The following is a 221,031-nucleotide window of genomic DNA, read 5'->3' on the forward strand; positions in this document are numbered from 1 at the left end:
CGGGCCCACGTGCATCAGACTGGGCCAAAGGGTTTCACTCACACACAACCTGAAATGTGGGAGGTGGGTGTGGAAATTCTCCAGGGGGGCCATCCACACCAAAAATCACGGTCGCACCTAAAGAAACAGCTACATGGCCTCCCGGTATACTTCCGGATCCAAATTGCACACCACAAATTTGCTGTAGTTCAGGTAGCACCCACCTTCAGGAAACATTTCAGGATACACCCGAGCACCAAAATTCATACACAATCTCACTGCCTGGTATCAACTTAAAATAGATCCAGGCGACACAATAGGCAACATGTACACTCTACACGAAAACAACAACAATGGCATAGATCCAAAATTGTGCTCTTATGTTAAAAATTTGGAACCTGCAACATATAGGTGCACACATACAGAAACACATAATGACACCCATATAAGATTCACAGAACTAATGTATGATCTCACATCATACACACCTAACGAGCCAAAACCAAAAACGTTTGTGTGGAAGGGAAGGGAACCGAAGGGAAGGAACGTATTGTGTCGGAAAATGTTCATAGACAATTTCACCAATCCCCATAACTGTACATGGACTGTTACTTATTGTTTTAATTTGACCACCTGTGGGTACACTAAACCAAAAAAGTGTCCGGAATTGCTCTCAATTCCACCTGGTGGACTGATTAGAGGAAACATCAACAAGACTTTATTACATGATGTAAATTTGATAATGACACATGTAACTTACAACATTTCCAACATACTCTCTGCCTACACAAAACATTGTAATATTAATGATGAATCATATGAATGGCTACAGTCACGAATCGATGATTTAATTTCTGATTACAAAGACAGACTTGCTGTCCAAATTCCACCTACTCGCTCAAAGCGGGACCTACTCAGCAATATAGCCGGCTTGTTTGGATCAATTAATTAAGCAGCCAACACCTATAAAATAACCAAACAATCCCAATTCTCCACATGGTTGACGGATCAGATGGCCACTGGTTTTCAACACATCACCAATAGCAATGATAACATTATCAAAGCAGTTCGTTCCGAGGCGCAGGCGCTTCTAACGATCAGCCACACATTGTTCAATCAGACCCGTACCATCGAACGTGACTTAGCCTGCAGATCATATGCACAAGATTTGTTCACTGCAACAAGACAGGAAATTTTAGACCTTTGTCTTCACAAGACCACTAGACATGTATTGAATAATTTAATTGAGGTTTTAGATTTGCATAGATGGTTCTCTTCAGAAAAAATGAAAAATATTAAGTATTCAGAACTGTTATCCACAGTTATGATGTATACTGGAAATGAATGTATTGGTTGTATTGGATTTTTTGCCACTTTTCCTTTAATCCACCCAGATCAAGTTTATCCAAATTCCACTACTATTCGGTCCATTGGCGTGGTAGTTAAAGATCAGGTAATTAAATGGGATCACCTCACTGGATATATGACTTTGAAGGGTACTGAGACCTTATTTACCAGCCGCACTTGTTGTCATGAAACTCACAATTATGTTGTCTTTACATGTAACACATTGCAGCCTTTCTCTTCCAATGATACCAAACTCATAAATGTTGAATCTTTGCATGGCCATTCAAATGCTGTTCAAGTGTCTCATACACAGTGGTGCGTCATCAGTGAGATGAATTCGTTCACATATGGAGGACTGACCAGTCCTGCTAATCACTTCTTTTGCTTGGAAGTGACAGAGGACTTTTCTATGGGTCAAATAGACATTCTCGGAAGGATGCCAAAGGACGCCGAGGTCTCCCATGGTGGGACGACACCTTTTATGAACACGGAACACAAGCTTTGGTCGATACAATGGATTTGGTACAGAACGTCATCCTCCAAACAGAGTACCACCTCTCTCAAGCGCAAGTGGAGACAAACTTGGCGGGAAAGACTGCACAGATCCTGTCTAGCTCATCTACTCAATCGGCACAGACGGCATACACCTGGTGGGACTGGGTACTTCGAGGTTGTGCGGTTGGAACCGCTCTCCACGCTACTCCAATGTTGTTACTTCAGACACCTCATCAGATCAGTAAAAGCATCCACCAACACGATCTTAACTCTCAGCCCACTACAGCTGCCCACCTTACAAAGACTGAAGTGACACCGCAGGAAACCCTATGAGTGACCCACGGTGCCAAACGGGGAAACTGTAAGGCCGGTGCCGAAAAGTTAAAGGAAAGACAGTAACCCGCCGAGACCTTCACCTGTATTATTGGAAACCCTCATTGGACGAATAAACAGGCTTACATTCGGCATAGAAATGATAATGGAGGCCGAGCGATCTCAAGAGATAGCCAAGAGGTGATAGATAGATGTTAAAAAGTTAAGCTAATCTCAGACCTATGGTCACCCATTGAGATGAACTGGGTCAGCAAAGTAGGACCCAAACCACTTCAAAGCTGTCCCAGACACACCAGACACTCTCTCAAGACGTGTAAGCATTAGACTGTGATCAACAGTGACAAAAGCGGCTCTTAAATCTAAAAGAATGAGAATAGAAGTTGCACCAGAGTCAGAAGCCATCAACAGATCATTGGTGACTTTAACCAGAGCCGTCTCAGTACAATGAAAATTCACGGAATCCTGACTGAAGTGTTTCAAAGAGGTTATTACTTGTGAGATGGTTACACAAATGAGAGGCAACAATACGCTCGAGTATTTTTGCCAGAAACGGAAGGTTTGAAATAGGACAATAATTATTAAAATCATCCAGGGCAAAATTCTCTTTTTTTGGGTACTGGAGTTACCGCAGCAATCTTTAATGCTGCTGGAACAACCCCAGTCTGCAAAGAGTCGGTCATAATACTGAGAACAACTGGACACAGGACATCAAAGCAAGATTTAAATAAGCATGTGGGAAGAGGATCAAGCAAGCAAGTGGAAGCTTTAGTGCTTCATACCTCCCTTTTAAGAGTCTCAGTATCAAGAAGAGGAAAGCTAGTTAGAAAAGTACCAGTGAACCCAGGTGGACAATGGAAAGAAAGAGTAGAAACAGATGAAACAGAGATTTGTTTACGAACACTATCAATTTTTGAATCGAAGAAATGAAGAAAAGAATTACACAGCGGCTGAGAAGCAGGCATGGTAGTAGCAGCATTAACTTGAAGGAGTCTGTTTATAGTTTTAAATAGATGTCTTGGGTTTTCTTGATTGTTTTCAATAGTCTGAGAGAAATACAAAGATCTTTCAATCTCAATTAATGCTCCGTAGTCACTTAGAAGATCCTTCCAGGCTAGATAATGAACATTCAAGCCAGTGAGATGCCAATTACGCTCCATTTTCCGACAGGCAGCCTTCTTAGTGCGCAGATTGTCATTATACCATGGAGCAGTGCGAGTAAAATTAACCTTGCGTGACCTCAGGGGAGCAAAAGTGTCTAGATTAACAGCCAGAGCGTTATTCAGCTGTGAGACTTTCTCCTCCAAAGATGTGAAGTGCAGATCACTGAAAGTGGAAACAAAAGAATTCAAAAATACTGTCTGATCAATAGACTTCCACTTCCGAAAAGTTACCGTTCGGGTGGAAGGCACACATGAATTGTGCAATACCAGATTAAAAAAGACAGCTGAATGATCAGATAGTCCAATATCAACAGATGATAATTGTGATACAAATGAGCTATTTGTAATCACAAGATGCAAAGTATGGCCTTTACAATGAGTCGGGCCAGTTACCAATTGCGAGAGATTGAAGCAGTCAAGCAGCGATACAAATTATTTAGCCGTCGTTGAATCACTTTGATCCACATGAATGTTGAAGTCCCCGACAATAAGAATTTGTGGAACTTTAAGGACAGCATTGACAGAAAATCAGCAAATTCTGACATAAAAACTGCATGTGGCTTAGTCTTAGGTGGTTTGTAGACTGTCGCAATGATTGTAGAAGTAGGAGCGGAAATACTCAAAACCAAGCACTCAAATGATGAAAACTGAGGAACAGACACAGTGCTTAAATTGAACTGCTGGTTGTAAACCACAATAATGCCACCCCCTCTGCCAGATGACCTCGGGAGATCTAAAACTCCAAAACCAGCAGGAGTTATCTGGTTAAACAGAAGTCCGTCATTCTCTTTATGCCATGATTCAGTTAAAAACAGCAAGTCCAGGTTTCTATCCGAAATAAAATCCGATAAAGAAAGTGCCTTCTTATTCACAGAGCGGGCATTAAATAATGCAGCATAGGCCAGGCTCTGAGTAGGAGACGACATTAGTTTAGTTTCCACACGGGGAACTGATATTAAATGTCTGTGAACAGCACCAACGTAAGGCAGGTAGTTTTTATTACGCCGGCATGCAGGGACAAAAACATTAGGAGAGGATGAGACGGAAAAACTGCACCTCGAACCCCGGTGAATATATAGTTTGGAACGCAGCAAGCCAGCGTCTCGACAGTGTTCGTAAGAGTCTTTAACTAAACGATAAGAGTTTCGTTTTAAGCTCAGAAGTTGTCGTGCAGAGTACCTCAGGGCCATAGTCAGTAAGTCCGCGTACACAGCCGGATCACAGCGTTGAATCCTCGATGCACACCGTGGGCGTAGTATCACAGATTCCTCGTGCACTACGTACACCGCTAAAGCACTGTGTTGATTCTCGGTAAGATAATTCTCCGTGAGACGTTGCAGGTTAATCCAGGTGGAGTTCCAATTAAAAACAGCAGTCCAAAGTATATAAAATGGTACATCCACATCGCAACCGCAAAGGCGCGGAAAATAATATAGCTTAAAAAAACAAACTAGGGAAGGAGCGGCAGCCAAGCGATCACACTACGTTAACTGACTAGAGGCCCACAGAGAAGGAAATGAATAGTTGAAATAAAGTCGTTATTTTTGTTTGTTTTTGCGCACAAAAAGTATTCCCGTCACTTGATAAACTTAAGCTTGAGCCACTGTATTCACTTGGACTATTTTAACGATGTCTTTAATAACTTTTCTGGGCTGGCAAGTTTCAATCCCTTAGAAGCCTATGGAGGAGTGATCCAGCTTCTCAGATTTAATCAAAAATATCTTAATTTGTGTTCCGAAGATGAACGAAGGTCTTACGGGTTTAGAACAACATGAGGGAGAGTAATTACTGACCGAATTATCCTTTTTGGGTGAACTATCCCTTTAACTTAGCTGTGAAAGTTGAGACATGAGTTGACATGATTTATACTATACTTTTAGCTTATATTATATTTTATATTATAAAGTACATGTCCTGAAATCTAAACATTCATCTATATATTCTTAAAATCGACTTTTATGACATGTACTCGTTTCGAGTAGGTACTAGTCACTATTTCATAGTCTATTTTAATTATTGTCTATATTATTCTGCAATTGCTACTACATTGTATTTGCTATTATTATTATTATTATTATTATACCACTTGCTATTATCAATCTATTATATGCTGTTAAATGATTGTACTATTCACTAGTCCCTATTTGACTTAATGTTTTTTATTTTCTATATTCTGTAATTGTTATTTCATATTCTATTGCTATTATTATACTATTATACATAAACTATATGCTATTATCAATATATCATTATTATATTATTATATACTTATGATGGTATAAAAATATACTATTCGTTACTATTTATTTGCTGATACGTTATACTGTTTGTTTACTTTGTTTACGGCTTAATGCATTTTACTTCAAATAATCTAAATGTCGACTTTCAAAAGCAGGTGCACCAAGAAGGCTATTTTGGTTCATTTTTGGTGTGTGCCGGAAAGATGTTCAAGGAGAATGCGCTAAAGTATTAAGTTATTTCCCATCCTGAGCAACAAATCCAAGTGAATGGCACCGGCGCATCGCTCGCTCACACAACATATTATGAGTTCACTTCTGGCATTGCTAACTTGACATCGCAGCCTGTTCATTATTACAATAAAACACAGTCAACCAACCATATAAAAAGTTATTCTGCTTAATTTAATTGGTCTGTTGTACAAAATAAAGGAAAGGCTGTCCGTCACCGCCTAGCCTACTTGCTGTTATTCCAAACTCATTTCCCTTGGTGTGAAAATGCTGATTTAGCATACGTGTATATTGGGACTTGACTGAACCCTTCTTTACATTAATAGTTAGTCCAAAAGTCCAAAAATAGTCCAAAAGTTACATTGCAAATATGGAAACTTTGGACCGAATGAGAGATGCGCGTGTGTGTGTGTGTGTGTGTGTGTGTGTGTGTGTGTGTGTGTGTGTGTGTGTGTAATAGTAGAAATGTATGATGTATGTATGTGAAAGGAGAATGTATGTGTGTAACAGTAGAATAAATCTTTGCTTTTATTTATACTATTGTTTTGTATTTATTAAGGTTTTCAGTCATTTTTCATGTATAAATAATACAGAACCATCCTTTTTATGTTATTTGTAGGGTAATTTATTCATCACCGTTTTTGTGAATGGTATCATGTTTAATGAGGTCCATACGATGCGCGTCTAAAACTGCATTGTGAGATAATGCACAATCCGGCCCCAGGCGACCACACCTATAGGATAAGCCAGTTCTGCCATCAGGTTTAAGTTTTAGTCTGAACTAGTCTGAATCTGGATTTGAAATCTATAGGGAATATTTGTTTTCACATCAAACTTAAACAAAACGGAAGTCCTTTTAAGCAACTCGTGAATTTTTTGACGGCATTAACATTGAGTGGAACTTTAAACTTTAGCACTTTAAAGTATGCTCAAGTAACAAAAAAATGTGCTTAATTACTTTTGACTTTTGAAATAAAATAGAAATAGCATCTTAACGTTTAGTTACAACTGCATGATGTAACCACATTTCTGTGTACGCTGTACAGATCTGATAAGGGATGTTTTGCTCCGATGGCCAAAATGTCCGCCCAATAGAGAAAGGTTTTCTCTCAGCACACACAGAACATTAATTAACAGTATTTAATTATTAAAAAATGTAGGCTACAGATTGACGTCCAAAAAAGGGCGCTCTAGACGGAAAAAGTATGACAGACAGACTCTATTACTACATGATAATTCATATATAACACAATAATAATTTATACTACATTTCTTTAATTTCTACATTTTTAATGGAAAACAAAGGATGGAATGATGATAAATTAAAGATTAGATGAAGTGAGAGAATGAATGTACCTGTTGTTTGTCCAGTGCTTATTTCACCCGTCAAAATGTATTATTGAGTAAATATTCAGTCATTTTACATGACCGATTATACAACACTCACCATTAATCAGCAGTAGCGACACACACAGTGAGATCAGAAACCTCATTGTGACGAACGGCTTCTACACACATACAACATACACACACACATGAAAAATATTTATTTCGTTTGTTACTTTTACTCTGTTTATTGTGCATATTTGTAAAAATAAATTTAATGAAAATTAATATCAATTTAGATCAATCAAACAGCCAATGGCATTCAGGGTGATTTGATCAAATAAAGCAAATTTAGAGAAATGTCTTTACCTGCAGTCAAAGAAAAAAAAGAAAAAAACTCAAAAAGGGAGATTCGAAGATTCTCTCTCCAGCAGCACAAAACAGTGAAACTGAACTGCAGCTCTTACAGTAGTATTTTTAAAAATGAATAACTGGGTGGAGCATTACTGTAAGCAGAACTGGTTTGTGAATATCATATGATGTGTGTGTATACAAAAAGCCTACTTTGCATCTAGGCAAACATTTTTGACTTTCTTAGTTTGTGTAAACATACTTAGGGTTCAGGGGCCGTATTCACAAAGAATTTTATTTTACCACTAGGAGTACTCCTAAATCCCATTAAAATATTTTAGCTAGGAGTTTTCTCTTAAAAGTTATTCACAACGCCTTTCAGACCTACTCTTAGTAAGGAAAAATGACAACTCCTAAACTAAGAGTGAGTCTTCGTTGCTATGGATGACGTCAATTCTCATGCACGAGTTTCCACGCAATGATCACGGTGATTGGTTGTTAGATGACAGGGCCATCAAGCGGAACATAACACAGACGCAACAAATCATGGAATTACGACATCTAAATATGTCTGTGTCCTACACAAAATAATAATAGTAATGTCATCGAAATGCATATATAATGACATGTTTGTGCAGGCCCCAGTGAAGTGTAATTCTAAAAAGGCAGAAAGAGAGAGAAAAGTGGTGAATTCAATTAAATTAAATTAAGGTAGCCTAATACCCTAATGAAACCGCCACTTGCCTAATAATGAAAAACGACACTTGCATTAACACTTGCTTGGTTAATTGACATCCTATTAGTATAGAAGCTTGTTTCCGCCACTGAATAAAAATAAATTAAAATAATTGCGACTTTTTATCTCACAATTGCGAGATCTGAAGTCAGAATTGTGAGAAATAAAGTCGCAGTTGTGAGATAAAAAGTCGCAATTAGCTTTTTTATTTTTCATTCTGTGGCGGAAACAACCTTCCATAGCCTAAATAGACTACTTAAAGGGTTAGTTCGCCCATTTAAGACATGAAGTTGTATGCAATCCTTACCAGCACTATAGTGTATACACACTGACCCACTCTGTAGTCACCTCCCTGGTCCGAGTTCTGACCGCTGGAAGTTTTTGAATGAAGTAATCCCGGCTACTTTCCGGGGCCACAAAACTGTGCGTTTTTACGTGAAAAAAAGATTTGCGTTTCAAAGCTTGATTAATTTAACACAAAAAAAACACGCCGGGCAAAATTCATACCTCAGTTTTAATGCGGCACTATTTTCCTTCCGTTTCTATCAATCCGCGCTGCTGTCAATGTCAACAGTGCGCACGTGACGATTAGCTGTTGATAGCGCGACTCGCCGACAACATGTCCGACTACGAAACTTCAGATGATGAAACTAATTTTAGCACAGTGTCAGACGGATCAGATGAAGACAGTAATTTTAACTCAACGACAAAGGGATATCTTTATGAACCGGAGTATACCGATGCCGAACTTGAGCAGATGGACAAAGAACGGGAAGAGAGAGAGCGAGAGGACAGAGAAGTTGTCCAATCTGATGCTGGGCCCACCACAGCTGTAGCAAGAGGCAGGATGAATGACAAATGGTGGTGCACTTGTTCCAATTGTGAAGTTATGCCAACAGAGGTTGAAAGCTATTGCTGCCACGAATGGGAACTCATGCCACAGATGCAAAACCTTTCAATTGACGAGGACGCCAACGCACCGTCTGTCTGCATTACATCCAATGACGTGTTCCCTGCGATGCTAAATGCAGGTGTCCTGGAGACGTTCTTCTACATCCCTAAAATAAATTGGAAAAAGCGACCCAAACCAGCTGGACTTGACGGTCAGATGTCGGCAGAGTAAGTGTGATCGCTCATCTTGCTTTGTAGTTTTTTATTTATTAATTTAACGTTGTCTTGACTAGTGTTGGCTATATAATAGTCTATCTGACTGCATTATTATTATACTGAGTGGACAATAATACAATCATTAATAAATTAATAATTATATGGAGTTGACACCAAAGTTAAAATTACTGTCTTCATCTGATCCGTCCGACACTGTGCTAAAATTAGTTTCATCATCTGAAGTTTCGTAGTCGGACATGTTGTCGGCGAGTCGCGCTATCAACAGCTAATCGTCACGTGCGCACTGTTGACATTGACAGCAGCGCGGATTGATAGAAACGGAAGGAAAATAGTGCCGCATTAAAACTGAGGTATGAATTTTGCCCGGCGTGTTTTTTTTGTGTTAAATTAATCAAGCTTTGAAACGCAAATCTTTTTTTCACGTAAAAACGCACAGTTTTGTGGCCCCGGAAAGTAGCCGGGATTACTTCATTCAAAAACTTCCAGCGGTCAGAACTCGGACCAGGGAGGTGACTACAGAGTGGGTCAGTGTGTATACACTATAGTGCTGGTAAGGATTGCATACAACTTCATGTCTTAAATGGGCGAACTAACCCTTTAAAGCAAGTAAATGTTGCTCCTATTGAAGTAATGTAATAGTTGAATGACGGTGGATTATGAACTCGCCAAAACGAAAAAGAAAGCCCAACTGGACGCAGGATCAGTTACTGCTGCTGGCCCAGTTGGTGCTGAAAAAATAAAAAAATAAAAATAAAAGGGAAATTCGACACTGGGATATCAAGTAAAACTAAGCGTGAGACATAGGAGAAGATTTGTTTGCAGATCAATGCAGCATTCCCGCTTGTGTCGCAGACCCCGGACGACTGCGAGGCGGTGATATGCGCTACAATCCTTTGTGAATAGGTCTTAGTGAGTTAGGACTCCTCTCGACTTCTTTTAAGCTGTCCCAGACTTAGGTGCTACTTTTAGGGCTAAAATGCTTCGTGAATTACTCTTAGTGAAAAAAATTAGGAGTCCTAAAGTTAGGAGTGACACGCCCATTATTTTTAGGAGTTGCTAATAAATTCGCCAGTTAGGAGCTACTTTTAGCCTTAAAATTCTTTGTGAATACGGCCCCAGATCTTTTTTTTTCACATTAATTTCATAGTCTACAATTATGCGGTTTTGTTTCATTAATACTGTGTATACTTTTTTCTTGATTTGCCCCGAAAGAATAGAAGTGAAATGTGACCAAATGCCCCATAGGTGGGTTACATTGTAACATGACCATATGACAGCTTAAAATGTGATCTGATCTAATAAAAAAAATATACAAGATACACAAAAATATTTTCTCAATAAAATACAATTATTAACATTTTATATAAAATAATTGCATTAATTAAAAATAAACTAAATTTAGAGTTCGACACAAAACACAGCATAGTTCAAAACACAATAATAATTAAAGCTGCAAGCAGCATTTAGCGGTGTTCAAGCAGTTAGGCCGTGTGTCCACCAAAGCGTTTTTTCACGCTCCTGGCGTAAAATTCTAATTGTTTTCAATGGGAGCGCCGCGTTTTTTAAACGCCATGAGCGTAGCGAGGCGCTGAGCGAGTATTTAACGCTCAAGCGCTGAGCGTTCGGCGTTTTTTTCACGCTGAAGCGCTGAGCGCCCGGCGTTTTTACTGGTCGCCGAGAGTTGAAAAATGTTCAACTTTTGGATAAAACGCAGCGCTCATCACTGTCACTTTTAACCAACCGTCCAATCACAGTGGAGGAGGGGCGGGACTATTATCACACCGACCAACTGTCATTCAACATTCTTTGTGTACAAGGACATCAAACAGCAGAGCTGACCAAAATGGATGAAAAATTAATATTGCTGGTCTCCGAACATACGTGTTTATACCAGATGACATCCCCGGATTACCACAATGTGAATTTAAAAAACAATGCTTGGAGGAACATTTCATCGGCGATCGGTCTATCAGGTAAGCAGTCAGACAGCTGATCGGTGTTTACATTAGCGTAACGTTAGCTTGCAAACCGTCAAAGCTATTTTTTTTTTGGATACATTTCTATAAATAACGCCCGGTAATCGGAATATTCTAATTGTTTTAAGTTTCACAAAATCTCTAATCTTTTTGTTCATACAAATTTCAGTAGAACAATGTCGTAAAAAGTGGAAATACCTGAGGGACACTTTCAAAAGAGAGAAAAATGAAGAGAAAGAGAGAAAGAAGTCAGGTTCAGGGACAGCAGGAGGCAATCGGAGGTGGAAATATATGTCCATCCTCAACTTCCTGGAACCATACATCACAAACAGGGACACCTCTAGCAATTTGAATACATCTTGTGATGAGGATATCAGTGTAGTGGCTCTCCTTGAGTCTATGGTAACACCAGTGGAGGTAGTGTAGCATACTACGTGAACCTCAATGTTATGTGCTGCTACATCTGTTTTAATTGTGTAGTAAGTGCTGCAATATCTGTATAAAGAATTATAGGATTTGATATAAATGATGTTAAATGAAAGGCTCTTATTATTTATTTTAAAGGAAGGAATTATTATTTATGTCAAAGGAAGGAATTACTATTATTATTAGTAGTTGGCTATACACTTTATCTGTGTGTGTGTGTATATATATATTTTTTTTAAATACATTTTCTGATTTGTCCCCCACAGACATCAGATGAGAGCACACAGTCCCTGACCCAAACCCAGGCCAATACCACACAGATCTCCTGACTCCCCTAATGTGCCACCACTCTGCACACCTGAACTTTCTCGCCGTACTCTTGCTCCAAAGAGAAGGGCTGAGCAAGATATAACTGACTATCAGCGCTGTGTGCTGAACGCCATCAGTAACAAACCAGATGAGGAAGAGCATTTTCTTTTAAGTTTAGTTGGTGCTTTGAGACGCCTTCCTCTACGCAGTCGATCTGAAGTTAAAATCAAATTTCAACAAATATTACATGAAGCAGAATTTAACAATCAATAAAACACTACCATGCACACATAAACAAACATACAGACAAGACACACACAAACATGGCCTAATAGACTCACCAAATTACTACATGTAACAATCAATAATTTTATTTTTTATTTGGCAGTTTGATGCATTTATGAATCTGTACTACAAAGTGATCATTAAAATAATTATTAAAAGCATTCATCTTTTCCAGTCATTTATTTTCCTCTTTTGATTTTTAGACTACTATTTTATTTTATTCGTAATGTGTAGCTTGTTAGTGAAAGGAAATATGCTCATTTTCTAAGGTTATGGGTGGCTCTTAAAAGAGCCTTTTTTTTATTTTAAATTGGTGGTGGTCCTGGATGGTACTGATGGCAGTGGTCCTGATGGTGATGGGAGTAATTATGAGGCCTTAGATGACAGATTGCTGCCATGCAACTTCACCTGCTGGAGAGGAAAAGTAGGTGGTGTACCTTTGCCTTATTTCCAGTGCTTCCCTAGAGGCATTGTTGCTACCTGCTCGCTGGATGGGCTGCATGGCAAACTGTGGCTCTGATGGCAGGGGGACACAACTTCCTTCCTCTTCATCAGCATCCTCATAACGTAGGAAATTGTGAAGGATGCAAGTGGCCTTCACCACTGCATCTGCCACTTTTGGTGAGACACCAAGCACTCTGTGGTAGAGTCTCCATTGGGCAGCAAGTATCCCAAATGTACACTCCACCATCCGCCTTGCACGGGAAAGACGGTAATTAAACACACGCTTCTCTCTGTCGAGGTTTTTTCCTGGGTAGGGACGGAGAAGGTGCCTCTTCAGAGGAAAAGCCTCGTCACCCACAAACACATGTGGCACAGGCTGGAGGTCTTCTGCTCCTGGTAAAGGTGCATCCTCTGGCAGGTCGAGGGTTCCCTGGTGGAGGGCCTTGCCAAAGTTGGAGGCACAGAGGGTCCCACCGTCACTGCTTTTCCCGTATGCCCCCACATCCACCATCCGGAAAAGGTACCGGGCATCAACCACTGCTAGGAGGACGATGGAGAAGCTCCCTTTGTAGTTAAAATACATGGACCCTGTTGAAGATGGGGCCTGTATTGTAACATGCTTCCCATCGATTGCTCCTAGACAGTTGGGGAAGTTCCACAGCCTATGGAAGTCTTCAGCGATCCTCGTCCAGTGGTGTTGTTTAGGGAAGGGCATGTATTCCTGGACCATGAGAGACCATATTGCCTCACACACTTCTTTTACCACCCTTGCCACTGTGCAGTAACCCACCCTGTAGCTAAAAGCTATTGACCTGAACGAGTCTCCTGTTGACAGATACCTGAAATAAATACAGAAAAAGTTGCAAAGGGCCATTAGTTATAAGTTAAATAAAACATCTATTTAAATCATACTTTCATTAGGTATAAATGCAATAAGACATCTAGCCTATTTATATTATGCTTTAATTATATAAAAGTATATTAAATTATAAATGTGTTTAGATGTGTAAAATATCTTCAGTAGCTATCACTGAATCATAAATACCTTAAAATAAGGTAACAAAAAGTAAAATAAGCTACGTTGTACCTCATATGCAGTGATGAATGTAACTAAGTAGGCTACATGTAGCCTACTAGAATACAATTTTGAGGCACTTGTAACGTTACTTTATTTGAGCTTTTTTTATTTTCTGACAACTTTATTTCTAATTCACTAAATGAAAGAGACAAATACTGATTTTTTTTTACTTCACTGCATTTACTTACAAAATACTTTGCATTTTCAACTTAATAACACAAAATATCACTTAAATAAATTCGGAATAGCCTACATTTACCAATGCACTATACCTCAGACAAATGCAGAGACGTTCTTCCGAGCTGATGGCCTCCCGGTAGTTTGTGTCTCTCTTCGAAATAGACGGTCCAATTCTACGGAACAACATTTCAAACTGTGTCCTGCTCATCCGAAAATACTCATTGAACCGACTACCGTCCAACTTTAGTTCTTGAACCAAACGATGGTACTCGCCGAGATGTTTTCTCGCTCTCAAAATCTCATGAACCCACATAGACCGGCGTGTCGGTCCTCTCCTTCTACGTGGTTCATCCAAAGCAAGGGCCAGAGCAAGTACTCTACTTTGTGTCGACATTTTAAAGTGTGAAACAAATTATCCGTGAAATCAGTTACAAGTTAACTGTGCCACGGATATTCTGTATCATAGCAACGAAGCGTCTCAACTGAAAAAAACGCTGCGCTGCCAAAACGCTCTCAAGCGCCCACAGCTGGGCGTTTTCAGCAGAGCGCCTAGCGTTTTTAGCCGGCTGAAAACGCTTTGGTGGACACACGGCCTTAAGGCATTTAAGATTTTTAACCACACAAGCATCAAAAGACATTAAGTTTTATGTAGCAAGCATTTAACCACTGACATCATAGATGGAATAGACCATGTTTTAGCATGATTTACCATGCTCCAGTATGAATTACTATGAATCTAGCATGATTTACCACAGTTTACCACTCCGTGACAGAACGAACCAGCCGTAATGAGGATTCAGCGGAAGGATTCACACCAGCCACCAGTCTCTCCTATTTCTTGCCCGTGTTATGAACGCATTATTAGGTTCACCGCCTTGAGTTCCCTTCGACCAAAAGGGCACGAATGCCAGAGACTTTGCCCTGGAATTCAGCTCCGCTGAAGAGGGGCTGGGGCTGGGTGAGATGGCCCTTAAGGACCTGTTTAATTACGCCTTTGAGGAGCCCGTTGATGTGTGGCCAATGACAGGGCTGGAGCGCTTGACGTTCTGGAGGTTCGTTGACTTTCTGGAGCGACGAGAGAACCCTCCAGTGAGGCAAACTACAGTGGTCCCAGTGGACCTTGGAAAACCTGCAGCGGTTCCAGAGGCGGAAAGCTTGGCGGCACCACCTCGCCGTCAGACACGGCGGAGGAGGAGGAAGCAGGAGCCAACTGTCCCTCAAGTCCTGGAGGCCGCCCCCGAGCAGCCTGCTGTTGTTCCGGAGACCGTCCCTGAGCAGTCCGCTGTCATATCGGAGGCCGTCCCTGAGCAGGCCGCTGTCGTCTCAGAGGCCGTTCCCGAGCAGCCTGCTGTTGTTCCGGAGGCCGTCCCTGAGAAGTCCGCTGTCGTCCCGGAGGCCGCCCCGAGCAGCCCGCTGTCGTCCCTGAGGCCATTCCCGAGCAGCATGCTTTCGTTCCGCAGGCCGTTCCCGAGCAGCCTGCAGTAGCCCCGGAGGACCTGACTTCGATTGTCCCAGAGATGCCCACTCGCCCTATTGCACCGCCAGTGGGGATGAGAGAGGCTGCAGCAAGGTCGAGACCTCGCAAACGGAGGAGGAGGAGAGGGGTGTCTATGAGCCGACAGGGCTTGGAAGCCATCCCCAAGCGTCTCGCCCTGCCGGCACCGCCCCAACTCCTTGCCCTGCCGGCGCCGCCCAGGTTCCTTGCTCTGCCAGCGCCGCCAAATCTTCTTGTCCTGCCGGCGCCGCCCAGGTTCCTTGCTCTGCCGGCAACGCCCAAGCTTCTTGCCCTGCCAGCGCCACCCAGGTTCCTTGCCTTGCCGATGCCGTCTGCCGATCCAGAGACCGTTCAGGTCACGTCTGCCGATCCGGAGACCGTTCAGGTCACGTCTGCCGATCCAGAGACCGTTCAGAGACTGAGACAGATCAGGAGATGCCCATTCGTGTGGCCGCCAAGGCACTTATGGACTATTTGGAGCGTCTGGCTCGGATCCTGGACATGCCCGTATCTGCTGTTCCAGAGCCGGAGCCAGTGTCTCCTGTTACAGAGCCGGAGCCAGTGTCTGCTGTTCCAGAGCCGGAGGCAGAGCCAGTGCCCGTTCCAGAACCGGAGGCAGAGCCAGTGCCCGTTCCAGAGCCGGAGGCAGAGCCAGTGCCCGTTCCAGAGCCGGAGGCAGAACCAGTGCCCATTCCTGATCCGGAGGCAGAGCCATTGCCCGTTCCAGAGCCGGAGGCAGAGCCATTGCCTGTTCCAGAGCCGGAGGCAGAGCCATTGCCTGTTCCAGAACTTGAGGCAGAGCCATTGCCTGTTCCAGAGCCGGAGGCAGAGGCATTGCCTGTTCCAGAGCCGGAGGCAGAGCCATTGGCCGTTCCAGAGCCGGAGGCAGAGCCAGTGCCTGTTCCAGAGCCGGAGGCAGAGCCAGTGTCTGTTCCAGAGCCGGAGCCAGTGTCTGCTGTTCTAGAGCCGGAGGCAGAGCCAGTGCCTGTTCCAGAGCCGGAGGCAGAGCCAGTGCCTGTTCTAGAGCCGGAGACAGAGCCAGTGCCTGTTCCAGAGCCGGAGGCAGAGCCAGTGCCCCGTTCCAGAGCCGGAGGCAGAGCCAGTGTCCGTTCCAGAGCCGGAGGCAGAGCCAGTGTCTGTTCCACAGCCGGAGCCAGTGTCTGCTGTTCCAGAGCCGGAGGCAGAGCCAGTGCCTGTTCCAGAGCCGGAGGCAGAGCCAGTGCCTGTTCCAGAGCCGGAGGCAGAGCCAGTGCCTGTTCCACAGCCGGAGGCAGAGCCAGTGCCTGTTACAGAGCCGGAGGCAGAGCCAAGGCCTGTTCCAGAGCTGGAGCCAATGTCTGTTCCAGAGCCAGCGCCTGTTCCAGCGCCAGAGCCAGTGTTTGTTTCTGTGTTTGTGTCTGTTCTTGTGACTGTTACAGTTCTTGTGTCTGTTCCTGAGCCGGTGTCTGTTGTTCCTGAGCCGGTGTCTGTTGTACCTGAGCCGGTGTCTGCTGTACCTGAGCCGGTGTCTGCTGTTCCTGAGCCGGTGTCTGCTGTTCCTGAGCCGGTGTCTGCTGTTCCTGAGCCGGTGTCTGCTGTTCCTGAGCCTTTGTCTGCTGTTTCTGAGCCGGTGTCTGCTGTTCCTGAGCCTGAGCCAGATGGACTGTCTGCTTCGCCCTGGCCGCCCGATGGACTGTCTGCTTCGCCCTGGCCTCCCAGGACTAAGCGTTCTGTTCCTCCCGTCCCGCCCTGGTCTGTCCCTCCCGTCCCGCCATGGTCTGTCCCTCCCGTCCCGCCATGGTCTGTCCCTCCCGTCCCGCCCTGGTCTGTCCCTCCCGTCCCGCCCTGGTCTGTCCCTCCCGTCCCGCCCTGGTCTGTCCCTCCCGTCCCGCCTTGGTCTGTCCCTCACGTCCTGCCTTGGTCTGTCCCTCCCGTCCCGCCCTGGTCTGTCCCTCCCGTCCCTCCCGTCCCGCCCTGGTCTGTCCCTCCCGTCCCGCCCTGGTGTTTCCTTCCTGTCCCGCCCTGGTCTTATGGAGCGTCTGGTAGCCGCTCCGTAGGGAGGGGGTAGTGTCACATGCCTGTCCTGTCTTGTGTTGCACATGGGTGTTTTGTTATTTTGGGCCATGTGCTCTGGTCATTGTCTGACCCCTCCCCCTCGTTACCTGATTATTGTTTGAGTTCTTCCACCTGTCCCCTCTTGATTTGTTCCCTTCTTAAGTCTCCTCTTGTTTGCAGTCTTTGTCGGATCGTTGTCTAATGTCTCCCGTTCCCCGTGATTCCCTGTTCCCCGCTTCATGTTAAGGTTCGGTTGTTGTTTCAATTTTATTCATTGTGTTTTTCCCCCTCGTGGGTTTTTTGCTTTGTGTTTGTTTATTTTTGTAATAAACCATTCTCCTGCATTTGAGTCCTCACACCTTTTTGCCTTACCCGTTCCGTGACAATATATATATATACTGGCAGTCTGGCACACACGTGGGTGCTCCGTATTTTCCGTGGGTGCTCGAGCCCCGGAGCACCCACGGTATCGGCACCTATGGATCTGGTGGATACACATTTGTGTCCATGAATAAGTGAAACAGTAGCGCTACGAAAGCTTAATTACATACCTCAGGTGTCAAACCTTTAGCTTTAACCCCTAATTAAACAATCCAGATCCAGCTAGTCAAGTCCTTTGGAATTATTTGAAAACTTCAGGTATGTGCGGTTTAAAACAGTGTTGGAACTGCCACAGACTTAAGTTTCACCTCTGCTTCAAACCACACATACTGTACCAGTAATTTTCAAATAGGCCTGAAGGACTTGGGCCCAGTTCCCCAAAACGTTCTTATCGCTAAGTAGTTCTTAACCTATTCCTTAACCTCTCTCTTAACGTGATGGCACGATTCCCGACACGTTCGTACGCTAAGTATATCTTCTGTAAGTCACACTTTCGTAAGGTTGGTCTGGACCATTCATAAGCTCTCTCTTAGCGTTGTTTGAGCTCAAGACGCTAGTCGCCGCCACTGTGCAGCAGTCTTTAGAAATCAGCGCAGCGCAGTACAAGTCAAACTATGGTATGTTGACAATGTTGTGGCTCAAAAATGATTTTATGTTATGGACATTTGAAGACTAATAATAAAATATGTTCGCAATGGATACAGGCCTATTTATGAAGTTGACTTTATTTGGTATCAGAACTAATATGGTGGTAATTAGCCTTTTGATATGAAAGCCTTTTTGACATTTTGTCTGACGTCCTGCCAGGACCTTGGTGTGCCTGATCCGGAGGCAGCCATCTTCCTTGCTATGTCGCTCCATAGCTCTTTTTTGTTGCTGTTGCACAAGTTATTCCAAAACCTGGAAAACAGTGTCACCTTGTGCAAGCTCACCTCGTCCAGCAAAATTTAAAGTTCCTCTGACGAGAAGCTTGGTGCCCTTTTTTTACGTTGCTTCCCCACCATATTCAGTATCTAACTCTCTCTCTCTCTGTTCATTGTAGATAGGTTGCTTTTTATTGAAAACATTAACCAATGGCAATCAATACCACATTAAACAGAAGTAACTGCAGCTGCTTGCCAATCAATTATGATTGTAAAGTACCTTACCATTACAGTTTTTTCCAACTGCTTACACTAATTTTCGCTTCACACACAAAATGCAAAATGCCTCACATCTCCTTCAAAAATGTAACACTGCATTCAAAATGCCATAAACACATGTCAGAATGAAGCATTTACATCAAATGGCAAACACTTATTTCATAATAGTGCAATAGTGCAAACCATGTAAACATTGTTTTTCTAAATCTAAAGCTCTTTGGTCTTTCATACGCTTATATCTACATTTCAATACAATGTTCTACAGTGAAAGTAATCTTCTGAGAGGGGTAACAAGTACACTGTATTCACCAATGCATTGTAGAAACATAACATATTTATTAGGCCAAACATTACTGTTGTATACAGTAGCATACAACAAATCCATAAAGATATGTAAACCAAAAGTATATTCTTTATAATACAGTAAAGAACACAATTGAGTGTGGGGGGTCTCTGTCCATTGTTGGCATCCATTGTTCAAAACAGGTTATCTGCCCTTAACCTATTATAGGCTTATACTACAGTAAAGCAGTGATTGGTTGGTGATCAGTAAAGCAATTAGTGTTTCCACATATGAGGAGTGTGTGTGTGTGTGTGTGTGACCTGGTGAATAAGTGTAGCATTTTGATTGGTTGTGTTTGGAAAAGGAAAGCAAGTAAATTCCTGCTAGATTTTTGTGTTTAGGTAGAGAATTGTGTGTAGTGTTTTGAAAAAAGTTTTTTATGCAATTGAAAACTGAGTCAAAGGCTGAGAAATAGTTTATGGTTTTGGAGATTTGTTTTGTAGGTTTGCACTTTGAGTGAGAGGTTTCAGGGCCGGAGTGGGACTCATTTTCAGCCCTGGAGTTTCTTGCCTTAGACCGGCCCACTATAGTTACCGACTGACTATATTAAAATAATGTAATTAAAACTTCAGTACATAAGTCAGCAATAGAGCACTCTTCTGTACAGCCTTGTAATTCATTGCATTTTTCAAAAAATATAATTTTCTATTCAGTGCAAAAGCCGTACACAGGGTTTTATAAATACAGAGGTCCCAAAAGTAATCTTGCTAGGGTGTTGCTCATATTTTTTTTCACTGTAATTGTCAAAGAACTTAGGCTATGTATATCTGTGTTAAATAGGAATACATTGCAATAAAGTTATTCTCATTCTGGCCACAGTATGCAATAGGCTATTGCTCTCCTCTCTTATCTCCCTCTCCTTCTCTTGTTCTTCTTCTCTCAGTCTCTTTATCTTTACCTGTAAATATCCCCTTCCCGAAGCTGAGCTTTGGTTGATACAGTCTTTGCAAACTGATTATTTATGTCGTCGTTTAAAACTTCGATCGTAAAACAGCTGTTTAGTTTTGCCACGTACATCTTATCTCCTGAAGCGTCGCGTTGGGATTCGCGCGCGGCTCGCGCTTCTGTGAACATAAATCCTGCTTTGATCGGTCACCTCAAACATTTTGACATCACAATTTGATAATTTAATTAACAGTCTATATTTTACTGATAACTTAAACTATGTTAAAATAAATGTTACTAGGATAATTTGAGTAATGTTTGATTTGCATATAACGCTTTCTCTTTCTCAACGCCGTAATGCACCTTCGAGTGAAGTGCAAAATCGATTCCTGAGCAATCGATGCCAACTAATACAGCACCTTCACTTGGGACAGCGCCTTTGTAACGTCGAACGTAAGAGGCAGCGTGCTAAGAAGCTTCCTAAGGGACACTTAGGGGAACACACTTAGGAACCTAAACAACTTTGGTAAGATCTTTCGAGTCTTCTTAGCTCGCTAAGAGTGAGCGTTATTGGGGAACCGGGCCTTGATTAGCTGGATCTAATTTTAATTCTACACTGTTTAAAAATAATTAGAAAATAAATAAAATGTAAATAATCAGGGAACCGAAAGTCAAGACAATGTAACATTAAAAACAGATTAATCGAGCTCGTAATAGTATGTCTATCATTTTTACACACAGAACACATTAACTTTTCGGTCACCTCCTCGCTTTTTTTTTCTTATCAGTCAGTGTGAAAATACTATTTCAATGGTGGATAATTCAAATAATCTGAATTTTAACCCTTTTCAGGGCTGGTTAATGAAAATTCAAATACAATGCAGGAAAAAAAGAAGACAGTAGTATTTATGAGGGTGCTTGTGTCAAAAGTGATTTATGACCCTAATGATTAAGATATGATTTTTATGACAGGTTATGATATATTTATGATTATAATTATGACATATTTATGACAGGATGTGCAGGTGGGAGGGGGTTTTATGACCACCAGATGGTATGTGAACTTTTGGCCCCCGATCCATGTGTTTCCGGAGTTTATGGCTGTGTGTTTGTGAGTGTGTGTTTATGACGGGGCAATTTGCTTGGTGTGACTGGGAATGTTTTCTCAGCTGGATATTTGGAATGGGGATGACTTTTATTAAAGCAGGATAATGTTCACAGAATGATTGAATTATGAACATAAAGAGGTCCGACACGGATTTGATTTTCAGATGGAACGTCATCTTAGATGATGCCTGTGGGAGAGAATAAGAATAGAAGTTTAAAGAAATAGCATTGATGCCCAATAAAAAACATGGCATTTTATTAAACATTTAAAAGTAAGTTTTAAACATGTGATGAACATAATGAGGTGATCTTTATGCGTCAATCTGCCTAAAGCAGATTTAGCCCCTTAAATCTTTCTGAACAGATAAAATTGTTACAAGGAGTTTAAAGAAATATACCATTGATGCCATATAAACATTAGATAAATAAAACATATAAGCTGTTAATTTATTAATCATTTAAAAGTAAGTTTTAAACTTTAAACACATGATGAACTTAATGAGGTGATATTTATGCGTCGATCTGGATAATGTCCCAGTCTTCTCTTTGAGTTTAAGAAAATACAGCGCGTTGTACTTTAAATAATCATATAAATAAAATGAATTAAACTGTTAATTTTATAAGAACATTTAAAAGTTTTAAACTTTAAACATGTGTTGAACATAATGAGGTGATCTTTATGTGTCTGTCTAGATTTAGCTTAAATCTTTCTGAGTAGATGAAAATGTCACAGATAGTTTTTTCCTCTGTGAGTTTAAGAAATAAAAAAAGTATTGTGCTTAAATCAAATGAATAGTGAATAATAGTTTACATTATTTGAAATAAGATGCTAAATTGACTTAGTATTTTAATCTATTACACCATGAATTACTGCCTTACAAAGATAAATAAAACATATAAAACAGTGTTTATATGAAATAAGATGAGATTTTATAAGTATTTAAAATAGTTTTAAACATATATTAAAGTGAACTTACCAACAGTGAAATTAGGAGATCTTTTTGGTTCTGTTTTAAAATCACAGATCCTTGAATTTCTGAACAGAAGAGAGATGTGTGCTCTCTGTTTGCTAAACTGAAAATGAAGATTGTTTCCAACACCGTAGGACAGCGGGTCCGGACCGCACCTTCCTCTCTGTGTATAGCTGATGTGTCAGTATTGGCCGTTTGTTTCAGGAATCCCAACAGTCATGCAGTGTTCTGATCAAACGAACAGGGCCGGCGCGTGGACTTCTGCTGCTCTCGGCGAAAAACAATTGTGACGCCCCTCTATTTGCAACGTATACCAGCAACAACAAACAAAGACCAAAATGCATACATATAACGCAAAACCAGCAACAACACACAAAGACCAATAAGCCATAGGCCTACATATAACGCAAATAGTGCGCAACGCGCGTGTACCCAAAATGTCAACAATATTAAAGTTTATGCAAGAGGCAAATGCCTGCTGGCATTTTTCTTTTAAGAAGTCATGACAGGACTTTTCCAAATAATCAGAGTTCACCTACTCAAACTATTGTTGCAAATCTCTTTACACCACTTTGTTATGGGCGTAAAAAACACACAAATGAAATGTCCGCAAGCACATTATATTACCAGCAGGTTCAGCATCTTAAATAACGACTTGAGAGCAAAAAAAGCTTAACTTACGTTTCAGAGGGCCTTCATCGTAGGAAAGGTCTTAACTGCATCCTCTATTGCGAGTCTCTGTGCCAGTTCATGTTCTATGGAGATTGTTGTCAGTCCATTAAGTCTGTTCCCTGTTCACAAAACTTTCCCCATACCTCCGGTTCAGTTTCCCGAGCACACGAAGTGCGGCGATCGGAACCCGGAGGCCATTCTGCCCCTAGCTGTACATGTAAAAGCATGGGAAGCGAGTCAGGCTTTCACAGCCGGTTCTATGGACCCTTTGCACAACAGTTTCACTATTTCTGCGCGGAGTAGATGTGCTACGTCCGTATTCACTTCCGTTGCGGTACGTGCTCGAAAGCACGGGGGGCGGCGAGCGAACTGTAGCGAATAGAATGACTCAAGAGAGTCAGTAAAATGATCCGAACTTCCCATCACCCAGTCATGACTCGTGAGAGCAGGGGCTGCTGGGCGGCGGCAGCTCAGTAAATCATATAAATAACCTATTTGGTGAATTGTTCATTTCCGGTTGGCACACATTTTGCCACCCATACAAAAGTGCCGCTCTAGGCAATTGCCTAGTTCGCCTATATGGACACGGCGGCCCTGCAACGAAGCGTATGATCAAAACAAATAAAAGATATGAATCAGTATGTTTTACAGGCAAAGACCATAAAATATCCGAACTCTGTTCAAAGGGTTTCTTTGAATAGTTCAAATAGCAGTTAGTAGTGATAACGAACACCGTTCAAGGTAGCAGACGCCGCGATGTCTAGGTCGTCCGGTAATTGCTCAAAAATCAATTTAAAGATAGCCTGAGCTCATGTGGTTTTACAGCATACACTTCCTGAGCTGTACAGTCTCCTGTCTGAGGTGTCAGGCATTTGATGTGTGAGGCGTTACGATATAATTGTGTGTGTTTGTGTGTGTGTGTGTGTGTGTGTGTGTGGTTTTCAGATGGTTTTCAGTGAATTATAATCATTATAGTGTGTATACTATTGACTATTGGAATAATATTATCATAAATATTAGCTAATTATAACTCACCCCATGGCATATTTATCATATGGATAGAATGACTTATAAATGTTATTTCGGAACATTTCGATGGTTATAAATAGAGTCTATGAAAGAGTCTATGTGTCGATGTTATTTAAGTGAAAGTGAAAGTGAAACATAATGTCAGTATTGGCCGTTTGTTTCAGTTTAAATCATTAATCATTGGCCTTTTTTTTCCATTTAAATCATTAAATAAAGGATTATAATTGTTCAGCTATTTAATACAGAATGATTCTATTTCAATGAGACTTCTATATCCCAGACAACCGTTTAAATATATTTTTATACATAATATTGATATAATATTAACGCAGCGATTTTATGGATTAGGCCTATAATGCAGGATCTGGCATCATTCTAGCATTTATTAGGTTATTTCTTGATATTTTAAATAGAGAATAGTATGAGTAAACGATCAAGCGTTTTCTTATAACGGTTTTCTATGGGAAGAAAATGCTTAACGTGTAATTAAACGCGTTGCGTTCATATTTTGGACTCATCTTATTTTTTTATACATATATGGTTTATTAATATGATGTGTACTGAGTTTGGTCTTTCAATATCACTGTCTTAGTGCAGTAAGCCACGTTAAGCGTTTTTCACGTTAAGCGTTTTAGAATGTCCCCTCTGGACGCATCAGTAGCCTATGTCTATTTACGGTAAGCTTGTTATCATTATTTTTACGCAATGATGGCCTATGATATTTGATTTGAATACACTACGATTTTAAACAGAACTATTGCAATTTTGTCAACGGTGCATCCGATGACCACTGAAGTTTCAATTAATGACTTGCATATGTGACAGAATCAGTTAAGTGATTGACAGTTGTGGTGGCCTATCAGGAAAGAGTATGGGCTATTTAATGTTGGTTGGCTGTATCCGGAGCCGCGTCACGTCTTGTCCCTCTTGTCATCAACTAGTGCTTCAGGTATGTGCTGGTGTTGTACCCCTGAAAAGGAGAAGATGATTAAAATCACAGAAAACTCGCACTCGCTGTTTCTCCACTGCAAGCTTTATGTAGAATGCTTTTTGTAATAATTGACAGTAAAGTTCTTTTTCAAATTAACCTCATTGACATATTTCTTAACATACATTCAAAAATTTGTAACGTACACATTTAATTACATGAGTCCACTTCTTTATAATAGGCTATTAGAAAACCATAACACTATATAAAGTATACTAAATACAATAAAGCATTTTACAATTACCTGAGAATCAACTCTTTCTCTTTTTAGTCATAAATGCATATCACCTATATGGCTAATCAGTCATAAGCATGTAAATGTAATATTTCAACTAATTATTTTAGCTGAAAATGCATCTGAAATTCTCAATTCACTTTTCATAATCTATACATTCACCTTTGTACAGAAAATCAACAAATCAGCACTAAATAAACAGAATTACACTTTAAACACACAAATATCGAACATACTCGAGCTTTCCGCGATTCTATAGGCCTAACGCCATGACCAACCTACTTAAAATTGAGTCCTGAGCTCGCGCATTTCTGAACTAAACATTTCAACATCTCAAACACACAATCAATATAATACTCGCGTCTGCATACTCTTTAACATATTATAACATCATATCAAAGTATTTTAACTAATCATTATCACCTATACTTCATACCTGAAAAGGGGAAGATGATTAAAATCACAGAAAACTCGCACTCGCTGTTTCTCCACTGCAAGCTTTTGTAGAATGAAGAAATCCCGCGAGTTCTACCCATAGTGTTCACGCAGACCAGAACAATCGATCGTCCAACTTATCGTGCCAATTAACTGATCACAGATAAACTCAAATAAACTCAAAATAACTCTAAACTACACATTTATATTGTATAGATTTTTCTACATATTCAAAATAGCGAATATATATTGTAATTATATATTATAGTGTAGACTTGTAGACACAAATCTTATGCATTTTCAAAATACACATGTTCCTTTTCACACTGTCACACTGGTAGCGGGTGATTTAAATCGTGTGTTTAGAATGCTGCTGATGTGTTGTCATCTCTTTAAACTGTAGCGTGTCCATTAGTACTTTTCCGACGGTGCAACTTCATCAGCTGCAGAGTGGGTGTCTGCTCACTTTTCAGGTATGTAAGTTATCGCTGTATTGAGGGGTGGGTTATGATAGTGTGCGGTATAGTGGGTCGCTATATTACTATTAATGTGTTGCTTCCTGTACCCCAGCTGATCGGCAGTTGTGATGAATGCTGTAAACAGTAGCCTGTGAGCGTTATATGTGAGGTGATATCCTTTTGTGGTAAGAGTTATGTAAGATGGCTGGAAAGTTGTAGTGGAAGGAGCACTAGTATCATTTCGCTTCCTTTATCCCTAATATGTCTCCTGGGGTCTATATGACCCCAATCGACTTTTCCGTAGTTAATAAACATGGTTCCCCTCATCTCAGTTTCATAAAATTGTCCCTTTTTCTACATTATCTATCAATACACACACACACAAACTGGGCTTGATTCAGTTGTTCTAAAGGTATGTAAAAAAAAAGTCACACTCGGTGCCTTTGGGGTCAATATGACCCCACATTGAAATGAATGGGAAAATCGAAATTTTCTTTTCATTTGTCAAAAAAAATCAATAAATCCAGAGTAAATCTGAAAATTTGATTACCGCAATGAGTTCCTGGCACTAGAGCACAAATGCAATGTGGAACGAACATGATCATGTGCACACACACGTGTACGTGCACACAAACACACACACACACGTGTGTGACTCCAATAAAAAGCCTTTTTATTGAAATTGGCAAATAAAATGAATAATTCCAGCATAAATCTGAAAATCTCACACATAAATGAAGGCCTGGTAATACAATGTGGAATGAACATTATAACACACACATGTGCGCTCACACACACACAGACACAAATACACATACAGATAGAGAGAGGTGTGACTGCAATAGAGAGCATTTTTATAGAAATTGGGAAATAAAATCAATAATTTCTGCATAAATCTAAAATTTTTCACAATCAAATGAAGGTATGGTATGAGAGCACAAATGCAATATGGAAAGAACATGACTACACACAGAGAGACACACAAACAAACAAACAAACAGGTGTGACAGCAAAAGAGACCATTTTTATAAAAATTGGGAAATAAAATCAATAATTCCAGCATGAATCTAAAAATATTCACACATAAATGAAGGCATTGCATTAGAGAAAAAAAAAACAATGTGGAATGAGCATGATTACACACACACACATGCACGTGCGAAAACACACACAGACACACGTGTGATTACTCTTCACTCCTGTTCATATCCGCCTATAGCTGTTTGTTTTTTGTTTTTATTTCCTTTTAAAAATTAATTTCTTATTCTAAAGTTAATCATTTTATACATTTCGATTATTGAAATAATATGAAATTGCAATCAAGTATTTTCTTTTAGTGGTAACTTATGTGGCAATATTGCAAATTTATTTGGCATTACTGCAAATTTATATAACATTATTGCAATAAGATACTTCAAAAGACCTCAAACAAAAACAAAAATAATTCTAAACTTTGACAAAATACTGATTTAATGTATTTTAATATGTTTAAATATATACAGTATATTCATAACAAAAGCTGTTATAAAAGAGCAGTAAGTCACATCCAGAAAAATGAATGGATCTCTATGGGGCCTCTGCTGGAAGTATATGGTTATTACACTTTCAGGCTAAAAATATATTATCTACAAAAAAACATCCAGCAGATGGCAGAATTATGCATCTAACACATAGACTGTAAAAAAATATGGACGTAGTGTCCGTGACGTCACCCGTAGGTTTCTGAAGAGCGTTTTTGAAGCCTAAAGTGGGCGGGGCCAACCGTCGCCATCTTGGCAGCGTGTCATCTCTCGTCACTCCCGGATAAAAGAAAATGGGCAAAGAGGCGGGAAGTGGGTGGAGCTGAGGTGCTAATGCTATGCTACTGGCCTCACGCTAAAGTGACAGCTGAATGTAGAAGCAAAGCCAATAGTTAAAGTTCATGTTTTTGCCCTTCGAAATACTATAATAATTAAAATACGTAACTAAAAGTGAGACTATGTGTATCGTGATGCATTATTATTCTGCTAGTTAAAAATGTATTATCATGCAGTAACTTACAATATTGCTCTGAGCTTGTGCGTTTGACAGTGATTCATGCGCATACATATCAGTCAGCGCGGCATCGCACGTCGAGTTCGTAAAGAGCTTTATTCAGTTCAGTCGCTTTTAAAATCTGATTTTGGCCGCCTCTCAATTTCTCAAATGGGTTAAACCAAAAATATTACCTCAGAAGTTCAAGTAAATGAACTAGAAATCCGCGCTCATTCAAGGGTGTGCATCTATTGCATGGACGGAGAGAAAGCACTGACACCTGCAGGATTTCATCTCACGGTACTTTTTATTTAACATTTAAAAGTTAAATAAGCATATCTGTTCCGTAAGAGCAATGGTACCGCATAACGAGTGTAGCCTGTATACTCCAAAAAGCAACGAAATTGTCAGACATCCATTAGTGCATGCGAGGAAAACAACTGGAAATACAGCTCTGGTTGTTCTCTCCATACTCGACAACGACGGAATCCAACGGCGTGACCAAAGGTATAATGCGTGTATTAAATTGAATGAAATAATCCCGAATACGATAAATTAGCTGAGGTAATGTGACGGCTAACAGACAGCAGACACACGGCTAATGATGACTATAACGACCGCAGCGGGAATCCACCTGTCACTCAAAAGTGGACACACCCTTAATTATGCAGAACTTTAAATATTAATCAACTAAACGGATGAGTTATAAAAAAATTCACCCCCTCACAGTTGTTATGAAAGGCAGAATTAGCTGTATAGACCAAAGCCACATAGAGAACCAGGCTGTAAACATGTTTTTTCTGCTGTAAAGTTGGTAATTTTAACATGGGGGTGATACAGATTTTACTCACTTATGCAGCCAGCCTCAAGCGGCCAGTCAATGAATTGCAGTTTAACTCACTTCCTTGTTGGTTTCAAGAGAGAGACGGGGAGGTTGCCGCTTGATCACCAGTTCCAACCCTAATCAAACACACCTGAATCAGCTCATCAAGCTCTTCAGGATCGATTGAATATACAAAGGCAGGTGTGCTGAAGCAGGTTGAAACTAAACTCTGCAGGAAAGTGGCCCTCCAGGAGCAGAATTGAAGACCTCTAACCTAGATCAATATCCAGAAACAATTCCTATTTAAATTTGATCATCATTAATGTTTTTTTTTTTTCATAAAAATGTAATATTTCATATTTATGCTAATGGTGTTGTTGAGGAATTCTGCAGCAAATAGGTAAAAAAGTAGGCTACTTCATATCCCCCAAAACACAGCATAAAAATATAGATGAGAAGTAAATGAAAAACATTATATATAGGCTAATTTGTATTATTAAAATTTATATTTTTTGTACAATAGCTCTATACATGTCTGGGGTCATATAGACCCCAAATACACTGGCCCTCATTTATCTTTCTTGCGTAGAAACGGGCGTATATGTTGGCGTAAGATTATGCTTACACTCCTCTCACCGCCTGATTTATGAAGCTGTGTGTACCTTTGAAATCCAGGTGTACGCAATACCTGCCCTTGATAAATGCCGCGGCTGAAAACGATCGTCATTAGAATAACACGCCCCTATATATTCAAGTATCCGCCTCCCCCACACCCTCATTTTACGCCATGGACACACGGAAGACGGCAAAGAGGAGACACTTCACTCGAGATCGAGACCATCACCATCATGAAAAATTATTATTAAATCAAACAACAATATTGTTGATGATAAATTCAAAGTTAATTGTATTTTTTTTTTCAAACCGCTATAAATCCATCCATTTTTTGTCTAAAAAAACAACAACAAAAACAACAAGAAGAGAACATGCAACATATAATCAGGGACTCATACTATAAATTAATATAAATTAAATAAGTGCAACTGCATGAAATAAATAAAAGCCAAACAAAATAAATAGTGAAATAAATTAAATAGTAAAAATAAAATAAATATTGCCAATGTCACGTTCAATATTGTCCACCACATAAAACAAATAATTGAAAAATAACACACAAATACAGTCCTTAAATACAACAATCTTAAAAATACATTCAAATCATTTAGTAACACATTTAGGCTAATAGTAATTCGTGCCGAACTTGAAAAAAGTAATGATAACAATATTCAGGCCAACTATTAGGCTACGTGTTGTAGCCATTAACTAAGTGCATTTAGTTTCATATTTGTTAAAAAATAATAATGTTATTTTTTCCCCATCTATGTTGATTATGAAAAGTGAACATAGGCTAAGATAGGATGCGCAAAATATCGGGAGACATGCTCAGACATGATTTTGGCCACTTAATTAATTTTTGTTTTGTAGAAAGCCTTTCTTTAAAGTGAATTTAATTTTGTATAAATTGTATCTTAATTTTAATATTTTTTTCATCAACCAACTGCCTGGATTTAATAAATAAGCAGCAAATAGCAGACAATATAATCCTGAGTCATGACATGGAGGCTCGGACGCGGTCCCTTGCATTGCACGTGAACTGGAGCGCATCTCATCACAAATTAACCGAAACTCAGTATATGCCTCACAGACATGAGAAATATATCTATAAAGAAAGCTTGAAATGTCTTTAAACGAAACAATTATAAACGAAAAGAAATAGGCTACTCTCTCTATAGGCGCGTTCACTACGGAAATGGTGATAACCAATTTCATATTTGCAGACACAACCAGGGGTATAGTACCAAATTTTGGGCCCTGGGTACAAACCATCTAGCTGGGCCCCCGCCGCCACGGAGTTTTGACTTGAGCTCGGCGACTTCTCCAATGGGGGGGTTGGGTTGGGGGGGGGGGGGGGTCGGGGTGGGCTGGTTGTGGAGACGGAGACGGACTTTTGATTTGAGCGCAGCAACTCCTCCAACGGGTGGGGGGGGGCTGTGGTGGGGATGGACGGACTTTTGACTTGAGGTCGGCGACTTCTAAGGACTTCTATTAAACCATCCAATCGTATGTTTAGTTAATCCAATATTAACAAGTCGTTGTATCAGTAAAGTATGATCAACAGTATCAAATGCTTTTGATAGATTGATGAATAAAGCTGCACAGTGTTTCTTATTATCAACAGATTCAATAAAATAATTTAATACTTTTAAGGCTGCTGTAGTTGTGCTATGTTGCTTTCTAAAACCAGATTGAAAATCAGACAGGGTATTATTCACAGACATAAAGTCCTTCAATTGATTGATGACAAATGTTTCAAGAACTTTGCCCAAGACTGACAGCTTGGAAATGGGCCGGTAATTATTTGGGTGTGTGGGATCTCCCCCTTTAAACAGGGGAAGAACACAAGCTGATTTCCATAAGTGGAATTTCATTTGAAACTAATGAAAGGTTAAAAATATGAGTCAGAGGTGGGGCAATAATATCAGCTGCTAACTTTAAAATGTAAGGTTACAATTTATCAGGACCTGCCGATTTTGAAACATCTAAAGATTTAAGGGCTTTGCAAACCTCAGAGATTGCAATTGGTGAAAAGTTGAATGATTGACTAGACACAAAGCTCTCTGAATGTACAATCGAAGGATTCACATGAGCACCATTAACTGAATCAAACAAAAAACCAGAAGCTAGAAAGTGTTCATTAAAACAATTTAGAATTTTTACTTTATTTATTGTATGAGAGCCCTTATTAATACATGATGGAAGTTCTATACCTTTGTTATTTTCAGTTAAGGATTTAACACTTTTCAAAAATGTTGATGAATTGTTTAAATTGTGCAATGTTTGTATAAGAAAACGTTCAGCTTTACTGACTGCAACCGTGCATGCATTGCGAAATCGCCTGAAATCAAGCCAGTCTGAATTTAAATCGGTTTTTCTAGCTTTTGCCCATGCCAGGTTGAGCTCATGAAGCATATTTGATAAATTATGAGAAAACCATGCATTATTCCTTCACCTTATACCTTTTGAGAGGAGCATGTTTGTTGACTAAAGCAACAAAAATGTGCATAAAAAAATTCCCAGGCTAATTCAAGGTCAGGAATTAAATTAATTTGGTCCCACTCCAAATTATTCAAATCATGTTGGAACCCTTGTTCTGAGAAATGTTTCATATCACGCTTGCTTATAATGCGTGGTTTGGTTTTAGGGATATTTGTGTTTCTAAGTGTTGCGATAACACAGAGGTCACTGATGTCAATCGCAAATATGGATGCAGTTGAATACTTATGGGGAGTGTTTGTTAAGATTAGATCTATTAGTGATGATTTTTCTGGACATTTTAGGTTCGGTCTAGTGGGCTTGTAAACAATCTGAAAAAGATTCAATGCATCGCAATAAGTTTTTAATTCATCAGTTGCTGAATGCAGCCAATTCCAATTTAAATCACCAAGAACTACCAATTATTTAGCATCAAGAGCTGAAAAGAGCTGGAATAAAGAAGGGAGAGCACTCCGATCAGCAGATGATGTCCTATAGCAACCAACAACAGTTATGCTGAGAGATTTTGAAACCTCAAGATCGAGAGCTAAAAATTCGAATTGTTTACTCACCGATTTAAAAAGCAATACTTTAACATGAAACTTTTTTTATAAAAATTGCTACGCCCCCACCCCTTTTTGGTTGGTCAGACCTATATACATTATAACCATTAATACAAATATCCTTGTCTAAAACAGATTTGTTTAGCCAAGTTTCAGTTAGAACAATCACATCCGCATCAGTTGACTGTGCCGTTTAGATCCATGTCAGAAGCAGTTCGACTTCACGAGCGCAGTTCTTTTCTAAAAAAAAATATTACGACTTTATTCTCGTAGTGTTTCGACTTTAATCTCGAAATATTTCGACTTTAATCCCGAAATATTTCGACTTTATTCCCGAAATATTTCGACTTTATTCCCGAAATATTTCGACTTTATTCCCGAAATATTTCGACTTTATTCCCGAAATATTTCGACTTTATTCCCGAAATATTTCGACTTTATTCCCGAAATATTTCGACTTTATTCCCGAAATATTTTGAAATATTTCATTGGTGTGAAATACCTTCCTGAAACCAGCTGTTTCTTTTCTCTGTTGCAGAAACTGTTTGTTTTTATGTCAGGATCCTATGTACACCAAAGGTAGATAGAGGTGCATGTATCAGGGGGTGACAAGAGAATTACAAAAGTTGATAGAGACACGGTGGGCATGTAGGCATAATGCATGCAAAACAGTAAAGGATAGTCTGCCAGCCATCATACATACTCAAACAAATCTCTGAAGACAAAAATGCTGACAGAGCTGTTGAAGCAAGAGGTCTTTTAGCACAAATAGATCTCAAGTTCATTTGCCTCCTTATTACGCTCACCAACATTTTTGGTGAGATCAAGCATCTGTCTGACATTTTACAGTCCTCACAGCTGAGTTTGGGCATAGCTGTTACCCTTGTTGATTCGCTTGTAGACACATTGAATGGATATCGAGATGACTCTGTCTTCAATGAAATTTGGGACAACACAATGACTCACGCCAAGGAATGCAGTGTCAATGTTGTATCTTCAGGACGTCAGGTCACACCAAGCTCTTGTCACAATGACGAGTCCCAAGATCCAAGTGCAAGAAAAAGACAGTTTATTAGACAATCGGGGAACAACACTCAAAACGCCACAGTTTGCAGGCGGGCGGCCTGAAATCCAAAATGCCAGGAAGCAAGATGAGGAGACAGCATAACCTCCGCAAGGAGACTCCGAACAGGAACTAGGTGAGAGAACGAATCTACAACGTCACAACGAGAATGTCACAACGAGAGTGACGAACCGACAACACACAGTGAACACGCCAGCTAGATAAAGGCAGCTTAAATAGCCACAGCTGAGCCTCACATAGAGTAATCAGCTGAGTATCTAGGCAACGCACACACACTGACACACCCACATCCCAATATGCACCCGACATAAACTCAAGAAATGAACACACAGATTTATGAATCGTGAGAGCTCTAGGCTTGAAGGGTATTATTTCCACACCAATAGCAAGGGCCATAACTCTTGATGATTTTGTGGATGTGTTTGCAAAAAGACATGGCAATAGGAGAATAAAGCTGTATTGATAAGATTGTGGCCTAATAAAACAGGGATATGAATTGGTTGTGAGTAGGCTCTGTTAAAATGTACATTGTCTATACATTAATGCATTTTGTTCAGTTTTTCTTATTAATTTTGGACATGGCATATGCTATATTTGTGTACAATAAAGGTATGTGGAAAATGTTTTAAAGTGTTTTTAAACTAAATATTGTAGTTTTATTTGGTTTGCACATATTTGCTGATGTATAATTATTTTTAAGGACAAGAACTACACTATGTAAAGACTAATTAATTGCCAATTAAAGCTACGGTCTGTAAGTTTTACCTCTTTGTCTCCATCTCTGTCTGAACCCTGAAATTGCAGTTATTTGCAGAGTTATCTTCTTTACGTGGGTTGTGCATCGGCACGGCTCCTCAGCGCAGAAGAATCTAATGTTTTGAGGTGAATCAATCAACGCACCAGTTGTTTTGAACTTGCTGGATTACAAACCGTCATCTAAAATGACAAGTTTAATTACATTCCAGCTGCTGTAAGAAGAGGCTACAAACGATTCGACACCGGCTGCATTTTCACACGCGACAAATTGTTTTAGGAACATTTTTAACCACAGAAAGTTACGGACTGCCGCTTCGAGGGCATATTGTTACATTAACCAGAAACAAATGTAAACAAGTATAACACACATTACACTGAATTTTTTGTTTTGTTTTTGGTGCCACCCTAAGATTTTACAGTGACCTCCACTGACCACCCCTATTAAAATTTTCTGGGGGCACCACTGCTTAGCCTATATGCTACGTGTAAAAAAGAAAAAACTGAGGAAGAAGAGTCGGCCTACTCTTTTTTAGTGTTTCTTTTTTAACCGCGGGGGAGGGGTGGGGGACTCTTCAGGTTGCAGATTTTCACAGTATGATAACCATCTCAGAAAGTTATTTTCTGAGATGGTTTACAGTATTAATCAATTATTAAATAAATAAATAAACAGTATTATTAAATTATGGTTGTTGTTGTTATTGTTATTATCATCAGATAAAATGACAGTTAAATGAATGAATTTTATTTTTAGAATGATTGAATGACATTAGGCCGTGTGTCCACCAAAGCGTTTTCAGCCGGCTAAAAACGCTAGGCGCTCTGCTGAAAACGCCCAGCTGTGGGCGCTTGAGAGCGTTTTGGCAGCGCAGCGTTTTTTTCAGTTGAGACGCTTCGTTGCTATGATACAGAATATCCGCGGCACAGTTAACTTGTAACTGATTTCACGGATAATTCACATTGTGGTAATCCGGGGATGTCATCTGGTATAAACACGTATGTTCGGAGACCAGCAATATTAATTTTTCATCCATTTTGGTCAGCTCTGCTGTTTGATGTCCTTGTACACAAAGAATGTTGAATGACAGTTGGTCGGTGTGATAATAGTCCCGCCCCTCCTCCACTGTGATTGGACGGTTGGTTAAAAGTGACAGTGATGAGCGCTGCGTTTTATCCAAAAGTTGAAAATTTTTCAACTCTCGGCGACCAGTAAAAACGCGGGCGCTCAGCGCTTCAGCGTGAAAAAAACGCCGAACGCTCAGCGCTTGAGCGTTAAATACTCGCTCAGCGCCTCGCTACGCTCATGGCGTTTAAAAAACGCGGCGCTCCCATTGAAAACAATTAGAATTTTACGCCAGGAGCGTGAAAAAACGCTTTGGTGGACACACGGCCTTAGAATGACTTGAAACCATTTGGTTTGGTTTGGTTTGTTTATTAAAATTTCAATAAAACTTGTCTAATCAACTAAATTCAATAATTGATAATGAATTAGATTAACAACTTATTTTAACATTATAATTTATTTAATTTTTTAAGAATAATAAATAGAGTCCTATGAAATGTATTTTATTCATGTATTTTTCTTTTTATGATTAAATACAAATATATTATCAAAAACAGTGGTAATGAAATGAGAATTTAAACTTTTATCCTTTTATTTTTTGTGAAAGTGCTGCAAAACAGATTTACTAAATTCAATCATGGGCAAAAAATATTCCTTAAATAATATTGAAATAAATTGTCTTATTATTATTCTGGGAAGTACGTTCTATTGTATTTTATTATTTTGCATATGATGGTGAAAAGTAAAAAAGTTAAAGTTAAAGGTGCAGTGTGTGACTTTTAGCGACATCTAGCGGTTCGGTTGCGAGTTTACACTAAGGGCTCAGCCCACTGCTCACCCCTCCCTTTCGAAGAAGCTACCGTGTCTCAAACGGGACATACATCGTCGTCTGAGACGGCAGAGAATAGCCAGAGTAAACCAAGTTTCTGTACCACAGTCCATTATAAACCACATCATGGATAAAGTTTACAAAGCCACAGTCAGATGAGGATCAAGGGTCTTAATACGTAATATAATAATAGTTATAATAACTAATTAGTTGATTGTCTCACGAACGTAACCAGCACATTTCTCCCCACATAGCAAACCCATAATACAGCGAGGGAGAAGAACCACATGAAACTATGCAACTATAAAAAAAATTCTAACAGGGTAGTAAAAGTTTAGATGGCTAATATGAGCTGTTACTGTGGCTGAGCTGGTTAAAGCGTTAAGCCTTGTTTAAACTCGACGCGTCCGCATGAGCCTAAAGGTGCGCGCGGCAAAAATAACGTGATTGTAACAGCGCGCGCGCCTCCGCATCCCCTAGACACCATTTACTACACACAATAGGCTTTTTTTCTCTGATTTTGGTAACTCGATCGACTTATATTGCTTCCAAGATCGACGGGTTGGTGATTCCTGTAACTGTTTTACGGTCAATGACAAGAGTACTAATCAGCTGTCTCACGAACGTAACCAGCACATTTATCCCCACATACAAAGCCATAACACAGCGAGGGAGAAGAATTAAGTTACATGAAACAATCCAACTACAAATTTTACACCACTGACAAGGGAAAAGTCACTACTCACGGTGTTTATGGCTAGCTTCTAGCTTTCTGCGGCTTCTCTTTCAAGTTAGTGAAGAAACGCGCTCTGTAGCGCTGTTTGTTCGCTGTCGGCTACGGTAGAAACATGACGTCACAATATGTCAACCTTCATGGAAGGGGATTCCCGCGCCTATGTAGATATAAATGCCTCATTCTTAGGTAATAAAAACATTATGGTTTATTAAGTAAGTTCTTTATACACCACTGAACACATAGTTATGGATGTCATATTGCATTTCTGTTAATAGATAATCAAAATTTTTACACATTGCACCTTTAAAAGTGAAGGTTAAGGCAAGGTAAAAAAGCACCACCATGTTATTTAATGTTATTTTTAATGTTATTCATGTTATTTTTGAGTTTAGCCCTTCTAGATTTTTTTTTATCCCTTGAGGTAACCCTCGCACACAAAAAGGTTGGAGACCCCTGTATATAGTATCTATATGTTTTATAATTACAAGTTTGTGTAATTTGGGGTTTCTGTAGCCAGTGACATTTCATTATTTGTAATTGTTGTGGAAATTTTAATAGTCATTGATCCCAAACAGGTATCATAAGAGAAAGAACCTATTCAATGTATAAAAGTATATGTGTGTACGTGCTTGTGCGTGACTTTTCAGGAACATATGGGACAGGACCTCAGACCTTAGAGACGGTCAGTTTTGGCCAGTTTATTTCAGTACCAGTTTGTGTCTTTAAGTAGAAACTGAACAGCAGTAAGGACCTTATCTGAGTGGGTGAAAGGTACAGCGGGTGAGGAGGAACCTTGAAAACAGTATAAAGGCTGTCTCATATCTTCCTGTTGTGTCACTCTCTTGCACAGCGTAACTTCTGTGTACTAGACTGAACCTATTCTTGCAAGAATAAATACTTATCTTTTTATTAATTTGACTCTGAGTGTCTCTTACGCAGTGATGATGTTTAACAGAATTTTTGCCACAACATAATTTATTTTCAATGCAGATGTAATGGCATTGTACATTTTTTGTTTTTATTTGAAGGCTTCATTAATAAACAAAACCTCAATTATCATCAATGGTATATTACTTTCTGTGAATACCTTGTCTGATATAGGCTACAGTATTGTGGCATAGTATCAGGACATGCTAATGTCTGTCACGCACGGCTAGGGGCGAATGGCCAGATAATGGGCCTATTTGGGAGAAAGTCCTGGGCTGTTTTTTAGCCCCAGTCCGTCCTTGGTAGTGGGCACTCATGCAATGTAAGCAATGACGTACAACCGAGTAAACGAGACTGAGGGAAGTTAGCGAGTGAAGGGCATGACAGTTTTGGACTGGAACATTGTGCTCGGTTCTCACTCCCCATTAATCATCATCAGCAGCGACACACACAGTGAGATCAGAAACCTCATTGTGACGAAAGGCACCTGCACACACATAGAGTATATAACACACACATACAAATGAAAAAAAATCGTATATTTTATTCCACGTTTGTTGTGGATATTTGTAAAACAACTATAACATTCACAGATATTTAAAAAAAATAACTTTTAATAATATTTTTAGTGCAAAATGTTGATCCATCAAAAGCTGGAGCCCAATGGGTTAAAATAAAGAGAAATAACTTTACCTGAGATCAGAGCAAACTCATGGAGATTCTCTCTTCAGTAGATCAAGTGATGCTGAACTGCAGCGCTCACAATCTTATCAGTGTCTTAAATAACTGTGGGTGGATCTTTACTGGGACTAGAAGTCATTTCTAAATAAACCAGTTTTTCCATTTTCATGTGACATATAGGTATTTGTTATTTAAACTTTTTTTCCCGTGTGAAAACGTCTCTCGGAAAGACATTCTTCTACTCTGTGGTTAAATACATGTGAATGTAGTTTGGATGACAACTAGTTTTATTGTTAGCACTTTTTCCAAAACAGCTTTACAAATATAGTACTTTTATTTAATCAAGAAAATTATATCTTTTACATGAGTGTCTTGGCTCAGATTTTTATCTTGCATATTTTATATATTGTTTGCACTGACACACATGGGTTGATCATTTTATTTGAAGTAAAGAATCAGTTATGGCCTTAGAAAGTTTAAAGAAGTGAACACTGTATTCAACTTCAGTTTTTCTTCACTTTGTTTAATTAAACTAAAACTTGAACAAAACGAAGAATTTGGGTAACAGTGTTTGAGCATTGACTGAACCTCATCGTATCTTACCTTATCAGAAAGAACAATTCAGTGCGGTAACATTCTTCAGAGCATTTACATGTTTAACCAAGTTAAAGAACTGAAAGGAATCGTAGAAGAGGAAAAATCCTTTTATTGTTTTTGCGTGATTTGAATAAACACGAATTTGTTATTACAGCATGTCCTCTTAAGTAAAAATGTAATGAATAACGTAGTGTATAACAATTGTGAATGATTAATTCATTAAATAATTCATTAATAATTAAATAATTTTTGGTGCTTGTAAGTAAACAAACAAAGGCTACACAGCATCAATTACAAAGGAACAATGAGAAACCAGTGTGGCATCGCTGCAACATTCATTAAAATGGCATTAGACAATATGTATGTAAATTCTGTGGGACTAAACTAAAAGTGTGTCAGGACACTCATCAGAGGAACAAGTATCAGCATCAGAGAACCACACAGACAAGAAGCCTCAGATACCTTCACTTGTTCTGGGACCCACTTATCTGTGAACAGGGAATATAATACAATGCAGTGAAATATAATGTATTGATGACCAAAATCATCAGAAACCTTTATTACAAATTATTAAAATAAATGAAATGTTCACCTGTGTTCCCTTCAGACAACACCAGAGGACCCATGGATATGGAAGCACTGTCATGGAAGTCCAGAGACCTGACCTCTCTCCGCCGGTGTCCAGAGTCACAGTCCTAATAGAGAAAAAAATCCCTGTTAAACATCATTGATATTTAATTCACAGTACATCAGTTTTTTCTTTGTGAAAGGAGTGCATCCTGCAATGTACAGCCAAAACAAGTATTTTAGCAGCCTTTTAGTGACACTGAAGCATTTGATTAATTTAAAGCTTTACTATGTAACTTTTTTGATCTAAATAAACTAAAAATAATTACAGAGCACATTGCGCATCCATCTTCCAAACAGTGTTTCCGACTTACCCTGAATCACTGCAGTAAACCCGTAATAATTATTTATATTTTGGAGCAGTGTTTATGATTATGATTCAGGCAGCATGCAGAGTGTAGCCTATTTGACGCACAGTAAACACTAGTGTGAGTAACCCGAGTAGATGCCACCACGGAGAATTGACATGCTGATGTAAACGATATTCTTTGTTCTATTTTCCTGTAAAAATAATGGAGTTCATTAATTGGAATTATTCAGCCTTAAGAACAGAAACTAATGCTCAAACAGCAATCTTATCGGCTGCCGCTCACCTATTACTGTCCCCGTTTTGACTTCAGCAAATCAGTTCGAGCAAACGCAGACGACGTGATTAATATTCATGAATCCAGCAGCTCATCAATCCTTAGTGCAGTTTATATTATTATTAGTAGACTTCAATTATTGGTAGTTTTATTTTCCAGAAACACGGTTGAAAACACTGAATAACCAACAATGTCTTAAGCACCACGATCACCAGTCCTAAGTTCAGCTCGAATCACAAATATGCATTCATGTTTTATTTTAGATCCATGTTTGTGTTTCTGAGGATCTCAAGAATGTATGCAGCTATCACTTGTAGACAGTGATGAATGGTACTATATTTATATCGTCACTGATATCGTTATCCCTATAAATAACAGAAAACATTGTGAGTTAAGTCCATATCTAATTCTAGGAGGTGTCCCGAGGACCAGAGTTGAGAAGCACTGGATTAGATAAACTGACTTAAAAGATAAATCCCTCTCACCGGAGTGTTTCCTAGGATCCGGATCTATATCTGTATGCTCCAAGGTCATTTGCACAAATAGTTTATTTCTATGAATATTGTATGCCATAAATGTCTATATAAACCTCTAAAATGTTGCATAGTTGTTATAAATAAAATAGTACTAAATCAAACACAAATTGTACATTTCATTAAGACTCATGAAATCAAGACTGTTGTGCAAATATATTGGGTCAGATTGAAATTGGACAAATGTAAGAATAATTAATCCTACATCACAACTCAATATGTACAGTATATACAGTAGCCCACCACATGTATTGATAATAATTCATTGATAATTAAGTTAGATGAATATTGAAGGTACAAAATAATAAGTACACCAAATTTTCAACAAGAGTTCACAAAAAACATTAATTGAGATTTGTATTATATATAAATTAACATGTCAGCCTTCTGTGAAAATATATGCCGATTGGCCAAACTTAGCTCAAGTTATTTCTCTGAAGAACTAATAGGAACAACCCAATTCAAAAAAATGTATTCCAAACACAGAGATATGGTGGAGTGTAGCTTTGTGGTGTCCAAAACTGTTGTTTTTAACTCCTTTATTACTATATTAGTTAGGTCTTCAACCCTGCTCCTGGGGTCCCACTGTCCTGCAGAGTTTAGTTACAATCTTAATCAAACTGTCACGAACGCCAGTGAAGATTCCCCTCTCAGTCACTGGAGATCTCACTCACCTGAGTACTAGCGTTAGTTTCATACTCCATTTCCCAAGAACCCACATACAGGGACTGATAACTGCACACCTGATCCTTATCACCAGACTATTTAAACCCTGCTTGTTCAGTTACACATTGTGAAGTTCTGTTTGCCCCGCTGCATTTATAAGCGTATTTCTATCATTGTATCTTCTGCCTGTGTTTTGACCCTGCCTTGGATTACTGTTTATGACTCTTCTCTGGCTGCTTATGATCTCTGTTTACCTGGACTCTTACTTCTGTTTTCTGCCTGTCCTGACCGCTGTCCTGCAGAGTTTAGCTACCTTAATCAAACACACCTGAACCACAAACAAGCTCTTCAGGACCGCTTGGAGAAAAAAGAAGGGAAGAAAGATTTTTTTTTTAGATTAATAATAATAATAATAATAACAGGCCAGAGGGTTGTTCCATAAAACAAGATTAGAAAATAAGCCAGGCTTATTTTGGTTAGTCAGACTTATTGTCTGTGAATTCTGTTTCATAAAGCAAACTTAAAATAGTTCAAACTCAGTTACCCTGGAAACGTATGCTGGGAAACTAGCCTGGTCCAGGGCAGGCTAACTGTCAGGCTAAGCCTGAAATGATGCTTAACCAGAATACCGTTTTAATACTGACCCACTGGGAATGTGACATCGGACTCTCTGGCATGCTGCCATTTTATTTCATGTAACCACTATCAGTCCAACAATGAAAACAAATGCACTTTAAAAATAAATGTAATACATTCGAACATACAAAAAGTGAAACAAATGTAAAGTAAAGGTAGGCCTATTTGTTTAGTTGGTGTGATTTTTGTAATGAATCATTTAAACGTCTATAAATAGGGAGCTCCACCCATATGTGTAGGAGGACGCATAGTCATGGCGTGTCCTTTCATTGATGAGGTGGTGGATGAGGGAGCGATAATCATACGCAGGGCATTTCAAAGAGAACGTACTTTCATGGACAGAGCAGACCCGTTGGCTTTTTCTGACAATTACCTGCATGAGCGGTATAGATTCTCGAGGGAAGGGATAACATATCTTTGTAGATTACTGAGCCCACACGTCGCAAATAGCACAATAACGCGCTCAAAGTCCCACAGACTGTGTGCATTGCACTTCGCTTTTTTGCCAGCGGAACATTTTTGTACACAGTCGGAGATGCAGAGAATATCAGCAAAGCATCGGTTTGCCGCTCTGTACGGATTGTGTACCTGTCTTTAAAAAAAATGCTTAACCTTCCCTGACCACAGAGCGATTCAAGGTATTAAACAGGCCTTTTATGGAATCGCTGGTAAGTTCAAATAAGAACTATATAGAAAATGGAAATATTTATTGTCTGTTAATGCACTTAAAAAAAACTTAACTTTTGTAGCTTTCCCAAATGTTATCGGAGCTCTGGACTGCACCCACGTGCGCATAAAGCGCCTGTCTGGTCCGCATGAAGCAGACTTCGTTAATAGGAAATCATTACACAGCATCAATGTACAGGTACAGTCCCACTGAGATTATATTGTAGGCTAGAAGCGATTGTTCTTTACAATAAGCTGGGCACCAGTGTTCTATTTATTGCAAATGCATTAACAATTCTATTTATTATATATATATATTTAAGTCCAATGTAGTGACCTACATTTTTAATTATTTAGATGATTTGTGATGCAGATTGCATCATCACAAATGTAGAGGCAAAATGGCCTGGCTCAGTGCATGATTCCAGAATCTTTCGGGCCTCTTCTCTTTCCCACCAACTGGCACAAGGTATGTTACTCACTTAACATAGCAAAAACTACAGCTTTAAAATACATTCACCAAATTCAGTGCTTAATTATTATTATTTATTTTTTTATTTTATTCAGGTCAATTCTCAGGAGTTTTGCTGGGAGACAAGGGATATGCATGCCTGCCTTATCTCTTGACTCCCTATCAGGAGACGCAGACTGAGGCACAGCACAACTACAATATTGCCCATGCACGCACAAGAGCTTGTATAGAGATGGCATTTGGGCTCATCAAGTCAAGGTTCCAGTGCCTGAATTACCTCAGAGTGATTCCACAAAGGGCATGTGACATTGTAGTTGCAAGTGTTGTGCTACATAACATTGCCTGTCTGAGGAGAGAGAGGCAACCAAGGATGGTTGTAGAGCAAGACTGGAACGTTGAAGGCATTTTTGATGACAATGAAATAGGCAGGGTTATAAGAGACAGTTATGCCAATAATTATTTTGGTTAATACGGTCCAAATGTTAAAAGTTTTCACTTTCCCCTTAATTTACCAGACACACAAGTCATATAAAAAATTTAATTTTATTTAGGTTGGGGGGTGAAAACATACAATTAAATGTGGTCAAAAAAAAAAAGGTCATTTGTCATTGTTTTAAATATGGCAGTTCTACTTAAATTTTTCTCAAGCTGTTGGATTTCCAGCTCCAACTTTCTCATCTTGAGTTTTTTATATTGGATGTCAGTATCTATGGCCTCCATTTGGATGAGGAGATACCTTTTGTAGACTCCCTTTATGTTCTGGGTTTTGTAGGAGCAGACATTTAAGTTTTCTCAGTTTGATCTAGTGCTCTTGGCACTTTTTTTGTAATTTTTTAATACTCACTTGGTCACATGTGGTCCCAGACTGAGAGGGCTCTAGAAGGGTGTCAGCATCCTGTTGCCAAAAATGGAAATACACAATTTACCACCTCACAGGTAGGCTTTTAAATATATAATGTGGAAATCTGTGCCTAACTCAGGCCTCCTTGAACATACTGACACAGTCTCCTCATCCTCCTCAAAAGTAGATGGGCCTTCAACCTAAAACCATTAATTAAACTTGGTTTAATAAATCACCACTTGAAAAATCAGTGCTTTAAACTCATACTGTCATACTCACAGGGTTCAGCATGATATCTGGTGGATCCAGAAAGCACACAGAATTTGGCATCACTATAAAACAAAAAGATTTAGTTAGGAATGCAAGAATAAAAATAAATAAAATAAACAAAATACCTTTTAAGTAGTGATCTCTTATACTGGATGGAATGGATCCAGATGCTGTTCCCCCCTCTATTCCCTCAATGACAGGCCTCCCTTTATTCAGGTCTAACGCCAGCTCCTCTTGCAGGAGTAAAGTTGGCTGTTGGTGGCCCTCCCCCAGTGCCAGCAACCTCACTCTTCTTTTTGGCAGCTGCAATTATTAAACATGAGACTGGACAGTTGTAACATCAAGCTGGTTATGCTTAAGTACTTGCATAGCTACTTTATGAGTAATAATAAAGTAGGGGGCCGGGGGGGGGGCCCGTGCCCCTGTGACAACAAGCTCGGCCCCCCTTGTGGCCCCCCTAAATGTGGAGTGTGAAATAATTTTTACAAAACTGTTTTTTTTTGCTATTGTTGTTCGTTGTATGCGTATTATTTTTTTTATTATTCTATCTTTGTGGATTTGCTTGTTCACGTGACAATTCGCATCACATTCGCGGGAATCGCGGCAGGATAACGTCTGTCTCCTGCACGCGAGAGAGGAGAGAAGGAGAAAGCTGGTAAATGTCAGTTCAGTTGCAAGTTCATTCTTTATGTGCGTATCGGGTGTGCGATGTGTATTGTCTATTATGATATTGTAATCAATGTTTTAACTGTATACGAGGCACCGTGAGCTGACATCGCATTTGTCTATCGTCCTTTCACTGCTGTGTGCGGTTCATAGGTAGGCTATGTCCCCAAATTAGTTTATGTCTTATATTTATATCATATTATGTTCTTATATTAGAATATCAGATCAGCAAGAGGGCCGTTTTCCCGTGCACAATTGCAACTGTGATATTGATGTTATACAACAGTTAAATTAACAATAAGTGAACATTGGGCGTTACTTTTTAGACACAATATTGTCAATATCGTTTGTTTTCCCTTTATTTCGCCGACTAGAATTTCAAAATGAAACCGTAGCAGAGTCTCAATGCAACAGACAGCGATGATTTATTGACTGAAATCCGCATTTTGAAGGAATCACTTGCTCCTTTCCCGAATGAATCAGCCGTTTGAACGAATCGGTTGTATGAATGACTCCCTCAACTCGCTCATTAAGACCGTGACTTGCCGCCGCCTACTGGCGGGTTTAGTTTTATATTTAAAGTACCCTTTAATTAGAAAATTACAATTAGAAATCATTTCATATTTAAATATTGATTTTAAAAAAAATCTCAAAGCTTTATTTATGCAATTATAAATGGAGTGTAAATATATTAATCCCATTTCTGTGTCACCTCTAGACTGCACTGCAAAGATGGATTTTGATTAAATTATTTAATTTGACTGGTAACAGTGGTACTGTATAATTATTGTATAATTAAGTATTATTGTATAAATAAGTATAATTACTGTATAATTTGAATGTTAGTATTTGACATAAAAGGTGATTCATAACTCTAAATAAGTTTAGAAAGAATGTCCATATATAGGTGAAAATGCCCCTGGAAATCAATTTAAGGTGGCAAATTAAATTAATAAAAAATTAATTAAGGTCCCTGCTGTTAACTGACCACTGCATAGAATATTAAAAAATATGAATATCTTTGTGAGTCTGCTGTCAACAACAGGCCTAACACCAGCCATGTCACCAGCACAAAAACACAATCAGTAAAATATCATCTAATTATCAACAAAACATTGAAAATATTGAGATATATTTTTGTCGATATTGCACACCCCTAATGTACGGTATGAATTTTGATTTCTTCAGGTCTTAAAAAGCCTTAAATTTGACTTTAAAAAGTGTGCAGGAACCCTGTAAACGGTTAGTAGTTACCTAGCAAGTCAGTTATTTTCAGTAAATTAATTAATAAGCTTCTTGGTCCCCATTGCTTTTGCTCTATAGTTCTCACCAAAATGAAGAGAAAGAAGGACATCATGTCAATTACAGTTACTGTGACTAATACTGAATATGTAATGCAAATGTAAAAATATAATGGAAATGCAAATGCATTGTTGAATGATTATAAACATGGTATTTTGCCTGTTAATGCCTGCAGTGCAGTGCAGAAAATGATATGACAACAATAAGGTCTAAATGTAACTGGCCCCTCTAACAGTACAACTGGCCCCAGCTTGGCCCCCCCAGTTGAAATGGTCTAGAACCGCCACTGGAGCTTAATACCCGCTTTTCTAAGCTTCTTTCATTAAACAACCCTCTGGTGAGCTTAAGCAGATTGGAAATAAACGTAGTAGGACAATGGGTCCTCAGGAGCAGAGTTGAAGCTACAGAATAAGTGGAAGACTGAATCCATGCAGGACTGCTCTCGCAAGAGTGCTCTGAAATAGCGACACTAAAAGCAAAAATAATTCAGTTCAGAGTTCAAAAGTATATAATTAGTCACTATCATTGTAGTAATTATTACAGTGATATTTAACTTATGAATAATAATTATGTGGGGGTGGGTTTCCCCAATAAAACAAAGTTATTTAAAAAAGAAAATGCAGGGGCGATCACTGGTAGTTGAGTTCATGTGTAATGTGCTTGGGTCATTATAAAAATGTATATTATAGTTTATGATTTGAACTCGGCTCCCTTACTTTAAACAAATTACACCACTAGACTATCATGTCATAGAACCACCAGTACCTGTCACACCATCAACACCTGATCACCTGACTCCGCCCACCCGCTCGTTTTCACCAGATTACTGACTCACTACACCTGTACACAGGGACGTACTGGGACTGAAATTAAGACTTTAAGATGGAGAGGCCTTTTATGTGAGTGACCTTGGCGCATGAGCAGAAGCGCATGAGCAGAAGTATTTTGCAGTTTTTTTTATTTTAATTGTGTTTTTATTGTATAAAGAGAATCAGATTACACTGAAGACATTCAAGAAATTTTAGGATGATACCTGACTAAGCAAGTGGTGCACTAAACACAATCAGGTCAGCAAAACCTAATCTTGAACACACAAGTCACAGTATACTGCTAACTACCAGCATGTCATGTGTACAGTCAGTCGGAGTGATAAAATACTTACAAAAACTAACAAATACCCACTCAAATACTGCAGTCCCATTGTCACGGAACACACACTGGAGGCAGAAAATCCAAAAGCAGTAGTTTAATAAAAAGGGCAATCCAAACTCTTAGTCATCCAGGCAGGGGTCAAAAGTCCAATAAGGCAATCCAAAACATAAAATACAAACGAGAACCAGTATGAAACAAATAACGGAAGTGTGGGGACATAATACAAGGCCTCCGTGACACATACTGAAACAGACAGGGTTATATACACAGGGAATCGACAATGATAATGGGGAATTGGCTGAGTGCAATGATCAGTGATAAGAAACAGCTGAGTGCAATGATGAGACAAAGGATCGTGGGAAATGTAGTTCATAAGTGAAGGACACCGTGGGAAAGGAGGACATCTAGTGGACATCAGGGGAACACAAACCCAACACTGTGACATAACCCCCCCTCTACGGAGCGGCTACCAGACGCTCCATGACAACAACAAGAAACACAGAAAACACAACACAATATAATACAAGAGGTTCAGGAGGGAGGTGGAACGGTGGAGGATCAGGGGGAGGGAAGGTGGGCCAGGTCCATGAAGGGAGACAGGAACAAGGAGTGAGGGTTTAACCGGGGACCGGGGCAAAACAAAAAATCTATCGGGCATCCAGGGGTAAACACAAAGTCTATCGGGATGCCAGGGCGAAACGCACAGTTCATCGGGAGGCCAGGGCGAGACGCAAAGTCCATCGGGCGGCCAGGGCGAGACGTAAAGTCCATCGGGCGGCCAGGGCGAAGAAGACCTCTCGGGCGGCCAGGGCGGCAAAGACCCCTCGGGCGGCCAGGGCGGCGAAGACCCCTCGGGCGGCCAGGGCGGCGAAGACCCCTCGGGCGGCCAGGGCGGCGAAGACCCCTCGGGCGGCCAGGGCGGCGAAGACCCCTCGGGCGGCCAGGGCGGCGAAGACCCCTCGGGCGGCCAGGGCGGCGAAGACCCCTCGGGCGGCCAGGGCGGCGAAGACCCCTCGGGCGGCCAGGGCGGCGAAGACCCCTCGGGCGGCCAGGGCGGCGAAGACCCCTCGGGCGGCCAGGGCGGCGAAGACCCCTCGGGCGGCCAGGGCGGCGAAGACCCCTCGGGCGGCCAGGGCGGCGAAGACCCCTCGGGCGGCCAGGGCGGCGAAGACCCCTCGGGCGGCCAGGGCGGCGAAGACCCCTCGGGCGGCCAGGGCGGCGAAGACCCCTCGGGCGGCCAGGGCGGCCCCTCGGGCGGCCAGGGCGGCCCCTCGGGCGGCCAGGGCGGCGAAGACCCCTCGGGCGGCCAGGGCGGCCCCTCGGGCGGCCAGGGCGGCGAAGACCCCTCGGGCGGCCAGGGCGGCGAAGACCCCTCGGGCGGCCAGGGCGGCGAAGACCCCTCGGGCGGCCAGGGCGGCGAAGACCCCTCGGGCGGCCAGGGCGGCGAAGACCCCTCGGGCGGCCAGGGCGGCGAAGACCCCTCGGGCGGCCAGGGCGGAGCAGACACCGGCTCAGGAACAGCAGACACCGGCTCAGGAACAGCAGACACCGGCTCAGGAACAGCAGACACCGGCTCAGGAACAGCAGACACCGGCTCAGGAACAGCAGACACCGGCTCAGGAACAGCAGACACCGGCTCAGGAACAGCCACAAGAACTGTAATAGTCACAAAAACAGACACAAACTCTGGAACAGGCACTGGCTCTGGAACAGGCACTGGCTCTGGAACAGGCACTGGCTCTGGAACAGGCACTGGCTCTGGAACAGGCACTGGCTCTGGAACAGGCACTGGCTCTGGAACAGGCACTGGCTCTGGAACAGGCACTGGCTCTGGAACAGGCACTGGCTCTGGAACAGGCACTGGCTCTGGAACAGGCACTGGCTCTGGAACAGACACTGGCTCTGGAACAGACACTGGCTCTGGAACAGACACTGGCTCTGGAACAGACACTGGCTCTGGAACAGACACTGGCTCTGGAACAGACACTGGCTCTGGAACAGACACTGGCTCTGGAACAGACACTGGCTCTGGAACAGACACTGGCTCTGGAACAGACACTGGCTCTGGAACAGACACTGGCTCTGGAACAGGCATTGGCTCAGCCTCCGGCTCTGGAACAGGCATTGGCTCAGCCTCCGGCTCTGGAACAGGCATTGGCTCAGCCTTCGGCTCTGGAACAGGCATTGGCTCAGTCTCCGGCTCTGGAACAGGCATAGGCTCTGGAACAGGCATTGGCTCTGCCTCCGGCTCTGGAACAGGCATAGGCTCTGGAACAAGCATTGGCTCTGCCTCCGGATCTGGAACGGGCAATGGCTCTGCCTCCAGCTCTGGAACAGCAGACACTAGCTCCGGCTCTGGAACAGCAGACATGGGCATGTCCAGGATCCGAACCAGACGCTCCAGATAGTCCAGATCCAAGAAGGCAGACGGCACTGGCTCTGCCTCCGGCGCTGGAACGGATACTGGCTCTGCCTCCGGCTCTGGAACAGGCATTGGCTCTGCCTCCGGCTCTGGAACCGGCAATGGCTCTGCCTCCGGCTCTGGAACCGGCAATGGCTCTGCCTCCGGCTCTGGAATGGGCACTGGCTCTGCCTCCGGCTCTGGAACGGCCATTGGCTCTGCCTCCGGCTCCGGCTCTGGAACAGCAGACACTGGTTCCGGCTCTGGAACAGCAGACACGGGCATGTCCAGGATCCGAGCCAGACGCTCCAGATAGTCCCGGCCCAGGAAGGCGGACGGAACGTGAACAGTCTCTCGCTGGGCAGACGTGACGTGAACAGTCTCTCGCTGGGCAGACGTGACGTGAACAGTCTCTCGCTGGGCAGACGTGACGTGAACAGTCTCTCGCTGGGCAGACGTGACGTGAACAGTCTCTCGCTGGGCAGACGTGACGTGAACAGTCTCTCGCTGGGCAGACGTGACGTGAACAGTCTCTCGCTGGGCAGACGTGACGTGAACAGTCTCTCGCTGGGCAGACGGAACGTGAACAGTCTCTGACTGGGTAGACGGGACGTGAACAGTCTCTGACTGGGCAGACGGGACGTGAACAGGCTCTCGACCACCTCCTCCACTGCGACCTCCACGGGTTCCACGAAACTTAACTAATCGGGTCCCCTTAAAAAACTCCCTTCTCTCCCGCTCGGTGGCTGGGGAAGAGATATTGAGAAACATACCGCTGGATCTTGTGTGACGGAGTCCTTCTGTCACGGAACACACACTGGAGGCAGAAAATCCAAAAGCAGTAGTTTAATAAAAAGGGCAATCCAAACTCTTAGTCATCCAGGCAGGGGTCAAAAGTCCAATAAGGCAATCCAAAACATAAAATACAAACGAGAACCAGTATGAAACAAATAACGGAAGTGTGGGGACATAATACAAGGCCTCCGTGACACATACTGAAACAGACAGGGTTATATACACAGGGAATCGACAATGATAATGGGGAATTGGCTGAGTGCAATGATCAGTGATAAGAAACAGCTGAGTGCAATGATGAGACAAAGGATCGTGGGAAATGTAGTTCATAAGTGAAGGACACCGTGGGAAAGGAGGACATCTAGTGGACATCAGGGGAACACAAACCCAACACTGTGACACCCATACAATAGAGATTTGTGTGTGTCCTCACTTTCAATTCTCCCTGGCTCAGCTTCCCCTGTGCTGGACGCTGCCTCTCCTTACTGATTGTACAGATGAGAAGAACATGAGAAGAATATCAGTAATAAATATGACTAAGAATAATACTTTTTCTAATTAAATCTGTGCTTCAGTCAGGTTATTATCTAGTATTTGGAACTATTGGCATTTTATCATGTAAATATGTAATATTGTTCTGTATTTTTCTATTTTGTGAGTGTGTGTGTGTGTGTGTCCTTGATCAAGCTTTGATTGATTGATTGATATGCCTAATATGATTGGCAACCCAGCCCTGCACACTGCCCCTGTACCTGTCACTGTTTTTGTACTGGTTCCATTCTCCTCATCCTCCTGCTCTTCTTTCTCTTGCTGCTTTCCTTCCTCCCCCTTCTCCTCCTCCTCATCCTTCTCTCCCTACTCATCAATATGACTGCAGCATTTAGCTGCCTCTTGTGCCAACATTTTTTTCTTTCTAATTCTTATTTTTTCGGCCGCACCCATTTCTTTCTCTTCTTTCCTAATTTTCACAATTTTTACCGTCCGTCTGTGTTGCATTCACACAACCCCGCCAAACATGACCAAAAGTAAACTCCTTTGATCGACGCCGAGACAATCGAATGTCAGGAAAAACGAGGATCAGTCCAAGTTGGGAGGGGCCGCTCGTATCCCCCCTCAGATTGAAAGTATTGGCTTAGCCCGGTCTGAAACACACACACACACAGTGTTACGCTGCAGCTGAGTGGCCGGTCACGTATCATTAAAAAAAACCAAAAAACTCTTTGACCACCGGACGGTCTTCGGCCTGAAATGGACCGGCCGTTCGGGATTGTTCCCGGTATTCCCGATGGCCAATCCGCCCCTGCCTGTACACACTCATCACCGTCTACACATATAAACCCACACATCCCTTCACTCAGTGTCTGGTCTCGTTAGAGTAATACTAGACTCTTCCTAACAAATGAACCCAATCATCTGTCTTCGATCTGTGATTGTCCGTTTCTGGACACCAGCCCGTTCCTCCTGTCATCTTCTGTCTTCTGGATTGCAAGTACTCTCAACCATCGCTACAACCGATCCAGTACTCTGATTCACCAACAAGTTTGTGTTCTACCACTTCCATTCCTTCTGTGTTTGAATAAACATCACTTACCACTTCATTCTGTCGTCTATCTCCTCTGTCCGTGACACATGTCTTATTGTTGGTGCACCTTAAATGACCATTAGGACCCTGATTTTACGTTTACACATTTACAACATGGAGTTATATTTCTTTTTCTTTTTGTTTGTGTAGGTATGTAAAAACAACTTAAATTATAGTTAACACATATTTATAAAATATAATTTAGCAAAATGATTTATGAATTTTGCAAAATGAGGCAAAATGATTTAGATTGGTCAAAAATCTAGTCACTTGAGCCAAACAGGACAAAATGAAGAGACGTAACTTTACTTGAGGTCAGATGCTGATCCAGAGCGAACTCAGGGAGATTCTCAATACAGTGATGCTCTCACAATCTTATCAGTGCCTTTAATAACTGTGGGATGAACTTTACTGGAAATGTGAGCAATGTCTAAACAATACCTTCAAGAAGCGTTTCATTTATTTTTATTTTGCTAGAGATTGTTTCGCTGCTTGCCATTTAATTGTTTGACTTCATTGTGCAGCTCTATTGTGTACTGGCTGCTCTGATATTACAGTGAAAACAATAGTTAATGTACATGTTGACCTAAAATCAGATCATGTTCCTCTTCATCTGGATCAGTAAGATTCCCAGCAACAATATATAAATATATAATACAATCATGACATGAGAAGGATGGAATACTTTGGAAATTTCGAAAGAGAACTCTACGACAACTAATTTGCTTTATGTTGTAAAAGAAAACAGGACTCATTGGACCAAGCGACCTTCTTCCACTGCTTCAAGGTCCAGTTCTGACGCTCACATGCCCATTGTAGGTGGACAGGAGTCATCATAGGCACTCTCACTGGTCTACGGCTACACAGCCCCATACACAGTGTTGTGACAGATTCCTACCATAACCATCGATCAAAATTTGTGTTTTGAATGATCACACTAATTACGAGAAATGATTGTTAGCTTAGCATCTAATCTACCAAGACCTTAATATTTGAAAAAGATCAATGATATTACCTGTGACTGCTCATAATGTAATCAGAGTATATAGGGACACAAAACTGCCAGCACAGTGTATTTCTATATTCATTTAGATATTCATCTAAACACCATTCACAGCAGTGTGGGTGGCGTAGAGATGTTCGTTAACAGTATATCACTGGAAAGGTATTTCCAACAATGAATAACTTTGCCGTGAGTATATCGGGGCCTTAACCATAACCACCAGAAGTAACTTTTTATGCTTCAAATACTATAGCACATAGTGCAACTTTAACTATCATTTTTATATATTTAAAATGATTTGCTACTTAACATCAATGTGGTGATGTTAAAGTAACAGCAATTGGTCCGTTACAATACATTTTACAAAAATATAATTCACTAATAGTATGAGAGGTTTTGTTATCTTACCATTGAGCAGCGATTGCTTGACAGAAGGCAAAGGTGAACAGCACAGTGCAGGTAAAGCTTAGTGGAGTTTGCAGTGAAGATAAACATCCCAAAGGAGAAACGGCTGGATGTCGAGACGCCGTTCTGCAGCAGATCCACTGTGCCGTCATTTGGATTGGGACACCTGAGAATATTGATAATGATAAATTCCTTTTTGAAACAGTCAATACAAAGGGATCTACTGTAAATCATCACACATTTGCATTCCATGTACAAAAAATGGAATCTTGTGATTTAATTCTGGAATACTGAAAGACAAAGTATCTACGACAATCCTAAAACTCATTTGATTATCATTTTGTCGGTAAATAATGTTACATTGAGTTAAGGCTAAGCTTAAAAGAATAGAAAGAATCCCTGCTTTACTCTGAAAGGATGAGATTCCAGCGTAGGCTGTAATCAGGATCATTCACAGGTGTAGCCCAACACGTGTCCATCACCAGGGCAAACTGGCGGCTGTCGACCCCCTCAACACGAACTTCCACATGCATCTCCTGGTCGAGCTCTGCATTCACTCTACCAGTGAAGGGCCGGGTAAACTCATCATCCTCAAATGGAATCATCCGGACCCGATATCTGCCTTCACCAGCGGGAAGGATCCGTTCAAGATTCAAGATCCATTTTAAAAAGAATTGGCTCAACTCAATGTACATTTAAAAATGTAGATTCATACATTTATATTACATTAAATTATATTATATATTTTTACACATTTTTATAGTGTGCATTAGCTTTTCCTGCTTAAAAGATTCCTACCTCTCCCGTGGGTTTTTCTCCAAATTTATGGAAAGTTTTTGTGACTGAGGATTAGCACAGCTGAAAGAAAGCTTAAGGATTTTCTCTTTGCTAATGAGACCTTCACCTTCTGACCTCGGTGTCCCCAGAATAAAGTTATCATAGATGAAGTGGGTGCTGTTAGCCTGTGGACAACAAATATACAATTTTATAATTTAGCCTAAATTGAATTCAAGTGTCACAGTTTTGGGTTTGTGTTCCCCAGGTGTCCACTAGATGTCCTCCTTCCCCACAGTGTCATTCACTTCATGAACTACATTTCCCACGATCCTTGGCTTATCATTGCACTCAGCTGTTCCTCATCACCGATCATTGCACTCAGCCATTTCCCCATTATCATTGACAATTCCCTGTGTAAATAACCCTGTCTGTTTCAGGGTGTGTCATGGAGTCCTTGCATTTATCACGCCACTTCTGATGTCCTGTTTTCCTTGCTTCTTGTTTTGTTTCCTGTGTATGTTGGATTGCCTTTGGATTTTGACCCATGCTTGGACTTGTTTACGATTTTGGATTACCCTCAAATAAACTACTGCTTTTGAATCTTGCCTTTTGTTTGCTGAGTGTGGATCGTGACAGAAGGACTCCGTCAAACCAAGATCCAGTGGTATGTTTTCTAATATCTCTTCCCCAGCCACCGAGCGGGAGAGAAGGGAGTTTAAGGGGACCCGGTTGGTCAAGTTTCGCGGGTCCCGTGGAGGTTACAGTGGAGGAGGTAGTCGGTAGATGATCCCTGTTCCGGTGGTCCCGGTTCCGGTGGTCCTGAGTCCGGTAGTCCGGAGAAGGAGACACAGCCCGTCTGCCCAGTCAGAGACTGTTCACGTCCCGTCTGCCCAGTCAGAGACTGTTCACGTCCCGTCTGCCCAGTCAGAGACTGTTCACGTCCCGTCTGCCCAGTCAGAGACTGTTCACGTCCCGTCTGCCCAGTCAGAGACTGTTCACGTCCCGTCTGCCCAGTCAGAGACTGTTCACGTCCCGTCTGCCCAGTCAGAGACTGTTCACGTCACGTCTACCCAGTCAGAGACTGTTCATGTTCCGTCTGCCCAGTCTGAGACAGATCAAGGGATACCCATTCGTCTGGCCGCCAAGGCAATGCTGGACTATCTGGAGCGTCTGGCTCGGATCCTGGACATGCCAGTGTCTGCTGTTCCTGAGCCGGAGCCCGTGTCTGCTGTTCCTGAGCCGGAGCCCGTGTCTGCTGTTCCTGAGACGGAGCCCGTGTCTGCTGTTCCAGAGCCAGAGCCAGAGCCAGTGCCTGTTCCAGAGCCGGAACCAGAGCCAGCGCTTGTTTCAGAGCCGGAGCCAGTGTCTGCTGTTCCAGAGCCGGATCCAGCGCCTGTTCCTGAACCAGTGTTTGTTTCTGTGTTTGTGTCTGTTCCAGAGCCGGAGCCAGTGTCTGTTCCAAAAATTCTGCTTTAGCGCTTCCTCATCCCAGCTCATAAATTGGAAAAGATCGAGATATACCTCCACATAGTCCTCTAGTGATCGCCGTTTTGTGAAACAGAGTCTTCGTAGTTCATCTTTTGGGCTGGTTATTCTGTAACGTCAACGGGTGGATGAAGACAAAGATCAGGCAAAGATACTAAATTATTATTAGAGACACGAAACAGTGAGCGTGTGCTCAAACAATAACCAGCCATGAAAGGAGTGAGAGGGGAACTTAAATACACAGATAATGACAAAGACAACAGGTGACAGTGATGATGATGATGATGATGATGAGGGTGATGAGGCGCAGGTGCAGGAGATGATGACAGGGGATTCTGGGAAGTGTAATGAAGCCACAGACGAAGAAGGCGTTGAATGTGACACATGCGAAAACAAGGATAATATCGGAAGGGCATTAAATGTAGTCACGCAATGCTGATTTTGTTAACATTAATAATTTTAGAACAAAGTATAATTTGCACGGTTTGACGTGATATGATAAGCGATCGTTAGCATTAATCAGTGCGATTTACTACAATGCTTTTTTTCCCTTAGTTGGACAGAACAAAAGTGGATGTTACTTGATCAGGCGACATTTTCCGGTGAAAATTCTTATGTTGGTCATACTTCCAAAAAGTAGAATCAGTGATTGCGAATGCCAGTATCCACACCGGCGGCGACTGACATCCGAATAACTGCGATTGCAGATTTCGAACAGAGATGGCGACAAAAAGGAAAAACTACGGACTGTAGCTTTAAGTAAAATTCTAGAAAAACATTAAATAAACATTTCTCCAAACCGTGTGCCACAATTATTATCACCCCTAGAAATTCTTAATAGTAAAGTCTAACAAATCATATTGTAGGTTAAGTTCACTTAACTTGTGATTAAGAACGCTTAAGTCGTAAGTTATAACTTCCGGCTCTAACTATGATGTTACACGTAAACCACATTCCTCATCCTTAACTATAGGAAAGACTGAGAACTCAGCAATAATGTGCAACAGAAGGTTGTTAAGAAGATGAGGAAGTTGATATTAGAATTTTTATTTATTTTTTAAATGGCCATTTCCACAATCAAGGAAATAATTATTCTTTGAGCTGTTCTACTTCTGCATAATGTGATTTATATTTAGAAGATATTAGTTTAGCAATTCATTTTCTACACTCTTGTGTAATAGGTCAAACAAAATAAATCTAAGATACTCATGAGAGTTTATAAAGGAAGCAAGACAATACTTTACCAGTGGTTGTGATTGGTGGAGTAATGGATTCCACAGACGTGGTCGTCTCTGTTGTTGTAGACGCTGATGGGATGGACTGGCTAGTGGATTCTGGTATTAGGAAAAAATTTATGTCAACAGCAATGATTTTCAAACAAATTCAGGAAAGTTAATTGCTGAAGATCATGAGTAAGTGCTCACCAACACAGTAAACACTGCAAACTTGAGGCCTGACAAACTCATAAATGTAGTAATTTCCTGGACAGGCTTTGACTCTTATAGGGTGGGATGTGTAAGAACAGCAGCCGCTCCCTGAGGAGACACAGACCTGACGGGTGACCACTCCATCCTCCAGCTGAGGGTGAGGGCCGTTGAGCCACAGTGGGGAATAAGTGCCACACATGTACTGATTTACACATGATTCTGGCATCTGAGTATTTTGACCATTGTAGAACATCCTGTACCAGCCATTCCACTCCACATTATAATCACACTTGCCATAGTTGTAATAGTTATCTGTGGATCTCCAAGGCTGATCCAGACTGGTATAGTTGTAGCAGGGGTCAATACTTGGAGTGGTGAAAGATACTATTATGAAAACGCAGAAAGTGTGCATTATAATAACATAAAAAAACATCAATACAATTCATCATAATCATGACAAAAAAAGATGAATGAATATACCTGTACAATATACAGGATCTGGGACTAAAAGAGTTGGTCTGGTAAATTTGTAGATATAATAATTTCCAGCACAAGCTTTGACTTGGATTGGGTCGGATGTGTAACTACTGCATTGATCATAGTAAGAACCGTAAATTTCACGAGTTACAACTCCATCTTCTAGCCGAGGATGAGAGCCATTAAGCTACAGAGAACTATAACCTCAACATGCCATTAAAGACGCACACCATTCAGGCATCTGAGCACTTGATCCATTAATGAAGAGTCGATACCAGCCATCCCATTCTACACGAGTGTCATCCTAAATAATATATGTATCCATATATAGACCAGTAATTGAGTGTGCTTCTCCAGTATTTGTTGAGTACATTGTAGTTATTACAAGGGTCATAATCTGTTAGTGAGAGATAATGAGAACAAAACATATTATATTTTAATGATGAACTTCACAAGTGCAAATCTTAACCAGTCAAACACTGTAATAATCATGAGATTCATAAACTTTGTATACATAACATGACAGTGTAATAGTGATGGTTCAAGTTCATGTATAAAAAATGCCATTTAAACTTTAATACAGAACTTTCATTGGAAAAAGCAAAACAACAAATTTTGCTGTTGAGATAATCATAGAGTTTATTCACTCATATATATTATATACAACTTACTCAAGGTGATACTGGATCCAGTGAAGATATCTGGAATCACAGTGGAAACCGCCTGTGAAATAGTGCTAACATCTAAAAAGAGAAATTCAATTGTTGTGGCAAAATTTCTCTATTAAACCATCATCACTGCGTAAGAGACACTCAGAATCAAATTGTCTTTAAAAAGTATTTATTCTTGCAAGAAGGCCCAAGTCTAATCTAGATAACCAAGTCTAATCTGTAGATCAAGTCTGAAGATCAATGAAAATCACTTTTTTCGATTACACATGTCATGACAGTAATCATTTTAAAAAGACTCCAAAGACTCTTAAAAAGTGGAAAAACATGTTACCTGTGCAGTATCCTGAACATAACAATTGTGGATGCTCAAGTTCATAGACATAATAATTGCCTGGACATGCTTTTACTTTGATGGGTATTGACTTGTAATCACAATAGCCTCTCAAATAACCACCTCCCTGATCACCACTCCATCTTCTATCTGAGGGTGAGTATCATTGAGCCACAGACTTTAACCTTAACTGCATATAATTCTATAGGGTTAGAATAGTTGCATTGTTCCCAATAAATAGATTGAGATTCACAAATAAATGTAAAGATTTGTACAAATTAAATCAAATTCAAAAATAAATGTAAAAAAATGTTTTTGTCTCAAACACAACTCTGCCTGGCATTCATTTGTCACATGCACTTCTTGTGCATTTGTGGATCACAGCACGCATTTGTGGATTTTGAAACACTTCTAGCTTCAAGACGTGCAGACAAATCCACAAATAAGTAGAGTCCACCAACCATCTACGTAAGCTAATCCGATAACAGCCATATTGTGTGAATAATAGCAAGCTCTCACTCCAAGCAATCAAGATTTGCTTTACAATCAGGACAGTTTTGCCCTGAAATAACTTTGCTCTAGCCTAGAAATCTAGACGCACCCTAGCACCCACAAAAGAGCAATCTGGATAAGACCATATTAAACAACTATAGACCGATCTCAAATCTTCCTTTCATAGGCAAGATCATTGAAAAAGTTGTCTTCAATCAGCTGAACAAATTCTTAAGCTCGAATGGATACTTTGACCATTTTCAATCTGGTTTCCGACTGCACCACAGCACAGAGACAGCGCTCATAAAGATAATAAATGATATTCGCTTAAATACTGATACAGGCAAATTATCAGTGCTGGTACTACTCGACCTCAGTGCTGCATTTGACACTGTCGATCACTAAAAACTTCTTGACAGGCTGGAAAAATGGGTCGGGCTTTCTGGGATAGTCCTAAAATGGTTCAGGTCATACTTAGGAGGCAGAGGTTATTATGTGAGTATAGGAGATCATAAGTCTGAGTGGACATCCATGACATGCGGAGTCCCTCAAGGCTCAATTCTTGCGCCACTCCTATTCAACCTGTACATGCTCCCAATGAGCCAAATAATGAGAAAGAACCAAATCGCTTACCACAGCTATACAGACAACACACAGCTCTACTTAGCCCTATCGCCTAATGACTACAGCCCCATTGACTCCCTTTGCCAATGCATTGATGAAGTAAACAATTGGATGTGCCAAAACTTTCTTCAGTTAAACAAAGACAAAACTGAAGTAAGTGCGTTTGGAAACAAAGATGAAGTTCTCAAGGTGAACGCATACCTTCAGTCTAGGGGTCAAACAACTAAAAATCAAGTCAGGAATCTGGGTGTGTCTCTAGAGTCAGACCTTAGTTTCAGTAGTCATGTCAAAGCAATAACTAAATCAGCATATTATCACCTGAAAAATATTGCAAGAATTAGATACTTTGTTTCCAGTCAAGACTTAGAGAAACGTGTGCATGCTTTCATCACCAGTAGGGTGGATTATTGTAATGGACTTCTCACTGGCCTTCCCAAAAAGACCATAAGACAGTTGCAGCTCATACAGAACGCTGCTGCTAGGATTCTGAGCAGAACCAGAAAATATGAACACATCACACCAGTCCTCAGGTCTTTACACTGGCTGCCAGTTACATTTAGGATTGATTTTAAAGGCCATGGTGCAGGTTTTTTTTTTTTTTTTTTTTTTTTGGCAATTTTCTAGTTGGTAATAAACATTTAAACAGTTATCCATTGTACTTGATGTTGTAGGGTACTCAAAAATTAAAATATAATACGGAATAGTAGGTGATATGTTAGCATTTAGCTACAGCTTAGCGATGATTCTTATTTCTCCCACAATGCATTCCATGACGTCACATGAGGTACTCGCTGACTGTTGGACGACACACGAAAGCCCGCGGCCCGCCTTACCATTGAGGGAGAGTGATACGAGGAGTAGCTAGCTAGTGAAAGAGTGACAGTGACAGACTTATAAGTAAAGATAGATAGATAACGATAGAAAACGATAGATAGATAGATAGATAGATAGATAGATAGATAGATAGATAGATAGATAGATAAGCATAGCATATATAGTGAGAGATAGCATAGCATAACAGATAGCTTAGAGATTGATAAAGAGTAGATCATAAATAACGTTAGTCAAAATGGTTTATTACTGTGTTTGTGGCGGGTGCAAGAACTACAGCAAAACTGGATATAGGGTCCATTCCTTCCCCAAGGACAAAGCGATCTTCCGAAGCTGGGTGCAGTTTGTGAAGATTAGGCGGGCTGATTTTTCAGCTAGCTCTGTCACCTCCTACTCGAGAATATGCAGCGCGCATTTCAAAGAGGAGGATTACAACTCAGGGGACGCAAGGATGGTCTCACTTGGTTTAAAGAGTGAGCGAAGTGCTAAATTACTTCCTACCGCCGTGCCGTCTGTGAACGCAAACCTCTCTGCTTGCCCTGTCCCGAGGTCGAGAGACACCGCCTGCCGCAAGCGAGAAATTGCCACGGTAAGCATCATGCTAACGTTAATGTTTACAAGCTGCGTGTTAGCTAGCTCTGTGTGTATTTTGTATACCGTGCTCCCTTTGACACAGTCTCCACTAATTTACAAGCACGATCACTCTGACATTAGAAGAGCATATTTCGTGATTCACAAATAAAAATTAGAATAATAACAAAATTGCCCTGAGGTAAAAGTCCATATCATCATGAGTGTTTGGATCAGATCAAGCGGTACAATAGTGTGTTCGCGTTTTGTTTTTTGACTGCTACGGTTCTCTTTCACATATATTTGACCGTGACCATGTCGCCAGGGCTGTAGTGAAGGCTAAACGCAAGTAAAACATTTAGTATCGCATATCTGGGTCCACAGTACTTCAATCTAAGTCAGTGGTTCCCAACCTTTTTTCTCTTGTGTAGCACCTACCCTCTTAGCATTTTTCTCACCCACTCGCACTGTTTTGATTTTGGTACGGCTGTGCCATAGGTTATTGTTTCCACTGGGAAACTAACGTTAGTTGTAGCACACACGTCCCATTTTATTGATGGACTTATGAAATGACTTGGAATATTTACTTATCGTCTTGGAATTTCAAAGATAAGTAAATAATTCTCAGTACTTCCAAGTTGAAAATAAATGATTAATTTAATGTGCTCCTGCAATGTGCTTGTGCACCCAATGTGCTTGCGAATCACTTCTAAGTATTCATAGTTTACCCACCTCTTATTTCACCACTACACCCTTGCATTTTGCTGACCCTTTTTCATATTTGTTTTTGCAAGATGTTGATAGACGCCTCACAGCAGGAGACTGTGGACAGTGTAGACACTGTGGAGAGTGTCTATACTGGGGATCAGCCCTTGCCCTCCTCCACTTCTGACGCTGGGACACAGTGTTCTTTGAAGCCCCCCCGATGGTCTCACGGTAAAACTTGGGTATTTTAAGGGGTAGATATTATCATATAGTCTAAAACATTGCCAGTATCTATGCAATCAGAACATTTCCATACACATTGATTAAACTAATACATAGCCTCTAAATGTGTTATTTTGTAGGCTTCTCTTAGCGGCGCTGCATTATAATCACAATGGCAACCGGGAGACAGCAAGGAGAAGTGATTGGACGGAGAAGTACTGCGTGCGGTATCCGCGCTTCAGAAAAGGTGCCCATGTGGTGCGTCCCATCAAAGAGGCAGCCTCATACGGTGAGCAGTGTCATGCAGTTCTATCATATTTTGAGATGATCTTTATTAAATATTATTATTATTATTATTATTATTATTATTATTATGTCTGCAGGTTATGCAACATCATTGATGAAGGCCCTTCAGGAAAGCTACACCCATTCACCTGCAGCTCTTCGAGAGGTTAGCGCTAATTTGTCCTCCGATGCACCCGCCCCCATCGCAAAATCCTTTGAACAGGTTCCTAAGGAGGAGGCCGTCAGCCTCTTCCTAGCCCGGCAGTCACGCTACAAGAGAACCTAAATGCACATTATTAAAAAAAAAAAATTCCACAGACAATTCCAATGATTTAGTTGTAAGTATTTTTTTTTTTTTTTTTTTTTTTGTAAGTATTTATTTAGTTATCTTCTTTCCTTCTGTCCCTGTCATCTCATTTGGTGGTGGTTTCCTGTATTCTGCATGTTTTGTTTTTTCTTTGTGTGCTGTCGCTTTGGTTTTACTTTGCACTAAAATCATTAAATTTTTTCGTCTTTGTAAGTGGCAATAATTGTCGCTGTACCCCATTCACGGGGTCCTGCATGCTGCATGTTTGCTCCTCTGTCTGTTATTTGCATGAAATTTGTTGTATGTAATTCAAAATAATTTACCAATCATTTTACCTGTGCCTTGCCAACGTCTGTGTGCGGTGTTGTCTGGGCTCACTGTGTGTCAGCTTGATGTGCTTTTGCATGTAACACTGCATATGCATTCATGAAAGAGTGTGTGTGTGTGTGACTGTGTGTGCGTGCGTGTGTGTAAGTGAATGTGAGTGAGTACGAGAACCATCAGTTGACCCTCAGGTAAAACCACACTTTTGAAGGCATCTGAGAAATAATTTTTTATCCTTGGATGATGCTAAGCAACTCATACATATTTTTATTTTCTCCCATCTTGATTACTGCAATGCTATGTACACTGGCCTTTCGAAGAGTTCTTTAGCGAAGCTACAATTGATACATAATGCTTCTGCCAGAGTACTAATGAAATTAAAGCGTTGCATTCCATGTATGAAAAGTGCTATACAAATTAATGTAGTAACCCTTATAAGCAATGCCAATAAACTGTTTTTACTTATTAAAATTCATGTGTTCTGTGTACTTTATAACATTTTAAGGGCAATTGGGCGATCACAACAGAATATTTATTTATTAATATTTATTTACAGAATTATTTTTATTCATTCTCATTCAAACGAGGCCATTGAAAGCCCTGATAGGTCTTGTCACCACTTTGGAAGTTTTGCCTTATGGTTGAAACCACACAAGAGGGTAGAGGCTTCCTTATACTCCTACCTAAAACTCCATAAGCCCAGCGTATAGCCTGCCTGTACGCAGTGTACCGGTATTGCCTAGGGATAAGTAGGAAAGATTTGTAAGTTTTAAACTCTGTAAGTAGGTTGGAAACGTCATTTGAAGCCTGTCTCTTATGCATGTTTGTGCATGCAACACATCTCTTATCACCTATAGCTGTTGTTCAAAGGACTCCCTGTAAAAAGATTGGTAAAGTAAACATAAACCATGAACATACTTGTGCGTGCTGGCTTGAAGGGGGCCATGATCCTGCCTGAAGTGTGAGTATGCTATCTGTAGCACAAACGGATTCAGGCAGCATGCCTCAAATCCAGGATGCTGCGTTAGGCACGTTACATCTGCTGGCCGCGGGCTGAGATCCTCGACCAGCGACCAAAACGCGCTCACCTCCCTACAACACAAGCTCTCCACCACAGTTTCCATGGGACGACACCGCCCACACACACACCTGCCAAACACAGCGACACAGACGCTTGCTACTCACTCCCTCTCCCGGTAAGCCTGACTGTGTCAATGACAATCAATTGCGAGGAAAACGAGTTGGCACTATCAACAATAATCACACTGAAGACATGACCAGCCTACTCGGCGTCGGCTAGGGTGAAACAACATTTTCACCGGAGAAAGAGGTAAAAGTTTAAAAATAAACACTCACAGGTGGGACTGTCAAGCTTGCTTTATATTTATATATCTTCTGACTAAGTTTAGGGTAACGTTACTTTTCTGAACCAACGACATAATCACTGTCACTGGATAAAAAGAAAACGTTGACTTTCACTCGATGCTATTCACTGACAGTAAAAAAAAAAATGTTATTGTATGCACTGCTGTTCATTGACCAATAGCTCCAGCAGTCTTTGCTGCGTTTCTAAATGGTAGCAACTCACCAGGACACTACACCAACTCTCCATTCATTCTCCTCTGACCATGCATTTATTTGTCTTTGACGGCCATCGGCTCTCGGTATTTCCTCATTCGCCCTCTCACGTCTAAACGGTTCGAAATTGTATGGCTGTGGGCCATCATAAATGTTAACTGTGGGTCTTGCCACCTCTTCCTCATCCCAGTTAGTAGTAGTCAGTGCCAGTCTGCTAGAACTAGTTCAAGTAACTTAGCTGAGAACGGCTACCTCGTGTGACGTCATCGCCGAGTTGCGTAAAAAATAACCGTTACTAACCAAAAACTACAATAACTAGACTTTAACACCATTTTGGAGACATTTCTAACTTTATATACATATCTTGACTGCTTTATCTACCCATTAATCGACAGTGGTGTTTAACCTGCACCACGGCCTTTAAAGTATTATTACTGGTATATAAATCATTCAATGGCCTAGGACGTCAATACATTGCAGATATGCTCACTGAATATAAACCCAACAGATCACCCAGATCATTAGGATCACATCGGCTAGAAATACCATGGGTTCACTCTAAGCATGGCGAGTCTGCTTTTAGCTACTATGCCAGCCGCAGCTGGAACCAGCTTCCAGAAGAGATCAGATGTGCTCCTACAGTAGTCACATTCAAATCCAGACTCAAAACACATCTGTTTAGCTGTGCATTTACTGAATGAGCACTGTGCCACTGTTCGTCCGACTGTTTGCACTGTATTTTATTTTATGTTTTAATTACTCTGATTTCATTTGATTATTTCTGTATTTTATCTTTCATTCTCAACTCTTTTAATTATTCTGATTTCTTTTGATTATTTTAATTTCTTCTATGTAAAGCACTTTGAATTACGATTTTGTATAAATGTGCTATATAAATAAACTTGCCTTGCCTTGCCTTGCCTTGCCTAGCGGCAGCAAATTTTATTTTGCAGCCAGTGTCATCTCGCAACTTTCCGTTGGCTTGCGGGCTGGAAAAACGTCTCAGGTTACGACTGTTCGGGAACGAGATAGGGAACGAGACGAGACTTTGGGAACGCTTCCAGCTTGAATGCGTCTGAAGCATCTATATCAACTAGTCCAATGGATGGAATGAATGTCACGGGCGGTTGACGTCATGACCAGGAAGAGATAAGAGCGCATCCGGTGAAACTGGCATTAGCTTCGAAAATTGCAGAAGCAAGTCGATCACAGGTATGCAGGAAGTATGGCAGGGCAACGCATCATCTCGTTCCCTATCTCAGGGAACTATGGTTACAGTCGTAACTTGAGAGGTTCCCTTTTGAGGGAACTCGCGATGTGTTGATGATGCTTTGGGAACGAGAATACCCAAATCGCCAAACTTTCAAATGCCTGAGTGTCAGCCTGTTGTCATCACTACACTGAGCACTAAGCACCTGAGACCTTGGTCCAGGTCCAGGTCCTAGAAATCTGACGAATGTGAGCGTCAGGACCAGCCTGCCGCATCACAAACGTCTGTTTAGTTAGCTTACATAGTAGCATAGCATGCAGCTATCCAATGAGTGTGTTAGCTGAGCTTTACTTGAGATTATACTGCCTTAACGTATTCACAGCAATTCGTAATGAAATTATAATTATGTCATTATTTTTATCGTAATATTCAGCGCAATATGTTACAAATTTTGTTATTAAAAGAACCATATAGTTATCGCGAGAACAGATCAGGCATACTACTGGCATACTAATGGGGTCCTAAGTTGGGACCCATCACTTCAGTGGGACCCAACACTTCACCACAACGGCACTGAAGTCCGTCGTTCTGACTACGTCACCTTCTTCGTTGCTCTGGTTGGTTGTAGCAGTGAGGTCCCTGCTGGCTGGGTGGAGTGGTACCTGCAGGTAGCCCTGATGTAAGTCAAGCTTTGTGAAGACTGTTGAGCCGTGAAAGTGTGCGGTGAGCTCCTCTAGGGTGGGCAAATAATATCTGTCTGGAATAACTGCCTTATTCACCAAGCGTAAGTCCACGCATATTCTTATTCCCCCAGATTTTTTCTTTGCTATGACTAGGTTTGAAATCCAGGGAGCAGCGTTGACTGGTTCAATAATTCCCATGTCCAGGAGTGTCCCAAGTTCGCGGGTGACCTCGTCTCTCATGGCAAAGGGGATCCTGCGCAGGGGCTGGATGACAGGTGACGCGTCCGGGTTCACCAGAGGCCTGTGTGTGAAGGCTGAAAGAGAGCCTAGGCCATCAAACAGAGCCGGCCACCTTTGCTGCCAAGTGGAGGTGATGTGGTGAATGTCGGAGCCAACATCATCCCGGAGCGTGAACCCCAGGCCTGTGAACAGGTCCAGGCCTAGAAGGTTGGCTCCCCTCCTCGCATTGTGAAAGGGAAAAGATGGTAGGTGCTTGGAGCCATAGTGGACCGGCACGTGGAGCACACCTAGTATGTCAATCCTGGAGCTGTCATAGCCACATAGAGCGGTGGCAGGATGATCTAATGGCAGGTGAGAGAAAAACTTAAAAATAAGTGCTTGAATTTAGGAGCGATGCAGCCGCACCAGTGTCCATTAATAAGGGTAAGGTTACTTCGGCTAACTGGATGGTACATGTTTTGAACGCCACCTGACCAGCAGTCACATTTCTGATCTCTGTATAGTTGTGCTGAGCTGGTGCAGGTCCAGTGTGTTGTGGGAGCGTGGCTGGGGCTGAACGGCACATCTTGGTAAAATGGTTTTGCTTCAGACAGTTTCTGCATTGTTGTCCTTTGGCAGGACAATGCTGTGCCTTATGGCGCTTTTCCACTGCATGGTACGGTACGGCTCGGCTCGGCACGGCTCACTTGTGGCGCTTTTCCACTGCATGGTATGGTACGGCTCGTTTAGGCTCGCTTTAAATGGTACCACCTCTGTTGAGGTTCCAAGCGTACCGTACCGATACTAAAATGTGACGTGGAAGCACTGTAGATCACTGATTGGTCAGACAGACAGAACATTTACATTTTACATTTAGCTGACGCTTTTATCCAAAGCGACTTACAATTGCTATATTTCAGAGGTCGCACGCCTCTGGAGCAACTAGGGGTTAAGTGTCTTGCTCAGGGACATATTTGTGTCTCACAGTGGATTCGAACCCGGGTCTCTCACACCAAAGGCATGTGTCTTATCCACTGCGCCATCAACACCCAGTATAGCCACTATAAGCGTCACTGAATTTGTGAGACATCAAACCCGCTAGATTTAAATAGCCAGTAACAGCCTCCAATGTTTTAAAACTACTTGCTTGACTTGCTTGAAGAAAAAAAAACTTCTAAAAAAGAAATGTCTGAATCGTGGTCAGTGGACGAGAAGCGCAGACGTTCCTCTTGTTAGTTGCCGAGGAACGGATAACTATAACGATCAGTCATAATCCCACCCACTTTGAAGCGGTACTAACTGCAGTGGAAAAGCAACCGAGCTAAAGCGAACCGACCCGAGCCGAGCCGAGTCGTACCACGCAGTGGAAAAGCAAAGCGAGCCGAACCGTGCGCGCACCTGCAAGCTGAGACGTGCATTCCATGGGTGTCTCGATCTGCAGCGCTATCTCCACAGCTCTGCTTAAAGTCAAATCGTCCGCTTCTAGTAACAGCTTTTCTCTTGCTTTCTCACACAATGACCTCAATGAACTGGTCCCGAATATGGGTGGGCGATATAGCCTCAAAATTCTATCACGATATTTCAAGAATATTTGCGATAATGATATTTATGACGATATAGACATTTAATTTTTTGTTATTGAAGCAAATTTTCTTATGTTTATCTCGCCTAAATGTTTGCTCAATCATTGCGTTTTTACAATGTGGTAATTTTGTTGTTAAGAGTTTACACAACACAAGGAAGCTTGATTTCAATCTTTGAATTAAATGTTAAATGTGTGTAGGTCTAACACCAGTATTCAGAAATACTACAGAAACATAATAAAGTAATCAAATGTAAAATAGCACATAGTCTTTTAGTTCTGTTTCCTGATTAAATTAAATACATAGGCTAATAATTCTCATTCATTACAATTAAAGCTATCTTTTGTTGTTTTGACGATAACATTAATGACAGACCCATAGCCTATGGCTGCTGTCACTTTTACAGCTAGTGCACGGATCCATTGCTGTTTTCATTATACTGTCTGTCACACTGTCACATGCGTTTTATATAGCCTATAACCGACTGTGTTTATGAGTATACTTACCAAGACCGGATGTTTTACACAATTTTGCGTTTTTTCCCCCATTAAAGCGAAAAAATAACTTTAGTTTCTCGCGAGCTGTAGGCTACTCTATGTATGCACGCAGTGCAACTCTCTCAGAGAGTGCGCGAGTAGCTTACTGGATACTTTAGAAACCGCTTGAATGTTTAAACTGATAAGAATTAAGAAGACTTGAAAATTATAAACTTTAGTTACGATGCACTGATGGCCCGATTGTGCAAGAGACCATTCAGTCATGTCCCGACTCCTAAACGCGCGCGAGAAAAGACGCGTGTCGGCAGCCCCGCTGAACACTCAAGCTGTTTGTGAAATTGCTAAATCGTCATCGGAGGCTGACAGGCTGCTCTCGCGCTCAGGCAAGTGTTGTTGTTGTGCGTGCTAGGGAACGTAAATGCGCCATACGTCATCGCGTCGCTATATCATTGATATCGCGATATGACACTTTTTTATCATTTAAAAATGTATACCGGTTTTAATCGTGGACGGTATGATATGGCACACCCCTAGTCCCGAAGTATTTGATCTTGCAAAGCCCCACAATCACATAAGTGCGCCATGTCTTTCATGTTTGTCACGTAGCTTCGAACAGACTCACTGGGTCGTTGCAGGCGCTTCCGAAGTTTATACCGACAGAGTAAAGTCCTTTGGTGGCCAGTGAAATGGGTCGTCAAGAGGGTAACTGCAGCATCATAGTTGTTGGGCGTCCCAAGATTGCGAAAAATGCGTTGCCCCTCAACTCCCAGACAATGGCGGAGGAGCACCATTTTCCTCTTGTCGGTAATGTCATCAAAGCCTAAAGCGTCCAGGTAGACTGTGAAACTCTCCAGCCAGTTTGCCCATGGAATTGGAGGATCTCCGGGGACGGCAAGAAAGTGTGCAGGTGGGGGTAAACCAAATTCAGCCATCCGCGTCGCCATTCTTATGCTTACAAAAGAGCCGAGACACACAGAAACCGTATTACATGTTTATTTACTGAACTTCTTTCTTTCTTCCTCCCACACCCACGCATGAGCACCATAAGCATCGCGCAGCTGATTCTATAACAACCAAAACAGCTAGTTTACTTCATTATAGTAGCCCCCTTGTTATTTTCCTAGCAGTGTGTAAATAAATTATTTTAGTTAATTATGTGAACACAACACACACACCCTTGTTATCCTGTTTAGATCGTTTGCCCCTGTATTTAAGCCCTGTGTTTTAGTCCAGTCTTTGTGAGTTCTTGTGTGTGTGTTTTTTTGTTTGTTTTGTTTTTGAAGCCGTAGAGTTGATTTTAGTTGTTTTGTGCCTGAGTCTTCGCCTAGTTTCCAGTTTATTTAATAAAGTGAGTGTGCTGCATTTGGATCCTGCTTCCTCCTTACTTCAACCACCTTCCTAACACTCACACTGGAAAGACTCTTTCAAAAGTCACTGCAGACCTCTGAACATGCATTTCTATACTTTACAGGGACTTTAATAAGATGTAGGACTATTTAAGAAGAGTGTAAGACTTGGACATGAACTTGTCAATAGTCTGACACTGAATGTAGCCTTTTCCGTCTTTCTTCACCTTATTTAATTAAAAAACTAGAACAAATACAACTTTGGTTATTTGAGCAATGACTGAACCTTACAGCATCTTAACTTTTTCAGAGAGAATAATTCAAACAGTTCGGTAACATTATTCAAAGCCTTTAGGATTGAAAATACAGAAGTCAACATTTGAAGTGGATCAAAAAAGTTCAAAGTTCTCCTAAGACAAGAACAGATATTGTTCAAAATATATGTAGAACTTTGATGAAAGATTTTGATCCACTTCACATGTTGACTACTGTAGAATCACACTTACATATTATAGAACCATTATGGAAAATGATCAAAACAATTCCAATTATTACAAATACTTCTCTTTCTAACTATTCCTGCATGTAACTGATCACGTATGTGATCACGAATGTAACTGCATAAAGGCATGATCATGAAGCCTATTTACTTACTCATCTAAATGAATTACCTTTTGGGTTACTCTCTGCATTATGTCCTCATCATATGATTTGATATACTAGATAAAATATGAATCTATAAATGTTAAAGATGGTGCTGCACTTATAATAAAAAAATGCTTTTCTCCTGTTTTCCCGTGTTCTAATGTCAGGGATCCAGGGAAGCTCAATTGTTGTTCATTTAATAATTGTTTTGAAGCATGTGCAGGCAATTTATACCTAAAGTTAAGTTAGGAGCCCTTTTGATTTGGCCCTGCTCCCTCCTGGGGCTCGTACCGTGACGGCAGTTAAACAAAATAAGGGTTACGGGATTAGTTTTGAGTTGACAAAACCAAACCAATCCAATCAGCCTTTATTGGTACCATGACAACGACCATCAACTTTCTCTGTCAACTCAGGCTTTAATCCTGAGTTCGTGGAGTGTGTACACATTAAAGTGTGACATCAGTAGCGAACAAACAGTCACAAGCCTTGAAATATGCGATTCACTTCTCACGAGTCAGTGCGATTAAATTTTCTCTTCTCCCAAAGATTTAAGGTGCTATATGTAGCTTTTCTTCTAAAATGAATCCTTTTTTTATTGCCTGTGTGTGACGGGGTTGTAATCACACATTACAATGATCCACTTGTCGGGTTTTGCCATTACCTCTGAAGGCCAGTATTCCTATTTCGATGTAAAGGCTCCGGGTCAGATTTACCGCGAAATCCATCGGATGTGACGTGGATGCGCGCTCTCGAGCCTCTCTCCTATCCAGTCTATTTGACGGCACTGCAGCTAAATACATGGGAGTCTGATAACACCAAAAAACGACCTGCCTCCAGCACAACACAGACTCCAACACAAACTCCACATAAATATAAAAAACAAAAAGAAGTTGTATCTGCTGAAGCTCGTCAGGCCAAACTTGAATCGCATCAACTTCGGATGAAAACACGGATCAACAAGACCTCCGCTTTGTTTTAGGTATAGGTATATATTTAGGTATAAAAAAAGACCCGGAGTTGGCTTTCATCCCTAATGTGATGCTTTCTCCGGTGTGTTGAAAGTCTCAGTGTGGCCGGTACCATGAGTGCTCGCTCTTGAGTTCGAGCATGCGCACAAGCGGTCTTGTAAAAATTGGTTGCAATCTGAAACATCACCGCTAGAGGTCGCTAAAAACTACACAAGACATTGAAGAATATGAATTATATACTGTAAATGCATTTACAAAGCAAGAAAATATCTTGCTATATCAGTGCAAGTGAAAGTTATCAAGTAGATAATATATATACAGAGATTTAAACATTTAAGCTCACATGTAGTCATTTTAAAACTCTATGTATTAATTATAAAGCATATGTATATTACATATCTGTATATACACATTTAAACTAAATGCTTAATAATTGTTAAAATAAAATTGCTCATGTGTAATGTGTAACGGTGAGGCATTCAGATCCATTTTCAGCACTTTATTTAAACACACCAGAAGACAAAGATGAGCAGACATAAATCACAGGCAGACAATAAATTAGTGGGACAATCCTGACCTCGTAGTCGTTAACAGGCAGAGGTCGAGGCAGGCAGCAAACGTAGTACACAGAGTCCAGGGAACGGGCAAAGATCAGGGAGCCAGGGAAATCACAGATACTTAAAACACTCAGGAATGCTTGGAAATGTCTGCGTAGCAAAACAAGACTTCTCAATGAGAATAGAGAGGGGGCAGATAAAGGAGGCTGAGTGTGCACAGGTGACAGTGATGAGGATGAGGCAGGGCTGGAAGGTGATCAGAAGGTGAAGAGGGTGATGGGAAATGCAGTCATAGTATTCAGGGGAGATTGATCTAGTGACGCCAGAAGGAGGTGTCATAGTGCGCTCCGTGACATAATGGATTAAGCATGTAATAATTACAAAAATAATATAAAATAATCCATTGCTAAAAGCCAGATGATATAGTCTTTAAATCTGTAGAACTGCGGAAGTGACTTTATTGCGTCTGGCGTGTGTTACTTGCTCACAGCTGACTGGTCCAACTTTAGGTTGCCGTCTCTCTCAGAACATGTCACAGTGTCTGGTTGTGTTTCCCTGGGGTTCACTAGAGGTCCTCGTTTTCACGGTGTCATTCACTATAGACTACATTTCCCAGCATTCTGTTCTGCCACTCATCTGTTCATTGCACACAGCTGTTTCCCATCACCTTGTTAGTTCTGTGTGTATATATAGGCTACCCTGTCTGTTTAGTGTTTGTCACGGAGTCGTTGTTCTATGTCCTCACACTTCTGTGCCCTGCCTTTGCCTGTGACTTGTTGGTGTTTTATGTTTTGGACTGCCTTTTGGATTTTGAACCTTGCTTGGACTGGATTGTGAGTACGGATTACCCCTTTAATAAACATACTGCTTTTGGATCTGTCTTTCCCCATGTGTGTTCATGACAGAACATAACCTGCTCTAAAACAGGTTAGCTGTGGAGTGTAAGTTACTATTGTGATGAACACCGCTAAAAGCCAAGACACTTTCATGGAGCCTAAAACCCAGGGTCGCCACAAACTAAACTGAAACACCCGATACTCACCTTAACCAGCTTGGCACCTGACATTTACATTTATTGTTTATTTTGATTAAATAAAGAACAATGTAAGTTCATTATCTGGTAGTGTGTTGTGTAGTGGTGCTGGACACAAGATCCTCTGCTCTCTCTCCAAATTGTTACCACTGACCCGATTTCCCATAATCTAAAGAGAGCTAGTACGTGACACTATTCAGAAATATTCTAGCCGGTTTTTCTTTTTTCAATCCTCTAATTGAAATGGTTAAAGCTAAACACGATTTCTTGGGAATATTGTTTCAACTGGAAGTTAATTTAAGTTTATTTATTTTCCTTTCTAAATCAAACCACTGTGTTACTAAAAACGTTCTATCCTGTTTGATTGTTACACCAATCAGTTTGCTATTTTCGACAATGAAAGGGAGGTTATTAATGTATTCATCTTGTTCATGAACCAGATCATCTTTCTATTACTGGTAGCCTGTTACAGAAATAATTACTTGAGCTGCAACATAAATGCATTAATTTTTTTTTAAACAAGAGAACTGAAAGGAAACTGAAAATATTTTGTTTATCCTTTTAATGCTTTTGAATAAACATGAATCTGATTGTCTTTATTACTATATTAAAAGATGTAGTATATAACAATGTAAATTATTAAATTAATTTTCTTTTTTAATTCTAGACAAAGACTAGTATGACATCAATGCCACATTCATTAAAATGGCATTAGACAAAATGCATGTAAAATGTTGTGATACTAAACAAAGTGTGTCAGGACACTCATCAGAGGAACAAGTATCAGCATCAGAGAAACACACAGACAAGAAGCCTCAGATACCTTCACTTGTTCTGGGACCCACTTATCTGTGAACAGGGAATATAATGCAATTCAGTGAAATATAATGTATTGATGACAGAAATCATCAGAAACCTTTATTACAAATGATTCAAATGAATGAAACGTTCACCTGTGTTCCCTTCAGACAACACCAGAGGACCCATGGATATGGAAGCACTGTCATGGAAGTCGAGAGACCTGACCTCTCTCCGCAGTCGTACAGAGTCACAGTGCTAAAGATTGAAAATTGATGACCATAATGTGATGAGATTTTTACAGTCTACAACAGTATCTTACTGCATAAACACAGACTGCTTCACTCTAGATGGAGATATAATGCCAAAAACAGATTTTGGCATTAAGAAGTGCCAGTGTCTTCTGAAGGAAAAGAACAATCTGACACACAATTAGTGAACACTAAACTCACCGTTGAGCAGCGATTGCTTGACAGAAGGCAAAGGTGAACAGCACAGTGCACGTAAAGCTTAGTGGAGTTTGCAGTGAAGATAAACATCCTGAAGGAGAAACGGCTGGATGTCGAGACGCCGTTCTGCAGCAGCTTCACTGTGTCGTCATTTGGATTGGGACACCTGACAATATCAATAATCACAAATTACTTTATTTGAATCATTCAATACAAAAGGGATCTCCTGTAAATCATCACACATTTGCATTCCATGCTCAATTTTATATTTTCCTTTAGTTCTGAAAAACTGAAAGACATGTTAGGTAATCCTATAGTGATATGATTATTATTTATTCAGTAGAAATATTACAATGAGTAAAGGCTAAACTTAAAAGATTTTTTTTTGTAAAAAAAAAAAACCACTGCTTTACTCGGAGAGGATGAGATCCCAGCGGAGGCTGTAATCAGGATCATTCACAGGTGTAGCCCAACACGTGTCCATCACCAGGGCAAACTGGCGGCTGTCGACCCCCTCAACACGAACTTCCACATGCATCTCCTGGTCGAGCTCTGCATCCACTCTACCAGTGAAGGGCCGGGTAAACTCATCATCCTCATATGGAATCATCCTGACCCGATATCTGCCTTCACCAGCGGGAAGAGTCTTGCGCACAATACTGTCGAAATAATGGATAGATCTGTGTTTAAACTACTTTGTTTATGGGTAAAATTCTGTTTAAAATATAGTTTAGAGAATATAACCATATATTTACTTTTTAAATACATTTATTTTTCTGCTTAAAGGATTCGTTCACCTAAAAAGTTTTGGAATATAGTTCAGGAGTCATATGGACCTTTTTGTACTTGAGCTTGAAATTCCCCATGAGGATTAACAGCATTGAAAGGTATGAGCAGAAAAATGTTGTTCCTTGGAACAAATAATAACAAACAAAATTTCTGTTTTTGGTGAACTACCCCTTTTAAAAAAAAGTGCTGCTTTACTCCTACCTCTCCAGTGGGTTGATTTCCTCATTCATAGAAAGTGTTTGTGATTGATGATAAGCACAGCTGAAAGAAAGCTTCAGGATTTTCTTTCTGCTGATGATTAGACCTTCTGTCCTCGGTGTCCCCAGAATAAAGTTATCATAGATGAAGTGGGTGCCGTTAGCCTGTAGACAACAAATATAACATTTGTATTTTAGCCTTAACTGAATTCAAAGTATTTAAAATATATATATATATATATATATATATATATATATATTACAGCAACACTCAAAACCCAAAAGGTTTCATCAGTCAAGTAAAATAATGATGGGTTACAGTGAAGTTGAACATGAAGTTCCAGTCTCTTTTGTGTCATGGTGTTGTGCACCCTTCCGAATCTCTCTCTGAATCTCTTTCAGACACTGAGAAGTTTTTAGGGAGGTCTGTTTGGGACCCTCCATTGGCTGTTACAGATTGATTATTCAGTACCCTTATGGTGCGTTCACACCAAACGCGAATTGAGCGTCTGGCGCGAGTGATTTCAATGTTAAGTCAATGTAAAGACGCGTCAGTGTAAAGCGCGGCGCGGTAGATGCGAATTCGCCTGGTTGGCGTGAATGACGCGAATTGAGCGTCTGGCGCATTATGCGAGAATTAATTTATTTGGTGCATTCACGCGTTTGACGCGAATTCGCGTCTGACGCCCAAGTTGAAAAATCTGAACTTTGGCGTCTGTTTGCGCCTCGTTAACCAATCAGGAGCCTGCTTGCTGCTGTCACGTGGTGAAGTAAATATTATATCACATGTAAACTTTAAGTATACTGTATGAGACATACTCGTTTTGTATTGAATGCTATTTATTCCTAATCTAATCTAGATTATATAAAACATTATTATTCTAATGTAAAGAAAAGCAACATACTTTAGTGCAAGAACATAGTTTCAGGAATCACAGGACAGGTTAATCACTTTTGTAGGCTGGCTCCATTTATCAAAACAAAAATAAATGACAGATTAGGTGGGCGATCCTCCTAATGCGGGACTCCGATGCGGGACAACAGGTCATCAAACTGGGCACGGGACAGGCGGAAGTAACGCTGAAAGCGGCTGTCATCCAGGCGCAGCTCCTGGAGCAAATGGTGAAACTCGCCAAACTGGGAACGCCTCCGGAGGGTCTGGTGGACCCCAATACGGCGACGATGATCCCTACACCGCTGTTCTGCTCTCCAGAGCAAATACAGAGCGGTGACTCTTGATGAATGCTTGATCAACATTAGCAATTTTGCAAACAGACAACCGCCTAGCTATGGAAGGCCAAGAGCGCCAAAAACATGTGAATTTTAACGCGGATTTAACGCGGATTTCACGCGGATTTTTTATTTATTTCAAATTCACGTGTTTTTGGCCCTCTTGGCCTTCCATACCTAGCACTTGCCCCTCCCACAAGAAACGGATTTCGCCTCAGTAAATTTTTTGCTTATTACGGTGCATCAATTTCGCTTTGGATTTCGCGAATGGATTCAAAATGTTCAAGCGTCCAACTAGGCGCGAGCGATTTGGTGTGAACGCAGCATTACAGACCTCTCTACATACTTCTCAAAGTCTCATAGTGATCAAACTCTGCTGGTTCTATCAGGCAATACAAATAATTGGATGGATTATTTGAATAGAGTATACATAGTTAAACCTACCACAAGATTTGTACCACAGATGTGTTTATCACCATCAAAATGGAATTCCACTCTGCCATTCCGGACCGTTCCTTTGCAGCTGGGATCATTGAGGTGTAAGACATCAGCTGGAAAACCAGCCTCAAAGAGCTGACAGCGAGACACAGATATGGAGCCAGAGCTGCTTTCACAGGTTTCTGAGAAATCTGAGTACAAAAAAAGAGAGAGAGACCAAAGATTGTGAGAATTATTAAAAAAGATAAAGGCAACTAATGACGAAAAAAAAAAATTGTTGAGTGATACCAACCAAAAGAGTCAGAATGTGGTCTGTGATGGTCCTTTTTACACAAACAGCCATAAACACCATTTTTCATCCCACACCTTTCATCCTCAGAGCAGTTGAGTTTAGAACAGCGATCTCTCACATCTAAGAGGAAAAACACAGATAGATGAAATACAGCACAAAGACACTGAGTCATGTTAACAGAACCAGAGCTTAACACTCTGGCCATCTGAATGATTATTGCTCTGTATTCCTCAAGGTTTTTTTCTCTTTTGAATTAATGGGTCATTTCATTTTTAATCATTTTCCCGTTGAGATCCAAAAAGATCGTGATAGTCAGGGTTTATTTTATTTATTTATTCATTTATTTATTTATATCTGTGTGTGTACATAATGTTAAAGGGATGGTTCACCCAAAAATGAAAATTATGTGATCATTTACTCACACTCAAGTTGTTCCCAAAAATGGAAATGGAAATCAATGTCAAGACAAGTCATCTTCATTTATATAGCGCTTTTAACAATGTAGATTGTTCCAAAGCTGCTTTACAGTGATAATAGGAAATCAAAGTAACAGAGATTGTTTTGGCTTTATGACAGCTCTAGAATAAAGTTATTTTCCAGCTAAAGTTAGTTTTAATTGATTCACTTCCATCGCAACGATCATTAGTTATTAACTTAGGGGCCGCTAACACGACACTGTTTTAACAGAAAACTCTTAAGTTCTCTTTATACACAAACTTTAAAAACACGAACCCGCGAGAACGCTGATGGCGTGCACATGCGTATTAAGAGATCATTCTATAGGTATGCGCATTTGAATTATATGTGCGCAGGCATGTAGTCCTTCCCTACAAAACCAACCCTCAACAAATTACTTGTCTGGCCTTGAAATTTATAATACAGAATTTTATCGCTTTGGCGTAGCCAGGTGAATCGGAATTATCCCGACAACGATTATCGGGTGACCAACAACTTTTTGGTTACAATTAACTATCCCTTTAACTAATTTCTTCTCTGATTTTTGAGATATGTTAAAAGTTTGGGATTATGAAATGCTGGTGGTTTAGTTTTCTCTATAAATAACACTTCAGTACTTCCAAAAGTACTCCTAAAAATGCATTCTATGCATAATATAGCTCACAATATAATTGCCTATATGGCTTTATAAATTCTTTTACATTATTTACATACATCACCAACACATAACTTGGATCTGATTTGCTCATGCCAAATAATAATCCTCCAGATTATAGATTATAGATCATAGTAACATAATACATTTGTGGCGAGCAGGACGAGGTCGAGGGCCGTGAGAGATACGAGACCGGTGCGTCGCGCAGGTGTCGCTCATCAGTAATCATGCCACCGACCTCGTCCTGCTCTCCACAACATTATATTACCAGTCGTAGTGTCCATGGTTGTAGTTTCACCTGTGGTTGTCTCTGGCGTGACAGTAGTAGTAGTGGTAGTGTTTATGGTGCTTGAATCTGAAATAAATATTACACAAAAAACAATTATCTCTTACATTCACAAAGTGCACGTGTAAATATATTTACCTGCACAGTATGCCAAATTGCAGTTAGTTGGGCTCAAAAACTCATAGACGTAATAATCTCCTGGACAGGCTTTGACTTTAATGGAATTGGACCGAAAAACGCAGCAGTTAAAGCAGCTCACTTTTGGGGGGTTTTCCACTGCATGTGCACAGTATCTAGTACTTTATTTTAGTACCACCTCGATTGAGTTTCCAAGCGTGCTGTACGATACTAAAATGTGACGTGTAAACACTGCAGGTCACTGATTGGTCAGAGAGAATCATCACTACCAGCATCATTGGATTTGGTGCAACTATAACGATCAGTCTATGATCTGACCCACTTTGAAGTGTACTGTACTAAACTGCAGTGGAAAAGCAAACCGAGCCAAAATAAGGCGAGCCGAGCCGTACCATGCAGCGGAGAAGCGCCAAAAGATTACAAGCAAATTGACTTCAAGAATTGTGCTTTCAAAACACACTTTGCCACTTATTTGCAAAAAAAGTATATTAATTGCTAATTAGGTAATTTTTGCATGGTTTTCCATGTATTTCGGGGTCTGTCTAAAATAGCCAGGGGGGGGGGGGGGTAAAAACAGCAATACACTATAAAATTGTATGAATGTATAAAAGGCTATCACATTACACTCTGATTCTCTTTATTTTCTTTATATGTATGTGTATACATGCTCTTAAGGGTTAAGTTAACCCAAAAATTAAGATTCTCTCATCATTTACTCAAGTTGTTCCCAACCTGTATGAATATCTTTCTTCTGCTGAACACAAAATAAGATATTTTGAAGAATGTTTGTAAACAAACAGTTGTGGGTCACCATTAATTTTTCCACACAAAAAAAAAAATCTATGGAAATCAAGATATATTTGCAACCCCACAACAGTTACAAATATATATTCTATTGTGTTCAGCAGAAAAAAGAAATTCATACAGGTTTGGAACAACTTGAGGGTTTGGGGTTATAAAATGTGTTTGAGGTTACTCTGGATGTTTAGTTTTCACTATTAACAAAAGTGCAGGTCTTCACTTTGCCTAAAAATTCATTATTTGTTTACATTTTAAGAGTTTGAATTGCATTCTCATTTGTGAGCTGTATTACTTGTTAATATCATTTTTATTTATCTTTGTCTGTAGAAATTAATGAATTTACCTAATGTGACAATCAGGAACATTTAAATGTTCAATAATGATTCAACAATTCAATAATTCATGTTTAAGAAAAATGAATGTCCAAAAAGATGCTCAAGTGGGTTTATAAATGAAGCAACACAATACTTTACCAGTGGTTGGGATTGGTGGAGTAATGGATTCTATGGGTTGGGTCAACTCTGTTGTTGTAGACGCTGATGTGCTGGACTGACTTGTGGATTCTAGTATTAGGAACAATTGTATGTCAACAGCAATGATTTTCAAACAAAATTCAAAAACAACTTAGCAGAAGAAGTGTCACTCGACACAAAGTGAGTGAACTGCATGAGTTCGTCCGCAAGGGACGCATCTGCAACACAATCTCACCAAAGTGTGTATCTATACCACGAATGTACAGTAATTTCTTATTTTTTACGGTCCGTGCATTCGGTCTTAAGGCGACAGCAGACACCCAATATTCCTAGTGTTGTCTGTGACATTAATGTTAATAAAACAACAAAATACAGCTTTAACAAAGATTAAATTATATTTAATTTGTACAGTGAACAAATAGTGTTATTTTACATTTAGGCTTAATTATTAAGTTCTGTACCTGAATAGCCTACTGTTAGATTTTGTAACTTTGTTATTTAGCCCACCAGAGGGCCCCCCAATCGAGTTTAAAAAAAAAATGTAGATGACTTAAACAAGTGACATAAATGAATGAATGAATATGAATGAATGAATGAATAATTCAAGACAAGAAAATTCTGATTTCATGATCAATATACCTGCCAACAAATGCTGCTGTGTCTGCCAGCGTTTAAGTCATGCGCATGATCTAGACACCTCGTGAGTGCATAGACAATTCGTGCACAACTGCGCATAGTCACGGTATCGGTTTAAGTTGGAGAAAATAGCCTCAGAGGAACTTAACCTTCTAGGTGTAAAGGTAGCAGTTTGAATAAATAATAAACATAGCAGTTTGAACTCTTCTCATATATATTTTTCAGGCCTGACAGTGTCTGGTCTGTTATGTATATAAATATATTTGTTGGGTTCTGGCTTGTTCTGTTAGCTATGGGGTCCTGAGTTGCAGGGCAACCAGTTACTTAGGGTGCGACGTTTTGCAGGGTGTCCCCACTGCCTATAGCTACGCAATACGAAGTGACCGTTCGAAAGGGAACTACTCGGTTACTATCGTAACCTCAGTTACCTGAGAGAGGGAACGAGTATAGCGTAGCCGGCCGCACTATAGTAACTGGTGAAGTTGTCGCTTCAGTCGTATAAACCTGCTATAATGGCTAATTCGGGGGTCTATATAGGCTAGGCCACGCCCCCTCGGTGGGCTCTGACGTTGGGCTAGCTCATTGGTCGCATGTCAGAGTCACCCGCGCCATTGGATTTGCAGTTGCTGCAGCACAGCCTATGAGCGTGCCAGACGCTCAGTGAGCTAGCTGTGCAGCTCCAAATGCGTTTTACATATAGGCTTCAGTAAATCGACGAAAAGGAGTTTCCCCACTGCGTATAGCTACGCAATACTCGTTCCCTCTCTCAGGGAACTGAGGTTACGATAGTAACCGAGTAGTTTCACAATCTCGTAGCTTGTGGTCATTCTACCTCGGATGGTTTAGACATTATGGCTGAAAATCAATATCCTATGGAGAAAATGAATGGGATTTTTGCCGGTGTTTTGGGGGCCCCGTTGGAGGGCGGGGCCCTTTTCAATTGAAACGGGTGAAACATAGGTAAGGCCGCCTATGATTGGGACAGTTGAGAAATAATAATATTTTTACAGTTTTCAACAATAATTGTCATTGTTGAACCCTTTTCTCTTATTATGTCTCTGATTTCTCAGTTTTGTCATTATTTTAGTTATGTATTACAGTTTGTTTTAAGAAGTTTCAAAGAGTTAGTAAAAGAGAAAAGTAAAAGTTAAAAATTTTTTATTTAAGTAGGCATCTATTTTTTATTAAGTATTTATTTTGTATTAATACATAACCTCACTGTATTCATTTATAATGTATCATTATTGCGTGACATTTGTGTCAATAATCGTCAAGCACATGTGACTTTGCGTAGTGGGAGGGGCCCCCAGATCAAATTCTGCTTAGGGCCCCCAAAAGGCTCGGAGCGGCTCTGCTATTAACAAAAGTGCAGGTCTTCACTTTGCCTAAAAATGCATTATTTGTTTACATTTTAAGAGTTTGAATTGCATTCTCATTTGTGAGCTGTATTACTTGTTAATATCATTTTTATTTATCTTTGTCTGTAGAAATTAATGAATTTACCTAATGTGACAATCAGGAACATTTCAATGTTCAATAATGATTCAACAATTCAATAATTCATGTTTAAGAAAAATGAATATCCAAAAAGATGCTCAAGAGGGTTTATAAATGAAGCAACACAATACTTTACCAGTGGTTGGGATTGGTGGAGTAATGGATTCTATGGGTTGGGTCAACTCTGTTGTTGTAGACGCTGATGTGCTGGACTGACTTGTGGATTCTGGTATTAGGAACAATTGTATGTCAACAGCAATGATTTTCAAACAAAATTCAAAAACAACTTAGCAGAGGAAGTGTCACTCGACACAAAGTGAGTGAACTGCATGAGTTCGTCCGCAAGGGACGCATCTGCAACACAATCTCACCAAAGTGCGTATCTATACCACGAATGTAGAGTAATTTCTTATTTTTTACGGTCCGTGCATTCGGTCTTAAAGCGACAGTAGACACCCAATATTCCTAGTGTTGTCTGTGAAATTAGTGTTAATAAAACAACAAAATACAGCTTTAACAAAGATTAAATTATATTTAATTTCTACACTGAACAAATAGCGTTATTTTACATTTAGGCTTAATTTTTAAGTTCTGTACCTGAATAGCCTACTGTTAGATTTTGTAACTTTGTTATTTAGCCCACCAGGGGGCCCCCCAATCGAGTTAAAAAAAATGTTTTTTAGATGACTTAAACAAGTGACATAAATGAATGAATGAATATGAATGAATGAATAATTCAAGACAAGAAAATTCTGATTTCATGATCAATATACCTGCCAACAAATGCTGCTGTGTCTGCCAGCGTTTAAGTCATGCGCATAATCTAGACACGTCGCGAGTGCATAGACAATTCTTGCGCAACTACGCATAGTCACGGTATCGGTTTAAGTTGGAGAAAATAGCCGCAGGGGAACTTAACCTTCTAGGTGTAAAGGTAGCAGTTTGAATAAATAATAAACATAGCAGTTTGAACTCTTCTCCACTTTATTCTACCACACATCAGATCACTAACTCCAAAACCCCGCGACTCTCCAGTACCAAGTGCGCACGACCCAATCTACGGCAAGCTCCGTGGGGAAAAATAGATTGCATACACACATACAACGAGCGCCAGTACATCATGACCGGTATTATAGTAACAGACTTTGTTGGATTCTATCATGTACAATCCAACAAAGTCTGTTACAATAATAATAATAATAAAAAAGATTTTGAGGACAGTTACACTGTATTGAGACAGTTGAGAGATAATATTTTTACAGTTTTCAACAATAATTGTCATTGTTGAACCCTTTTCTCTTATTATGTTTCTGATTTCTCAGTTTTGTCATTATTTTAGTTATGTATTACAGTTTATTTTAAGAAGTTTCAAAGAGTTAGTAAAAGAGAAAAGTAAAAGTTAAAACTTTTTTATTTAAGTAGGCATCTATTTTTTATTAAGTATTTATTTTGTATTTATACATAACCTCACTGTATTCATTTATAATGTATCATTATTGCGTGACATTTGTGTCAATAATCGTCAAGCACATGTGACTTGCGTAGTGGGAGGGGCCCCCAGATCAAATTCTGCTTAGGGCCCCCAGATCAAATTCTGCTTAGGGCCCCCAAAAGGCTCGGAGCGGCTCTGCTATTAACAAAAGTGCAGGTCTTCACTTTGCCTAAAAATGCATTATTTGTTTACATTTTAAGAGTTTGAATTGCATTCTCATTTGTGAGCTGTATTACTTGTTAATATCATTTTTATTTATCTTTGTCTGTAGAAATTAATGAATTTACCTAATGTGACAATCAGGAACATTTCAATGTTCAATAATGATTCAACAATTCAATAATTCATGTTTAAGAAAAATGAATATCCAAAAAGATGCTCAAGTGGGTTTATAAATGAAGCAACACAATACTTTACCAGTGGTTGGGATTGGTGGAGTAATGGATTCTATGGGTTGGGTCAACTCTGTTGTTGTAGACGCTGATGTGCTGGACTGACTTGTGGATTCTGGTATTAGGAACAATTGTATGTCAACAGCAATGATTTTCAAACAAAATTCAAAAACAACTTAGCAGAGGAAGTGTCACTCGACACAAAGTGAGTGAACTGCATGAGTTCGTCCGCAAGGGACGCATCTGCAACACAATCTCACCAAAGTGCGTATCTATACCACGAATGTAGAGTAATTTCTTATTTTTTACGGTCCGTGCATTCGGTCTTAAAGTGACAGCAGACACCCAATATTCCTAGTGTTGTCTGTGACATTAGTGTTAATAAAACAACAAAATACAGCTTTAACAAAGATTAACTTATATTTAATTTCTATAGTGAACAAATAGTGTTATTTTACATTTAGGCTTAATTGTTTAGTTCTGACCCTGAATAGCCTATTATTAGATTTTGTAACTTTGTTATTTAGCCCACCAGGGGGCCCCCCAATCGAGTTAAAAAAAATGTTTTTTAAATGACTTAAACAAGTGACATAAATGAATGAATGAATGAATAATTCAAAAAAAGAAAATTCTGATTTCATGATCAATATACCTGCCAACAAATGCTGCTGTGTCTGCCAGCGTTTAAGTCATGCGCATAATCTAGACACGTCGCGAGTGCATAGAGAATTTGTACGCAACTACGCATAGTCACGGTATCGGTTTAAGTTGGAGAAAATAGCCGCAGGGAAACTTAACCTTCTAGGTGTAAAGGTAGCAGTTTGAATAAATAATAAACATAGCAGTTTGAACTGTTCTCCACTTTATTCTACCACACATCAGATCACTAACTCCAAAACCCCGCGACTCTCCAGTACCAAGTGCGCACGACCCAATCTACGGCAAGCTCCGTGGCGAAAAATAGATTGCATACACACATACAACGAGCGCCAGTACATCATTACCGGTATTATAGTAACAGACTTTGTTTTATTATATCATGTACAATCCAACAAAGTCTGTTACAATAATAATAATAATAATAATAAAGATTTTGAGGACAGTTACACTGTATTGAGACAGTTAAGAAATAATATTTTTACAGTTTTCAGCAATAATTGTCATTGTTGAACCCTTTTCTCTTATTATGTCTCTGATTTCTCAGTTTTGTCATTATTTTAGTTATGTATTTCAGTGTGTTTTAAGAAGTTTCAAAGAGTTAGTAAAAGAGTAAATTAAAAGTTAAAACTTTTTTATTTAAGTAGGCATCTATTTTTTATTAAGTATTTATTTTGTATTAATACATAATCTCACTGTATTTATTTATAATGTATCATTATTGCAAGACATTTGTGTCAATAATCGTCAAGCACATGTGACTTGCGTAGTGGGAGGGGCCCCCAAATCAAATTCTGCTTAGGGCCCCCAAAAGGCTCGGAGCGGCTCTGCTATTAACAAAAGTGCAGGTCTTCACTTTGCCTAAAAATGCATTATTTGTTTACATTTTAAGAGTTTGAATTGCATTCTCATTTGTGAGCTGTATTACTTGTTAATATCATTTTCATTTATCTTTGTCTGTAGAAATTAATGAATTTACCTAATGTGACAATCAGGAACATTTCAATGTTCAATAATGATTCAACAATTCAATAATTCATGTTTAAGAAAAAATGAATGTCCAAAAAGACGCTCAAGTGGGTTTATAAATGAAGCAACACAATACTTTACCAGTGGTTGGGATTGGTGGAGTAATGGATTCTATGGGTTGGGTCAACTCTGTTGTTGTAGACGCTGATGTGCTGGACTGACTTGTGGATTCTGGTATTAGGAACAATTGTATGTCAACAGCAATGATTTTCAAACAAAATTCAAAAACAACTTAGCAGAGGAAGTGTCACTCGACACAAAGTGAGTGAACTGCATGAGTTCGTCCGCAAGGGACGCATCTGCAACACAATCTCACCAAAGTGCGTATCTATACCACGAATGTAGAGTAATTTCTTATTTTTTACGGTCCGTGCATTCGGTCTTAAGGCGACAGCAGACACCTAATATTCCTAGTGTTGTCTGTGAAATTAATGTTAATAAAACAACAAAATACATCTTTAACAAAGATTAAACTATATTTAATTTCTACAGTGAACAAATAGTGTTATTTTACATTTAGGCTTAATTGTTTAGTTCTGACCCTGAATAGCCTACTGTTAGATTTTGTAAATTTGTTATTTAGCCCACCAGGGGGCCCCCCAATCGAGTTAAAAAAAATGTTTTTTAAATGACTTAAACAAGTGACATAAATGAATGAATGAATGAATAATTCAAAAAAAGAAAATTCTGATTTCATGATCAATATACCTGCCAACAAATGCTGCTGTGTCTGCCAGCGTTTAAGTCATGCGCATAATCTAGACACCTCGCGAGTGCATAGAGAATTTGTGCGCAACTACGCATAGTCACGGTATCGGTTTAAGTTGGAGAAAATAGCCGCAGGGGAACTTAACCTTCTAGGTGTAAGGGTAACAGTTTGAACTGTTCTCCACTTTATTCTACCACACATCAGATCACTAACTCCAAAACCCCGCGACTCTCCAGTACCAAGTGCGCACGACCCAATCTACGGCAAGCTCCGTGGGGAAAAATAGATTGCATACACACATACAACGAGCGCCAGTACATCATTACCGGTATTATAGTAACAGACTTTGTTTTATTATATCATGTACAATCCAACAAAGTCTGTTACAATAATAATAATAATAATAATAAAGATTTTGAGGACAGTTACACTGTATTGAGACAGTTAAGAAATAATATTTTTACAGTTTTCAGCAATAATTGTCATTGTTGAACCCTTTTCTCTTATTATGTCTCTGATTTCTCAGTTTTGTCATTATTTTAGTTATGTATTTCAGTGTGTTTTAAGAAGTTTCAAAGAGTTAGTAAAAGAGTAAAGTAAAAGTTAAAACTTTTTTATTTAAGTAGGCATCTATTTTTTATTAAGTATTTATTTTGTATTAATACATAATCTCACTGTATTTATTTATAATGTATCATTATTGCAAGACATTTGTGTCAATAATCGTCAAGCACATGTGACTTGCGTAGTGGGAGGGGCCCCCAAATCAAATTCTGCTTAGGGCCCCCAGATCAAATTCTGCTTAGGGCCCCCAAAAGGCTCGGAGCGGCTCTGCTATTAACAAAAGTGCAGGTCTTCACTTTGCCTAAAAATGCATTATTTGTTTACATTTTAAGAGTTTGAATTGCATTCTCATTTGTGAGCTGTATTACTTGTTAATATCATTTTCATTTATCTTTGTCTGTAGAAATTAATGAATTTACCTAATGTGACAATCAGGAACATTTCAATGTTCAATAATGATTCAACAATTCAATAATTCATGTTTAAGAAAAAATGAATGTCCAAAAAGACGCTCAAGTGGGTTTATAAATGAAGCAACACAATACTTTACCAGTGGTTGGGATTGGTGGAGTAATGGATTCTATGGGTTGGGTCAACTCTGTTGTTGTAGACGCTGATGTGCTGGACTGACTTGTGGATTCTGGTATTAGGAACAATTGTATGTCAACAGCAATGATTTTCAAACAAAATTCAAAAACAACTTAGCAGAGGAAGTGTCACTCGACACAAAGTGAGTGAACTGCATGAGTTCGTCCGCAAGGGACGCATCTGCAACACAATCTCACCAAAGTGCGTATCTATACCACGAATGTACAGTAATTTCTTATTTTTTACGGTCCGTGCATTCGGTCTTAAGGCGACAGCAGACACCCAATATTCCTAGTGTTGTCTGTGAAATTAATGTTAATAAAACAACAAAATACAGCTTTAACAAAGATTAAACTATATTTAATTTCTACAGTGAACAAATAGTGTTATTTTACATTTAGGCTTAATTGTTTAGTTCTGACCCTGAATAGCCTACTGTTAGATTTTGTAACTTTGTTATTTAGCCCACCAGGGGGCCCCCCAATCGAGTTAAAAAAAATGTTTTTTAAATGACTTAAACAAGTGACATAAATGAATGAATGAATAATTCAAAAAAAGAAAATTCTGATTTCATGATCAATATACCTGCCAACAAATGCTGCTGTGTCTGCCAGCGTTTAAGTCATGCGCATAATCTAGACACCTCGCGAGTGCATAGAGAATTCGTGCGCAACTGCGCATAGTCACGGTATCGGTTTAAGTTGGAGAAAATAGCCGCAGGGAAACTTAACCTTCTAGGTGTAAAGGTAGCGGTTTGAATAAATAAAATAAAAAAATTATTTATGGGCCCTCCATGTGTGGCCCCTAAACGGGTACCCGGGGACCTTCCTGACAGAATCTTGAGCACTATCTCTGAAGTAAGGGCCCCGTCTACTCGGCGCCTGTATGCTTTGAGGGGGTCGGGTTTTTCCAGCTGGTGCTCGAAAAATCAAGTTGACCCAGAGTCATGTGAGGTATCTGTGGTACTCTCCTTTCTGCAGGCGCAACTGGACGCGGGCCGCACCCCGTCCACGCTCAAAGTTTATGTGGCAGCCATCGCAGCGCATCATGCTTTGGTGGCTGGCCACTCACTGGGAAGAAATTACCTGGTGGTAAGGTTTCTGAAAGGCGCTAGGAGGATTAACCCCTCCAGGCCCCCTTCGGTGCCGCCTTGGGACCTCTCCACGGTCCTTAGGGCCCTGAAGGGACCGCCTTTCGAGCCACTCCAGTCGGTTGATCTAAAGCCACTCCCGCTAAAGACTGCTCTCCTGTTGGCATTGGCATCTATCAAGCGAGTGGGAGATCTGCAGGCTCTCTCTGTGAGTCCTGCATGTTTGGAGTTTGGGAAGGATGACTCCAGAGTCATTCTCAAACCCAGGCATGGGTACGTACCCATTTAGAGCACAAGTTATTACGCTATCAGCCCTTCCCCCTTCGGCTGAGCATGGGGAGGTTAATCTTCTCTGCCCTGTCAGGGTGCTGAGAATCTATCTGGAGCGTTCTGCGTCTTTTAGACAGTCAGAACAGCTGTTTGTCTGCTTTGGTGGCCGATCTAAGGGTGATCCAGTCACGAAGCAAAGACTGTCTAGATGGATAGTGGATGCCATTTCTATGGCCTATACATCAGTGGGTCAGGTTTGCCCTATAGGTGTCAAGGCCCACTCGACTAGAGGCATGGCCTCGTCATGGGCTTGGTAATCGGGTTTTCCCATTCAGCACATTTGTGAGGCGGCCGGCTGGTCCTCGCCTTCCACATTTATGAAGTTCTATAATATGGAGGTGCCTTCCCTGCAGGCGAAGGTACTTTTGGTATGATTAAGACCCGACGGTGTCTGGTCTTGTCTACAAAGATTACTGTGCGTAATCATATACATATATATATAAAACCCGCTTAGGCCGGTTATAAAATTGTGCTAATAATCCCGACAGTGTCTGGTTTTGTTAGTATATTATGTCAGTTGTACTGACTCATATATATTTTTCAGGCCTGACAGTGTCTGGTCTGTTATGTATATAAATATATTTGTTGGGTTCTGGCTTGTTCTGTTAGCTATGGGGTCCTGAGTTGCAGGGCAACCAGTTACTTAGGGTGCGGCGTTTTGCAGGGTGTCCCCACTGCCTATAGCTACGCAATACGAAGTGACCGTTCGAAAGGGAACTACTCGGTTACTATCATAACCTCAGTTACCTGAGAGAGGGAACGAGTATAGCGTAGCCGGCCGCACTATAGTAACTGGTGAAGTTGTCGCTTCAGTCGTATAAACCTGCTATAATGGCTAATTCGGGGGTCTATATAGGCTAGGCCACGCCCCCTCGGTGGGCTCTGACGTTGGGCTAGCTCATTGGTCGCATGTCAGAGTCACCCGCGCCATTGGATTTGCAGTTGCTGCAGCACAGCCTATGAGCGTGCCAGACGCTCAGTGAGCTAGCTGTGCAGCTCCAAATGCGTTTTACATATAGGCTTCAGTAAATCGACGAAATGGAGTTTCCCCACTGCGTATAGCTACGCAATACTCGTTCCCTCTCTCAGGGAACTGAGGTTACGATAGTAACCGAGTAGTTTCACAATCTCGTAGCTTTTGGTCATTCTACCTCGGATGGTTTAGACATTATGGCTGAAAATCAATATCCTATGGAGAAAATGAATGGGATTTTTGCCGGTGTTTTGGGGGCCCCGTTGGAGGGCGGGGCCCGTTTCAATTGAAACGGGTGAAACATAGGTAAGGCCGCCTATGATTGGGACAGTTGAGAAATAATAATATTTTTACAGTTTTCAACAATAATTGTCATTGTTGAACCCTTTTCTCTTATTATGATTTCTTTATATATATTCTTATACAGTATATTTACTCTTATTTCTGATTTCTCAGTTTTGTCATTATTTTAGTTATGTATTACAGTTTGTTTTAAGAAGTTTCAAAGAGTTAGTAAAAGAGTAAATTAGAAGTTAAAACTTTTTTATTTAAGTAGGCATCTATTTTTTATTAAGTATTTATTTTGTATTAATACATAACCTCACTGTATTCATTTATAATATATCATTATTGCGTGACATTTGTGTCAATAATCGTCAAGCACATGTGACTTTGCGTAGTGGGAGGGGCCCCCAGATCAAATTCTGCTTAGGGCCCCCAGATCAAATTCTGCTTAGGGCCCCCAAAAGGCTCGGAGCGGCTCTGCTATTAACAAAAGTGCAGGTCTTCACTTTGCCTAAAAATGCATTATTTGTTTACATTTTAAGAGTTTGAATTGCATTCTCATTTGTGAGTTGTATTACTTGTTAATATCATTTTTATTTATCTTTGTCTGTAGAAATTAATGAATTTACCTAATGTGACAATCAGGAACATTTCAATGTTCAATGATTCAACAATTCAATAATTCATGTTTAAGAAAAAATGAATGTCCAAAAAGATGCTCAAGAGGGTTTATAAATGAAGCAACACAATACTTTACCAGTGGTTGGGATTGGTGGAGTAATGGATTCTATGGGTTGGGTCATCTCTGTTGTTGTAGACGCTGATGTGCTGGACTGACTTGTGGATTCTGGTATTAGGAACAATTGTATGTCAACAGCAATGATTTTCAAACAAAATTCAAAAACAACTTAGCAGAGGAAGTGTCACTCGACACAAAGTGAGTGAACTGCATGAGTTCGTCCGCAAGGGACGCATCTGCAACACAATCTCACCAAAGTGCGTATCTATACCACGAATGTACAGTAATTTCTTATTTTTTACGGTCCGTGCATTCGGTCTTAAGGCGACAGCAGACACCTAATATTCCTAGTGTTGTCTGTGACATTAATGTTAATAAAACAACAAAATACATCTTTAACAAAGATTAAACTATATTTAATTTCTACAGTGAACAAATAGTGTTATTTTACATTTAGGCTTAATTGTTTAGTTCTGACCCTGAATAGCCTACTGTTAGATTTTGTAACTTTGTTATTTAGCCCACCAGGGGGCCCCCCAATCGAGTTAAAAAAAATGTTTTTTAAATGACTTAAACAAGTGACATAAATGAATGAATGAATGAATAATTCAAAAAAAGAAAATTCTGATTTCATGATCAATATACCTGCCAACAAATGCTGCTGTGTCTGCCAGCGTTTAAGTCATGCGCATAATCTAGACACCTCGCGAGTGCATAGAGAATTCGTGCGCAACTGCGCATAGTCACGGTATCGGTTTAAGTTGGAGAAAATAGCCGCAGGGAAACTTAACCTTCTAGGTGTAAAGGTAGCGGTTTGAATAAATAAAATAAAAAAATTATTTATGGGCCCTCCATGTGTGGCCCCTAAACGGGTACCCGGGGACCTTCCTGACAGAATCTTGAGCACTATCTCTGAAGTAAGGGCCCCGTCTACTCGGCGCCTGTATGCTTTGAGGGGGTCGGGTTTTTCCAGCTGGTGCTCGAAAAATCAAGTTGACCCAGAGTCATGTGAGGTATCTGTGGTACTCTCCTTTCTGCAGGCGCAACTGGACGCGGGCCGCACCCCGTCCACGCTCAAAGTTTATGTGGCAGCCATCGCAGCGCATCATGCTTTGGTGGCTGGCCACTCACTGGGAAGAAATTACCTGGTGGTAAGGTTTCTGAAAGGCGCTAGGAGGATTAACCCCTCCAGGCCCCCTTCGGTGCCGCCTTGGGACCTCTCCACGGTCCTTAGGGCCCTGAAGGGACCGCCTTTCGAGCCACTCCAGTCGGTTGATCTAAAGCCACTCCCGCTAAAGACTGCTCTCCTGTTGGCATTGGCATCTATCAAGCGAGTGGGAGATCTGCAGGCTCTCTCTGTGAGTCCTGCATGTTTGGAGTTTGGGAAGGATGACTCCAGAGTCATTCTCAAACCCAGGCATGGGTACGTACCCATTTAGAGCACAAGTTATTACGCTATCAGCCCTTCCCCCTTCGGCTGAGCATGGGGAGGTTAATCTTCTCTGCCCTGTCAGGGTGCTGAGAATCTATCTGGAGCGTTCTGCGTCTTTTAGACAGTCAGAACAGCTGTTTGTCTGCTTTGGTGGCCGATCTAAGGGTGATCCAGTCACGAAGCAAAGACTGTCTAGATGGATAGTGGATGCCATTTCTATGGCCTATACATCAGTGGGTCAGGTTTGCCCTATAGGTGTCAAGGCCCACTCGACTAGAGGCATGGCCTCGTCATGGGCTTGGTAATCGGGTTTTCCCATTCAGCACATTTGTGAGGCGGCCGGCTGGTCCTCGCCTTCCACATTTATGAAGTTCTATAATATGGAGGTGCCTTCCCTGCAGGCGAAGGTACTTTTGGTATGATTAAGACCCGACGGTGTCTGGTCTTGTCTACAAAGATTACTGTGCGTAATCATATACATATATATATAAAACCCGCTTAGGCCGGTTATAAAATTGTGCTAATAATCCCGACAGTGTCTGGTTTTGTTAGTATATTATGTCAGTTGTACTGACTCATATATATTTTTCAGGCCTGACAGTGTCTGGTCTGTTATGTATATAAATATATTTGTTGGGTTCTGGCTTGTTCTGTTAGCTCAGGGGTCCTGAGTTGCAGGGCAACCAGTTACTTAGGGTGCGACGTTTTGCAGGGTGTCCCCACTGCCTATAGCTACGCAATACGAAGTGACCGTTCGAAAGGGAACTACTCGGTTACTATCATAACCTCAGTTACCTGAGAGAGGGAACGAGTATAGCGTAGCCGGCCGCACTATAGTAACTGGTGAAGTTGTCGCTTCAGTCGTATAAACCTGCTATAATGGCTAATTCGGGGGTCTATATAGGCTAGGCCACGCCCCCTCGGTGGGCTCTGACGTTGGGCTAGCTCATTGGTCGCATGTCAGAGTCACCCGCGCCATTGGATTTGCAGTTGCTGCAGCACAGCCTATGAGCGTGCCAGACGCTCAGTGAGCTAGCTGTGCAGCTCCAAATGCGTTTTACATATAGGCTTCAGTAAATCGACGAAATGGAGTTTCCCCACTGCGTATAGCTACGCAATACTCGTTCCCTCTCTCAGGGAACTGAGGTTACGATAGTAACCGAGTAGTTTCACAATCTCGTAGCTTGTGGTCATTCTACCTCGGATGGTTTAGACATTATGGCTGAAAATCAATATCCTATGGAGAAAATGAATGGGATTTTTGCCGGTGTTTTGGGGGCCCCGTTGGAGGGCGGGGCCCGTTTCAATTGAAACGGGTGAAACATAGGTAAGGCCGCCTATGATTGGGACAGTTGAGAAATAATAATATTTTTACAGTTTTCAACAATAATTGTCATTGTTGAACCCTTTTCTCTTATTATGATTTCTTTATATATATTCTTATACAGTATATTTACTCTTATTTCTGATTTCTCAGTTTTGTCATTATTTTAGTTATGTATTACAGTTTGTTTTAAGAAGTTTCAAAGAGTTAGTAAAAGAGTAAATTAGAAGTTAAAACTTTTTTATTTAAGTAGGCATCTATTTTTTATTAAGTATTTATTTTGTATTAATACATAACCTCACTGTATTCATTTATAATATATCATTATTGCGTGACATTTGTGTCAATAATCGTCAAGCACATGTGACTTTGCGTAGTGGGAGGGGCCCCCAGATCAAATTCTGCTTAGGGCCCCCAGATCAAATTCTGCTTAGGGCCCCCAAAAGGCTCGGAGCGGCTCTGCTATTAACAAAAGTGCAGGTCTTCACTTTGCCTAAAAATGCATTATTTGTTTACATTTTAAGAGTTTGAATTGCATTCTCATTTGTGAGCTGTATTACTTGTTAATATCATTTTCATTTATCTTTGTCTGTAGAAATGAATGAATTTACCTAATGTGACAATCAGGAACATTTAAATGTTCAATAATGATTCAACAATTCAATAATTCATGTTTAAGAAAAATGAATGTCCAAAAAGATGCTCAAGTGGGTTTATAAATGAAGCAACACAATACTTTACCAGTGGTTGGGATTGGTGGAGTAATGGATTCTATGAATGGGGTCATCTCTGTTGTTGTAGACGCTGATGTGCTGGACTGACTTGTGGATTCTGGTATTAGGAACAATTGTATGTCAACAGCAATGATTTTCAAACAAAATTCAAAAACAACTTAGCAGAGGAAGTGTCACTCGACACAAAGTGAGTGAACTGCATGAGTTCGTCCGCAAGGGACGCATCTGCAACACAATCTCACCAAAGTGCGTATCTATACCACGAATGTACAGTAATTTCTTATTTTTTACGGTCCGTGCATTCGGTCTTAAAGTGACAGCAGACACCCAATATTCCTAGTGTTGTCTGTGACATTAGTGTTAATAAAACAACAAAATACAGCTTTAACAAAGATTAAATTATATTTAATTTCTACAGTGAACAAATAGTGTTATTTTACATTTAGGCTTAATTTTTAAGTTCTGTACCTGAATAGCCTACTGTTAGATTTTGTAACTTTGTTATTTAGCCCACCAGGGGGCCCCCCAATCGAGTTAAAAAAAAAGGTTTTTTAGATGACTTAAACAAGTGACATAAATGAATGAATGAATATGAATGAATGAATAATTCAAGACAAGAAAATTCTGATTTCATGATCAATATACCTGCCAACAAATGCTGCTGTGTCTGCCAGCGTTTAAGTCATGCGCATAATCTAGACACGTCGCGAGTGCATAGAGAATTCGTGCGCAACTGCGCATAGTCACGGTATCGGTTTAAGTTGGAGAAAATAGCCGCAGGGGAACTTAACCTTCTAGGTGTAAGGGTAGCAGTTTGAATAAATAATAAACATAGCAGTTTGAACTCTTCTCCACTTTATTATAGCACACATCAGATCACTAACTCCAAAACCCCGCGACTCTCCAGTACCAAGTGTGCACGACCCAATCTACGGCAAGCTCCGTGGGGAAAAATAGATTGCATACACACATACAACGAGCGCCAGTACATCATTACCGGTATTATAGTAACAGACTTTGTTTTATTATATCATGTACAATCCAACAAAGTCTGTTACAATAATAATAATAATAATAATAAAGATTTTGAGGACAGTTACACTGTATTGAGACAGTTAAGAAATAATATTTTTACAGTTTTCAGCAATAATTGTCATTGTTGAACCCTTTTCTCTTATTATGTCTCTGATTTCTCAGTTTTGTCATTATTTTAGTTATGTATTTCAGTTTGTTTTAAGAAGTTTCAAAGAGTTAGTAAAAGAGTAAAGTAAAAGTTAAAACTTTTTTATTTAAGTAGGCATCTATTTTTTATTAAGTATTTATTTTGTATTAATACATAACCTCACTGTATTTATTTATAATGTATCATCATTGCAAGACATTTGTGTCAATAATCGTCAAGCACATGTGACTTTGCGTAGTGGGAGGGGCCCCCAGATCAAATTCTGCTTAGGGCCCCCAGATCAAATTCTGCTTAGGGCCCCCAAAAGGCTCGGAGCGGCTCTGCTATTAACAAAAGTGCAGGTCTTCACTTTGCCTAAAAATGCATTATTTGTTTACATTTTAAGAGTTTGAATTGCATTCTCATTTGTGAGATGTATTACTTGTTAATATCATTTTCATTTATCTTTGTGTGTAGAAATTAATGAATTTACCTAATGTGACAATCAGGAACATTTCAATGTTCAATAATGATTCAACAATTCAATAATTCATGTTTAAGAAAAAATGAATGTCCAAAAAGACGCTCAAGTGGGTTTATAAATGAAGCAACACAATACTTTACCAGTGGTTGGGATTGGTGGAGTAATGGATTCTATGGGTTGGGTCAACTCTGTTGTTGTAGACGCTGATGTGCTGGACTGACTTGTGGATTCTGGTATTAGGAACAATTGTATGTCAACAGCAATGATTTTCAAACAAAATTCAAAAACAACTTAGCAGAGGAAGTGTCACTCGACACAAAGTGAGTGAACTGCATGAGTTCGTCCGCAAGGGACGCATCTGCAACACAATCTCACCAAAGTGCGTATCTATACCACGGATGTACAGTAATTTCTTATTTTTTACGGTCCGTGCATTCGGTCTTAAAGCGACAGCAGACACCCAATATTCCTAGTGTTGTCTGTGACATTAATGTTAATAAAACAACAAAATACAGCTTTAACAAAGATTAAACTATATTTAATTTCTACAGTGAACAAATAGTGTTATTTTACATTTAGGCTTAATTGTTTAGTTCTGACCCTGAATAGCCTACTGTTAGATTTTGTAACTTTGTTATTTAGCCCACCAGGGGGCCCCCCAATCGAGTTAAAAAAAATGTTTTTTAAATGACTTAAACAAGTGACATAAATGAATGAATGAATGAATAATTCAAAAAAAGAAAATTCTGATTTCATGATCAATATACCTGCCAACAAATGCTGCTGTGTCTGCCAGCGTTTAAGTCATGCGCATAATCTAGACACCTCGCAAGTGCATAGAGAATTCGTGCGCAACTGCGCATAGTCACGGTATCGGTTTAAGTTGGAGAAAATAGCCGCAGGGAAACTTAACCTTCTAGGTGTAAAGGTAGCGGTTTGAATAAATAAAATAAAAAAATTATTTATGGGCCCTCCATGTGTGGCCCCTAAACGGGTACCCGGGGACCTTCCTGACAGAATCTTGAGCACTATCTCTGAAGCAAGGGCCCCGTCTACTCGGCGCCTGTATGCTTTGAGGGGGTCGGGTTTTTCCAGCTGGTGCTCGTAAAATCAAGTTGACCCAGAGTCATGTGAGGTATCTGTGGTACTCTCCTTTCTGCAGGCGCTACTGGACGCGGGCCGCACCCCGTCCACGCTCAAAGTTTATGTGGCAGCCATCGCAGCGCATCATGCTTTGGTGGCTGGCCACTCACTGGGAAGAAATGATCCGGTGGTAAGGTTTCTGAAAGGCGTTAGGAGGATTAACCCCACCAGGCCCCCTTCGGTGCCGCCTTGGGACCTCTCCACGGTCCTTAGGGCCCTGAAGGGACCGCCTTTCGAGCCACTCCAGTCGGTTGATCTAAAGCCACTCCCGCTAAAGACTGCTCTCCTGTTGGCATTGGCATCTATCAAGCGAGTGGGAGATCTGCAGGCTCTCTCTGTGAGTCCTGCATGTTTGGAGTTTGGGAAGGATGACTCCAGAGTCATTCTCAAACCCAGGCATGGGTACGTACCCATTTAGAGCACAAGTTATTACGCTATCAGCCCTTCCCCCTTCGGCTGAGCATGGGGAGGTTAATCTTCTCTGCCCTGTCAGGGTGCTGAGAATCTATCTGGAGCGTTCTGCGTCTTTTAGACAGTCAGAACAGCTGTTTGTCTGCTTTGGTGGCCGATCTAAGGGTGATCCAGTCACGAAGCAAAGACTGTCTAGATGGATAGTGGATGCAATTTCTATGGCCTATACATCAGTGGGTCAGGTTTGCCCTATAGGTGTCAAGGCCCAATCGACTAGAGGCATGGCCTCGTCATGGGCTTGGTAATCGGGTTTTCCCATTCAGCACATTTGTGAGGCGGCCGGCTGGTCCTCGCCTTCCACATTTATGAAGTTCTATAATATGGAGGTGCCTTCCCTGCAGGCGAAGGTACTTTTGGTATGATTAAGACCAGACGGTGTCTGGTCTTGTCTACAAAGATTACTGTGCGTAATCATATACATAGATATATAAAACCCGCTTAGGCCGGTTATAAAATTGTGCTAATAATCCCGACAGTGTCTGGTTTTGTTAGTATATTATGTCAGTTGTACTGACTCATATATATTTTTCAGGCCTGACAGTGTCTGGTCTGTTATGTATATAAATTTATTTGTTGGGTTCTGGCTTGTTCTGTTAGCTATGGGGTCCTGAGTTGCAGGGCAACCAGTTACTTAGGGTGCGGCGTTTTGCAGGGTGTCCCCACTGCCTATAGCTACGCAATACGAAGTGACCGTTCGAAAGGGAACTACTCGGTTACTATCGTAACCTCAGTTACCTGAGAGAGGGAACAAGTATAGCGTAGCCGGCTGCACTATAGTAACTGGTGAAGTTGTCGCTTCAGTCGTATAAACCTGCTATAATGGCTAATTCGGGGGTCTATAAAGGCTAGGCCACGCCCCCTCGGTGGGCTCTGACGTTGGGCTAGCTCATTGGTCGCATGTCAGAGTCACCCGCGCCATTGGATTTGCAGTTGCTGCAGCACAGCCTATGAGCGTGCCAGACGCTCAGTGAGCTAGCTGTGCAGCTCCAAATGCGTTTTACATATAGGCTTCAGTAAATCGACGAAAAGGAGTTTCCCCACTGCGTATAGCTACGCAATACTCGTTCCCTCTCTCAGGGAACTGAGGTTACGATAGTAACCGAGTAGTTTCACAATCTCGTAGCTTGTGGTCATTCTACCTCGGATGGTTTAGACATTATGGCTGAAAATCAATATCCTATGGAGAAAATGAATGGGATTTTTGCCGGTGTTTTGGGGGCCCCGTTGGAGGGCGGGGCCCGTTTCAATTGAAACGGGTGAAACATAGGTAAGGCCGCCTATGATTGGGACAGTTGAGAAATAATAATATTTTTACAGTTTTCAACAATAATTGTCATTGTTGAACCCTTTTCTCTTATTATGTTTCTCATTTCTCAGTTTTGTCATTATTTTAGTTATGTATTACAGTTTGTTTTAAGAAGTTTCAAAGAGTTAGTTAAAGTGTAAATTAAAAGTTAAAACTTTTTTTATTTAAGTAGGCATCTATTTCTTATTAAGTATTTATTTTGTATTAATACATAACCTCACTGTATTCATTTATAATGTATCATTATTGCGTGACATTTGTGTCAATAATCGTCAAGCACATGTGACTTTGCGTAGTGGGAGGGGCCCCCAGATCAAATTCTGCTTAGGGCCCCCAAAAGGCTCGGAGCGGCTCTGCTATTAACAAAAGTGCAGGTCTTCACTTTGCCTAAAAATGCATTATTTGTTTACATTTTAAGAGTTTGAATTGCATTCTCATTTGTGAGTTGTATTACTTGTTAATATCATTTTTATTTATCTTTGTCTGTAGAAATTAATGAATTTACCTAATGTGACAATCAGGACAATTTAAATGTTCAATAATGATTCAACAATTCAATAATTCATGTTTAAGAAAAATGAATGTCCAAAAAGATGCTCAAGTGGGTTTATAAATGAAGCAACACAATACTTTACCAGTGGTTGGGATTGGTGGAGTAATGGATTCTATGAATGGGGTCGTCTCTGTTGTTGTAGACGCTGATGTGCTGGACTGACTTGTGGATTCTGGTATTAGGAACAATTGTATGTCAACAGGAATGATTTTCAAACAAAATTCAAAAACAACTTAGCAGAGGAAGTGTCACTCGACACAAAGTGAGTGAACTGCATGAGTTCGTCCGCAAGGGACGCATCTGCAACACAATCTCACCAAAGTGCGTATCTATACCACGAATGTAGAGTAATTTCTTATTTTTTACGGTCCGTGCATTCGGTCTTAAAGTGACAGCAGACACCCAATATTCCTAGTGTTGTCTGTGACATTAATGTTAATAAAACAACAAAATACAGCTTTAACAAAGATTAAACTATATTTAATTTCTACAGTGAACAAATAGTGTTATTTTACATTTAGGCTTAATTATTAAGTTCTGTACCTGAATAGCCTACTGTTAGATTTTGTAACTTTGTTATTTAGCCCACCAGGGGGCCCCCCAATCGAGTTTAAAAAAAAGGTTTTTTAGATGACTTAAACAAGTGACATAAATGAATGAATGAATATGAATGAATGAATGAATAATTCAAGACAAGAAAATTCTAATTTCATGATCAATATACCTGCCAACAAATGCTGCTGTGTCTGCCAGCGTTTAAGTCATGCGCATAATCTAGACACCTCGCGAGTGCATAGAGAATTCGTGCGCAACTGCGCATAGTCACGGTATCGGTTTAAGTTGGAGAAAATAGCCTCAGGGGAACTTAACCTTCTAGGTGTAAAGGAGCAGTTTGAACTACTCGGCGCCTGTATGCTTTGAGGGGGTCGGGTTTTTCCAGCTGGTGCTCGAAAAATCAAGTTGACCCAGAGTCATGTGAGGTATCTGTGGTACTCTCCTTTCTACAGGCGCTACTGGACGCGGGCCGCACCCCGTCCACGCTCAAAGTTTATGTGGCAGCCATCGCAGCGCATCATGCTTTGGTGGCTGGCCACTCACTGGGAAGAAATGATCCGGTGGTAAGGTTTCTGAAAGGCGCTAGGAGGATTAACCCCTCCAGGCCCCCTTCGGTGCCGCCTTGGGACCTCTCCACGGTCCTTAGGGCCCTGAAGGGACCGCCTTTCGAGCCACTCCAGTCGGTTGATCTAAAGCCACTCCCGCTAAAGACTGCTCTCCTGTTGGCATTGGCTTCTATCAAGCGAGTGGGAGATCTGCAGGCTCTCTCTGTGAGTCCTGCATGTTTGGAGTTTGGGAAGGATGACTCGAGAGTCATTCTCAAACCCAGGCACGGGTACGTACCCAAGGTGCTCTCAACGACTTTTAGAGCACAAGTTATTACGCTATCAGCCCTTCCCCCTTCGGCTGAGCATGGGGAGGTTAATCTTCTCTGCCCTGTCAGGGTGCTGAGAATCTATCTGGAGCATTCTGTGTCTTTTAGACAGTCAGAACAGCTGTTTGTCTCCTTTGGTGGCCGATCTAAGGGTGATCCAGTCACGAAGCAAAGACTGTCTAGATGGATAGTGGATGCCATTTCTATGGCCTATACATCAGTGGGTCAGGTTTGCCCTATAGGTGTCAAGGCCCACTCGACTAGAGGCATGGCCTTGTCATTGGCTTGGTAATCGGGTTTTCCCATTCAAGATATTTGTGAGGCGGCCGGCTGGTCCTCGCCTTCCACATTTTTGAAGTTCTAAGTTCTATAATATGGAGGTGCCTTCCCTGCAGGCGAAGGTACTTTTGGTATGATTAAGACCCGACGGTGTCTGGTCTTGTCTACAAAGATTACTGTGCGTAATCATATACATATATATATAAAACCCGCTTAGGCCGGTTATAAAATTGTGCTAATAATCCCGACAGTGTCTGGTTTTGTTAGTATATTATGTCAGTTGTACTGACTCATATATATTTTTCAGGCCTGACAGTGTCTGGTCTGTTGTGTATATAAATATATTTGTTGGGTTCTGGCTTGTTCTGTTAGCTCAGGGGTCCTGAGTTGCAGGGCAACCAGTTACTTAGGGTGCGGCGTTTTGCAGGGTGTCCCCACTGCGTATAGCTACGCAATACGAAGTGACCGTTCGAAAGGGAACTACTCGGTTACTATTGTAACCTCAGTTACCTGAGAGAGGGAACGAGTATAGCGTAGCCGGCCGCACTATAGTAACTGGTGAAGTTGTCGCTTCAGTCGTATAAACCTGCTATAATGGCTAATTCGGGGGTCTATATAGGCTAGGCCACGCCCCCTCGGTGGGCTCTGACGTTGGGCTAGCTCATTGGTCGCACGTCAGAGTCACCCGCGCCATTGGATTTGCAGTTGCTGCAGCACAGCCTATGAGCGTGCCAGACGCTCAGTGAGCTAGCTGTGCAGCTCCAAATGCGTTTTACATATAGGCTTCAGTAAATCGACGAAAAGGAGTTTCCCCACTGCGTATAGCTACGCAATACTCGTTCCCTCTCTCAGGGAACTGAGGTTACGATAGTAACCGAGTAGTTTCACAATCTCGTAGCTTGTGTTCATTCTACCTCGGATGGTTTAGACATTATGGCTGAAAATCAATATCCTATGGAGAAAATGAATGGGATTTTTGCCGGTGTTTTGGGGGCCTCGTTGGAGGGCGGGGCCCGTTTCAATTGAAACGGGTGAAACATAGGTAAGGCCGCCTATGATTGGGACAGTTGAGAAATAATAATATTTTTACAGTTTTCAACAATAATTGTCATTGTTGAACCCTTTTCTCTTATTATGATTTCTTTATATATATTCTTATATATTTACTCTTATTTCTGATTTCTCAGTTTTGTCATTATTTTAGTTATCTATTACAGTTTATTTTAAGAAGTTTAGAGTAAATTAAAAGTTACAACTTTTTTATTTAAGTAGGCATCTATTTTTTATTAAGTATTTATTTTGTATTAATACATAACCTCACTGTATTCATTTATAATATATCATTATTGCGTGACATTTGTGTCAATAATCGTCAAGCACATGTGACTTGCGTAGTGGGAGGGGCCCCCAAATCAAATTCTGCTTAGGGCCCCCAAAAGGCTCGGAGCGGCTCTGCTATTAACAAAAGTGCAGGTCTTCACTTTGCCTAAAAATGCATTATTTGTTTACATTTTAAGAGTTTGAATTGCATTCTCATTTGTGAGTTGTATTACTTGTTAATATCATTTTTATTTATCTTTGTCTGTAGAAATTAATGAATTTACCTAATGTGACAATCAGGAACATTTCAATGTTCAATGATTCAACAATTCAATAATTCATGTTTAAGAAAAAATGAATGTCCAAAAAGATGCTCAAGTGGGTTTATAAATGAAGCAACACAATACTTTACCAGTGGTTGGGATTGGTGGAGTAATGGATTCTATGAATGGGGTCGTCTCTGTTGTTGTAGACGCTGATGTGCTGGACTGACTTGTGGATTCTGGTATTAGGAACAATTGTATGTCAACAGCAATGATTTTCAAACAAAATTCAAAAACAACTTAGCAGAGGAAGTGTCACTCGACACAAAGTGAGTGAACTGCATGAGTTCGTCCGCAAGGGACGCATCTGCAACACAATCTCACCAAAGTGCGTATCTATACCACGAATGTACAGTAATTTCTTATTTTTTACGGTCCGTGCATTCGGTCTTAAAGTGACAGCAGACACCCAATATTCCTAGTGTTGTCTGTGACATTAGTGTTAATAAAACAACAAAATACAGCTTTAACAAAGATTCAATTATATTTAATTTCTACAGTGAACAAATAGTGTTATTTTACATTTAGGCTTAATTTTTAAGTTCTGTACCTGAATAGCCTACTGTTAGATTTTGTAACTTTGTTATTTAGCCCACCAGGGGGCCCCCCAATCGAGTTAAAAAGAATTTTTTTTAGATGACTTAAACAAGTGACATAAATGAATGAATGAATATGAATGAATGAATAATTCAAGACAAGAAAATTCTGATTTCATGATCAAAATACCTGCCAACAAATGCTGCTGTGTCTGCCAGCGTTTAAGTCATGCGCATAATCTAGACACGTCGCGAGTGCATAGAGAATTCGTGCGCAACTGCGCATAGTCACGATATCGGTTTAAGTTGGAGAAAATAGCCGCAGGGAAACTTAACCTTCTAGGTGTAAGGGTAGCAGTTTGAATAAATAATAAACATAGCAGTTTGAACTCTTCTCCACTTTATTATAGCACACATCAGATCACTAACTCCAAAACCCCGCGACTCTCCAGTACCAAGTGTGCACGACCCAATCTACGGCAAGCTCCGAGGGGAAAAATAGATTGCATACACACATACAACGAGCGCCAGTACATCATTACCGGTATTATAGTAACAGACTTTGTTTTATTATATCATGTACAATCCAACAAAGTCTGTTACAATAATAATAATAATAATAATAAAGATTTTGAGGACAGTTACACTGTATTGAGACAGTTGAGAAATAATATTTTTACAGTTTTCAACAATAATTGCCATTATTGAACCCTTTTCTCTTATTATGTTCCTGATTTCTCAGTTTTGTCATTATTTTAGTTATGTATTACAGTTTATTTTAAGAAGTTTCAAAGAGTTAGTAAAAGAGAAAAGTTAAAGTTAAAACTTTTTTATTTAAGTAGGCATCTATTTTTTATTAAGTATTTATTTTATACTATATGTATAGTATTTATACATAACCTCACTGTATTCATTTATAATGTATCATTATTGCGTGACATTTGTGTCAATAATCGTCAAGCACATGTGACTTGCGTAGTGGGAGGGGCCCCCAGATCAAATTCTGCTTAGGGCCCCCAGATCAAATTCTGCTTAGGGCCCCCAAAAGGCTCGGAGCGGCTCTGCTATTAACAAAAGTGCAGGTCTTCACTTTGCCTAAAAATGAATTATTTGTTTACATTTTAAGAGTTTGAATTGCATTCTCATTTGTGAGCTGTATTACTTGTTAATATCATTTTTATTTATATTTGTCTGTAGAAATTAGTGAATTTATTTAATGTGACAATCAGGAACATTTCAATGTTCAATAATGATTCAACAATTCAATAATTCATGTTTAAGAAAAAATGAATGTCCAAAAAGACGCTCAAGTGGGTTTATAAATGAAGCAACACAATACTTTACCAGTGGTTGGGATTGGTGGAGTAATGGATTCTATGAATGGGGTCATCTCTGTTGTTGTAGACGCTGATGTGCTGGACTGACTTGTGGATTCTGGTATTAGGAACAATTGTATGTCAACAGCAATGATTTTCAAACAAAATTCAAAAACAACTTAGCAGTAGCAGGGATCCCTGCTGATGCTTTGGAAAGCAACTGTCATGGAGTTTGCAAAAGTATTATAGAGTTTGCAAAAGTATTATATAATATATATATATATATATATATATATATATATATATATATATATATATATATATATATATATATATATATATATACTATATTATAGCAATTATATTCTAACAAGTAGTGTACTTTCAAAGTGAGGCAAGTCTACAGTAGCTGACAGCAACCCTGCAGAACAAGGCAGAGCAACAGGGGCTCCATATAAAAAAATATATGAAAATAAGCTTTATTCTGAGACAGTAACTTGACTGCAGATAGGCACAAGGTGAATGTAGAGTAATATTATGATATGTTAATATACAGTAGGCTAGCCTATACATATTAATTATTGAACAAATGGCATAACGTGTAATTTGAGGAATTTGCGTTTATAGAGCGAGCCTTTCACTGATTGTTTACAGCTTAGCGGAAGTTACACCCATAATTCGCGCAAAGCTTCATGGGGCACAGGAATAATGTTGATATGTTTTATATATTGTTTGCCTTGACAACACCGCTCATAAGACATGCAACTCTAAAGAGTTGAACATTATATTCATAATTTTATAGTAGGAGCAACAATTACATTCTTCTCAATTATTCCAGATTCCTCTCCTGCACAATCCACAAGAAGCTCATTATCATTTGAAAAAGCCCATGTGACGCACTTGAATGTGTCCTGACAGTGTGTCCCCTCTGTTAGCGTATATATGTACATGTGTATATATGTGTACATAAATAAACAGTTATATTTAAACTAGATGTCTTATTATTTTTTATTATTACTAATTTATTTTTATCCCCAGGAATGGCTTCCCCTCGGCTGCAAACTACTGTACCTTCAGTATATTCCTACATTCCATTGATAAGAGCAAATCTTTTATACTATATATATATGGAATGTTACAAATGCAAAATAAAATGCAACTGTGACACATGGCATTTTATATTTAATTTCCTATATTTTATGTAAACACATAATCGTCCAGAATAATATATCACATTTTATTACCAGTCGTTATGTCCTTGGTTGTAGTTTTCGTGGTTTGGATTGGATCAGGCTTTGGATTGTGCTTTGGATTGTGCTTTGGATTGTGCTTTGGATTGTTGATCTGTATAACAGTAGTACTCATAACTGAAAAAAAAAGAATAGACTATTACATAAAAAACAACTCTTACACATACAGAGGACACATGTAAATATATGTACCTGCACAGTAGGTGAGATAAAACATATGAAACAAAGTCACAATTGTGAGATATAAAGATTGTCAGACATGTATTCATTTATTTATTTAATGCATTTGGATGGAAATGACATGAATGTGTCGCGAGGGCTTTGTTTCGCTATAATGACTGGACGCAAAACAAGCAAGTGTTTGAGATTTTGCAGTTCATAAATGTCACATTTCAAACACATTGTGCCGGGCTTGGGGGTTTTGCCTCAAAACTTTTATGTGTTACAATAGAACTGCAGTGTATATTAAATTAATAAAGTTAAAAATAAATATTTATTTATTTTTAATAGTAAATTATATTTATTAATTGTTAATATATTTATATATATATATATATATATATATATATATATATATATATATATACATAAAAAATAAATTTACTAATAATCTCATGTGACTCCAAATAAACTTTTTTTTAATTTTCTTTTGGAGTCTCCTGTGAAAATCAATGTGTAAGAAAGTGCTAAAACATGGGAAAGGTTTTAAATTAATAGGAAAACTCTTATCACATAAATTATTTCTACTACATTTATTTCAACATTTTTAATGAAAAACAAAAAATGAATTGAAGATTGGATGAAGTAAAATAATGATTGTACCTGTTAAAATACACAATATAAGCATAATTGTCTATTATTGTGAAAAAAATCAGTAATTTTATCGCAGTGGATAAGACACATGCCTTTGGTGTGGGAGACCTGGGTTCAAATCCACTGTGAGACACAAATGTGTCCCTGAGCAAGACACTTAACCCCTAAAACTTAAGACACTTAGCTCCAGAGGCGTGCGACCTCTGACATATCTAACAATTGTAAGTCGCTTTGGATAAAAAGCGTCAGCTAAATGTAAATGTAATGTAAAACACTCACCATTAATCAGCAGCAGCAGAGGCACACACAGTGAGATCAGAAACCTCATTGTGACGAATAGCAACTGCACACACATACAACACACACACATGAAATATGTTTCTATGTTGTTGTATTTTATTCTTTCTTTGTTGTGCACATTTGTAAAATAACTATAACATTCACTTCAATACTTAAATAAGAAACAGTCAAACTCATTAGAGCCTAATGGGCTAAAACAGAAGAAACTTTACCTGAGGTCAGATACTGCTCAAACTCAGGGAGATTCTCTCTTCAGTCGTTCAATACAGTGATGCTCAACTACAGCGCTCACAATCTTATCAGTGCCTTTAATAACTGTGGGTGGACCTTTACATGGAACTTGATGTAATTTAATTAAAAAATACCTTAAACCAGTTTTTGATCTTTCATTTGACATCAAAAGATTTATTACTTTAACTAATTGTTTCCTTGTGCACACCTGCATTCAGAAAGACATTCTTTCACTTTTTGTTCATATAGATGTGAATCTACATGGAATAACGATTCAGTTTGATTAGTTCAGTACTTTAGTAAATGTACAAAAACAGTGCCTTAAAACTCACAGTGAATGATCCAAGTGTCACAGGAAAAAATGAAATTGTTAATTAATTTAATAATGCTAATTAATTATTAGTTTAAATAATTAATGGTCACATTAAAAGCTTAAGAGTTCATCCCTAAGACATCTTGGATGCAGGCAGTGGTCAAGTAAGACCGGGTTTGTAAAAAGTGCAAACTAGCAAGATCATAACAGGAATGCAGAAATACATATCAAATGTTGTTTTGAATGCAACTCAACCTCAAACCTAAACCCTAAAGTAAACTGTAATGTCTTTTAAAATGGCTGGGAAACGGCATGCTAGTTTACAAATCAATTAGGCAAATCGATATCTAATATTTGGATATCGGCAACGAAGGAAAAAACAATGAGAAACAGCAACAAATTCTAATCATGGAACTTGATTTACAAAGACCACATGAAAATACATAAAATGTTGGTCCTTCCCTAAACGAGGACATGTCAATACGTAGGCCTACATGTTTTATATATTGTTCACATTGACACACCCTTCATAAAATCTGCCACTCTGGCCTTTGTACAAAGAATTTAACCAATAATAATCATCACAGTTTAAGCAATCAGTAGAGAAGCAATAATTACATTCTTTAGAAATGTTCTGAATTACTCACCTGCACATTGCATAAAGACTTCATCATCCTTCAAAAAAGTCTATGTGACACACTTTAATGTGTCCTGACAGTATGTCCCCTCCGTAAATGTACAAATGTATGTATTTGTATACACACTGCATATACATTTACACATAGAGTTAAATAAGCAGTAATATTTAAAATAGATGTCTCACTCACTATGTTGATTTCTCTATTCTTATCAAATGTGCAATGCTTTGTATGTCAAGAGTTTTTGGTAAAGAATTGAACAGTAAGGTTTGATTAATTAGTCATTACATTATTATGTAATTTACATACTCCCTTGTCAAATTCAGGATCATGAAAAGCTTGAGAGCATGATCATGTTTAACAAGCTGAATAAATGAAGATTAATTCATGTATTATGAGTTTAAATTCACACAGTAAATCTGGCACTAATATAAAGAACATTTCATCCTCTGAACTACAGTAAAGTATGAGCATCTCATGAGAAGTACTTCCTAAACTGATATTCACGTTTACTCTCATTTTTACACATTCAGAGTTTTTAGGCTCTGGCCAACAGAATGGATTCCAGTCATGAATGATTCTTATCAAGTCAACAAAGTGGATTTTTCCATTAATTGTTCCAAACGCAGTGATCGAAAATCCCACAAACTACTTACTGTACATGACTGTCACCACTGCATTAACATCAACGTCTGTTTCATTTTATTTTGCATTATTACACAACGGCAAATATGATGATTGCAGTTTCTGCATATTATTACAAATGAGCAAAATAATCATGTTAAAATCTGTCATAAGAATGAAGTTGATCATGTGATAAAAAGTAAAAGGGTTAAAAATTATGACGAGATAATCTAACTATTGATAAAGACAAACAGAATGAAATATATGAATGTACAGCATGAAACCTGAACATTTTTAGGAGCTGATCGTGTATACTGGCTCTCAGTGAAGCTCAAACCTCATGTATAAAAGTGTTATAGAGCTTTTCTGTTGCAACATAGCCGGACAAGATGGCGCCGACCTATGGCGACGCGGTGTGGCTCTGTGTTTGTCTCTTCTGCTTTGTTTTACTGACAATTCTGTCAGTCTGATCACATATGACAGGCATGAACTATTATGAATATTCTCTAATTATTCCTTAAACTCTGATTAGCATCTCATTTAATAAAAATAGACACTAAATTGACCGAAATGTTCATCATAAGCTTTTGTGTGTATAAGGTTAATGGATGTGCGATGAAAAATAAGCAAATGTATATCTGAAACATTTAAAAGCCTGTAATACTGAATATACCTGCTAAACTACAAGTCGCTTTGGAGTAAAAACCAGATCAAACGGTTCCATGTAACTGAAGTCTTGAGGCAAACTGTACACAACATGATTACAAGCTTTTCAATACACACAGCCCCACCTACATGGGCGTAATTTCCTATGGGGACAGGGGGGACATGTCCCCCCCACTTTTCAAAATCCCGTTTGTGTCCCCCCCACTTTCAAATTTGTTTGTTATGATTTTAAACCGCACGCCGTCATCGCAACGGAGGAGCAGGACCGAGCCTGTGTCGACGCGCGCGTCCACGTCCAGGAACTTCGCGTGCACTCTAAAAATAGCTCACTGAAAGTTCTAATGAGCAGGAATAACGTTAGCGGTTGCGGCGCAACGCCAGAAACAACAACAGGTGATTTTAATGTCATCATGGATGAAAAGAAAGAAAGGAGATGTGAATTGGTTGATTCTGTAAATTTGCTCAGGTCAGGATAATCATATTTTCTGTCTAACGTTACACCTGTTGATGTTAGCCTTACGTTGACTGAGGCGAGCTACACTGCTGCTTAATAACTTCAGACTGTGTTAGCTAAATATATTAATGTAGAACATTCTGTGTAGCTTACTAAAAAATAAACATTCTGTAGGCCTACCATGAAAACGAGTCCACTTTAAACCGCTGCATTTTCTATCAGCAACGAAGTAGTCAAGACAGAACCTAACAATAACACACACACATTTATGCCAAAATGTCCGTTTTGTCGAGTATCCCACAAGAACAGTCTTAAATTAGTTAAATAGAATCTTAGATGGAAGTAAAGAGTTGTGAGAGAATGAGACGCGTGAGATCCTGTCAGCAGCGGCAGATCTTAAAGTGACAGCAGCCACTCATTCTCTCTGTCAGTAAAGTTAACCAAAGAACAAAAAGAAAATAGAAAATTACTAACTGCTCTTGACTAAAGAACGGATTAATCAAATAAAATATTTTAAATTAATTAATTTAAATTAATATTTAATTTATAATTTATGCCGTTTTATAAACTTTCCGAAATGTCTGTATATTTCATACATGTTAGACAACTGGCACAGCTGTTAGACAGAAAGTCAACATAATATGACATCTATTATGGGTTTATGTGAGGTTTGTTTTAAGTTCACTTTTTTCACTATTTTTTGAAGCCTAATAAAATGAAGCCTAATTTCATCGAGACATTATTCTGTCTTTATGTTGTTTCTACATTACAGTGGAAATTGAGTCTCACATTATTTAAATTTTATTTACACACAAAACATTAATAGCTAACATTTTTTACTTTATAAAATTATTCTCTTAAGTCTTGGCGATCGGCCCCTATTAAACAATAAAGACATCTTTTTCTTATATACATAGATAGCCTACTATTATTTTTGGCAGAATTTATCATTATCATCAAATGATTTCCTGGATTTTGCATCACCATTGTCCCTAAATGTCTGTAAATGCAGGAAATAGGATTCAAATCGAAAATATTTTCCCCCACTTTGTGTCCCCCCCACTTCTCAAACCAAAGTTACACCCTTGCCCACCTATATATTTAAACTAAGTCATATGCGCCTGTTTGCTTTGACCCTAATATTTGGTGTTAATGCATTTAATATGTAGTAGCCTGGAATATTTTCATACATATATATACACAGATCCTTCTCAAAAATTTTGCAAATTGTGATAAAGTTCATTATTTTCCATAATGTAATGATAAAAATTAAACTTTCATATATTTTAGATTCATTGCACACCAACTGAAATATTTCAGGTCTTTCATTGTTTTAATACTGATGATTTTGGCATACAGCTCATGAAAACCCAAAATTCCTATCTCAGAAAATTTGCATATCATAAAAAGGGTCTCTAAACGAGCTATTAACCTAATCATCTGAATCAACTAATTAACTCTAAACACCTGGAAAAGATTCCTGAGGCTTTTAAAAACTCCCAGCCTGTTTCATTACTCAAAACCGCAATCATTGGTAAGACTGCCGACCTGACTGCTGTCCAGAAGGCCATCATTGGCACCCTCAAGCAAGAGGGTAAGACACAGAAAGAAATTTCTGAACAAATAGGCTGTTCCCAGAGTGCTGTATCAAGGCACCTCAGTGGGAAGTCTGTGGGAAGGAAAAAGTGTGGCAAAAAACGCTGCACAACGAGAAGAGGTGACCGGACCCTGAGGAAGATTGTGGAGAAGGACCGATTCCAGACCTTGGGGGACCTGCGGAAGCAGTGGACTGAGTCTGGAGTAGAAACATCCAGAGCCACCGTGCACAGGCGTGTGCAGGAAATGGGCTACAGGTGCCGCATTCCCCAGGTCAAGCCACTTTTGAACCAGAAACAGCGGCAGAAGCGCCTGACCTGGGCTACAGAGAAGCAGCACTGGACTGTTGCTCAGTGGTCCAAAGTACTTTTTTCGGATAAAAGCAAATTTTGCATGTCATTCGGAAATCAAGGTGCCAGAGTCTGGAGGAAGACTGGGGAGAAGGAAATGCCAAAATGCCTGAAGTCCAGTGCTGCTTCACTGTAGCCCAGGTCAGGCGCTTCTGCCGCTGTTTCTGGTTCAAAAGTGGCTTGAAAGCTTAATTTTTATCATTACATTATGGAAAATAATGAACTTTATCACAATATGCTAATTTTTTGACAAGGACCTGTGTATATATATATATATATATATACACACATACATACTGTATATAACTGTGATCATTAAACATTCTGATTTTTTTTGTTGTTATTTTTACTGAAAGAAAAAAAATATTACAAAACGAAAATGCCAACCATCAATTTGTATTTCTTTTATTTTTTTCTCATTTACCTTTTGGATCATTAAGACCATTTTCATACATGCCTTATAATAATTGCCTGAATAAAATATTAAATAACTTTTTTAAAGAAAATAAATTAGAATTACTCTAAAATCAAGGACCACAATGGAAATAATTAAATGCAACTTTATTGTGTTATCTTAGACAAAGAATTCGTAACACAGTTGTATTGCTACTTTTTATGTCAAATAAACTCAAACGAAGGATATTTTGTTGTATGAATGTCTTGAAAGAACATAAGGAAAGAACATACCGTCTGCTTTAAAGAAGAAACTCAATAAAAGAAACTTATAAAAGAAAAAACTTTGCATTTTAAACAAAAAGCTGAGAAAATCACGTTGATTCCGATCCAGACAAAATCTGGATCGGAATCTGGATCTAATCTATGTATTAATGTATTAACAATTAATGCAAATTATTAAACAATAAATCTATTATGCTACATACAATAACAGTTATGAAATAAAGAAACATTTAGAAACCCAAAACCAGTGTTTCCAATTAAAATGTCATTGAACAATATGCATGTCAAATGTTGTGGTACTAAACTAAAAGTGTGTCAGGACACTCATCAGAGGAACAAGTATCAGCATCAGAGAACCACACAGACTAGAAGCCTCAGATACCTTCACTTGTTCTGGGACCCACTTATCTGTGAACAGGGAATATAATACAATGCAGTGAAATGTAATGTATTGATGACAGAAATCATCAGAAACCTTTATTACAAATGATTAAAATAAATGAGATGTTCACCTGTGTTCCCTTCAGACAACACCAGAGGACCCATGGATATTGAAGCACTGTCATGGAAGTCCAGAGACCTGCCCTCTCTCCGCCGGTGTCCAGAGTCACAGTCCTAATAGAGAAAAGAGCAGAATCCAGCTGTGTGAATCCCTGTTCAATATCACTGAGCAACAAGATAAAGGAGTGCACAACGTCTCCAGAAGAGGGCAGCCTTGAACATTAAGGGCCAGATTTACTAACAGATAGAGCCAGCACAAAACCTCTTTTTTTTTATTTATTTTTTATATTTTCTTTATTGGGCTTTTAACAGTAACAATTACAATCATCTTCCCATCCCATCCCCTCCCCCCTACAGCTAAAAAAAAAAAAAAAAAAAGGGGAGTATTTCCCAGCAGTGACAGTGAAGAAATTCGGTATTCCACGTTTGCATAGTCCACAAGTTTTCTTTAAACATGAAAAGCTTGGCAGCAGTTATGAAACATATAATATGAAACATAGTCAATATGAAGAATATGACAAGAGAGATGAAAAAGAGGGGAAAAAAAATTAAAAAATAAAGGGATATACTCCCTAGAAGAATTGGCACATCTTCATAAAATATATAAATCAGACTTTATAAAGCTACTTGTCCAGATAACAAGAATAATAAAAATAGTAAGAATAATAATATAGTGGTTTCAACAGAAACTTATAAAAAAAAAAAATATATATATATATATATATAAAAAAATTAAAAAAAAAAATTAAAACAGGCATACACATTACAAAAAATAAAAAATAATAAAAAAATGTATAATAATAATAATAAATAAAAATAAAAAAACTTAAAAATTATATAACAAGGGGAAATTGAGGCAGATTATTCCATCTTAGAGGCAGGGGAGCTCTTCAAAATATCTTATAAAGGGGGACCATGTGTCTTGAAACTTACGTTTCGAACCTCGAATCATGTATTTAATCTTTTCGAGTTGAATGTAAGACATCACTTCTTTCAACCAGCTTTTATGTGTTGGAGGGTCTGCCTTTTTCCACTGAAATAATATTAAACGCCTTGCCAGTAATGTAGTGAAGGCAATAACAGAACGAATATCTTTCCTGAGTTCTATACCCTCGGGAGCAACACCAAAAATGCACATTAAGGGATCTGGGTCAATCTGGATGCCATACATATTTTTATATGATTCGAAAATCCCTCTCCAAAATTCCTCCAATCTAGGACAGAGCCAGAACATATGGGCAGTTGTGGCAGGCGATTGCGAACACCTATTGCATGCAGGGCTAACATTCGGGTAAATCTTAGCTAGTCTGGAGTTAGTGAAATGAAGCCTATGAAGAACCTTAAATTGAACTAAGCCATGCCTCGCACAGGGTGAGGAGGAGTGCACCTGATTCAAAGCACCTTCCCATTCTCCATCTGTAATTTCTCTCCTTAAATCACTTTGCGGATCTCATCCAAGCTCTGTGGATCTATAGATGTTATAATAGAGTATATGCTTGAAATGAGTCCTCTACTATGCGGTTTCAGATTAAGCAATGTATCCATAGGCGAGGTAGGGGGTATTCCTGGAAATGGGGCAAAAGCTTTCTTGATGAAACTCCTAATCTGCAAGAATCTAAAAAAGTGTGATCTTGGTAAGGCGAAATTACGTGCAAGCTCTTCAAAAGAGCAAAAAGTGTTATCAAAATATAAATCTCTTAGGAGCCTAATCCCCCTCTCCTCCCAGACACGAAAAGCAGAGTCCACATAAGATGGTGGGAATAGACAGTTAGAGACCATAGGACCTAGAATGGAAGCTGATTGCAGACCAAAATGTCTTCTAAATTGGGCCCAAATTTTTAAAGTATGAGTCAGTACAGGATTGGCGGCGGAGATATAATTTTTCCCCACCAGGGGGAGTGAAGAGCAAATTAGTGAGCCAAGTTTGAAGTTAGCACATGATTGTTCCATTTCCACCCATAAAGGGGTATTTTGAGGATCTACACTAGATAGCCAAAAGATTATTTTTTGAATGTTGCTTGCCCAATAATAAAATAAAAGATTAGGCAGCGCCATCCCTCCCTGACATTTTAATCTCTGCAAAAATGTCTTTCTAATACGAGGGGTCTTATTCCCCCACAGAAAGGAGGTGATTAGACTGTCCAGCTTAGTAAAAAATTTCTTCCTAATAAAAACAGGTATATTCGAAAATAAATACAAAAACCTTGGTAAAACAGACATTTTGATCAGGTTTGTACGACCTGCTAAAGACAGGGGCAGAGAGGACCATTTCACAAAATCATTTTTACATCGATCCAAAAGTGGACAAAAATTGGCCTTAAACAAATTATTAAACGATCTTGTGACTTGCACACCCAAGTATTTGAACCCCTCACGTACTACTCTGAACGGGATAGAGGAAGAGTCTGTACAAGAGGCCGGGGTGATCGGGAAAAACTCACTCTTACTCAAGTTAAGCTTATAGCCAGATAACTTGCCAAACTCCTTTATTAGTGAAATAATTTGAGGTATTGAGGAGGTTGGGCTTGATACATATAATAAAACGTCATCTGCATACAATGAAATTTTATGCTCTGTACCATGCCGCGTAATACCTTTAAAATTTGCTGACTGACGGAGGGCCGCAGCCAAGGGTTCAATTGATAGGGCGAATAACAAGGGAGAGAGAGGACACCCTTGCCTGGTGCCTCGATGCAGAGAGAAGTATTCAGAGTATACATTGTTTGTGCGCACTGAAGCAGTCGGGGAGGTATATAACAATCTAATCCACGAGATTAAGTCTGCAGGAAAACCAAACTGTTTAAGAGTGTTAAAAAGGTATTCCCACTCTACTCTATCGAAGGCCTTTTCAGCGTCGAGGGAGATTACTGCTTCAAGTTCGCCTGGGGGAGAATTTGTGTATATTATATTATATAGTCGTCGTAGATTGTTAAATGGGTTACGGCCTCGAATAAATCCTGTTTGGTCGATCGAAATTATAGTAGGGACAATGGGTTCAAGGCGTAACGCAAGAATTTTGAATAAAATTTTAAAATCCGCATTCAGAAGAGAGATTGGTCTGTATGATTCGCAACGAGTAGGATCCTTACCCTCCTTTGGGATAAGAGAAATTGAGGCCTGTGTGAGCGTTGAGGGAAGAGTTCCTGTATTGAACGACTCATTATAAACAGCCACAAGAAGCGGGTCCAGTAAGGCTGTAAACGTCTTGTAAAATTCTATCGGGAATCCGTCAGGTCCCAGAGCTTTACTGCTCTGCATTGCCGCAATAGCCTGCGCGACTTCTGCTGCAGCCACAGGTCTGCCTAGGTCAGAGTTAAGGTCAGAATTAATAGTTGGTAAATCTATTTCTTTAAAGAAGGAATCTAAAATTGCAGAATCATTTGGGTACTCTGAAGTGTATAGGGCAGAATAAAAATGAACAAAACTGTCATTAATATCCTTCAGATTATGTACCATGGATCCAGATGGGGCCTTAATATGAGTTATCATTTTAGAATTATTTAATTGACGAGACTGAAAAGCCAATAATTTACTGGCTTTGTCCCCAAATTCATAAAATGTATGCCGCATTTTTAACAACCTCTTCTCTTCATGTGCAGTTGACAGCAAGTTATACTCGGACTGAAGACTTATTCTTTCTTTGTATAAGCGAGGGCAGGGAGAGATGGCGTACTGTTCATCTAACCTGTTAATAGCTATTAAAATATTTTAATATTTTTAGAGAGTTTAGAGAGTTCTTGCTTTTTAGCATAAGAGGAGAAAGAGATTATTTTGCCCCGCAAATACGCTTTCAATGCCTCCCATAATACAGATCTAGATATATCATGCCTGTCATTTAGCTCCAAATACATATTTATCTCTTTAGTTAGAAAAATAATGAATTCTTCATCTGCCAAAAGCAAAGTATTTAGTCTCCAGGGTTTAAAAGAAGAATGCTGAGTTGGTAAACTAAGCACAAAAGAGGAAGGAGCATGATCAGATATAACAATGCTATGATACCTACTAGATGAGACAAGGGGCATGATACTCTTATCCACTAAGAAAAAATCAATCCGACTATACGAGTGATGAACAGGAGAGAAAAAGGAGAATGTTCTGGAGGAAGGGAAAAGAAATCTCCAGGGGTCTAATAATCCAAATTGGTCACAGAAATGTTTAATGTTTATAGCTGCCTTAGAAGGCTGTATGACTCTAGAGGAGGATCTATCCAGTGCTGTGTTCAGAACGCAGTTAAAGTCCCCACCTATAATTAAAGCGTAATCATCAGCAGGTGGGATAGATGTGAAGACTTTGCTGAAAAAATTGCTATCATCAAAGTTTGGGGCATAAATGTTAACAAGGATAACTTGTCTGTCGAGTAAGCGCCCTGTGACGATAACGTAGCGACCAGAGGAGTCACTAATAACCTTTTCACTGGTGAAAGAAATGCTCTTCTTAATAAGAATAGCAGTGCCTCTGCCTTTTGCATTAAAGCTCGAATGGAATACCTGTCCCCCCCAACTCCGCCTAAGTTTAATTACATCTGAGTTAAGAATATGGGTTTCTTGTAGAAAAACAATGTCTGCGCTTAATTGTCGCAAGTGAGAAAAAATCTTGTTTCTTTTAATGACATTGTTCATGCCTTTAACGTTCCATGTTATAAAATTTACATCACATTTATTAAAGTTGGACATGTTATCAGAAAGTAGTTGTAAATGAATAAGGCAAATATAGTGAATCTGTTACAACACAACGCATGAGCACCTTGACTCCGAACAACGTATGCTGAGAAAAAAAAAAAGAAAAAAAATGAAAAAAAAAAAAAGAAAGAAAAAAGAAAAGAAAAAACCCATTGATTCCCCTCCCGCCCCCCACCCTCAAACAACAAACATCTGCTGGTATACTAAGAACCATAACTCACCAGCTCGTGTTCCTGCTCCTTGAAGCTAAGTTGCTATTGAAATAGCAAAAATAAGTGACATTTATATGAACAAAAGAGTGTGGATCAGTACAAACTTAAATGAGTCTCTTCGTTCTCATCACCCACTCGAGCCATACAGAACCTGCGCTCAGCGGGAACCAAGGTGGAGTCACGTAGATCTACATTATCTGCAGTGATGTGAATTCCTACTCACTCGTTGAAGGGGGGACAATCCCCCTCACAAATTCCAAAGCCCGCTGTGGAGAATCAAAAAATTGTTTCGTTCCATCAATGCTGATCCGTAGACGCGCAGGGAAAAGGAGGCCGAATTCAATTCCCGCTCCTCTAAGCTCAGCCTTTACCTGGTTAAATGCCGCTCTCCGCTTTGCAACATCGGCGCTAACATCTGGGTAGAAGTGTATTCGCGATCCTTTGTATAACACCTGTCCCCTTTCTCGTGCCAAACGAAGAATCAGTTCCCTCATCTGGTAGTGATGCATTCGCACGATGAACGGCCTGGGGGCTTGATTAGCTTTCGGCGGGGGAGCTAGAGAGCGGTGAGCCCTGTCCACCTCCGTTTTTTTTGGAGAAACTCTGTTCACCGAATACCTCGAGTAACAGTGTTTCAATGAATGCATAAGGATGAGAACCCTCGGAGCCCTCGGGGATACCGATCACACGAATATTGTTCCTCCTGGATCGATTTTCCAAGTCATCGAGTTTGGCCCTCAGTTTTTCATTATCTTTCGACAGCACTGAGCACGAAGATTCCAGGGCAGTAACGTGACCATCCACGTCGGTAAGGGATTCTTCCACATCCTTCAGTTTCTGTTCTTGCTCTAGTAATGAAGTTTTCACCGCAGAGATAGATGATTTAAGCTCTGCGAGGATCTCCACTCTGAGCGCCGCTACCTCAGATCTAATCCCGCCAAGGAGTTCTCTGATATCATCCTGGCTCGAGGCGGCCTCGTCCACACTCTGCAAATCGCCAGCAACCTCAGTAATATCGGCCGTCTTTTTATTGTTGCTTCTCGGCATGATTCTACTGAGGATCGCGAATAGTAGTTCAAACTATGTCACCCAATAAATGTTGAATAAGTCGTTAAATAATAAGAAACGCGAGGAGCAGAAAACTTTACGACTTCTCACGCCACCATCTTACCGGAAGTCCCACAAAACATCTTTTGACATTAGTAATGTATTGTAATTTTGACAATGTTTCTTTAAGTTACGCTCCGGCCTCCACAGTTGTACCCATGTCCCCTCCTACTTTGTATGTGCACGGCAGTGTCTATTAAGTAAAAAGTATGAGCATGGGTCGGTACTGAAGCTGTGTCAGTTGCATTATTTAACAACATTAAAAAACTACTGTCAGGATTTACTAAAGACTCGCAGTGAAGAATTAGCGATGAAAGAGTGTGGACACTTATTTTTGCTGCTGACCTTCTTGCATATGCATTTGTAGCAGTTTATTTTTCAGACACAAAATTTATGGGAGAAGAGTACTTTAATGAATCATGTAATGTGATTTACTAAGGTTTGTGCTAGTCAATTTATTGGTATTTACCGCTCCAAAAAAGCATGTCTTAACCCATTTTGCACCTGTGTTAGATAACACACACCTGATTATCAACGGCTCTGCTTGTTTGCAGCTTTACACAAATTCTCACTCCTCTTAATAGATTGCGTTGGTTATTATGGAAATGATCTGACTGCATCCGTGTTCTTTAATGTGTCTCACACTAATTAGTCAATCTGTCCCCAAACCTTAAAATATACCAACCTTATTCATATTAGTGTTTGATCAATAAGGGCTTATAAACTGCAGATTCATAAACCTTTACATTTACCCATCCAATTTTACTAATATATATATATATATATATAGATAGATAGATATATGTATATATACACACACAGAGACAGAAAAAAAGACAGACAGGAACATTGGCTATTAGATTGATGTTCAACACATGCATTGAAAAAATATTTCACAACTACAGTACTAAAGCTACTGTTGAAAATGTATCAGAAATGTATGAATTATGAGAGGTTTTGTAAACTGACCATTGAGCAGCGATTGCTTGACAGAAGGCAAAGGTGAACAGCACAGTGCAGGTAAAGCTTAGTGGAGTTTGCAGTGAAGATAAACATCCTGAAGGAGAAACGGCTGGATGTCGAGACGCCGTTCTACAGCAGATCCACTGTGTCGTCATTTGGATTGGGACACCTGACAATATCAATAATGATAAATTATTTCACCTTTGTATTAACGGTTTCAAATGATCTCATGCTTTAGTTCTGAAATACTGAAAGACAAAGCATGTAAGGCAATCCTAAAAATTATATACATATATATTTCATCTTTCTCTTGGCAATGCCACATAGATTCTCTATTGGGTTCAGGTCAGGCGAGTTTGCTGCCCAATCAAGCACATTAATCCCATGGTCATTGAACCAGGTTTTGGTACTTTTGGCAGTGCGGGCAGGTGCCAAGTCCTGCTGGAAAATGAAGTCAGCGTCTCCATAAAGCTCGTCTGCTGAAGGAAGCATAAAGTGCTCTAAAATGTCCTGATAGACGGCTGCGCTGATTCTGGACTTAAAAGCACAGTGGACCAACACCAGCAGATGACATGGCTCCCCAAACAAACACAGACTGTGGAAACTTTACACTGGACTTCAAGCATCTTGGATTGTGTGCCTCTCCATTCTTCCTCCAGACTCTGGAACCTTGGTTTCCAAATGAGATGCAAAATTTGCTCTCATCAGAAAAGAGGACTTTGGACCACTGAGAAACAGACCCGTTTTTTTTCTTTAGCCCAGGTAAGACGCTTCTGACGTTGTTTGTTGTTCAGGAGCGGCTTGACAAGAGGAATGCGACATTTGAAGCCCATGTCCAGGATCCATCTGTGTGTGGTGGCTCTTGATGCAGTAACTCCAGCCTCAGTCACTTTTGAAGCTCCCCCACACATTTGAACGGCCTTTTCCTGACAATCCTGTCCAGGGTACGGTCATCCCTGCTGCTTGTGCACCTTTTTCTTCCACACTTTTCCCTTCCACTTAACTTTCTATTAATGTGCCTCGATACAGCACTTTGAGAACATCCAACTTCTTTTCCAATTACCTTCTGATGCTTTCCCTCCTTGTGGAGGGTGTCAATGATGGTTTTCTGAACAACTGTCAGGTCAGCAGTCTTCTCCATGATTGTGAATTCCACTGAACCAGACTGAGAGACCAATTAAAGGCTCAGGAACCCTTTGCAGGTGTTTTGGATTAATTAGCTGATTAGAGTGTGACACTTTGAGCCTACAATACTGAAACTTTTCACAATATTCTAATGCCGAGTTCAGACTGCATGATTTTCAAAATAATTGTGTCACTGTTGTTTTCACACTGCGTTACTATCTGGGGTAACATTCAGTTGCTGGTGTGTTCACACTGCACGATGGATCGGCGACAGGAGGTTTCACACTGCATGACTTTACAAAAGAAAGAATCGCCGACAACTTCTGCCTGGTCCCCAAACTACGTTTCACAACCAAACAAACGCGAGAAGTGATAAGGAAATAACGGAAGATCACGCGTGCGTGAGACCGGAGTTCTCGCGCGACACTGAATTTGTTATTAAAAATTATAGCCTACAAGAAGATTACTATCCAAATTGTCTGTGCGCTGATTTGCAGCGAAAATGAGAAAAATAAACAGTTTATGCAGGAGGAAATGGTTGGGAAGACGAGGGGAGCAAGGACTGTGTTTTGCAAAGAGAGTTGGGGGTAAATAAATAATTTTACAAATGTCCTGCTGTTGCTGCTGGTCATGCAAATGTTTGTGCTTTGTTTCTGTTTGATATAATTGTAAATATAGGCCTATCTATTAAAATAGCCTACTGATATTCTGGTTTATAACTCCTCCCTGAACACCCTGCTGTCCTGTATCTTGCTCTCTCATTGGCTGTCGGTCATCGCCGATGTAGTTTTCAGTCAGAACACTTTTCACACAGCAGGATTGTGAATCGCCGACAGGTCCAGATATTTAGCATGCCAAATATCTCACAGGCGTCGGTGACTCGTCGGCGATTCTCTCAGATCGCGTTTTTGCTCATTCACACTGCGTGATTGTCACTCGCGTGAACGAGCACCGATTTGCCTGTGATTTCGGGCATTTGTCTGCGATTTCTCAAAACCTGTCGGCGAGCCAAAATCGGGGCTAAAATCTTGCAGTCTGAACTCAGCATTATTTTCTGAGATTTTGAATTTGGGGTTGTCATAACCTGTAAGCCATAATCATCGAAATTATATCAAATATAGGCTTGAAATATCTCATTTTGCATGTAATGAGTCTATATAATATATTAGTTTCACATTTTAAGTTGAATTACTGAAATAAATGAACTTTTGCACGATATTCTAATATTTCGAGTTTCACCTGTAATTATTATTTATTCAAATGATACACTGAGTTAAGGCTATAGGCTTAAAAGAATAGAAAGAATCCCTGCTTTACTCTGAGAGGATGAGATCCCAGCGGAGGCTGTAATCAGGATCATTCACAGGTGTGGCCCAACACGTGTCCATCACCAGGGCAAACTGGCGGCTGTCGACCCCCTCAACACGAACTTCCACATGCATCTCCTGGTCGAGCTCTGCATCCACTCCACCAGTGAAGGGCCGGGTAAACTCACTATCCACATATGGAATCATCCGGACCCGATATCTGCCTTCACCAGCGGGAAGAGTCTTGCGCACAATACTGTCGAAATAATGGATAGATCTGTTTTAAAACTTCTTTGTTTATGGGTAAAATTCTGTTTGAAATATAGTTTAGAGAATATAACCATATGTTTACTTTTTAAATACATTTATTTTTCTGCTTAAAGGATTAGTTCACCTAAAAAGTTTTGGAATATAGTTCAGGAGTCATATGGACCTTTTTTTGTACTTGAGCTTGAAATTCCCCATGAGGATTAACAGCATTGAAAAGTATGAGCACAAAAATGTTGTTCCTTGGAACAAATTATAACAAACAAAATTTCTGTTTTTGGTGACCTACCCCTGTAAAAAAAAGTGCTGCTTTACTCCTACCTCTCCAGTGGGTTGATTTCCACATTCATGGAAAGTGTTTGTGACTGAGGATAAGCACAGCTGAAAGAAAGCTTCAGGATTTTCTTTCTGCTGATGATTAGACCTTCTGACCTCGGTGTCCCCAGAATAAAGTTATCATAGATGAAGTGGGTGCCGTTAGCCTGTGGACAACAAATATAACATTTGTATTTTAGCCTAAACTGAATTCAAAAGTATTTAATTTATATATATAAACAGCAACACTCAAAAACCCAAAAGGTTTTATCAGTCAAGTAAAATTATGATGGGTTACATTTTAATGGTGAAGTTACAGTCTCTTTTATGTGTTGGTGTTGTGCACTCTTCCTTACTGAATCTCTTTCAGACACTGAGAAGTCTTTAGGGAGGTTTGTTTGGGTCCTTCCATTGGCTCTTACAGATTGATTATTCATTACCCTAACAGATCTCTCTACATAATTGTCAAAGTCTCATAGTGATCAAACTCTGCTGGTTCTATCAGGCAATACAAATAATTGGATGGATTATTTGAATAGAGTATAGGCTACATAGTTAAACCTACCACAAGATTTGTACCACAGATGTGTTCATCATCATCAAAATGGAATTCCACTCTGCCATTCCGGACCGTTCCTTTGCAGCTGGGATCATTGAGGTGTAAGACATCAGCTGGAAAACCAGCCTCAAAGAGCTGACAGCGAGACACAGATATGGAGCCAGAGCTGCTTTCACAGGTTTCTGAGAAATCTGAGTACAAAAAAAGAGAGAGAGAGACAAAAGATTGTCAGAATTATTAAAAAAGATAAAGGCAAGAAATGACGGAAAAGAAAAATGTTGAATGATACCAACCAAAAGAGTCAGGTTGTGGTCTGTGATGGTGCTTTTTACATAAACAGCCATAAACACCATTTTTCTTCCCACACCATTCATCCTCAGAGCAGTTGAGTTTAGAACAGCGATCTCTCACATCTAAGAGGAAAAGCACAGATAGATTAAATACAGCACAAAGACACTGAGTCATGTTAACAGAACCAGAACCAGAGTCATGTTAATATCTGTATTCCTCAAGGTATTTTTCTCTTGTGAATTAAATGGGTCATTTCATTTTTAATAATTTTCCCATTGAGATCCAAAAAGATAGTGATAGTCAGGGTTTTTTCCACAATAATTTTCCATCCACCTGGCCATAAGAATTAAATTGCTGGGGGGTTGTTACTTTACCTTTAAGATTTCCATATAAATATCCTAAGTTTTTTCGCATGTGGAATGTGTAGCAATGAATACTTTTTACGCAATATAAGTCCAATATAGACACTGCTGCCTAATTGCCTCTTCCTTTAAAGGTTAGCTCCCAGGTTAGTTCAGCTCCATATATATTTAGTAAAACTGGTGACAAGATCACAAAATAATCTGTCTGAAATAGCCAAGGGTCCACAAATCTCACCAAAAGCCATGGTAAGTGATATTCAGACTAATTATGAACAACAATACACTATACAATTGTGTGAATGTATAAAAGGCTTTCAAATTACACTATTTATTTATTTATTTATTTATTTATTCATTCATTCATTCATTCATTCATATCTGTGTGTGTACATTCTGTTAAAGGGATGGTTCACCCAAAAATAAAAATTATGTGAAAAATTATTCAAACTCAAGTTGTTCACAAAAATGGAAATGGAAATCAATGGTGACCAACAACTGTTTGTCTTCTTTTGTGTTCAGCCGAAGTAAGAAATGCATACATATTTGGAACAACTTGAGGGTGAGTAAATCATGAGATGACAGAATATTTTCGTTAACTATCCTGGAATTTCCTCTCTGATTGTTGAGATATGTGAACAGTTTGGGGTTATGAAATGCTGGTGGTTTAGTTTTCACTATTAACAACACTTCAGTACTTCCAAAAGTACTCCTAAAAATGCATTCTATGCATAATATAGCTCTTAATATAATTGCCTATATGGCTTCATAAATTCTTTCACATTATTTACATACATAACCAACACATAACATGGATCTGATTTGCTCATGCCAAATAATAATCCTCCAGATTGTAACATAATACATTTGTGGCGAGCAGGACGAGGTCGAGGGCCGTGAGAGATACGAGACCGGTGCGTCGCGCACATGTCGCTCATCAGTAATCACGCCACCAGCCTCGTCCTGCTCTCCACAACATTATATTACCAGTCGTAGTGTCCATGGTTGTAGTTGTTATTTTTGTAGTTTCACCTGTGGTTGTCTCTGGTGTGTCAGTAGTGGTAGTGTTTATGTTCCTTGAATCTGAAATAAATAATAATATTACTCAAAAAACAATTATCTCTTACATTCACAAAGTGCACATGTAAATATATTTACCTGCACAGTATGCCAAATGGCAGGCAGTTGGGCTCACAAACTCATAGACATAATAATCTCCTGGACAGGCTTTGACTTTAATGGGATTGGATTGGAAATAGCAGCAGTTATTGCTCCAGTGACCGCAGACATCTCGAGTGACCACTCCATCCTCAACTGTTGGATGACTTCCGTTCAGCCACAGAGGAGCATGAGTGCCACAACTATACTCATCAACACATGTGTCTGGCATCTGAACGCTCTGACCCTGAATGAAGAGACGGTACCAGCCGGTCCAGCTGACCCAAGCGTCACACATTATTTGAGAGGAATGTTGATTGTTGGTGGCTCTCCATGAATCACCCAGGATATTGTAGTTGTGACAGGGGTCAACAGGTGGAGCTGTTGTTATGGAAATATTACAAATATACATTTTGCTGAATGAATAAATGAATGCTGTGATCATGTTTTTTGTAGTAGTTATGCTATGAAAACTTTGTCTCCAGAATGCTATTTACTTAAGCACCTGGATTCATTTGTGTTTTATGTTCAAAGCCAAAGACAATTTGTCTTGAGCTTTCAGAACATCTCCTCTCATTTATCTGTCAAAACATGTGTTAAAAACAGGCAAACTTGAGTCACTTTGCAAATGAGCACAAATGGCGCTTTTCCACTACATGGTACGGCTCACTTTTGGGGGGTTTTCCACTGTGCACAGTATCTAGTACTTTATTTTAGTAAAATGTGACGTGTAAACACTGCACTGATTGGTCAGAGAGAATCATCACTACCAGTATCATAGGATTTGCGTCAACTATAACGATCAGTCTATGATCCGACCCACTTTGAAGTGTACTAAACTGCAGTGGAAAATAGCCTGGCTAACATCAGACCCAGTCTCATTGAGACGTGGGTCTGGGAACCACATGTTCTTTTTCTGGTATTTGAGGTGTGGTTTACGAATAACCAGAGCCGTTTATTGGGTGCTACGAATGTCTATCAAATGCGCCTGTACGTAGCTCATAGCCAATCGTTTCTTTTATACCAGATGACGTATGTAGAGTGACAGAAATTAGACGAGGAAGAAGACGATGGGCCAGAGATTTATGTGTACACGATGGAGTTCAGCGGCTATTGCCGTTTGTGCTGCATCGAAAGGTAACTTCGCGTCTACTGCCATGTTGGATCCATAGGTATAAACAACTGCTTCGGTGTGTCGCATAGACGTCGTCATCATCTTGCTGCTCCCTCCTCCCCGTTCTGTGATTGGTCCCCTCGCTGAGGCAAAAATCTGGTCCATGGAATCCAGACATCCTAGCAGCGTGAATAAAATTGTGCTGCGCGCAGGGCAGCATGGGGAAACCCAGGCTAAGTGGAAAAGCAAACCGAGCCAAAATAAAGCGAGCCGAGCCGTACCATTGTCACGCAAAAGTTAGGATGTTGCCCAGAGAAAACCAATAGAAGTCGGAGGAAGAGATGCACGAGAGACGAGAGGTGGCGTATTTTCCCCGCGTTTAATAAAAGTACTTAAACTTCGCACTCGTCCGCATACATGGGGATCGAGTGAGTAAAAGTATACAAACAAACATCCAACTCTGGTCACAATATAAAAGGAAATAAAATAAAGAATACAAAGAGTCGGCAGAGCGGTTATCTCCTCTCCTCACTTGTCAAATACTAACGGACACTCTACGCACATGCGCAGTTCTCATTTGAACACAGATTGCCATAAAACACAAAGTGACCGTTACACCATGCAGCGGAGAAGCGCCAAAAGATTACAAGCAAATTGACTTCAAGTAGTCAATGCTTTCAAAACACACTTTGCCACTTATTTGCAAAAAAAGAAAAAAAAATATTAATTGCTAATTAGGTAATTTTTGCATGGTTTTCCATGTATTTCATTTATTTCAGGGTCTGTCTAAAATAGCCATGGGGTTTAAGACAACAATACACTATAAAATTGCATGAATGTATAGAAGGCTATCAAATTACACTATGATTCTTTTATTATCTTTATATCTGTGTGTGTACATGCTGTTAAAGGGATAGTTAACCCAAAAATTAAGATTCTGTCATCATTTACTCAAGTTGTTCCCAACCTGTATGAGTATCTCTCTTCTGCTGAACACAAAATAATATATTTTGAAGAATGTTTGTAAACAAACAGTTGTGGGTCACCATTCATTTCCATAGTATGGAAAAAAATCAATGGAAATCAAGATATATTTGTAACCCCACAACTACTTGGTTACAATTATATATTCTATTGTGTTCAGCAGAAAAAAGAAATTCATACAAATTCATACAAAGAAATTCATTTGGAACAACTTGAGGGTTTGGGGTTACCTCTGGTGGTTTAGTTTTCACTATTAACAAAAGTTCAGGTCTTCACTTTGCCTAAAAATGTATTCTTGTTTACATTTTAAGAGTTTGAATTGCATACTCATTTGTGAGCTGTATTACTTCTTGTTAATGTAATTTTTTATTCATCTTTTTCAATAGAAATTAAGGAATTTACTTAATGTGATAATCAGGAAAATTTCAATGTTCAATAATGATTCAACAATTCAATAATTCATGTTTAATAAAAAATGCATGTCCGAAAGGATGCTCATGAGAGTTTATAAAGGAAGCAACAGAATACTTTACTAGTGGTTATGATCGGTGGAATTATGGATCCTATGGATGGGATCGTCTCTGTTGTTGTAGACACTGATGGGATGGATTGGTTTGAGGCTTCTGGTATTAGGAAAAGTTTATATCAATATCAATAATTTTTTTTTAACAAAATCCAGAAAAATGAAAGACTGAAGATCTTATTAGTAAATGCTCACCTATACAGTAAGCGCCGCAAAACATTGGCTTGACAAACTCATAAACATAGTAATTTCCTGGACAGGCTTTGACTCTTATAGGGTGGGATGTGTAAGAACAGCAGCCGCTCCATGAGGAGACACAGACCTGATGGGTGACCACTCCATCCTCCAGCTGTGGGTGAGAGCCGTTGAGCCATAGTGGGTAATAAGTGCCACACATGCCTTGATTTACACATGATTCTGGCATCTGAGTATTTTCACCATTGTAGAACATCCTGTACCAGCCATTCCACTCCACATTATAATCACACATGCCATAGTAGTAATAGTAATTATTGTAAGAGTTGTTGGTAGATCTCCAAGGCTCATCCAGACTGGTATAGTTAAAGCAGGGGTCGTCAATTGGGGTGGAGAAAGGCACTATTAAGGAAAAAGGAGAAAGAGAACTTTACTGTATATATTGAAGATTAAATATATTCAAGATGATAATATGAATACAAACCAATACAATTCATGATAAGCAGTTCAAATATAAAGATGAATGAATATACCTGCACAATATACAGGATCTGGGATTGAAAGAGTCGGTCTGGTAAATTTGTAGATATAATAATTTCCAGGACAAGCTTTGACTTGGATTGGATCGGATCTGTAGCGACTGCACTGATCATAGCGAGAGCCGTAAATTTCACGAGTAACAACTCCATCTTCTAGCAGAGGATGAGAGCCATTAAGCCACAGAGAACTATAACCTCCACATGACATGTAAGACATACACCACTCAGGCATCTGAGCACTTGATCCATCAATGAAGAGTCGATACCAGCCATCCCATTCTAAACGAGTGTCATCTTGTCCAGAAATGTATCCATACATAGACCAGTAATTGAGTGTGTTTCTCCAGTAGTTGTCAAGTGTGTTGTAGTTATTACAAGGGTCATAATCTGTTAGAGAGAGATGATGAAACCAAAACAAACAAGTTATATTTCAACAAGGAGCTTCAATCTTCAACAAAAGAAAAAATCTGAACCAGTCAAACATTGTAATAATCATGAGATTCATAAACCATTCATACACAATGCGACTGTGTAATAGAAAAAATGTTTAGGCATTAAAATTTCCATTTAAACTGTAACGAAAATCTTTCATTGAAAAAAAAATTATAATTTTTAATAACACTCATATATTCATTCATATATATTATTTACAACTTACTCAATGTGATGCTGGATCCAGTGAATATATCTGGACTTATAGTGGAAACTGCTTGTGAAACAGTGTTGACATCTAAAAGAAGGAAATTCATGTCATGCAGAAATCATTTACAAAAAGGTTTGAAATACTTAAAGGGTCACTCCACCCATTTCAATATTAATCTTTATTGAAAGTGGGTTATATATGTAGTCCAAATGTAAAAGAAATTTTGAATTTGGTGCCCTCTTGACCGAGAAAAGACAGAAAATAACTTTGGGGCGCATTTGTATGTACGACAACAACTCCCACAATGCAGCTCCGCAAGCCACAGCTCCGCAAGCCACTCCCACTAATCCAGAACAGCGCAAACATCAGAGAAATCACTCTTCCGTCTACAAGAAGGCTAGCTGCCAAATGAGTTTGAAATTCATTTCACAAAAAATGTCTGGTCAGTTGGCTGTGGCGAGCAGGACGAGGGCGAGGGACGTGAGAGGACGACGCGAGTGATAATGAATGACACCTGTGCAGCGGTCTCATATCTCTCACGGAGGAGCGGAAGCACAAAAGGAACAGGCCTGATTTTATGTTTTGTTTCTGTTGTGTGTGGCCAGCTGGCTTATACTTTTGTTTTGTATTTGTTTATTTTACTATTAAAACGTTCAAATGTTCGCCGGTTCCAGCCTCCTTCTTCCCACAACAACGAACCACGTTACATTGGCAAACTCATTAGTGAATTACTCGTTTGTATTTCTTTCTATATGGTGAATTATTGCATGATACCTGGATGTTCAGTCAGGCGAAACTAGGATGGTTCACATCACAACACAAACGTCCGTGTGGTCGTCTGATTCAGAGATTTCGTCCAGGAGAAATTGCGATCGTTGAAATTCTCTGCAGCAGACGGACTCTATCTGTGTCCGTAGCGCACTGCGAGAGCACACGCACCAGCAGCCCGCCTCAGCTCGACCCAGTCCGGGCTCCTCGTCCGCGACAGGCAGCCGCCTCCTGATCCTCCATCAGCCTCAGCTGCTCTTCACTATATTGCGGCTCGTAAAGATAGCCACGAACAGCGGATTCGAGCAGCAGAATTTCAAAATCCTCTATTCCATATCATGTTTAGTTCTTCCGTCATTGTCGTAACTTCCTATATCCACAGCGCTTGTTAGCTTAGCTTATAAACAAGATGGCTGATATTGCTTTCAGTATCTGCAAGTGAAGTCCCACCCACTGATCTGTGATAGCTCTGTTAGCGCATTAGGCACAACCCCCTATGGGCGGGTTTGAAAGGGTGGGAATTTGTGCTTGTAGTCTAAACAGAAATCCCCCCTTTTTACACTTCCTCCTACAATGACGTCAAATGACGATTTTTGCGTCATTGTAGGAGGAAGTGAAAAAGGTAAATAGTAGATTTCTCTCGTCTCAGGGGAAAATGAAAGAATGTTGCACGACCATTCAATAGTATGACTGGTTGTCTAACAATGGACCTCTTAATGCAAATGGGTGGAGTGTCCCTTTAAATAAATGAGAAAAGCAGAGTACCTGTACAGTATCCTGAACACCATAATTGTGGATTCACAAGTTCATAGACATAGTAATTGCCTGGACACGCTTTCACTCGGATGGGTTTAAACTTGTATTCACAGCAGCCTCCCCAATAAATCCCTCCACAGACGTCCCTGATCACCACTCCATCCTCTATCTGAGGGTGAGGATCATTGAGCCACAGACTGATGTATGTGTTACAACTGAATGAACCAACACAGGTCTCTGGCATCCGGATGTCCATTCCATAGTAGAAAAGCCGGTACCAGCCATTCCAGGAGAACATGTAATCACAAATGTAATCTCCACTTTCATTGTTGGCTCTCCAAGGACGATCCAGAGACTCATAGTTGTAGCAGGGATCACTGCTGATGCTTTGGAAAGCAACTGTCATGGTCAAAAGAGAAATATTGAGTTATGCATTCAAAAACCTTTTGTATCCTATTTAAAACTTCAAATCAGACATTTGTAGGTTGAGATTCCCAAAGAGTGCAAACATTCCTTTAGTTTAGATCATTTCTCTTTTTGTTTCAGAAGTACAACACAACTTCTGTTTCCGTGTAACAGGGACCAGTCTATTGTGTCTGAACAATCAGAGTACAAGGACGGTTTAGGGAACAGTATTTTACCAAAATCTGCTCGGAATAGAAATTACAAAAGTTACCTTTAAGTTTTGTTTTGTTAAGTACAGTAGTCAATATTTAAAGTTGATCAAAACCTTTCATTAAAGTTATACATGAATTCTGAACAATACCCATTTTTGTCTTAGGACAACTTTGATTAACTTTTTTGATCCACTTCAAATGTTGACTACTGTATTTGAAAGACATTTGTAGGTAGACATTTGCTTTAATGTAATATAAACAGCAAGATTGTGATCTACAAAAATTTATTTTGTAAAAAGAGCCCAGAACTGCACCTGCACAGTATGTTGGGCTGGGGGTTGATATGTTGGGTTTAACAAATTCATAGACGTAATAATCTCCTAGACAAGCTTTAACTTGGACAGAAGTAGATGTGTGGTCGCCACACTGAGAGGAATACAAATAAGATCCCAGGACTTCACGGGTCACCACTCCATCCTCAAGTGTTGGATGAGAACCGTTGAGATACAGTCCAGTTTCTCCACCACATCTCATATAACTCACACACCACTCAGACATCTGGGCACTTTCTCCATTCAAATACAGCCGATACCAGCCACTCCATTCTACAAGTGTGTCATAATATCCAGAGTACTGATATGGGCTTTGCCGTATGTCTCTCCAGGATTCATCAAGAGTGTTATAACCATAGCATGGATCAGAGATGGAAGTTGTAGGTTCTGAATGAAGAAAATTAAACGAGACAATAGAGAGTCACAAGCAAACATTATTTTATACTCTAGCTCGTTCAGGATCACTGATTTCAGAGAACAATACAACAGGAGAAACAGGACATACAGATACATGAATATTACGCAAATAAATAACTATATGGAAGATAGGATGGTAAACGGAGGATGGATCTGACAGACTGACATCATCTATAACCCTCTCTACACTCAACCTAATCAACATAAGTAACAAATTATGTTACTGTGGCAAGGGGGGCGTGGTTTAGCGGAGTCTGTAGCGGAGAGCGAGGGCGGAGCCGAGCGGTGAGTAAGTGGGTCAAGTGCAAAATGACGAACACCTGTTTCTGATTGCAGTGATTGGCGTGGGGAGACCGGATAAAAGCCGGATGTCAGAGAGGGATCGAGAGAGAGAGAGGGACTGGGATCTCGTGCACACATGGACTGAGTTTTGATGCTGTGTTATTCTGTTTGTGGAACGTGCTATAGGTTATCTATGGTGAAGGCGCTCATGCGCAACTGTGATTCCTGTTCTGAGTTATTAATAAAAGTGTACGAGACCCAGTCACACCGACCCTTGTCTTCTTCCATCCTCGACATATTGAACCTTGATCTTTGTTACACTGGTGCCGAAACCCGGGATGGAAGAAGGAGCCGCCGCCAGACCAACTCCGTCGCCACTTGAGGATATCATCTACGCGCTCGCGGGACTCCACCAAGAGCAACATCGGGCCCTGATGGATGTAAAGGAGGAGCAGGAGCGTCGCTTCGAGATGCTCCTCAGGGCCCAACAAGAGGACCGCGAGCTGTTCCGGAGCTGGATAGACCGGGAGGAACGGGCCAGCTCCTCAATACCAGCATCCGCCTCAGCCGTATCCATTCCCCTTTAGAAAATGGGTCCGAATAACGATCCGAAGGCATTCCTCGACTTGTTCGAGAAGGCGGCCGAGGCTGGGGGCTGGACCATCTCGGACTGGCCAATGCGGCTGATCCCCTTGCTGTCCGGAGAAGCACAGATCGCTGCACAACAACTTCCAGTCCAGAACCTCCTGGTCTATCGGGACCTGAGGCACGCTATTCTCCTGCGGGTCGGTCGGACCCCTGAGGAGAGTAGACAACAGTTCTGGTCTCTGGAACTCGGGGAGTCTGGCCGACCCTTCGTGTTTGCGCAACAGCTCCAGGACGCGTGCCGCAAGTGGCTGATGGCCGAGGATCGCGACGTCGAGGAAATAATCGATCAGGTGGTGGTGGAGCAGTTCGTGGCGAGGCTACCAAAGAGGACTGCGCAGTGGGTCCAGTGCCACCGCCCGACGTTGCTGAACCAGGCCATCCAATTGGCGGAGGACCAGCAGGTGGCGTGCCCAGGGGTCGGTGAAAGCCTGCCATTGTCCTCTCTCTCTTCTTCTTTTTCTTCTACATTTTCTTCTCCCACTGTCCCTGCTCCCAGGTTCAGAGGGTCGGCTCCACCCAGACCAGCACCAAGATGGAGGCCTGGGGTCGCAATGGAGCCAGGTTCGGGTCCGAGGCCAGCACCTCGGAGGTTCAACGCCGCGGCCGGCGGCGTTTCGGCTCCGACACACACGCTCTCCCCACGCCAACCCCTTGACCCACTTCCCGCCTTGGAGCGGCGGGAAGGTCTGGGCCGGCCTGTTGGCGTTGCGGGGACCCTGGGCATTTTGTCGATCAGTGTCCAGTGATGGAGGTAGGGACACTGGTCAGGGTTCCCGACACGCCGCAGGCTGCTCCCGGTCAGGGTGGATTATACCAAATACCTGTGAGTATAAAGGGGGGTACGTATCAGGCTTTGGTGGATTCAGGCTGTAACCAAACCTCGATTCATCAAAGCCTGATGCAATCCGAGGCATTGGATAAGAGCCGCGCAGTTAAGGTGAGGTGTGTGCATGGGGAGGTGATAGAATACCCTTTAATGCCAGTCATTGTCCAATTCAGGGGACCAAAGCATAGTGTGGAGGTGGCAGTTAGTCAGCACCTCCGGCATCCGCTGATTTTGGGGACCAATTGGCCAGGGTTCAAAACTTTGTTGGGACATTTGTGTGCGGATGCTTCTGGGACAAAAAGGAAGCGAGGGAAGAAAGCGGTTGCTCAGGTGGGGGAGGCTGTTCCGGGACAATCGGAGTCTGTTCCGGAGGAACGGAGCGCGATTGAAAGAAGAGAACTTTCAGAGCGTGATGATTTTCCTCTCGAGCAGTCCCGTGATGAAACGCTTAAAAACGCATTTGATCAGGTCCGCACAATCGACGGGCAGCCTCTTCACCCAGACCGGCCTCTTTCATATCCTTATTTCGCGATTATAAAAGATAAGTTGTATCGGGTGACCCAGGACACCCAGTCAAAGCAAGATACAACGCAATTGTTAGTTCCGAAAAGCCGCCGGGAAATGCTTTTTCAGGCGGCTCATTGTAATCCAATGGCTGGGCATTTAGGGCAGGCGGCTACACTCAATCGTCTAATGACCCGATTTTTTTGGCCGGGCATTCACGAGAACGTGCGCAAGTGGTGCGCCTCTTGTCGTGAATGTCAGCTAGTGAATCCGCCGGCCAACCCAAAAGCACCTTTGTGTCCTCTTTCTTTGATAGAGGATGGATAGAGAATTAATCTCCCGGGTGGGAATCCCAAAAGAGATTCTCACCGATCAAGGCACGGCGTTTATGTCACGTACGATCCGCGAACTTAACGAATTGTTGGGCATTAAATCGATTCGCACCAGCGTCTATCACCCACAAACAGACGGACTGGTGGAACGTTTTAATCGCACGTTAAAATCCATGATTCGGAAGTTCGTGCAGGAAGACGCCAAAAATTAGGATAGATGGCTAGAACCCCCCATGTTGCTGTACGCGAGGTCCCCCAAGCCTCCACAGGGTTTTCCCCCTTCGAGCTTCTCTATGGGCGCCAGCCCCGCAGGGTGCTGGACGTGATTAGAGAAACTTGGGAGGACGGACCTTCGGATAGCAGAAATGAAATTCAATATGTCATGGACCTGAGAACAAAACTCCACACTTTGGGGCGGCTCTCTCTGGAAAATTTGTTACAGGCTCAGGACAAGCAAAGTCGGCTGTACAACAGGGGGACTAGACTGCGAGAATTTGCACAGGGAGATAAAGTACTTGTATTACTCCCCACGTCCAGTTCTAAATTACTCGCAAAGTGGCAAGGACCGTTTGAGGTTACACGGCGAGTTGGGGATCTCAATTATGAGGTTATTCGAACAGATAGGAACGGAGCACGTCAAATTTATCACCTTAATCTATTAAAAAAATGGAATGAGGTGGAGTCAGTGATGTTGGCATCGGTAGTGATTCGGGAGGAGGATCTTGGTCCAGAGACGAGCTCAAAATCACAATCTCTCGCTCTGGCACTTGGAGGAGACCACCTCTCGCCGATCCAGATCACTGACATACGTAATCTACAAGCAGAATTTGCTGACGTGTTTTCGCGCCTGTCTGGTCGAACAAATCACAACGACGTTTGGTTTAAACCAATTTGTCACACTTCCTTTCGGTTTGTTCGGGGCTCCGGCCACCTTTCAGCGTTTGATGGACAGGATTCTCCGGCCGCATGCTGCATATGCCGCTGCCTACTTGGATGACATCATCATCTATAGTAACGACTGGCAGCGCCATATGCAGCATTTGCGGGCCGTCCTCGGAGCGCTGCGAGGGGAGTTGAAGTTAGGTATCTGGGTTTCCACTTGGGTCATGGGCAGGTGCGTCCCCAAATTGATAAGACGGCAGCAGTTGCGACCTGTCCAAGACCTAAGACCAAAAAGGAGGTTAGACAGTTCCTGGGGCTGGCGGGATATTATAGAAGGTTTGTACCTAATTATTCAGACCTCGCTAGCCCGCTGACTGATCTAACTAAAAAGGAGGCACCAGATACCGTCCAGTGGACGGAGCAGTGTCAGCAGGCCTTTACCCAGATAAAGGCTGCTCTATGTGGCGGACCGCTCTTACAGGCTCCTAACTTTTCTCTTCCTTTTATTCTACAGACAGACGCGTCGGACAGAGGGCTGGGTGCAGTCCTGTCCCAGGAGATGGAGGGTGAGGAGCGGCCGGTGCTGTACATTAGTCAGAAGCTCTCCAAGAGAGAGACTAAGTACAGCACCATTGAGAAGGAGTGTCTTGCCATCAGATGGGCCGTTCTCACCCTCCGCTATTATCTCTTGGGACGGGAGTTCACCCTCTGTTCGGACCATGCTCCCCTGCAGTGGCTCCACCGCATGAAAGATACCAACACGCGGATCACCCGGTGGTATCTAGCCTTACAACCTTTTAAATTTCAGGTGATCCACAGGCCGGGTGCACAGATGGCTGTGGCTGACTTCCTCTCAAGGAGGAGGGGGGGGGAGGCTGCAAACCGGATGGCTCCCTGGCCTGAGTCGGGCGGTGGGGGTATGTGGCAAGGGGGGCGTGGTTTAGCGGAGTCTGTAGCGGAGAGCGAGGGCGGAGCCGAGCGGTGAGTAAGTGGATGTCAGAGAGAGATGTCAGAGAGAGATCGAGAGAGAGAGAGGGACTGGGATCTCGTGCACACATGGACTGAGTTTTGATGCTGTGTTATTCTGTTTGTGGAACGTGCTATAGGTTATCTATGGTGAAGGCGCTCATGCGCAACTGTGATTCCTGTTCCGAGTTATTAATAAAAGTGTACGAGACCCAGTCACACCGACCCTTGTCTTCTTCCATCCTCAACATATTGAACCTTGATCTTTGTTACAGTTACATTGTTACTTCTTAAGGAAGGTCACTCTTTAGCTGACTCTCAATCTTGACCCCAAATGTTACATTTTCCGTGCAGGGAGAGAAAAATATATTTTATCCAATCTGTTGAAAAATGTGCATCCCATAATCTGGTGGTTGTTCTATTTCTGTGATGAAAATTATAGGGATTATAATTCATGATGAAGTCAACCATTAACCTGAAGAGTGATTGTTTTACCTGATGTTTGTCCATTGATTATTTCACCTGTTAAAAACAAATTCCAAGCATATTGAGTTAATATTATGGCATCTAGTCAGCTGTTGTTTAAATATGTCATTCTGAGAGAGATATGTGATCACTTTTGAATTTACAACTCACCATTAATCAGCAGCGACACACACAGTGAGATCATAAACCTCATTGTGACGAACCGACCTGTAAAATCAAAACTTGTTTCTGAATGGTCAATTGTGGCGTTCTGTAATAAAAACCTGTTCTGTATAATCTGCTCTAACTGTATAATTAAGCCCTATCCTGGCACCCGATGTCCTGCACTGCTAACGTGATGTCTCTCGTATCACTTCTCGCTCACCAAATATAAGTTTTTCATATCAATTTATTAACTTTTTTTAGACATGTAAATGTAATTATGTAAAACAGACATGTAATTATCACAAAACTAGACCTATGATAGGGATCTTTTTCACATTGGGGTGATCAAACTGACTGAAAAATATACCTTAAGCATGGAGAATTATTTTCTGTTAAGTAAGCAACGTCACTATTGTTATACATTTTAATTTACAAGACTGACAGTAAAACATATAATTCTTCACTTGTTGTTTTTACTTGTTCATATTAAGTTGTGAATTTGTATGTAAAATAAACCTTCAACTATTCCATAAGTCAACAACCAGATCATTAAAATAGAAGACTCATGACTATTAATAAATAATCCGATCCATCTAAAGTAAATGACTGAAAGAGTGACAGAATACACTGGGATAAAATGGAGAGACATACTGTTACCTTAGGAAAAATGCAAAGCAAACTCAGGGAGAATCTCTTCAGCAGCTGAACATAGTGATGCTGAACGGCAGTGCCTTTATTTATAACTGTGGGTCGACCTTTACTGGAACAAGAGCAATCTCTAAACAATCACTTAAACCAGTTTTTCCATTTGCTTTTAAGTTGTGTGAGTGTAACTATGGTTTGCGTGTCATTTAATCGGTTTACTTCATTGTGCAGCTCTGTTGGGTACTGGTTGCTCTGATATTAAAATGCAATGAAAACAATAGTTAATGTATGTCAGCTTAAAATCAGTACCTGAGATTCCCAGCAATATATATGTCATGGTGTGGGCGTTGTGTTTTGTTCCTTGTTCTTGTCTGTCATATGTTTCCTTGTTCTTCAGTTGGTGTTTGTCGGCCGTTGTTTGATGTGAGATGTTCCTAGTTCTCTGTCCTGTGTGCCTTGTTCCGAGTTTAGAGTTTTCTGGATTACTTGTCTGTTAGATAATTAAAGTGCTTGCATTTGGATTCGCTCTCTGCTTCATTCCTCCTGCAATCGTAACAGAACGACCAACCAAAATGAATCCAGCAACACGGACCTCGTCTGATCTCCCCAGCATGAGCCGGGAATTCGCGGGTCAGATCGCAGCCTGGCCCTGGATAGCCCTGATTTATTTCAGTTCACGTGGGGATTTATTCCTCTTGCTTCTTCCTGCTCCCTCGGAGACGAGGAAATTAAATTGTGTTACCGGCTGGGGGCTAAGGAGGTCAGCCCGAGGGAGCTTCCCAGTATCTCTGGTCTGGACTGGAGAAAGGCACTCTCCCGATGTCTGGAGAGCTTCCTCCCATGGTACGCCAGGTCATCATCTGACCTCCACGCCCAGGTGGATTTTCACGTCCAGCCAGAGCTTCACGTCAGCCACGTCCAGCCAGAGCGTCACGTCAGCCACGTCCAGCCAGAGCTTCACGTCAGCCACGTCCAGCCAGAGCTTCACGTCAGCCACGTCCAGCCAGAGCTTCACGTCAGCCACGTCCAGCCAGAGCTTCACGTCAGCCACGTCCAGCCAGATCTTCACGTAAGCCACGTCCAGCACAGAGCCTTCACCGCTGGTCCCGTCCAGCACAGAGCCTTCACTGCTGGTCCCGTCCAGCCCAGCGCCCTCACCGATGGTCCCGTCCAGCCCAGCGCCCTCTCGCTCTCGGAGACGGAGGAGGAAGAGGACTTCCCGCGTCCAGCAAAACCTGGAAGTCCTTCCTGTACTTCCTGTCAGCCCAGAGTCCTCGCCGCTGGTCCCTGCCGATCCAGAGACTGTTCAAGTCACGTCTGCCGATCCAGAGACTGTTCAAGTCACGTCTGCCGATCCAGAGACTCTTCAAGTCACGTCTGCCGATCCAGAGACTGTTCACATCACTGCTGCTGATCCAGAGACTGTGTACGTCACTTCCTCCGAGCCAGTGTCTACAAGATGGCCGCCTCAGAGCCAGTGTGTGTATTGTCTGCTGTTCCAGTGTGTGTGTCGTCTGTTCCCGAGCCAGTGTGTGTGACGTCGGTTCCCGAGCCAGTGTGTGTGACTTCGGTTCCCGAGCCAGTGTGTGTGACGTCGGTTCCCGAGCCAGTGTGTGTGACGTCAGTTCCCGAGCCAGTGTGTCTGACGTCTGTTCCCGAGCCAGTGTGTGTGACGTCTGTTCCCGAGCCAGTGTGTGTGACGTTTGTTCCCGAGCCAGTGTGTGTGTTGTCTGTTCCCGAGCCAGTGTGTGTTGTCTGTTCCCGAGCCAGTGTGTGTGATGTCTGTTCCCGAGCCATTGTGTGTGATGTCTGTTCCCGAGCCAGTGTGTGTGATGTCTGTTCCCGAACCAGTGTGTGTGTTGTCTGTTCCCGAGCCAGTGTGTGTGATGTCTGTTCCCGAGCCAGTGTGTGTTGTCTGTTCCCGAGCCAGTGTGTGTGATGTCTGTTCCCGAGCCAGTGTGTGTGATGTCTGTTCCCGAGCCAGTGTGTGTGATGTCTGTTCCCGAGCCAGTGTGTGTGATGTCTGTTCCCGAGCCAGTGTGTGTGTTGTCTGTTCCCGAGCCAGTGTGTTGTCTGTTCCCGAGCCAGTGTGTGTTATGTCTGTTCCTGAGCCAGTGTGTGTGATGTATGTTCCCGAGCCGGTGTCTGTGTTGTCTGTTCCCGAGCCGGTGTGTGTTATGTCTGTTCCCGAGCCGGTGTGTGTGATGTCTGTTCCCGAGCCGGTGTGTGTGATGTCTGTTCCCGAGCCGGTGTGTGTGTTGTCTGCTGTTCCTGAGCCGGTGTCTGCTGTTCCTGAGCCGGTGTGTGTGATGTCCGTTCCCGAGCCGGTGTGTGTGATGTCTGTTCCCGAGCCAGTGTGTGTGTTGTCTGCTGTTCCTGAGCCAGTGTCTGCTGTTCCTGAGCCGGTGTCTGCTGTTCCTGAGCCGGTGTCTGCACCGCCCTGGCCGCCCGAGGGGTCTTCACCGCCCTGGCCGCCCGAGGGGTCTTCACCGCCCTGGCCGCCCGAGGGGTCTTCACCGCTCTGGCCGCCCTGTTTCCCTGTCTTTACATGTTCAGCTGTTCCCCCTTCTGTTGATTAGTCTCCCCATGTGTTTCTGATTAGCCACGCCCCCTTGTTATCTTGTTTAGCTTGTTTGCCTGTGTATTTATACCCTTGTTCTTCAGTTGGTGTTTGTCGGTCGTTGTTTGATGTGAGATGTTCCTAGTTCTGTGTCCTGTGTGCCTTGTTCCGAGTTTAGAGTTTTCTGGATTACTTGTCTGTTAGATAATTAAAGTGCTTGCATTTGGATTCGCTCTCTGCTTCATTCCTCCTGCCATCGTAACAGTATATATAAACAAATCATACTTAAGTGCAATTAATTACCAATAAAGTTTGTCTAATCTTATTTGTCTAATGTGTCCTATGTTGTTCAAATTTTATTTTAGTCATACTGACATGTTCTAAAATACTCTCATCACAATTTTCACATCTATCATGCATATAATTATGACTTGTTCCGGTCAGGCATTTTCACATCAAATATATGTCAATGCATTATAACAAAATAGATGTATAGTATTACAAAATAAGTCTTAATATCTTATGCACTTCTTCTTTATGCCAAATCTTGCATGGATATTTGACCTGGTAAACAAGTTTAAACAGAAAATGCATTTTTGCTGTGTAGAAGAAACATTTGTGTAGATGTGAATATGGGGCTTGTGAGTAACAGCTCCTAAGAGCAGCAGAGATGTCATGGTGAATCAACCAGATTACAATTCAGTCATGTTCAGTGTACAATATTAAAGGGGTGGTAAAACACGATTTCTCTTTTCTAACTTTAGCTAATGTGTAAGGTTGCTGTTTGAGCATAAACAACATCTGCAAAGTTACAGCGCTCAAAGCTCAAAGCAAAGGGAGGTATTTGCTTTTAAAAAATTCAATTTCTAAGGACTACAGCAAACAGCCGGTTTTGGACTACACCAGAGTGCGAATTACCCCACCATAATTGGGGGGTACTGCCCCTTCACTTCTTCTATGACCATCATGGTCCACTACCATATCAATCCCCACCGTGATCGCCAAGTGCAACATGTGTTGTGCAACACACATACAAGGTCTAAACATGCGACAAACTGATAATCAGTAGGCTACAGAATATCTCATTGTTATTATATATCCAAAAGAGAACTGTTTTGATCAACTCCCAAAAGTTAGAAGTTAAGTGCACTGAAATACCATTCTAATTACTAGTAAAAGTAATACCTTTTCAAGAAGCCTATTGCCTATTTCATGAAATATTGATTTGGTTTATTTTTAGATTTCATAAGACCTGGAGGTAAGACCCAACCCTCTCATATACTGTATAAACAGAAACCAATTTTCCATTGTAGTCTATGGTAGTCAGTGTCAAATCAACACAATCTTTAATGTGATTAAGGAGCATACTATAAAAAACCATACTACCACCTGGGGTGGTAAAGGGGTGGCATGAGGTTTCAGGAGGGGGGCCATGGACATTATTCATAATTTAAAATGCTACGGTTTTCATTGAATGTGTTTTGTTCTCTACACCTACATTACACGGAGTGGGAGTCAAATCAGAGATGTAGCTGGGTTTTTGGATGGTGAGGGTCTTAATTTGTGAATTGTGGACCCTTTCTCTGTGTAATCACTATCAACAGTCTGTGTAGTCTATACTTAAATTGTACTTTGTGAAAAAGCAATTCTTGGGGGGTTTGCTCCCCAGGAGATAAAAAAAAAAAAGACCCCTCAAATGATGTCTTCTAGTGAGTTTTGAGGAAATATGAACAGATTTAGTCATACGACACACACACACACAGTTCGATCGCGCCCGCGCCTCTCTCTCTCTCTCTCTCTCACACACACACACACACACACAGTTCGATCGCGCCCACGCCTCTAATACACTAACAATGTTGTTTGTAGATCCGCCCCTGATTTTAACTCACCACAATGTAAAGCTTGATTTAAATTGAGAATTATCTTGCTACCTAACCTTGCTAACTAACCTTGGTAACTAAGGTCCACTTAACTAGCCTCAGTGGGTAAGTAGCAGGTAAGTAGCCGGTAATTCAATGTATGAAGACGTGACATGAGCTATGAAAGAACAAAACACGTTAATAAATGAAGGTTGTAAAATCAACAAGCTAGACGTCAGCTAGCAACTTACATTTATCCATGCAGGTCAGCAGCAAACCGTTCTCTATTTCCGTTGCTTCTAGCCACGGTGGTTAAAAATGGTACGGTCCACAATAGGGGTGTCTGAAATCGCTTTACATTAAAATGTTCCTACAGTGAAAATAGGAGTTGACTTGTAGCCTATTGTAACTCTAATTATATTTTTTCACAATATCAGAAAAATTATCTGACCCCCCCAAAACTGATATTTCTGTCCCTTTGGGAGGTACTGGGTCTTCATTGGGGGGTATAGTACCCCCCAGTACCCCCTGTAATTCGAACTATGGACTACACGGCATTCCTCGGGAGTTGCTGATGTCAGCATATCCCATAATTTACATAAACTCCTCCTCCGATAATACTTAAGCGGGGTGAGGTCATTTTATATTGCTGTTTTGGAGATGAGTTGTCGCAATGCTGTCGAAACGCTGCTGTTATTTTCACCCTGGTTGCAGGTCCACTTTGTTCAGCCTTCCTAGGGACGATGGAGTTAGGGATCGATGGTTAAAATTTATTTTTAACTCGGTCCCTCATAATTATGACCCAAATATCGCTCTCTGTGCTGAACATTTTACGGAGGAAAGCTTCCACAATCGTGGTGAGCTCAATGCAGGATTCGCACAACGGCTTGTCCTGAAAGATGGAGCAGTTCCAACTTTAAGAACAGAAGCTGTTGTTTACGGGCCACAACCTGTAAGTATGATTTATTTTTCGTCGATGTGTTTTCCTGTAATAGTTTGTATTGTTAATTGTACGTTGTAGCAAGGAAGTAAACAAATGACAACGCTGTTTGGCTCTGCTGGTTTGTTAAATGCTCATTCATACTTAACGTTATCCGACAAACGCCTAACGTTACAAACTTTTTTATAATCTCAACAACGAACTTGGAATTAGTGTAAATTATTCTTTGATTAGAGCTTTTATGTTTATCTACATGCTTGTTTTTTCTTAGGCATGCTAAACATGGTTCTGTGTTTGATTTGGCAGCCGATGTTTAGTGTTCGTTTTGGGTTAATTGTTCTGTCCACAGATATTTGTCTACAATCGTTCTAAAAATATTAAAGTAACGGTGGCATACAGTCAGAAACGATCACTATAGATCCGCAGTCTTTACTCAAACAAATCCCTTTGAGGACTGAAGTATAATTTGTTAGAACGATTATATGAAATTCTTGTTTATGAAGCTTATTTTTTTGTAATTCTATAATAATTACAATTAAATAACAGCGTATCTAAAAATTAATGAGATAACAACAAAAAACAAACCTTTCTGAAACATCGTTTAACAGCCGTTCTTGAACAGGTTCTGCTCGATCATCTTCACTAACATTTCTCCGGGTCCGATTGGTCTTATTGACGCCATTGTTTATAATACACCAAAGCACAAACCATAGCAAACTACCGGTAAAGGTAAGGGGCGTGGCGTTTCCAGGAAACGTGCACTAGGCGGTTAGCGAATCACAACACACTGGGCCAGCTTACCAATCTGAGCCCATTGCGTAGTTTTGAGGGACTGACTTCATAGAACCAGGAAACCATCAGACCGTTTTTACAAGGAGGAGAAGAGCAGTGTAGAATAAAGGTAAAATATATGAAAAATAATGTAATTTTTAAAAAACGAAGCATGAACACATGTTACAGTGCACCCCACAAACACAATCAAGCCTTCAAAAAAATGCATTTTACCACCCCTTTAAAATACATACCTCTCCATTTTAAATCCAGACATGAGGATGTCAGCAAAGACCTAAACAAATGACAGGACAAACTTCATCTGTGAGTAGAAGATGAGTAAAGCTGTTAATATGACAAATATGACAAAAGGTATAGATAATATTTAAGAATGTAGGAATTTGTGTTTGCAGTGTTCTAATTACCTCTTCTTAATGCCAGTCAGAAAAAATGTTGTCCTTGGTTAAAAGTTGTGTGGTGTGTATTATTTTTGCATTCATTGACTACACTGGACATTGAAAGTCAAGTAAATCATTTTGCATTGTGGGATTAAATATCCAATGTAAGTTAGTGTAGTTTCAAAACTGTAGTTATCAAGATATTCCATCTATACATAAAAAGCATACTTTGCACATCCAGTATTTATTGTGGATATTGAAGAAATAGTATGAGTAGTATAATTTTCCAAACATATCCCAGGACTTTAAATCCTGCTTTATTAGCACTTACCATTGCAGAGGACATGAAAGCACTTGACGTATTCAGTGTCTCTCTTAATACACTGAATGCTTGTGTTTGGTTAATATTCCCATATTTAGTGCTATTCAACACCTAATCCTTTTGGGACCCCACTATGAAAATAGTTTTAGAAAAAAAGCAACGAACATATGTTCAAATGCTCATGTTCAACAGTTCCACTTTTTATTCCATATGAAGAGGAAACAGCAAATTTTAGGGAGAGAAAAGTGGAACAGAACTGTGACATTTAAAAAGAAAATAGGTGCAGGGAGTTATGTAATATTTTTCAAAATGTATAAATCAATTTCAGACATCCCAAGTCTCCCGGAAGCTCCGGGAGTCTCCCGCATATTGATGGCGGCTCCCTGATGCCCGCAAATTAGTATTTTTACTTGTGGAATGAGCCGGTAGGCCTAAATCTGGAATTTGGAATTGTGTGTCCTTGTTTAAATATAACTTTGTAAAGTTGACATGAAAAAAAAAAATGTAGACAGCTACCATATTCAGCAGCTTTGTGACATGTTATGATATTTCGTACTAAATATCATAGGGGCTCATTGTAACACAATGTTACATGATGCCGCATCTGGCAACTGGGATTTAACCCTAGTAAATAAACTAAGTTTCGTTATGCTAGCATGTGGAAGTATTTAAAACAAATGTGTTACAACTAACCCCGCGTTAGGTTGTGCCCCGTTCTCCCCTAAATATTAAGCATGCCGCTTTTATGAGCGATTAGTTGAAAAACAAATCCTTTTACATCTAAGCATTCTTAAAAGTGGGCATTTCTAACCAAAAACTATGCTGATAATATTTCGAATACAAAATATTTGTAGACTTCGTTAAAGGGCATATATATATTTGCATGTAGTAAATGATGGTGCAAGATACAATTTCCACAAATAAAACAGGTGGTTTTCATGCTAAACACCTTCCAGAAAAACATATACTTACACTGGGGAGAGATAATATATTCCATATGTGTTTACAGTATGATTGTTTTTAAAGCACAACGTTTCTAATGCCACAGTGCAGATTAAAGGAATCAACAATGGATAGTGACGTGTATCATTCTGAGCATTGCGTCCATTGTATTCAATGTTAGCTACGCCTCTAAAGTAACAACTTAATATGAATTCACACTATGCTTAAACCACACGACTTTTAAAGAGTAATCTTTGAGCAAATATGTACTTTACACACCCGGAAACCAACCATGCTTGCATCCTGGTCAGAAACAAACGAGTCCTACTATGAGTTAAACGTGCCTCATGTATATTCACGATGTGGCGGAAAGTTACCTCAGATGATCAGACTGATTGGATAATGGATAAAATGAGCGCCAGTTAGCTGGCGAATCAACGAATTCTACTTGGCGCTCAAATATGAATACATCATGTGATTGGATGCGGCAGCCAGACTAACATCAACGTCATCATGGCGTAATTAATATTCATGAGTTAAACCTTCGCTGTAGTAGGATTGGTAATTTGGCGTCGTGTTCACCTGCGCCACAGGTGCGCGGTGGACAGATCGGTGTGAGATGGGTAATTCAGACTCCAAACTGCACTTCAGAAAAGCGGTGATTCAACTTACTACCAAAACACAGGTTAGGTTAACTTTGATTGACATATATGTGACTTTTATAAATGATTGTGTAACGTTAGAGTTAAAAATGTTCCAAAACGCTGTTAAGTGTAACAGATGGAATACTATCGCTTGATGTCTTTTTCTTATAATCTAATATTGTTAAACTTTATACACCCGTTTGGAAATGTAACCTTTAATGTAATATTAAATGTTAGTTTTTTACCTAATTCTATAATTTTATGTCAAATTATTCAAATGTATGCACAGAAACGAGACGAGACGGAATCAGAAAATGTATGCAGATATGACAGCTGTGTGCAGTCATGCTGTTTGTGTTTTATTACATTCAGCTCTGTTGTTCTCGTTTCTTAGTAAGTTTTTACAGGTGATGGTCATTTAGGGTTAAGCTGAGCTGCTTTGTTTACATTTTCCCAGTTTAAAAAAAATGCTTTGTTTGTAAAGGATTGAAAATAATAATCTACATTGTCCCGTAACAAAGACTGGTGAGAAAAGTATTATTATATTATATTTTATAAACAAATATTATATTTTGAATAAAGAAAATTAAGAATTCAGGGCCACATGCTTTGCATTCAATTTGCTTTTTTATGATTTTAATGAGAATTAAAGGGCAAGATGTACTTACTATAATAGGAAAAAGTTATAAGGGAAGATATCCACAGACAGTGTCCCTAAATCCCATCTCAAAACTTTTATTGAATGGTTGTGCTTTTAATAATTTTAACTTGTGAAAATTGCCCCGTGTGTGACTTTTACAGCCCGTAGAGGCCTCTGATGATGTGTTCTGGGACCAATTCTGGACTGACGTCGACTTGACGGCGCAGGATATTTTTGCTCTAGTTCCTGCCGCTGAGATCCGTGCTGTGAGAGAGGAGTCTCCGTCCAATCTGGCAACCCTCTGTTTCAAGGTAAATTATGGCTGCGTTTGAAATTTCTTACTCTCTTGAGTAGGTACTTATTTTTAATAAGTATTTACTTAATAACCACTAAAAAAAGAATGTTATGTATAGTATGCATGTGTGTAGTATGAATGTAATTCGGAAAATACGCCATGTTGTGATTATCATGTGACCTACCAGCATCAGTTGCATCACTTCACTTCCATTCACCAATCCTCTCCCGTGGCCTCATGGGATATTAAAGAGTCCATCGTATGCACAATCCCGTCAGAAGTAGTAGGTCATCCGTGTACTTTTAGCCTACATTTGGACATACTACTTTACTTTTGTCGCATACTGTTCTTCACCACTTTTTGCATTCGGGTCCATTTTGACCCAGGTATCAACTGAGGCTTAACACATAATGTTATGCATGACTCTTATGTTTTTTTTAATCATTTTTGTCTTTACCATATCTCAGACTTTGAGGATTTTGTTGATTAACATGACTTTATGCATGCCTAATAATGAACCACTGTAGCATGAAAAGTTGCATATCTTTTTCATCTAAAAGTTAAAGTTTATGCAAGTAAAATAAATATATTTCAGAATAATATTAATGATGTTTTTATTAATATGTAGGTTTCATAAATTGACTATTTTTGAGCATTCCTGAGTTATAAATTCAAATGAATTTAAGAACTAATCATTACTTTAGCTTCAAAGTGTGTGTGTGTGCGGGTGTGTGTGTTGCAGGCAGTGGAAAGGCTCGTGTTGAACGCAGACTCGGGCTGTGTGTGTGAGAGAGACAGACAGACCGTACTGAGCTGCACTCGTCTGTTGACTCGGATTCTGCCGTACATCTTTGAGGATCCAGACTGGCGTGGTTTCTTCTGGTCCACCGTGCCAAAAGTGGGCAAGTCTGTTGTGAGTATTTCTCTGAGAGATTTCTCATCATTGCTTTCAGTGTGATTAATAAAGTTCTCCAAATGGTTGATTATGCAGTGCATAAGTATGCACACGCTCCCAGAGCGTGCACGAGCTGTGCAAGCAGGTTTTAAGAAGAAGCACTAAAAACCATTTCCTTGCATGAACTTTAAAGCATGAGCTGCGTGCGTGCATGTGTGTGTGTGTGTGTGTGTGTGAGAGAGAGTTTGTTCTCCAGTGCATTTTAACGGTCTCCTGTTACCAGCCTGAACACTGCTCTGATTGTGACTGTCTCAAAGAACGACGGCGTATTAAATATCCTGTGATTAAAGAGATGAAGGGAGCAGAATGAGTGTATTGATGATGTGATTGTGTGTATGAAACTTTTCAGAAAGCCAATAGCTCCTAAAACACTGGTTAGACAACCTTGTTTCCAACTACTGTTTGGAAAAAAAGCATGAATTTTGCATTTGTGATTAAAAACATGGGTTGTAGACTGACAGGTTGTGTTGGCGCAGGATGAGAGCGATGACGAGTCCACCCGGCCGCTGGCGGAGTCTCTCCTCTCGGCTGTGTCGGATCTGCTCTTCTGTCCAGACTTCACTGTGGAGAGCCACTGCAGGACCACTGCGGTACAACATCTCCATCTCCATACATCAGTACTTATTCTGGCCAAGAACCTCCTGCTAACACTGAAGGATGTAGAAGTGACCAGCAACTGTTTTTGTTTTAATAATGATACTGTTAGGCCGTGTGTCCACCAACCGTGTTTTTTTCACGCAGCTGGCGTATTTTTCCAATTGTTTTCATTGGGAGCGCCGCGTTTTTAAACGCCATGAGCGTAACGAGGCGCTGAGCGTGTATTTAACGCTGAAGGTTCAGCGTTTTTTACTGGTCGCCGAGAGTAAAACAATGTTCAACTTGGGGTAAAACGCAGCGCTCATCACTGTCACTTTTTACCTAACCGTCCAATCACAGTGGAGGAGGGGCGGGACAAATATCACACCGACCAACCGCCACATTCTGCTTGTTCAACTTCAACAAATGATAACAACAAGCATAATAACGGAACAAAATAATTTAAAACGAGCCAGAGAAAATACGTTACATTGTATCGACAGTTTAATATAGAATCGACACAGAAACAAAATATGTGTGAAATGAGATACTAGTAACACTTTTGCGGATATTCCGTATCATAACAAGCAAAGTGTCTCAACTGAAAAAAAAATATGCGCTCAAGCGCCCACAGCTAGGCGTTTTCAGCTGGCTAAAAACGCTTTGGTGGACACGCAGCCTAAGCCACCATTCAACAAAATGTTTACTCTTTTAAATAATAATGGCAAGGCAGTCTCCATTTCATGCATTTGGCAGATTTGCTTTCATCCAAAGCAACTTACACTCCATTTAGTGTAAAGATTATCTCGGTATGTTTGTTTTCTGTATGATTCACAAACATTTTACATTTAACTTTTTTGCATTAAATATTAACATGAGATTTAAGTTAGTAGTTGAATATTGTGACCATAGATTTGCATGTTCACTGTTCTCTAATGTCACATGATTTGCAAATTTAAAAAAATCAATAATTAGTACTTGTTATTACAAAATTTTAGTAATATTTACTATTTTAACAATTTTCTTTTTTTTTTTATTATTTATTAATAGATTTGAAATTGATTTTAATTAGCTTTTCATGACAGACAACAATAGCTCTGCTTTTTGATGTTTAGTTTACTAGTAGAAAGCAATTACCTCATAATTACATCAATGGTATTGGACTTTGTCAAACCCAATAATTAGATTTCCTCAGAAGTGCTTATTGTTTCAGAGTAAATCCTACACCTATTTGTTTCAATGTATAACCTCGCAGACTCTCTCTCTATAATGTATATGTATATAATGTGTGTGTGTGTAGGATGGTGCTGCTGATATCCAGTCTTTAGACAGCTGTGAGTTCATCTGGGAAGCTGGCGTTGGCTTTGCTCAGACTCCGCATCTCAATCACACCTATGACTCCAACAGGTCAGAGATCTGACTATACTGCCCACCTAGGCTGCTTTTATCTGATCAAAAATACAGTAAAAACAATAATATTATGAACTATAATTACAACTTTAAACCGTAATTTATTCCTGTGATCAAAGCTGAATTTTCAGCATCATTACTCCCATCTTCAGTGTCACGTGATCCTTCAGAAATCAGTATAATATGATGATTTGCTGCTTATTATCAATGCTGAAAACATTTGTGCTGCTTAAATAGTTTTGTGGAAACAGTGATGCATTTTTTTTATTCGGGATTCTTTAATGAATAGAACATTGAAAAGAACAAAATCTTTTTTAACATTATAAATCTTAACTGTCATTAATGATCAATTAAATGCATCTTTGCTAATTTAGTGACCTCTCTGTTTCTTTCTCTCTCTCTCTCTCTCAGGACAGAGTTGTTGAAGCTTTTATTGACATGTTTCTCAGAAGAAATGTATCAGTCTCCATCTGACACGCACGCACTCAACCCATGGGTCTCGTTCTTTTGCTCTAGAGAAAACCGGTAACCACATCCGTGCTCATTTATTCTCATTGGTTGTGCTACATCACAATTAAAGTCTGCTCTCTCTGTCTCAGACATGCCCTGCCGCTCTTCACCTCTCTTCTTAACGTGGTGTGTGCGTATGATCCTGTCGGGTACGGTATCCCGTACAATCACCTGATGTTCTCTGACCAGCGGGGAGCGCTAGCTGAGCTGGCCCTACAGACTCTGATCGTCTCATTGGAGCAAGAGCTTGTCGACGGCACTAACACAAACGCCAGCCTGAACCCAAACACGAACACTGACACCGGCTCTGCCGATTACAACAAGAACACAACGACTGAAGGATGCAAGGTAACGACACACACAAGTACTATGGCTGTGTTCAGAACAGCATGCTAGTATGTGTGATGTATGCAATATCTATGTTTGTTGCTCTGTATAGTATGTGAATTTCCTGTATGTGTGGATAATGACCTACTACATTAGTAAAAGCAATGCGTAGTGTACCTTTAGGCCTGTAACAATCAAACATTTCGTGCTGAGAGTAATTGTCATACAAATAATTGCGATTTAATGATTTAATTCGGTTTTGTTCGTCACTTACATTTAAAGCCTCATAAAAAAATTTACTTGGAAATTGTATAATAAATTATAAATATTGTTTTTAAAAAGTATTAAGAAAATAGGCCCTTTTAAAGTTCTGAAAATTATTTTTTATATAATTAATTATAATATCCTACATTATAATATAATGCAGTCTTATTATTAAACCCACAAACCTTAATTTCATATGAAGGAACAACTTTGACTATCTTTATGTATTTTACAACTGTGATTTATTTATTTTTTTATTTTTTATAATCTTTGGCAAAATGTTATTTGAAATTTAAACTGCACAATTATTGCAGTTATCTCAAATAATTGTGATTTAGATCGAATAACCACAATCAAATGATTAATCAATAATTGTGACAGGCCTACATGCTATGACAAATCAAATTTATTTGTATAGTGTTTTTCACAATGCACATTGTTTCAAAGCAGCTTTACTGAAAATCATGATGTTAATGTTTGTGATATCTTAAAACTCATGCCTATTGCATTTAACAGATAAGAATTGGGTGATAAAAGTTACTTTTTGTGACAATACAAGCAATCAAGCAGTTGATATTTGATATAAAGTATACAGTATATCGCTTCATATGATTATTTTGTATGTATGCAGATACATTTTTTACAGTAATAGTAATGATTTAATAGTAATACAGTAATAAAAAAACAGTAATATATGATTTACAGTAATATATTTATCCAACTTCTGCAACAATTAAGTTTACTATTTTTGAGGCAATATAATCACACAATGCTAGTGATGCCGACTTTGATGACTTCCCTGAAGTTTTCCAGAAAAAATAAGTGAAATGCAATGCAAAATAACTATTTATTTGCTAGATGATAACTGAATGCTACTCGATGAATTAAACATGCAGTGATACTGCAACGAAACATGCGGTAAACTGTAAGCACAAACTAGGCATACTGTAGTAAATACAAATACCTGTTAAAATAGTAGCTTTTTTTTAGATTCAGTGCTGAATAAAACTGTTATTGTTGGTATCCTACATCTAATGTGAAAATATTCCCTTGGAAGTGGTAAGGGGGTATAATTTTCAGGACATTTGAGCCAGAAACAAAGCATGTCTGTGATTCCCATGAATGCTGTCTAAGAGCCCTGCTGGGTTTTGAAAGAGAGCATGTGTTTGGTATTATGATAGTTGAGTATTTCAAACGCTCCACTTGAGGATCAGATTGAACTTAATGACATGTTTCAGGCTACGAGAGGCGAAAACCTGTTTGTAAACTACCTGTCTCGAATTCACAGAGAAGAGGTGAGACACACGTAAACACTTCACAACCACATTACCATTATAATAATAATAATGCTTCATTGTAAGAATATTACTATATTTATAAATGCACATCTTTTTTTGCCTGTAGGACTTTCATTTCATCTTACGAGGAGTCGGCCGGCTGCTCAATAACCCCCTGATGCAGACGTACCTGCCCCATTCCTGCAAGAAGATCCAGTTTGATCAGGAGCTGCTGGTGCTTTTCTGGAAACTCTGTGACCTCAACAAGGTGCCACTTGTTTTTATATTATTTTATTTTAAAAAAAAAAAATTGAAAATGCTATTAAAATACGATAAAAAATAAGATAAAGTATGAAATAAAATAAATTTGTATTGAAAATAAAACAAAGTAAAATGCATTATTTAAAATAAAAATAGAAATTTAAATAAAATATGAAATAAATTTTCATTTATATGTGTAAATTCAAGACTACTGACACGGCATGGCTTTGCTCTGTTCCTCAATGTTTTTTCTTTAAAAGTTCTTTTACATTCAATTGTGTTTTAAATACTTTTTCAGCTCTGTGCTTCCAGCAACTGCATTTATATACGGTTTATAGACCTTGACGTTTCTTCATCTCGGTGTTTCAGAAGTTCCTGTTCTACGTGTTGAAGAGCAGTGATGTGCTGGATATTCTGGTGCCAATTCTGTTCTATCTGAACGACGCTCGTGCCAATCAGTGTGAGTATCTGATGCATTCCTGTTACATGTACAACAGAAATTCACCCATATTTTACCCTTCTAACCTTCTACTGTACGGTGAAGTTTTTAGTTAAATACAGGGTTTCCATGGGGTCTTAAAAAGTTTAAAAAAGTCTAAAATTTCAAAATCTCAATTTAAGGCCTTAAAAAGTCTTAAATTTGCTGAAGTATTGTGATCTAGGTCTTAAATAATTTTAAACTGGTCTTAATTTTCCTACATCCATGTAAATCTCATTGAAATGCTCCCGCAGTGCTTTGGAATGTTTTTCTTTTATTCCGTGGTGTTAGTTCCTTATTTCACTAGTCCAAATATAATTAGCTGTATTACGACTACAAAATGCCAACATGCAACAGCCAATCAGCTTTGAGCTTTCATGTTATTGGCCCGTCTCTCAGATAACACAGACAGACATAAAAAGGATTTTATTCAGCTGTGGATAAGTGCAAGTTTAGCGATACTTGGCTTGAAAAATCTGAATTTCGTGCTTGGTTAAAGCCAATTGCAAGCATTTGAAGCCTACTGCTTCTAATCCAAGAAAGCTATTAAAGGGTTAGTTCGCCCATTTAAGACATGAAGTTGTATGGAATCCTTACCAGCACTATAGTGCATACACACTGACCCACTCTGTAGTCACCTCCCTGGTCAGAGTTCTGGCTGCTGGAAGTTTTTCAAGAAAGTACTCCCGGTTAGTTTCCAGGGCCTCAAAACTGTGCGTTTTTACGTGAAAAAATTATTTGCGTTTCAAAGCTTGATTAATTTAACACGCAAAAAACACGCCGGTCAAAATTCATACCTCAGTTTTAATCGGCACTATTTTCTTTCCATTTCTATCAATCCGCGCTGCTGTCAACGTCAACAGTGCGCACGTTCCGATCAGCTGTTGATAGCGCGACTCGCTGACAACATGTCTGACTGCGAAACTTCTGATGATGAAACCAATTTTAGCACAATGTCAGACGGAACAGATGAGGATGGAAGTAATTTTAGCACAACGCCAAAGGGATACCTTTATGAACCGGAGTATACCGATGCCGAACTTCAACAGATGGAGATGGAACGGGAAGAGAGAGAGCGAGAGGACAGAGATGAAGTTGTCCAAGTTGATGCTGGGCCCACAGCTGTAGCAAGAGCAAATTGTACCTATATCCCTATATACTGTTTTTATATTAGACATCTTTTCACGTGTTTTCCACTTGAGTCTAAACATCAGCTTGTTTACCGTACAGTTTAGACATGGGATCATAAAGTTAGTAAATAGAGCTTACCCATGGTACTGGTACAGCAAAACTCTTTAAAATCAGTTTTTTTCTTTTTCCTCCTTGGTTGTGGATGTAATAGTCTTCGCTGAAGTGAGCACTGCACACACGATAATCCTTGATTCTGGATATTTTAGCTCCCGCAGAGTAGCCGATGGCAACCAGCCAAAGCTGTCTCGTAGCTATATCCGAAACAGGAAAACGATGGAATCTGAACGGTGATCCCGGCACATTCTTGTGGTCACAGCCTGGAAATTTACAAGTTCGCACCATCGTTCATTTTCTACTTTTTACGTCGTTTCGTAATCGATTGTGTAAACACTATGGAACAGCTGATCGGAACGTGCGCACTGTTGACGTTGACACCAGCGCGGATTGATAGAAATGGAAAGAAAATAGTGCCGATTAAAACTGAGGTATGAATTTTGACCGGCGTTTTTTTTGTGTGTTAAAATAATCAAGCTTTGAAACGCAAATAATTTTTTCACGTAAAAACGCACAGTTTTGAGGCCCTGGAAACTAACCGGGAGTACTTTCTTGAAAACTTCCAGCGGCCAGAACTCTGACCAGGGAGGTGACTACACTACAGAGTGGGTCAGTGTGTATGCACTATAGTGCTGGTAAGGATTCCATACAACTTCATGTCTTAAATGGGCGAACTAACCCTTTAAATTGGGAACGTTGGGTGTACGAGCGCTGGAGTCTCATTCAAAAAGTGAAAAACATCTAACTGCTGTGAAGGGTCTCCAGCAAGCGACAGCCATCAGCCAGTTCTTGCAAGTATCTGGCGGCTCCAGCACTACTTCTACACCTAGGCTAGGCCCACACAGTAGCTCCGAAACTCCCGCAATCGACCTCCGTGTTGCTTTTGGATCAGAGCCAACACTAAAAGCGGAGGTGCTCTGGGTTCTGAGTGGCAAGACACCAGTCATACAGTGCGAATGAGGAAATCGGGGATTTTCATTTTTTTTATGTCGTGATATAGGTCTTAAATTTAATTCAAAATGGTCTTAAAAAGGTCTTAAGTCTTAAATTTGACTTTGTGAAACCTGCAGAAACCCTGTAAATATGATGGTTTGAAATAAATTCATAAGTATTTTCTAATTATTTTATCATGTTTCTGATCTATTAAAATGTATTACCCACTTTTAGTGTAGTGTCTTGTTTTATAAAGTGTGGATGTGTAAAATCTAGGCATATGTGTCAGTGTTCATATGCATGTGTTGGCAGCACGTGTCGGTCTGGTGCACATCGGCGTGTTCATCTTGTTGCTGTTAAGCGGAGAGAGGAATTTCGGGGTGCGTCTGAATAAGCCGTACTGTGTGCGTGTGCCGATGGATATTTCAGTGTTCGCTGGGACTCACGCCGACCTGCTGATAGTGGTGAGATAAACTCACACAGATGCATCTGCCTTTGCTATTGAAGAAGGTTTAAAAGCCACAAAGCAATACAATACAAGCATCATAACAGTAGGGCAAATGATTTGTGCACTTTTTTCACTATAAGTGAGTTATTCACAGATTTAACTTGTCCTCCCATTAGCTCTCAAATCTCATTTGCACACGCATTTTGAAACTTAGTGCATCATAATTATTTTCAAGAAGTGCATCCTTGATGAAGACAAGCTAATGAGATTTAAGAACTGAATTGAAATATAAAAGAATTCTTCCTTTGATCGACAGGTTTTCCATAAGATCATCACCAGTGGCCATCAGCGATTGCAGCCGCTGTATGATTGTCTTCTCACTGTTATAGTCAATGGTAAGTGCATTTGCTCAGAGAAAAGCCTATGTTTTGAGAGATTATTTTCATTTTCTGATGGATCGTTGCTGTTGTTGTTTCAGTGTCTCCTTACCTGAAAAGTCTGTCTATGGTAGCGGCCAACAAACTACTACACCTGCTGGAGGTTTTCTCCAACACCTGGTTCCTGTTCTTCTCACCTGCTAACCACCACCTGGTTTTCTTCTTGCTAGAAGTTTTTAACAACGTCATTCAGTACCAGTTCGATGGTGAGTGTTTTGAAGCTGCATCACTGTTGTAAATACAGTCTGCACAGTTCTACATTTAGATAACATTAAAAAAGTGGAAGTGACTAAAATTACATTATTGAATGCAAATAATTTTAGCATATAGCATGCTTTCTACAGCAAGTACACAATCCTAAAACCTTTTTCTTTGCAACCCTGATTTTTTTTGTATCCACCTTATTTTTAACGTTGAGCATATGCATTTCTAACTTCAATGTGTGACTCTTCCATATCATTTGTTTCCAGTTATTTTACTTGTACAAATGAAAATCGTCTGTTTTGTTTTTTCATATTGCAAAATAGTTTTACCATTTACTGCACTTTTCTTCTATTAGCACTAATAAATAAGAAGTATTGCACATTAAAAGTCGTCACCTTTTATTTCTACAGCGCTTTATACTATACTGTTTCAAAGCAGCTTCACAGTAATAAACAGGAAAATATGAGAGAAATTTAATTGATGCTGTAAAGCAGCTTTTAAAGACAATAGTGTCTTTATTCAGCTCAAGTCAGTTCAACGTTGATTCAGTTCTTAACTGCAAATTTCACAGATTTTCTAAGTAAATCGTTTCCTACATTGTTGCAAAATGTGGAGAATTAAGGAGAATGTGTTCAAAAGCATGACAATTTTAATTTAATCTCATGCATTTGTATTCATCTGTATAATCAGGTAACTTTAACCTGGTGTACGGCATCATCCGCAAGCGCAACCTCTTCCACCAGCTGGCTAACCTGCCCACAGACGTCAGCTCAATCCAGAAAGCTCTGCAGAGGAAAAGCAGGAGCAACAGCACCCATAATGCCGTCTTCCTGGAGACCAACACCCCCCACAGCGCCACCTGCAGTGAGAAACCATATAAAACCACACCGGTTCAAACGGCCACTCTGAACGCAAGCTTGAAGGCCATGCCACGTACGAAACACACTTTCTCTCTCTCTATATATATATATATATATATATATACACACAGTTGCACCATTATCCCTCGGTTTGTAGATTGAGGTTGTCAAACCCCTGGATGGCCACAGTCGTATACAGTGTTTAGTCCCAAACACGCATACCTGTAGTTTTCAAATAATAACAGCAGGGCTGTGGTCCTCCAGGAACTGAGTTTTCCACCCCTGACTATTAAGTTGTTGTTTCCATCCACATGTTTTTAAGAGAATTTAGGGATATTGCATTAAAATATGATGGATGCAAAATGCACATAAAATCTTGCAGGTAATAAGACATTATATACAGTAAACTATGATGGAAACACATTTGCCGAATAAATTCCTTGATGCTTATCTAAACATTCATGTGATTGGTCCACCGGTTAGTCCAGTTATCCAATCTTATCTCTTATCTTAAATTTTGTCATTCTGAAATGCATGAGCAAAAGTGTGTCACAGTAATAAACTCTTATTATAATAATAAGTGCCAGATAGAATGGGATGAATGCCACGAAAAAAAGTTTTTTGTTTTGTTTTTTAAGTTCAAATATAGGTATGATCATGTTTCTACTAGCTGCTTTTCAAGTCATTCAAGATTCATATTTATTTATATTCCTGTTTATTGAAAGATGAAGAACCAGCATCTTCCTTGTCAAACTCAAATCACCGTTAAACATATTTTACTGCACTTCATTGTTTTCAAAAGTAAATAGATATACTTGTTTTCAGAGAGATATTTAAAAAAGTATCACCTGAATGTATCTTAGAACTTAGTCAATTTACAATTATTGTTACTTGTATGATTTTTTTGTTTTTTGTTAACTGAAGAAATCCTTACTGATGACATGGCATCAAAAAAATATTTGGTTCATTATGTTGCAGGCATCGATAAACTAACAGAAGCGTCGCAGGTTTCTGAGGACGGATCTACACTGTTACTGCAGAACAGTGACTCGCTTCTCAGCCAATCAGATCGCAGCTCTGAGACACGAGTCGGAGACGCTCAAGCGACTTCAGGTGAAGATGACAAGGTACAGTATCACTTGATGACCTCTGGCATTTAATATTTGTTTATTTGTTCTGTTTATATCAATAAAATGTTATTTTTTAATCATTTAGAATTCGTTAAGTGAGGATAGTGTCCTGAAAAGTCGGAGAAGCGTGTCGTCTTCATCAGACTGGGCTCCTGCTCCGGACTGGGTGAGTCAGGAAACCTCACGTATAGACCAATGCTTGTGAGGACCTCGTATACACTACAATATTTCTGAACATTTTCAGGAAGTATGAAGCTATTCATATTCCCCTTTCAAATCACTTTGTTTTGAACAGTTTATCAATCTGTTCATGCTTTCTGTCAGGTCCTCTCCTGGAAGAGTAAACTTCCTCTGCAGACTATAATGAGACTCCTGCAGGTGTTGGTGCCTCAGGTGGAGAAAATCTGCATAGACAGGTGAGACACACACATACACATATACAGACACACACACACACACTCTCACTCGCACTCACACACATACATGCATACTCACACACACACACACTCACTCGCACACACACATATACAGACACATACACACTCACACACATGCACTCACTCGCACTCGCACTCACACGCATACATGCATACACACACACACACTCATTCGCACACACATATACAGACACATACACTCACACACATGGACACACTCTCACTCGCACTCACACACATACATGCATACTCACACACACACACTCACTCGCACACACACATATACAGACACATACACACTCACACACATGCACTCACTCGCACTCGCACTCACACGCATACATGCATACACACACACACACTCATTCGCACACACATATACAGACACATACACTCACACACATGGACACACTCTCACTCGCACTCACACACATACATGCATACTCACACACTCACATACACACTCACTCGCACACACTCAGACTCACACAAACATATTCAGACACATACACACTCAAACACATGCACACACTCTCACTCGCACTCACACACATACATGCATACTCTCACACACACACACACACACACACACACACACACACACACACACACACACACAAACATCACGATCTCCAGCATGGTGTTCCAAAAATCATCATACATTTAATTAACTTTATAGAAATAGTTTAGAATCTGATTTATTGCTTCAATTTACATTGTCATTTTTAATGTTTCACGGCCCTATAGCCTGGTTTAAAAAACAGATTTTCAATGTGATCTCATTGTTAATTGTGGCATTTAACCAAAAAAAACATTGATTCGGGACGATGGAAACAGAAGTGCTAAAATGCTAACTTGTTTCTGCTTTTTGGCCTTCAAAAATACGTCCCTCTCTTGACTGAGAGACGCTTGTTGTTCTCGCAGAGGTCTGACGGACGAGTCTGAGATCCTGAAGTTCCTCCAGCATGGGACTCTGGTGGGTTTGCTGCCGGTTCCTCATCCCATCCTCATCCGCAAGTACCAGGCCAACGAGGGCACGGCTCTGTGGTTCCGCACGTACATGTGGGGCATTATCTACTTGCGGTGAGTTCTGCTCTCCGTCTCCCTCTGCAGGACAGAGAAGGAATCAATAAGCATGAATACACACAATTTCATTTTACTATAATCTAGTATTATATATATTTTTAGTGCTGTGCAACGATTAATCACATCCAAAATAAAAGTTTGTTTACATAATATATGTGTGTGTACTGTATAATTATTTTGTATATATAAATACACACATATGCATGTAAATGTGTAAGAATTATATTTACATATAATATTAATTATGAATATACATGCAAATATTTCTTAAATATATACGTGTGTGTGTGTGTGTGTGTGTGTGTGTGTGTGTGTGTGTGTGTGTGTGTATATATATATATATATTATACAGAATAATTATACTCACTACACAGACATATATTATGTAAACACAAACCTTTATTTTGGATGCGATTAATCGTTGCCCAGCACTGATTTTTGTGATGTTTTGAATGTATTCACATGTGGCTAACATCTCATAAAACATAATAAAAGTTGCTTTTTTTTTTCTTGTTTTAGTAACGTGGATCCTCCTGTTTGGTACGACACTGATGTCAAGCTGTTTGAGATCCAGAGAATTTAAAGACATCGAGAGAATCGACTCAACAGAATAGATTCAGTTTCTCCAAACTAAACACTCAGAACGAAGAATTTAACTTCACATTATCTGTCCAGAATTTAATTCTATGCAGTTTAAAATTAAGTTTTCCTTGCCTTGTTTTTTGTGTTGTGCAGTGTCTATGAATGAATGAATGAACTGATGCTGCTCAGTCCAACTCTTCTGTTATTTTTGACACCGTTTCATTTTCCGCTGTGAGTCGATCCATGAGAGCGGACACATAACTCTCAGGTCTCTGACCTCAGGAACAGCGAGAGGAGTGTGTGTTTATATTGGAGTTTTTATGTTATTTTTACTGTAATAGTGTTCTGTGTGTAAATGAACTCTGTATATAAACGGATGCAAAAACTTAATGTTGGAAAACCTGAATGCTGTATGTATAGAAATACTATAAAACTTTCTTTAATGCCATTTGGTCAAGTTTATTGTTTGCAAGTCGAATATATGTCAGAAACCTGTTCAAATTAGTATGGAACAGAATATTATATAATATGCAATTGTATATCTCTGAATGATGCAGGAAGGATATTTGATGGGGGAAAACGGCAATTTTTTTGCAGAAATTAATTGTACATTAAAAGGTGTCTCTATATGACAAGTACTTGGATCCTTTCAGAGGCAGAGCAAGTTATGAAGGCAAACTTTAAAATCCAGATGAAAATATTTTATAAAATGTCATATTTATATAAATAATATAAGATTGATCTCTTTGATGAAAAATTCAGAAAGTAGCTATGTCCGACATTGCAAAGTTTCCTTTTGCACTGGGTGTGCAGGTTATTTTCTCATGTTTGATTTTATCTAAATATATTTGCCATTCGTGTCAAATCATTTATTATATATCGTGCATCAATATTGATTATTCTCCTAATGTGCATTTAACAGAGTGTGATTTTCATGAATGTGTCACCGCCGGTGTGACTTCTCATCTCTCAGGTGTGCGCTTAGAGGAAGTGGGCGTGGCCTTTCCGGAGGTCTCCCGTAGCAACCGCTCGAGAGTGAATGCAGTTGCTCGAGGGGAGAAGCTTGAAGCGCACGTGAAATCTCGCCAACACACACACACACACACACACACGCCAGATGACCGTTAGTGAGCCGGGGTAGAGGTTCATTCGCCGCCATGAACGATAAATACCACCGGGCGGCTCGAGACGGGCACCTGCACCTGCTGAGAGACGCGACGCGCAAAGATCTGAACGCGCCGGATGAGGATGGGATGACGCCGACGCTCTGGGCCGCGCACCACGGCAACCTGGACGCGCTCAGACTGCTGGTGGCACGAGGGTCAGTGATGCGTCAATTATTTATGGAGAATGTATATAATCATTCAAGCATTTATTTATTTTTAAACATAATTTTCAATTTAAAATTGTAATATCGATACCCCAAATGACGTATGTGTGAAAATAATAATAGAGATTTTTTTTTGTCAAATTCAAACAGACAGTTGTTGAGACTGTAAGCATTTATTTTCACAACTGGACTGTTATCTACTATAGTAACTGTTTGAATCCAGCAATAAAAAAATGCATTGTGCAAAAATACAATATAACAAGATTCATGTAAAGCAGTCTGAAAATCTTAGCATGTGAATATTTCTTTCCTTTACTCACTTTTAATGCATGGGGTCCCTGAGACCCTCAGCAATGCAATATTTTTCAGAAAAGATGTGTTAAACAGTTATGTACTGCTGATCAGTATTGGTTTTTTTTAGCATTTAGTAAACAGAAGGTTTTGTAAAGAGAAGAAAAAATTCAGTAATCGCACGTTACTACATGTATTTATAGTAATAATAGTAAATTATGCATAATTACAATTAACTAACCCTAAGCCAAACCCACAAACTTAACTCTATAGTAAGAACATTTAGTTAATTCATTTTACTCATTACTTATTTGAGTCACTTTAGAATAAAGTGTAACCAAAATTTCTTTGTGGAACTTTAAATGATTATAGCATCAGTCTGTAAAGCCCTTTATATCTTTGATTCTACTCGAAGAAGGTATTTTATACATTTTTTAAATAATGAATATGATATTCAGCCCTCTCAGGTTTAGTTATGTTTTGGCTCATACGGTTTCATTAACAGGATGGCTGTTCTGTGTTCTCCTGTATCGGATCACATCTGCACTGAGATCATTTAGTCCTAAACCCAGACGCTCTCACTGATGGATATCTGGATTGTTTTATTTGCATATTTACAGCTCTGGGCTTATTAAAATAAAGGTCACCGGGAGAGTAATGCATCTCTCTTGAATTATGCTTGTCTTGTCTTACTACTGTTTAAAAGTTGGCCTATATTATATAATAAATATAAGGCTTACTGTAATTTGTCATGGACATCTGCAGCGTTCAGCAGTCTTACTGATATTTTTAAAGGAATAGTTCACAAATTAATACTGTTAATCTGATTTTTACATATGGAACAGACCAACACATCATGAGGGAAAGTGAATAATAACCTTATTTTCAATTTTCTGTAAACTGTTCTTTAGGAGGAACTTGCTCTAGGAGAAAGCTGTAGCATTGCATTGTTTCTCAAGTCATTAGGTAATTAGATCTAAATAACCTGGCTCTTATCTCAAGACAAGGTTAATAATGGAAGCTAAATGTTCTGCTCTGTGAACACACTCACTGTTCTCTAATTAGTGTTCTCCATCAGATCTGTTACTGAAACACATTCAGAAGAAGAGATCAATGCAGTTTGAGTCATAGCTCATCTTTAGAGTTCACGATTCCCAATGTGTGTGTGTTTAGGAGGAGAGAGAATCACTATGTAGTGCAAGCTTTTATTAGGATGTGATGAGTATGCCCAGATGTTTTTGCATTTTCTGTGCTGATTTTGAGGTAACATAATGAAATACTGTGGAATGCATACTTAAGTAATATTTACGTCAATGTGAAACGCTGTTTGCAACCCATTTTACTTCCATAATAAAACGCATTTGTGAATAAAACAGGAAGTTTAACTAAAAAATTAAGGCGAGCCCTGTTTGTCCATCGGGAGTGGGCTGGATTAAGAGTCAGGTTGTTGGAGAGGAGATATCATCCAAAAAGGAAAGTCATTCCATAGCAAGTTTTAGCATTTTGAAAAAAGATTACAAAAAACAGAATTGAAGTTAGAGACACAGATGCACATTATGCTGAATAACGCCAAAATGTGTACTACTGAATTTTAATTTCATAATTATTATTTTTTTTAAATTAACAAAAGGTTTTTACTTGAAAGACGTACGAGAGTATTAATAAAAACAGACTGTGAGCATCAGGGCTCCAGCATGTCTCTGCTACATCTCTAACGTGCAGGACGTTTTAATGCTTGAGATTTTAAGAGGAGTTCATGGCCTTGTGCACATTCATGGAGAGGGCTTTTACACATGGCCAGACAGAGAGAAAGATGTTAATGTTCTCAGTTAAAGGTCAACATAATGAATTAGGGCTATTCCCCTGCCACCTTCCTGTTTCTCTGGCTGTTGGCAGTTCTTTAACTTGAATGTCAGGACCATTATGCACCTCAGTCTTTCACGTTTTTGCTTTCTGCATTTCAATTCTGTGACCCCACATGGTCCCATAAAACCTTGCATAGTTTGTGCTGGTCTCTACTAAAGAGTGGGAGCCATTTGTACTGCAGAAACTCTTGCAGGCATGAGAATTTGAGACTAAAAGAGAAAACACTGAGCGGTTATATGGACCTTAGTGAAGGCAGACAGCATATTATATATGCAGCATCATTTCATCATTGAATCTGTATTAATTAAGGTATATTGGACTTCAGTTGGTTTAAGGGGAAACATAGGCCTACATTATTTTGGCACCTAGATTATTGGTTAATGTTACACTGGCTTAGAATAAACTGGGTTTTGCACTTGTACTAAATTGCCAACACTGTGTCTCATACATGAAACGAGTGGAAAGAATGTCTGTAAAAGTATGGTTGGTAACGAATACTGCAGAACTCTTTCTGTGCTGATGATGAATGCTTTACATGGTGCACAGTTTTTAATGACTTTGAGAGCTGAGTCACAAAGGCAGTTTGCATAATGTGTGAAGGCGTGTGTACATGTGTGTTACAGGGGGTAAGTGGAGCTCCAAAGCATCACGTTACTTATTTAGATTAACACCTTGCCACATAACAGAACATGAATGCATGCACTCATGCACCATGTACATGTGCACACTGCACAGACACATGTATTCACACACGCTATATTTACACAAGTAATTATCAAATTAATCAACCAAAATTTGATTTATCATTATCAGCATTGGCCACAAACCATTTTGGCCAGGAAACTATATTAAATTGTATTATTACGCGCCGCGGCTCTGTGGAATACTTTATTCTGATTGGTCAATCGTGCCATCCAGTATAACATATGCTCATCCGGGTAACTGAGGTCGGCACTTTATGCTTGCTAGGAACGTTTTTTACTCGTGGAAGTTTTCTGTTTGGAGAGCAAATAAAATATTAAAACTCAAATCAATATTTTGTGTACAGTTATATAATTGTCATCTGGTATCGCAGACTCTCTCTCATGTTTCAAACAAACTCGATAATTTTGCGATGATTGTCTTGTACACTGTAATGGATTATAAGACAAGTACTATTTTAAAACAAATCAATATCAATATTTATTCATGTGATGAAATACCATGTAATAAGTGGTATGACTGTATGCCGTATCCCTTAAATGTCCTTCTAGTTAGAAGTTGCCACTTAGTAGCAACTTCTCTCTAGTTTTTGCTTTTAAAGAGCTAATAAAATATTTCGACTCAGATCAATATTTCACCCTGTCCGGTTTATTCTGCGATAACAACTGGCTGGATGTACGTTATCCCTTACTTAAATATTGGCCATCAGCCACGCTGCTCTTTAGATAATGGTATTGGTATCAGTCACTGACAAAACCATATCCATCGACCACTAATTTTGACCATGTAAACTATATTAGAATCATCAGAACATAATTAGACATAACCAATCCACTATTGCTTTTGTTATTTGGTCCACAGTGGAGATCCAGACAAATGTGATATTTGGGGAAACACTCCCCTTCACCTGGCGGCAGCTAACGGCCATCTGAACTGTCTGTCCTTTCTGGTGTCATTTGGCACCAACGTGTGGTGTTTGGACAATGATTACCACACGCCACTGGACATGGCAGCTTCTAGAGGCCACATGGACTGTGTTCGATATCTGGACTCTATCGCCGCCAAACAGATCACCATCAACCCCAACCTGGTGAGCAAACTGAAGGACCGTGCCTTCCGTAATGCAGAGAAACGCATTATGAACTGTGAAAAGCTTCAACGCAAACATCACAAACGCATGGAGAAGCATTTCTTGAGAGAGAGCGCTGCGATGGACATGTCGGATACGATGAGTTACAGCAGTTTCAGCAGCACCTTAAGCCGAAGGATCCCTCAGTTTAACACCCTCGACTCCAACATGACGTACTCACAGGTACTGTGTCTGAACACAAGGGTACAAAGGGGCATCGAACCAGTAACTCAAACATAAATCCTTTGCTTAATGGAGTCCACCATTAGGTCAGTATGGAGAAGCAAGTTATAAATTCTGTTCCAAAACCTAATGAGCTGGCATTTTAAAGTGTCATAAGCACACTCCCATTGCAAAACCTGTTCCAAAGAGTTGGCACCATAAAGAATATCCTAAAGAGTCTCCTTTGTGGTTCATACTCCACACATTACATTTTTATTTATCTAATATTCTGGGTGGTTTCAGGCAAAAAATAATAGCAGGAGAGTCCAATCTTTCATTGTAGCCTGACTCATGTTTGTCTGCATTTTTAAATGATGTTCAATGGGGTTCAGGGTAGGTGGTTTTCTTTATTAGCCTTTGTGCAAATATCCCTGATATAAAACTACTGTACATTGCTTTGGATAAATAATCTGAAAAAAATTAGACTTTCTTCTTTGTTAGAGTTGCATAATGCCTTTTTAGACGCCAGCGCATGCTAGTTCACTAACAATGGTCTTTCAATGGAGTACTAGATACTTAAGGTCATAGCTCACTGAGTCCGAAATTTTCGTATGCGTTATTTCGTATTTGTCATCCTAAAAATCTGGCACGCACAGAAACCTTCCACACTGAGTCCAATGCGTATTAATTAATCCGTTGCGAGAGAGAAGGAGAGTTACACCTCCTTATCAAGGGGTGTAACTCTGCGGGATTATCCCGAGCAATTTAATGCTTACTTCAGGATGTCAGTGGCTCAATTTGAGGCTTTGCTAGCAATACTGGAGCCACATATTAAAAAGAAGACCACCAATTTTCGTGAACCAATTGATCCTGAACAGCTCTGGATTTTGACGTTCGTTTGTAAGGTGGCTCTGCAGAAAATCTAACATAATCCAAATTTTTTTTATTTCAGACAAAAGTTTCGGAGGCCATGTGTAAACGTGATTGACACAATGTGAGGTTATATTTATTTTTTAACGTGCGAAAATTTCTGAGAATTTCAGTGTGCAAGGACCTTTAGTGACGTAGCTATGTGAGGCAATGCTAACAAGTTTGTATACAGGGTGAAGTATAACAGATAAAATGACCATGAGAAACTTCTCTTTTGCAGGCAACGCTTCAGTCCACAACTAGAGGCCGGACCAAGATTCTGCGGCGTCTCGAGAAGAAGAAGCAAAGTGATGGGACGTTCAAGATTTCCGAAGACGGTCGAAGGAGTGTTCGCTCGATCTCTGGTCTTCAGCTGGGCAATGACGTCATGTTCATGAAGCAGGGTACATACGTCAACCCACGCCAGCAGTCCAATCCTCGACTGAACATCCGGAACATGTTTTCTGGTAAACAGGACATAAGGGAAGATGAAGATGAAGATGATGATGAGGTAGACACTGTTTCCCGCGCGCTCAGTGATCCGGGTCTATATGATGCTGCATACTCCGAAATAAGTACGGATTCCGGTCGGGATTCTTTGTTCAACCGCCCAGGACTCGGTACCATGGTATTCCGTCGCAATTATGTGACCGATGGGTTGTTTCGAATGGGACAGAATGAGGGTAGCGTGGTGGGGAGTGAACCAGTGGGACGAGTCCCGAACGTCCGCTTACGAGGGAGATTGCCCCTACGGTCACCCAGTCTCGATGAAGTCAGCATAGGCAGCTCATTGAGCCTACAAGAGAGGAATTTACAGGTACAAACAAAAATCAGCAGATACTATATGGATGCCACTTGTTCTACCACATGAACTAGACTTTAACTATTGACTGTCTTGTACTTGCACTACATTATGGATGGGATGCTCCGGTCTTGGAGGTCCACTATCCTGCATTGTTTAGCTCCATCCCAAATCTAACCGAGAGATTGTGTTTGATTTGTGATATAGCTAAACTCTGCAGGACAGTGGCTCTCCAGAACCGGTCTCCAAAAATAATGCTCATATGTGCTTGCTGATCATTTAATTTCAGTGCCAAGGGCATTAATTCATGCTTTGCAGTCACGTGACTACCATGGATACCTGGCGGGCAACAAACGCAGACAAAATGGCCAATACTACAATCAATTATATAGTGAGGCTATTTTGTTTCCATAGCACATTAACAAAACGTTTAATGACACTAATAACACTAAAAACAATACAATTACGAAATATGAATAATATCACTAAAATGATATAGGCCTAAAAACAGTGTTTAGTTCACGAACAGCACAACTCTGCCATCTGTGAAAATCAAAAATAGCTTCAAAAACTTGTTTAAAAAGAAATATTCTTAAATTTTTTTACTGTCATTAATGTAGGTCCACAAGAGAAATATTAAGCCAGTAAATTAAGATAGTCTTCGCTATACCGTTATATCCATCGTCGTCTCTGAGAGAACGCGGCGTTAATGCAGCAACAGATGCTGAAAGCTCAGTCCGTTTCTACTTTCACTCACGTTCTTAACCCGATTATGCTGAATAATAGTGCATCCAATCGCACAACAACTATCTGGCATGTCGTTTACACCTCAAAACACCAACTTTTGTATATTAAAACTGGCGACGTCCTGGCAAGATCCTTGATTAGTTTACTGGGTTCGTTGCTAGAGAACAACGTTCTTGCCCGCCAGCTGGTACTTGCAACGTCACGTGCAAAGTATGACTCGAGAGTTGGTTACAGCTTCCACTCTTATAGGAAGCTTTTACGTTAAATGTTAGAACATGACTGCAGGGATTTACTCCCGATCAGACGCAGTCTGGCACTGGATGTTTTGCAACATAACTCAGTCTGCATTTCCTACTTATCCCAAATGTGTTCAGAGGGGTTCTGAGCAGGGGATATGTAAAGGCCATTCAAATTCTTCCATACTATAAAATAATTGCTTTATTGACCTTTATGCAACATGCTTGAACTGAAAAGGGCCCTATTTTAGTATAGTTGCCAATGGAGATTGCATGCCTGCATGCTTGACTTTTTAGTAAGCTAAAATATGCAAACCTGTTAAGTAAAAGTGGGTGTCCAGAGACTTTGATAGTTATAATGATAGTTGTAATGTTGGCGGTGTCCTGTAGGATTTGCCATGGGAGGAAGGAGACCTCGGTTTGGAGGAGGAGGATGACGAGCTACAGCCATCATCGGCTCCTTTGGAAGTTTTCCTGGCATCTCAGGGACTGAGTGACTTCTTGTCCATCTTCAATCGAGAGCAGATGGACCTGGAGGCGTTGCTGTTGTGCTCCGAGCAGGACCTCATTAGCATCCACATCCCACTCGGACCCCGCAAAAAACTATTGGATGCGTGCAAAAGACGCAACGATGTTATCGACAGAGCTGACGGCATGCAAGACACTATGCTGTAAAAGAGTGCGTGTATGTCTGTTATTGACTCCCAGTGTACTCCCTTGCTTCCTGCATAGGCGTCTGCTTTTAAGGCAGCATCCTAGCTAAACTGTATCCTAACAGGCAGCAACTTAACACGGTACACAGATAGTGCTTCTCACGCAAAGTGCATGGGAGACTTGACTCCCAGCTGATACATGATACACACAGGAAAGGTAAATCAATTTTAATTAGAGTATTTTTATCAGTGCTTTATAACCAGCATTTCTCTCATCTTCTCCACCATTTTGGATATATTTTTTCTCTGAGCTCGTTGCATTCTAGGATTTCTTTCTCTGCAAAGGATACATGCGATGCTGTCTGAGAATCTGGCCAAAGCAATGTATTTTGGGAGGCAGTAATAATGCTAAGATAATTACACTGCCTACTTTTTTTAACCACTTCTTGCCAGGAGCTACTATGATGTCTCAGTTGACCCTGTTCATGAAATGTGCATCCCCAGTCTTAAGGTGCATTTACATCATTTCACAGGCATCTTAGTATTTCTAAGCAAAATACATTAACTTGCTCTTCCTCTGAAATTACTTAGTTTTTCTGCTAGCATCTGTGCAGGCTATTGAATAATATTAAATAGCCAAACCCTACTTATGCACTGTTTTAGTAAACTTGTTCTGACTACATTCTGTTATACAATGCTTTCGCTAAAACCTGTTCAATCAATACCAGAATGATTAAAAGTAAGTCATATCCTTCTCCTCTAATTACAAATCCTGTTTAATTTCGAAATGCGTGACATTGCGGAAGTAAAATGGGTTGCACACTATTTTTTTTACAGTCTATGGTTTTACAATGCAATTCACATATTTGAAATACTTATACCAGCATTTGGAACTGAGCCATTGTGTGTGTGTGTGTGTGTGTGTGTGTGTGTGTGTGTGTGTGTGTGTGTGTGTGTGTGTGTGTGTGTGTGTGTGTGTGTGTGTGTGTGTGTGTGTGTGTGTGTGTGTGTGTGTGTGTGTGTGTGTGTGTGTGTGTGTGTGTGTGTGCGTGCATGAGTGAGTGAGTGAGTGAAACAACTGCCTCCCTGTGGCTGGGAAGAAAACTACAGGTCTTCTATATGGTCTCACATCACTTTCTATCCAGCACTGCTTCCTGCTCACAAAGAGCTTCTACTTGGAGAATGAAGTCTATATGCGGTTATGAATACCTTTTCTAAGTTTTGTGGCATAATTCACATAAACTCTTATCAGCTTGAGCTTCATCAAAGACACTGTGGTTCCTGATTAACTCTGTGAATTGTCATGCATATGGATACTGTATTTTAAGACTAAGGTATATGCAGTAATAATTAGCATTTTCTACTCAATTCAGACCTTGCCATATGACAACCCAGCTTAAATATGGCAATGTTAACACAGATTTGCTAGTGATGGAGCAAAAAATCTATACAGTATATCAGGCCTGTAGTTTCCCACATTTCCCCCAGATTATGTTAAATAGATTTTTTTTTAATTGAATGTACCTCAGTGCAAAACTATAGTAAATAAACTTTTAGATCAAAAAGTCTTTAAGATCATTCATCCAGGTCAGATGTGTCCAAACTTGACTTGTATATGCCTTGGAACTGAATTTATATGCATTCAATGTTTTTCTATTTGGGATTATGTTTTATAGTTGTGCATACAAACTGTATATGTAGCTTTGGACAGCATCGATGTCCAGCCAAAACACATTGCAGTTTGACTCATGGGAAATTTTCTTTATGTTGGAAATTTACAGCATTCTGAGGATGATAATGATAGCATATACTGACTCCAGCTGAGAGATGGCTGGAGTTTGGGTGTGTGTGAAATATCTTCCTTGACCATGTGATGTTTGTACAGTTTCATTGATGTACGGTTCTGTGTTTGCTATTGATCGACCGCAGTCAAAGCTTCTGGCTCAGTGTGACATGTTTGTTCTGGCTATCTCCTCATTTATGGGTGTGTGTGTAGCAGGTTTGAGAAGCTGACATGCTGAAAGCTGATATAATTCTTGTTACTTTGTCTATACAAACACACTCCATCTCCATCTGTACACTACACACTGCTGTCCCGAATCACATTTATGGTAGTATTTTCAATGCTTGTCTGGATGCAAATGTAATGCTTTATTTGTTCTTGTGTGTTTTTCTCGCTTTTACATTCATAACTCATTCACGAAACACGAGCAGAACAAATTTCCGTGTTCATGTTTTCTAAACCCATTCTTGTGTAAGTGGTCACATATTTTTTGGGTTGTAAATTGTAAGTGTAAAATGTTTAATACAAAAATTTCTGTGCAATTAATTCATAAAACATAAAAAAGCATCCTCTATCTTTGCACAATAAGAGGATGAGGGATTTAAAGCAAGAGATTAGTTTGTTTTGCATTATGTTTCATGATTGTTTTGTTGTTGCTTGTACTCTTTCCTTACATCTTGTGAAGTCTTGAATTTTTTATGATACTCAAAATATAATTGTCTTTTCATATTTCATGATTGTCCCTGACTATGCCAGGTCATATTTCAGCCTATAAAATCAAAAGAAATATGAACCAGATTCATTTTCAGGGAAGCCAAATGCCAATATTTTCAGTGACAAATTGTGGATAGTTGTGTTACAATGTTAATTAAATAAACTTGTCATTATTACCATTGTGAACTGACCTGTGTTTGAGCTATTTGATGTTTGTTTGTATTTTAACATTGTTTGAATCGCTCACGTCCTCCCTGCTTTTCTTTCTTTTTGCTCTGACCCTCCATTCTTTTGCTTCAACCTTTCTTTTGTCTTCTGCCAAGTAAAGTAAAAGAGAGAGAGGAGGGAGAACAGGATTTGTAAATACAAGAGTGAGTCCACAGATAAGAGAGCCCGTTTATTCTATAGCTGTGTGAGGAGTTTTATCTGTGTGTTCAGGACACAACATCCCCTCATGGACAATACCAGAAATCTTTTTCCTTGTGGGAACATTTTCAGTCCCTATAAGAAAAACGGCTTATAAATCAAACTAAATTATGTTTTTGGAAAATGTAAAAATGCATAGGAATCTGTGATGGGTAGGTTTAGGGTTAGGGGATATTATATACAGTTTATACGGTATAAAAATGATTATGTCCTATAAAACCTAACGTGTGTGTGTGTGTGTGTGTGTGTGTGTGTGTGTGTGTGTGTGTGTGTGTGTGTGTGTGTGTGTGTGTGTGTGTGTGTGTGTGTGTGTACACACAATATATACAGTAACTGGTATTCCATACTTTATGTCCCCACAAGTAATAGGGGCTACCAGTAAATTTAGACTTTATATGAACTTTTTTTTTATCCTCATGAGGGAAACAGATTATAAAGAATAAAAATGTAAAAATGCAGAAAGTGTTCTGTGGGTAGGGTTAGAGTTAAGTAGAGAATATATACAAATGTATAAAAAAACATTACGTCAAAGGAGAGTTCCCATTACACATGGAAACGCGTGTGTGTGTGCGTGCGCCAGTGCTTTACTGTGTTCTTGTCTATTGTTGTTTTCTTGCAGCCGTGAGGACACTCCTGCCAAAGGCATCGCCGTGGGAACGAGAGAGAGAGAGAGGGGGGGGGGTCTGTTTGTAGCGCAGTCAGCAGTAAAGTCCCTCACTACCTTGTTTCGCAGACGGGACGGTAAGCGGGAATGCGAGTCATGCGTCTCTAGTCTGAGCACTAGCGCGACCATGAAGAACATTCCCGAGAAGAGGAGCGAGAGCTGCGGCCTGCGCGGCCCCGCGGCACGGGATGATGAATGCGCGGACGCGGAGCGCGAGACGCTGATGATGGAGCTCGCGCGGCTCGTGCAGGAGAGTGTGCGCGCGAGCAGCTGGTGGGAGAGGAGGGGGGTCGACTGCACCATCCTGACCGCAGCATTCATCAGTTTACCTGCAGGTAGGCTAATGATAAACACAACCAACCTATGAACGACACTCCTGGCGAATCTCGTGAAACTAACTAACACTCAAACTAACGTTATTTTTAAGGTCATTGTGTCATTCAATGACAATTAACCACATTTCCCATTTAAATGCTCATTACAGTGATGCAACAAAATCACTGTGTGTGTGTGGGGGGGGGGGGGGGGGTATATAGTAACCTATTTGTATTGTTTGTTTTGTGATTTTAATTTATAATTATTTAGTGAGAAATAAGAATGATTTAAGTGAATAAAAATGTCACAATGCAATGATTCTTTTAAGTACAATCAACTTGGATGTTTAAGTAATTTCAACTTAAATTACATTGAACTGACTTAAAAAAGAGTTGAATCGTGTATAACTTAAAAAGTAGAAACTTGCTTAGCTTATTTTGATGAGTTAAAGCATGTGAAAACTTATGTTTTCATAACTTACTGATCATGTAATTTTTTACAGTGTAAAATAAACAAAATATAATTTATTTTATTATCTTATTATTTGAATGCAAAATATTTATTTGTTCATGTATTACAAATATAATTTTATTCTAAGTATTTTAAAATATTTTTGTTTTGTTTTGTAAATGTTTTTTGTCATTCACCCAATTAAAGTGTGTGTTTTATATCGTGGGCGTATCATAACATGTAACTTTGTGTATAAAAAACTTTGAGAGTACGAAGGTGTGTGATGTTATTAATAGGAATTGTTTTAAATAATGTGCAATTTAAATTAATTGTTTATTCTGCAGTCTCAGGGTGTGACAGTGTGTCAGAGGGTTATTAGGTTAACTTCGGTGTAAAAATGACACAGAAACTCAGCAGGAGTCTGTAATGCTTCAGTTTTGTGCCAAAGGTTCATTCACTTTGTATCCATAAAGCTTTATAACCTTTCAGACATTAGCTACAGTTTACGACTCCTGTGGGGTCGTTGTCATGGCGACCGGTTGGGTTTGTGTCCTCTCTCCCATAGGGAAGATCCAGTTTCCTTCACAGTGACTCGTCTTTCAGGGAGAAATCGATGGCAAACTGCTTCATTATGAGATAAAACGATCATCATCCTGTGATATTCAGCAGCAGTTTTTCCTCCAGGGCGTCTGAACAAAATTATCTGGATGGAGAAAATAATTTACAGAACAAACAAAGCAAAACAAAAATGAAATATGACACAAACAATATTTTAAAACAGCCTAAACTACGCGACACTTATATAAAAAAAAGTGGTATCCCTTTCCAATAAGATCTCTCACATTTTGTTCAATATATTTCTTACAGCATTTGTTAATCTTTGATATGGTTAGTTAATAAATGTAGTTGATTTATTCATGTTAGTGCATTTACTATTCTATACAGAAACTGTAATATTAAAAATGGATAAGTGAATGTTGAAATTACCTTAAATTATAGCATTTAGTAATCATGTTAATATTAACTAATATTAGTAAATGGATCGTTGCATGTTAATATCAGTATACAATCAAAAAATGAGTGTAAATGGATCACTATTGTAAAGTGTTGCCAAAAATGTGTTAATATCAATATATGTTTATTACACATAATAGTTGCTTGCTGATGAATAGCATTGATATACATTTAACCTATAAATGACTCATGATTTATGTGTCATAGCTTTGATTATGAAGCATAAACCGCATGCAGGTGTTGATGTGCTCATATCTTTGTCATGAGTATTGTTCTTGTGTTTGCAGGGTTCCTGTTGTTGGGTTCGTCTCAGATGATGTATTTCCTGTTGGGTTTGCTGGTGATGGGTGTTGCTCACGCTGTCATCACTGTTAAAGGGACACACCTGGCCAGTCACGGGGCGCTCACCGAGTCTGCGGCCTGGGCTCACTTCTGGGCCGTCTTCTTCATCGAAGTGAGATCCAATACACACTATAGATTCAGTTCCCATTTATTTGTATAACGCTTTTCAAAATACACATGTTTCAAAGCAGCTTGTGGCAATGTGGAAGAGTCCACATTACAATTTAGAGTAATCTGTTAACAGAGGTTACTGTCTAAGTTATGTATTTCAGAAATGTATATATGCAAAATCAAAGTTAGATAAATATTTTTTTGTTTAAACAATGTAATAATTTAAGGCAGAAACAATGAGCTCATTGAAGTAATAAATACTTGTTTGTTAACAAATGATTATGACATTTTCACCGTAGAATTTGCTGGAGAAATGAAATCAATCAACATAGTGAAGGAAATAGCGAAATATATACTGGCAAAGCACCATGATATGGTATATTATCTGAAAAATACAGTGGTTTTACCATTTAATATTATCACTATAATCTTTATTTTATATAGTGCCTTTAAAATTAGCATCTCAAAGAACTTTACATAAAAATAATGAAATTAAAAGATACACATAATGTTGTGAATCACTAGAATCCATTTGCTGCGTGTTGTTTATTAACAGAGTAGTCAGACAGGCAAGGGTCAGAGACTGCAAACACAGCACTGGAGGCAAGGCTAAATCGAGGTCTAATACCGGGCAGAAGATCAGGGCGAGCAGAGAACAGGCAGAGTCCGTGAACCAGGCAGAGGATACGTAGGCAGGCAGCAGGCAAGGAGAAGTCCGAGGCAGAAGGGGTCGAGAAACGGTCAGGCAGTCACTGGGTTATAACGCTCGGTAGTGTTCACAAAAGCAAAACAAAACTTCGCAGTGAGAGCTGTGGGTGGTGCAGTTAAATAGCCTGGTAGATGGGCTACAGCTGGGCATGGTGATCAGAGTCATTAATGAAGCTTATGAGAAATGTAGTGAGAGTCAATATTCGGGTGAGGGGCGCTGTCTGCTGGCCAGAGAGAGAGGTTGCGGAGTCCGTGATTGTGACAGAGCCCCGTCCCTGCGAGCAACTCCTGGCGCGAGGAGCCTGACGACGTCGGGGTCTTCCTCGTGGTCGTGGAGCCGGTTTGGTGGGATGAGCCTGGTGGAGGTCTGTAATCAGGCTGGGGTCCAGGATGTCTGTGGCGTCTACCCACGAACGTTCCTCAGGGCCATATCCCTCCCAATGAACCAGGTACTGCAGGGAACTGCCCCAACGTCTGAAATCCACAAGCTCCTGAACTCGATAGGCCTCCCCGCCTTCCACTAGTATGGGCTGGGGGCTCTGGTCACGGGATCTCCCCTCCTCCCTCTAGTTGGGCCCCATCAGCTGGTTTGAGTAGAGAGACATGGAAGGTAGGAGCGAGACGGTACTGGTTAGGCAGGTCGAGACGGTAAGAGACTGGAGTGATCTGTAGTGTGATCTTGAATGGCCCCACGTATCTGGGACTTAGCTTTTTGCAGGGGAGTCGCAGGCGTAGGTCTCGGGTCGACAGCCAGACCCACTAGCCCGGGTGGTACTCCGGCCCCGGCCAACGACGGCGGTTAGCCTGTTCCCTCTGACGGTGAACCGCTCGTTGGAGGTGGGTATGGGCTTGGTTCCAGGTCTCCTCGCTGCGCTGTAACCAGTCGTTCACGGCTGGAACATTTGTGGGTTCTCCTGACCACGGGAAGAGGGGTGGTTGAAAGCCCAGGACATTGGTGTTAGGGCGGTGGAGTGTTTCCAGGATGGAATTCTGGGCGTACTTGGCCCAGATCATGTAACAATTCCAATCCTGCTGGTGCTGATGGCAGTAGGAGCGCAGGAATTGGATTACTTCCTGGTTCATTCGTTCGTCCTGCCTGTTGGATTGGGGATGATACCCAGACGTGAGACTGATGTTGACCTGAAGGGTCTTGAAGAAGGCTGACCAAACTTGAGAAGTGAACTGGGGTCCTCGATCGGAGACAATGTCTTCGGGCAGGCCATAGAATCGGAACACCTGATTGGAGAGGTGTTCGGCGGTCTGCAGTGCTGTGGCGAGTTTTGAGAGGGGGATTAGGTGACAGGCCTTGGAGAACCGGTCGAGAACGGTGAGGATGGTGGTGTGACCTTTGGAAACAGGGAGATCAGTAATGAAGTCGATGGCAATGTGCGACCAAGGTCGTTGCGGAATGGGAAGAGGTTGTAACAGACCGGCAGGTAATTGACGTGACGACTTCTGGGTATTACAGATCCGGCAGTGTTGTTGTGGTATCGGAGGCTAAGGAGGGCCACCAATAACTGTTTTGGAGTAGCTGGATGGTGGCCGTGATTCCTGGATGCCCCCAGCTAGGTAGGGGATGAACGAGTTCCAGGACCTGTTCCGGAGGGTCTCGGGGATAAAGACTCGGTTGGGCGGACAGCCGGGTGGGATATCAGCTCGGGAGTTGATCTGTTCGATCACGGTGTCGATGTCCCACTGGATGGGAGCGACAACAAGGTTGGGAGCCAGTACTGTCTTGGGGTTTTGAGGTGTGAGTTCAAGGTCGTCTTGGCGCATCTGGCTTGGTATTCTTGGAACCTGGTCGATAAGTGACAGTGAAGAAGAGTGACCAACGAGCTTGCCTGGGGTTTAGCCTCTTAGCAGTACGTAGATACTCCAGGTTCTTATTGTCGGTGAGAACGATGAAAGGATGGATAACGCCCTCGAGCCAATGCCGCCACTCTTCGAAGGTGGCCTTCATGGCCAGGAGTTCCCGATCACCCACATCGTAATTTCTTTCGGTGGCATTCAACTTACGGGAGTAGTATGCACAGGGATGCAACTTGGCGTTGCGAGAGGATGGCCCCCAGAGCGGCGTTGACTACCTCGACTATGAATGGGAATCTGGGGTCAGGATGGTGCAGGATGGGTGCTGTAGTAAAGCGTTGTTTGAGCTGGTTAAAAGCCTGGGTGGCAGACTCATTTCACGGAAGACGATGTGTTCCTTTCTTCACCTGAGAGGTGAGTGGATTTGCCACGCCACTGAATTCCTGATGAACCATCGGTAAAAGTTGTTGTAGACAACAACTCAAGGGTTTCAACTCAGAGTTGTAGGCCGTGGCCAATCGCGGACTGCTTTGACCCTGCCCTCGTCCATAGCAACTCCGTCCGGGCTGATGACATACCCCAATAATGAAATAGAGGTCTGGTGAAACTCACATTTTTCTAGTTTGGCGTACAGATGGTGGTGAATGAGTCTCTGGAGGATGGCCCGAACGTGCTGCACAAGGTCTATGAGGGTGTCAGAGTAAATCAGGATGTCATGGATGTACACTATGACTGTGTGGTGGAGCATGTCTCTGAAGACGTTGTTGATGAACGACTGAAAGATGGACGGACTGTTCGCCAGGCCGAATGGCATGACCAAGTACTCATAGTACCACGTGTTGTTGGAGAAGGCCGTCTTCCACTCATCCCCCTCCCTGATGCGGATGAGATTGTACGCACAGCATAGATCGAGTTTGGTGTAGCACTTGGGAGTACGGAGTAATTCAAAGGCAGCTGGTACCAGCGGAGTCCGGGATAGTGACACATAACAGTCCAGGCATTAAAAACTAAACAAGCAATAAAAAATAAAAAGCCAATATAATAACAAACAAAGTAATCACATGAATCAGATAAAAGCTACCCTAAAAAGCTAAGTTTTAAGGGACGATTTAAAAACACTAATGGATTCTGCATTCCTAATTTTACATTTATTAATTTAGCTGACGCTTTTATCCAAAGCAACTTACAATTGCTATATTTCAGAGGTCGCACGCCTCTGAAGCAACTAGGGGTTAAGTGTCTTGCTCAGGGACACATTGGTGTCTCACAGTGGATTCGAACCCGGGTCTCTCACACCAAAGGCATGTGTCTTAGCCACTGCGCCATCACCACCCCTAATCTTTCCCAAGCCCGTAATACTCCCACAGTACTTTTTCATTTCCATTTTTCAAAATGGTGTTCAAAATGTTCTAGTGCAGCTCATTCTCTGCAACATGAAAACTGCATAAGAATGGAAAGAATTTAACTGATTAATTCTTCATGAATTAACTTTGAGATTAACAGGATTTAGATCCATTTACATCCTCTCAAGAATGTAAAAGAGTCATAATGATGATCATGGTAACAGACTGTACACACATAATGTGGCACAAAAGTCAACTGTTGAAAATAATACATTTTATATATTTTTTCTGCAAATAAACATTGCAGATTATGTTAGCAAAACAGTTTGAGTGAAATAAAAATGTAATGTAAATTAAATATTTACATTATTATATTATTATTTAATTTCATAATTTAATTCAATATACATATGCAATTAATTGTAAATTAAATATATTTAATTTGCTTATTTATTATTAAAAATATATAATATAACATGTAAATAATCTAATTGAATGAAATGAAATATTCCCTGAGGTGTGCGGCTCGTTCTCGGCGCGGGCTGGTGTTCAGGCTCATGTGAAGATGCATCACGCTCACACTAATGTGATCGGCCTGGGAGACTCCAGCACATGGAAGATGCCTTTCCTTCCTCGATCCGTCTACCTGTTCATCGCTCCGCTGGCCGTCCCCGTCATCACACCTGTCGTCGCCGTCGGTGAGTATCTCAGCTTCTCCATCAGTTAACATGAGGAGAGATCAATCTGATGTGCTCCTAAATAATGTCTGACTATTCATTCTGTGCAGAACTCCTCCTTTAAACATCAGAAATGTTCTGACTAGCAGTGATTTTGTTGTATTACTTACTTTTTTACACTTATACACTTTTTATACACTCTCAGAATAAAGGTACAAAAGCTGTCACTGGGGCGGTACCCTTTCAAAAGGTACACCTTTGTACCTAAATAGTGCATATTAGAAACCCAAAGGTACCTATTGGTACCAAAAGTGCACATATTAGTACCTAAATGGTACATCTGAGCTGCTTTACATTTACATACGTTTAAATTTGAGCTCTTCTGTTCCTCTGTGAGTGTGTACATGTGCTTATGTTTCAGGTCAGCTGAAGGGTCAGTCTCCGCTCCAGATCATGCGCACCGTGGTGTGTGTGTGTGTGGGGGTTTTCTCTCAGTATTACCTGCTCAGGTGTGTGTCAGGGCTGTCGTGCAGCTCTGCTCTGCTGGTCATGCTTCTGTGTAGAGCCATGTTCTCCCTGCCGTACATACACGTCAACATATTTCAGGTGAGATATATACGTGCAAAAAACACATTCGTCAACAAACATGCTAACGTAAAGTGTTCAAACTCGACATGCATGATTGCTCAAATGCAGAGTGCTGTTACTTTTTTAAATGATCTGACTTACAGTTTTATCTGACTCACAATAAAACAGCCCCATAGCAACACCCTAACAACCACCCACAGCATCCCAGCATCATGACTCGAAATAGATAAGCACCGCTTATCTTCAATATTTTATTTAAATTATTTGCTCCACTTATCTTCAGAAAAGCTCTTTTTACATGCTTATTTGGGTTTGCATGCTCAGAAAATATCAACTACATTATTCATTACTTATCTTCAGAAAATATAAAAAAAATATAATTGTTTTTCATCTTTAGAAAATATAATTAAATTATGCCACTTATTCATTTTCACACTAATTATCTTCTGAAAATATAAAAATATATTAGGTTTTGCATGCTATAGTTGTTTATGCATGCTCAGAAAATATAAAATATATTATTTAAGCTACTTATCTTCAGAAAAATATAAAATATATAGTTGTTTTTGCATGCTCAGAAAATATAGATTATATATTTGCATGCTAGAGTTGTTTATGCATGCTCAGACATTATAAATTAAATTATTTACACTACTTACCTTCACAAAATATAAAAATAGTTGTTTTTGCATGTTTAGAAAATATAAATTATATTATATTTTTTACATAAAAATGTAGTTGTTTTTGCATGCTAGTTGTCTGTGCATGCTCAGAAAATCTAAAATAATTTTTTTTTATTTTAAAAACCACTCATTTTTAGAAAATATATATTGTTTATGCATACTAGTGATACAGAAATTACACACTGCATGCTTGAGTTGTGTATGTATCCTAGTATGGTTATGGTCGTAAGTTTTAACCAGCATCACATGACCCACTAACAGAAGAAAGTCTCTCAGTACAGTAAAAATCAACCACTGCATTACTGTCGTCTCTCTCTCTCTCTCTCTCTCTCTCTCTCTCTCTCTCTCTCTCTCTCTCTCATAAGAGGAATCTGAGTGTGAGCTTTCAGAGCTATTCAGTCTGCATCTGTCCATCCCTCTCTTTGTGTGTCTGTCCATCCTTTTTCCCCCGAGACCCGCTCAATGCAGCTTTGTTCTCCTCTCCTGTGTGCTTGCGGAGGTTCACAGGGTTCATTTGTAAATTCACGCATGATTTTCCCAGGCAGAGCAAAGGGAGAATGTACTTCTGTGTTACGCTGATCCTCTGAGGTATTTTATAAAGTGCTGCCGTCAGATCTGAGACCTCGATGTGTGTGAGATTCTTGTCGCTTGTTCGTTGTGTTGCAGTGTGTGTGTGTGTGTGTGTGTGTGTGTGTGTGTGTGTGTGTGTGTGTGTGTGTGTGTGTGTGTGTGTGTGTGTGTGTGTGTGTGTGTGTGTGTGTGTGTGTGTGTGTGATAAATGCCTTCATGTGCTATTGTCTTGTGTTCTGCTGTCCGTTTCGTCTAGTTTGGGCCCCTGTGGCGTCAGTGGCGCCTGTAGCCCCTTCAAACATCACACACACACTAAAGCTAAACACTGAATCGCTAAAAGGGTTGTGTTATTGTTACAATGTTGCAGTTGCAGTTTTCTATGATATATCATTGAGTTGCTCTGCGTGTCTCTATTTCTTCAGCACATCGGCCTGCCAATGTTTTCTGCCAGTAGCCGTCCCAAACGGATCTACCAGATGACCCACGGAGTCCTGAACCTTCCCCGAAACCCAGTGCTGGACTGGACCTTTGGCCATTCCCTCATCAGCTGTCACGTCGAGCATCACCTCTTCCCATTCCTGTCCGACAACATGTGCCTGAAGGTGTGTGTTCACACTGACTCAAACACACACATGCATGCCTTAACTTATATACTGACATGGAGCCCAGTGGTTCTCAAAATTGCAGACCCCCAAAAAAGTAATAAAAAATGTATAATGTAAATAATTGTCATTTAAAAAAATACTTAAATTATTAAATTATTTTAATTATTGCTTATATTATTGAATTATTTCAGTATTGTATGTTTACTGTTTTTATTTTAATAAAATAAAATAATTTAATTAATAATTAAATAGGATGTAATTATTAATCTATGAATATAATTATAATATAAGTTTCATATTTTACTCTATTTTTTTTATGTAATATTTTAATTAGATTAAATTATTAAGTTAAATTAAGATGCAGCATTAACAAATATAGTAACAGTACAATTCCCAAAAAGGAATAAATAATGAAGTAACAGTAATCAAACGAGATTAATTAAAAGGGAAAAACTAATAGATATGCCAAATAAATATATTTATTTATTTGTTTTATTAAAATAGTTTAATATTTTAATGTAATATTTTTATTTATCATTTAAATGATTTACATTATTTAAATTTTTAATGTAATATTTTAATTATTTTATTAAATTATTAAGTTAAATTAAGATGCACCATAAACAAATACAGTAACAATACAATTCACAAAAAGGAATAAATTAATGAAGTAACAGTAATCAAAAAACAAAGGAAAAAACAAATAGATTAGGATAATATGGCAAATATATATATATATAATATTAAAAATGATAAATTAAATTATTACATGAAAGTAAATAGTTAACTATATATATATATATATATATATATATATATATATATAAGTAAACGATTTAAAGTAAGGATTTATTTAACAATTTAATTTAATATTTACATTAAATTAAAATGCAGCACAAAGTAACAATACAATTCACAAAAAGGAATAATTTCATAAATAATTTAGATATAAATATTATTATAATAATTAACTCGTTACATTTATATAGCGCTTTTCTCGACACTCAAAGCGCTTTACATTGAAGCGGGAATCTCCTCAAACACCACAAATGTGCAGCTCCACCTGGATGATGCGACGGCAGCCATAGTTCACCAGAACGCCCACCACACACACACACACACACACACACACATACAAACTCACACAAACACACACACCACACATCAGCTTACTGGTGGAGAGGACACAGAGTGATGAACCCAATTAGTATATATATATGGGGATGATTAGGAGGCCATGATGGACAGAGACCAAGGGGCAAATTGGGCCAGGATGCCGGGATTACACCCTACTCTTTCGAAAGACATCCTGGGATTTTTTGTGAACACAGAGAGTCAGGACCTCGGTTTAACATAACATATATAACATTACTAACATTACTAACATTACTAACATTAACATTAATAATAAACATGTTAATAACATATATATATATATATATATATATATATATATATATATATATATATATATATATATATATATATATATATACACATATATAAATACTTTTATATATATATATATATATAGATATATATAGATATATATAGATATATATAGATAGTTATCTATTTACTTTCATGTAATAATTTAATTTATCATTTTTAAAATTAGAATGGAGTATAAACAAATAAAGAAAACCTTTCACAAAAAGGATTAAATTTAATGAGTAAAATTACTTAAACGAGACACACAGAAGCAAGTCAAACAAGTTACAAAGAAAAACTATAAGAATAATCTGCCAGATATGATGATAAATAAACTGTAATCATGAATGTGTGTGTGTGTGTGTGTGTGTGTGCGTGCGTGCGTATGCGCGTGTGTGTGTGTGTGTGTGTGTGTGTGTGTGTGTGTGTGTGTGTGTGTGTGTGTGTGTGTGTGTGTGTGTGTGTGTGTGTGTGTGTGTGTGTGTGTGTGTGTGTGTGTGTGTGTGTGTGTGTGTGTGTGTGTGTGTGTGTTTTCTGGCTTAGGTGAAGCCCATCGTGTCTCAGTTTCTGAAGCAAAAGAAGCTGCCGTATCAGGAGGACGGTTACGTGTCCCGTCTGCGTCTCTTCTTCCACAAGTATCAGGAGCTGATGGTGTTCGCTCCACCCATCACGGACCTCGTGGGAGTGCAGTGACCGAGGGAGACGAGGAAGAGGAGGATCAAAGAGAACATGGACACTGACATGACGGACAAGCGTCATGCGTTTCCAAATGCTTCCAAATCATATACACATTTAACTGGTGCATGAGGGCATTACAACTGAAGTCAACGTTTCACAACCCATTTTACCTCCATAATGTGGCATATTTATGAGTTAAACAGGGTATTCAAGAAGAAAAGAAAATGTAGGATGAGACTTGAATGCAGAAATGGAAAGTAAGTTTAGATATGCATCAAAACTTACACTAAAACTTAACAACAAAAAAATTATGCAGACAAACACGTGTAGGTTTAGAATAATGTGCACTGATGAATCATGAAAAGATCAGGAATGTGCAATAAGGAAGAAAAATTAGATCAGTTTTGATTCCATGTTGATGTCACTCGCAGCATCGTTTAAAAAAGATGCTTTTATATAAACGTATTAAGAAAGCAGGACTTCCCTTAAGACAACGCTTAGCTTAATGACATTATTGAATGTTAAGATCATTGCCTTATGTACTGACATCAGATCAGTGATAATACTGCACTGCAGCTCTTAGCACACACAACCTTTGACCCCCAACAGCTCTCAGCACACACGACCTCTGACCCCCAACAGCTCTCAGCACACACGGCCTTTGACTCCCAACAGCTCTCAGCACACACGACCTTTGACCCCCAACAGCTCTCAGCACACACGACCTCTGACCCCCAACAGTTTTCAGCACACACAACCTTTGACCCCCAACAGCTCTCAGCACACATGACCTCTGATCCCCCAACAGCTCTCAGCACACACGACCTCTGACCCCCAACAGCTCTCAGCAAACACGACCTCTGACCCCCAACAGCTCTCAGCACACATGACCTCTGACCCCACAACAGCTCTCAGCGCACACGACCTCTGACCCCCAACAGCTCTCAGTACACATGACCTCTGACCCCTCAACAGCTCTCAGCACACACGACCTCTGACCCCCAACAGCTCTCAGCACACACGACCTCTGACCCCAACAGCTCTCAGCACACACGACCTCTGACCCCCAACAGCTCTCAGCACACACGACCTCTGACCCCCAACAGCTCTCAGCAAACATGACCTCTGACCCCCAACAGCTCTCAGCACACATGACCTCTGATCCCCAACAGCTCTCAGCAAACACAACCTCTGACCCCCAACAGCTCTCAGCACACACGACCTCTGACCCCCAACAGCTCTCAGCAAACACGACCTCTGTCCCCAACAGCTCTCAGCGCACATGACCTCTGACACCCAACAGCTCTCACCACACACGACCTCTGACCCCATCAGCTCTCAGCACACATGACCTCTGATCCCCAACAGCTCTCAGCACACACGACCTCTGACCCCCAACAGCTCTCATCACACACGACCTCTGACCCCCATCAGCTCTCAGCACACATGACCTCTGATCCCCAACAGCTCTCAGCACACACACAACCTCTGACCCCCCAACAGCTCTCGGCACACACGACCTCTGACCCCCAACAGCTCTCAGCGCACACAACCTCTGACCCCCAACAGCTCTCAGCACACATACAACTTCTGACCCCCCAACAGCTCTCAGCACACATGACCTCTGACCCCCAACAGCCCGAGCACACACACAACTTCTGACCCCCCAACAGCTCTCAGCACACACGACCTCTGACCCCCCAACAGCTCTCGGCACACACGACCTCTGACCCCCAACAGCTCTCAGCGCACACAACCTCTGACCCCCAACAGCTCTCAGCACACATACAACTTCTGACCCCCCAACAGCTCTCAGCACACACGACCTCTGACCCCCAACAGCTCTCAGCGCACACAACCTCTGACCCCCAACAGCTCTCAGCACACACACAACCTCTGACCCCCCAACAGCTCTCAGCACACACGACCTCTGATCCCCAACAGCTCTGAGCACACACACAACTTCTGACCCCCCAACAGCTCTCAGCACACATGACCTCTGACCCCCAACAGCTCTCAGCACACACGACCTCTGACCCCCAACAGCTCTCAGCACACACACAACCTCTGACCCCCCAACAGCTCTCAGCACACACGACCTCTGACCCCAACAGCTCTCAGCGCACATGACCTCTGACCCACAACAGCTCTCAGCACACACAACCTCTGACCCCCAACAGCTCTCAGCACACACGACCTCTGACCCCAACAGCTCTCAGCACACACAACCTCTGACCCCCAACAGCTCTCAGCACACACAACATCTAACCCCCAACAGCTCTCAGCACACACGACCTCTGACCCCAACAGCTCTCAGCACACACGACCTCTGACCCCCAACAGCTCTCAGCACACACGACCTCTGACCCCCAACAGCTCTCAGCAAACACAACCTCTGACCCCCAACAGCTCTCAGCACACACAACCTCTGACCCCCGACAGCTCTCAGCACACATGACCTCTGATCCCCAACAGATCTCAGCACACATGACCTCTGACCCCCAACAGCTCTCAGCACACATGACCTCTGATCCCCAACAGCTCTCAGCAAACACGACCTCTGACCCCCAACAGCTCTCAGCACACACGACCTCTGACCCCCCAACAGCTCTCAGCACACACGACCTCTGACCCCCAACAGCTCTCAGCACACACGACCTCTGACCCCCAACAGCTCTCAGCACACACACAACCCCTGACCCCCCAACAGCTCTCAGCACACACGACCTCTGACCCCCAACAGCTCTCAGCAAACACAACCTCTGACCCCCAACAGCTCTCAGCGCACACGACCTCTGACCCCCAACAGCTCTCAGCGCACACGACCTCTAACCCCCAACAGCTCTCAGCGCACACGACCTCTGACCCCAAACAGCTCTCAGCACACACGACCTCTGACCCCCAACAGCTCTCAGCGCACACAACCTCTGACCCCCAACAGCTCTCAGCGCACACGAACTCTGACCCCCTACAGCTCTCAGCACACACGACCTCTGACCCCCAACAGCTCTCAGCACACATGACCTCTGATCCCCAACAGCTCTCAGCACACACGACCTCTGACCCCCCAACAGCTCTCAGCACACACGACCTCTGACCCCCAACAGCTCTCAGCGCACACAACCTCTGACCCCCCAACAGCTCTCAGCACACACGACCTCTGACCCCCCAACAGCTCTCAGCACACACACAACCTCTGACCCCCCAACAGCTCTCAGCACACACACAACCTCTGACCCCCCAACAGCTCTCAGCGCACACGACCTCTGACCCCCAGCAGCTCTCAGTACACACGACCTCTGACCCCCAACAGCTCTCAGCACACACGACCTTTGACCCCAACAGCTCTTAGGTTCAACATACAGCTCTATTAACACTTAAATGATGGATAAATCTTTACCTAATCTATACAGGACACAAAAATAAGATGCAACTCTGTTTGTCAAGCACAGAGGAGACAATTGATTCTAATAGAGTTTGCAATGTATTATGCATTATATATTAAATGTGATGCTGCTTTTAAAAATTTGGGCAAATCAAGGTATATTTTGCTAACAACAATCCTATAATCTGAGTACAATATTAACAAAGCCCACAGTAGAGTTGATTACATGTAGCTGTATTGAATATGTGGCATTAATACAATCTAAACACAATCATATTCACAGTATTACAGTAGTAATTATGCACTGATTGTTTTTTTTTTGGGGGGGGGGGGTGTTTATGATTGAGTCATTTTAACCAAAATCATTCACTTTCGACGTGCTTTCAGTGAATGCATATGAATGTAAGTGTGTATGCTGATACTGAGATGTGTGTGAGAGAATGTTAAAATGGACATTTAAGATATACTGCACTGATTTTACTGACCAAATAAATGAAGTAAACATTCGTCTGTTTTCGTGTGTTGGAATGAAGCACACAACTCATACTGATGACTTTCAAGTTGCTTTTATGGTGTGCCATTGTCTGTCCCCTTTTAACATGCATTGTATACACATAGAACAAAGGTTTCCTGATATAGAAAGTCAGATGGGATTAGAAGACCATCAGGGTGAGTACAAAATAATAATATAAATAAATATGGTAGATTTGTATTTATATATATATATATATTTAAAAAAATTGAACTATTTTAATTACATTTGAAATTTTTATTAGATATATTACAATAATGATCTAAAATAGATCTTATCAAATTTTATTTAAAAAAACACTTTTTATTTATTTATTGGAGCTTGTATCTTACATCACTATATAAACTGCTAGTGTGTGGTAAATCAATTTAAATGTCTTTTTTCACAGAAGAGATCCAGGTTTGGGTCATGTTGCAGTTCCCTCTGTCCAGCAGGAGGCAGCGCTGACCTTTACCTCAAATCAGTCAGTATTTCTATATCTGAAAAGATTCTATTGTAAAGACTGAAGAGCAGCCACAACATGTAAAAACCTCCGGTAGCACTTTATTGTATTTTACTGTTTCATTGTTACATGTGGTTACTATATAACTATGTATTATGCATTATTACATGCAACTACTAACCCTAAACCAAATCAAACCCTAATCCAAACCCAATAGTAAGTTTACATGTATATTACTCACTCAGTAGTTAAATGTATAATTACAGTCTAACAAAGTGTAACCCACTTTATTTTACAATCCTGTTCCCCATGTTATTTATTAAAATTACAATAAATAGGTAGCCTACTAACCCTGAACCTACACCTAAACCTAACCTAGTTATATTACCCAGTATTTTATGTAAGTAAATTTAAATACACATATTGTAAAATAAAGTGCAACCGAATTGATTGTATTTATTAACAACATGAACGGCCTGTGAAAGTGGAATGCATGTTTGAGTGATGTCATTGTTACATTTTCACAACCATTTTATCATTCACTTTCAATGTATGGAAAAGAGCAGCAAGGACATTCTGCCCATCTCCTTTTGTGTTCCACAGAAGGGTTTGTGGGTAAATAATTGAACTGGTTAGCCATGGAAACAATTGTATCAGCCTGTTAACTTGAAACCATATTAACGTATCAAAACACCACCATAACAGCAACCACATGCCCTAATGATCTGCATACTGACTCCGCCCACATCACATGTAACCACGCCCACCGCCTCTGGCTGGGAGAATATGAGGAACTGGTTGAGTTTCAGGGGGCGTGGCTTAGATCAACTCACCTGTCAAAACTTTGGGCTTGGCTGCAACTTTAAACTGAAGTCAAAGCTCATGACACTTGAAGACATACAGACAGAAAGCAGTCATGGGCGACGTGGTGCTCACAGCAGATCTGCCAACAAGCAGAAGTTCAGATAAACTCAAGCAGGAGGAGGACAATCTGAAGTCTACAGAAGAGGAGAAGACGATCCAGGTGAATGGATCTCCAGAGACAGAAGGAGAAAAGGACAGCAAGATCACCGAGGAAAGCAAGATTCAAGAAGACCTCCAGGAATCGGAGGACCCCCAGAAGCCCCAGGACGAAGAGCGCGAGCTGGGGCCAGATGACGTCACGTGTGATTCCTGCATCGACCGACCGTGCCGAGCCAAAAAGTCGTGCTTGACCTGCCTGGTGTCTTACTGTGAGGATCACCTGAGACCACACCTTGAGAACGTGAAGTTTCAGAGCCACAAGCTGGTGGAGCCGCTGCGGGACATTGAGAGACGCACGTGTGAGACGCACCGCGCGCCGCTGGAGCTCTACTGCCTGGCCGACGCGCGCTGCGTGTGTCCGGAGTGCGCGAGCGAGGAACACCGCGGGCACAACGCCGTGCTCATCCCAGAGGCCCGCAGGAACATAGAGGTATTGCTGAAGCGCACTTTCATCTTTTTATTAATAAAGTTACAAACAAAATCATGTTATTGCCTAAAATTGAGTTGAGAATCTGAGAAAAGTTTGGGGTTGGTTAGAGTATCTTCTGCTCACCAAGACTGCATTTATTTGATCAAAAATACAGTAAAATTGTGAAATATTTTTACAATTCAAAATAGCTGTTTTCTATGTGAATTTATTGTAAAATGTAATTCCTGTGATCAGGCTGCATTTTCAGCATCATTCCGCCAATCTTCAGTGTCACACGATCCTTCAGAAATCATTCTTCACTGTAAAAAAAAAAATTGTTGATTTAATTAAAAAAAGTAAGTTACCTGGCCACATCCACACGAAGCCAGAGCTTTCCCTATCCGATTTTTTTTTCCTCGTTCTAAAAAAAAAATCCGTAAACACGGCGCCGTCTCAAGAAATATCTGCGTACACACGAAACCGACTCAAACCGATGTAGTATACATGCCAGACCAGTACGAGGCTCTGTAATTCTGACACAGATACACTAAAAACAGAGAAGAAGACTTGCGCATAAACCTTGCACGCTGTAGCCTATACAATAATATTAGGAACAGTAGCTTCTATTTTTTTTTTTTACCAAGAACTGTATTGAACAATATGAAAAACCATAAATGGCCTGGTACAAAATAGGAATGAGTCACGATATTCAATTAGTTAGCAGACGCATAAAGCTTGCCACAAAGAACCGGCAAATAGCCTAATCATTATGAATGTGTCAAATATAGCAAGGAGACATTTTAATTGTTTATTAATAAACTAGTGTTTTCTGTGACGATGCTGACTCGCCACCTTCGCAGTTTTGTGAAGGTGCCTATAGAGATAAATGCACACTTCGTACAGATTATAAGAGAGTTGTCTGTTTCTTTTCGTTTTGAATTGTTTTGTTTAAAAATAGACATTTCGAGCTTAGATATATTTCTGGGTTTCTGTTCATTTGAGACAAGCTCCAGTTCACATGAGATGCAAGTTATGTCCCGTCGCCGCCTCAATGTCCTGAATATAGTCTGCTATATTTGGTTCTTATTTATTAAATCCAATTGGTTGATGAAACATTGATTAAAATTAAGATACAATTTATACAAAACGAAACTCACTTTAAAGAAAGGCTTTATATAAAACAAAACTTAATGAAGTGGTCAAAATGATGTCACTCGATATTGCGCATCTTATGATTAGGCTACTCACGCTGTTCACTTTTCATATAATCAACATATATGAAATGGAAAAAAAATAACATATTATTTAAACATAAATATGAAACTAACTTTTCTTTAATGGCTACAACATGTAGGCATACAGTAGGCTACAGAGAAATCTTATGTCGGAGCGAACGCCGTGTTACCGGTGAGCATGAGGGGCAGAGGTGCGTTTTTTGAATAATAATCAAATAATTCCCAGCGATCGTCGAATATTATTTTTGCTTGAAATGCCCATCCCTACAAAATACGAAATGTCTTAATCAGACAAAATACAAGCATCATAGCATAAGAAAGAAATATAAATAAATAAAGAAGTAAAATAAAGAAATAAAATAAAAATACATTAAAGTAGGCCTAAATAATAAATAAAGAAATAAAAGAGGCTCAGTAGCGTCTGAAGAATGAACTCAAGTATGTATTCGCAGTTGTTGTTGCTGTAGCAACCGTGAAAAGCAACCGTGAAAAAGAAGCCGTGCGGATATTTTTTGCTATCTGGGGTTAGGCTAATGATTTAGCGTGTCTGACTAGTCAACACGTGGGGTGATGACATCATCGTTTCACAAAATATACGGATTGGCGCAAGACGCAAGGGTGTCGTTTTCGGATTTATCCACCCTGGGACCCGGTTTCAAAAAATAGCGGTTTCAGTCTCCCAAAACGCCGGATCCTTCTGGACGAAACTTCGATCCGATAAAAAAATTGTAGCCTACGTATACAGCTAAACGCGTCTCCGTGTGGACCAAGCGTGCCGCACAAGCCCTGAAAAGTGAAGCCAAAGCGCCTCGATCGCCCCCCGGTGACCGGTCCTAGTATAGCTAATAAACCCCGCCTCCCCGTGTTATTCAATGGGACGTGAGACCAACTAAACAATTAATTTACACTTCACATATCTTTTTTCCAAAGATAGTTTCTGTCATTTACTGTAGTTTGATCATGCTGATGTAATTTCAAGTGTTTGTATTTAAAATAAGTTTGTTTTTAGTTAGTTATTTGATGCTATAAAAACGGCGCTGTGGCGTACATGATTGACAGCTGTGATTGACAGTTTATCTGAGCAAAGTAGTCACTGAAGCAACAACGGACTTTTTTTCGGGATCTTTGGAGGACTGAGGAGATTGGAACTTTAAATCTAATATCTAAATTTCTATAATGAATTATTTCACACCGACATAATGGATTGTTCTGCAGTAGAGGCGCGTGCTTACGATTGATTCAGTGAGAGTGAGGGCGGGACCAGAGCGGGACGTTGATTTCGCGTATTTACTTGCTGCTTCGCATGTCTGTGAAAATGGGTTTTTCAATTGGAAATAGGAAACATTTGTAACATTATAAATGTATTTACTGAACCTTTTAATTTTCTTCAATATGATGCATCCTTGCTGAATAAAAGTGTTAATTTCTTTAGAAAAAAAAACATTACTGCTGACCCCAAAGTTCTGACTTTGATGAAGGTAATTAAAATTCAACAGATTCAGTTACTGTCACATAACTGTGTTGGGGTTATATACTGTGAATGTGAAAAAATATCACATTAGGCTCCTCAAAAGTGTTTTGTGTTTTTTTTCTTTTTGAGCAACAGAACCACTAAAACATATTCCCAAACACTCATTGGATATTGGATGCTGTTGTTGATGTGCTCAAACTAAATGAGCAACGTTTTGATAGCATTTTGATATTGACAGGCTGAATTCAAAATTGCACAATTTCATATATTAGAAGATATATAAATATGTATATATATATAAATATGTATATATATATATATATATATATATATATATATATGTATATATGTATATATCATAGTAAAAGTAGTGTGTTCTTCCGAATTCAGCCACAGGGTTTAGACTCATCTTACTTATAGTTGTTTTTTGCATTTTAAGCTAAAATGGGAGACGTATCTTAAAATAAAAAACAAACCGTATAGGAGACCCCATTGCCTATATAATAAAACACAAACTGTTCCTTATATCCAATGAATCGTGTCAGTGAGGTAAGGAACAGAGGACTTTATCTTTCCTCTCTCTCTCTCTGATTGAATCAGATCATATTGGATTGTAACATCATGCAGACTGCATCTCTCAGTGTGTAACAGGCGTCAGTCATCATGCTATCCGTCTCTCTGATGTCAGGTCACATGTGCTTATACTGTTTCAAAGGCCTGACAATAGGACTGTGTGTTCATGAGAGACCTGATAAAGAACCATAAGGTTGTTAATGATGCTGGTTAGTGATGTGATCAAGCTCACACAATGAAGTTTAATACTTGGTGCTTTAATGCTAACCATTCAAACAGCACAGTGGGGGATTTTTCACCAATGCTACAATGTAACAAGAAAGTAGAAAATTTCCATCACTTCTACTTAAAAACGTAAGTTCAGTTGCTGCCTTTTTAAGTGTAATCAAATTGACTGTGCCAGTCATTTCAACTTAAATTATATTAAACTGACTTAAATTTAGTTGAATCCTGTAACTTAAAAAAAAATGAAGATGAAATTGTCAGGGTTTGGATAGGTGAAAGGAGCGAGGACTCAAGTGCAGGACAATGGGTATTTGGGTAAAATAAAACACTGTTTTACAATGGGTAAAATAAAACGCAAACAATAACTGGAGGGACTTGACTTGACTTGACTGCGATCCAGCACAGGACTACAAACACAGGGAGACTAAAAAGGGAGAACAAACAAAGCAGATAATGAGGGAGGACAGGTGGGGCAAACGATTCAATAATCAGGTAATAAGATGGGCGGGGTTAGATAGACAGAAGAGCACATGGCACAAGGAAACATACACTCACCTAAAGGATTATTAGGAACACCTGTTCAATTTCTCATTAATGCAATTATCTAATCAACCAATCACATGGCAGTTGCTTCAATGCATTTAGGGGTGCGGTCCTGGTCAAGACAATCTACTAAACTCCAAACTGAATGTCAGAATGGGAAAGAAAGGTGATTTAAGCAATTTTGAGCGTGGCATGGTTGTTGGTGCCAGACAGGCCGGTCTGAGTATTTCACAATCTGCTCAGTTACTGGGATTTTCACGCACAACCATTTCTAGGGTTTACAAAGAATGGTGTTAAAAGGGAAAAAAAACACTATGCGCCAGTCCTGTGGGCGAAAATGCCTTGTTGATGCTAGAGGTCAGAGGAGAATGGGCCGACTTATTCAAGCTGATAGAAGAGCAACTTTAACCACTTGTTACAACCGAGGTATGCAGCAAAGCATTTATGAAGCCACAACATGCACAACCTTGAGGCAGATGGGTCACAACAGCAGAAGACCCCACTCATCTCCACTACAAATAGGAAAAAGAGGCTACAATTTGCAAGAGCTCACAAAAATTGGACAGTTGAAGACTGGAAAAATGTTGCCTGGTCTGATGAGTCTCGATTTCTGTTGAGACATTCAGATGGTAGAGTCAGAATTTGGCGTAAACAGAATGAGAACATGGATCCATCATGTCTTGTTAACACTGTGCAGGCTGGTGGTGGTGGTGTAATGGTGTGAGGGATGTTTTCTTGGCACACTTTAGGCCCCTTAGTGCCAATTGGGCATCGTTTAAATGCCACGGCCTACTGAGCATGTCCATCCCTTTATGGCCACCATGTACCCATCTTCTGATGGCTACTTCCAGCAGGATAATGCACCATGTCACAAAGCTCGAATCATTTCAAATTGGTTTCTTGAACATGACAATGAGTTCACTGTACTAAAATGGCCCCCACAGTCACCAGATCTCAACCCAATAGAGCATCTTTGGGATGTGGTGGAACGGGAGCTTCGTGCCCTGGATGTGCATCCCACAAATCTCCATCAACTGCAAGATGCTATCGTATCAATATGGGCCAACATTTCTAAAGAATGCTTTCAGCACCTTGTTGAATCAATGCCACGTAGAATTAAGGCAGTTCTGAAGGCGAAAGGGGGTCAAACACAGTATTAGTATGGTGTTCCTAATAATCCTTTAGGTGAGTGTACATTACAAGCCATGTGCTCACACAAAACATGACTAGAACACAAGCACATGGTCAGTAAAACAAATGAAGCCATGTGCTCACACAAAACTAGACATGAACACGCAGCTAATGAAACACTCATAAGCCATGTGTTCACACAAAACAGGACAACATGATAGCACACAGCTAGTGTAAAACACAAGCTTGTGTGCTACACAGTACAAGACAAAACACGACATGAAAGCACGCGGCCGATGTAAACACGAACCACATGCCACACAAAACACAACGCACGTGTACAGAAGAGCGTACGGCCCGAGCGAACTCGAAATAAGCGCGCAAAAGCTCATCCTGTGCGCACGCGACACAATACAAACACGCGGAGCATCAATGTCCGAATCTCGACACAGAACCGAAAGCAAATGCACCGGGATCCAAACACACACACGACCCGCACAGACAAACCAGGAGTGTCAGAGCTCTGTCACAAAACCAAGAAATAAACTAGGCAGAAGTGACAGAACCCTGACAGAAATTGGTTAAATTTTTTTGATGATTTAAAGTAATGGAACCTTTAACATGTTTTTTTTCGAAAACATACGCAAGCTGTTGGTTATTTACAGTCAAATTATCTGACATATTTGCATGATAAACAAACAAAAGAAGCTTTTTTCCGGTTGAGTTTGAAAGCAGCTCCCATTATGATCAATGCTGAAAACAGTTCTGCTGCTTCATATCTTAATGTAAACCATGATACTTTTTTTCAGGATTTTTTGATGAATGGAAAGTTCAAAAGAACATCATTTATTTGAAATGGGTATCTTTTGTAACATTATAACCTCTATACATGAATAATCATGTACTAATACCTTTATTAATAATTACTTTACTATGAACTAATGATGAGTTACATGTACTTATGAGGAACTAACCTTAACTACAACATGAGTCATATGAATTCCTGCATTAATATACCATCTTATCTACACGCTAGTACATGCTTGTTAATTAATGCATTAATTAACATTTCGGGGTGAACTAAATCAAACATGTTCTGGATCAGAAGAAAGATGTACTAAAAGGGCACAATGTAAAATTGTTCATAAATTTGACCCCTGCAACTGTCACAAACATCCGTGAATGACACTATGTCTTGCAATGTTTACATTTAACCTTACTCAACACACAGTGATGCATTTATCATTAAAAACAATTTAATCTCATTCTGTTTTAAGTGATTACACTGCTGCCATCAAGAGTGAAATACCTACACTAACATATTCATTAACAGATGCAATTTTCAAAATTAAAATCAGTGTAAGCACAGATGATGGTTATTTATGTGCTTATTTTATGGATTGGTTTACTGTCTTTATATTATAATGCAGTTGGATGTTAGTCAGTTAGGGTTCTTGCTCTTCTTTTGGGCCACAAAATGTGTCCATTGTCTAGAGCAAGTTTGATTTAGTTTACCCCGAAATGTCAATTAATGCATTAATTAACAAGCATGTACTAGTGTGTAGATAAGATGGTATATTCATGCAGGAATTCATATGACTCATGTTGTAATTAAGGTTAGTTCCTCATTAGTACATGTCTTAACTCATCATTAGGTCATAGTAAAGTAATTATTAATTCAGGTATTAGTACATGATTATTCATGTACTATTATTGTTAAGTGTTACCCTCCTCAAAATATGAGAAAAAAGCACCATAGACCTATCATAACCTGTCTTCTGAAGCCATGCAATTCATTACGTGAGAATCTGTTACAACCAGTCAGGAACGAAACGGAGAGTGAATCCAATCGCAAGCTTTTTAATAACATAAATAGGTCATCGAGGGAACTCAGAACAGGACAGAAGTAACATTAAACAAAAGACAAGACACATGGCAGGATCACGTGATATACAAGACACAACAAAAACCCACACACAACATAGCCTGGGCTGGGCATGATCAGCAGGGAAGAGGGCTTTGTGCTGGGCAGGACTAGTGGTGACGGAAACTCTGGGCTGGACGGGACCAGCGGCGAAGGAAACTCTGGGCTGGGTTCATGGGTTGTCGCTGATGTGTGTGCTGCCCACACACACAAAACAGCCATGGGCACCACAATGAGCACTGTGTCTTCCAGAGCAGACTCAAATGCGGCGTGTTCAGTCTCTGGTGGGCAGGTGATTGGCTCCGGTTCTGGCGAACAGGCGAAGGGCTCAGGCTCTTGCTCGAAGACTGGCTCTGGCTCTTGCTCGAAGACTGGCTCTGGCTCTTGCTCGAAGACTGGCTCTGGCTCTTGCTCGAAGACTGGCTCTGGCTCTTGCTCGAAGACTGGCTCTTGCTCGAAGACTGGCTCTGGCTCTTGCTCGAAGACTGGCTCTGGCTCTTGCTCGAAGACTGGCTCTGGCTGGACGTGGCTGACGTGAAGCTCTGGCTGGAAGTGGCTGACACGTGGTTGACGTGAAGCTCTGGCTGGACGTGGCTGACGTGAAGCTCTGACTGCACGTGGCTGACACGTGGCTGACGTGAAGCTCTGGCTGGACGTGGCTGACGTGAAGCTCTGGCTGGACGATCTCTGGCTCGGGTACTGTGGGGTTGCGGAGCTCCTCCTCCACCAAACCCACAGTAAAAGTTGAGCCGCTCAACACAAGGGCCAGGTCAAGATACTCCTCTAAAGTTCCATGAGGATCATGCAAGGGCATGAAATAACTGAGTGGCTCAGATAGTCCCCCTCTAAAAAATATCATGAGGCACTGAGAATCCATAGACGTTACGTTTGCCAGTTCAATAAAAATGTTCACGTACTCCTCTATGGGCCGATCTCCCTGACGGAGACACATAATCTGTGCTGCTGGATTCATATTGGTCGGTTGTTCTGTTACAACCAGTTAGGAACGAAACGGAGAGTGAATCCAATCGCAAGCTTTTTAATAACATAAACAGGTCATCCAGGGAACTCAGAACAGGACAGAAGTAACATTAAACAAAAGACAAGACACATGGCAGGATCACGTGATATACAAGACACAACAAAAACCCACACATAACAGAAACAGACTGAAATTATGTTGTTATTCACTGAAGATTTTTTTAGTGTATATTAACTTACATTTCCTTGCATAAAACTATTGTAGGATTTCAAAAGACCATAACCATATATAATGCATGTACATGGACCATTATTAAGATACTTTCAAGGTGGCTTTACCATGCAAAAGTGAAGTGCTTTTTTGGAACTTGTTTAAAAGATTTGAAACAGGATGAGTCAATATTATGGGTGTAACGATACCCTGATAACGATTTGATACAATTCACGATACTGAGCTCACGATACAATGTTTCTTGCGATACTCCAAGACATACAGTTTGGCAAAAGGTTGAAAAAAAACATTTTTTTTACTGTTGATTAAAATGATAAATTTGGTATTACTTTGTGTGTGTAAATGAATAATAGGCTTGGACTTGGTGCTGGAAATCCAAAGCACAGGACAAAAGAGACACCAGAATAACAATATTCATGATTCTGAAGCTGAAAACAGAATTATTATAGACGAACATGCTTTCACTGTCACAGACTAGATATATTTAAAATAATGTAAGCCACTTTTTACTGGTAACATAAAATATTTGGCATTATCAGAACCCACAAATATTCCCCCATTGCATTATTATACATTATATTCAACATTATATATATAGTAGTTTAATGTAGTGCTGACAGTAAAACTCTGTAAACCTGAATTTTTTCTCACACAGTAATTTTTATTTTGGGTGAACTATACACAATACATATTGTTGCATTTGTGTGATATATTGTGACACAATACATTGTTACACCCCTAGTAAACAATGACATTATTTCTATGTGTTGAACTATCGGTTGCCCTTGACATTAGTCAACTGTTAGGAAATCTTTTGCTGTAAACGCAGTAGAGCAAAATAACCCACCCTGCAATTGTGTGTGTGTGTGTGTGTGTGTGTGTGTGTGTGTGTGTGTGTGTGTGTGTGTGTGTGTGTGTGTGTGTGTGTGTGTGTGTGTGTGTGTGTGTGTGTGTGTGTGTGTGTGTGTGTGTGTGTGTGTGTGTGTCGGACTCTTCATGGATCTGAGTCGACGCATTCTCGGGAATGTTTGACATTATCATTAGGCTAGGTTACAGCGTTGCGCAACATAAATAACATGTTCAGCAAACCTGCCTGACAGGATCACAGAACTAACATCCACAGTAATCCTGTTACCTTTCGAGAAACTTCCTTTCAGCTGATGAATAGAGAAACTATGACACTCATATCTCTGTTATCTAACCACAGCACTGAGGTCATGACATACTGACATTTCATTCTCACTGATGATAATCATCAAACACTTTACGTTACAGCGCACATGTTTGACATACAGTACATCGTGTAAGTCGTATCTATAATACATTACTAGCAATCTGAAGAATATGTGATTACCTGTGCAAAACAATGATAGACTTGTGTGTTGTTGATAAAAGCTTTTCTAGATTTCTGTGGTGGATTTTAGTGAGTGTCTATAGGTGGTTCCTTATTACAGTTGTTTTCGATCGCTAAACGACAGTGAGCACAACTGGAGCTACATGTGCAAAACTCTAACTACAGTCTGCACAGCAGCAGTTCATGTGGACCAAACTCTAGTTCGTTTTTCATTGCTTGAACACAGTTTTCAAAACTCTACACACTTATCCCATGACTTTTACCACAACCTGCACAACACTGTGGATTGACAGCACTTTGTTCAAATGCTAACACACTGCTGTCAAAACTGTGAACCACACATTCAAAACAGAATAGAGTTCAGCCTTGTGCCTTTCAAACACTGCTGACTGCAATTTCAGCTGAAAGGCTAAGCAGGTCTTGTTTGTTATTTGTTCGAATTACAGTATGTACTTTTAGTTTTCTCATTACTGTAATTCCGTAAATTACTACAAACTGAAGATTGAAGCAAACTGCTAATTTCATTTACCTTAAAGAATTATGTTCTAAAAATTTAAATAAATCATGTGAAAGAATGTCACTCTTTTCTTTGAAAAAAATATTACTTTGTATGAAGTCACTGAAATAGTTCAAACTGTAAAGATGAAAAGTTTGTATTTTCTGTATTGGTGTTTGATGCTAGTGTTTTTACTCTCAGTGTGTTCTGAGTGACACACGTGTTATCTCAGTGAGGGTTGTGTAGTGTTTGGCTGCACTGAGCCTGTTTTGAGCCATGTGTTAAGAGTTGTGTTGCTTGGAATGAGTTTTGCAGGTGATGTGAACTGTTTAGCTCAGGTGACTGTTGGTAATGCAGACTGTAGTTAGAGTTTTGCACATGTAGCTCCAGTTGTGCTCACTGTCGTTTAGCGATCGAAAAAAACTGTATTAGTAAAATATTAAACTTTGTCCCACAAAACACCTTGCAAAGTCTTCTTGTTCGGTTTTAAATTAAATGTTGTCCCTATAGTGCACCCATAGCATTCATAATAACCTCAGGACATGTTTATGAGAACAATACGGCCTTTTATATGAAATGTGGTTCTTGTTGCCTGCAGGATCAGTGTGTGTGTGTGTGTGTGTGTGTGTGTGTGTGTGTGTGTGTGTGTGTGTGTGTGTGTGTGTGTGTGTGTGTGTGTGTGTGTGTGTGTGTGTGTGTGTGTGTGTGTGTGACTTGAGAGAGGTTTTCATGGACACTAGTTTAGTGAAAGACTGTCAGATGCAGTGTTGAGGAAAGCTACTATTAGAAGTAATGCATTACAATATTGCTTTACTCCCTAAAAAGTAGCAGTACATAGTTACTTTTTAATGGAAAGTAATGTTTCGTTACTTTTGCATATCTTTTTGTTTTAACCTGTGCTGGGCTTGCTTGTTTTATTTTTTTTAACAACTTTGGCAAATGTAAAGGCCCTTTCACGCCAAAAGTGAAATGAATGCGCCCCAGGCTGAAGGAAATGCAAATGCACACCTTGCTTATTTGTGTGGTTGAATTGGATCATGTGAGATTAAATGCATAAAGTATATTTGTGTTATTCAACATATTTAATTTTTGCGTAATATTCAGAGTTTGCATTTCACTGTTTTTATTCATATTGTGTAATATTGAATCTGTGCAAGTGAGATGAGTAAATGTTCACATTTACTATAGAAATACAATAAGCATCATGTTCACACACAAAGTCTCTGTATTACTCCTGATTCCTCTTAACATGGGGACAGAAGAGCTGTCAGTCAATAAATAGTAAAACAAAAAAAAAGTATATATTTGAAAAAGTATCTCAGATATTTTGTTGTAAATTTAAGAAATGTGTTACTTTACTAGTTACTTTAAAAATGAGTTTGTAATGCGTTACGCCCTACTGGTCCGAAACAGCAGGACTATTGTGTGAGTTTGGATGCTCAGGGTGGAGGGAAAACTATATTGTTTGAGATGTTCCCTTTAGCAAACCTTCATATAACAAGAGTAACAGTAGAGGAAGGTTTTGTCTGAGCCTGCCTGAGGAATGCAAAGCAAAAGCTGATGCTACATATCGGGTTACTCCTATTACTCTCTAATTCAAAGGGACGCTCACTTTCGTCAAATTGTTTTCCTCACAATTGTGAGTTTATATCTCACAGTTCACACTTTTTTCTCACAATTGTGAGTTTATATCTCACAGTTCAGACTTTTTCCCTCAGAATTCGGAGTTTCAATTTTTTTGGCCATGTAATAACAAATAAAAAAGGTTATTGTGACTATCCCACAATACAGATTTTTTTTCTCAGAATTGCTAAACTCAGAATTGTGAAAAAGTCACAATTACCTTTTTTTCGCTAAGTGTCATAGATTTGCATATATATATATATATATATATATTGTTTGCTTGAAAAATCTCTCTCTCTCTCTCTCTCTCTCTCTCTCTCTATATATATATATATATATATATATATATATATATTAGGGCTGGGAAAAGATTAATTGTGATTAATCGCATCCAAAATAAAAGTTTGTGTTTACATAATATATGTGTGTGCACTGTGTATAATTATTTTGTATATATAAATACACACACACGCATGTATACATATAAGAAATTTTATTTATTTATATATAAAATATTTATATTTATATATAATATAAATTATAAATAAATATATACAGTATATACATGCAAATATTTCTTAAATATATACATGCATGTGTGTGTATTTATATATATATATATACAAAATAATTATACACAGTGCACACAAATATATTATGTAAACGCAAACTTTTTAACCAGTGACTGATTTATTAAAAAAATATTAGTATAAGTATTAATATGAGTAATGTTAATTTGCCTAATTAGCTATTTTAAAATAACAAGGAACTGGATTTTGATGTGTCAAAACAATATTGTGTGTGTGTTTCCAGAAAGAGCTTCATGACAAACAGACAGACATGATGAAGACGGTCACAGCGGCAGGAAACGCCATTAACAAGTTACAGGTCAACATGGTGTCCATAGAGGTAAAATACCAATAACACATACCAATAAATGTATTCTCAGTCATTGTGGATTTATTATACAAGACCGCAATGCTAGACTAGTGTTAGATTACATATTAACTGTACTATAAGTAAACTGGGAATGGAGTTCATTGGTTCTCTGAATTCAGATTCGGGTGAGTGAGATCTGATCAACCTTACTATGTTTATTTTGACATTTATTTGTGTTTTAGTTTGCCTGATTTCCTAGTTAGTTTCCTCATTTGTTAATTAGTCACGCACACCTGTTTCATCCTGATTATGTTTCCTCATGTTTATAAGCCCTGTGTTTCCTCAGTTCTTTGTCCGATATGGTTAATGTTAAGTTAGTTGCTATTCTGACTTCTCTGTTCACATTGTTTATCAAAAAACGATTTAATTAACTTGGATTTCGTGTGTGTTAGTCTACACCCTAGAGTGGTTTATTAATGCCAGTTTTCCTGTGCATTATGCTTTACGTACTTAATATAAGATGACATTTGACGTGTTCAGAAAGTGACTAAATGTCTGGAGCTTCAAATACGTCTCGTTCAAAAGATGATGTATGTTCTGCAAAGGCTTTATGAAGAACAACCCTTTTTTCTTTTTCTCTTGTACTGGCTGTGTGTGCCCGCAGGCGTCTGTGAAGGACGTGCGAGGAGTGATCGAGAAGCAGTTCGACACACTGATGCTGGCTGTCGAGCAGATGAAGAATGAGGTGAACGAGATTCTGGAGGCCGAGGAACGCCAGGCGCTGCGGCAGGCCGAGGGAATACGGGTTCATCTCGAGCAGCGCTGCACTGAACTCAAGAAAACTCAGGGCCGGGTCGAGAAAATCACCAAAAACAAAAATGACATCGACTTCCTGCAGGTTTGAGCTCAGTATTTGACCTTAAAGTATTTTAAGCATGTGTTGTGGGTTAAAGGTGATGTGTGTTACATTTAAGCTATTTTAAGGCATGATTATTTTCACAGGTAAAAAACACTGAAAAATGTATGATTGTTCATAAAACAAAATAATTTATGAACAATGTTGTATATAAAATATATGTTTTCAAAGCCATAGCTATAAGTCAGCCATAAATCTGAACAAGTTGTTTTCCAAATTTGAGGTTGATATCTCAAAACATGAGCTTTCAGTAAGATTTAGTTTGTTAAAATGAGGGTGAAGAGTTATATTTAAGCTATTTTAAGGCATGATTATTTTTACAGGGAAAAAACGCTGAAATATGTCGTTTTGTTGATCAAAGGTGAGTTTTAAGGGATTAGATTAGTGACTGCAGGGAGACTTTAACCCTTGTGCATCAATTAAATAAAGTTGCTCATAGGTCCACAAAAATGTCAGTGTCAAAATACTGTCATAAAAATGTGGAGCTTGGGAGCACATAATTAAGTTGGTCTCATTTATAGAAGACCCTTTGGCAGATTATTGTTGAAGAAAAAAGTTTAAAAAGTGAAAACAAAAAAAGTTATAGGGGTTTAAGTTTATGAAAATGATTTATGAACAATTTTTTTATATAAAATATAAATGTAGAACTCTAAAACTGTCAGAAAATCAAAGCCATAAGTCTGAACAAGTTGTGTTTCAAATTTGAGGTTGATATCTCAAAACATGAGCTTTCAGTAAGATTGAGTTTGTTTGTTTGTTTGTTTGTTTGTTTGTTTGTTTGTTTGTTTGTTTGTTAAAATGAGGGTGAAGAGTTATATTCAAGCTATTTTAAGGTATGATTATTTTTACAGGGGAAAGCACTGAAATATGTTGTTTTGTTGATCAAATATGAGTTTTAAGGGATCAGATTACTGACTGCAGGAGGATTTTAATACTTTAAAATCAATATTGTGTTTTTTCCAGGAGTATTCCGAGTGGAAAAAGGAAGCAGTTGATGTGTCTTTACCTGGAGTTTATATCGGCCTCATGGATCGACTGCAGTTGTTCAGTCGTGTTATCACACAGTCCACCAAAGAGATGTGCGCCAGCCTGACGACCTCATACACCAACAAACTCAAAGAAACCTGTAAAAACGGTCAGTGTGCAAAACGAAATATCCTATGAGTTTGAGCATTTCAGAAACATCATTTGTGTTTCATAAAGCACCTTAAATGTTGCTAATTTACCCAAATACATTGTCAAATCACAGATAACATGGGCATAAAGACAACGGTTTATTCCATTATTGCTGCGAAACAGAACCTGTCAATTCCGAAACCGAAGACCAGAGACGACTTCCTCAAATGTGAGTGTTTATCAGGGTTATTAACCCAAACTAACTTGAAATAAAATAAACCTTAACTATTAACTATGTAACTTTATAACTAACTTTTGGTAACACTTTAGTTTAGGGTCCAATTCTCACTATAAACTAGTTGTTTATTATCATGAATATAACTAGGATATTGTCTGTTTATTAGTACTTAAAGCACATATTACAGTTTTTTTCAGTCGCTAACAAGCGTTTGTCCAACCAGTTGTCACATTTTCAAAACTCTAAACACAATTAGCACAGCATCGGTCTTTTGTGGCCATACCATTCACACATTTCATGTCGTTTTCACACAATATGCAGTCAGTGAACACATTTCCACAATGCTTACATTTTTTTAACAGACAAGCTATACCTCCCAACAAAATTATGGATTGTTTTTGTAGTATTTACAAATGTTAACACACACCATCCCACAATAGCAAAAACAATATTCCAAACCTTAGATACAGTATAAAAACATCTGCTTCTGCAATTATATCAGTTCAAAAACAATATATCTCAGCTGATTATAAACAAACAATTGAATAATTGACACACCGTAGCTGATTTATGTTGGGTAAATTGGGCCAACCATAGCTGATTCCAGTCTGGCTTAGACTCAGTAGCAGGGGTTATTTTTTTCTATTACATTGACACTTATACAGTAAACGGAGGACTTTGAGGAGTTATGTTTTTGGACACAGAAACAGAAAAAGACAAACACTGTAATGTCTGGACGAGAAAGAGTAAGAGCAAGGGGCCCAGGGAGAAGAGCAGGCCCAGCGAGAGGTGCAGTGAGAGATGCAGTGAGAAGTGCAGGTGCAGTGAGAGGTGCAGGTGCAGTGAGAGATGCAGTGAGAGATGCAGTGAGAGATGCAGTGAGAGATGCAGTGAGAGATGCAGTGAGAGGTGCAGTGAGAGATGCAGTGAGAGGTGCAGTGAGAGATGCAGTGAGAGATGCAGTGAGAGATGCAGTGAGAGGTGCAGGTGCAGTGAGAGATGCAGTGAGAGATGCAGTGAGAGGTGCAGGTGCAGTGAGAGGTGCAGTGAGAGATGCAGTGAGAGGTGCAGGTGCAGTGAGAGATGCAGTGAGAGATGCAGTGAGAGATGCAGTGAGAGATGCAGTGAGAGGTGCAGGTGCAGTGAGAGATGCAGTGAGAGATGCAGTGAGAGATGCAGTGAGAGGTGCAGTGAGAGGTGCAGTGAGAGATGCAGTGAGAGGTGCAGGTGCAGTGAGAGATGCAGTGAGAGATGCAGTGAGAGATGCAGTGAGAGGTGCAGTGAGAGATGCAGTGAGAGGTGCAGTGAGAGATGCAGTGAGAGGTGCAGGTGCAGTGAGAGGTGCAGTGAGAGATGCAGTGAGAGGTGCAGGTGCAGTGAGAGATGCAGTGAGAGGTGCAGTGAGAGATGCAGTGAGAGGTGCAGTGAGAGATGCAGTGAGAGGTGCAGTGAGAGATGCAGTGAGAGGTGCAGTGAGAGATGCAGTGAGAGATGCAGGGCCAGGGAGAAGAGCAGGCCCAAAGAGAGGGCGAGGTAGAGGTGTAAGAATGAGTGGTGGTGGCATTCCAAGGGCTGCAAGAACAGTAGTCAGTGATGAAATTGCCACTATCACTGACCATGTAATCAACCACGGTCTTTCACTAAGAGAGGCTGGTAAACAGTAAAGGAAAAAAAAATGTATTTGCTTTTTACTGGAATGCTTTTGAATGTGAACATTACAGTACATGTGGACATACAGTTCCCAACCAAGACATTTAGTGTAAAAACGGTGGATTGCATGTTTTGCATGCAAATACCTGTAAAACTGAAACACAAAAGTCTATGAAGTTTTTGTAATGTCAACAATAGCCAGTATTTTGAAACCTGGTGTACTTTGATTGACTGCATGTACCTTGTGAAGTGAAAACAAGTGTTATTCTTTGACAGAATAATTTCATTCTGAGTCAGATTTCCAGTGTTTTGGTAAAGTTAGTGTGTGCAGAGAAAGATGTGTTCTATTTTGAAATGAAGAGTTAGTATATATTTAACAAAATGTGTTTTTGAGAAGAAAACTATCCATTTGGCCAATTGTGTTTTGTAGGTGTGAGTCTGTGTTAAGAGTTTAGAAAAAGTATCTGAAGTATGGGTAAGCGCTTGTTAGCGATTGAAAAAAACTGCAATGCCTTATTTTGCATGACCATATTCTACATCCTTTAGTCATCACCATACCTAAACTTAACAGCTACCTTACTAACTATTAATAAGCAGTAATTAGGAGTTTATTGAGGCAAATGTCACAGTTAATAGTTAGTTAATAGTGGTAACTGAACTAAAGTATGGACTGTCACGACACACACGGGACAGAAGATCAAATTTGCAGCAGTTTATTAATATAATGGTAATCCAAATCGTAGTCTTCCAGGCAGGGGTCAAAATCCAAATAATCCAACTAATCATGAAAACAAAACACAAACCAACAAGAAAATCGACCAAGGAAGTGGTGACATCTAACAACGAATCCGTACACATACTAACACAGACAGGGAATATATACACACATCTAACAAGACTAACAATGAACAGCTGGGAACAATGGTGACGGGGAACAGCTGAGTGCAATGAACTGATGAGTGGCAGTGACAGACAGAATGCTGGGAAATGAAGTCAATAGTGAAGGACACCGTGATAACAAGGACCTCTAGTGACCAAACAAGGGAACACAACCAGACACTGTGACATAACCCCCCCTCTACGGAGCGGCTACCAGACGCTCCACGACAACACTAAAACACGACACAAGAGTTCAGGAGGGAGGTGGAACGGTGGAGGATCAGGGGGAGGGATGGTGGGCCAGGTCCATGAAGGGGAACAAAAATGGGAAATAACGACTTAGCCGGCGACCAGGGCGAAGTAGACAGTCCATTGGGCGGCCAGGGCGAAACAGACAGTCCATCGGGTGGCCAGGGCGGTGAAGAGCCCTCGGGCGGCCAGGGCGGTGAAGAGCCCTCTGGCGGCCAGTGCGGTGAAGAGCCCTCGGGCGGCCAGGGCGGTGAAGACCCCTCGGGCGGTCAGGGCGGTGAAGACCCCTCGGGCGGCCAGGGCGGTGAATAGCAGACACCGGCTATGGAACAGCAGACACTGGCTCTGGAACAGATTACACTGGCTCCAGCTCTAGAACAGCCACTGGCTCCAGCTCTGGAACAGACACTGGCACAGGCTCAAGAACAGGCATTAGCTCAGGAACAGACACCGGCTCAGGAACAGACACCAAAACTGTAACAGCCACAAGAACAGACACAAACACAGAAACAAACACTGGCTCTGGCGCTGGAACAGGCACTGGCTCTGGAACAGACATTGGCTCCAGCTCTGGAACAGGCACTGGCTCTGCCTCCGGCTCTGGAACAGGCACTGGCTCTGCCTCCGGCTCTGGAACAGGCACTGGCTCTGCCTCCGGCTCTGGAACAGGCACTGGCTCTCCCTCCGGCTCTGGAACAGCAGACACTGGCTCCGGCTCTGGAACAGGAGACACGGGTAAGTCCAGGATCTGAGCCAGACGCTCCAGATAGTCCAGGTCCAGGAAGGCAGACGGCACTGGCTCTGCCTCCGGCTCTGGAACGGGTACTGGCTCTGCCTCCGGCTCTGGAACGGGCACTGGCTCTGCCTCCGGCTCTGGAACGGGCACTGGCTCTGCCTCCGGCTCTGGAACGGGCACTGGCTCTGCCTCTGGCTCTGGAACGGGCACTGGCTCTACCTCCGGCTCTGGAACGGGCACTGGCTCTGCGTCCGGCTCTGGAACGGGCACTGGCTCTGCCTCCGGCTCTGGAACGGGCACTGGCTCTGCCTCCGGCTCTGGAACGGGCACTGGCTCTGCCTCCGGCTCTGGAACGGGCACTGGCTCTGCCTGCGGCTCCGGCTCTGGAACGGGCACTGGCTCTACCTCCGGCTCTTGAACGGGCACTGACTCTGCCTCCGGCTCTGGAACGGACACTGGCTCTGCCTCCGGCTCTGGAACGGGCACTGGCTCTGCCTCCGGCTCTGGAACGGCCATTGGCTCTGCCTCCGGCTCTGGAACGGGCATTGGCTCTGCCTCCGGCTCTGGAACGGGCATTGGCTCTGCCTCCGGCTCTGGAACGGGCATTGGCTCTGCCTCCGGCTCTGGAACGGGCATTGGCTCTGCCTCCGGCTCTGGAACGGGCATTGGCTCTGCCTCCGGCTCTGGAACAGCGGGCACTGGCTCTGCCTCCGGCTCTGGAACAGCAGACACTGGCTCCGGCTCTGGAACAGCAGACACAGACATGTCCAGGATCCGAGCCAGACGCTCCAGATAGTCCAGGTCCATGAAGGCAGACGGAACGTGAACAGTCTCTGACTGGGCAGACGAGACGTGAACAGTCTCTCGCTGGGCAGACGTGACGTGAACAGTCTCTCGCTGGGCAGACGTGACGTGAACAGTCTCTCGCTGGGCAGACGTGACGTGAACAGTCTCTCGCTGGGCAGACGTGACGTGAACAGTCTCTCGCTGGGCAGACGTGACGTGAACAGTCTCTCGCTGGGCAGACGTGACGTGAACAGTCTCTCGCTGGGCAGACGCTGGGCAGACGTGACGTGAACAGTCTCTCGCTGGGCAGACGTGACGTGAACAGTCTCTCGCTGGGCAGACGTGACGTGAACAGTCTCTCGCTGGGCAGACGTGACGTGAACAGTCTCTCGCTGGGCAGACGTGACGTGAACAGTCTCTCGCTGGGCAGACGTGACGTGAACAGTCTCTCGCTGGGCAGACGTGACGTGAACAGTCTCTCGCTGGGCAGACGTGACGTGAACAGTCTCTCGCTGGGCAGACGTGACGTGAACAGTCTCTGACTGGGCAGACGGGACGTGAACAGTCTCTGACTGGGCAGACGGGCTGTGTCTCCTCCTTCTCCGGACCACCGGACTCAGGACCACAGGAAACGGGACCACCGGAACAGGGATCATCTCCCGACTACATCCTCCACTGTGACCTCCACGGGACCCGTGAAACTTGACCAACCGGGTCCCCTTAAAAAACTCCCTTCTCTCCCGCTCGGTGGCTGGGGAGGAGATATTAAAAAACATACCGCTGGATCTGAGTTGACGGATTCGTTCTGTCACAACACACACGGGACAGAAGATCCAATTTGCAGCATTTTATTAATATAAGGGTAATCCAAATCGTAGTCTTCCAGGCAGGGGTCAAAATCCAAATAATCCAAATAATCCAAATAATCCAACTAAACATGAAAACAAAACACAAACCAACAAGAAAACTGACCAAGGAAGTGGTGACATCTAACAACGAATCCGTACACATACTAACACAGACAGGGAATACATACACAGATCTAACAAGACTAACAATGAACAGCTGGGAACAATGGTGACGGGGAACAGCTGAGTGCAATCAACTGATGAGTGACAGTGACAGACAGAATGCTGGGAAATTAAGTCAATAGTGACGGACACCGTGATAACGAGGACCTCTAGTGACAAACAAGGGAACACAACCAGACACTGTGACATGGACAAACTTTGTTTTTCAACTACTTACGAATGCAACATATCTCATCTCATTTAGTTTAATTTACATTACTATAATAACTAAAACTGAAATAAAATCAAATATATTTATTTTTGAATTTATTTATTTATTTGATCAGGGACAATGCACAAAAAAACATTAATCTAAGAAAGAAGAGATGTCATGTGCCAGGTTCTAGCAAAAATGCTAATTTCCGCCAGCAGTCCCTGGACAGGTTGATGATATACTTACAAAATTTAAAAAATATGTACAGAATTATAATACACAGAAGCATCACTTCACTCACATCATAACACTCTCTACTACAGGAATCTATAACTTATTCATTCACAGATTACATAATTCGTATCGCAGTCATTCAGTGCGTACAGGTTTGCTTTGTTAATAACCACTGTTTGGTCAGGCGTGTAAATATGCTATAGTTAGTGCAAGAGATAATTTCATATAGAAGTCATATTTATAAAATAATAATAAAAATGACAAAAAAATGCCACAGGTTTAAAGTATAATTAAAGTTAAGGAAAAACATTTTATAATTTAAAAAAATTATATAATAATTCAAAATTTATATATAATTGATTCCATAATTTTTCCTCAGTTCCTCAAATTGTATTACAATTTTCTCATATGTAGTGTTTTAATATGTAAACAAGCCATTGTTTCATTAAACATACTAATTTTTGCATACATTTCCGCAGAACACAAATTGGACATCTCTTTTTATCATTCCATAAACCTCGATAAACATACTTTTAACTGCTCAAAGAATCACCATGTTTTTAAGAATAAAATGCTCAGGCGAATGATATATGAACAAACCAATCTGTAAAACCCTTCAGAATATATCACTCAAAAAATGATTCATTGGATGAACTCAATTAAGTTGTGGGCTGGATTTCCATCCAATAAATATATGCAGCCCCAACTCAAACTGAGTACATCCATTCAACAGAATGTAAATCAGTTAGCCTAACTTATTTGTATCAAATAGATGCAAAAGAATATAAACGAGTGAGGCTAACTTATTTTTATCAAATACTTATTACTAACCAGACTGACTTTATTTCTGTCAGACGTCTTCAAAAGTTTTATTGAGAATTAACAGGGGTTTAACTCTATGTTTTCCATTTGAAGTCACCGTAACAGTGATCAGTGTTTACATTAGTTGGGCTCTTAACTCTTATTATATCTATTGTCTTTTTTGGCTGCTGTGACAGTGTGTGCATTTGGAGGAGCAAAGAACGCTAAAGTGAAATGAGATCAGCCGATGATGGTTACCTGTTAATGGTTTTATAATCATCAAGAAACAGACTGATTCACTGAGGTATTTTAATCTAACAATTATGTTGTCACGGTTTTTTCACAACACATACCTTCTGTTACTACAGCATGAGATCAAGCAATATTATATCAAAAAGTTAGAAGACTTTAACGAACATGAGCACAAAAAAGTCAGTTTATGATGACACACACAGACATCAACAATCAGTGTATGAATCTCAACAATGGTGACGGATCAAAAATTACTTTGCTGCAATGCATGCTGGGTACCACCATAGTACAAAACTCCCAGCATGCATTGCAACATTAATAAATTATGCAGCTGAATTGTCCTATAATTTTGTTTGATTCTAAATCTTTGCTTTTATTTTTTGCTGTTGTTTTTGTTGTGAATTAGTAGCTTTTCACTGATGTTCTGAATTAATATGTTTATCTAAATATTTGTGATTGTCACCATTGTTGAGATACATACGCTGATTGTTGATGTCTGTGTGTGTCATCATAAACTGACTTTTTTGTGCTCATGTTCGTTAAAGTCTTCTAACTTATTGTTATAATATTGCTTGATCTCATGCTGCAGTAACAGAAGGTTTGTTCTGAAAAAAAAACTTAATTGTTACATTAAAATACCTCAGTGAATCGGTCTGTTTCATGATGATTATAAAACCATCAACAGGTAGCCATCATCGGCTGAACTCATTACACTTTAGCTTTCTTTGCTGCTGCAAATGAGTTTGACAAACACATTGTCACAGCAGCCAAAAAAGACAATAGATAAAATAAGAGTTAAGAGCCCAACTAATGGAAACACTGATCACTGTTATGGAAATGGAAAACATAGAGTTAAACCCCTGTTAATTCTCAATAAAACTTTTGTAGATGTCTGACAGAAATAAAGTCAGTCTGGTTAGTAATAAGTATTTGATAAAAATAAGTTAGCCTCACTCGTTTATATTCTTTTGCATCTATTTGATACAAATGAGTTAGGCTAACTGATTTACATTCTGTTGAATGGATGTACTCAGTTTGAGTTGGGGCTACATATATTTATTGGATGCAAATCCTGCCCACAACTTAATTGAGTTCATCCAATGAATCATTTTAATACATTTTTAGTTAAACCACTTAAATATATATACATATGATCTTAAATAGATATATTTAAATAAAGCAAATTATATTTAAATGTGTCACCTCTAAGAAGGGCTTGAATCTTTTTTTGAGTAGGAATAAAACTGAAGGTTTATGTAAGTGCTGCTGAAGTGGGGATTTCAGAGAAAAAAATAGGAGAAAACAGCCTTTAAAAATGTACTGTTTATTTGGAATTTACATATGCAAATAGATAGAAGTGCAGTAAAATAATCACTTGTGTATTTTGAACACATTATGGAAGCCAAACAGCTCAAGATCTCAAAATTGACCAGTGCATGAAAAAACTATGGTTTTGCCTGTAATGCCTTGCCTTAAATGAAAACAAAATAAATATAGGTAACACTTTACAATAAGGTTCATTAGTTAATATTAGTAACTAGAACTAATAATGAACTGCACTTATACAGAATTTATTAATATTACTTAATATTAATTTCTACATTTATTTTGAAATGTATTTATTAAAATCTTGTTAACATTAGTAATGCATTAGTAATTACCAATGAACAGCTTTATTTTTTATTAACTAACAATAACGAAGATTAATAAATGTATTGCTCATGGTTAGTTCATGTTAGTTAATGCATTAACTAATGTTAACTAATGAACCTTATTGTAAAGTGTTACCAAAATATGAATAAAATATATTTTTATTTTACAACAGCAGCCACTGCGGTAACACTTTATTTCGATAGTCCACTTTAGAAATTCTACTAACTATTAGTAACTTTTCAACTTCATGTCAACTAACTCTCATTAGAGTATTAGTAGAGTGTTGTAGACTGTCAGTAGGTTATGGTTAGGTGTTAGGGTTCGGGTTAGGAGAACAAATTGACATGAAGTTGAAAAGTTACTTATAAAAGTTAAAAAAATAAAGTTTTGTAGATATTAAGCAGACTACTAATCTTCTAATGACAGTTAGTTGATATGTAGCTGCAAAGTTACTTATAGTTAGTAGAATGTCTAAAGTGGACTATCGGAATAAAGTGTTACCGCAGCGACTTACCAAATCCTCTCCACAATAAATGCAATTCAACTGGTTTTGCTTCACATTAATATATTCCCACTGATTTTCCATGACAGACGCCACTCCTCTGAACCTCGATGCAGATTCGGCACATCAGTTCCTGCGTCTGACAGAAGAGTGTAAGAAGGTCACGAACACGACTCCCTGGCATCAAGGCTATCCCGATCTTCCCGAGCGCTTCGAGCACTTCAAGCAGGTGCTGACGGTCGAGAGCTTCTACATGGGACGCCACTATTTCGAGGTGGACGTGAGAGGAGAGGGAACTCACATCGGCCTGACGTACACAAGCATCGACCGCAAGGGATCCGAGAGCAACAGCTGCATCACGGGGAACAGCTTCTCCTGGTGTCTCCAGTGGAACGGTCGAGGGTTCTCCGCGTGGAACAGTGATGTGGAGACGCCGCTCAGTAACCCTAAAGCCTCACACATCGGCGTGTACGTCGATTACTCTGCCGGAGAGCTGGCGTTCTACGACGTGGAGAACGGCATGACGCTCATACACAAGTACAAGGCTCAGTTTCTGGAGCCGCTTTATCCTGCATTCTGGCTTCCCAAGAAGGAGAACGTGGTTCTTCTGGAGCCCGCAGGAGCATCGTCGTCTCTCACAGCCCCGTCTCCGGTTCCCTCTCCACAGTAATCTGCGTCTGTTCCTCGGATCCGCTGCATTTCCTTATTATAATGTGCCGTTTGCACCTCGTATTAACATTCCTCTCCGGGGATCTGGACTCACTGTCAGAAAAAAAGGTACAAGAGCTGTCACTGGGACGGGTTCTAATATGTACCATTTATGTACTAATATGTACACTTTTGGTACCAATATGTACCTTTGAGGGACAAATATGCACACTTTAGGTACAAAAGTGGACCTTTTGAAAAGCTTTTGTACCTTTTTTTCTGAGCGTGTTGGATAACCTGACAGATGTTAACTGTGTAAACTGAGAGACCTAAACTGACTGATATTAAAGTTTTATGACTGCTACTGTATAAAAAATAGCCTACCTATAAATGCCAATTAAAATACCTATTAATATGTTTTGTTTATATATATATATATATATAGCCTACTGTGTGTGTGTGTGTGTGTGTGTGTGTGTGTGTGTGTGTGTGTGTGTGTGTGTGTGTGTGTGTGTGTGTGTGTGTGTGTGTGTGTGTGTGTGTGTGTGTGTGTGTGTTTTCTGGCTTAGGTGAAGCCCATCGTGTCTCAGTTTCTGAAGCAAAAGAAGCTGCCGTATCAGGAGGACGGTTACGTGTCCCGTCTGCGTCTCTTCTTCCACAAGTATCAGGAGCTGATGGTGTTCGCTCCACCCATCACGGACCTCGTGGGAGTGCAGTGACCGAGGGAGACGAGGAAGAGGAGGATCAAAGAGAACATGGACACTGACATGACGGACAAGCGTCATGCGTTTCCAAATGCTTCCAAATCATATACACATTTAACTGGTGCATGAGGGCATTACAACTGAAGTCAACGTTTCACAACCCATTTTACCTCCATAATGTGGCATATTTATGAGTTAAACAGGGTATTCAAGAAGAAAAGAAAATGTAGGATGAGACTTGAATGCAGAAATGGAAAGTAAGTTTAGATATGCATCAAAACTTACACTAAAACTTAACAACAAAAAAATTATGCAGACAAACACGTGTAGGTTTAGAATAATGTGCACTGATGAATCATGAAAAGATCAGGAATGTGCAATAAGGAAGAAAAATTAGATCAGTTTTGATTCCATGTTGATGTCACTCGCAGCATCGTTTAAAAAAGATGCTTTTATATAAACGTATTAAGAAAGCAGGACTTCCCTTAAGACAACGCTTAGCTTAATGACATTATTGAATGTTAAGATCATTGCCTTATGTACTGACATCAGATCAGTGATAATACTGCACTGCAGCTCTTAGCACACACAACCTTTGACCCCCAACAGCTCTCAGCACACACGACCTCTGACCCCCAACAGCTCTCAGCACACACGGCCTTTGACTCCCAACAGCTCTCAGCACACACGACCTTTGACCCCCAACAGCTCTCAGCACACACGACCTCTGACCCCCAACAGTTTTCAGCACACACAACCTTTGACCCCCAACAGCTCTCAGCACACATGACCTCTGATCCCCCAACAGCTCTCAGCACACACGACCTCTGACCCCCAACAGCTCTCAGCAAACACGACCTCTGACCCCCAACAGCTCTCAGCACACATGACCTCTGACCCCACAACAGCTCTCAGCGCACACGACCTCTGACCCCCAACAGCTCTCAGTACACATGACCTCTGACCCCTCAACAGCTCTCAGCACACACGACCTCTGACCCCCAACAGCTCTCAGCACACACGACCTCTGACCCCAACAGCTCTCAGCACACACGACCTCTGACCCCCAACAGCTCTCAGCACACACGACCTCTGACCCCCAACAGCTCTCAGCAAACATGACCTCTGACCCCCAACAGCTCTCAGCACACATGACCTCTGATCCCCAACAGCTCTCAGCAAACACAACCTCTGACCCCCAACAGCTCTCAGCACACACGACCTCTGACCCCCAACAGCTCTCAGCAAACACGACCTCTGTCCCCAACAGCTCTCAGCGCACATGACCTCTGACACCCAACAGCTCTCACCACACACGACCTCTGACCCCATCAGCTCTCAGCACACATGACCTCTGATCCCCAACAGCTCTCAGCACACACGACCTCTGACCCCCAACAGCTCTCATCACACACGACCTCTGACCCCCATCAGCTCTCAGCACACATGACCTCTGATCCCCAACAGCTCTCAGCACACACACAACCTCTGACCCCCCAACAGCTCTCGGCACACACGACCTCTGACCCCCAACAGCTCTCAGCGCACACAACCTCTGACCCCCAACAGCTCTCAGCACACATACAACTTCTGACCCCCCAACAGCTCTCAGCACACATGACCTCTGACCCCCAACAGCCCGAGCACACACACAACTTCTGACCCCCCAACAGCTCTCAGCACACACGACCTCTGACCCCCCAACAGCTCTCGGCACACACGACCTCTGACCCCCAACAGCTCTCAGCGCACACAACCTCTGACCCCCAACAGCTCTCAGCACACATACAACTTCTGACCCCCCAACAGCTCTCAGCACACACGACCTCTGACCCCCAACAGCTCTCAGCGCACACAACCTCTGACCCCCAACAGCTCTCAGCACACACACAACCTCTGACCCCCCAACAGCTCTCAGCACACACGACCTCTGATCCCCAACAGCTCTGAGCACACACACAACTTCTGACCCCCCAACAGCTCTCAGCACACATGACCTCTGACCCCCAACAGCTCTCAGCACACACGACCTCTGACCCCCAACAGCTCTCAGCACACACACAACCTCTGACCCCCCAACAGCTCTCAGCACACACGACCTCTGACCCCAACAGCTCTCAGCGCACATGACCTCTGACCCACAACAGCTCTCAGCACACACAACCTCTGACCCCCAACAGCTCTCAGCACACACGACCTCTGACCCCAACAGCTCTCAGCACACACAACCTCTGACCCCCAACAGCTCTCAGCACACACAACATCTAACCCCCAACAGCTCTCAGCACACACGACCTCTGACCCCAACAGCTCTCAGCACACACGACCTCTGACCCCCAACAGCTCTCAGCACACACGACCTCTGACCCCCAACAGCTCTCAGCAAACACAACCTCTGACCCCCAACAGCTCTCAGCACACACAACCTCTGACCCCCGACAGCTCTCAGCACACATGACCTCTGATCCCCAACAGATCTCAGCACACATGACCTCTGACCCCCAACAGCTCTCAGCACACATGACCTCTGATCCCCAACAGCTCTCAGCAAACACGACCTCTGACCCCCAACAGCTCTCAGCACACACGACCTCTGACCCCCCAACAGCTCTCAGCACACACGACCTCTGACCCCCAACAGCTCTCAGCACACACGACCTCTGACCCCCAACAGCTCTCAGCACACACACAACCCCTGACCCCCCAACAGCTCTCAGCACACACGACCTCTGACCCCCAACAGCTCTCAGCAAACACAACCTCTGACCCCCAACAGCTCTCAGCGCACACGACCTCTGACCCCCAACAGCTCTCAGCGCACACGACCTCTAACCCCCAACAGCTCTCAGCGCACACGACCTCTGACCCCAAACAGCTCTCAGCACACACGACCTCTGACCCCCAACAGCTCTCAGCGCACACAACCTCTGACCCCCAACAGCTCTCAGCGCACACGAACTCTGACCCCCTACAGCTCTCAGCACACACGACCTCTGACCCCCAACAGCTCTCAGCACACATGACCTCTGATCCCCAACAGCTCTCAGCACACACGACCTCTGACCCCCCAACAGCTCTCAGCACACACGACCTCTGACCCCCAACAGCTCTCAGCGCACACAACCTCTGACCCCCCAACAGCTCTCAGCACACACGACCTCTGACCCCCCAACAGCTCTCAGCACACACACAACCTCTGACCCCCCAACAGCTCTCAGCACACACACAACCTCTGACCCCCCAACAGCTCTCAGCGCACACGACCTCTGACCCCCAGCAGCTCTCAGTACACACGACCTCTGACCCCCAACAGCTCTCAGCACACACGACCTTTGACCCCAACAGCTCTTAGGTTCAACATACAGCTCTATTAACACTTAAATGATGGATAAATCTTTACCTAATCTATACAGGACACAAAAATAAGATGCAACTCTGTTTGTCAAGCACAGAGGAGACAATTGATTCTAATAGAGTTTGCAATGTATTATGCATTATATATTAAATGTGATGCTGCTTTTAAAAATTTGGGCAAATCAAGGTATATTTTGCTAACAACAATCCTATAATCTGAGTACAATATTAACAAAGCCCACAGTAGAGTTGATTACATGTAGCTGTATTGAATATGTGGCATTAATACAATCTAAACACAATCATATTCACAGTATTACAGTAGTAATTATGCACTGATTGTTTTTTTTTTGGGGGGGGGGGGTGTTTATGATTGAGTCATTTTAACCAAAATCATTCACTTTCGACGTGCTTTCAGTGAATGCATATGAATGTAAGTGTGTATGCTGATACTGAGATGTGTGTGAGAGAATGTTAAAATGGACATTTAAGATATACTGCACTGATTTTACTGACCAAATAAATGAAGTAAACATTCGTCTGTTTTCGTGTGTTGGAATGAAGCACACAACTCATACTGATGACTTTCAAGTTGCTTTTATGGTGTGCCATTGTCTGTCCCCTTTTAACATGCATTGTATACACATAGAACAAAGGTTTCCTGATATAGAAAGTCAGATGGGATTAGAAGACCATCAGGGTGAGTACAAAATAATAATATAAATAAATATGGTAGATTTGTATTTATATATATATATATATTTAAAAAAATTGAACTATTTTAATTACATTTGAAATTTTTATTAGATATATTACAATAATGATCTAAAATAGATCTTATCAAATTTTATTTAAAAAAACACTTTTTATTTATTTATTGGAGCTTGTATCTTACATCACTATATAAACTGCTAGTGTGTGGTAAATCAATTTAAATGTCTTTTTTCACAGAAGAGATCCAGGTTTGGGTCATGTTGCAGTTCCCTCTGTCCAGCAGGAGGCAGCGCTGACCTTTACCTCAAATCAGTCAGTATTTCTATATCTGAAAAGATTCTATTGTAAAGACTGAAGAGCAGCCACAACATGTAAAAACCTCCGGTAGCACTTTATTGTATTTTACTGTTTCATTGTTACATGTGGTT

The 221,031-nt window shown here is 40.4% G+C and overlaps 7 protein-coding genes, 2 long non-coding RNA genes and 2 pseudogenes across 10 annotated transcripts; 7 read left to right on the top strand and 4 right to left on the bottom strand.

Moving 5' to 3' along the window:
* Positions 1 to 2,134, top strand: part of LOC143718233 (uncharacterized) — a 2,220-nt pseudogene extending 86 nt beyond the window's left edge.
* A 37,566-nt stretch (positions 2,135 to 39,700) lies between these two features.
* Positions 39,701 to 58,412, bottom strand: LOC143718230 (pancreatic secretory granule membrane major glycoprotein GP2-like). The gene is made up of 9 exons (XM_077209237.1): positions 58,401 to 58,412; positions 58,129 to 58,312; positions 57,646 to 58,032; positions 57,461 to 57,555; positions 54,758 to 54,921; positions 54,368 to 54,637; positions 53,963 to 54,125; positions 39,951 to 40,053; positions 39,701 to 39,846 (listed from the first exon to the last, which is right to left on the bottom strand). The coding sequence occupies exons 1-9, from the start codon at positions 58,410 to 58,412 to the stop codon at positions 39,743 to 39,745; spliced, it is 1,482 nt and encodes a 493-aa protein (XP_077065352.1). The 3' UTR covers positions 39,701 to 39,742.
* On the top strand, positions 43,210 to 43,764 carry LOC143718234 (uncharacterized). The gene is made up of 3 exons (XR_013196294.1): positions 43,210 to 43,269; positions 43,428 to 43,539; positions 43,638 to 43,764. It is a non-coding gene; the product is annotated as an uncharacterized LOC143718234 (long non-coding RNA).
* LOC143718269 (uncharacterized) lies at positions 44,522 to 44,888 on the bottom strand. Its single transcript, XR_013196297.1, has 3 exons — positions 44,803 to 44,888; positions 44,663 to 44,715; positions 44,522 to 44,583 (listed from the first exon to the last, which is right to left on the bottom strand). It is a non-coding gene; the product is annotated as an uncharacterized LOC143718269 (long non-coding RNA).
* Positions 58,413 to 74,353: 15,941 nt separating the features above from the next.
* On the bottom strand, positions 74,354 to 108,247 carry LOC143718247 (uncharacterized). Its single transcript, XM_077209254.1, has 22 exons — positions 108,177 to 108,247; positions 107,944 to 108,007; positions 106,846 to 106,968; positions 105,630 to 105,719; positions 103,839 to 103,928; positions 100,481 to 100,570; positions 97,066 to 97,155; positions 95,287 to 95,376; positions 91,808 to 91,897; positions 88,335 to 88,424; positions 86,593 to 86,682; positions 84,851 to 84,940; positions 83,078 to 83,167; positions 80,809 to 80,898; positions 79,409 to 79,465; positions 78,000 to 78,119; positions 77,714 to 77,898; positions 76,044 to 76,204; positions 75,467 to 75,712; positions 75,057 to 75,219; positions 74,760 to 74,862; positions 74,354 to 74,655 (listed from the first exon to the last, which is right to left on the bottom strand). The coding sequence occupies exons 2-22, from the start codon at positions 107,990 to 107,992 to the stop codon at positions 74,549 to 74,551; spliced, it is 2,304 nt and encodes a 767-aa protein (XP_077065369.1). The 5' UTR covers positions 107,993 to 108,007; positions 108,177 to 108,247; the 3' UTR covers positions 74,354 to 74,548.
* A 5,354-nt stretch (positions 108,248 to 113,601) lies between these two features.
* Positions 113,602 to 138,517, bottom strand: LOC143718268 (uncharacterized; annotated as a pseudogene). The gene is made up of 17 exons (XR_013196296.1): positions 138,322 to 138,517; positions 138,181 to 138,207; positions 132,811 to 133,215; positions 131,889 to 132,278; positions 130,371 to 130,442; positions 129,707 to 130,099; positions 129,174 to 129,575; positions 128,989 to 129,078; positions 126,358 to 126,738; positions 126,187 to 126,282; positions 124,843 to 124,962; positions 124,556 to 124,740; positions 123,997 to 124,157; positions 123,419 to 123,664; positions 120,983 to 121,145; positions 114,027 to 114,129; positions 113,602 to 113,922 (listed from the first exon to the last, which is right to left on the bottom strand). The product of XR_013196296.1 is annotated as an uncharacterized LOC143718268 (transcript).
* Positions 138,518 to 147,238: 8,721 nt separating this feature from the next.
* hid1b (HID1 domain containing b) lies at positions 147,239 to 162,202 on the top strand. Its single transcript, XM_077209253.1, has 19 exons — positions 147,239 to 147,440; positions 148,201 to 148,350; positions 149,077 to 149,247; positions 149,766 to 149,879; positions 151,166 to 151,272; positions 151,687 to 151,800; positions 151,875 to 152,133; positions 153,615 to 153,671; positions 153,781 to 153,921; positions 154,284 to 154,374; positions 156,883 to 157,034; positions 157,335 to 157,413; positions 157,497 to 157,661; positions 158,350 to 158,592; positions 159,498 to 159,646; positions 159,735 to 159,815; positions 159,974 to 160,065; positions 161,011 to 161,169; positions 161,692 to 162,202. The coding sequence occupies exons 1-19, from the start codon at positions 147,375 to 147,377 to the stop codon at positions 161,753 to 161,755; spliced, it is 2,454 nt and encodes an 817-aa protein (XP_077065368.1). The 5' UTR covers positions 147,239 to 147,374; the 3' UTR covers positions 161,756 to 162,202.
* Positions 162,203 to 162,734: 532 nt separating this feature from the next.
* ush1gb (Usher syndrome 1Gb (autosomal recessive)) lies at positions 162,735 to 173,264 on the top strand. Its single transcript, XM_077209245.1, has 4 exons — positions 162,735 to 163,075; positions 166,805 to 167,255; positions 168,385 to 168,960; positions 170,319 to 173,264. Exons 1-4 carry the CDS (start codon positions 162,912 to 162,914, stop codon positions 170,601 to 170,603), a joined length of 1,476 nt encoding a protein of 491 aa, XP_077065360.1. The 5' UTR covers positions 162,735 to 162,911; the 3' UTR covers positions 170,604 to 173,264.
* Positions 173,265 to 174,125: 861 nt separating this feature from the next.
* fads6 (fatty acid desaturase 6) lies at positions 174,126 to 185,714 on the top strand. The gene is made up of 6 exons (XM_077209274.1): positions 174,126 to 174,503; positions 176,235 to 176,401; positions 180,775 to 180,955; positions 181,356 to 181,540; positions 183,198 to 183,377; positions 185,355 to 185,714. The coding sequence occupies exons 1-6, from the start codon at positions 174,296 to 174,298 to the stop codon at positions 185,502 to 185,504; spliced, it is 1,071 nt and encodes a 356-aa protein (XP_077065389.1). The 5' UTR covers positions 174,126 to 174,295; the 3' UTR covers positions 185,505 to 185,714.
* A 323-nt stretch (positions 185,715 to 186,037) lies between these two features.
* LOC143718267 (uncharacterized) lies at positions 186,038 to 220,426 on the top strand. Its single transcript, XM_077209292.1, has 9 exons — positions 186,038 to 186,214; positions 186,248 to 186,280; positions 187,621 to 187,686; positions 187,883 to 187,915; positions 188,787 to 188,819; positions 217,129 to 217,326; positions 218,667 to 218,732; positions 218,765 to 218,961; positions 219,833 to 220,426. The coding sequence occupies exons 2-9, from the start codon at positions 186,276 to 186,278 to the stop codon at positions 219,907 to 219,909; spliced, it is 675 nt and encodes a 224-aa protein (XP_077065407.1). The 5' UTR covers positions 186,038 to 186,214; positions 186,248 to 186,275; the 3' UTR covers positions 219,910 to 220,426.
* Positions 190,699 to 216,246, top strand: LOC143718250 (tripartite motif-containing protein 16-like protein). Its single transcript, XM_077209263.1, has 6 exons — positions 190,699 to 191,301; positions 203,882 to 203,977; positions 204,612 to 204,845; positions 205,827 to 205,998; positions 206,113 to 206,208; positions 215,273 to 216,246. The coding sequence occupies exons 1-6, from the start codon at positions 190,765 to 190,767 to the stop codon at positions 215,851 to 215,853; spliced, it is 1,716 nt and encodes a 571-aa protein (XP_077065378.1). The 5' UTR covers positions 190,699 to 190,764; the 3' UTR covers positions 215,854 to 216,246.
* Positions 220,427 to 221,031: the final 605 nt, after the last annotated feature.

The sequence above is a fragment of the Siphateles boraxobius genome, unplaced genomic scaffold (genome assembly GCF_051911475.1).
Source record: "Siphateles boraxobius isolate OS27281-9 unplaced genomic scaffold, OSU_SipBor_1 60, whole genome shotgun sequence".
Classification (NCBI taxonomy): Eukaryota; Metazoa; Chordata; class Actinopteri; order Cypriniformes; family Leuciscidae; genus Siphateles; species Siphateles boraxobius.

Excerpts from the sequence above, each read along its gene's own strand:
- LOC143718230 (XM_077209237.1), bottom strand. Across the intron at positions 54,922-57,460 it reads CAATCACAACCACTGGTAAA|GCTAACAGCACCCACTTCAT; the intron begins GTATTGTCTTGC and ends TGTTGTCCACAG. Across the intron at positions 54,638-54,757 it reads GAGAAAAACCCACGGGAGAG|CCAATTCTTTTTAAAATGGA; the intron begins GTAGGAATCTTT and ends CATTGAGTTGAG.
- LOC143718247 (XM_077209254.1), bottom strand. The coding sequence starts at position 107,992 with ATGAGGTTTCTGATCTCACTGTGTGTGCCTCTGCTGCTGCTGATTAAT. Across the intron at positions 103,929-105,629 it reads TCCACCAATCCCAACCACTG|AATCCACAAGTCAGTCCAGC; the intron begins GTAAAGTATTGT and ends TCCTAATACCAG. Across the intron at positions 74,656-74,759 it reads GTTGTCTGAAGGGAACACAG|ATAAGTGGGTCCCAGAACAA; the intron begins GTGAACGTTTCA and ends CCCTGTTCACAG.
- hid1b (XM_077209253.1), top strand. The coding sequence starts at position 147,375 with ATGGGTAATTCAGACTCCAAACTGCACTTCAGAAAAGCGGTGATTCAA. Across the intron at positions 151,801-151,874 it reads TTTTGCTCTAGAGAAAACCG|ACATGCCCTGCCGCTCTTCA; the intron begins GTAACCACATCC and ends TCTCTGTCTCAG. Across the intron at positions 157,035-157,334 it reads ACGCCGACCTGCTGATAGTG|GTTTTCCATAAGATCATCAC; the intron begins GTGAGATAAACT and ends TTTGATCGACAG.
- ush1gb (XM_077209245.1), top strand. The coding sequence starts at position 162,912 with ATGAACGATAAATACCACCGGGCGGCTCGAGACGGGCACCTGCACCTG. Across the intron at positions 167,256-168,384 it reads CCAACATGACGTACTCACAG|GCAACGCTTCAGTCCACAAC; the intron begins GTACTGTGTCTG and ends TCTCTTTTGCAG. Across the intron at positions 168,961-170,318 it reads TACAAGAGAGGAATTTACAG|GATTTGCCATGGGAGGAAGG; the intron begins GTACAAACAAAA and ends GGTGTCCTGTAG.
- fads6 (XM_077209274.1), top strand. The coding sequence starts at position 174,296 with ATGAAGAACATTCCCGAGAAGAGGAGCGAGAGCTGCGGCCTGCGCGGC. Across the intron at positions 176,402-180,774 it reads GGGCCGTCTTCTTCATCGAA|GTGTGCGGCTCGTTCTCGGC; the intron begins GTGAGATCCAAT and ends ATATTCCCTGAG. Across the intron at positions 180,956-181,355 it reads CACACCTGTCGTCGCCGTCG|GTCAGCTGAAGGGTCAGTCT; the intron begins GTGAGTATCTCA and ends CTTATGTTTCAG.
- LOC143718267 (XM_077209292.1), top strand. Across the intron at positions 188,820-217,128 it reads CAGCTCTCAGCACACACGAC|CTTTGACCCCCAACAGCTCT; the intron begins CTTTGACCCCAA and ends AGCACACACAAC. Across the intron at positions 218,962-219,832 it reads CAGCTCTCAGCACACACAAC|CTCTGACCCCCAACAGCTCT; the intron begins CTCTGACCCCCG and ends AGTACACACGAC.
- LOC143718250 (XM_077209263.1), top strand. The coding sequence starts at position 190,765 with ATGGGCGACGTGGTGCTCACAGCAGATCTGCCAACAAGCAGAAGTTCA. Across the intron at positions 204,846-205,826 it reads ATGACATCGACTTCCTGCAG|GAGTATTCCGAGTGGAAAAA; the intron begins GTTTGAGCTCAG and ends TGTTTTTTCCAG. Across the intron at positions 206,209-215,272 it reads CAGAGACGACTTCCTCAAAT|ACGCCACTCCTCTGAACCTC; the intron begins GTGAGTGTTTAT and ends TTTCCATGACAG.